Source organism: Arvicanthis niloticus, chromosome X (assembly GCF_011762505.2).
Source record: "Arvicanthis niloticus isolate mArvNil1 chromosome X, mArvNil1.pat.X, whole genome shotgun sequence".
NCBI classification, from domain to species: domain Eukaryota; kingdom Metazoa; phylum Chordata; class Mammalia; order Rodentia; family Muridae; genus Arvicanthis; species Arvicanthis niloticus.
Window position 1 is genome coordinate 92,376,061 of NC_047679.1, and position 248,756 is coordinate 92,624,816.

The 248,756-nt window shown below is 35.5% G+C and overlaps 1 protein-coding gene, 1 long non-coding RNA gene, 1 other non-coding gene and 1 pseudogene across 3 annotated transcripts; 3 read left to right on the top strand and 1 right to left on the bottom strand.

Annotated features, from left to right (window-relative positions):
• The first annotated feature begins 7,738 nt into the window (after positions 1 to 7,738).
• Positions 7,739 to 8,638, top strand: LOC117695079 (prohibitin 1 pseudogene; annotated as a pseudogene).
• Positions 8,639 to 36,688: 28,050 nt separating this feature from the next.
• Positions 36,689 to 233,266, top strand: Htr2c (5-hydroxytryptamine receptor 2C). The gene is given in 7 exon segments (XM_034485543.2): positions 36,689 to 37,276; positions 54,482 to 54,539; positions 135,998 to 136,102; positions 139,201 to 139,517; positions 207,508 to 207,708; positions 230,059 to 230,489; positions 230,491 to 233,266. Coding segments are annotated over 5 exon segments (1,386 nt in total). The 5' UTR covers positions 36,689 to 37,276; positions 54,482 to 54,539; positions 135,998 to 136,067; the 3' UTR covers positions 230,893 to 233,266.
• LOC117695656 (small nucleolar RNA SNORA35) lies at positions 66,853 to 66,980 on the top strand. The gene has a single exon (XR_004604690.1). It is a non-coding gene; the product is annotated as a small nucleolar RNA SNORA35 (small nucleolar RNA).
• Positions 193,701 to 224,936, bottom strand: LOC143435453 (uncharacterized). Its single transcript, XR_013105773.1, has 4 exons — positions 224,533 to 224,936; positions 204,546 to 204,665; positions 198,631 to 198,723; positions 193,701 to 194,049 (listed from the first exon to the last, which is right to left on the bottom strand). It is a non-coding gene; the product is annotated as an uncharacterized LOC143435453 (long non-coding RNA).
• Positions 233,267 to 248,756: the final 15,490 nt, after the last annotated feature.

Sequence of the window (248,756 nt, forward strand, 5' to 3'; positions counted from 1 at the left end):
CTCATTGGACCATATGCATGAGAAAATTTCACCCTAGGGATCAATGATAAAGATGAAGCACTATGGTCAAAAAACTCCCAGCTTATAAAAAAAAAAAGTTACCAGAAAACTTTTATGGCAGTGATTTGATTCTTACTTTGCCCACCATTCTCTCAAATGAGCATCTTATTCAGTTACACTTTCTGACTTGACAGTTCAAAAGTACACTTTATCTTAACTAACAAGTAATTAGTGATCGTTTTTCAGTTCATGTAATCAATTCTAATGAGTAATTCTAGATAATAAATTAGATATTTGTATGATTCTGTGATTTATAGGAGCCATGTAAACCACCGACAAACCAATCTGTCTGAAAGGCCAACACTGTTGAATCCCCGCCTTCAGATTCTTCCTCATCCAGCAACAGTGCATCACATTTACATTAATGACCACTCCAGGTTTTTTTATTAACATTATTAAAAAGATAAATGAGGCCAACAATACCGCTCATATAGTAAAAGCACCTGTCCTTAATTCAGGTTGATTATGGGAGATTGACCCACACAACCTACATAGTAGAGAGAATGCAGGTTGTCCTCTCTCCCTCTCTGTCTCTGTCTGTCTGTCTGTCTGTCTGTCTGTCTGTCTCTCTCTCTCTCTCTCTCTCTCTCTCTCTCTCTGACACACACACACTAAAATAAATCAATGTCATTCTTGAAATTTTAAAGATGAATCTTGGGACTGGATGTCCAGCTTGATGGTGCAGCACTGGTTTAACAACTCCTACCCTGTGAGTTCAAATTTGAAAATGAAAAAACAAAACAAAACCACCTTAAACAGAAAAGCGAAAATAAAAATAAGAAAAAAGAAACACACGTGAATGTTAAATGTGAAGGAGCTCACTTTTCTACTATGTAAGTTTTCTTAGTTATATGTTGCTATTCCCTATGTGGCCCATGTTGGCCTTGAACTCATAATCTCCCTGATTTAACTCACAAAATTCAGGGATTACAGGCATAAATTACCACACTCAGCTCATGTTTATTTTTTTCTTTATATTTCCTGTGGTAACAGCGGGTGTCATTCAGCCAAATAAATATTTCATCAGTATCTTGACTTCACTATATGCAACTTTTCCATAGATCAGTCAGCTAATATACATCTATAATACAACTAAACACATTCATTTTGCCCCATTTATCAAATAGTATCCAGTACACGCATGTGTGCACGCATGAGCGTGCGCGCGCAGACACACACACACACACAAATGATTTGTTTACTTTTATTTTATGTGCATTGGTATTTTGCCTGCATGTATGTATGCCTGTGTGAGGGTGTCAGATCTTCTGGAACTGAAGTAACAGACAGTTGGGAGTTTAACGTGGGTGCTGGGAACTGAACCAATATCATCTGATGAGCAGCCAGTATACACTGAGACATCTCTCTAGCCCCATAATACTTATATTTTAGAACCGATCCACCTTCTGCTAAGCTGAAGCTATATTTCACTTCAGTGATGTTAACTGTCATGGGATGAGTTTTTTTCCAGATATACTAGAAAACAAACTATCATTGGTGGCTTTTCACATTTGAAGGAAGCTTTCACTATGGTGCAATGGTGCACAAAAATTTAGTCCATTGGATATTACATAACTAACTTTAATTCTGTTGATTTTTGAATACATGGGAACAGTCAATGTTTTGAAAAAATATATACATATATTCACATAAACTGGTGGGTTAAAAAATTAGCACTTAAGATATCGAAAATTAAAGAATAGGATAGTAAACGCTCTTTTTATTCTACATGGCATTATTAATATCTAACCTTAGATAATGGAATAACAAACAAAAGTCTTTCTTGTTCTAATATTAAAAATGAACCATGCATATATTTAATACTCATGCATGCACATAAATGTGCTTGGATCAAATTCATTTCTTACTCTCCAATTCTTTCCCTATCTCCCACCACTTCTGTCACCTCAATGCCAAGAAATCTTTTATTTTGTTTATCTCACTGTGTCCAATTAGTACTGTCTATGCCTCAAAAAGCATAATTGACTCTTCCTTCCCTCAGCATTCATCAATTGTCAATAACACCTCAACCAACTGTGGAGGTCATAAGCTCATCCATAACCCATGCTGGAATTTTGGCTAGCATGATCCTGTGTAAGTCTTTACTATATGTTCTTATTCATATATATATATATATATATATATGAATAAGGTATCTGTTATTTTCATGATAAGATTCATTTTTTAGTTATATTGCACTTTTTCTATAGATTAGGACTTATTGGGTTTACATGTCATTTATCTTTTGACATTTTTTTCTACAGATCTTGTGACAGCCAACCAAGAAATGATGACTTTCCATTTCTGATTATTCAATGTGTGTGTGTGTGTGTGTGTGTGTGTGTGTATTTTATAAACACTCATAGAAAACATTACACTAGTCAATATTAATCATTTCTATTTATTTTCTTCCTCCTTTTGATTATTACAAATATATCACTAAATATAATAAAGTTTAATAAGTATTTAAGAACTAACTGTGTAGGAGGATCCATGGATAGTATAAGAAAGAGTAAAATGTATGATTTCTACAGTGTACTAAACTGGTGGGGTGAGCAGCTATACATTGGTTAAATTAAATGTCAATGGAGAGAAGGCAGCAAAATTCCAAAGAGGCTCGAAGGAGCAGTACACTTGCTTGAAGTTGGCTTTAAAATCCCAGAATGCTGATAATAAATACAGTGAATGCACATATTTACATGATCTAAAACACAAAGATAGTAATTTCACAACTGGTTCTGAACATGAAGTACAGACTGAATCTTCTGAGTGAGGGTACATAGAAGGAGCATCAGCTGACTGGTCAACTTTCATCTTGAAGTTCCTACCACATTCAGAAGCAGTATTGAACTTCAACATGTGATAAAATGTGAGTTCCTGTGTGATGATTTTGGCAGAACTGTTGAAAGCCAATCAGAAAAAATTTACATCTAAAATATGTTTCTACTGTACTAAAGACAAGTCTCTGTCTATAAGTGTTGAGGCCCACACTCTGCCTCAACACTTTTGCCTCAACGCTTTGGGGCTAAGTGCTCTGGTCAAGAGAGAGTGTGGCTCTTGGGGCAAGAGACACGAAGAATGGAGACAAGACAGGGTGTGATTCAGTCTCTTCTATTTTCTCAAGTCTCCCTCAAGTCTCTCTTATTGAAGGGAATTCTGAGGTATTTATATACACAAGCAGGAGAACACAGGTGAAAACATTTTACCACGTGCACCATACAGCTGAGGTCACTAAACAGCAAAACAAGCTATGTGGGATAAACAATATATTTATCAGAGTGTGCTTCAGCTGTTATAGGCTTTTGACAACCAAGTCTTTCATCAGGGTATATGGTTCCAGATGGCTGCAAAGTTGATCTAGCCGCTTTCTACTAAAGTCGGCTCCCAACATATAAGCCCTCCCCGTCATGGTGGAGGTCACTGATCTCCCAAGATATAGATGGTTCTCAGGAGTAGCTTTTCCTGTTGGTTGACTTTGAATTCAACATGAATGATTGGCAGCAGGGAATGGTAAGGAGGGAGGTATTGGTGCATACTCATCATCTCCATCTGTCACCAAGATCCCTTTTTACATGAGTCATTTTAATAGTTCCTGAAGTTATTGTGCATAAAAGATGATGTACATTCACTAGATGAGTCACTCAATTATGGAAACATCCCCTTATTTTAAGTGCTATTTGATGAGAATTCAGACAAGACACGAATATTCACAAATTTGATACCATTCTAAGAGATTCATCTAAATCAGGACTTATCATCATCAGTTTTATAATCACATTCATGTCAGCTCTTGATCATGAAGAATACCTACTGCCTATGAATTATTGTAGCTTCATTCTTTAGGCTATTTTCTCTGAAAAACAAACTGGAACTTTTGAAACATGCTTGGAATTTGAACAACTGGAAGATTGTTTTTTTTCCATGATGTTTTAGGGGAACCCCAAGGGAGTATGCAATGTGACAATAATCCATTTCTGCCTTTGATAGCATACTATCCAAGACTTTCTATACTTTAAAAGCGAGATTTTTGTTCTAAGCAAAATAATTGTGGTACTATACTTGTGGATTCACAGAAACAGATTCAAAGAAAAGTAGCTGTCAGAAATAAAATGTGCCAATTGTTCTTACAAATTATTTGTGACTTGGTGTCTAATTAAAACTTAATCTAATTCACTCCATTTTCATTTTCATTTAATAGAGTACTGAACTTCATTCTTAACTCAAGAAGTTCAGCTATCCTTTAATAATAGAAGACTCTAAGTGCCTTGTTAGAGGGTTCTTTGTTACTTTTATATTACAATAATAAAATAGTATAATCAAGGCAACCATTTTATTGGGTGGTTATGATTTCTGATGGTTAAATTACATGATATTAGAGCATAGTCATGTCACTAGAGGTGTAGCTGAGATAACATCTTGATTCATAAGTTAGAAACAGAGAGAAGAGAGAGGGGACTGGAAGTGGCATGAGTGGTTTGAAACCTCAAACTCTCCCACAGCTGCACAGCTCCTTCAATAAGGTTTACACTTCCTTATTCTTACCAAAGAGTTTCACTCACAGGGGAGTAAATATACAGACATATGGGCCTGTAGGAGCCATTCTCATTCAAGTCGCCACACAGAGTTACATAATGATGCTCTTAAAGCCAAGTACTTCATCTTTAACAAGGCATGGGTGTCACAGTGGAAGTTTTAAGAGCTTTAAAATTCCTCTTACATCATTTTAGCACATGATAATCTATTGTCAATCATTACCAACAGCTTCCTATTATTTGTACAGCTATATCTATGAAAGGTTTGTAGTTTAATCTCCTAAACAGACTATTTGGTCTGTGTCTTAGTAATTAAAACAACTGACAAATATATATTCACAGGAATACATTTTATTTTGTTTTATGAACTAGCCTAAGTGACTGTTTACATAGATTAACCATATATTAGGAAGAAAAGACAGTCTGAATGGAAGCAATAGCTGTCTATGCCTTGCAAGGAGTATCTTATTTTGCATAGCAGTCTGAGAATAAATTTAATTCACCACAATGACTGACAGTAGTTATTATCCAGAGCTTGGAAAGTAAGATGTTTATTTTTCTACATGAATGTGTAAATTTTCTATGACACCCTTGATTTGTTTTATTCACCATGGAAGGCTGTTAAATATTCCCTGATATAAGAGAATAAGATGTATGTTGGCCAAAGTGGTACATGAAAGCAACTGAAGATTTGAAAATTTTATAAGTCAAGGTACACAGCTGACGTCCCCTAATGATTTTTCAGTATTTTATATGAATACAATAGCCAATTATGTTTTTTAAATATTATCTTTAACAAAGTAAGTCTCAGATACAGTATTTTCCAAATCTTATTTTAATGTGTGGAAATAAGAGAGGAGAAAATAAAATTTTTGAGTTGTAACACCCCTGTGAAAAAAATGATCTCAAAGATTTTCAAAACGTTCTTCTGTGTACTTTTTTCTTTTATGTATGAAATGAATTTTTATATGTAGATGGGTTGAAAATATTTTAGCAGCGAACATTCTGATTCTCAAAATGTTTTCTTTAAGTTAACAACCGCCTTGAAAAACATGCCACCATGTAAAAACTCGGTGGGCAGGAATCTGTTCTAAGGGTAGTAAAACTTCCATGGCTCAGTGGGTATTTGCTTGCAGATAGAAAACTGAATGAGAAACAAAAATCTCCTTCACTAAGCAACTTAGCATCAAGGAGACTAGGTGATACAGGACAAAAATATTCATTCATTCGCTGTGTGTATACAAATGAAAGTGTCTAACTTATCTTTAGTAATGTAAATTTACTCTACAGGCAAATAAACTGCAATACTATCAACAAACATTACATAAACTGGAGAAAATTGCCTGCCTAGAGTCATATATTCCAAGCCTGATACAGAACATGGAACATGGCTTTGGACTTGTTTTTGTCCTTTTCCTAGTGAAGGTTAGCTGCAGGTACACACACAGCTACTCCTCAGCAGAATACATGGATACAGTGATGTAACAAGAAGTGTAATTTATGAACCAAATCAAATAACTAAATTGTTCTGTTAAGAAAGTATTGTGCTATGAATTAATTTTTATTTAGTTAGCAATTAAATAAAGAATGCTTTGAGTGCATGTGATATCTATAAACTTTCAGAACTATACTGGCTCATATTGCCTCCTAGCTGGTATATAGTTGAGGGCCTTGTGGCATTCTTTGATATCTGTAAGTTATTCAATAGCTTTATCAGTCATACCTTTTATACTTAGAATCGCTTCTAGGATCATAATATATTGTAATCCAAAGAACCCTCAGAAAGTCTTAATAAAATAGGACATAGCATGAGTCATGATTTACTATTAGGGATACCATAACAGCAAGAAATTGAACTTGTGCATGTGGGTGTAATTTCATGGGAGGGATATATGTGTATGTACCCAGGTATGTATTCGGTGTTCATGTGGAGGCCACATGAACATGCTAGAAAACATCTAGCATATTCCTCTTTTGCTCTGTGCCTTTTTTTGAGCCAAGGTTTCTCATTGAAACTGAATCTCATCTTTTCAGCTAGGCTGTCATACCTGAAAATTTCCAGAATCTACTTGTTGACTTGTTGCTACCCAACCCCCTCCCCCAATGCTAAAGTTGCAGGCACATACAAGACGCTGGGAATTTGAACTTGGAACTTCTTGCTTTCATTACAAGTGCTTCTACTCACTGAACCATCTCCTAAGTCCTAAACTCTAAGATTATTTTATATAGTGTCATTTAAAGCATAACACATAATAAAGTAGATGTCAATAAGTGCATATAGTTAGTTTTTCTCCTTTAGTTTCCTGAATCTGTTTTCAAATCATTATCCTACACATGTCTTTAAATTGTCATTGGTTCGTACCATCTTGGACACTGTCACATTTTGTCAGAACAAATATGAAATATTATAATTGGCCAGTACATCTGCTTGACTTTTAAAATCTACTCCATTCTATAGAGTGTTATGAGAGAAAAATTTCTGAGGGTACAAACTGATTTATGTTCTGTTCCTCATTCTAATATGTCAGGATTTTGGCCCTAGAAAAACATATATTCTAATTATATCCTTGAGGTTTGCTCAACCTGCCCCAGATTATACAATTCATACTTCACTGTCAGACTATTGCACTTCCCTAGAATGCTTTCCCATTTCTTTTTACATACTAGAAACAAAGACTCACATTACAGTATGCTTATGTAAGGTTTCCACTCTCATCTCTAGATGCTCTTTCACATTGCCCATGCTGTACATCTAGCATCCTTCTGTGTTAGAACTTATCTCTCTGCTTTAACTTAAGGATAAAAATTAAACTGGAAATTCATAGTAAGTCCCATGGATATCTGTTTAGATGATGCAAAAGCCTCAGTGGGAGAGGATATACCTAGCCCTGCAAAGACTTGATGTACCAGTGCCGGGGGATACTCAGGGGAGTCTCCACCTGCTCAGCGATGGGGATGGGAGGAGGGGATGTAGGGCTGCAGGAAGCAAGGGGCAGCGATCAGAATGTAAAGTGAATGAATGAATAAACAAGCAAACAAACAAACCCTTTACTTAAATTTCTTCTTTCAGAAAGAAATAAGCTACTGGGGAATTCATGTGGAGGTCAACATGAAAGCAGACGTAAGTGAATGCAATAGAAGGCATCATGGCTGCCAAAGTGTTGGACTCCATCAGAAAGTTCAGCCTGGTGCTAGCAGTTGCAGGAGGTGTGGTGAACTCTGCTTTATAGAATCTTTGGCCGATTCTGTGGAGTACAGGACATTTGGTAGGAGAAGGGACTCACTTTCTCATCCCTTGGGTACAGAAACCAATTATCTTGGTCAAGACTGCTGCTCTTGACCATGGAATGTGCCGGTCATTACTAGTAGCAAAGATTTTCAGAATGTCATCATTACTCTGCGCATTCTCTTCTGGCCGGTGACCAGCCAGCTTCCTCGTATCTACACCGGCATCATCGGTGAGGATAATGATGAGCAGGTGATGTGCAGGTGCTGCCGTCTATCACCACAGAGATCCTCAAGTTGGTGGTGGCTCACTTAGATGCTGGGGAGTTGATCACCCAGCGAGAACTGGTCTCCAGGCAGGTGAGCGATGACGTCACAGAGGAAGCAGCAACGTTGGGGCCCATCTGGATGACGTGTCCCTGACACATCAGACCTTCTGAAGGAGTTCACAGAGACAGTAGAAGCCGGACAGGTGGCTCAGCAGGAAGCAGAGAGACACAGATTGGTGGTGGAAAAGGCTGAGCAGCAACAGAAGGAAGTCATCATCTCGGCTGAGGGTGACTCTAAGGCAGCTGAACTGATCGCCAACTCGCTGGCCACAGCAGGTGATGGCCTCATTGGGCTGCAGAAGCTGGAAGCTGCTGAGGAAATTGGGTACCAGCTCTCTCGCTCAGGGAACATTGCCCACCTGCCCGTGTGGCAGTCCGTGCTCTCTGAACATCCCTACCTGCCACTGTGGCATTCTGTTCTCCTCCAGCTTCCCTTCCTTCTCAGGCCAATCAGGCCAGGGCCTCATTCATTCTGAATGATGCCTTCTTTCTTTCACACCCCAGAAATCACTGTGAAATCCAATGACTGGTTTAAAATGAAGGAAATAAAAGTAAAATCACTTCAAGAAGAAGAAGAAGAAGAAGAAGAAGAAGAAGAAGAAGAAGAAGAAGAAGAAGAAGAAGAAGAAGAAGAAGAAGAAGAAGAAGAAGAAGAAGAAGAAGAAGAAGAAGAAGAAGAAGAAAAGAAGAAGAAGAAGAGGAGGAGGAGGAGGAGGAGGAGGAGGACGAGGAGGAGGAGGAGGACGGGGAGGAAGAGGACGAGGACGGGTAGGAGGAGGATGAGGAGGACAATGAAGATGATGACGATGACGAAAAGGAGGAGGAGGGGCTCAGCTTAATTTACAATGAACTTATTTTGATATTGTTTAAAGAAAGTATTAGTATCTTGACTAAGCAGTTATGATGACTCTAAAAGTATTCTTACCAAATTAAAAAAATTAATCACTACTTTGAAATATCTATGTTAAATTGTTCCATTTCAAATGTTATCTGGAACATTTATTGTTTTAAATTATAGCTAATAAATTTGTTATGTATTATGAATAACATTCATTTCCTAGGGAGAGGAGAATCTGTAAATTGAAACACTTCCTTATTTGAGAATGACCATTACTATAAATTTCAACATGTGTTCAGTTGAAGAGTAGACAATTGAGAGAAATGGTAAAAAGACTGAGTGACTGAAAATTAAATATACATTTTCAGTATCTGAATCTAGAAATATGTTTTTCTTGGCCTATATGTGGTAACATAGCCGTCTTCTACTTACAAGGGAGATATCCACAAACTTATAGGACAGCATGGAAATCAGGACCATTGACTATCTCAAAGTTAGAAAATATTTTGGCCTTGCAAATGTTAAGTAAGGCCTGAAAATGATTTAAGGGGAAGATTAACACAATGAAAATCCAGTTTCAATGAAAAGCTGAAATGTAATTGCCAAAACTGTCTTTCATGGTAAGCTGTAATTTATACTAAACATATTCAACTAATAAGGCTGATTTTTTTTATAAAAGAGATTATTATAGAAACGTTGACAGAAAGTTGAAATGTCACAAAAGCACTACCATTGTTTAATGAGGTCTTCAAACCCAGTGACACAAGGAGTAACAATTAAAATTACACATTCTTAAAATCATCTGTCACTCCTACAGGTTAACAATTTTCTGCATGTAGTAGAAAAGACCTGTGATAAATAGATTTGTCATATGCCAATTAAAGAGAAAGAAAAGGGCCTCCAATGATGTGCTGAAAGAGCCTACCATGTTTTGATATTTTAGCATTACCAAAGTTCACATTTCACTTCAGAGCTGCCAGAAAAAAAAGATAATGAAAAGTGCTATGTGAAAAAACACGATCTTTAAATTCTGTTTCCCACTGATGTGTTAATGAAGTTTTAAAATTCATAGCATAATATAAAAGGGAAAAGGCAACTTACAAATAGGGCAAGGCATTTTTCTTTATAATGTACTTCAATGAAAAGTAGACATTACTCTGGGAATATCTGCATTACTAAAAGTTAACAAGATAATTTCAATTAACAGAAAAGCTGCCCCCATCTGCTATATTCTTATAATTTAAAAAGCATAACCTATGTCTAAATTAAGCTGAAAATAATCAGTGTAAGCAGGCCTTTATTTGCTGAGAAAAATATATTAATTATCTGCTTAGGTTGAATGTTAGGTGAGAAACTAAAAGTACAGAGATTTTCTTTTCTAATATTTATTCTTCAAAAGTAATAGGGACAACTGGCTCAGTAGGTAAAGGCACCTGCTACAAACCAACCTTGAGTTAAATCCTTGGGAACCATATTCTGGAAGGAGAGAGCCAATTTTCAAAACTAGTTCTCTGTCCTGCCCACACATATGTGCTTATGTAAGATCGTGCACACAGGTGCACATATACACACACCCACACCCCACACACTCAAAAGCACACACACCCATGCACACAGATACACTAACAAATTCATGAATAAATAAATGTATGTATGTAAGTTTTTAAATGCAAGAGAAAGCATGGGGTGAGCTATTTGGTAAAGCCAAGTAATCAAGTATTGGGAGGTTATATGATGCTCTAAATAGTTAAGAATAGAATAGAAAGAAGTATATTTCTAAACGTTACAAAGTTTCATGGATCGAATTTTTCCAGAGAACTTTAAATATTATGGAAAGTACTGATATCCAAAATGTATTTCTTGTGATGGATGCAAACATGCTCATCACATTATTTAGAGTTACTTATTTAATTAGAAACTTGTTTCTACTGAAGAACTAAACTGCCTTATGACATTTTCTTCAACCTGGAGGCTGCTACTTTTCACTCTATTCTTAATTAAGAAACCAAAGTCCCCTTCTGGTAATACTCCTTTATATGGCTGCTATTTGCTTGCTATTATTGGACATTTAAATTCTTCTTTACTTATCATAAGCTTCTTTCATTCCTTATTTATTCCTTCACAGGTTGTTGGTGCCATAATTGGAAAGTTTTTACAAGGTTCTGACTCAGCAGGAAAACTTCAAAAAACTGCCTTAAAAGAATGCCATGCACTAGTGAAGTGGGAGGGGAAATTCATCAAAAAGGAGTTTTAAAGTGAGCTTTGGAAGGAGATTAAAACAGTCAGAACTTGCAACAGTGGAAATTAATTAGTTTCAGATTTAAGGCAAACTTCAATAGGAAAGTGTGAACGAAATTTAAATAGAAACAGAGTGAAACTGACCTACATTTATATAAACCAAGTTGTACTCAGCTATTCCTTCTGAAACATTCACACGATCACCAAAAGTTAAGGTAGAATTTGGCCTTGGTCACATACATAAAATATGGTCATTTTCCAACAGTCTCTCCCCAATAGAGACTGAATTTGCCATATGGTATGTATCTGAAAACCAAGTATTTCCAGTGTAGGGCAGTCAATATTATGAGGTAAACTGAAGCCATGCAAACTATAACCTAAAGAAAAGAAACAAAAGATATTTTATGTCCATTGTCAAATAATGACTGCCATATAGGAAAAGGAATGTGCTTCCTATGATTCAAGAAGTCAAATCTCAAGAATTGTGACCTCAGAATGAAGAAATGTGAAAATCAAAAGTGTAAGCTCAAGAAAAGACTGCTTCCTGGGGTAATCAGTATTACAACACTGGCCACTGTGATCTAGGTAGAAATAAAAATAAGCGATGTCATGATTTAATAAAAGAGACATGATTACTGTTTTAAATAAGGAAAGCTCATAGAATTATGTATAGGATTGATAGACACAGTTCCAATTAATATTATATGGAGTTTGTCTAGAACTACTTTTCAAGGTAAATTTTTTAAATGTATTCTTTCTTTAGAGACTTGAGGGTTTTGTCATACAGATGTTTCAAGTCACGAATTTGAATGGAGATGTGTAGCAATAGGGGATGGGGAACTGGGATTAGCTACCAGAAAGTCCCATATGTCAGGGACCCATGATGTTCCCAAGACCCAACACAAATGCCGAAATACCCAACAAAGGAGAGATAGCACCTGTAGAGACCATATCCAGTGGATAGGCACAGCCCCTAGTTAAGGGATGGGGTTACTCACCCTTCTCAAAAATATTAATTCAGAATTGCTCCTGTCCAAAGGAAATGCAGAGACAAAGTGTGGAGCAGAGACTGCCCCATCTAGAGATCCATCCCAGATGTAGCCACCAACCCCAGACACTATTGCTGATACCAAGAAGCACTTACTGACAGGAGCTCCTGAGAGGCTCTGCCAGAGCCTAACCAATACAGATGAGGGTGCATGCAGCCAATCATCAGACTGAGCACGAAGACCCCAATAGAGGAGTTAGGGCAAGGACGGAAGGAGCTGAAGGGGACTGCAACCGCACTGGAAGAACAACATCAACCAACCAGACCCCCTAGAGCTCGCAGAGACTAAACCATGAACCAAAGAGTACACATGGAGGGACCCATGGCTCTAGCTGCATATATAGCAGAGGATGGCCTTATCTGGCATCAATGGGAGGGGAGGCCCTTGGTCCTGTGAAGGCTTGATGCCCCAGCATAGGGGAATGCAAGATGGTGAGTTAGGAGTCCTGGGTGGGTGGTGAAGGAGACAGGGGTTTTGTGGAGGGAAAACTGGAAAGGGGGATAACATGAAATGTAAAATAAATAAATAAATAAATAATAAAAATTTTAATATAAGAAATGTATTTTGTGACAAGAAAAATTCCATAGAGATGTTGGAAAGTAGCATCAGAAATCCATTAATTTAGGCAAGCTGGCAAAACCAGAAATAATTAATTTCAAAGTCTTAATGAGTGTTTTAAATGTGAACGTTCCAGAAGAAGGCAAATTGGATACTTTTCAGCCATTTCATATTTTAGTACAGTATCAGATACTCAGTCCCCAAGACATGTTATGCACATGTTCTCAGACAGAGTGCACATATCAGGGATGGCGGCTGCTTCTGACAATACAGATGCAAAAAAAGGTCCGCATTTTGTAACTTCCCACTCCCTGGTGTTATATCCCTCATTCTGATTAAAGTGACTTCCAGGGGACTTAAAAGACTAGCATTTCCTTTCCCTTCCCTTCTTTGCTCTTACTTCTTTTGAGGGAACCAAGCAATAAAGAGCTGCTCATACTGCAAAAGAAGGAGAGGGTCACCAGAGAAAAAAGTAAACTCACACAGCACTTAAGAATGTCCTGTGCTCATAGCTCAGCATTGACACAGAGATAGCCTATAATAATTTTAAAACAAAAATTTGCAAGCCCCAAGGAAGTAGAGAATCTGATTTTTCATAACTACTCTATTATTACATCCAATGATACACTTTCAAATAACAATAATCACAAGGCAAACAAGGAAACAAAGAAGTGTGACAGATTCAGCTTCCTTACACAACCCAGGACAACCTGCTCAGGTGTAGCATCACCCACAGTGGGCTAGGCCTTCCACTATCAACTAGCAATCAAGAAAATACCTCAAAGACATGCATGCCCACAGGCTGTTCTGATGAAGTCAATTCCTCAACTAAGGTTACAGCTTACCAGGTGTATCTCCTTGACAACCACACATTTTGATTATCTTTGATGGAATGCTTAAGGACAAGGGTTAATGAATGAGGTCATGTAAAATGGCAAAAATTAAAATTTCCTTCTTTGGTGTCCTTTTCTTTGGGCTTCCATCAGAAAGTGATCTTCAAATTTTGGGTGAACTGTTCTGATTCAAAACAATCTAATTAAAACAAAATTGACTTACAGGAATACCCAGAGACTTGCATTTTATTTGATTGTAGATACAGCCATGTTGACAGCCAAGACTTCCCATCAAGACTTCCCATCACGTCCTAGAAAGATTATTACAAACTGAGGTAGTATGGCATTCCCATATAAACAGAATCTGAACCAGTTGCTACTAGACCAGCCCTATAAGTGTTAGGAAATCAATAGGTGCTAGAAGGTAGTTTAAAGCTACAACAAAGAACACAATATAGCTAAACCATTGGGACAGAATTGCTTTAACAATGGTTTACATCTTTACCTCTTACCTTCGAATTAAGCTGAGAAATTATACCATTTAAAAATTAAACTAAAACCCCAAAGTACTACAGTTTCGTTGATGATTGCATTTTTAACTATAATTCATGATGCGAATGAATTTAAATCATTGGTTTACGGTTTGGTGCACATAATGTATCAGTAATAATTTTTAGCATCACTATGTGAAGGAGAGGAGCAATAGAGCATAGTTTTGTGGTTTACTGAAATTAAATTGGTATGAATTAAAAGCGGACTGCTATAAATTTAGAATGTTAAATACAATCCCAATGGTACAGACAAGCATAAATATGTGCAAAATACATGCAAAGGAAAATGAAGGTGAGATTTAAACAACTTCTTTTCAAAAACAATCAACAAAAAAGAGGGCAGTAATCTGGACACTTAGGTACTAAATAGCTAATAAACATATGGAAAACAAATATTAAGGTAAGAATAGATTTACTTTATGACTGATTCTTTTCTGTTTGGTCCTTATGCCTGTTTTAGTAAAATCACATATTTTAAAGATTTCATTTTAGGCTGTCTTTCATGAGTTTGCATGTAAATTACATAATTATTTTGTGCTTATGTCTTTAAATTTGATTCTTTTCTGAGACACATTTTCTAGCCCATGTTGGCCCAAAATGTGCTATGTAGACAATGTTAACTTTGAACTTTTGAGCCTCCTTCTTTCTTCTGTGGACTATTGGAATTATAAGCATGTGCCACCATACCCAGTTTATAGTATATTTCAGAGAGGGAGAGACTTTCTATGCAGCCAAGACGTGACTGGTGTGATGGCTATTCTTGGAGGACAGCTTGACTATATCGAGAGTGAACTTTAATCTAGAAATGAAGGGCACACCTTTCATCCAGATCTCGAGATGGAAACATACAGCTTAATCTGAGCCACACATTCTGCTGGAAGCCTAGATTAGGACATGGAAGAAGTTTTTGCTCTTTGCCTGCTTGACCTTACTTTTGCTGGCAAGCTCATTCCTTCACTGACATTTGAGTCTACATGTTTTCTGGATTCCAGCATATATAGAAGATCCAGCCCTGTGAAACTGAGGAACTACTAGATTCTTGGACTTTCTGTTCACAGCCAGCCACAGGTGACTACTAGATGGATTGTAGCCTGTAATTCATTCCAATAAATCCGAGAGAGAGAGAGAGAGAGAGAGAGAGAGAGAGAGAGAGAGAGAGAGAGATTCATTCTATAAATTCTGTTACTCTAGAGAACCATGATTAATACACCTGGTATTCAGTGTTTATTCCAGACTATAACCTCAAGCTCATGGCAAACTTTTCTTAAACACAAGAGTGCTAGGATTGTAGGACACTCCACTAAACATGGCTTTTAGAAAATTTAACTTTCATGGGACTTGAAGATTAATACCTGTAATGCCAGCTACTCCTGAAATTATAACAGGAAAATCAAATTTTCAAGGGATGTATGGGCTACATAAAAAGTCGGTTTGAAGCCAGTCTGGGCAACCTAGTAATACGCTGTCTCAAAATAAAAGTTAAAAATTAAAAAGGCTGTGGATGTAGGTAAATTATTGTCTATCATGCATGAAGTCCTGGGATCTATTCCTAATATCAAAAATAAATTGATTCTTTATCTTTAAACAGAATATTTACTTAATTTATAATTTTAAAACATTTCTTCAGGAAATCCAATCTTGGTTTACAAAAGAAAAATTAAATTTGAGACACTAAAATTTGCCCAAAATCAAAACAAATCAATCTTGATTTCTAGTATTTATCTAGAAATATTGATATAGTTGGGTTAACTTATTCTTCAAATATATCTTGGAACAAACATAAGTAACAACACATTATTATCCTGTAATTTATGGCTAATATTCACTTATCAGTGAGTACATACCATGCATGTCCTTTGGCGTCTGGGTTACCTCACTCAAGATGATATTTTCTAGTTACATCCATTTGCCTGCAAAATTCATGATGTACTTGTTTTTAATATTTGAGTAGTATTCCATTGTACAAATGTACCATATTTTCTCCATCTATTCTTCGGCTTCTAGTTTCAGCTATTACAAATAAAGCAGCTATGAACATAGTTGAGCAAGTGTCCTTGTGGGATGGTGGAGCAACTTTTGGGTATATGCCCAGAAATACACTATTTTTCTGAGAAATAGCCAAATTGATTTCCAGAGTGGCTGTACAAGTTTGCACTTTCACCAGCCATGTATCAGTGTTCCCCTTGCTCCACATCATGGCCAGCATGTGCTGTCCCTTGAGTTTTTAACCTTAGCCATTCTGATTAGTGTAAGATGGAATCTTGGGGTTGTTTTGATTTGCATTTCCCTGATGACTAATAATGTCTGTTGAGTAATTCTTTAAGTGCTTCTTTGCTATTAGAGATTCCTCTGTTGAGAAGTCACTGTTTAGCCCTGTACCGCATTTTCTAATTAGGTTATTAGAGTTGTTGTTGTCTAACTTCTTGAGTGTGTGTGTGTGTGTGTGTGTGTGTGTGTTCATGTATGTGTATATGTATGTATATACATACATATACACATACACAATATATATACATATATATATGTATATATATATATGTGTGTGTGTGTATATATATATATATATATATATATATTAGGTATAAACCCTTAGTCAGATATAAAATTGGTAAAGAACTTTTTCCAATCTGTAGGCTTCTGTTTTATCTTATAGACATTGTCCTTTGCCTTACAAAAATTTTCAGTTTCATTTATCAATTGTTGATCTTCAAGCCTGAGCCATTGATGTTCTGTTCAGGAAAAAGTCTCCTGTACCAATGAATTCAAGGTTATTACCCACTTTCTGTGTTCTATTAGATTTAGTGTATCTGGTTACCTGTTGAGGTCTTTTAATTATTTGGACTTGAGTTTTGTACAGGATGATAAATATGAATCTAATTGCATTCTTCTACATGCAGACATCTAATTAGGCCACCACCATTTGTTGATGATGCCCTCTCTATTTTTTTCATTGTATGATTTTGGCTTCTTTGTAAAAAACCAAGTATTCCTACCCAGATGTGTAGGTTTATTTCTGCATCTTTGAGACTTAAAAATTATAATTGACATTGTCAATCTGACCACATACATGCAAATGGTATCCTTGGTCAGGTATATATATATATAACATACATTGCAAATATTATTTTATAATAATCTTGACAATTAGCTTGAGGTGATAAGAGTAACAGCTAGAAGAGGTGTTTAGATACTAATTGATATGATATTGTAGATGAAATAGAATATGTAGCTGATATAGAACAGTAGCACTGGTGGTAAAGAGGAAAAGATTTATTACAGTGATTTCTCAGGAATGATTTGTAAAAAAAAATACAAGTGAAAAACTGTGATGAGGATATGGGAAAGGATGCAAGGATGCTGGAGTATATGCTTTATTTTTATTTCTTAAATAGTGAGCAATGTGGGGCATACTTTGAGGTCATCTATTGGTTTAAGAGCTTTATAAATAATTTTGGTTTTGGAACACTTTTTGAGATTTGGAGAATTCTACCAATCATTTATGTGTCTCAGTAGGAAGTCAACATTGTAGATCTGGATTTTTCACATTTCTCTAATTTAAAAGGCTTCTTAATTACATGGTAGTGTTGAACACAAATGGCAAGGAAAGTTAATACATTTTCTAACTTTGTCCATTTCCCATTTCTGGTGATGACAACACTGCAATCAAGTAGCACTTTTATCATAATAAAATGTACATCCAATTATATGGCTGAAAGAACCTTCGGGAATTACTATCCTCCTTTTTTTTTTTAAATTAAAAGTGCACCTGATGCATTCCTAGAAACACAATTATCTTCATTAAAAACTCTGGTATAAGTGATCAAGAACTCCCTTGATAATGTGCAAAAGCATCTTCCTCGTCCTCTGGGAAGACAGTTCTATCTGGCCAATCTGGCAAGTATATCATTCATACCCTAAAGGTAGCCCTTTCTTTCTGGTCTTATACTCATGGAAATAGAGACCAGCTGTTTGATGCTACTGACAACATCAGCAAATGTAGTTTTGTTGAATACATACTTTGGATTTAACTGAATTATGAACCTGTAATATTTATGTATTTAAAGTAGGCATGTAGATTCATTATAGAATGTTTCCAACTGTAAGGAACTGTGATAAAACAGTGCTTGTGATTTGCAACATTTAAGGCTCAAAGCTCTCTCCTTAACTTCCATTCTATGTACCCTAACATGCATTAAACATTTGGGACAATATATCTCACAATATTTTCTATCCAACTAGATCTCATAAATCTGGTAAAATATGGAAATAGATTCTTTTAGAATTCCTAGCTTCAATATTGATCACCCATATTATTAAACACTGTATTCAAGTACAAGAAGTATTGAAAATTTAAGTGTATTTAACATGCATTAATAAGATGTTATAATTATTTTATGTAGTTCCAAGGAGTAATTATCACAACTTTTTTCACAATTCTAAAAATCTACTAACACCCAACTGATTTTACCAATGGATAATTTAACATTATAGAAATGAAGGAGAGTAATGATTAACTCTGATACAATTTGTCCTCTATTAGCTTTGGCTAATTCAGTTTGAATTAAACTACTTCTTATTTTCAGAACCTTTCTACAAAGAAAATGCAGATTATTGGTTATTGTTAACTAAAATTGGGCACTTCCAACTTCTTGCCTACTGAAAATTCAAATGTGATCAACAGAACATTAATCTTTCCATTTAAAAGAAAGTAATTTTGTTTATCTTCCTCTTTAGGTGATTTTTTTACAATGTGATAATTATACTAACCTGTAGTGCAGGTAGTAAACATGTTTCTCACAAAAATATCCTATAAACCAGAAGGCCACATAAAAGACAAGTGCATATATTCATACACCACAGATTCATTTAAACTGTGTAAAAAAAATATTTCTATATGAACATTTATTTCTTGTGTAAAGAATAGAGAGGAGTAAAAGTCAAACCAACCAAGTCAATGAATAATCCCACTAAAGAAGTACTTGACTACTGCAAGCATTTCTACACCCCCACATAAACCCATATTTCTAGGACTCAGTGAATAACCTCTATTATGTCAATAGGTTTAAACATGTCTGTGGATCTCAATCCTGAAGAAAGAGATGGGCATATAAATAGGATTCTATGATCTCTTTCATTGCTGGGCCTAGTCAACTTACAAATCATTTTTGATTTTTGGCCTTATTATCCACAAAAGTATGATGCTGGTATCCTCTTTGTAGGGTTAAATGCCATTTAGAAGTTAAAATGGATACCAAATATCTGGTATGCAATGATTAATTGGCGTGATTTTACTATGGCTTTCTTCAGTCTTACATGCCACATTACACCCTAATTAGGTTGAATTTGATTATTGTTAAGTATTACATTTTCTACTGTCCCATTATGTTGGGAGCCGACTTTAGTAGAAAGCGGCTAGATCAACTTTGCAGCCATCTGGAACCATATACCCTGATGAAAGATTTGGTTGTCAAAAGCCTATAACAGCTGAAGCACACTCTGATAAAAATATTGTTTATCCCACATAGCTTGTTTTGCTGTTTAGTGACCTCAGCTGTATGGTGCACGTGGTAAAGTGTTTTCACCTGTGTGCTCCTACTTGTGTATATAAATACCTCAGAATTCCCTTCAATAAGAGAGACTTGAGGGAGACTTGAGAAAATAGAAGAGACTGAATCACACCCTGTCTTGTCTCCATTCTTCGTGTCTCTTGCCCCAAGAGCCACACTCTCTCTTGACCAGAGCACTTAGTCCCAAAAGTGTTGAGGCAAAGTGTTGAGGCAGAATGTGGGCCTCAACACCATTATCACTGTAATTTTTTTAAGTATACTAGTCACATGTTTGAAGTACCCCCTTACCAACTATACACAAATACCTAGCTAAGGACAATGTTTCAAAGAAATCCATATTTCTATGCCAAACGTTTTTCTTGTAGAGAATAGTCCTATTGCTGAATACTCCACAACATGAGTCAGGAAACGTGGCAGAATCAAGACTGTGCTGATTTAAATCAAGATTTCAATTTGATTTCAATTTTATTTTTACAACCATATTAAAACCTAATTGACAAATAAAATATATGTATTCAGGTAATATGTTATTTGATAACACATATAATGTAAAATGAGTAACAGTTTATCTAATGAATGTAAATTGCATTTACAAATTTTTGACTACAAAATTGAATAAGTGGGATGACTGCACAACTGTATAAGCATATTTAAAACTACTGAATTATATACTTTAAAGATGTAAATTAGATGATTAGGAAGTTATAGCTCAAAAATGAATTATTTCAAAACTTAGAATGCTAGTTTGAGACATTGTCACCTGTGTCTCATAACTATGCAAACACAGAATATTTTCAACAGAGTTTTTGAGCACCTTAGAGGCATTTTCATGTAAGACTCTTTTTTTCTTATGTAAAACATAGTGGAAGTATAAGCAACAACTTACATGTAATCTTGACCTCTAAAAGAATATGAACCAAAAGAGTTAAACTGCTTTGTTTTACCAATCGTCATTTGTACAAGGGAGTGCAGAGACAGAGACAGTCAGAGACAGAGACCAAGATAGAGGCAGAGAGAAATACAAAAATAGCAGGACAAATGGGAGGAAATGATGAATTTTACTGAATCAACTTTTCTTAAATAAGAGTGAATTATCATATTATTTTAGGAACATATGTGAATGCAATAAAAATAAGTAAATAAAATAGTTTCTGAATTTGAAGGGGAATAGAGAAACTATGGGAGGGTTTCAAAGGAGGAAAGGGAAGGAAGAAATATTGCAATCAAATTACAATCCCAAAAATCAAATAAATAAATAAATAAATACAAATAAATAAGGGTGAATTAGTGTTGCACCAAGTGGTCTCCAAAGCTCTTCTAACGCATATTCTTTTTCTAATTTTAAATCTGAAACTCGAAAAAAAAAATCCAGAAATTGCATAAATCACCTTCAAAGGACAATGCAAAACTAGACTCTGGAAAGTTTAAGGAAGCCAACCCTGCACAGAATGAAATTGTCAGTGGAAGTAACTCCATTTCAGATGTAAATCACCATTTTCACTGTCCAAATTCAGTCTCAAGTTTACTGAGTCTACGAACAGTCCCACACTACCTAACCTGGAAATAAAGCAAAAGAACTCCACGGTCCTAATCCATTCAGGAAGCTTGCTCTGTGTGCCTATGCAGACGTACACACACAATTCCATCTGCTAAAACTTCTACAGTAATATATTTGAGATTTCATTAGCTTAAAATTCCACTGACTCACCCTCAAATTTAGTCATATTTTGGTTTGTGCCTTTGTTATTAGAGAGTGTTTCTTGGAGGACTGTATCAGGAACATGGGAGAGTAAGGAGAGGAGCCAAAGTGGGGAAAGTATGAGGGAGAAGTGACATAAATAAAATACTTGTATACCAAATTCTAAAATGATAATAGTAATGTTAATAATAATAAGTGTTAAAGCAAAACAATATGGTGCCAGCAAGTTGGCTTAGCATGTAAAGTGCTTCCTACCTAGCCTGGAAACTTGAGTTAAATACCAAAACCTACATGGTAGAAGGAGAAATTCCATTCCTGAATGCTGCCCTCTGATTTCCAGGCACATGCTGTGGCATGCACCTCCCAAACAAACAAACAAACAAATAAATAAATAAAAATAAATGTAAAATATTAATACACATATAAAAATTTTCAGTGTAGAGATCACTGAATCATGGTCTAAAAGAGAGAAATTACTTTTCCAGAGAAAATGTCTTTTTAACTAATCCAGTGTTTTACTTCCATGGTTAACCTCTTTTCTATTCTAAATTCAACCAACAAACCAACATCTCCAAATCAAAATTGTTGGTCAGCTTGTGTATTCATTTAGGATTTGTTCACTAAGTCATTTACCATGATTTTGTTCCTGTTAAAAATGTTCATTAATTAAATTGTGTGTAGACTGTTTTACACATTCCAAATCATATATACTAACATAATTTGGAAACTCTCAAATTCAAAAATAATGGAGCTGCAGTAAAGTTATTTACAAAAGTCAGCTTTCTTTTATGGTTCCCAAAAAGCCTTGAAGAAACTAAAAATAGAAGAATAATACATCAACCAACACGATAGAAGGCAATAGAAAAGAACATTGCCACCTTTATACTAAATGGGAGGAACTTAAAGCATTTCTCCTAAAATCTATATAAACTGCTACTATTCAGTTTATCTAAGACCATTTGTTGAGGAAGCTGTCTTTTTCCCAGTATAAATTTTTTGACATCTTTGTCAAAGTTTAAGTGGGCAGAACTGTGTGAGTAATATTCTGTCCTCCATTCTGTGTCTTTGCACTGGTATCCTGCTGCTTTTATCACTTAGCCTCCTTATTATATTTGAGATAAGGTATCCTGATGTGACAGTGGCCCCACAGCATGTGCAGGTAACAGCATGAGAGTGTTTCATTGATAGGACTTTACTATGACAAGGCCCATGGAAACCCCTTCCCACTTGGCAAGGACCTGTGGTGAATTTTGTTGCCTCTGTGCTAATTGCCTAGATCGCCTGTGTTACAAGCTTCCCTTGCTTTCACTGTGCTGTTTATGTTCAGCAATATTTAGTTTCACTTTGTCAGTCATGGGCATGGCCAGGATCTCACACACACTGAAAGCCCTGTGGATGATTCTATGTTTTTTCAATACTCTTTTGAGGAATAACCCCCCCACCCCCTTGCCCTTTTTACCTATATCAATCCTCCAGATGTGCCCATTAATCTTGGGTATTTGGGGACATGCACTCTTGTCCCTAGAGGAACAGCTACAGTCACAGTGAATAAGCCTGTGGTAATTGTACAGAGTGGTATGTCCTACTTGCACAACTGTTCTGAGAAAGCTATGTCTTCACACCCATGTCTTCCAAGAAGGTTAGAGTCCCTTATGTTGATTTGGTGGCCACAATAATATTAAAAGGCTGCCAGAGAAGTAAGGAATTTTTGATCAAGTTGTTTCAGGAAGTACAATACTTTATGCTGCTGAACACCTAATTATTTATATATTGCTTTCTGAATCTGACAACTGGCAGATTGCTACTTTGGGTTTCATGGGTATTTATTTATAAACATCATTTGCCTCCATCCCCAATCTTGTAGTTTTGTCAGTAGACATTCTTTTATTTTCCCCTCAATTTGCTGTGCCTCTCCTTTACCTATCCTTTAAAGACCGTTCCTCCAATGGCAGAGTAGCATATTACCAGGAACCGTAATCCACGTTCTTTTTCCACAGAGGAGACTTCAGCTTGAAGGGTGTAGTTGAGAGTAGTTCTTGCGGTCTTTGCCTCTCATACCAGACTTTTAACCTATATACAGATTCCCGTTATATTGCGCTGTTGTTTCCTCATATTGAAACTGTCTCACTTCCTGCTACACAGGCTTCTGTTTTCTTCCTCTTACTACAGCTTCAAGTTGCAGTTTATTCATGGTCGCTCTCGTTTTTTCACTGGGCATATAGGTGCTCATTCTCAGCTCCAGGGTCCTTTGCATGAGGGAAATGACTTGGCAGATTTACTTACTTGGCCTCCTGCTTTCTCAGTGCAAGAGGCTCATAAGGATCATGTTCTGCATCCTTCAGAATGTTTCTCCTCTACCCTTATGAAGTTTCATATTTCCTGAGAAGCAGCATGCACTATTAGTAGAGACTGTTCTTCCTGTCCTATTTCTTTGCACCCTCTACTTATGGGGGTAAACATCCCTGGTCTTTGATTTAAATGACATTTTACAAATGGACATGCCTTACTTTCCTTTATTTAGAAAGGCCCTGGATATTCCTTTAACACCCCAGCAAAGGGTATCTTTGTGTTTTTCCCCGGGATGCTGACATATCTGTTTGGATTCCTGATGGCCTTTTGAGACATGATGGTGAGCTATCTTGTGCACAAGACAACTCTGCGACACAAAGCTCCTACCACTGGTGTCCAGCCTTGTCTATCAAAACTTCCCCCAGCAGCTCCACAGGAGGAGATGATGATGGAAAAGCCTGAGACATTTGATTTCTCTGATCCACTTTCTTTTCTCATTTCACAACACCCAGAACTCAGCTCTGCCTAGTTGGGGTCAGACCAAGGTCCCTCACCTCATGAGTGAAGAATTGGCTAATTGATCAGGGATCTCCTGTGGCCCCACATTCCTTGTTTATGACTATGATTACTTTGCTCACAGTTCAGGTATTGCTTTCAATTTTTTCTTTCTGTACTACTCAAGGTAAATTCTGGACTTGTATTCCTGAGCCACTATTGTTCCGTCTTGCCACTTGGGATTATGAGGAAGTTCAAGTTGTGGAAAATGAATCCAAAATGATGGAAAGAGATCATTAGTCATTCATTACTCATAAAAGGTTTGATTCTGATATTCAAATTACACAGGACATGCTAATGGCTTACCCATCTGCTATTCTACTGTTGGTCCTCCTCAACATGGTTGTCTTTTTTTAGCTACAGAACCTTATTGACTGACTGCCCTCAGTGAAGACAGGATGGTAACAGATAACCCTGGAGTTTGAGTTTTGTTTCTCCTAATGGTGAGATTTCTCCTGGGGTCCTTACAACCACTAAAGATCCATCTCCCATTTCCTTGCCTAGCTATTTGCCAACTGGACAATTTAATCACACTTAGGATGAGGTTGATCCCGTAAGTGGCTACCCACAATGGTTATCCATGTGTGCCCTGATAAGTGAGTAACTTAAATAGTTAAAGAAGCCTCAGTGAACATATATGGTTGGTCTGTTTCTAGTCTTGGTAATGATGATAGAAATTATTTAAATGCCATAGGGTCCACTTTTTCTAGAATGATGATATATTTTAAAAGCCATCATCAATTAGTTTCTGCTAGATGGGTGACTCTTATTTTTCTGGCTAAATTATTGGACCATCCTGTCCCCAGAGACATTTATATAAACTCTTTGCTACAACTAATTATATTGTCATTAAAAGCCTCTCACAAAGCTCTGTGTTACTTCTCCTTTCGCTGTTCTGAATGAAGGTTTGCTTGATGTTCTTACCATTAGAAAAAAAAAATCTCTTTTATATTTCTTATGTTAACTGTGTTGTAACCAATTGTTAATCTGACTTTAGCTCCTGGCAATTGTTTTGATTGTAGGAGAATCTACTTAAGTTTGGTTGCCTGTGAACTTGTCTCAACCATGGATTGGTCATCCTGGAATTTATGCAATGGAGAATGTGGCCAATTCCCTCTCTGGCTCTTTATTGCTGCCCTCATATTGGGAATTCCAAACTTGATCTCTATGATAGCCTCTCTTGTGGCTTCCTCCACAGTCTTGATACAGCAGGTCCATACTGCAGAACATGTTAACGCACTTTGTAAAACTGTTTCCATTGCTCTTGTTACCCAGTAAAGGATGGATAAATCTAGATCAGTTAGAAATAATGTTTTAGAGGAAGCTGAGAACTCAAATTCAAAATGTTAAGGTTAGGCTTACTAGTGCTTGTCACACTAATTATAAATGGATTTGAGTGACTCTCTTAACCTATAATGGCTCAGATTATAATTGGGACCAGGTTTGGGCTCATTTTAGAGGCATATGAAATAATTCTCAGACTGATTTAAATATTCATACTCTTCAGGAGCTGACTGCAGCCATCTCACTTGCTCATTTACATCTGTCTTCAGCTGAAAATGTGGCTTCCTCCTTTCTCAGTTGTATCCAATCTTATTTTCCTGATGAGGATTTTGGTCTTTGCTGATTAGTCTAGAAATTACTGTTGGTTTACTTCTTGGTTTTGTTATTCATTTTCCATTCATTCTCCTGTAAGTAAGCTCACGTCTCCATGCTGTATGTAGATTGTGATGTTTCATTATCTTCAATTAAAAAAAATAAAGGAGGGGAGATGGCAGTGGCCCTCAGCATCTGCAGGGAACAGCATATGAGTGCTTCCCTGATGGGATTCTACTGTGGCAACACCCATGGAAACCCTTTTCCACTTGGCAAGGACCTGTGGTGAATTGCCTCTATGCCTATTACCTAGTTCACCTATGCTACAAGTTTTTCTTGCTTTCACTGTACAGTAGTTTATATTCATATATTTACTTTCATTTTTTTGGTCATGGGCAAGGCTGGGATCACAGACTAAAAGCCCCGTGGATCTCCATGTTTTTCTCAATATTCTTTCAAGTGGTAAAATCTTTCTCTTTTCTTTTTGCCTCTATAGATCCTCCAGATGTGACCATTAATCTTAGGTATTTTGGGACATGTAATAATGTCCCTAGAGATACAACTACAGTCACACTGAGTAAGAATATGACAGTTGTACAGAATGGTGGATCCTGGTTGCATAACTGCTCTGAGGATGCAATGTCTGATCAACAGAGATTTAGAAAATAGGGAAGCTACATAAAATCAATAGAGATTTAAAAATGGTTCTTCAAAACATGGTATCAGGTACATATCAAGGAAGGTTGCTTGGCACAACAAAATATATCCCTGCAATTTTAAAAATTATGATGTAGGGATGCTATCTGATGCCTGAACTTATACTCACAAATGTTTAACTCTGTCTCTCACCTTGCATAACTATGTAACCACATCTGCTACCAGCTGGGTATGTACTCATGTCTACAGGACATGCCTGGTTAGATGTTTACTTTTGGCTTGCTGAAATTATGCTTTGTAGAGCAAAACAAGGTAGGGGTTGATTGACCCATCAGGAGGGGAAAGGGGGAAAGGGGGAAAGGGAAACTATTGGCTTTATGTAATGATGGAGCTTTTAAAATGCTTATGATATGATTTCTTTTAATAAAATACCCAATGATATCATTGTTCAGGTGAGCAGGATTGTGATTGTATTAATAAAGATGGTTTGATCTGTACAGGGGACACTGGCTTGAAAGTCAACAGGTGGTCATTGTCTTCACTTTCAGAGATACTCTTTCCCTGTCTCGGGACCTGAACCTTGTAGCTGGAGCTGATCTCCAATAGAGCTACCTTCACCATTACTTCTGCTTTAGCTATTTAGGGTTGTTTGTATTTTCTTATGGCTTTGGAATTGTTTTACTTTTTCCTTCTATTTCCGTGATGAAGTTTATTGGCATTCCTGAACTCAGAAAAATTCTTTCACAATTGCTTCAAAATAAAATAAAATAAAATAAAGTGGTTGAGAACATAATCAATGGCCTGAAAACATCTTAACATGGAAAACTTTCAATACTGAAAAAAGAAACCAAAGAAAGCAGTATAGACTAGAAACCTTGTGGTGATGGATTGAGAGCATTGACACTGTGAAAATGTCTGTATTACTGAAAGCAATCTTGTAGCAACAATTTTGGAATTTTGGTTTCTTTAAAAAAAAAAACCAGAAATATTACAAGAATATGTTTTTGTATCAATCCCAAATGTTGGATACAGGGCTGCTTCGGGATGTCTACAGCAGATGACCATGATTTGACTCCTGCTCTGTAAGGATCATCATTTTGCCAGCTGTAGGTTCTGCAACTGTGTGACTTTTGAAATTCTGGGGACTTTTCTGGAGGTATATAAATGTTAAGTACCCTGAGTGGTGTTGTGGGTTGTTGGTTGGGTTTTACTTGCTACATGTTGCTGTTGGTTGCTGTTGGTTACTGTTGGTCACAGTTTGTTAAGTAATAGTACACAAAGAAGAAGAAACAAGAAGAAAAAGTAAGATACCAAATTTGCCCAAAGGAACTCGATGCTCCTAATGAGCATGTAGGAAGTAGTCTCATGATAACGTGGCCCCCTTTCTGACCCCTGACTTTATTCAGGGATCTCTTTCCTTTTCTGTGTATCCCCTTTTCTCTCTTATCTAGGGTTAGAGATTGGAAGGGTGGAAGAAATATGGAGACAAGTGAAAGAAAGAACTGACAAGGAAGCAAAGATAGGTAAACAACCTACAGATTCATTGCTACATACTGGTCTCATATTTCACATCATGCATTGAGTTAAATAAAAATAGAAAGACTATAATGCAAGATCTGAAATTTATAAAGAAAACAATAGGCAAAACATTTTACAACTTGTGCCTAGACCAGGGTTTTCTGAAAGTGACTTCAATAACATAGGGAATAATCCAAAAATCTGAAAAGGATATACATATCCCCTCTAAAAAAAATACAGCTCTTAAATACAAAATGACCAAATCATTCAATCACTTAAGGGTAAACATATTAATGAAGTAAATAGGATTTTTTAAAAGAAATACAAATGACTGATAAATACTTTAAAATTTTTTCAACTTCTTTAGTGATCAGAAAAATCCTGATTCAAACTGGTTTGATTATCATTGATAAAACAAACATGGGCACATGAGATGACTCCGTAGTTCAGAACACTGGCTGTTCTTTTCAGAGTTTGGTTCCTGTCATCCATACTAGGTAGCTTATAGCCAACTTTAGCTTGAGGTGCAGGGTATCTGATATACTCATGCAGGAATTCACACACACACACACACACACACACACACACAATCTTTTAAAGAAAGAAAACAACAAATGCAAATGCTGTCAGGGATGTGAGGAAAGAAACTTTTACACACTGCTGATGGATGGACGATAGTCCAGCCACTAGGGGAATTAACATGGAGGTTCCTCAAAACTAAAAGGCACCTATTTTTGAAGAGTCCAAGTAGTCAGCATCAGCAAAACTACTCATCTATGCCTGATTATTTCTGTACTCTTTACAATAGCTAAGATATGGATATAGTCAAGATGTCCATCAGCAAATAAATGGATACTGAAAATGTGGTATATATGCACAATGAAAATTTTTTAGCCATAAATAATGAAATTATGATATTCAAAGGAAAATGGATAAAACCAGAACTTACTATGTTAATCAAAATAAACTAGACACCTAAGGACAAATTACCTATATACTTATCTATCTATCTATCTATCTATCTATCTATCTATCTGCCATACTGTTAAAATATGGCTATGAAAGGGAAGGCAGTCTAAAGGAGAGGGAGGAAGGAACTGAAAAACCTGTATGTATGACATGAAAGCAGAAACAGCTATTTGAGAAAAATTAGGGAGAAGATTGGCAAGAAGAGGAGGAAGGGCAGGAGAGAAAATAAAATTAAGAAAGAAAAACAGGAAACTTGAATAAATTGTGGACTGCAGAATCTACAAATAAAATAAAACAAAAAATGTTGATTAGGGATATTCTAAAAACTAAAGGGTAAAATAAATAAAGTTTGAGTTGGACCGTTTTAGTTTAAGATTGGAGTGCTACTAGACAGTAATAGGTAAATAGTCTTGCTTTTGCTTTCAGTTAAGCTTTACTTATAAAGATGAAGGATTTCTATGTGTGTTGGTCTATGTGTATTCATGCATTTTTTCATATTAAAATGCTAAGACAGTATACTTCTCTATAATTTGCTTTCAGAGCACCACAATTACTGAACTTGCTTTTGCCTTTAAATACTGAGGAGATGGATGGAGCACTTTACATTTATTCCTGAGGAAAAACATCAGTTTAATGTAATGTTAAATCTGTTTGGTGGAGCAACCTCATTAAAATATCTGCAAACTGAGCATGGTTAGTAGGATAGTAGGGTACGTGAAAAAATATCCCTTAGGTTATTCTATTTTTAAAATCTTGCATAAGCCAGTAGACTAATAATTTTTTTTGCTGAAGTGTAATGCAGATCTAAATTCTATGAAAATATACTATGATGAGAAGAAATAGAAATGAACCTTGTAGAAAGATTAAAATTTATATCAATAGAGCAACTGATCGCTGCTTGTAAGTCAGCTAAGTAATTCCTATTGGTTAAAATTCTGAAGGTGAGGGACCAAATGGTGAGGTTGTTTGGGAGTGTAAGGTTGTTGTCCTAGCATAGTTTTAATAGTTGTTTGATTGATTTGCTATATCTAGAATCTTCCAATACACTGATTTTAATAGACAATAGATGTAAAGAGCTTTGGATATGTCTCACTTCTGTAAAGATGTGTTGACATAAGATTTGCATTAGCTTGACTCAGTTACTTATTTATCAGAGGAAGTTTAGACATCAACAACAACAAAAAATTATGAGTTTGGTAGTGACATTGATTGTTACTAAAAATTTTATGCTCCAGATTTTTATTAGATAACATTTTACAATGAAATGTAGGCTGCCTTATTTATATTCTAAGCTAATGATTACATAAAAGTGGAAGGCATCTTTTTCAGAAGTACTAAAATTCTCAACAGAAGATATTTTAGGAGGGGGAAACTCCATATTGCAAGCATAGAGTGGTAAGCTTAATCCACTTTTATCTTTGTTATCCCATCTGTAAGGCAACTATTAATAATATTCAAAGGTGATTTAATATTCAAGCTGCCTTTTTATTCTCTTTAAATTTCAAATTCTAGTTTAAAGAGCTCTTTAACACCTTTGATGTTTTAGTTTCCCATGTATATTGGAGTTACAAAATGTGTCAACTTAACGTGTATTGTATTCATTGCAGCCTCTGGGAAATCAAGAAACAACAGTTCTCTAAACTAAGCTTAACATTACATCATTCAGTACTAATGGCTTGACTTACTGTAAGTCAGATTTATGTGATAACAAAATTATTTACTGACTTGTTGAAGTTATTTTTTAATCTAAATTTAAAGTCTATCTTGTAAAAATCTTGTAAAACTATATGAATGAAGAATAATAAGTTCTCTATTAATTTTATTCTTACTGTATTATGGTGTGTTTGTGTATGGTTTTTGCACAGTCATATGAAAGTACATTTGTAGAGGCCAAAGAGAGACATCATATGGTCTTTCTCTTTCACTCTCTACCATATTCTTTCGAGACAGGATCATTCATTAAATCTGGACTTAGGCTGATGGCCAAAAAGTCCCAAAGTTCCTTCTGTCCCTGCCAGTCACAGAGCTGGGGTTACAGCCATACATGCCAGCATATTGACATTTTATGTAGTTGCTAATATCCAAACTAGAGTCTGCATACCTGTAGAGTAATGTTCTTCCCTACTGAGCCATCTTCGCAACCCCAAAGAATAACTACTGACATTTGCTTTAATGAGAGAAAAGAGTCAAATAAACAAAAGTAATTTACTCACCTATACAAGACAGCATGGTGAGTTACATAGTTTAGAAATCCAACCCTACTTTTAAAACTTGACCTCACCATATTTTATAAGTTATTCTTCATGCCAATTTATCACATTTTGATAAATTATAGCACTTCTGACAGAAAACAATAGTATAATTAGTACTTGTTAGAATGTTTCTTTGTAGTTAGCCTAAAACCCCTGCCAATTTGTAAAGTCACACAAAATGATTAGCTTCAAAGCAAATTCTGCCCAACATATTTCTGGTTGTACTTCAGTTTATTCTCTATTTCAATTCACACCATTGGAACACATTTTGTGCAAATTTCAAGATTCTTAGACAAAGATACTGAACAATATTAAGCTCATTGACAAATATTACAGAGTTTCACCAAAAATGAACTTGGTTTGGGCTTTTGAAGTTTCTTAACCTTTCTAACACTGTAATGCTTTAATGCAGTTCTTCATGTTATGGTGATAAAATACTCTGCATTGTGACTTCATAGGTTTATTTTGCTACTGTTATAATCATAATCAGCCATATTGCACCAACTGATTGATCTTCATGCCAATTCCTATTTTTAAACACATATTTCCAGATTCTGGGACCTACATTGGTTCAGAGAAGCTCAGAACCATGTACCATTTCACATTTATCCCTACTAACTTTCATCCTGGTCAGTTCAAACCAACATAACCTTCTGGTGTCATGGGCCAATTTGGCAAAGCACTTTGAGTTTTTTGTATTCAGGTTATTGTGAAGTTCAAGTTTTAGCACTTGTATGTTTTAATAATAACTTGTAGTACCAGTAATTAGCAGTTATCACTGCTGTTTGTATCCTTTACACTAAGTACTAGGATATATTTGGAGAAAAGTAGAAAAATAAAAGTATATAGTTACATGTTAGTTTTTAATACTGGGAGAGGAATGGACAGGAAAGAGAGGAGGAGAAAAGGAAAGGGCAGGAGTGAATAAAGAAGGGAGGGAGAATGGGAGGGAAGGAGGAAGGAAGGGAGGGAAGGGGAGAAGGGAGGGAGGGAGGAAACAAGAAGGGAAGGAAGGAAACAATGAAGAATTATTTTATTTGAAATAATGTGATGATATTAGTGATCAAAAAACTGAAATTTGTTACTCTAGATAACTCTTCAACCTTTGGTTGCATGATAAAATAAGCAATTAATGTAGGAACGGAGATTAGATAGCAAGCTATTCTGAAAGAGTCAAAATAGGATGTAGAGCTAGCAAACAGTAGTCAACAGGAAGGCCTGAGAGAGAAACCACTAACACTTTGAATTTTTAATCTTAGATTAATTTACATTAAAGATGCTAATTGCTATCTTTTTCATTTAAGGGATTGTGATTACGTTCATGCTCATAACATAAAATGCATCTATCATAACATGGACGTGCTCTAAGATAATGCATAGTTCTCTGGGAAATCACACCAAAATTGTTTCTAGCTTTTTGTCCTTAAACTTTCTAGATATTAACCTTCAAACTTGCAAGCATAATTTGTTGTTTAAAAAATATAAATTGAGGCAGGGGGATCAGAAGTCTAAGATCATCCCTTGTAAAACAATATTGAAGCCCTGTCTCTAGAATGAAATATAATAAACTAAAATAAATGCAGTACTACTAGAAGCCCCGCTAAGTATTTGATTACTAGAGAAATATTAGATAAGGTTAAATTCCTTCAATGTAATTTCCTGCAAAAGAAAAAAGTTTTTAATCAGGACACTTGTTTTTGTCTGAGAAATGGGGAAAAATATGCAGGTGGGGCTTCATAGTCCACTCAAAAAGCTTTTAGATTTTCATCTCCATTTAGTGAGTGTGTCACAGAACCATAGTTGTTCATTGCTTTTTTTTAAAACTGTGGATCTGTCCAAACGGCATGCGCAGACTGCCCCCTGCCTTTCTACATAGCAATAGAATTCTGCCACCTTTTTCATTAAAAAAAAGAAGAAGAAGAATCATAACCTATAATAAGCTGTCTGTATATGGTATATTTATATTTTACCAGTCGGTGACTACTAATGAGGAAACATAAGAGCTACAGTAATACTATACAATACTGATTTTAGACATTATTTAATACTCAATGAAGGATACTATGAATCTGATGCTGGACATCTTTTTAGCTTACGTAAAAAAATATATAAACTATACAAAAATACTATTTGATAAAATTACAGAATTTTTAAAAGCCTCTAGCTCTCAAAATTTGCGTCAAAGCATAAAATATATGTAGGTAGAAGGGTTATCAAGACACTTTGCATCTCTATCCTCTGGTAAACAAGGAGTGGTAGAGAATTGTTCCGGTAAATTTGGTTTTGATACTTTGGATCTGTGTAACTATCTTCCTTGGAGTATTTTGCTAGAATTGGGGTACTAATTTTTAAATCTGTCTTAGGGTCTTTTGGGACCTGTTTGCAGCATAGGGCTCTCTGGTCAGGAAGTGAAAAAATAATGACTAGTAATCTGTCAGTGGCAGGAATTTATAAGAAAGTTCTCAAAATCTCACATGATGAAGGACTTTTTCCTCCTTAATAACAAATTTCTTAACATTTTTCCTGAATTTCTAAATCAGTAGTTTTAGAAATATATGCATAACGGATGGGAGAAATCCCCCTGGGAAGAAACCCCGCTGTGAGAGTATTGGGGACTCTTCCTGTTTCCAGGTTCAGAAAGCATTTGCATCACGCTGGAAGAACTGATCTAAAAGACTTTTTTTCCCCAAAGACAACTTCCCTAGACTTGAAGAAGTGTTAGGAATACACTGAAAACCCAGGCTAATCTCTCTGCACATCTTAGGTGCTAGAAAATCTTCTACAACTGAGCACACCTGAAAAAGCTTGTATAGAATTTACTTCTCCAAATTTAACGTGTGTCCTAAATGTTTCCCCTCTATGTATTTATTCTTCCTGGCCAGTGTTTCCCAAATTCCCAAAGCTCTTCAGATCACCAACTCTCAGGTAAGCGTCTGCCTGCCTAGAGAACTCAGACCGGTGGGGATATGCCACAGACACCAAGAAAGTTCCTGGCAGAAACCAGCTCTCTAAACCCAGCTGCAACCTGCTTTAGCTCAGCATCACCGGCTCCCTGCTGAGGCTAGAGCGCCGCTCAAAGGCAAGCTTGCCTGCGGCCACTCAAAATCCTAAACCTGAGAGCACTTCAGCTCCCTTCCCTTAACTGCGGACTTTCTGCTAATCTAACACAGGGTGGGCTTCACTTATCTTTTGTCAAAACTTTTGTTTTTCCCCAGGTTGGAAAGAGTAACCTAAAGAGCGAAATATGGAATCAAAAGAATAACTATCATCCTTATTACCCTCGTCCTCATAATTGTCATTTATTGTAGTCAATTTCTCCAAGCCGGTTTCCTCAGGAGCTAGCAAAAGAGACCGGGTTTTGGGTGAAGGTAATTTTTTCCCATGCCTCAGTGAGATATTCCATAGCGAATACATCATAGGCATTTATATTTACAATTTGGAAGTAAGACAAACGTCTCAGCCTCCGACATTGTCAACAGAAATCGCGATAGAAAAGAAAGTATGAAAGTATTCCACATTTGCAAGCATAAAAATATGGGGAGTTTTAAAAGATGAGTGCTTAATTATTTAAAGAGAAAACATACGTTTTCGCTTTGGTAGTTATTAAATACTTTTCAATAACAAAGCTATCCTACAGATGCAAGTGTGGTGCTGTCTGCGGACTTGGCAGCGTTGTTGCCGCCACCTGTGTAGCAAGCATCATATAGGAGCATTCAACAGATGCTTCAAACAAACTGCGATGGGGTTTTTCCTTGTGCGGGGGAAGGGTGGTGGTCTTGGTGGTGGAGAATATGTTCATTGCCAAATTAAATTTCAAAGCCTTGCAAAGTATTTGAATTCATTAAAGGTAGAGAGACTCCTGATCCTCGGTCCTCGGTGGCCTTCTTAGAATACAGTTAGAGCTCCTATTACAAACCTAAGAGAATTATTTGGCACCTGGGCATTCTCCCAACTCCATCTTCATCCCCCAACTTTTATACCTCCTGGGGTCAACAGTCCCACTGTTGCAGAAAGATGCCTTCCTTTCTGTAGTTTTCGGATTTGCACCTTCAAGCCCCTGCACCTACCCTTTGCCACATCTTCTACGCAATCACTGTTCTGTCCTCAGGACCCAAGTAGCTGTACTAGCCTCTTACTCTGATCCCCCTACCTCTCAGTGGTGGGGAAACAACAGTCTTTACTATCCAAGCAGCTGTCCCTCCTGTTGCAGATCTCTCTCTCTCTCTCTCTCTCTCTCTCTCTCTCTCTCTCTCTCTCACACACACACACACACACACACACACACGCACACACACACCTCTAGTTGCTCTCTCTGAATAGAAATCTGGTCTATCTTTCTCTGTGGGGATATCTCCACTCCCAGGCAGGCACCTGCCCAGTGGTACTTGAGAGTTAATGGTGAAGGGTTCTGCTTGCCCGGTTGCAGTTGTCGAAAGGGAGCTTATATTTCTTCCCTGACCTTACTTTTGTGGTTATGCCTTGATATCCCCTTGAAGAGGCTGGGCAAATAACTGTGCCTCTAATTTCTATTGCAGATATTTTCAGCTCCCAGAGAAAAACGAATGAGCTACCTTCAAGGTGTATTGCTACGCTTTTAGCAGTGTGACTGTGTGTGTTTGGGGGTGGGGGGGTCAACATCAAGAAGGAATTAAAAAATGCTTTCTTAGGTCTTGAAAGCCAAGGGGCTTCCTTTCTCTCTTTGAATTTAAGAGTAGGGGCAAAGGTAAGGAAGCCGGCCATCAAACTGAGCTGTGGCCTTTCATGGTTGATCCTGTCAAAATCAATGTTGCCGATGAAGAGAAGAATGACAGTCGGAAGGGAGACCCTCTAAAGAAGTTTTATGAATTAGTGAAATTTATAAGACTTTGAAAGTCTTTTCTAGAACTAAAGCCCCCTCCCCATCTCTATTTCTACCTGCGTGATTCTGTCTCTCTACGTATCTGTCTGTCCTCTGTGTCTCTCTGTTTCTCTATATGTGATGTCTCTCTGGCTGCCTCTTTGTCTGTCTTCTCTCTCTCTCTCTTTCTCTCTCTCTCTCTCTCTCTCTCTCTCTCTCTCTCTCTCTCTCTCTCTCTCTCTGTCTCCCCCCCCCCCGCAGTATGTATTTAAAGTTTAAATCTTTGAGGGTCAATTCTTGAGAATTTCTCCATCCCCCTGTCTGATGCCATGGATGACCTCAGTTTCCCCGATTCCCTATGCCTTATGAATCATTTCCCCACCTACGCCACAGGGTCTCAAGGTCCCCTGCCAGCAGATTCCAGACGCACTAAGATTCTGGTCCAAACAGGCCAGGAGCAGTGTAACCCTGAGCACTGATTGGCTCTTCTTGGCTCCTCGTGACTCCTCCCCTCATCCCTGGTTTTGCCTAAGAGCCCAGTGCAGCCTCACCAGCTCTGGGTAGGCGCTCTGGTGCTCACCAAGGAAGCTTCCTTGGGTGCACCAATCTTAATGATTGAGCCCTTGGAGCAGCAAGATTGATAATCTTGGTTGCTCCTTTGGCCTGTCTATCCCTTACCTTTCTATTACATATGAACTTTTCTTCGTTCTGCACATCGATTGACTGTCGTCGGCGTCGTGGAGATCGTCGTGGTGCTCCGGTGGTGGTCTTCGTCCGCTTAGAATAGTGTAGTTAGTTAGGGGCCTTCAAAGAAGAAAGAAGAAGCGATTGGCGCGGAGATGCTGGAGGTGTCAGTTACTATGCTAGAGTAGGGTAGTCAAACAATTCCAGCCAAACCTTCCCGGGGGGCGCAGGTTGCCCACAGGAGGTGGACTTGCCGGCGCTATCCTTCGCGCCGAGCTCCCTCCATCCTTCTTTCCGTCTTCTGAGACGCAAGGTTGCGGCGCGCAGCGCTGAGCAGCGCACTGACTGCCGCGGGCTCCGCTGAGCGATTGCAGCCGAGTCCGTTTCTCGTCTAGCTGCCGCCGCGGCGACCTGCCTGGTCTTCCTCCCGGACGCTAGCGGTAAGTTGGAGCCCCCGGGCGGCATTGCTAGCTGAGACCTTAACGATTTGGGCAGAGGATGGGGTAGGGGAGCATGGACAGGTCCGGAAGGTTGCAGCCTGGAGGACCGCACTGGTTCTGGAGGGTGGTGGAGAGCGACTCAGAGCGCTCAAATCGCGGGGTGGTGGGGCGTCTCTGGAAGGAGACAAGAACGCAGGTTTCTCTAATGCAACCTGAGTCTGGAGGAGGTTGGAGGACAGGACTTAAGATGTAGGCGCTAGAGGGAGGCAGGGATCTAGAGACCCTCGTGCTCAGGGATAGCTGTGAGAGTAAGACTGGGGTGGGGTCTCTAAAAGTAAGGGGAGGGGGAGGAGGGAAGGGAGGGGTGGGAAGGAGGAGGAGTAAAACTGAACGTAGGGGTCTCTGGTCGAGGGGTTGGGCTGAGGAGGGTGCAATCCAGTAGGGGGATGCAAACTGTTTACCTTATTAAGAAATCGGACTCAGACCAAGTGGGAGGGGGCTCAGTGCTTTAAGTAATGGGAGTGGGGCTGGGGTTGGAGGGGGGATTGCGAATGATCTCTATTGTGTTCTCCTTGAAACCGACCCTCATTTTCGGCGGGTCTCAGGGAACACATGTAACTCAGGGAGATAACACAATGCGGATCTGTGTCTTGGTTTAACAGCTGCTGGCTGAATTTGAACAGCGTTGCTGATGGTCACGTAAGTTTAAGAGGATAGTATAAGGGTATCCAGCGAGCCTTTTTCTTGGCTTACTGAAGTCATTTGGTGACAGTTTTATATTTTGAAAAGGTCTGTGGAAAAGTCTTCAAGGCTACCTCTTATCCCGTCTCTTTGCTCAGCTTTAACCTGACAAGCAGTATTTACAGCATACCACGGAATTGCTAAACATGAACAGGTTGCTGGTTCCTGGTGTGACATAAAGTTCGTCATTACAAAACATGTCTGTGTCTGTTTCTTTTCTGCGCCGAGCCCTTTGCGTCTTGCTTCCTGTTAGATGGTAGTAGGTGACTAAGACACTTCGCACTGTGGTCTTGAGACCCCTTATTTTAATTGACAGGTACCCCTCCAACAAACACAGCAGATTACATTCAGCAGTTAAAGGATATTTAATTTAGTTCAGAATCACTTCCAGTGCATGACAGGTTCTTCATTAATATTTACCTGTTTAAGTCCCATCCAAGGAAGCCTTAACTAATTTCCTTAATGCATATGCCCCCTACCATATACCTTGTAGATAGGCTAAGCAAGAAAAAATGTCCATTGGGGAGAATGGGATTGAACTACAATATTGCAGAGATGGGGGGGGGGCAGAGAAAATGTTGCGCAGTAAGTAATCTCTGCGCTCCCAGTTTGTTGCAGATGATCGTGACCTCACATAAAAGACTGCTGATCAAGACAGACTATAAATGTTTTCATTAAGAAGTTTATATTTTAAAAAAAGATGTTTATATTAATGATATCTATTCACAGATACATATATAAATACACATATGCATATATATGCATATAAGATCATATACTCTGACAAAAGCCATTAATCAGTATACATAAATTGTCATGTAAAGACAACTGGAGTTGTGTACCCATGTAAGGACAATGAGAAAGAGCAATTAACATGCCCCACAGAAAATTATTTCTTCACTTCTTTTTCAGCATCTCTCTTCCTGTCACACACAGACACACACACACAGAGGCACACACGCACACACACAGGCAGACACACACAAGCAGACACCCACACACAAACACACACAGTGGCACACACACACACACATACACACACACACACACACAGGCACACATTCACACAAACAGGCACACACACACACACATACACACAGAGGCACACACACACACACACACACACACGTTCACACACACACACACTGGCCTTTAAGAGGAGTATAATTTTTGGCACTTTTCTATTGGGGAATCATTTATAACTCTCAACCCCACCTTACAGCAGGTAGATCACAGGATATTTAATTATGTTTTTCATTCACTAAACTTGTTTTTCTGGTCCTTTGGGAATGTGAAAAAATATTTGCAATGTGAACATAATTTCTCTCCCAGTAGCACCTATCATCTACAGAAGCAAGCCCAACTCAAATCCTGAATATCAGAAGGTGAATAAGGCTTGCTATTTCAATGTCAAGGTAGGATTTGGGGTGCTTAGCCAATATGGACATTGATCTTTTTTCTATCTACAAAATGGAGGGGGGGGGGTGTTGTTAACCCTTCCTCTGCCGCCGTTTAGGGCCTTTTTTTCCCCTGCGATGTAGAGTTTTATGTATAACAGTGATGACTTTTTCAGGTAATAACATGACAGGCTTTGATGCAGTATGAATTCACAGGAAAAAGAAGAGAGTGATAACTGATATTTTTGAAAACCTCCTGGATGTCAGGCAGGGTTCAAAAGTATTGCATATATACATTATGTCATAATATCTTCATAGCATTATTATGAATAGAATAGTCTATCAAATGTTATTGGCACCAATCAATTTCCCCCTCCGTTTCCAAAGAAACTCTCATAGAGCAAGGCAAGGAAGCACTATGTTCTTCTCAGGTAGCCATGTAAGCACAAAGAAGTACTATTTATCCAGCAATAAAAATAAAAACAGAGAGTCCTGGGCTGCAATAGAGCACTTGCCTAGCATGTGCAATGCATCAGGTTCGATCTCCAGAATTGCAAAAAAAAAAAAAATTTCTCCCTAATTTTAAGCTGGATACCTGTGACAGTATGCCACAAATCCAGTAAGGATTTAAGAAATATTAGCACTGACACCCACTGTGGCTCACAGAAAACAGTAGATTTTTCTCTCCAAAAAATATGCCTTGAAATTCTGGTTTTTGCAGTGTTCTCAATATTGCTTGGAATTAACTATTAAGAAATATTTCTTAATTTGGATAATAAATACCCAAACTTCAATAATAATCTGAAACCTAAATGAATCCTCAGCATCTTACTGCTTCATTTTATTTTCTCCAAATAAAAACCATGTATGTTTCCAAATACAGGAAGCACAAAAACAGACAGAATTTAGGATGGAGATTATCAGCAACCAACATCAAGTATCTTCATCTGCTCTTAAATTTGTCCAAAGCTTGAGACTGAAGATTGCAGTTTGCTGAGCTCTGCTGCAAAACAATAATTAAATTCTAGGAGCTAATGACTCCTTAGTCTCCAGACTATTTGGTTAGAATCATTAAAGTGTGTCCTGCCACTTCACTTATATAACAGTGAAATCCTTCAAGAAACAAGAATATACAATACTTGTATTGAGATTATTTTAGCAGAGCGTCCTTGAAAGCTTACTGTCTAATGAAATTAAATGCTTAATTAGCTTATTAATTAGGTAGCTATATGCCAACTATGAATGCTTTATATATTGGGGTTAATAAGATACTATTATAATAAAATAATAATATAATAAATAGTCATATGATCAATTAAACTTACATGAGCATTTTGAATCATTATAAAGTTCTTTGACCTTTAATGATGTTTAAAAGATTATTTATCATTTGTCGTGATTATAATGCTATTTTTCTATGTGTTGTAACTGGTAAATTACAGAAGAAAATCATCATCCATCAGCCTAATGAATGTTCCACAATTCAATCTGTCATTGCCTTTGATTTTAAGATTTCTTTAAATACTGAGAACATAGCTGCAGAACATCTTAATAATCTCTACTTTATACACTCAGCATTGGAACCAACAACAAATTTAAGGCATTGCTTTATTTATCCAGCCACTAGCAGGTATTTTAATTCACAATTGGAATACTATAAACAGGATTTCAAATAAGATGCACAAGAACTGGAATATCGAGTTTGTGTCCTGCTACAAAGCAACTATCTCTATTTTTCTGCTGAGTCCTCCTCCCAGCTGTGGTTAAGACTGTACCATCCACACTGTCCTAAAGACACTTGTGAGTTACATCACATGTATACATCTACCTGTCGTTTAATACCATTATTAAGGGTGCATAGATGGTCAGTTGCATGGTCTAATTTTAAGAAGAACTAGAAAAATCTTTTGACCCCAAACTGCCTTCATGGCCCTTTGTATAACTTGAAATCCTCCTTTCAGGAACAGTCTTCTGTACTTTTATTTGTGTCCTCTTTTAACCACAAATATCTACTTCAGGGGTCAATAGTGTCCTTGCCTATTTAATGTAGTATAACTGTATTATAGAAAGCAGAAAGCTTCGAGAACTGCATTACCTCACACAACAGCCCCACACAAAAGTGTATCCTTATGAGTTCATAAATATACATCACCTAACATCAAGTTTCTTTTGGACATTTTGGATATTTTCTGGGGAATAAGAAAGGGAACACATTTCTGATCCAAATAGTGAAAAGTGAGTAAGGGAGAATGAAGAATTGCAGTCTCTTAGGAGACAATCTAAATGATTGTGGTAGGTTATGAGGCAAGCCTTAGAGGAAAGAGTGTGAGTAATGCACTTGGCCTTTTACAGAAGATGGGGCAGTTACACTGGTAGTGTAGCAGGGTGGGTGGGTGCATGTAGTGTGAAAACTTAAACAATTACATACTATAATGTCACGTCAACTAATGTCCAGACAAAACTATCATTAGACTAAATGGCTATGCTTGCCATGTCATTTCACTTTGATGAAAACACATTTCTTCTTTAATGACATTAATAATGTGCCTTTGATGGAGTGGCTTGTGTCCACACCTTTTAATATTAGCTCAGAAATCAACACTCATTCAGTGTTTTTCACATACAGCTTCCTACAATCAAAGCATGAAGATCAAGTTATCAGTCATTCATCTTAAGAAAATAATAAAAGATGATGATAATAATAACTATTATTCATTGATAATTGCTGCATAATATAATACAAATATAAAAAAAAGTTTACCTATATTTTCTCATTTAAGCCTCATACCTATCCCATGAGAAGTTATTAGCCACAGTCTCTATATTGGCTAACTGAGGCATACAAGCAGGTGAAATAATCTGCTCAACTGTAATGAACAAACTTAGGTCTGAAAGCAGGCAGGTTGCAATCTAGTGGTCATGTTATTACACAGTAAACTGTTGTTTCTGTTTAGGCACTGTTTATGATATAAGTGCTAGGCATTGAACAGGTGCATATGGATATGAAGATATCATTAGTGACAATCTCTCTTAACCCTTAACTGTTGTCGAAGCAATAAAATAGGCATGCAGCACCAGATTTAGCTATCAAGCTTTAAAACATAGATCAAAGAATTTAGAAATAGTGGTGCTGGCAGACCATAAGGTAAGCATCTGAGTGAAAGATTCCTGTGAAGCACAAGGTTTTAACATCAGCATTCAGTAGCAAAGTGATTTTAAGGTTGAAGTCTACACAGCAAGCCAGGCTCAAAAAATAACAAGAATATGTCTCAAAAATGTGTGTGTGGGAACACAATAAAGTTCATAGGAGTTACAGAACTATAACACACAAAAAAAATCAAATGAGATCAGGGAAATGGTATATATAGAGAGAAGATATGCACACAAGGCCTGGGGCTACTACAGCTATGTAGGTTCTGTTATATATGGTTTGTGCTCTGTGTCACTTCAAGAAAGACCAGTCATTTTTGGTCATTATTTTAAAAAAGCTAGGCATTTGAGATTTGAGTACGGAAACTGAACTTATGGGAGTTCATGACTAATAGCAGAATACTGCTGGAGATATTGGAAAAACTGAAACTATCGTAAGAGTCTGGGACAGAGCTCATCCTACCAAACATTCCTCAGACCTATATGGTCTTCCAGGTCTGGTTCATTCCCTACCACCTGCAGTAAACTTTTGCCAACTGGCAATTATATATAATGAAACCGTTGTCTAAGAATTGTAATCAATTAGCAAATTTTTATTGATTATATTGCCAGACTTAGGAACTTAATGTGGACCTTTAAGAACAGAAGCATCTAACCCAATTACCTCCCTGAACATAGTTTAGGACAATTAACGATTTTAAGACTTTAATTAGGTTAGGTAAAGTTGAGTACTAAAATACCCAGTATTATATTCCATTTAACAGTGAAATATGCACATATTGTGTGGCGGATAGAGTTTGAAGAGGGGGAAAAGTTTGATCATTTAGGAGACTGCTTGCTAAGTGGTAAACAAACCTGTGCTTAATGTTAGGATCAGTTCCATATTCTAGCTCTATTTCATAACTTTTACATTATTTAAAATTTACCATCATAACTCAGTGATCCACCCTCTTTTTGTGATGTGGAATGATGGGTGAGTCTAATTGTTTTTCTTATCTAATTATAGGCTATCAAAGGTTCCTATTCTTAAATTGCTTATCATGATACAAATATGAATGTTGTTAACTTTTGTAACTTTACATCTTTAAAGTTAACTTTATGATTTATTTTTTTAACTTTATGATTTATAACCAGCCGGGACATAATTCAATCAATTTTGAATTAGCCACTGACTCCTGGAAGTTGAGTAGGCCCATACTTCACATATGATCTAAAAGAGCTTCAGAGAAAATGTGATGCTTTTATTCTTGTGTGAAGTAAATACAAAAGATCTTATACTTTTCTAGCAATACTTTAAAACTACAGTTTAAGGGAGCAAAAGGAATAGCTTGATTGATAGACTTTTTCCTTTCCCCTTCCGTCATATATCTACTTCAAAATAATTGCAAACGACAAAAATGGTAATATAATTATGCAGTAAAATGATTATTCGTTGATACCATGATTCTTGCCTTTCCAAATATTATTTAGATAGTCAATACAATAGATTCATTGCATGGGATTATTTTTCTCTTTTTATTGGGCAATAGTGTATATCAATTTTTCAGATACATCTATTACTGAGCCTCAGCCAATTTTCTAAATTTTACTTCATTACATCTATAAAACATATTGTCCATATTAATCACACACACACACACACACACACACACACACACACACACATATTCCAAATTAGTCAACTATAAATTGAAATAAGAAACCATTAAGAATTATGGAATTTTATTGAGTATTATTTTAAGGGCTTAGTGTATTTCCAATGCTGTTTTAGACAATTGATAAAAGCAAACTTGCATTTCATATTCAATTTCTCAAACAAAACTAGTATTCAAAAAAAGCTATGCAATGAGTAACATTTATTTCTCTTTCTTTTGTTCCTCCTCAGAATAAATGAAAGGAAAATGAGAATGACGCTTTTCCCTCAAATCTACCACTTATTTTTCTCATTTCCATAGTGGTTATAGACTCTTATCACTAGTTCTTTAACTATCACCAAAGAAAAATATTTCAATTCTCCACTTGAGCTTAACATATACATACTCCGCTTTAACCACAGTACATAAACAATGTAGAGTATTTACTGGGTTAACAGCAATAAACTGACAAAGTTGTTGTGAAATATCAAGAATAAATAGAGTCTCAAGTATGTTATAAAATTAATGAGATTTTGGTAAAGGTAGGACTTCGAGAATGACAGCAAACTAATTCTCATTCTTAGTTTAGGCAGAAATATACAGTTTTGCAACAGAGAGTGAAGAATAAAGGTATTTTGCTGACTACAAAGCAAAGAAGCAAAAGCCAGACATGGTTTTTGTATGCCTGAAATCTGAGTGCTCACAAGGCAGGAGAGTAGTGAGCTAAAGGCTAGCCTGTGGTACAAGTCAAGTTGTTATGAAATGTATAGAATGATCTTATCCTGCAATAAGTAAACACAAATAAAATAAGAAATAATGCTTAAAATGCAAATGTTTTAAAATTTTATATATACAATATAGAAAATGTCACTGATAACATAAAAAGCATCAAATTTTCCATTCTAATTTTAATGAAAATAGACATTGTACTCATTATCTGGCACTTAGACTATTGTGGTTTAGTTTATTTTTGTTTGTTGCTTTTAATTTAATCCTTCAACATTCAATGATTCCTATCTACCAGGCATGTTATTAAAGATCTTATGATCTTTAATCATTGATTTAATCATTATGATCATTGTCTTGGATATTACATTGAATAAAATCTATCCATTTTATCAACTTATATACTCACAGATGAGGATAACACTTTATTCATGATTATATGGATAGATCATTACATCTTTGTTTACTTCAATGTGCATTTGCTGAATAGTTAATATATAAAATAAAAGCACTATGGAAAACTTTTAACCTGAAATGTTAGACTTAAGCAACATGAAGTTTAGTCCTGTATTAGCCTCTGTATTTTTTGCTGTTCACAGAGTAAACTCTAGGTAGCTAGCTAGGTAGTAGAGCATTTACTTAGCCTGCGTGAAGGTCCTTGTTTCAGTCCACAGCAGTGGAAGTTAAAAAAAAAAAGGTTAAACTAGGTGTTTATTAATATCCCTTCAAATACTACAAACTAAGAAAAACTTCAAAGGTTATCTAGTTCTGAAAACTGACTTCTAATAATAATGCAGAGATAGGAGATATTTTTTCTGTCTCAGAAAATAATAGCTACAATTCTTCAACCACATAAGAAAGTGTTATACAAGCAAAAGCCAGCCCTCACTTCTGTCATTTTCCCATTCAGTGCCCTATATTTGAAATGATTCATCTTTTAAGAGTAAGCAGAAATGCCTCTTGTTCTTTTATTTCTTGAAGTGAACTGAAAAGATTCTTACTAGTTGGAACAAAACTAACATAATAATGGCTAGTGATCTAAATTCAATGGTAGTACAGCTCCAAACCTGACAAAAGGAGGTTTTGTGACATCAAAACCCACAAACTTATACCTTACTATTAACCAAGTTTATCAATTACCAAATTTCTTAAGCTATATACATATTACTTAACTAATTATTATTGATTCCTTCCATTGAATTTTTAACCAAATCCGCATGGCTGGGTGTGATGACCTCTGTCTGTAGACCATGAACATGAGAAGGGGAGACAAAAGCATCAGAAGTTCAAGGTCAGCTTTGACTGCATAGGATGTTCAATAGCCTAGGCTTCATGAAACAATGCCTTAATACACACACACACACACACACACACACACACACACACCTTCTAGCCATGTTTTGTTTATATAGCATGCTAATATCTTAGGAAGAGAAACTGAAGGTTTTAAAAACCTTTTTAAATTTTGCAAACGCATTATAAACCCACAGAAGTAAAAAAAAAAAATTAAATGAACTGCAACCTCTGCACAAAATTATTTCTACAACAGATTGAAGAACAATGCAGGGATTCATATTGCCAGCCTGTGAACACAGGCAATTTATTGTTATGCCTAGTAAAAAGGAAAGTTAGAGATATTTTTCATTTCTCCATTTTGCTATATATTACCTAACAGGTTCATTTATAATATTATTCCTAATATTTATTGTATATTAAATTTATGTTATCATGTACATGGGTACACACACACACATACACACACACACGATTTTGCATTTTGTGTCAAGGCTTCATTTTGCAGACCTACCTATCATAATGTAGATCAAACTGACCTCATATTTGTGTTTTCCTATCATTGGATACAGAATTTTGGTACTGCCTATGTACACCATCATAATCAGCCCATTTTCTGAATATTTTTTATTTAATGTACTTTTAAAATCTACTATAGGGTTATATGTTAGCCAAAGAACTATACTTATATTTTAGACTGCACTTTTCCTATCTTTTACTAACTTATTTTCTTAACAAAAGCAATATAAAGGTGAAAGTGCTTTAAAATAATCACAGAAATACTTATTAAAGGTAGGTCTAATTTTTACATAGTAATGACTTTTACCTCTAGTTTTGGCTTATATGTTCTTTTATTTGATTTTCAGTGTAATTGCAAAATAATTAGAAGCCATATTGTAGCATCAATTATGCAAATGAGACCTTAAAAGTAAATAAGTTTAAATATTGTTTTCATGATCACACACTTAATTGTGCCACAAGATTAAAACAATTCTTTGCTTTCTCCATAGTAATTCCAGTATACTCCCTCTCTTATATGTTACAGATAGTCACAAAGAAATTTTGGTGCCAATAAATAAATGACAAAATTAAGAAACTGAAGGGGTTGGTGTGTTCTTGGTGGCACAGCGTTTGCCTATTTTAACATGTGGAAGGCTCTGAGCTTCATCTTCTGAATCATTAAACAAAAGTTACATAGGTGTGTGTGTGTGTGTGTGTGTGTGTGTGTGTGTGTGTGTGTGTGCGAGAGAGAGAGAGAGAGGGGGGGAGAGAAACAGAGGCAGAGGGTAGAACTTACTCGGAAATGATTAAATAATTAAAATAAATAATAAATCTTTGTGTTTCTGCAAAGGAGTAGACACTCATTTAAATATGGTCAAAGGTTATATTAACACAACAGATTGATGAGCAATGTGTCTTTGATGAAAACTTAACAAAATCCAAATTACTTTCTGTAGAATAAATTGGGATGTCAGCCCCGCCAATGTAGTTTAGCCAGGCAAGGTTTCTTTAAAGTCAATGAAGCATGGTTTGATTTCCTCCTTTAATTTTCCCCAAATGCCTCAATTTATTTTACCATTTTCTAATTATTAGTCCTACCCTGTTCATTTTTACTGTGATATTCAGAGCCCATGTAACAGAAGGTGCTTTCATTATTTTACAATGTAATTTTTGACACTATTATAGAATGATGATATAACGATACACATAATGCTACCACCCCCTAGAGGTAAACCTTCTTTTCTTTCTAGAGAAGACTATTAAATATAAATAAATCATTAGATTATTTAATTCCCAAATCACTTTTCAGTGTAGAATTCTGAATGGGAATTCATTAACATCAGTGTTGCCAACTTCCAGGTTAAGATTAAATTTCATGACTAGAAATTGTCTGGTGTGTTAAACATATTCTTAGATCTAATAGAACACATAGGCTGTTAGTACATAAAGGCTTCAAAGGACAAAGACCATGGGCACTTGTACGACTAGTGGCCCTTATTCCATCCCATAGGAACTTTCCTGGTCCCTAAATTGGAAGGTTTTTTTAACTGGGGAATATTCAATTTTGTAATAAGAGTGTCTTTTAATCTTTGGGTGACCATAGACACTGAGAAGAAGTGAGGGAAAGGTCATCCATAGTGTATTCATGACTCCTATCAAGACGGTCTTTTGATTTTTAATTGTTTTCCTATGAAAACAATATCCGAATATCTTTCACCGTTTTTTAGTGAATTTCAAGTTGCACTATTTGTGATTGTGTAAAATAATTTCAAAGTAATCAATCAGTTAAATCTACTCTGGTAGATTTTAAATTGTGGCACTCAGGTCTCTTCTTGATCTATTCTAGGAAACATACAGATTTCTATTTCTATCTTCATCAATGGAGACCTATATTTTTAATCCTGATTGTACCTCAGGTCATAAAGCATAACAGAGAATATAACACCTGTTCTCAGAGTCATAGAACTGTCAAACCAGGATTTGATGTCCATTTCTTCTCATAAATTGTATTAGTATGCAACAAAATTAAAACAATATGTAAAGAAGTACTAAATAGATGCCATGCATACAATTAGAAAAGAGTAGTAATTGTGGTAATTTTATTAGACAAAATAAAAGCTTAAATATTTGAATTATTTGACTTCTATAAATCTGAGTAAGCTGTTCATTTGACTCTGATATATTCAGTTGTTTGATTATAATAACTGTTATTCCATAATACCAAAAACTATTTTATTAGTATATTTTTAGTAATATTAACAAAGCATTTCATAATTTTCAAGGTTTAGATGATGCTCTGAAAGTAACCACTCATTAAGTACTAAACATTCTAGTAAGGGAATAGAATTAAGGTAGTCTCATATTTCTGACTGACCTCCTGTTGCATATAGATTTTTGAAAATGAAAACGAGAAATATAGTCCTCTTGTGTGTGTGAGCAAGGGAGAGGTAGAGAGATAGGGGCAGTTTAAGCATTCAAGGAGGTCAGAGGACATTCTTTAGTCAATTTTATCTTTCCAAATCTATGTGGGCTTCATGGCTTAGACTCAGGTTTCCTGCCCTGCACTCTATGCATGCTACCCACTAAGACAGCTTTCTGTCTTGTTATTGATTATGTCTTAAAATGCCTACCAAGGTTAAAAGGGGGATCTTAATTAATTTTTAGTAATATGGATAGTTGTTATTTATTAGTGATGAAGCCATAGAGTGAATTTTAGGCTCTTAACTCTGAATTCAGGCTCTTTCCCCCCTTGGTCCACTGCCTCTTGAAGGCCATGTGGCATAATAATGAAAGCTTTTAAATTTTTGAATATATCATATTGTCCTTGAGAATCACATCATGCTTAATAAATTCAGAATGAACAGAAAATACATTTTCATTCTTGGCTTCAAAAATTAGAAACAGTACAAATATGTGAATTACTTAAAGACTGTGGCTTTTATTATTACTGCCATAAATATAGGAGATACACTTCTGTTTGTTTAATATATTGTATGTATGCATATTAACAACAGGCAAAAAGCAGAATCAATTTTGAGGTTTATATTAGATGACTGACCAGTCGATTGGCCACATACACTTATTTCTGTTAGCTTTGATGTCTTAATTTGAGCAACTGAGGTCTGAAATAGCTCAAGGCTGGATGCTTCCTTTATAAATCACATCTTTTTAAAATGTACAGATGTAAGCATGAGTCACTAGATACAGAAGTCCATCTTTAATCCATTATGTCATTTTCATAAGAAAACAAACCAGTGACCTTCATGTCCTTTTAAAGGCAATGACTGAACTCCAGTAAAAAGACAGTTTAATAAAATGAAATTGGTTTCCTCCTATGTTTATTTTCCATTCGTTTATATGTGTACCTTTTATCCATGGATCGGTTTGAAACTATTTTGAAACATCCATTAGTATATTTTCATATTGATAGAGGAGAAATCAAGTCTCCTTTGGGGGTTCTTAGTCTCATTAATAAAAAAAAATCAAGAATAGACTCAGATAGACGCACAAAGGAAAATGTTATTAGAGTTTAAAAGATGAACCCCAAGCTGTGAAACCACAGCAGTTACCAAGGGAAGAAAATAGAGAAGCGAAGGGGAAAAAGAGACACCCTTTAGGCTGGCATGCACATCAGATGCATGATAAACAAACAGCCACATGGCAGGAAGGCAGGTTTAAAGAAAATGCAAGAAAGCTTAAAATGTTGAGGGAAAGGCCCTCCAAAAAGAGACAGAAAAACCAGAAAATAGGAATGGAAAGAGCCTAATAAGTAACCAAGTCATGATTCAAACCCAGCTTTGTCCATCTACAAACGCTGGGCACACATCTTTTTTTTTATTGCACCTGGAATTAAAAAACAGCCTACCAGTTCAAAAATGTGCCAAATACCCATGCACAAAAGGTACTATGAATACAACATCTACTCAGACCTAACATTGTTCCCCAGGCCTGAGTTGGAACACAGGTTAGGAGATAGACATTGTATGATAGCTTCTCCAAAGGAGGAATATGTGGGTCCTTAAAGACCTCAGTTCACTTTTAAAAGTGGAGGAAGGGTTATGCACTAAGAGCATAGGAATGAAAAAATCTGTGCAAGATGTTATATATTGGGCAGAAGTCTGTCACCTAAGGTTTTATTCTTGGAATCCAAGGTGTCAACAGTGTTAGGACAATGACTTATCTCTGTGACTTATCTCTGCGAAAGTAAAGGACACACACACACACACACACACACACAAATTGACAATAGAAATAACAAAGTTTCATTCTACCTTTTTTTATCTTGTGATCCCAAGGGAGGTGTCAATGTTATTTTGTTTTGAACAAAAGTAGCTTTAAGTAAAAGTACCTATTTTGTTCAGGGATGATGTTTGCTCAGAGTGTAAAGTAGTTGCTATACAAGTGTGAGGACCAAAGTTCAAAACCTGGCATATGTTTAAAAGTATAAGTCTGATGGCCTGAGTTTGATGGCAGATTTTATGGCAGAAGGAGAGAACCAACTTCTGGATGTTGTCTGATTTCCAGGTGCACACTGTGGCACATGCCTGCCAACACACATACATCAAAGATGCACAAAGATGATGATGACGACAGTGATCTCTTGATAGTAATGATGGTGATGTTGATAATGACCCTTTGACCTTTGTTGCAAGTATCACTGACAGTCCATTCTATTGACATCTGTTCATCTTGACAACAAATGATAGTGTATATTTAAAAAGGCATATCAGATCAAGATAGCAAAGACTGAGATTTTTAAAGACAGCATAGAAACTTGAGGTGAAAGTTAAGAAAAATTAAAGTAACAACACAACACAATAAAGTAGTAGGCTGTAAGTACCATGTCGTTTAAGTAACACTCAGTGAAATGAGAAAAAAAAATTGTTTTGAAAAGTGTGGAAGAAACAGAGAAAATCATAACCTCTTTATGCTAGAATTTATATCAACTATGCAACTGGAAGAAACCACACTGAGAGAGTTTGGAACATGTGTTTGAGAATGATAAAAGCTTAGATATATTTTTTACCTACATGTAGGTGCAAAACTGACTAAACTATTTTTAAAATGAGCATGTGTTTATCACATATTTACCATACTTCTTTAAAGATTCATTGAAAACCTAAATAAACAGGGGCTGGAACTCTACAGTCTACCTGTGGTGTTACTTTAATCCGGAATGGAGGACATCCCTTTCTTTTTAAATGAATATGACAATCTGTTAATTAGTAGAGAAGTACATTCAGTTCTTTTGTGATGCTACTATCCACTGGATCAGGCCTCAATATTGGCATTTTAATGATCATTGAGCCTAAGATAGGCATGCTTTTGGTAGGTACTTGAAAAACCTGTTTCAAATTTTGAAAACCTATTATTTCAACTGGGACTTCTGTTTAGACTTCACTGCCTTCTTAGGAGTTTTAAAGGGCAATTTTGAATTGAAACTATGCTTTTGTTTTATTAGTATAGGCTAAGAACAGAAGAGCAACGATTTGTATAACATTTAAATAAATGTCTTAAATAACCACAGAACTGTCCTTCATGTCACTTTATAAATTAATTATAGGTCATCTCAAATGCAATAATATCGGACTTGGAAAACTTTAAAACTGAGTGCTTTAAGACATGCATTTGTATTAATATTTAGAGCACAGTTGTGCTCAATGCCATCTTGCCATCTTGAATCACTGCCCAACAAAAAGAGAGAATCAAATTTATTGTGGGAATTTAAAATTGTAATAGTTCAATAAGGTAATAAAAGATCAAAGACTTGAACTGACAATATAGGTATCATAAAATGTATCTAAAATTCACAACTCAATGATGGGAAAAAGATATCTTTATAGATAAAAACATTGTCATAAAGAAGGTTCTGAACCATGAACTAGAGAACTCAGTGGAATGTCCCTGTAATGGGAGACAGGTACATGAAAAATGGCATAAATTTGAGGCCAGCCTAGGCTTCATGATTCTATTCAAACAACAACAAAGAAAAGAAAAAGAAAGTATCATAATTAGGCTGGTTGGACACTCATAGAAAAGAGTTAATTTCATAGCAAAGGAAGGACTCCTTTTTGAAAAATCAGAATTAACATTTTAAAAATCCACTCGAAAACATAAGACACATTAAAAAAAATAGTTTTACTTGTCAAGTTTCAGAGAAATCTGTCTAAAAAAACCTAACAGGTTCAATGTTTTTTCCCCATGAAGGAGCAGAAATGCTCCATTATAAGATTACCTCAATCTCCTCATGTGGGGGAACACCTGAAATAAACAAATCCTAACAGTGAGTTCAGAGCTCACATTGTTCTGACTGCAGTAGTCATGCATGGCCACTAGGGGTTGCAAACCCATTTGCCTCACTTCTGTGGCCACAAAATATTAAATTCCCTCTAAGAGTACTGTATAATTAGGTAAAATTAATTTAACCTGGAGCCTCAGCGGGTAAGAGTAGATTACTGCAGTGTAGTGAGATGATATGCTTTGTTGCAATGCAATCTATAATTTGCATCATGTAAATCAATAACAGCATTGCCAAGTGCGTCTTCCCTGAACATAAACTCTTACCAGAAGTTGGAAATGGCTAGTCATTTTCTATCTTTGCCTCCTGAAACGTGTTAAGGAGAGCAAGCTTTATGCATCTTTCCACTAAGGAAACTGATTTATTTATTATAAGTACTTTAACGTTTCCATGCAACAAAATCACAATGTTGAACATTTATTCTTCACAGTCATTCCAATGAATCTCTGCACTAACTATTCAAAGTGGAAAATAGGTAATCATGCAGATTTAAGAATATTAAATATATTTTAAAAATTAATTTAGATTAATAGAGGAAAGATTTATTCCAAGTAGTTTCTCTCTTATTTGAATTCACAACTACCTTATTTTACTGTCATAAGGAGTCAAGAATATAGTAGGTTATTGGTATAATGCATTCTAACTTTGATAATATGAAATAAAATCACATCAAATTATTCAAATTGTGACTTTAAAATTCAACATATACATATTTTATATTATGTTATCCATGTCAACTTAGGATGATAGGTGTATGAATAAATTAAATTATTTTATTAATCTAAATTACAGAATAAGTTTTTTTTTTCATAATCCTAATGGTGTTTACTTCACTCAATTTTACTTAGCTCAGCAGAAATACTAACTTTGTATTTTAAGAAGACACCTGCATTTGAAACCTATTGGACATGTTAGGAGAGCTGGGGAATACTGTTTTGTTTAAAATAAGAAAGTAACATTATTGAAAGTTTGTTTGTCCTACTATTAAAAAATGTATCTAATGTTTGTTTTTAACTAAAAAATGTATTTAATGTTTGTTTTTGCATTACAAAATAGTTACAGAAATGATACTGTTATGACAAGTGACAGTAAAATGTTAATTTTCAGGTACTGTTTTTCTTCCCAAAGCCTGAGGAACTACAGACTGAATGCCCTCTAATTAAAGTTCTGGAAATTGTCTTACTTAAAATAATGGTGCAACTTAACATCTGATATAGAATTTTGCTGATTCATTTAGAACACAGAATTGACATGTGATTTCTTCTTTAGCAGAAAGACAAAGGTAGTGGACCCACTGAACTGATACTTTGTTGTTAATACTTTTAGAGCTAAGATTTTCACAAGGAGTTTGGGGATAGCATACCCGTTGCTATTCAGCCAGGCTTTATCCAAGAAAATAGCATAGGCACCTTGATTAAAGCCTTATTTACATAATTCTTACTGAATTTTTTATGTTTACTTTTAGGGTTATCAACTAATACCTGCAAGCATAGGCCAACGAACATCTTCATTCCAAACTAATTGTAAGTATACATATAAGCATGCCCTGAGACTCTCATTTTGAATCAACGTTTAACTGTTAAATATAGGTGATTACAAATAGTTTAAAAACTTAGGGCTATACCCAAATTACTTAATATATACGATTAATGGCTTACCACATCTGAAGAAATTAACTTGTTAAGAAAATATTTTAATGCAACCTAAAACATTCAAATTATGTTTTATCAACTTATGTGTGACACAGATATCCTCATCAAATTTTAAAACACTATCTCAACTTCCTGTTAAGTAAATATAAAATAAGGTTATATACTGAAAAATTTTGGTCAATGAAGAAAATCTATGATCACTTAATTTCCCCTTATAGTAACAAACTCACAGCTATGCTTTGAAATTAGGAGATCCGGCTATCACTTTCTGATAGTAATTTTAGAAAGCAAAGCTCATTAAATACTCTTCATAGATGAGGCAGGGGTTTATCTCAGTGGTAGAATAACTGACTGGCAAGGGGAAGAGTCTGTGTTCCATCCCCAGTACCAAAATAAAATTATTATTATTGTTATTATGATTTTCATCATCAGCTTCTCAGAGCAAATATAAAGAAGGGAAGAACCTTTGTTATCATTCACAAATTCTGAAAACCAGTAAAGACAAACCTGCAGAAGCAACGAAAGGTAGAGAATGGTAGCAGGTTGAAGTGGCATATGCCACTTGGGAGGCAGCCACAAGTGAATGTCTGAGGTCCATGCCAGTCAGGGATACACAAAGAAACTTTGTCTTGGAAAAGAACTAAGAGAGAGAGAGAGAGAGAGAGAGAGAGAGAGAGAGAGAGAGAGAGAGAGAGAGAGAGAGAGAGAGAGAGAGAGAGAGAGAAAGAGAGAGAGAAGAGGAAGAAGAAGAGGAAGAGGAGGAGGAGGAGGAGGAGGAGGAGGAGGAGGAGGAGGAAGAGACAGAGGAGAAGGAAGAGAAAGAAGATGAAGAAGAGAGAAGGGAGAATGGTTAGTTAACTGAGTCTTCTCACAGCACTATTTACATAGTTAATATCACAAAATGAACTTATAATAGTAGTTTTGGAGAAAAAATTGTTGATTGTGAAATCTAATCCATCAGGAAAAATAAAAGCCTATCCAAATTTAAAAGATATTACAAAGGAAATAGTTGGGAATGGGAATGTCTGCTACACACATAACTGATTATAAAAAAAAATAATTGAAAGAAAGAAATAAGAAATCAGTGACCCTTTTTCCAACAAATCAGGTATATAAAAAATGACTCCATTAAAATGTACCCAGTAGTCAAAAATCCAACATCAAAATGTCCTGCCAGGTTATTAATCATATCTTCATTTAATGTGATGGCAAACATTAACAATTAACAATTTCTGTTAATATATATTTAAAAGATTCTACTAGATTTTCTCTATTTTCCCATGTGGTGCAAAAATAAATCCTTAGGGGAAATTCAAAGGGTATAAAGTATAAAATTGTGAAGTGCTCCAGTAGGAGGAATCTAATGGTAAGTTTGTGAACATTGAAATATACCGCAGATGTTTTTGTTGTGTTGGTGGAATAGGTTAACATGTATGTTCAGGTAAGTTTATATGGTATTCACACAAGGTCATCTCATATTGATTACCAGCATTATGAGTCCTGTCCAATGATAAAGACCAAGGTCAGTCTTACCACAATGTGAAGTCAGCCAATTGGACCTTTGCTCTCATCTTTTAGTAGTACTCTTTTGACTGTGGCAAACCATTTTCTCTCTACCTCTTTATGCCAATTATCTACTACCCCATAGCAAAAAATTTCTAGTTCTCTTCCTGGCCTTTTGCAGACCATTGGTTTTTAATCAGCTGTTAGACAAAAGTTTCATATGTAAATTTATCTTAACAGAGTAATAACTGACAAGCTATATCCCATCTCTCCAAAACTAGAATCCTCCAAAGTGCTCAAAGGCAAAGTTAAGCTTAAATTTCACTTTATTATGTAAAGTTTTCACTTACTTCACTTCCCCAAGAGGTTCACCTTGCTAGGGAACTGAAAACTGCATTCCTACCCATCTATATAGAACTAGTTTTTTGTTGCAATGATGTAGCTAATATTCTTAATATACTAATATTCACTTTATATTGATGAGTATCAAAAGTGCTATTGTAATACCTATATACCTATACACCTATAAGAGTTTTTTTTTTTTTTTGTAAAATTAACATGACCTACACATACTGGGCAAGCACACTAGTAACAGGACTTTTGAGTTTCCTGTAACTATTTTAAAATATATAAGAATCAATAATTTTTACAAAATAAATGTAGGTTCATGTGACTTGTTTCAAATATCCTGCAAAGTTAGTAATAACTTCTCTATAGCTCTATAGAATCAAGCACAAAGATATGATATACACATATACACACCCACATCCATATCCCCATACATCATATACATATATGTACATGTATATATACATTTTATACACATACATATACATCATATATATTGTATACATCATATACATCATGTGCATCATATACATCGTATACATCATACACATACATATACATAATTTCTGAGGTAATGGTTTGGTTAATGGTTTTCAACGTCTCTTTTGAAAAATGAGTAATTTTCAATTGAACAGTTGTGTTTCTTCTGAAGAGGATAAAGTTTGCAATGCCAGTAAGTATTTAAGGTAAACACTGTTTGTTTTGGTTTGTTTTTTCTTTAACACGATAATAGCAGTAAAAGTTCTTCACCTGAATAGTTCATGCAGTGAAGAGCACCAACACATTTATACTTATCACTCTCTTGACACTTGTGTAAAAAATGAAATAATTTTATTTTTAACTATGCGCTCTTGTGGTGTTACAAACAAAACAAATTCAATATTTTTTAATGCATTATTCCATTATTCCATTATTTTACTATGCATTATGTTGTAATGTTTTTTTTCAAAAATATTTAAATATTTAAATTTCTTGTATTTTATCATATACATTATATTTTATATTATTTTTTACTCCTCATTTAGATAAATTTAAAAATCCATAAGCAGAAAGGTGTGAAGGAATTAAAGGATTCAGTGCTAATCAGTGATATATCATTGTTCTATTTTGGTTACACATTTATATCACAATAAGAACACAGTGTGCTACATGTATTGCATACCCAATAATGAGTATCACAGTAGTTGTGAAAGTTATATGATAAAATAACAATGATAAATTAGTACCTCTAGAAGAGAAATAATCAAGCATAGTTGTTAAGAAAATCACATGCATAGTGTACTTGAAACATGGGTAAATTTTACAGCTTTCTATTCTGGCTATGTATACACTATTTACTTTTGTTGTTAATCTAAATTGTAAGTCATCCTTCTTCACACTAAGATGAACTCAAAATATTGTCTAGATACTTAAAGTACTTCTTTTTGCCCTATAAATATGTAGAAATGTAATTATATATGTAAATAGATTTCATCTAATTGAGCTATCAAGAAATTTAAAAACTGAACAGTATGGATACATTTTTATTTGAAGAAGCCTGTGCCCAAAACTGGCAAGGCTAACATGACAATTTAGAATGCATACATTCTTTTTTTTAAAGCTTCAACATCTGCAAAATAAGTGAAAGTTACACAATTTTGAAAGGTAAGTATCTAAATACTTTGTAGTAACTTTAATGATTGCAAAAATGTTAGCAAATACATGCTTATAAATAGATATCTTTATCAAAGAGTTCATCACATATCAGTGCCACATTTTATTATTTTAAAATGTTAGTCTTAAAAACATATGTAATGCAATTTATAAAGTGCCTAGATTTTGCTTTGTTTTGTTTTGTTTCCAGAAATGCATACTAGATACTCTAGAAATCAGGCAAGTGTCTCAAGGGTTCAAGGCCAAATCTTGCTACAAAATCAGTTTTAAGACAAACAGAAAACAGAACAGAAGCATCAGAGACAACTATAGTTTGGAGCTATTTAATTTTACATCATTTTATTATTTTATTTATACCCAACTGAATTGACCATTAGTATTTTGCAAATTTCTCTTAAATTTAATGTATCTGTCCTGAGTCATACATTTTATGATCCCAATCACCTTTTCTCTTTATTTTCAAACTGTTGAGTTTTTGACAAGCTATTTCAATCCAGCATGATGGAACTTATTGTTTCTTGCACCATGCTGTGGCTACAGTCACTGACAATAATTTTTCCTGGTCCATACATTGGATGTTGGATGTAAGTATCTCACAGATACTTAGCTTTCTTTGCCTTCAAAACTCAGAGATGGCCACAGAGAGCATACAGTTAGAGCTAGTTCCAAATGACAATCTCGTGAACACTACACTGAAATCCGAATCCTTATATCCTTTCTGCATCATTCCATATCGTTCACATTTTGATTATTTTTTTCAACTGAGTACAAATTGAACCCTATTTTCTAGCTTCTGCATCAAAGCAGTCTATGATTCATTTGCAGTCCACCCTAGTGGAGTAAATATTACTAACAAATAGTGTCTCCACAGTTTAGTGGGTAGAATGAGAAAGATGAGCTCTGCAGACATGTGACAGTTGGGCTAGGATTTGAAGGTATAAGGATTTTCTAGACAAGTACCTAGGAATGAAAAGAGAGAAAAAGAGATAAGGAAGAACATTGGTATGTTTAAAGAAATTAAAGCAACAACTGTACATGAGAAAAGTAAGCTCTTTTTGGCCAAGAAGGCTCAATGAGGTGGGAATTCCTACATTGGACATTGAAATACCTGAAAATATGAATGAGTAGTAGTATCAGGTAAGCACACTGAGTGAACAGTGGGGAATGCTATTAAATTCTGAATTTTGGAATTTCAGTAAAGGACTGGTCTGTCATGAGAGAGAAAGGGGACAGAAATGATTGAGGCACTACAATAGAAAGGTCAGGCTTTAGAAGTGCCTGCAAACTCTTCAGAATGAAAAGCTTTGTGGAAGCATTTGTAGAAATCGTCTGAGTTGGAAACTTCATTGTTGATGTGTGAAAGGAACATTGAATTCAGAGGCAGAGCAAGCCTTTAAAGTCAGTTTTCCCATTGTTAGCAAGCACATAGCAGATTGAAAGAGGGGTCTCTAAGAACAAAGAGGTAAGGACTTTAGAAGGTGATCTTTACAAATATTCAAGGGGCTGCCAGACATTGCTGATGAGCTGAGTGTAAGAGGAGCGTGAAGTCTTGGTAGTGGTTTTTCTGTTCTTTCCTAGTGGGCTAAGTGTTGAAATGTGTTCATGCAAAAATATGCAGCATTCATCTCAAAGGGAAGAAGAGATAGTTTATTTTGAAATCATATATCCGTCACTATGACCTAGGAACACAGATTCAAATACTGTATTCCAGTAGATTAGCAGTTTCAAAAAGTTCTTATGGTAACAAAACAAAATCATTAATCAAACCCTTTTCAAATACCCCAGGTAGGTGGGCTACAGTCAAGTGAAACATTCTTTCTCTAGTCCTCAGATGTTATTTGATCTTCACTTTTGGATTAGTAGAAGTTAGAGTTCCATTCATATATTCCAGGAAGTTTGCCCAATAGTTACAACTAACACACAGAGGAGGGAAATAAAAAAAAAATGCTTTTCACAGGAACAAGGGAGCCCAAGATAACTTCCTTCTGGAAATGCAACATTCTAACCCCTACACAACATCAAAGTTCTCACCATGCAATATACCTTTGTGTAATGTTCGAAATAGGTATAGCTTCATTTAGGGAAATTTAGTTCATAGATATTTCATAAGAATCCCAGAGTTAGAAATATGAAAAACAGAATATCAAATAGAAAATTAACACATTTCGTAATTCTTTCTGGACCTCTGTCTGAATCTCTTCCCATGCAACTTCCCTCACTTCCAGTCCCTTTAGCCAAGTGTGTGTTACTGAATTGCTAAAGGGAATTTAAAATTTACCGAGTACCTACTATACACACTTTTAAAAACACATTTCAGTGCTATAACAAATGGCGAATTTTATCACTGATTAGCATACAAATATAGAAAAACCTGACCCATCCAGCAATTCTTTTTTTTTTAATTGGGTATTTTCTTATTTACTTTTCAAATGTTACCTCTTTCCAGGTCTCCCCTCAGGAACCCCCTATCTTATCACCCCTTCCCCACCTCTCCACCACCCACCCACCCACTCCTGCCTTCCTGCCCTGGCATTCCCCTACATTGGAGCATCAAACCCCCTCAGGCCAAAGGGCCACTCCTCCCACTTATGTCCAACAAGGATATCCTTTGCTACAGCCAGCAGCTGTAGGTTATAAATAAAATGTGAGAAATTCTAGTTTTTGTGCCAGTTAATATAAGAAATATTTTCCCCAGTTTTAAATTGTCTGAAAATTTAGGTAGAAAATTTGAGACTGTTTGCTTGTTCTATTCTAATTTTATTTTGAAATAGGGACTTGCTCTAAAGTGCTCACTGCACCATGTAATCCCAGACAGCCTTGAACATTGGGTAGTCCTCAAACTTCAGCCTCCTTAATGCTTACAATTACAGGGATGAGCCACCATGCCCAACTTAATGGATTTTGATGATAAAAGGGAAGGAGTCATGGTTATATAAAATAAAGCTATAAAGAGTAGCAAATATAGGCATAGGAAATAACAGAGTTGCAACAACATTGCAATAAAACTAGTTTTTATTACCCATGATTAATACACGACTCCACTAGACTTGCCTAGTGAAATCAGTTCATGTAAACACTGTACCATTAACTATCATATATGTCCTGGTTATAAATAGGTAACTAACATTATTTTCTTTCTAACATTATAACAATTATAATTAACCCCATCCAAACTTCTAACCCTGCTCTGCAAGATTACAAAGTGTGTAAAAGTGCTTACTGTGGAGGACACTGATGACCTGACTTCCATCCACAAGGTGTCCCCCAACTCCACGCACATATTGTGGGATACACATACACATGTTTTTTTTAAAAGAATTAAGAAAGTTTGTCAAGCTCAATTACCTTAACCCTCATGTGGAATTCAGGATAACATAATTTGTCAGAGAAATTCCATAAATGAAACTTCTCGATGTTTTTAACATACAGAAACCATTTAGTAATTTTTAAAACCCTTATATATTGTCTTGAAAAAATACCTTTTACTTATAAATAAGGTCAAACAAGATGGTTGATGCTTCTGGCTACTTAGTGGAAAAGATAGTTGGTATTTACAGCCAGAAAACAGTGCTTGTCCACAAAATGGCATTGCTTCGAATGCTTGTAAAATGCAACACTTGTCTGAAAATTTCTGAGTTTTTTTTTTTTTTAAATACCCGACACTTCTTTCTTTTACCATTCTCTTGTAGCTTGTCCCTCTAAGATTTCAACAGACGATTCTTAGTATTGTTGGACTTAACAAAATTATACTACTCACAAGATTATTGCATCTACAAATTTAGTGGGGTCCCTCCTGAAAAGTTGTCTTTTAGCTATCTAAGCAGTATTTACTCACAGTAAGAAAGCATCTAGTAAATGTTTTTAATAAATGTTAGATAAAGGTAAATGAATTACTCATTTCAAGTCTTTGGTATTTTTAAATCTTTACATTTCTTCAGATCTTTGCTTCCTTTAAGTTAGGCTACACTTATCTGCTAATTGATTTTAAGAAAAAACATCATGTTCCCCTGGATATAAAAGCACAAATGATTGTCTTTTTTCTACTATATTTTTGACAATTATATTAAAGTCTTATTTTGGTACTTGATGTGCTAACACTGGAGTCCAGCATAACTTTCTCACACTGTTTGCCTCTTCATATTTCTCTTTAATTAATATTCACTTTGATGATTCTGGCACTCTTCCTGCCTTTAAAGGAAAAGTCACATTTTTAGGTGATGAAAAGATCTTTATGTAATTGTGTAGCTAAAATCACTGATTTTAAAAGTAAAAATAATGACTATGCATTTCTAACATGGAACCCTAGTATTTCAGAGATATCTCAAATTTTTCAAGCAAAGATAGAACTAAAAATATATTTTTTTATTTAAAATATAATTATATCATTGCCCCTCCCTTCAACCACCCCTACCCACTCCACTTAAACTCATGACCTCTTTCCAATTGTTATTGTTATTTCTCTTCTCGTTTTCTCTCTCACCTTATATATTCATGTATATTTGAATATATAGAGAGATATACAGATAAATATGTTTTGCATAATATATGAATGCATCATGCTTACTCCTTCTGTGTTACTAGTATATCTAGACAGAAAACGATGCTTCTCCACAAAATGGCATTGCTTCAAATGCTTGTAAAATGCAACACTTGTCTGAAAGTTTCTGAGTTTTTTTTTTTTAATACCCAGGACTCCTTTCTTTTACCATGTTCTTATAGCTTGTCTCTCTAAGATTTCAACAGACGGTTCTTAATATTGTTGGACTTAACAAAATAATACTATTGAAGTCAATAAGACTTCAAGACTCACCAATTGGTATTGAATAAACAATCAGATAACCAGTCCCTAGGGAAGACTTTTTCTTCTTTCCTTAGCATTGCTCAGTTGCCTGTAGGGATAGGGCTTTCTTAGATTTGTTTGGATGTAGGGTCCTGTGAAAGTTTGCCCTTCTATGTTTGCATGGCTATTGCTGTAATATTTCTTTGGGTCTTGTTTTGGCAGCCATATTGTTGAGGTATCAGGGTTGCAACATAATACATTTTTAAAGTGACTAAACCTCCTGGAACATGTCTAGTTTAAAACCTTATTACTGAAAAGAAAGATCAAGGAAGGCACTATGAGATCAATGAGAGATAAACAAATAGAGGGTAGCTTGTGTAGCAACAGTGTGTAAGAAAAAGTTCTGAGCTTAAAATGAAGACAGAATTGATCTGGGAGTGTGAGGATGCCAGAAGGATGTGTACTTCAAAGCGTAATAGTCAAGACATGTATCTATGTAAGAGCCCATGGAAGTCAATGAGCATTGAAGAGAACAAAGCTGATGTGACCTGTGAACTTGTATTACACAATTAAGAGGAATAAAGGTAAAGTAGGTAAAGTGAGACACAATGTCAAGAAGAAGATGTTGATTGTGAGACGTTAAAAATATGGATAGCGATGCCCCCCAAAGAAACTCCTACATTATTCACATAGAAATACAGCACTAGATTTCTCATCTTTGTGTTATAATTTCAGCACTTATCTCTAGGTACAGGGCTCTGTAATGTTTCAACCTGTAACAGACTGGCCTGGCCACCAGGTGGCTGTCTTGCTAGGGTTGTTTCAGGTAATTGAGATGTGGTCAAAGTCCCCCCCCCCCCCCCCATGGCACAATTTTTAGAAACTTATAGTCTACCTACAGTCTTATTTTACTATCTAGACAAGTTTTTCCTTTTGTATATATGTGGTTTGAATCCAAGGCCTTGTACATACTAGGCAAGTGACCGAGTACCGAGCTTCATCTCTGGCTGACTACATTGGATTCTTCCTTTCTTACTATCTACCAGTTCAGAAAATTGACTTATATATTAGGTTTCCCAACTGAGCAAATGAAAGTGAAGTAATTAATCAGATTTGTATGTAGTTTCCACATACCCTATATTATAATTGATGGCCTGCCTCAGAAAAATTTCTTTAATGCTATTCCTATCATCTAACATTGAATTGTGGTCTTTGAATTTTTTTTAACTTCTTTTCCATAGTGCACTGATTTTTGAGTCCCTATGGCAGACTTATAGCTGTGCAACAGGCTATTCACTAAATTACACGAAGGGAAAAGGATAGCCAGACTCTCTAAAGCCTTCAGAGGTAGCTTGGTGACCATTTGAATAGTAATCGTTAGCAAACACACATCCAGAAGCTCTGTCTTCATTATACTTCATGGTATTCATGCCACAGAGAACATAAAGTTCTCAGTGTATGGTTCTTCAAAAAGTATAAAAATCCAAGACTGTAAATTTAACTCTTAATACTAATAGATAATGCATTAAGTATGCATTACAACTAAAAATGGCACAACCTACTTTTGAAAAAAGCAAAGCACTCTAATTAACATTCAAAGCACCCCTCCACAGAGAAAGTATGCTGTTTATTGCTCTAAATTATTCTTAATTTTTCACACAATTTGTTGTAAGCATCTGATTAAAAGGAGATCCCAGAACTATTACTTAATGCTTTTTTTTTTTTTTATCAAATTGCAGGGTTTTCCCCTTCCCCTTTCTGTCTATGAAGGTTATAATAAAGAATGAGTAGCATAAAGTGTCTCAGTACAAGTTAGATAATAATGCAAAAATATCCTTGAATAATGCTGAAACACTTACTCTTATAGTGTCAGCACGATCAGGAATTAATGGGATCAAAATGAAATATTCACCAAGCTCTCTGGCCTCTCAAGGTTTCTGTGATTTTATTGGTGAGTCAACATCAGTTATCAAGAAACAAACAATAGAATAGAATAGTGTAGTCCTAAATATTAAGATCATGCATGTACAAAGAGGTAGAGAACCAACCACTGATGCCTGCATTTCAGCTAAGGCTCCTTCCGAAAGTGCCCTTATCAATTAGTATGTAGCATATCCTTATTTTACAGTTACCTTCATCTCACTGAGCATCTATTTCTTATGTGTCATTCAGGCCCTTTGCATAGGTACCTTAAATGATACACACTATGTCAACTTTCGTACTTGATCAAAGGCGTTTTGTTTGTTTTGTTTTCTCTTGTTTTTCTAGACAGAGTCTCACTGTGTAGACCAGGCTACCCTAGAACTCACAGAGATCTGCCTACTTTTGCTGGGACTAAAGACTATGTCATCTCGATAATTTCTATTTTTCTTTTAATTTGTCACTGTTCTGTCATTTCAGACTGGAAACTACCCTTTTATGAGTCACTTATTAGCATGTGCACTTTTATTCCTGAACAATAATTGTTACCATACTCTTAGGTTAATACTTATTTTAAATTGTTTTTGTTGTCTTATCCTCTTAAATGAAAAATAACAGTCCTCTGTTAAGGGTTGGAAAACAGCCTCATCGAATAGAGAATATGAAGCAAGAAAGGGACCATTTTGTATTGATTATACTGATAAAAATGTAAGTTTAAAAGACAAGAATTTATGGGAATATGAACCAAGTGGATCTTTTATAGATTGCTGGCACAAAAACAAATCTGTACAAATACTTGGGAATATGTTGGCATTATCTCCTAAAATTGGATATTCACAGTGCATAATTTTAAATAACAAATTAATTATAGCATGAGAGCCATGCATGGGTGGTGCAATGATAATAGTGATTCATACACTAAGGGTTATAATTAACCCCATTCTGTAATTAACCCACACTTAGGCCAGACTCTTAGATTTCAGGAGGCTGAGTATCCAAACATGGAAGATTCAGTATGGCAGAGTTACAGAGGATAGCGGTAGGTGTATTTTGTTTGGTATAGTATTATTTTAGTCTTGTAATTGTTTCATAAAAGTGTATTAGTAAATAGTTTATGATTTAATGAGGCAAGACATGTGGGAAGAAATAATGATTATTTGCTATAGGCAGTTCCAAGTGACAGGTTTTCATTTATAACCAAGAAGGGGAAAATGGAAGATGCACCAAATGGATTGTCTTTTGTTTTTGGTACATGAGGGAGAAGGTGAGATCCATCAAGGTGCAAGAAAAGATATATAATTGTCATTAGTACAATTCAAGTATAACAATCCATTTATTTTATAGAAAATATTACAAAGGTGTAAGTAGTCACTCTTTCTTTTAGTCAACACAAGCAATGCAGTACAAATAAACTTTGCTTTGTAAGGGTGAAATTATAAGAAGAATGAAAATATGTAGAATTATTATTGACAAATAATTCCTTGGTGCTGAAGAGGACAAGGCAGTCAAGAGTTCCTGCTGCTCTTCTAAGGGACCCAAGTCAAGTAGAATGTAACCTCCTGAAACATCAGTTCCAGAGGATACCCAGCCCTCTTTTAGCCTAGAACTTGCACAGGCATGCAGAGATAAAAGTATTAGGTACAGCCCCAGATGCTGCACACTTACCCTAAAATTCTCATAACAATCAAGGATGAAAATAATACTAGTCTTATTCAACATATGATGAAACAGAGGCCAGGAGACCTTGAATATATTTTTTAAGGTCCTACAACTCTGCAGGGATGGCTGCCACTCTAGACTCAGACTCACCTAACTTTCAACTTACATTCCTTTCTCCTAAAGTAGAACACGATTTGGAAGTCACCCTTCCAAGTGAAAACAGTGTTGATTTCTGAGATGATTCAGTTTTGTATTCACCCCCTCCTCCTAGCTGCTTTCTCTGCACAGAGCATGTGGCTGTGCCAATAGCTTTGCTGTCTATAGCACTGGCAAGTGACCCATTGGCCTTTCTCTTGACCAACTGGACATCGAACAGTGCGAAAACAAAGCCCTCCGAAAGCTGGGAGAGTCACACTGTGGGCTGCTCCCGCATGCAGGTGGGTACATAACTAAAGGGTCCTGTGACCCTTCCTGAAAATTGTGCGTGAGTAAAAAGCAGGTAGCCACAGAAGCTCTACTTCTAAGAAAAGATAGCTACTTCTATATCAGGTTAATAGCTAGTATTCAGTGGATCCTTGCTAGAGAACCACTTTAATTCTTTCTAGCTGTGCAGTTTTTAGCAATATACATCAATCCTTTTAATATTCAGAGTTGGAGTCTATAAAATATATTTGATCATATTGGAGTGAACAAAGGTTCTCATAGGGATTTCAAGAAACCACATACTCATTTCAATTTCTTGACAAAACACCCATTAAGTGTTGCTGAGAAAGGACAACACGTGATTTTCTTCCATTCCTATGATGAAAATGAGACTAGAATTATCCTTAGAGATGATGGCTCCCTTGTGTTTTGTTTGTTTCATGTTTTTACTACATTCCTGAAAAACTGTCCTTCCCCAGTTTCTTCACCCCCTATATGTGAACAGTAGGCTTAGTGGTGGGACCTTACTTCATGATCCATTGCTGGCCTCATTATAATTTTAAGATATGTTCAAATACTCAAATCTCTAGTAATCTCTCCCTCTACCACATAGTAATGGCCAATTCTTTGAGAGCAATGCATTCATCTTTGCATACAAGTTAGAGCTTACATGTACTGCCTCTTTCAAAAAATATAAGCTCAATGAATCATTATTTAGCCAGATATTAATAAAACTTATCTGCAAAGTCAAACATTGATTATTGTCATCAGAACAGGATGGAGACAAGCACTAGAATATTGAATGGTATAGTTTGGGTAGTATATATAAACAAAGTGATTTTGAATCTAGTAAGGTCGACTTTGTGAAACATGAATCCATGAAAAGTTCTGTATGTAAAATAAGTCCACTGAAGGGAGATCTCACATTTTTCTATTAGTGATATAGATAGTAACCATGCCTTTCTAGAAAGTGGCTTTTAGAGTGTGATCCTCTATCATAAAAGACAGAGATCATGTCTATTTTCAGATCATTGTTAAAAGATGTACACAACTTGAAACTCATTATAAGCTTACCTTTTTGGAACAATGAAGGTAGAACATATTAGTGAAAAAATGCAGACTTATAAAATTTAAATCCTTAGTAATAGCTGTATAAGCATAATTAACATAATGATCCATTTCCTAGAAACTGACTACTAGAACCTAGGATTGATGCTTGTTTCAGTATCTGAGAGTATATTTTCACAATGCATGATTTTTTAGACTATCATCTTTATTAACATTTGAAAACAATGGAATTTTAACCTTTTCAAGTTTACAGGTGACATGAAGTAAGTGAACACATCCTTTCAAGAGAAACATGGGTGTTTCTCTTGAGTTTTCAGACTTGGTTCCTTAGGAAATAAAAGTGAGTGCCTTCTGCCTTAAAAGTATAAAACGATAGAGTGCTCACCTATCTGACATATTAGCTTCATGAAAGAATATGTGCAAATACAGTTTTATCATTTGTCCTTTACTAGTTTAACTGAAGAATAGGTTCTATTTGAATGCTTCTCCCCCACCACACATAACACGATGTGAGAAGCCAGGTTCTTAAATAGATTTAAAATTTTTAATTTCTTAATATAAAATTGTCTTAAAACTTGTCTCAGAGATCCTTGTGGTGAAACTCTGTCAAGAAAATGTCTTTTTCTCAACAAATTTCCTAAGGGTAACATGCTGTTTTTCTTGTAATTATTTTGCCTCTTAATTCTTATCTGGTGGCCTACTTTAGAATTATTTTGAAATTTTTGGAAAAGAATGCTAATTTAGAGAATACCCTAATGTGAAATTATTTTATAACAAAGACTGGGAATTTAGTTGCTATAAGTATCTGCTTATATTTGAATGAAGTACATTTATAACAATGAGATATTCAAAAGGAAGCACAATTATTGATCTATGTAGTGCTTCCTTTGCTACACTCACTCTCTCAGGATCTTGCTGTAAGTGTATTTCCTATTCATATTTTATTGTTGTCAAGTTAGCAAATTATGATCTGGAGCAGATGGAAAAACTGCCATGGTTCAAGTACTTAAAATTTATTCTGGGGCATAGTGATTGTTTACCGTCAAACCTCTCCTTGTAACATATCAACAAATTGAATCATGAGCTAGTCCATCAGAGATATTTGAATCTTTATTATACATTGAAACATTATTTTTATTATATTGTGATATTATACTCTATCAAAGGAAAATTATCATTTCTTTTTGTTGTTTTGTACAAGGCTACTAGATTAATAAAGCTGGCCTTGAGTGACTGTATTGAGGCCCTCTTTCTGCCTCAGTCACACCAGAACTGCAGGTTCACGCAACTAAACCTAAACATTAATTTATTTTTAACACAAATTAATTCAAAGATTTACTTCATTAAGTTAAGATGGCCAAAGTTATTCTGTCTGTCTAGGTAGATGGATGGGGCGATGGAAAAATAAAAAATGTGAGGTAGATGGATGTACATGGGAGGATGATACATAAGTACATAATAGACAGATAGTAGGTAGACAGAAATATGATAGAGTATGACAGTAGACAATATTTTACTCATTACTTGTATTTGAATTTATCATAATCTTATTTGTTTCCCTTTCTTATTCCTTTATAAATTATTTCATAGGAAATGAAAAACCATAAAGTGAATCTTCATATTTCTTGAGAAGATTTAAATATGAATATAGAAAGACACTATACTGTATATTTTCTGCTGAGAAGGAATTAGAACTGATGATACTTTTGTCTCTCTTGACTTCCTCCCTCCCACACCACCAACTCTGATCCACTTTGGTTTTATCCTAGGTCTCTGGGCTATCCAGCCTAGTCCTCCACACAGTGTCAGGCATGGGCTCCCTCTAGTGGCATGAGTCTCAAGCTGGACCACTCCCACAAGTTCTGTGCTCCATTACTCTAGCACATCTTGTAGACAGAACAAATAAGTCTAAGATTTTGTGGCTGCATTGGTGCTCCAGCCCCTGTACTGGAAGCCTTGGCTGATTATAGGAGATTGCTGCTTCAGACTCCTTACTCACCGTTCCTAGGAATTTTAGTTAGATCACCCTCATAGATTCCTGGGAGTTTCAAGTGACTTTGATGTCAATAGTAGATATTTTAAAATGTTGAATGTGATTTGAATTTCAAAATAATATAGTTATAATCTCAAGAAATAATTTTAAAGGCAGCAAATAAGTACTTTGTTGAAGTATTCTTGACTCTTGGGCAAATCATACCCACATAAAACTATTCAAAAAATTCAATAATTTGTTGAGGAATTTTTTTGTGTGCATTACTGCAGATTATCTCAACTTAATATAATGAATACATTGTAAAGAAAATCCCATAGCTGGAAGATCAAATGGAGTCATTAAGGAAATTTGCTACCAAGGAGACTAAACATTTTAGTTATCTAAGATAGTCAAAGTTTATACTACTTATTATCTATAATAATTTCTTTGACTCTCAAAAGTATACTTATTCTGATGCAAACATACATGGTTACTTCTACTCACCAGTATAGGCCAAAATAGTGTATGATGATATGTAAAGAATGGTAAGCAAATATCCCTTCCCTGGATGAGGATTAGAAATTATCTTTAAAGTATAAGATCTGTACATGCTATCACTACAAAGTAGTCTCTCTATATGTTTAAATTGAAAACTTGCATTTATAATCTGGTCAGTAAGCATACAAGTAATAAAGATGCACCACTTCTTGGGCTGGCCAAGTTTTTTTGAGTATTTCTCCTAAAGGATGTTGTATGCATGAAGTCTCCGGAATAAACTTATAGACTGAAGTGACTATGGTTCAAAGCTAAACACCTCAGGGGTGGAAGTCAGCACAAAGAAAGACATGTTACAAATAATAACACAGGGACTTAGAAATTGTGGTTTTTAAGCCTGTGTCTTTTACTGGCTATGTTTAAGACACTGAAATGACCATGGTGTTCACCTTTACTTTGTTTAGTTGTATAAGAGATTGAAGTCGATTCATTCATGGGTGGATAACAACATTAATAAGGGCTATATTAATGACCTATAAACTTTTCATCAAGTCTTTCTCTTCTGACTTTCATAGCAATCACCATGGTCATGTGTGTTTCCAGCGATGTAGTATTGCAATCCATCTGGAATTCCGTGTTTCACTGTGTGTGTGTGTGTGTGTGTGTGTGTGTGTGTGAGAGAGAGAGAGAGAGAGAGAGAGAGAGAGAGAGAGAGAGAGAGGCAGATAATTGACCTGAAGACAACAGACATTTGTTGTGTTAAATTCATTTTCATTTTTTGACATAACTCTTTATATTGTAATAGGAATGCAGCTGTATTCCATTCCTTGTGATAGATACTACTTACAGTAGTAGAAGACTCCACCAAGAGAAGCTGGCCTTGCAAATTTTCAAAGTGAAAACTTTAGTTATGCTGCAGGTAGTAGTTGTGGCTCCTGCTTAGGGGGATACACAACTGCTGTATACGGGTCTCCTTTGTCATTTCTCACAAGTAAAGGCAATTCCACATTTCCAGAATCACTCTGGTTTCAGGAAAGATGCTCTTGTTCCCAGTGTTCATCAACCAACAGGAGACACCATGTTCCCTGAAATGCAGGTAGAGCAACTGAACATCAAGAATCTCTTGTCAACTTAATGAGGCTCAGATGTCTTCTGTGAATCCAGCTGGTTCAAGGCTGCAGGCCCACTTCCCTTGGCTGATTTTTCCATTTCAGGGAGTGGGGAAAGTGGCCCTAAATCATCAAAATGGATTATACATCACTCTTGACATACATGGATACTCCTCTCCATTAACTGGAGAAGTTATAAATAGATTTAGCTGAAAAGCACTCTAAGGATAAAGTCACAATGTCCAACACTTACTACGTACATTTAAAATGTGGTGGATAGCCAGGCAGTGGTGGCACACACCTTTAATCCCAGCACTTGGGAGGCAGAGGCAGGTGGATTTTTGAGTTCAAGGCCAGCCTGGTCTTCAGAGTGAGTTCCAGGACAGCCAGAGCTACACAGAGAAACCCTGTCCCGAAACACCAAAAATAAAATAAAATAAAATGTGGTGGATAAAAGGAATTATATATTTATCTGTGAATTAATTTTGAACTTTCTTAATATAGTGAATACAAAACCAAGATCAAACTCAAGCAATGGTTAAGAGAATTCTTCATTATTTTATATTTCTCTCTCCCTCTCCCTCTCCCTCTCCCTCCCCTGTTCTCTCTCACACACACATACAAACATACACACACACACACACACACACACACATGCCAATAGATCTTGGTTTCTTTTAGGCTAGAAGTGCCACCATGTATTTAAATTTAGCTGGAAATCACATCTGACTCATGCTTTCTTGACTTATTGATACTGATGCTTCTATTACTGGTGGTAGACATGAGATAAAGAACTGTTAAACTAAAAGTAAAAAAAAAAAAAAAAAAAGAGCTGCACTAGATTTTGGACTCCAAATGTTCCAAGAAAAGCAAATAATTGAAATATAATCTGAGTGTGGTTATTACCTCCATATTTCAGTTTTATACACAGAACATTTTCAAGTATTGCTATGAGCGGTTTCCTCTTGCTTTTAGTATGGTCAGGGGACAAAAACCTTTCAACTGCATTCTTAGTATTGTTCACTAATTTTTAGCTTAGTGATGTGTCTAGCATGTGTGAAAGGCCTTGAATTCTAACCATGGCCATGCCAAAACATAATTTAAGAAGGAAAGCAAAAGACAAGGAACGTCTTCAAGGTTTGCACATAGTTACATTAGAATTTTTAAATTTGGGGGGGGGGGCTCTCCTTTTGAGAAATTACATACTTTTGAGAATTACATACTGCTTTTGCATCTTCAAATGTACTGTCTGTAGTATGAATTATAAAGTTAGAATGTATGAACATCTAAATTGAACTGATAATGAATAGAACTAGAGTAGTAAATCCATGACTGGAAATACTATTTTTGTTTTTTGTTGCTGTTATTATTTATTTGGTTCAATACACAATATGAAGTTGTAAAACTATCTTTTCTTCCTGTTTTACTGACAGATTTTACCCCTTCATTTTTTTATAAGAAAGTTCTAACTTTAAAAATTGACTAAATGGTAAAGAAGCAGAAAGAGAACAAGCAAAACTATATGGACTCTTTTTACAGTGTACAGAAATAGAAAGTTGCAGAGATCTCTGATTAAGTATAAATGTAAAAAATAGATCAAAATTAAAGTAGGTTAATAGATTAATTTTCCAGGATAAGTTTACATCAAGTCAATTAAAACTGGAATCTCTCTCTCTCTCTCTCTCTCTCTCTCTCTCTCTCTCTCTCTCTCTCTCTGTGTGTGTGTGTGTGTGTGTGTGTATGTATGTAAATGCACACATGCATGGGTGCATGTGGGTGCAATAACTGTGTTAGGAAAATTAGAGTGTAATTTAAATTCTGTGCCTCATCCCATAATTTCTACACATTTGTGACTCTTTGTCAATCCCTAGCAACAATGAAGGATGTGAAGGAAAATTAAGATGTTAACACATACTGATATTTGAAGCATGGTACCAACCTCAGAAAATCTACAACACTGAACTTGAAGGTGGTGGGGGCTGCTCTCCTTGCTTCTGGTCTTCCTACTCCCCCTCTTCCTCTTCCAACTTTACTTTTTCTCTTCCTTCTTCTCCTCCTCTTCTTTTTTCCCAACTGAATAAAGTTGGTATATAAGAAGAGTGGGTATAATTTTTTAAATAAGTGTAGCCTAATTGAAATGATTATGATGATGAATAGGTCTTCTTTCCTAATAAAATATAAACATTTTCTAAAATAGGAAAAAAACTTGAAACTGTATCTAGTGAGTTTCCAGGCTACTTACTCAGTTGTGTTTTAGTTATAGATGAGGTTTATTTATTTTTCTCTTTTTAGTACAAGATCTTTCAATACAGCTCATAATGGCCTTGTATTTCCTCCATTTTTGCTTTATCTTCCCCAGTACTGAAGTGTGTGCCACTATGCCAAGTATTTTTTATATTTACTTAGAAATAAGTAACTCACTAAATGATATAATCACTGATTATTTTGTATAAATTTATTCATAATTCATAAACAGCTACTATGAACCTATTCAGGTCCAAATAACTTAAATGTAATACAAAATTTCTCTGTTGAACAGAAAGTTGCTCAGTAATATTTCATTGCCAGAAACTTTAACAAATATAGGTCAAAGGTATTGTAAATGGAATCCTTCTTCGTTACATTTTAAGGTTATAATTCATGTTTTTTAGCATAATTTTGACAATTTTCTCAACATTTTCCTTAATGTTTTACAGAAATAGTGAATACTCATAATAACTTTTAGTATTTCTTATTTTGTTTTTGCTTTCATAGCTCATAATTGAACATCTTTTATACCCTGATTTTATTATGAAAAGAAAAACAAATAGTTAATCTTATTGGAAAAATTGCATAAATATTTTGATCAAATCTTCTTTGGTATCTATTTATATGGTAAAAGAAGTTGGAAGAAACATTTCAAATGCCATTTATTGATTACATTGTAAATACTGTTAAATTCTAATTAAAGATTCATGAGGATTTTGATTTGTGAAGAAAAACATCATAATGAAAGTAGGAACTCATTTCTTAGGTACCTCTTGAAATTTTTAGAAGGTTATAGAGTCATAGTATCAACACAATCTAAATCTCGGAGACAGGTGCTCACATGTCCTCCTCCATGCTTATAAATACATGGAGGAGGCCATAGTAGCAACTGTCACCATGATTGATTCCATTGGGATAGAAGACTGACAAGCTGGTTGTAATCTTTCTTACAGCAGGAAGACCATTACACTTAAACTCCTCAAGGTAGAGCAAAGGAAAATATTTTAAAATGTAAAGGTTTGGAATCCAGGATTCTTTTCTCATATCATTTCTACCAAACAAACATATTTTTTTAGCCATCCATTGTGCTTACACCATAATATCAATATGACAATTTGTATGTTCCAAAGACAAGAAAATATAGCAATAAAAGAACTGCTACATTTTTAGTTGTGTATATAACTTGTCAGGTTTTTGTATAAGAATAAGTATATGTGAGAATATTAACATATGACAATAATGTTTATACTCTTTCTAATCTTAAATTAATAATGTATTAACTTCAATCTAAGGAATAAGATTGTTTTATGAAACTCTATGACTCTAGAGATTGATATTTGAAGAAATTTTAAATTGTATGGTGACATGCTATAATACTAGAATAAGTCCCGGATGAACAATAATAATTAGCATATAGATTTACTATTCTGTTATTCAACAAATATTTTATAACAGCAAATATATGCAGTGATACTTCATTCGTATTTTATTTGTAATAGTAAACATCATAGCTTTTAGTAAGAGAGATAGTCTTATCACTCTTAGCATCTACAGTTTAATATATTTTACCCTCACTTTGAATGAAAATGTAAAACAAAGCTAATGGCTAGGCATGACTATTGAGTAGGAATCACAGATGACTTAGTAAATGACAGACTTCTTGGGAATGGACTTCACTGATGGGCCACTAGAAAGGGAGCATTAAAAACTGCCAGTTACACTATCATTTGCAACATCACAGGAAAAAGTGCAGCCATGTTTTGGTCTTATGAGATTGACATTACTCACATTACATATAAATATGCTGTAAAATGTTTTCATTTTTTTCTTTGTGAAAATGAACCTAAGTAATATGTTCAAGAGTAGCTTTTGATAACAAATCATCTATATGTTTTAGTTACGTTGATTTTCATATATTCTGGATTTGATAGACTGTATAAATGAATAGGAATTCCTTGAAGACTTAATACTTACATGGGTCCATGCCTTGAAGACAAAAGCATACTCTTCATATTCAAACTGCTTGCAATTAGAACAACCTGCCTTTCTACTTCACACAATTGAATTACAGCATCTCTTATTTTAGTATGTTTTCTATTTCTCCTTTACAGATTCTATTGTTTTTGCAGTGTTGACAATGGGATCAGACTCAAGTCATCATTTGAACAGCTCATTACCCACTGGTCCAATTTGCTAGGGAAACCTTGAGTTTTTAATATTTTTGTGGTCTCCTTTTGAAATTATGCCATGTGGTGGTGGTGCATGGCTTTGAGCCCAGTACTCAGGAGGCAGAGGCAGGCAGAACTTTGTGACTTGGAGGCCAGCCTGGTCTATGGAGCGAATTTGAAGCTAGCCAGGGCCACACAGTGAAAATCTGCCTCAACAAACCACAAGGGGGGTTGGGGAGGGAGTAAGGGACAGAAGGAGAGAGAGAGAGGGAGAGGGAAAGGGAGAGATTATGAAATTATGGTATAAGTATATGATGATACAGAAATTTGGGGTAGACTTTATTTACAATACTGCAGAAAGGACATGGAACATCCTACATGCTAGGCAAGGGCTCCTCCACAAACTCAAAAACTAATATCTAATTGATAAAATGTATAAATCACATTCAGATGGATAAAGGATGCAAAGAAGTCCATGTGTGTTTTTATCTGCTGTTTGCATATTTTCTCCTGTTTCTTACCTTTTGTTTTATGTGGAAGGCTGTTATAAATAAACATTACTATTTTTCGAACTTTTAAGTTTCTTTAGAAAGCTGTGTGCTATGCTATAGGACTTTGGAGTATATTAGGTTTTCTAGAAACTAGCTGTTAAACCAGCATTTGAAGAAAAGATTTTTTTTTGTGTGACTGAAGTGGTCATGAAGTTTAGGTTAATGACTTACAGATACAAGCTAACAGCAAATTTAGCCCTAAATCATGACTTAATGGTTAAACTCCAAACATGTCAGGGTTATGGCATAAATTAATATGTTACTGAGTGAAATTGTAAAATTGAAGTTTGTGAAACATAATTTGTTTCCAAAAAATTATTTTAAATGAGGGCATGCATTTTTTTTCAAAATGGGAAAGAATGATTTATTTTCTCCTCAAACATGAGCTTGTGATTACATTCGATTACTATTGCTTCCTTTTGAGCCCATCTGAGAAAGGGGAATAAAGAGTTTCATACCTTAAAGAGCATGTAGACTATCACACTGCTTTTATTCTTGACAAGAGCTCTAGAAACTAGCTTACTAAATACTGTCTTAGGGAAATGCTGGCAGCCATATTGGTTGCTTTGTAGTCTTTTCTTTGGCCTTGTGTTGTGTAAGTTAGTGGTTTTATGCAAACTGGTTGCCATATTGATTTGGCAGCCTTCACATATTATTCATGAATGTCACAATTTGATATATTAGCTTAAGATAAATTGTATGACTTAACCTGGACAGCAAGAGGACCTCATCTCGCTGAAGGAAGGCTTTGCACCCTCATTTTCTGTCTACATAACTCAAAATAATAATAATAATTTCTTACAGGATAAAACTTTCCATGTGGCAGTATTTTGTGAGGAAATTATCAAAGTTTAAGATAATTCTAACACTGGACTACTTGCTACTTGCATGGGCTGACAGTGATTAATTACATTTTCTATGCTGGCTACATTTTAGGCCATTTCCTGATAAAGAAAATAAATTGGTTTTAGTTTTGCAGAGAAAGAGAGCAAGTGAGAGAGAGAGACAGAGTCAGAGACAGAGAAATACAGAGACAGAGTTTGAGGGACACACAAATAGATAAATAGATAGATAGATAGATAGATAGATAGATAGATAGATAGAGGCTGAAATTGAAAGAGACAGGGACAGATAGACAGATGGACAGATGCAGAGTGACAGAGAGAGAAAGAAAGAGAGACAGAGAAATAAAAACAAATTAGAAGATAGACACAGGAACACACAGAGAGAAACAACATGGAAGACAAAGTCATTTTTGGCCCAGGCTGCCTTTGAACTGAAGATGAGACATGTGTGTCTTGACTCTCCAATTGCTGGTCTTACAGGTTTACACCACCCCATGCAGCTTTAAGAAAGTACATCTTTGTCTGAAATTCATAGGCTAACACTTTTAGAAGTTTAGTGTTCTTCATGATATAGTCAGATACCCATTATAGTTAGAATGATTTGAAAGTTTGTATGTTTATCTAAGTAAATGGACTCAAAACTATGTAACTAATTGGAATTCAATATAAGTTTATTTAGGCAAGAGATATTTTTCTGAGGAGTCAGAGGTATCTGAATTTATTCACATATTAAGAATATGGGGATGTATGTAATGAGCTTCATGAGCCTCTTCATACTGACCACTTTGAATACAGCATTTTTCATCTTTTCTTTATCCCTCATGCTTGAATCAGCTTTTGACAATTTGGTATTATTACTCTTCTGTAATGTTTATTAACATAGTATATCATGTGCTTGAGGAGTTTGAAGGTTTTAGTTCTTAGTCTCTGACAATAATTTACCTATGTCATACAAACAGAACAAGTTGAGAGTTGGAAGTAGATAATCATTTTCTCAAGCTTGGATGGCAACACATTAAGGAAAAGAAATGAAACCCTAAAATATGCTAATTTATCTACGTTCTTAATGCTTTGTTATTGAATAGTACCTGCTCTATGGGCATAGGGTAAGTGACTGAAGGCCTGAACATGGGCAAGTTCTATAGAGAAACAAATGAAGGATCTCAATAAGGCCAGAACACACTATAAAAATCATTTAAGTTAGAGTGATAGCAATACAGCATTTTCCCTGCAGTTATCTTGGAGGGAATAAATCATGAAAGCAATCCATAAGACAAGCAGTGTCTAACCATTTTATGTATTATTTTTTAAGGGGAGGGGCAAGTATAATTTGGTAGCAAGGTAAATAGCAGAATCTCTATACTATTGAGTTGGAAAAGGCACAAGTAAAAAAAGGGAATAATAAATTGTTGGATTGTATAATAATAATAGTAATAACCATAATAATAATAGTAATGCTTCAGTACCAGCTTGTGACAGGAACAAAAAAATAGAAGAAATAAATGCCTTTGGTAAATTGATAGTGGGAAGCAGGGAGCTTCAGAAATTAATAAATGTGCAAAAAACACAATGGGAAGGCTTGAAACATACACAACAATTTCTATAGGATGAGCAAGCAGAAGAAAGACTGGGATCAAAAGCAACAATTATCATAAAAAAGAATGAGTGGCAAATATTTGGGAGGAAAATTTGTCTTCGTTAAGAACTTTTATCTAAAAGCATCAAGAGAATTGTGTGTGCTATCACATTCCCTTAGTCCCAATACTTGAGAAAAAGAAGGGTAGGCAGTGAAACCCTGCTTGTCTGTCTATAAATCCCCCCCAAAACAAAGACCACAACTACAGAAAGAAATTAAGAATGTAGAGAGTTTATAGACAATTGAGATCTAGCTAAAATAAAACAAGCAAGAGTAACACAGTTAATCAAGAGTACATAAACCCAATATAGGAGCCAGAGGGATCAAGGACACCACAAGAAAATCCACAGAATCAAGGAACCTGGGCTCATAGGGGCTCACCGAGATGGAGCAAACAACCAGGGAGCCTGCATGGTAACCTAGGTCCTCTGCATATGCATTATGGTTGGCCTTGATGTGGGATTTCTAACAGGAGGAGGAGGCCCTGTCTCTGACTCTATTGTTTGCATTTGAGACCATTTTCCTCACACTGGACTGCCTCATGCAACCTTAATATAAGGAGAGGTGTCTAGTCTTTCTGCCTCTTGATATACCAGTCTGCTTGATATCCTTGGTGGCTTTACCTTTTCTGAAAGGAAAATGAGGAGAAGGAGTGAATTCAGGAGAGGGAAGGTGGAGAGAGGGACTGGGAAAAGAGAAAGAAAGACAAACTGCAGTTTGTATGTAATATATGAAAAAGAATGAAAGAAAGAGAGAGGAAGAAAAAGAAAGAAAAAAGAAAGAGAGAGAGAGAAAGAAAGAAAGAAAGAAAGAAAAAGAAAGAAAGAAAGAGAGAGAGAGGGAAAGGGAGAAAGAAAAAGAAAGAAAGGAAAGAAGGAAGAAAGGAAGGAAGGATATGAATTAATTAATTTTTAAAAATAAATTCTCAAATTGTTAATTGATTTCAAGCTAATTCAGGGCAAAGATCAGGATGATTTTTAAAAGAACATTTTATCAAAAATGCTACAGTATATATGATCTCTAAAAGATGGTTTTTAATCAGTAGATATAGTCACTCAAAAGAAATTTAAAGTGTTATTAAAAATTATCTAGGTGGAATTGCCTGTGTTTCGGTCACGACAACAATTGAGAAGAGGGAAATAAATTTATATTTTGAATATTATGGGTAGCACATATGAGTATTTCTTTTATATACACTATAATAAGACTTTTTAATGCTAATGAAACAAAGAGCCATCCAAAGAGGCAGGAGGATTGTAAGTTTAAGTCTAGCCTAGGCTATACATTTCAGACATGGGGATGCAACTCAGTCACAGATACTTGCCCAGCTGATGTGAGGCACTTAAACCAGTATCCAGTACTGGAAAACAAAAACAAAATGAACAACCAAAATCCAGTGAGAAAATAAACAATAAAATCAGAAAAACTATAAACCTATAGAATTAACATACATATTTACATTTTCAGATTAGCTATAATTTAACTTCAGACCATAATAAATGAACTCTTAAAGTCTAATTAATAGTGTATGTACTTGTTCAGTAAAGTAGATTAAGCTTTTAAAATTATTTAAAAAGCATATTTAGATTTTTAACATTCATTAAGATGTGTTAGAGTTAACCATATTCTTGAACATTTTTTTAGTGCACACTGGAGATATGTTAATTAGGTACAAATTATCATTAATATTAGAGTGAAATGGCTATCTTCTAGAAGTATAATGAATTAAATTAAGTGTATATTTTTCTTCATATATTCATTTCATTTTGATGTTGTTTTTTCTTTTGAGTTTGGCTCTTGCTATGATGCTTCAACTTTTCTGTGTTTCTTTTCTCAACTTCAAGTATCTGTGGACAGTTTATTACTAGATAATTCACTCAGTTTGATAAGTTCTTATCACCTGCAATGCACTCTCCCAAGCATTAGGCAACCAACACTAAGTAAGTTTTAGTTCCTGGGAATTAATTTCCCCAAGACTTGCATGGGCATAAGAATAAGCAATGTACATGTTGTCTGAAATTATAAAGTATATAAGTAATTGAGATCAGAGAGTAGCTAGTTCAATCTTAACAAACCGGGTAAGACTAGGAGTGTGTTCAATGACTCTTGGCATAGAAAAGAGATCATTGTCATTTTAAACAGAAAAAATGCATGTGCTAAGACAGAGTCATAGATCAGCAGTATGCTCTGGCTTTTGACATTGCTACTGTAGGAGAGAAGAAATATCTTATGCTCATCCTCCTTTTGTTCATGACAGAGGCCCCTATTGCAGGAGATATTACCAAAAGAAGGGGGCCTTTATACCATTCAATAGTAGGCTTGCAAGAGGCTTTGATTTTTCATCTTTAGTAGTATGGGTGAGGAAGAGTTGAGAAAAAGTGACCCTTCTTCCTCTGCCATGTATTCCAATGCCAAGGCACCACATATTTGGAGTAGTTTGTCCCAAAGGCGACACTGTAGGGAAATTGTTTATTTTCCATTACAAAACATGTAAGCTATATTATTAGTATTTTATCATGATTAAGCTGCGCTAATTTTCAGAGATATGACTGGCATATCCATTAAATCATGAACATTCTTGCAAATAATACTTCACAATCCTCCCATTTCTAATATGAAAGTGGAAACTATCACATATCAAAGGAGTTTAGTAAAGTGATAATTTATTGCTTAATCTATGTCAATTTCAACTCTTTCAGTGTTAACAAACCTTGGCTCTAAACGAACACTAATACATCTTAGAAGCAAAGCATTGTAATTTATTATCCCACAACTGCTTCATTTAAATATTATCCACAGTCTGTCTTGAGAATGATGGGGCTAAAACTACAATAGTTGTCAAGCCCAAGTTCATTTTGCAGATCATTTAGCAGGTAAATATTAAGGTTCCTGGTGATGCTATGTTGAACATATTTATAGGAATCAGAAACAACTCCACCAAACCTTGAGTGAAGATTTGTTTACTTGTCTTAGCACACAATTCCATAGTTATAACTGTCCAGTATTTGCTTGGGCCCCAACATTATTTTGGCTGCCCCAACGTGGGGCTAGTGTGGGCCCCAATAGGTCTTAACAATATGACCTCAGGCATTTTTTTCTCCCCAGCCATAGTAGTTCACACCCACTTTGAAGTCACAGGTTCTTGATGGTCTCTTTGTATCAGTATTTACTTCAGATCTTCAGATGGCTAGATACTCCTCATTCTTCAAGTTCCAGGTTATGTGTGACTGCCTCATCAATCTCCCCTGATACACCATCAATCTGCACTATTCGAATGCTATCTCTTATTTTAGTTGGTTCTGTTGAATTTTACAGCATTATCCTTCTGCAATCATCTTGTGCATTCGTTCATTCACTTCCTTATTTTAATGCTCTCTCTGTCCTGCCCATTTATACTAAATTTGATTTTAGCCAGGACTTCCGTTGTTTCCCCGATAACTGCATTCCAAGCAACTTGTTCATTAAACAATAATAGGTAATCAAAACAGTCCTCACATAGCTACTCCATAAAGTCTAATATTTAATTCAAGGTCATGGAACTGAGAAATAACATAAAAGTTGTTGGAAACATTTTAGAAAAAAAGAGAAACAAACTACAAAATGTTAAATAAACAAGAACTGTGAGGAGAATATGTTGATTCAGTTAAGACCAAGAAAAAATTCTATTTGCTTGCTTTTTATAAATTGACAGATCTTTGGCCTACTAAACTCTTTTATCTTTTGCAAAAATAAAGCAGCAAATTTAGTTACTATTGTCCCTGTTTTATAGGTATAAACTGAGGCCCAGGGAATGAACTAATTTGTACAAATTCACAGAAATATAAAGTGTAATCCAGGTTTTCCTTCTTCCTATGTCCAATATTTTTCTCATGAAACCAACTATCTACATGTTCACTAACCAGAGCAGAAAATTTAGTTTGGATGTAGTGAACAATGACCTTTCCTATTGAGTTTATAAATTATCATGTTATCCCAGGAGGTTCTCAAATATCAACATTTATTTGGAGTAGCTATTTGTCTTCTTTGTATGGTTTGGAAGAGTGTATAGTGTAGTGGTAGAGGGTGACAGGTTGCTAATCTATTGGTTCTTCAATTTCTAACATTAAAGAATACTTTAAGTTTTCCACTTTGCCAATTAATGTTTCAAATATACTTAACATTTTTTTTAATTTAACAAGCTGATGACAGGATAACAACTATTGAGCCACATATCACAAGCATGTTAATCTCTAGGACGTGCTCATTGCATGGGCTGTGTAGATTTTTTTTAATACACAGAACATGCAGTGAGAGCTTGATAGAGATTGGAAGACATCCAGAAGAATAAACCACAAATTCTTAAAGGATAACTTTGTACTTGGTACAGATTAATTAATTCTCCATTTTAAGCTTTTTACTAACCCTGTCTCCAAACCCCACAACCTAGATTCGAAAACCCACTACTTGAATTTGCATATTGATTCTATTTTTATTTGTTATTTGATATTCTTCTTTTAGATAGGTTCGTTAAAATTTCATGCAGAAAGTCGAAGTTAGTTTTTTAGTAGAATTAAAAGCCACCATTTAGGTGCTTGAGAGATGGCTCAGCAGTTAGGAGCACTTATAGCTCTGACAGAGGACCAAGGTTCAAATCCCAGCACCCAAACTTTGGCTTACAGTTGTTTTTAACTCCACCTTCAGTGAATCTGACACACTCTCATGGCCTCTTTGGGCACTACATGCATATGGTTCACATATATGTAGGCAAAGCATGCACACACATCAAAGTAAAAATAAAGTCAATGTTCTCAAACATCCCGTTGATTAAACAACATAAAACATTTGTTTCAAATATATTATGACCATGTGTCAAAAGTTACTTTGATGACACATTAAATGCAGATATTTTATAGTTAATGAGATATTGGTGAATTTGTCATCTGATGCTCACCTCATTCTTACATTTGGAACTAATTACTGAAAATATTCTGAATAGATATGTCATTCATGTTAAAAGGAAAAGACTTTTATAGAATAGTAGAATGATTTAGCTTGATTTGAAAACATAATAATGCTTGCATGTATATTCCTTATAATTATAATGTATTTGTTCTTGTTTTGACATCTCCTTGTTTATGTAAGGAAGCAAAGCCAAACTAAATATGTATTGAAAAGTCTAATTCAAGAGCCATAATAAAACACATTATAGGTCAGAAAAACACAACAGCTCTATATTTGGATACAGCTAAGAACAAAATAGAGATAAAAAGGAGGTTTATGGGGAAAATAATTTAGTAAGTACTTATTAGAAATATTGGAATTTTTATACTGTCATATTGAAATTTATGGTTGAACTTTTTAAAGACAATGTCATAATATATAGAACACATTGTATTTCATCATGCCTGGCATATAGCGGGTACTCAATAAGTATTTGTTGAAAAAAATAAATGAAGCAACAAATCTTATTTGAGCACCTGTTATGTGGAGGATAAAAAACTACAAACCAGACAAAGCTGTGATCTCATATGGGAGAGAATGAATATAAGGTAAATGCGCAAATGACTATCATTTTTGAAACTGTGTAATAACACCAAATATGTTATTTTAAAAGATCACAGATGGGCAGTTCATTTCCCATCCTCAATGAATTTAGGGACTTGAACCTGAGACTTTTATGGAGTATGGGAGCAAAAGCATATTTTGGAGACGTGAATATAAAAAGGAATAGTAAATCAGTAATCTTATGAGAGTCAATAAATTAAAAATGGAACTTCCTGGATCACCATAAATTGTTTATAATCATTTTTCTTAATTTCTTCTGTATTTTCCATTAACCTAGTTTGAAATAATGTGAGTTCCTGTAGGACTTTGTGCCCTGTAGCTCTTTTTCATTTACATGTATTATCCATCATTTATACTAAAACTTATCCAAAAGGTTTTTATCCATTATTTATAGTAAAACTTATCCAGGATGTTTTTAAGTAACCTGTCCATCATTTTACTGCTTTTCAGATTTAACTTCTAGCCAGTTACCTGAAAGAAATTTGAATATGGAAATAATATTAGCTGTTCTAATTTTAAAATTCTACTAAAGATGTAGGGCAATAGATTACGCATTTTAATGGAACCCTTTTTCTAAGAAGATGGAGGAATAAAATATTTTACATTTGAATTGTTTCTATGACATCTTTTTGAGCATGGTTGTTTCTGGAAAATATTGATTTATTCAGACTAAAGGAATGCATTAGGAAAACAAACTGGTTACTCTACTTTATGAATGGTGTATAGAACACTTTGAATATAAGCCAGTATTGTTACCACTTTTCATGAAGGTTGCCTTCAAACCATTTTTCTATTTATTTGTTGATTTATCTATTGAGAGTTTTATTGTTGGTTTGTTTGGTTGATTGGAATTTCTTGAAATGAGATATCCAATAGGCTAATCTGGCCTTGAACTGACTATGAAGCAGAAAATGATCCAGAAATTCTGGTCATCCTGCTTAAAGGTATGCACTACTACACCTGGCTCCACCACAGTCTCATTTGTGAGACAGAAACTAGCTGTACCTGCCTTTCTCTTCATCTTCCTCCTTTAATTTCTCCCTCTCTCCTTTTTGTTTCTTTTTCATTCTATGTACAAAAATTATGCAGATGTTATTCATTTTTCTGTATTCAATTACTTATACATACATTGGCTTTGGTTGTAATCCATATAAATGTTTGAAGAATGAATTAGTAATCATCTGTTTTAGAAATATGAACTTATTTAAATACACTGTGGCTCTAAAAATAAACTAGATGTATCCACTGGGACTAGAATCCAGAACTCTGCATTTTGATTGGCTGAAGTTTTTTGTAATGATCTTCATGTGTTTTAAGAAGTTTATTTAATGAAGGGTGAGGACTATACTTATCTGTGAACATAAGGAGATATGTTTAGAATTTAATTAGGGACGATGTTGACTTACTTAAGCTGAATGTTGTAGGTTATCCTTCAAGATTCATGACTTCACTGGCCTTAAGGAGATTGCTAGGTTTCCAGTACTAGGCAACTAAGAATGGTCTATCTGTAGCATTATACAGATGGAGCGGATATATTCATGAATTTGAAGAGATCAATAAGGGATATATATAGGAAGTTATAGTTATGGAAGGAAAAATCTAAGGGAGAAATGATAAAACTTTATTATAATTTCAAAAAGAAAAGAAAATTATGGAAGAAAAAGCACTAGAAGAGGATGAATATGAGTTCTGAATATCTGATACTAAAAAATTCAAATTGCTTTTATGTCATTCAACTTTGAAATATTCATATTACTACTCTATCCTATCTTCATAAGAGTGTTCATGTGACTTTTAGTAGTAAGGTCTTTTTTATTATTATTTGCAGTGGTAATTTACCCCATATCATTCTTTTGTTGCTTCCATAAACTAATAGGCAATTAATACCTGGGGCTATAGTAGAAGTTACAGGTGCAACAATGACTGAAAAACCATGTGCTTCACTCAGAGATAAAATATGTTTAGGGGAAAGCCGGCAATTGATCAGGCAAAGAAAATACTTCTGTAATGCTAAGGCAGAAATAATCTAAGTATACTTTAAGAACACAAGAAACTCTAGAGAACCAGCCATGGGTTAGAGAAGCTGGCACAGGAAAGATTCTTATAGAAGGTAGTATGTGAAATAGCCTTCTGACTGTCTATGCCATCCTCAGAGAGAAAGAAATGCAATTTATTGATCTCTCTGTTTATCTTCCTGTTTTCGAGACCTGTTTTGTGAGTCTCACGTAACTTAAGCAAACTTTGGACTACTTATGTAGGCAAGATGACCTTGAACTCCTGATCTTTCAGCCCCAGCTCTCTAAGGGTTCAGATTAAAGGTGCACAATCATCCCAGGTGATATGCAAATTGTGTAGTATTTAGTGCCTGAGATATGTGGTGAAATTTGCATCTTAGTTATATAAGGTACTTAGTACTAATGAGAGCCATCAGATCTATTACTGAGAAACAGGAGATGTAAAGAGACTGGAAAAAAGAGACTAAGAGATCATCAGTTCCCAAATGTAGCAAGTAAGGAATAAGATGTGTACAGACTGACTGCTTCCTGGAAGAATTTCAGGGAGTTAGAAAATTAAATCTTAAATGTAATCAGGTAGGTGATGGTAGTAATGATATATTTAGCTTAAGTACAAAGAAGAGCAACAAGAAGGGTTTTTTTTTTATATCAAGTTGCATATAGAATTGAACACTAGGACCAGGACAAGTAGCTGTCTTACTGGTTGTTCAGCTTCAAATTAAGCTTTAGATCCAAGCACTAGGTACTGTTAGGCATAGCAATTACTGTTACACTGTACCAGTGACTTTTCTATTCACACTTAACTACATTGCTGTAATCTTTTCGACCTATATGAAGGTGTCACTTCTAAGCTACATTAATTTTTTCCTGCTAGACATACTCTTCATGCTTGTCAGCTATTTTTCTTCCTTCTCAAGTGTTCCTTTATAAAAATAATTTCACAGCTGCCTTGTGTACCATCCTAGCAACATTGAAGGGGATAGATTGGCATTGTGTGTCATGACCTGATGAAGCTACATGGTATAGAACTCTTTCCTACATCCTAAATTCCATTAGATTATTTAACAAGATTCTTTTGGAAGATTCTGTACCTTCTCCACTTTTAATAACGTAGAACTCTACTCATTTTCATTGACCTGCTAATTAAAGTTGAAAAAATAACTTGCTGAATCACAGAACAATTATTTTGATTCTTTTCCACCCTGGCTTTCTTCATATTTTCATTATCATTTAAAATACGCATTAATTTTTGTTTGTGTGGTAATTTCAGCCAACTTATCTTCATTTAGGTCACCCTGTGCAGGAAAATGAATTATCTCATTCTTCCATTCATTCGCTTGGCTTCTCCTCCTGTACATAACTGTGAAATTCCACAGATATTTCCTGAGAGGTTCTATTATCTTTCCTCAGTTTCTTTTATCACACAATTCTCCATCATCATTTCAAATTCATTGTATTGGTTTTAAATAATTTTTTAATCTCAGTGCTTATCATCTAAGCATGTACATAAAGGTGGAAAGAGAAATGGAAAGTTTAGCATATGTTAATATCCCAAGTCTCTATGCTCTCTGACTTTATTCTCTGACTTTATACAGCAGTCTTTTTAGAATATTGCTTCAACACGAAGAAAAGAAATGTTAATTGATTTGGTCATCCACCCACTGTTTTATTGGCTTTTAAAACTATACTTACCACAATGCTTCACATGGAGTTTGCTATAAATTAATTAACATGTCCATTAGTTTTCATTTGGACAGTTCACTGCTAAGAATGAAATCAGGGTATTTGACTTGCTAGGCAAGTGCTCTGCCTCCTAAATTAGATTACGTCTATTTCCATGCAGTCTTAGAGTTGGGACATCTTTTTGCTTTATTTTCTGCTTTATTTTTATTGCCTTAACTCCCTGCAATGAGAAATAAGAGGGCACACACACACACACACACACACACACACACGAGAGAGAGAGAGAGAGAGAGAGAGAGAGAGAGAGAGAGAGAGAGAGAGAGAGGTGGGGAGACCTTTAACCTAATGTTTACAAGCCAATCCTTTGCTCATATATTTTGTACCTCAAGTTTGATCAATGTGAATTTCCTGCTTTGCATTCTTTTTTATGGTTTCAGAAGAAAATAAATTAGTGGGAACTTGGTTTGTGTAAATATAGCACATTAGTGTGCAGTTTGTGAAAGATTTACTTACCCACTGTCAAGATGAGAAAAAAATCAATGGAATAACTTCATATATTTAAGTCTAGACTTGTGACACAATTCCTATTCCTATAGTTTCTTTGCATACCCAGAGAGACAGCAAGATGCTTACTAAGGTGTATACATTCCTTTACCACCAATATACTATATATATATATATATATATATATATATATATATATATATATTCCTTTTTCTTTGGAAATCAATCACTATTCAACACTTTTCCAGAAATGAATTACAAATATTTAATTTTAGTCCTTATCTATCTGTGTCCTTTATTTTTGGCACACATTGTGCTCAGTTCCAACAGCTGTTCATCAACCACTATTATAATGCTGAACTCTTGCTTAGCTCTTCATTTCCTTCCAACAACATAAAGAAACAAACTCTTATATTTCATAGATCCCATTGTTGAGAAGTTTGCATATTAATCCTCAAAGAATGGTCATCCACTTGTAGCACATCCAATCGGGTTTTTTTTTTACTACCGACTAACTAGTTAACTATTTTGTGTGTAAAGACATGTAATAATACACATGCAATAAATAAAAACACATACAGAAACAGCACTCAACATGTTATTTCTGTCCATATTCCTTGAGAAAAAGCATGAACAAAAAAGCCAAACACTTCTATAACTCAGTTAACATTTTTAAAATTTATAATTATTATGGAGAATGTTCAATAAGGCATATAATATTGTGTAATTGTGATTAAGTTTTGTTGGTATTGTGATGATATTGCATGACTTTTAAAATTTATTTTTATTGGGTATTATATTTACATTTCAGATTTTATCTCCTTACCTCACTTTCCCCCACCACCCAGGAACATCCTATCCCATCCCCCCTCCTCATGCTTCTATGAGGATGTGCCCCCACCTACCCCACCCTCACATCCCCCCCACCCCCGACTCGGTGTTTGTCTTTCATGGGATGAAGAATCTCCTCTCCAACCTATGCCCTACCTTTTTTTACTGGAAGAAACTACAAAATTCAGTAAATTCTTCCAAACCACTTAATTTGCATTAATGTAAAAATTCATTCGCAATCTTTAAACAATTGAAGTGATCATATACATACAATACATTCATTCTTTCTTAAAATCAACTCTAAGATGAGTAAAATTTTTGAAAACATTTTTATTCATATATAACCTCAAGATTTTACAATACAGTAAACTACACTTTTCTTTAAAACTATGAAGAAATTGGGAAAACTATGTATTAAAGAGATGGATGACTTCAATTTTGTTGTTAATAATTCACATTGTTTAATCCATACAGTGTAGTTTAGTGGTAGAGTATTTGCTTACCATGTGAGTGGCTAGCTTTGAGCCCTGACACACTGAACCTAGTTACCTAGAAATGTAACAAAAGCACTACAAAAAACTTTGCCTTACATTCGTTTTCTGCTATGCTTTGATTGCTTTCTATGGCTATGGTTTATTACATTCATTGAACTCTTAATCTTTTGTTTTTGAGGTTGAAATGAACCCTGGAATGTGAACAAGCAGAGAAAAACATAGGATGGCATTCTGTGGAGCTTAATATACTTGAATCTGCAACCAACAAATCTAGGCTATAAAGTGTGGGCTAACATGATCAGTAAAACAAATATTTACTTAAAAGATCAGTGGGTTTTAGTGGAAAGAAAACACCACCTAGAGAAACATGATAGAGTATCATTACTTACAGCTCTCATTCTCTGTGAGGGGAGTCCTGGAACATTTGGACTTCCTGGGAAATTTTTGTTCTCCCTCTCTCCCAACCTCCCTCCCAACTCCCTTCCAACCTCCCTCCCTCCTTCCCTTCCTCCCTCACCTCCCCTCATTCCCCCCCCTCTGTGTTTATTTATCTGCCTGTCTCTGTTACTAGCTCAGGTTCTTTACCCACCCCCTCAGCCATTAAGTGTACTTGTAATCTGACATGGTGCTAGGGTTATAAGACTGGATGGCTTAAAATACACATGCAATATTGAATTCCAGGATACTCGGGATCTAAACTGAGTCAAACTTATTTCATTTTTGTGAACATAGATTACACATTGACCCACTCTCACACTTGAGTCACAAACTCAAGGTAGCTATAGAAGTCTACGTCCTAATGACGAGTCAGAAGTGTGCATTTTAATAAAAGGCAATTGGCATACTTATTAGCTGTTCAAACATTTCTAGATAACCACAAACCTGCTTAATGTCTACATGAGAATAATTTTATTAAAATCCACTTATGCACTTTCTTCTTATTGATAGTGAAAATTATTTTTCTTTATGCATGACACAATTATCATATATATCTATCTGAATCTTGAAAGACTAAGAAAATATTTTTTTAAAAAAACCCTTGAAAAACATCAGATATACATTTCTAGAATGCAAATGTTCCCTTGATTTCCAGTGGTAAATAATGGAACTGTTCTGATGCAGATTCTCAATGAAAAATCCTCTGACTTTTTTCTAAGCATGTTTGCTTTGGAAATGACACTGTCTAAACTGATAATACACGTGGATGGCTAATCTGTGCTTCTGTTGCTTTAAATGAAATTCTTTCAATAAGAGTTCTCCATAATAAATTTGAAGGCACTTTGGGATAAAGTCTTATGAATACCTGAGATTAGTGACTAATATGACAAGTGCTGAGATAGACAATTACATGTCGCCCACACAGTTTTGAGTTAATTTTTTTTAACTTAGCTGTCTGGGATGCAGTGAGCAAAACCATCTTTTGAAGGACCAAAATACTATAATTATCTTCAAAACTGTATTTAGGGCTATATTTAAATTGAAGATAGGAGTTGTGAAGAACCTGGAAAAGGCCTAGATAATGAGAATATAACAAACTTTTATAATGTATGTCCCAAAGTTAATTCCATTCTTCACCTTTTCCTGGTTGTGTAGACTCAATTCAGTACTTCCACTGTGTATTTGCACTATATATATATATATATATATATATATATATATATATATATATATATAGTAATCACCAGAATAACAATATATAAGCAAAGAAATTGTAACCAGGAAATATTTTCTTTGCCTGTATTCAAAGAATAAACTTAAAACATTTCTGTATGGGAAATTCTAAAATAAAATACAAGAGAGAGAGACTATATATTTATAGTTTCATATAAAATTATTTAGATATTTCAAATAGGGTTGGGTATTTTGAATCAAAATCTAACTTCTATTTCAATTAAAATATAGATTATATGCTGCTTTTTATTGAAAATTATTAGTTATTTTTCAAAATAAGATGCCACTGTATAGCACTTGTATGTTTTCAGCCAGAGCCTAAGATTAGAACCATGAAGCATATATAACTTAATTCAGATGGTTTTTTAAATAAATGTCATTTGAAGGACAATGGCCATGTCAATATGTATGTACGAATAATTTTCTTTCAAATGAAATACAGAAGTAAAATTACAGAAACTGGGATTTGGTAAAAAAAACAAAACAAAACAAACAAACAAACAAACAAACAAAAAACACTTGTCATCAGTCAACCTGAGTTTGATCCTTGGATCCCATAAGCCAGAGTGGAAAAAGAGAACCAATACCCAAACATTTACTACTATTCTGGTGCCTACTAATTAGAATTTAGATGATGACTTAAGTTGTGATTTTTATTTTTTAGGTTTTAGTATAGAATAAAATTTATTCAGGGCATGGGAGGGGAGTTGAGGGAGTAGACATAAAGAAAGGCAGAGAGAAGGGAGAGGCTGGCCATGAGCATGTGGAGAGAGGTGTGAGGGGAATGGGGAGAGGATTGGGAGTAGGAGCAAGGGGACAGAACAAGAGCAAGAAGGCAAGAGAGCAAGATAAGCTGTGACTTTTAAATTGAGTATAAAAATAATCAGGGAAGCCAGTATAAATTAAGTCATTCAGCAAGTGACAATTAGCACCATCAAGAAACCTCATTTCCGCTTTCTACTCAATAATTACCTAATAAAATTCTTTGTATCTTTAGATTTTTTTCTCGTACAGAGAAAGAATAATAAAAGTTGACTTTGGTATACCAGTCATTTGATATTTCCTGGCTCTCTTGCCTTAAAAACCATGAATCAGCAGAATCACTGAGCTACACATTTCCTCATGCAACACTCATGTCATCCCTAAGTACTAAAATCACATCAAATGGTCTGGTTCAAATTTTTAGTTAGAATATATTCCTGAATGGTACTAGAAAAGATACTTCACAACTATTTTGTGTCATAAGGGCAATGTGTTTCTCCCTATTAATCATATACTTCAAACAATATTGAATTGTAGGCAAGGAAAATCTTGTATTAGAAACAGAAAATGTTCACCAAACTCTTGACAGATATATAGCATCATTCAAAGAGTATCACTGTCTTTACACAACAAATGTTTTACAGTTATCTCTACTTAAATGACAAAGAAAGAGTCAGAATAAAGTCAAGACACCAGTTCAAGATAATACAGCTTGGAAGTAGCAGGCTCTAAATTCCTTGGCATTGAACTCCATAAGACTTTTTATCAGTATTCAGGAAATATTTATTTTTTGGGTGTTTTTAGTTCTTCTTACCTCCTACCCTAACTCAGAGTTTGTATATATTAAGCAAATCTTCAGCATTGACCTCCATCCTTAAGTTATTTGGCTTCATTTTATTATGCAGTCACCAAGATCATCTTCCTGCAGGGTTCTGATCTACATGAATATAGTGTCAGTCATCTCCAACTATCCTTCCTTTCCCCCATGTGAACACTTTGCTCCTTTAGACCATTTCACATCTGCTTTCATGTAGTCTGTATATACATGGTTTACATGCCTGAAAAGCCTAGAAAACACACAGGAGATAAAACAAACCATATTTATATTTCAGAGACTAACTTATCAAGATAAAATGTTGACACAATGATTAAAAAACCCTGCAATAATGACTTCATATTCTGACAAAAACAATTAAAAAAGAAATAAGAATTATTCTGAGCCTAGCATATTACTATTAATCTACTAAAGGGCATTCAATATGTATTATACATATATTCATCCAAATTTAAATTTATGTATTATATTAAATTTGAATTAAATATATAAATTTGAGGAGAGGTTTAATTGATACACCCTGCACCAAACCTAAAGATAGTGATAATGATTGGGCCATGTGTTTATATTTTGGTAATTTACAAGAATAAAATATATTCAGAAGCCAACTATTCTTTCTCAAATGCAGTCTGACTATAATTAATTCATGACTTTATTGAAGATTAGAACTGAATAAAGAATGGGTTTATTTAAAGTTGCTGGTGTATTCTTAGTTTCATAAATATGCAGGGTAAAATGCCGTGCAAATGACAGGCTGCCCTTGTCATTGGACTTATATCCTTTATTTGGTTTGTGTAAGAGCTCCAATCGATAACTTTAATGTCAGTTTTTCCTACTATGCAAGAATAGGTATGGCTATAAGTACACTGTGGGCAAATCCACAGTATTATTGATCTTTCATTTTCATATATTTCTATTGGTATAAAGCGAAGCCAGACAAAAAATACAAGAATGTCTATTTACCAAAACCATGGATGATGCTTTACAAATGAATCTTATCAATTTCATATCAGTTTTAATGAACATCTAATAAAAATGGCAAATGAGAATAAATATATTTATACTCACCTGTCTTTTTTCAGATCACAGATGCTTGATTCCAAGTAAAATTAAATTTAATGTTAATTTTAATAAATATTAAAGAAGCATTTTTCCATGTGAATGGTAAGCAATAGTTTAAAATTAAGACACCACAGTTCAGAAACATTCTATTTATAGTTTTTCTCCACACATTTTTCTCTCACAAACTTAGTTTGACTGCTTTTTGCTACTTCATTCTGACTGACAATGTACCATGATATAATATTTATTGCCAATCATCAAGTTGATCTATGATGATTTTTAAAATATGGAATATACCTCAATGTATAAATAACACAAAATCCTCAGAATACTTCTTTCATCATCACAATTATTACACTGTCATTGACATTATTGACATAAACCATATTTTTAAAAAATTGGATGGTACAATAATGGGTTTAGACATTGTCATTATTCACAGTTGACAGTTTATTGAAAAGTAAAAATAAAATATTGTAGTAGCATTGTGATCTTTTCTTTAAAAATAAAGGTGGTTGTGTTGACTTTCAACATACTTGAGAAAGAATCTAAAATGAACATGTCATAGACCCTGCTCACAGGAGATAAATGATGATAGTTCTAAAGTATTTATCTTCTCCTTTTTTCAATGACAGAAATGGAAAGGACCACTACGATTTACATAAAGATGCATCAAAATTTCTTGGCATTTTGTTAGAAATAAAAGACACCCAGTATAAGATATCTATAAGAGTAAAATCTTCACTCTAAAAGTGAGGTATGAAATGTGTGTTTGAAATATATAAAATGGTGTTTCACAATAATTAAATGAACCCAAATGAATATTTCATAACACTTCTGAAATAAATAATTCCCATGTGAATGGCAGGGCAGTTGCCTAGCACCTGGGAGACTAAGTGTTCAATCCTTCCTACTACAAAGCACTAATAAGCAAGTTCATATATATGCAGTAACTTATGCTAACCATCAGATATTTTCAAGATTGTGTCAGCTGTATATCATGGGAAAAGTATTTAGTTTCTCTATAAAACCAATATGTCTTATAATATGGAGGTTAGCTGATAAAATGTAATTACAAACCTTCAACTAAAATACCTACAGTTCAGGGGTATTTTGTATATTGTGATGTATGCTTCTGGAAAATATTCCAGCCATATACACATATACATTGAAGAAGAAATAGAAATTACATAGTGACTTTACAGCTTGCTGTACTTACATGGACCATTTGACTCACATTTCTTGATTTAAATCTACATTTTCATCATTGAAAGCAGTACAACTGCTGTTAGAAAAGTTATATTAACAAAACTGATATCAATGTGGAAAGTTAAACTGATTGCATCCTTAAGATTAGTAGGATTGAAGTCTCTACTTCCATTTGAATAGAGAGATAGCAAAATTTTATGATTCTTCTCTAGCCAACTAGACCTTTTTTTCAGAGCAAAATCTGTTCTCTGTTTCCAAACAGATATATTTTGAATATATGTAGCTGTTTACAAACATTTAAGAATAACACTTATTACAATTGATATTATTACTTGTTATTATTAGTGGTGGTACTGCTGATGGTGGTGCTGTGTACTTGTATAAATGCAGCATATATCATGGAGAATGGGTGGAAGTCAGAGGACTGCTTTTGGAAGTCTTCTACTGTGGTTTCTTCAGATTGAATTCAGAATATTGTGCTTGCACAGCAAATACCTTCATCAGATAAGACATCTTGACATCCCTAAATATATGTAACTCTTCAGCTTGCCAATGAGTATATAATTACCCTAAAGCAGTAGTACACATGGTCTCACGTTATGATATGAATAAAGTAAATACAAACTTCACCTTTGTGAGATCTTTACACTGAATAATGAATTATTAGAAACAGTGGGAAGTAAATTATTTATCCAAAATTTTGTTTGTACTTATGTCTTATTTACATCTTTGCTTCTTTATGACTGTTTTTAATGAATTTGATGGTAAGGAGTTGAATTAATTAATTGTATATTTTTATATAGGACATATTATGATATTAACCTGAATCAATAATTTAGAAAAATATATTAAAAAACATAAAGTCATACACTTATAAAGGCATCTATGTTCACCAGTATACTACCATGAGGTCATTGTCATTGGACTCTTTTTCCCTACAAACTGTGGCAATGCTCCTGGAGTCCACCTCTTTTAGAATCACTATCCTGTGAATAGGATGCAGGGAAAATCAGCAAATAGCCATGTAGCATTTTATATTTAACACTATTTCATTTTTAATACTTTCTTGATGGTTGGATTGGAAATCATGCATCTGTACTTGGTAGAGAGCTATCAACATTTAATGCCTAGTGTGTGTGTGTGTGTGTGTGTGTGTGTGTGTGTGTGTGTGTTGCTAGAGAGATTATATTAAGTGGTATGTATATGGGTGGTAACTGTCCAACCACTGAGCTGTACCTGAAAGCTGTATTTGATTTTCTCAAACCCCACTGTGTTTATTACAGTATGTACAATATCATATGATGGTTTGAAGTTTTAAGTGATGTGCTAAATTAAGAGGTTAGGTAGAAAAATATGGATATGAAAAATACTTGATTTAAGCTAGGCAAAAATGCATGTACAATTAATAGCTTGTAACTGTTTAGATGATGAGATTCATCTCTCATTTGTTCATCTAAACAATAACCACACACACACACACACACACACACTATATATATATATATATATATATATATATATATATATATATATATATATATATATATGCATGCAGTGGGCATAGTGATATTTTGAAAGACTAGAAACTATTTTTTTGGCTGCAGTTACCTGTATAAGACCTGCACTTCATCAGGCCAAGAGAGATTCTCGCATTGACAGAAGAACTCTAGGCTATCCTCCTTACTGGGGAGTTTTGGTTGAGCATAATAACTGAAGGAGAGGTGAAAAAAATCACTCCTCTTTAAGGATGTGGTCATTTATATGATTCTCACGCTCCAGTGGCTATGTCTACAACCATGTGTGTATAACTTGACTTTGTAGGTTATCAAAAAAAAATAATAAGAAGAAAGACTATGTTGAATGAGAAATGTGTGAGAGGGTATGGAAGGAGATAGTAAGGGAAATAATGGAATATAAATGTTAATATTAATATTTCATCTTATTTATCCATAAATTTCTCAGGAATAAAGAAACATTTTAAAAATATCAAATCGCTCTGGAAGATATATATATGTACATATATATTTCCATAGTGCATGGGTATGTGTAGAGGTTAAAGGACAACTGTGGCTCCCATAATAAACTTGGGTGATCAGCCCTATCAGCAGCAGCATCTTTTCTGATGAATCATTTCACTGGATCCTCAACTCAAAGGCATCTTAAAATTCTATTTTTATATGCTATCAAATCCATGAAATGATATTAATAATATATTATACTTTATTCTAACAAAAATATCTGTCATCCATTGGATACATCAGGGATATGATGGGTGATACTGTGGGCAGTAAGCATAAAAGAGAACAACTGTGTTCTGAGTCATCTATTTTTCCAAACAATGTGCTCTAGAGTAGAGCAGGGTGGAGACTTTCAAATTTATAAACAACTCGATGTGTTAATTAAATGAAACATAACTCTATAAACACATCCTGGTACAAATCTTCAATACATATTCAGAAATGTTGTAGTCTAGTTTTCCAGGATATTCTTCTAAAAAAATCCTTAGGAAAAAAGAATAATAACATATGGTTTATAGTGAGCAAGTGTTTGAAACTTTGTTTCTATGGTAGCTATACAACCTACATGCTAGAATTTAAAATATTCAGTGCTTACTACCATTTCTCACAGTAACAGAAAAGTTTTTTTCTAGAAATTTCTGATATCATATTAGTGCCTTTGGGGAAGTCCTTTTCAAGAATATAGGATTCTTGAATACTTGAATAAGAAAACTAAAATAATATATACCTCTGCATTTCAGGAAGGTTTCTCATTATGGCCCTACCCATACTTTTCCAAATTATAAGTCTAAAGAGTTGAAACTTGGCAGTTGTGATGCATAATCAGAGCTAACCCATGCTCTAAGGTCAAAATGCACAGTAGATGCGATATTTTATAGACAATGATGTTACTACAATTACTTCATTCAAGCCTTTTAGAAATCTTTGAAACTTGGTGGATGATTATTCCCTACACTCTGTAGGTTGGCTATTGTGCTATAGTGGAATGACATGTTAATTATTAAAAGCAGAATCCTAGAACTCACATTTCCCATGGTGTAGATAATAACAAAATCATGATTGGATAATGGTAAGAGAACTTGTATATTCTCAGCACCAGCTATTCTATACTATGTAATAGAACAAGATGTGTAAGTGTTTAAGTGTATAAGCATAAACTCATTGTCATTAAAAATAAATCAAAAATCCCATACAATCTCACTTGGTTACTTAGAGCAGTCTGACCAGAGATGTTTTTGATGAAATCCTTTCTGTTCTTTTTAAATTTCAGTACTTATATAAGTTTGAAGCCCTTTAAAATAAGATGAAACTAAACCTCTACTGTTATATCAGTATTGAAGATTAGCAGCCAGAAAATATAGGGGAAAGAACAGAACCTCAGTCTTACTAATCGGAAGGATGGTTATGTTTTTTTCTTACATAATGTATCATGGTCTCAGAAGTCTCAACATAGACAGCAATGTGAATGTCTTTGGATAACTTTAAAGTACCATAGATTCTAGAAACATTACACTTTTAGTCTAAGTAATAATATATTAGAATTTGTCTAAAGTAGCAATATTTTATAACAACATGAAGCAATTTTAGTTAGCCAACTACTCATACATCACTTAGAAAATGTTATCCTTAAGATATTTCATTTTCTTTAAGTAATTAGATAGAAAAACATGATGTAACAGGGAATAGAACTACTGTATGTAAATATTGTGCTGTCCATGAAATAATTGTTGAGTACCTATATTAAGACATGGAAATATTTATTTAATCAATGATATTTTAAATTGTAGATAGGTTTTTAAGTGATGCTTAAGATGCTGCTCTTTTAAAATATATTTTTCATTGAAATAGAATTATACTAGTCTCACCTTCCCTTTAGCTCCTGGCAACTACCCTCCCTTAAACTCCCCTCATGTTTCCCCACTATCATGTTGATAGGCTCTTTTGATTTGATTATTGTTGATACACACACATATAGTGAGTGTGTGTGTGTGTGTGTGTGTGTGTGTGTGTGTATCTATGTGGAAATAAATATAAATTTCAATATAAAATAAGAAGAGGCTATCTGGCCTAGAAATTACATTGGATTTTTTTTCTATCTCTAAAAGGAATGCTGCATTGATCTGCAAGGGTAACTTGATGATACAGCATTACTTTAATATGTGCAAGGCCCTGAGTTCAATCCCCAATATGACTAAAAATAAAGGAGAGAGAAAAGAAAAAAAGTATACTTAAAGAGCTTTTTGCTGTTTAAGTTTTATTCAAATGACTCCCATTTGTCCTCATAACAGTAAATATTTGCTTCTTTGTTTAACTGCAAGGAAGGAAAATGAATCTGCAAGTTATTTAGAGATGAGACACATTCTTTCTTCATTCTTCCCCTTTTGTGAACATCTTCCTAACAACTAGAATCTTCTGCAGTCTCCAAAACAGCTATGAATTTATTCTAAGTTTTCTCCTTAACATTGTTTTCCTATAAGAAATGAGATAGGTTAGTGCCTGTGAAAATTTTGGAAAATGTATTAGAAAAAATAAATAATTTTTTCTAGAAACTACTTTTCCTGCCAAATTCGAAAAATATATAACCATGCTGATAGCCTTGACAGCAACACTTGTTTCATATCTTACTGATGAGAATTTTTTATTGGATATTTTATTTACATTTCAGATGTTACCTCTTACCCCATTTCTACTCCCCCCCTCCGCCCAGGAACCCCTATCCCATTGCCCCTACTCTTGCTTCTATGAGGATGTTCCCCCACATACTCCCCACTCCCACCTCCTCACCCTCAAATTCTCCCACACTCAGTTTCCAGCCTTCATGAGACCAAGGATCTCCTCTCCCATCTATGCCCTACAAAGCCACCTTCCCATACATATACAGCTCTCTACCCCATTTTTAATAGGGTTATTTGGTAGTCTGGAGTATAATTGCTTGATTTCTTTGTATATATTGAATATTAGCCTTCTATCAGATGTAGGATTGGTAAAGATATTTTCCCAGTCTGTTGGTTGCTGTTTTGTCTATTTGACAGTGTCTTTTGCCTTACAGAAGCTTTGCAATTGTATGAGGTCCCACTTGTCAATTCTTGGTCTTAGAGCATAAGCCATTGGTGTTCTGTTCAGGAACTTTTCCCCTGTGCCTAGGTATTCGAGCATCTTCCCCACCTTCTCTTCTGTTAGTTTCAGAATTTTATAATGTGAGACATAGTTATGATTGGTACTACTCAGACCAAACGTGATGGAGATATTACGACTCTACATTACTCTTGGAAATCTCATGAAATTCTTCAACTTGGCCAAGCCCAATTGGGTTTTAAATAGTTTTAATCCTATAGTAGTTACAGCACATGAAAAAGATAAAAATTCTGTCTGTGACATTCCTTATAACACATGGTGAAACAGAAGTGAACATGATAGGTTGAAAATAGACATGATTTATATTTATATTATTATTCAATTTTGTCAGCATATCATTTTTCTGCATACAGCATTCTCAAATACAAATGAATATGAATGCCACAAGGGGATTTCTAAATAATCTTTTCTGCACTGAAAAGAAAACCCTATCAGATATAAGTCAAAGTCTCACCCTGAGGAAAGAGAAAGGGAAAAGCAGGAACTTAACAACTATCCAACTTATGTTTTGGCAAAGATTAATCCTTTAAGACTCACAGGCAGTGGGAAACTACTAAAATACTATGCACTATATTCAAAATGTTTGACTTCTGAAAATTATATTTTTTTACATTTAAAATAGTCATAAATATAGTTATAAATATATTAAAAATATATAAATATATAATATATAAATATATATAAAATAGTTATAGTTATTTTAAAATAACCACACTCTATCTAAAACTTTTCCTAATTGATAAGTCTCATTTTCTTTCCTGAAGAAATTAAAATATATTTATGCATGTGAACCCTATACCTTTTGATAACTGAATCAAGAATCTTTTCAGAACAATGATAACTAATTTTATAACATTTTAGCTATGATAAGTATTTACTAATTTAGTGGGTTTTTCACCAGTATGTTTGTGTTGTGATTCTTGCTCACACTTTATTAAGTTAGATCATACCACAAAATGAAGATATCAACAATACCACAGTATTTACTATCTGAGAAAAAAGCTACAGTTGAGTGGGGAATCAGAGTCTAAAGACAACTTTATTTACACAGAGTTATTTCCTGTCCTGGAATTACATAGTTTTCACAAAGAGAAAGAATACTTAGCAGGGTAGAAGTCTTGCTTAGTTCTGGGGAGAGCATTGAGGCTAGGATGTACTATGTAATTCACTTTTTTCTTCTTACAAGTTAGAATGTAGTAAATACCTCTTATTTTACAATATTAAAATTTAAAAACATACTTTTATTACAGTTACCTTGATACTCTTGGTTATTTTTTGGAAGGGGAAATATTTTTATAATGGAAAGCAGACAAATGATTCTCATTTTGTGGGGTTATTTTAAAACACTCTAAGAATAAGTGTAAAAGTGTTTTTGGCATATAAAATGTCACAGCATTTTCAACAAAATACCAAATATTAAAAACAGAAATGATGGTAGGAGGATTGTATTTCTCACTATAGTATTTCAAAAATATACATTTATAGAAGGACTAAAACAAGAAACTATTAAAAATAACTGCTATAGATAAATTTGTGATTTTTAAAAGTTTAATTTGAAATTGATAGCTCTTTTAATAAAAAAAACATCAGCAGTACATTTGTTTCTTCGAGGTTAGACAGATAAACTTTTATAGAAGTCCATTCATACACAGATGTCAAATATTAAAGGAACAAAACTTATCAATACCATGATGAATTTTAATATAATAGAAACAATACTATAAGAACAATAATGTAACTTGAATATTATAATCATGATATTTCACTGACCTTGGAATTTGATATTTTTGGAAGTATAATCATGTTCTTAAGAAGTAATGGGTACAACAATCATTTATTTATAAATACCATTCATTTTGTCATTATTAAATAGTATGATGCATTAGTAAATGTGTTAACCAGAGATTGATTAAAAGTTGTTATTAAGAGTTTCTAAATGTCATGGGGTAATTACATCTTCTCATTCCACAAGGAGGCTACTTAATTATTTTTACTACACAGTTTATGAGGAAGATGTAAATATATTACTTAGATCTCACAACATCACTTTCAAGGGATTCTGACAATGAACCAGTCTTCTGTGTTTATGACATCTTGTAGAACTGACTATATGAAGCATGAATTTGTCAGTGAAATCCTAATTTACTATTATTATGCTGACACATCACTAAGAGATTAGATTGTTTTACCTAACACAAACAAGATTGTAATTAACATAAGCAGCTTCCAGGGAGATGGTTAATTCCTAGATTGTTTAAATGTCAAATACCCTACATTTGATTTTAATACTTGGTAAAAATCATTCTCATGGATTCAGAGGACTTTACATTTGGAAATAATATAGTCCATTTGTTTAATTTCATAAAACCTAAAACTGATGATCAGATGAAATTGTTTTTCCTAACCTTGTTTTTCCTTAAAAATGCAGTAGTCAAGTCAGGGAAATTTCACATCGTGAATCCCCACAAAAAAAAAGGCTCTAAAAAGTAAAGTTTTATTTCCTGACTAAACTTACCCTTTCTAGTTCTTACTGAACTCTGGCTGGCTGGTTCAACTTAGCTGTTCTTGTTCAAACTTCTCTCCATGCTGACTGATTCAATCTGTCTTCTCTCAGCTTTTCACTGAATTGTTCTGCTTGGCCTCAAATTAACTCTGGTAACTTGCTCTAATCTTCTGGCTCCTTCTTATTCTCTGGCTTCAACTGCCTCTGCTGACCTGCACTGTACTGCATGAACTCACTGAGGAACTAAACTCCACTGCACTGCACTCGCTTCACTGACTCCCAACTCACTTAATGAACTGATAGAACTGACTAAACTGACTCCCACTTGACTTCCAACTGATTCTCCCTGCACTGCTCTTAAATAGTTTTCTCCTGAGAGTTAGGCATAGCCCATCTCTGACTCATTCTGTACAATATTTCTCTTATTCATCACTTTGTCTGCCTCTTAATTAGATGTTATTATTTGGAATTAAAGGTGTTTACTAAGTGTGGGTCTGCATTCCATCCCATTCTATTCCATTTGGGATTAAAGGTGAGTCATTCAAGCTGGATCACACAGACCTGGAAGTCCTTTGGATGTGACCCCTTACCAGGGCAGTCATGTTGCTGGATTAAAATTCTTCTACAAAAGGGAGTTGTGATTGGGGACAAATTCCTGTTAGAGCAACAATTTAAATAAATAGTCATTTTGGTAATTTTTATGACAAAATTTTCCTATTGACAATCAATGCTTAACTCAATATCTCAATGTCCTTAGACATGATTAAAAAGAATTATTTTTTCACAAAAACCACTTCAATACTTAAACTAATGACTAGATCAGGCTATTAGAATTCCTGAGCTAAATAATTTTATCTTCTTTACTTTATATCATATTCCAGAAATAGTTCTCCATAGGCTGTCTATTCCTAGACCATTTCTTTCCTTTTTTTATTGGATATTTTATTTGCATTTCAGATGCCATCCCCTTTCCCCATTACCCCCCTCAGAAAACCCCTATCTCATGCCCCCTTTTTCTTTTTGCTTTTATATACTTTTTAAAAATGTTAATCAAAGGCTTTATAAGTTTGGTAATGCTCAATCAGAAGTATAACCTAATATCCAACCTAGATATATCAACTATCTTTGACTGGTGGACACACGTGAATAACTGCCTCCATGCCCCCCCCCCCTTCTCTCATCACCTAGCTTCTCCTCTCTTTCTTCTCCTCCTCTCTTCAAGGAACGTAGTATGTTTGCACTAATGAGATTGTACACAATTTGGAACTATTTTTTCTTCAATTAGAAAGTACATTCTACTCTTGCTTTCAAAGGGTTTACAAAAGTAACTTTGGATAGTACATTATTAGACTGTTCTGCAGTTGACATTGTAGTTTCAGGATGATAATGTTCTTGGCAAATTATTTCTGCAAGCCAGTTGCAGTGGGTAAAGTTGTTATTTTTTGATGAAAAGAATGACTTGTAAGATTGCTTTTTTTTAACATTTGCAGTTTAAAATAATTTAAGTACCTTGGCAAGTAGGCAAAGATAGAAAGGAAGAAAATTTTGACCCATTTTACTTCAAGCCAGTGTATTTATATGCTTCATTAAGTCAAATTTTATGGGAGCATTTAAGAAGATAACAAAGCTGACTTTTGTCACTATGGAATACAACAAAATAAATAAATTACATAGCAGTTGTGTTATTATAATAAAATGTTTCAGTACCAACCAACTGTACTAATAACAACATACAAATTTCACATTGCTTCAATTTTAAAAGAATGAGGACATTTTACATTATTTTAATAACTTAATGTAATTTCTATAGCTTAAGCTTTTCTTAAGAAAAATATTTATGTAAAATATTGTATGTAAAATCATTGGCTAAGGCTGTTAATCATTTTGAAAATTGCAGTTGATATTATTGATTTTATTAGATTCAAGTTTAGAAGAAACTTTGAAATTACAAAAGACTATTCCTGTGTTTTATCCCAGCTGAGTTTTCTTCCAAATAGAGTTTAAAATTTGCTTTGGAAAAAGCTGTAGAAAACAGTCACTTAGTATATTTCATGAGCTATAAAATAGAAAATATATATGAAAAACAAATTTTAAGAATCTTATTTAGAAGACAATTTCATCTAATGCTGGTTCATAGATTCAATGATATTTCTATTTTCACAATTAATTGTGGACACTATTCATTATTTAGTAATCTATCTACATTTTATATTTTATATGTACTTTTGTTCATTTGAGACGTTTAATTTTTTCTTTTGAGCCAGGGTCCTGCTATATAGCCTAGTCTGTCCTTGAACTCTACATTCTCCTGCATCAGCCTCCAAAGTAGGGGAACTACAGATGTATATTAACATACCTGGTTTGAATGTCTTATGGTGTCTTTTCAAAAGACCTCTACACTATCATTTTGCAGTATATTTCTCATAAGATGTCACTTAATTTTTGTTTTCTCTGTAACTGATTAACTGAAATGGATTGGTGACTAACATATTTTCATATTGTAGTGTGAACAATTAATAGTAGGTTTGCCTAACCTATAACAAACCTTGATAGGATCTACAAAAACTTCTAGTATAATTTCATTGTCATTTTTTTTCTCCTGGACCTGAGACTAGAATTCAGTGCAGAAACCCTGCTGAATAAGTGCTCAACCATTAAACTATATCCTCAGCTTCCCAGAGTAATTTAGGTTTGGGAAATATAACACTTTTAGTCAACAAAGTAATATATGAACAGAAATTGCAATGGAGACTTTTCAACCTTATGGTTTCTTAATGTACAAATTATTTATTAACTTGACAAATATTTATTTTATAGCTTGTTAGGTTAGTGCCTCAAGACTTTTCTATTTTGTAAGATGCCCCTAAACCTCACTAAAGTTCTCTGTAGGATAACTATAAATTTTAAGTCAGCCATAAATGTAAAGTACAGCCCTATAAAAAATATGCTGACCTGAACGTCACAATCTTTTGAGAAAAATGCTATATTCAAACTGTAACCATTGGCTTATGATACTCTTACTTCTCATGAATTTAAAAAGGGGGGAAAGGAGGCTTTTAAAGGGAAGAATGAAAAGGAGAAATTGGTATTATTTTAGTCAAAGAAATAAGAAATTAAAATGAGTTTTTATTAGTAATCTTACACATACATAAGTAACCACGCATGTTGAAACATCATTTTGGAATTTAACAATCAGCTCTAATAATTAGAAAAGTTGTTTTCGTCCATGAATTCAAGTAGCGCTTTCCATACATGAAGTTAAAAATGATCTTATCATTTGGAAATGATGAAAGCTTCACTAAAATTATGGAAATTAAGCAATAAACTGAAGAGGAGAAATTAAATTTTAGTAAATTTTTAGTTTTCATTTATAGCCATGAAAATGTGAATGAACTTTTCATCCTCAAGTCAAATTATTAAATGGAAAGAGATAATAATGTAAGTGTGAGAAAAATAGATAAGACTAGTTAGTATTAGTTTTATGCTAATTTTAAGTTTTAAATTTTAAGTTTTAATTTTAAGTTCCTTTTTCTAACCAATTCTTGATCATCCTAAAATAATTGAGATATTATTGGGAAGCCTTAAAATATTATCTAGTGAGCTGTTGCTTCTGAGGTTTCTGTCATACTGTGTAAGCTTGGCTGCCAACTTTCTTGTTTTCTCCTTTAGAAATTTCACTGAAAGATGATTACTTGATCTCACCTTTCCACACTAAACCTTTACTGCAGATTACACATTCATTAAAATGGCACATCTTGTCAGATGTTTTAGCACATTCTTGTATTCCCAATACTTGAAAAGAGAAAGACAGGAGGATTTTGCATCAGAGACCAGTCTCAGGTAAAAAGCAAGCCAGTCTAGACTACTATGTGACTTACTGACTCTAACAAGTAAACAAAAATAATATTGATAATTAAATAACTATTATTTTCCATAACATAACTTTTATTTTTACAAGGCTATAAAACAGACAGAAGGCTGGCCTTAAAATTTCTCAGTGTGTTATGAGACAAAGTATGAAATTTTCATTTCCACCATTATTAGATGTTAGGGGTTGTCAGAAAGTTGATTGAGCATTTCTGCAAACACTGCATCTGAATGTAAGAATGCTTGATCTTTCAATTAGCTAGTTCTCTCTGAAGCCATCAACCTTTTCCATTAAGTGGCTGAAAACTGAAAAATATCTTTGTTCTGATCACGATAATTCACAAAAGAAGAAAGCAGTATACTGAGAAGGGCAATCATGCACAGCCTTTGAGAATCAGGATAAATGTAGGATTTTGTCTGAAGCACATTGTGTTTGCACAAGAATAGTTTATCTCCAAACCAGAGGCAAATGGAGATTGTGTAAACTGGTTTGCAATAAGGAATTGAAATGGGAGGAGCTATATAATTGCTTACTTAACAAATAACTTTGATATTTTAGACTAGTGAACTTAAAAAACAAAACCACATAGCTGGTTTATGTCCTGTTCTATTACCTCTAAGTATTCCTATGCAGATTTATCATTCAAAGTAATCAGTTTGAGTCAAAAGGTTGTACTTAAGTTGAATAGAAAGTGAAATTTCAATCTAATACAAACCATTCTGACATTCCATTTACCTGGTTTCTAGAGTAACATGAACCGAGTTCCTTGAACTATATATAATAGTATTGACAAATGTTTATATTCTAATCTAATAGATAAATAGAATTGTTTGGCTTTACTTTGTTACAATGGGTTTTTATCCCTTCATATTTTAATAGAGTCTCACATTGTCATCCTGGCTGGAGAGGTACTCACTATATAATCCTCAGCTAGCCTTGCACTCAGTGCAATTCCTCTGCTTCGAAACTACTGAGTGCTTAAATTGCTAACATACCCTGGTAAAAACAATATCTTGTCATGTTCAGCTTAGCCTCTAACTCCTAAGCTCAAATAGCCTGTACTGAAGAAGTGAATCAGAAATTTCAACTTAAATGAACCCTTAAAATCATTTACTCAATATATTTATTTATGCAGGAATTATTGTGTGCATGTGTACCATGGTACACACAGGGAAGTCAGAGGACAACTGGTTGGCATCAGTTCTCTTTTGACACCATGTGGATTCCAAGGGTGAACTCCGGTCATCAAGCTGGATGGCAAGTGGGATTTTACTCAGTAAGCCATCTATCCAGCCTTGATAAGATTTTGATTAGCAAATCAAACTGAGTGGTATTTACTACTACAATTTGGCCAGCTAAAAGATTTGATTAAAGAAAAAATTGGCCAGCCTTGCCTGCTGAGGGGTGGCCAAATGCAAAGACAGAACCATGGCCTTTAAATAGGAAAGAACATGGGATTTGTAACACCTAAACTGACTCATTAGAGCCAAGAAAATGCAAATTCAGGTCACAAATGAAAATTTGCTGTAATTTTAATAATCTTGATATTAGTAAGATAGTCATTACAGTATGGTCAGTTTAGGTTATAGTAAGCAATTTTTAAAGTGAAGTTGGTTGTAACTATTACAGAGAACATTGCTTGTCATATTTTGAGATAACTCATCATTTAAAAATTCAATATTTATAAATGGTATCAATTTGACAACTCTGCAGACATGCTTAATTTAAAAATATATTCAAATAATAGAACAGCAATACTGAGATTCTCTGCACAATCTCCCCATAAGCATCTGTTGTGTCTATCGCTATTTTGGAAAATCTGTTTCCTGGGTGAAGGATTATTTTGGTCAACATATCTAAGCAGCATCTCCAGGAAGATTGTCTTTTCCTTCATGGCACTAAAGAGCATCATGACCTTTTTTTGACTTTTTAGAGATGTGGCTGTGAACAGTTGATAGTTCTTCCAATAGGCAACCCAACCGTTTCCTACTCTAAACATCTAGGGCAAGAATTATGTACTCAACACAGGGATGTAGGGATGTTGCACTGTGCCAGGTTTGCAGGTTTGACTTTCATTGTTTCCCTTCCTCTCTGAAATATAACAAACAAAAAGTGAAACTACAACTATACAATTTTAATAGTCTTTCATCTGTTTGATTCAAATTCTTATATATTTATTTCTTCAGCATTACTCCTCTTATTTCACATTTACATCTATTAAGAATTTTCATATACAAATGCATACAATGTGAAAAGTTGAATTTAAAACATCATAGGAAATAACTATAAGGGATTCCTGTATGTTTTACTGTTAAAATTCAAAAGTAAGAACTAAGCCCTTTAGTGGGTCAATATAATTTGCAGCCTTACTATTTAATATTTATCAGGAAATTGACATTAAAAATTTAGTAGTCAGTTAATGCAGGTTAAAAAAAATAAGCATACAATTCTTGCTTGACTCATCCTCTAACAACAATATTAATAGTTTTACACAGCACCAATGAAAAATAAAGGATCATCTAATACTTTTAATATGTTAAGAAAAATATACATCCTGCCACCTAAGCTACTATCTGTTAGGACACAATACATGGTATACTATTATAGGGAAGTTAACTCTTTAAACTAGTATCCATCTTATACTAGTAGCTTTTGGATAACTATTATAAATACCTAACAAAGTCACTTCACTGAGTAAAATTAGTTTCAGACCATGGTTTCAGGGATATTTCAGTCAGTCTTGGGAATGTTCGTGGAAGTAGAAGTAAGATCTTATGGGTTAAATACCTATAGGGTTAGGGTCAGGGTCAGGGTAAGGGTAAGGGTTAGTGTTAGTGTTATGGTTACAGTTAGGACACAGACAAGGATGCACAGAAATTGAGCCATAATGAAATCTGAGTATAACCTTCAATGCCTGTCTCAAGTGGCCTACTTTCATCAGCCAGCTTCTCAAAGTTCTATAGGCTCCCTAAATAACAATATAAACTGGAAGCAAACATTCAAATATAAGCCTAAAGGGAGACAATTTCTGTTCAAATTGTAATGTCCTTTGATGGATACATAGCAAAAATTTTATTTGTCATCACAATTTCAGTGACTTAAATAGTTATTTTATTTTATATCATAATCATTATTCATAACCATATATCATTAACAGTAATACTAACTTTATTTTAAATCAGAAGAAACTGAGGGTAGAAGTGGTTAAATGCTTCCAAGAACTAAGTCATATGAGCACAATGATAGAGTCCTTTTCATTCAAATAAATATTACATCACTGCTTTCTGTTTTACTCAGAAAAGTTTTGGTATTTGTAAAATGATAATCATATAAAAATCAATGGCAAAAACATTTTTGAGCTAGATTAATCAGCTTTATACACAAGACTGCGGCAAAAGGAATATCACACTCACTAAAGCCAGTAATCAGCTCAGTGTCTGTCACACATTTTAAACTATTTATTCTTTGCAAATCATTTTCTATTTTCTTTCTTTTAGTCCTGCATATAAACTTAACATAATCTCAGTTGTTGAATATTCCCTCCATTCAACAACTATTTACCAAGCTCTAATATTTTGCTTGGGTTTAGCAGGAATAGATTATTATGTATCTAAATCTATAAATTGAGACACGGTTTGGGATCTCTTGATTAACTTTTTTCACATTTAAAACAAATTACTTATATATGTTGGAAAAAAGAAAAGACTCTTTAATAGAATTTGTTTTGACTGAAAGCTATTGCTTGTTGGAAAAAGTAAGGTCTATATATCTTATTGATAGAATTGCTCCTAGCTTAACATTATTGATACTATAGTAGGAAAAGTGTTATGATAGAACAATATTGATGCTTTAATTTTCTGCCTTAATAGAGAATTTCTAGATCTGACAGAGAAATATTACATTTTCTATGTTATTATCTTCATTTTCATAAAGTATTCCTCTCTGGAGAAACAACTATCAATTTAACTTTGGAAGTATTTTATACTTTGCATATATTTAGTTTGACTCTTTAAACAAAGCAATCCATTTGTCTTCAAAATAAGGTAATTTTATTAAAAGGTAGGCATTTTATTATCACCAAATTATCAAATTTAATTCATTAATTATCTAAAGAATGATAATGTTAATAGTCATATAGCTTAACATTAAAAGAACATTTTAGAAATTTCTATCTGTTGACTTTAATCCAATAAAGTAATTAACTCTGTATTAGGTAACAAAGAAAATACTTATTATTTTCAAAAGGGATAATCATACTCAATATTTGTTTTTTAATTAAGTACCTTTACCCTATCACATATTAATGAATGTATTTAAGCATCCAATGTGATGTATTATATATGCATCACAGAGCAAAAATGTCCACTCCACACTTTGTTGAATGTCTCCTGATGGACAAAATCATCCTCAGTTGAGATCCACTGACCTAGAAGGTAAATATCTCAGCTAGAGTGAAGCTATAATTGAGAATATAAAGAATAATCACTAGACCCAGAGATATCCACAAGATGAATGCCAAAGGGAGGGCAGAAATTCTCATTTAATATATGGATAATCAAATCTGCTATGCACAAGAGGATGTTCCTGGGTTATTTAAATATGTGCTCATCTGATCCGTCATTATGTTGTCTCTGCATAAAGAAAAGAAATCTTGTAAAGTTAGCAACTTTCCATTTATTCTATTCCCAAGATAGCTCCATTGCTACTGCCAGACTGACATTAATCAACGTGAAACTTACAGAGGGAATCAGGATGAACTGATGAAGGGTTTACTTGCAATTGCATTAACTAAATAGATGTTTTAGTTTTTCAGTGTGGTGCTTCAGCCATCCTCCTAAGCAGCAGATACAGAAATTCATGTGTGAAGTTGACAGGAAGAGTGAAGTGTTCTAATTGAAAACAAAGAAAAAGAGCCATAATGAAAACCTACTGTTCTTTTGTATAATGACTAATGATTGGAATGGACATGTTTTCCTATCTATGAAAAAAAAAACTAGGGACAAGATGATTAAAGCACTTTCATAAATATGTGATTATAATCATCTCAAAATTTGCTTTATTTACTTTCTGAAAATTTTAACCATGGCTGTTGGATTTTTTTTGTTTGTTTCTAGCTTAGATTTCTGAATTCCTATATCATTTTCCATGACAATATGATGTTGCTTACCCATGAACAAACAAAATAATTAATAAAAATGACTTAATTTCCTCCACTGGTGAAAGCTTGAAAAGAAAATACATGCTATTGTACAATTTTCCTTTGCTTCTATTTATTAGTGATTTACATATGCTTAAATCCAGGGTTTTTTTCCCCACAGAACTTTTTTTCACATTTGTGAACACTAAAAATAAATCCCATCTGCTTGTACTTTATAAAAACCTGGGTTATATATACTCTAAGCCCTGTTCATTTTATTCCACTGCTAAATATTTATAGGAAACCTTTAGTTCTGAAGTGCCTAACAGAAAGTATACAGACATATCACAGAGGGCCTCCATTTTGCTTGATTAAGTACATCATCTCTTTTATTTTCTCATGATTCTAGTCTAACCAAATCATTTGAAATTGACATCCATTCTCTTTTTCATTTCTTTTAAGACATTTCCCCAAACAAATCACCCTTAAAATAACAACCAACTCAAGGTGATTTATATGAAATATACAGCTTGAGAGTAATATAGCCCACAAGGTGGTTGATTTTACATGTAGCAGTTTGCGAACTTTTGAAAGAACTCATAGTTTCAACTAGTGTGCTGTTCTTCCTCTGTCCATTCTGATCAAATTCAACATATACAGTGTTTATCAGTGGTTCACAGATTTCAATCATAAACAAAAATCAATTTTTGAATAGTGCTTTCCACTGCGTAAAATTTTCTTTTTGTTAAATGCATTGGGTTTTGTGTAATTGGAGCATTGTTACACAGAAACAAGAAAAACATCTTTCAATTATTCAAGTAGGTAATTAATATATAATATGTAGTTTCAGATTTTTGCATTTTCTCAATGGCAATATAATTTTAAAATTTTGCAAAATATCCTTGCTTAAGATATAATTCCCTTCTGATCATCTGATTGATCCTATGATGAGATCAGGAACATATTTTTTATTAATAGGATATTCAGGGTTTTTGTCCACGTGTTTAAATACTATTTTACATTTCTTGTAGACTAATGTTAGAACAATTTTAAATACTTTTTTAATCTATCTAAATTTGCCATTGTGACCCAATATCATTACTCCTTATATAATTATAATTATATTATTTATATTTATGCTAAATTATATTGTGTGAATTCAGCTGAGCTGTTTTCCCACATGCTTCAAACTATTTGAAATAACAGTAGGCTATCTAATCTGATCGGATTTATGCATATTAATAAAAGCACCTGTAATTTAATATAAAAACTCTACAGCTCCTCAAATTTTTTTAGTATTCATATTTGGACATTGGCTTTTTCAAACAGTACAAAAGATTAAGAATAAATAGTAAGCAGCCTCTTTATAAAAGGCTATTCATCAAAGAAGTTGGGAAGTCAGATACTTTCTCAAATAGTACACACGTATTTTAGTTTAAAAATAAAATAACACTTAAAACTTGCCTCTTTTTCCATTAATTTTTTTAATTTATTCACTTTACATCCCAATTGCCCACCACCCCTCCACCAAGTCCCTACCTTCCACAGCTGCTGCCTCCCTCTCCTCCTGCCTTTCTCCTCTTAGCCAATACTTCCCTATCATAGCACTTTGCATCCCTCAACCTCTGTAACCACCATTCTGTTCTCTGCTTTCATGAGTGACTTTTTCAGATTCAACATATAACTGATGTAATACAGTTTTTGTCTTCTTTGCCTGGCTTCTTTTAGTGTACATAATGTACTCTGTCTCCTGCCATGTTGCTTCAAATTAAATGCTCTATTAAATTCTGCATCAGTTCATGAGCTCAGTACAGAAAATATTCTACTCCTTTACTGATCTAAAGCCTCCTGGCCCTGTACTGAGATTTCTTGCAACTGGAGCATTTAATCCACTAAGATGAGAAATAATTATTCCAGAGATGTCTAACAATAAATTCATTTTCTGTCCAGTAAATTCTTCAGTAAACATTGTACTTTCTAGAATTACTAAAGATGTGTGTGTGTGTGTGTCTGCCTGTGTGTGTTTGTGTGTATATCATAGTCATAAAAGTTTTTCACACTAATGGCTTACATGAGAATGATAAATTCTGTATTACATAGGCACTAATACTGAATCCTGACACTAGAGGTTCTTTTTTTTTGTAAAGATAGGAAAACTTTCACCATTGTTCAATTTTATTATTTTGTTACTTCTTAGCTTATTTTTAAAAAGCTGTTAGAATGTAAAGATATTGTTATATTTTGTCTCTACACCACCATCTTCTGATCTTTTTATAAGAGTTTGTGTCTGCCAGTGTAGCTCAGTGATGGAATGCTTCTGTATGGCCCTAGATTCAGTATTTTAGCACAACAACAATAACAACAAAATGTCATGTAAGTGAACATATAATTTGATGACTATATAATCATTCACTAATGAAAATGTGTCATACCAATTAAATATTTAAGCTCATAAAATTTTTGATATTTTTTAAAAATGACAAGGATTGTTGGATGAAAAGAAATTTAAGTAGAAATGAATCCTTAGTTTCATTAAAATCTTTAAAATGATTCTTGAAAATTAAGACATAAATTACTGTGTGATGAGAACATAGGCCTAGTTCAGAGAAAAGGTGTTTGGATTTGTCTTTGTCTACTAATTATGTTAATTTGGGGTTTTGTTTCATTTATAATACCTTGGATTGAGTTTGAGGTTTTTTTTAGGTGAGAACAGGATGGAGCAGTTGGAAGGTTTGTGTGTGTGTGTGTGTGTGTGTGTGTGTGTGTTTAAGGATACAACAAATACCAACAAGAAGAGTCAATCAATGTTCTGCTTCTCCTATTGTAATAAACATGATGAATTCCCTTTGAAATATTTTACATCAACCCTCAATAGATCAATGCATTGCTCAGACATCATCAGCTTTCTCTTGCATTAAATAATACAAAGACCAACAACCAGCCATTAATCAGTGAGAGTGAGAAACCTTGGAACACTCAGCCCTAAATGGGATTTCTACATCAAATTTCTACCTTCAGAATTCAGGGAACCCCATAGAAGAGGAGATGGAAACAGTGCTATTTGTATAGAAAATACTGCTTTTTTTTTTCAGCCAAGAAGACTAAGCAGAATGTAAATAGGCATTAAATTTCATTCCATTCATCAAGTTCAAAGTCATTTCATTCGCATTGTTTTGGACTCTTACCAAACACTTCAACACAACCAAATGATCGGGAATTGCAAAGTGGTTCACTGTCTACTTTGTTAAATTGATACCTGAGGCCCAATATTACAAAAATAGTAACGTAAATAGAAATGTTCATAGTTGTTTATTAATGGTTTTGTATGAAGCTACAGTATAAGAACAGCTTAAAATCTTATTAATCTTAGTAGCTCTTTGAGCTGTGTGCCACGTAAGTGAAGCTTAGTTTTCAAGTATTCTCGTGGAAATGCATGCTCTCTTTGTTATTCCTCACATTGAAGATTTTTAACTGTTTTGATGTTTCAATAACAACTACAGACTATTCTGAAATTTACTGTCCATTTTCTGGCAACTTGAGGTTTAACTTCTCAGAAGCTTCCCATAAGTGGGTGACATTCATTATGCAGAGGATAATGTAGAAGACTTTCAATTTGTGTGTTATCAGATAACTTCCAACTTCCTATCTATTTACTTTGGATGCTTCAATGTTGCCTGTTAAGCAAGCAGAGGTTTTCAACATTTTCAGTGTGTGTGGTGTGTGTGTGTGTGTGTGTGTGTGTGTGTGTGTGTGTGTGTATGTTACCAATGTAACAGCATGCTGACTCAGTCACGTTTTATAAAGTGACTTCTACTTTCTTAATGTAAGTTTTGTACTATTTTTACTCATGCTTATTCAAATCTAGTAACACTTGCTTTGTTTTATGTGTTTTTTTTGTTTGCTTGCTTGCTTTACCAGGAAAGAATTTTAAGAAAGATTATGATCATGTGCGAATTATAAATTCTTTCCCAAACATTTTTTCTTCTCAACATCTCTTTACAATTTTTGAGTTTCAATTTCACATTTCCGTGTAGTACCTAGAATGATCAATTAAATACATTTAAGGGCAAATGATTTCTTCCTAAGGAGGAAATGACTTTGCCTATCCAAAAGGACAGGCCTCCATCTGCTCTGCATTTCGAGGTTTCTGTACTTGTTAATGACTTTATTATATATTTATCTACTTTATGTGTTTATGTGGATTGGCATATGTGTGCTACAGTGCATACGTGGAGGTCAGAGGAAGATGTGTAGGGCCTGACTCCCTCTTTTTACCATGTATATTCCTGGGCAGAACCTCAGGTCCTCAGGCTTGGCAACAAGTATTTAGACTAGCTGCCACCATGTCAACAGTATTAATCAATAAATTATGAAAGGTTCTATGTGACCTCGTATTATAGCAGACAAGTGTAGTAGGCAAAACTTTAAGAATGCCCTCCAAAGACTTTGTCAATCTCTCCCCACCCAAATTCTGCTGTTGTTCATCTCTGCTCTTCACTAATCATTGTGTCAAGGGTCTCTTTGATAAAAAAGTAGATGTTTTTCACTGCCATCTAGCAAATTACCCAAAGCCTGTTTGCTTATAACACTACCCCATTGTTTTCTACATTAGATGCTCCAAAACTACTTTCTCCTCAGCTCCTTTCTTAAGAGCTCACATCACAGGGCTTAAGTAAAGATGGCAGACAGGCTAAACTCTAACCTGGCTCTGGAGAAATATCTGCTTCCATGCTAATTCAAAACATTAACAGAATTCAGTTCCTTAGGGTTATGGGGCTAGTGTTAAGGTTTGTGGTTCCTGTTTATCACAGCCTATTAACCATGGACTACCATTCCCACTGGCTGTCCACATTCCATTTATTGGGTCTTCTACAGGGATATGGGTGAGGGGGGTTTTGACAGAAGCACAAGCAAGTCAAGGTCATTTTCATCAGCAAAGCACCCCACACACACACACACACACTCAGCAAGGAATTTTTTTAATGCTTCATTTCTCTATGACATGCCCTAAGCTTACAGGACAGAAGATGGCCTGCATTTAAAGGACTAATAGATTAGTATCACCTAAATGAGTTCTTTTGCTGCATAGGAAAGCAAAAGGGAGACAAAGTTCATATCTTCATGTTCCATTCACATTCAAGGGGGAAGAGATTATAGAAAGATGATGTCATTGGAGGTCTAATGTACTATAATACCAACCAAATCTTATAACACCTTTCAAAATTTATTGATTGGCACTGGTAACACTGTGATATATTATACCTTACAAAACATATGCACACATACACACCCAAGGTGGGGGGAGGGGATTTTTGAAAATGTACATTCATTCATTCATTCTTTTTGCAATATATGACACTAGTTAAAATTGTATCCTATTTCATTAGAGGAAAAGATTAGTTTAACCTACAAAATTTATGGCAAACTAATTTTTAAAAAAGCAAGTCAAGAAACTGTTAGTTTATGTTTTCCTTTTTGGAAGCTCATGTAATTTCTGATGTCCTGACAACCTTTTCTATTGAAATTAGGAAGGTATTCATACAAATTGTCTGTTTGTTTGTTATTTTTTTTAACAAAAATGGTATGGCTAGGCTTTCTTTCCTCGTTATTGTCTTTATTATATGTATGCATATGCTCTGAAACAGTCTGGTCATGCTCTTGCTGATATTACCGAGAGTTTTGAGACAGTATTTCACTATGTAGTCTACACAAACACTCAATTTGTAATTCTACTTTGGTCTACAGAGCTCTGGGATTACAAGTGTAGCAGTACACGTGTATATCATAATTAGTTTTATTATAAAACAGCCCCGGGAAATCAATGTCAAATCACTAAAAGTTGCACCTTGCATTTGATCTCACAAATAATATCTCACAGATATTATCAGAGCTCACAAGCACAAATGATTATCACAGTAGCCACAAGATGGCAGTACTAACGTGTTTTGCTTGAAATGAAAGCCAAATATTGGAGTGTGGTGTTAAGTACCAACATTTTATCTCAGATACTTTTATACTTTCTTATGACTTCTCATAAATGAAACAAACATTAATATTGTATTGTTTAAAATATTGACAGTTCCCACTATCTTTTAGAAATATTTAGTGTTTTTCTATGTATTTATTTATTATTTATTCACTTTCCATCCTGATTGCTGCCTTCATCCCAGTGCCCTACTTCACACAGTCCCTCCCTCCATCTCCCTCCTTTTCTCGTCTGGGAGGATGGAGGCTACCGTGGGTATCTTCCCACCCTGGCACATCAATTCTCTGAGACCAGACAAGACAGCCCAATTAGGGGAACATATTCCACAGACAGGCAACCACTTTAGGGATAGATCCTGCTCCAGTTTGGGGGAAAATACATATGAAGACTGAACTGCACATCTGCTACATATGTGTAGAGGACTTAGGTCCAACCCCTGTGTATGCTCTTTGGTTGGTAGTTCAGATTCGGACAACCCCATGGGTCCAGGTTAGTTGACTCTGTTGGTCTTCCTGTGGAGTTCTTATCCCCTTAGGTGCCCCAATCCTTCCTCTTATTCTTCCATAAAAGTCCCCAAGCTCCATCCACTGTTTGGGTGTGGGTGTATCTGCATCTGTCTGAATCAGCTGCTGTATGGAGCCTCTCAGAGGGCAGCCAGTCTAGACTCCTGTCTGCAAGCATAACAGAGTATCATTAATAGTGTTAAAGATTGATGCTTGCCCATGGTATAGATCTCAATTTGGGCTAGTCATTGGGTTTCCATTCCCTCAGTCTTTGCTCCATCCCCCTATGCCTGTGTTTCTCATAGACAGAATAAAATTTGGGTTGAAAATTTTATGGATAGGTTCGTGTCCCTATTGAGCCAATGCAGTTCCTGCCTGGCTATAGGAGGTGGCCTCTTCAGGTTCCATATCTCCAATGCTGTGAGTCTCAGCTAGTGTCACCCCCATTGATTTTTGGGTGCCTCCCTCTCCCAGATATCTAGCACGTCCTTAAGATGCCCCCACTCTATCAATTAGCTGCAGATATTCAATATTCTCCTGGTCCTCTGGCCCTCTCTCCTGTCTTTCCCCATACCTTATCCTGAACCTCTCCATTCACTTTCCCCATCCACTCTCTATCTCAGTTCCCTCCCTCGATCTGCCTCTTATGACTATTTTATTCCCCCTCTAATTGAGATTCAAGAATCCTTGCTTGGGCCTTCCTTCTCATTTAACTTCTTTAGTTCTGCAGAGTGTATCATGGCTATACTGTATTTTATGGTTGATATCCACTTATAAGTGAGTACATACCATGCATGTCCTTTTGGGTCTGGATTACCTCAATCAGGATGATAGGTAACACAGAATTTTTATTCTTTAAACTATGACTTTTTACTATCTTCATCAGTGAAATGTAACACCTAGGTTTCCAGCTGCTAGACTTGTTTCTGAAACTGAATTTTTCCTCCTAACCACTTTGAACCTGATGAAAAGTTTTCAAGAGTGATTCCTTCAGGTCAGTTCTTACAGAAACCATAATTGAAGTCAGACATGTCTGGAAGCCCAAACAATCAAGAACTCAAGGCTGTCCTCATCTGCTTAAGATCATGCAAAGCCAGGCTGGACTACAAGAGAACTTGCCTCAGAAACCAAACCAACCAAACAAACAAACTTGTAATTGAATAATCAATAAAAAAATAAATAAACCCTCTAATCATACCCAGCCTGCCCTTTCCCTTCTTAGTACTGACTACAATCTGACAATGTAGAGCTGATGTGATTATTTAATAGCACTGGGCTTCCTTTTGATACTAAAATGAAGAATATCAATTTTGCCTACCCTCATGACTCCAGTACCTGGCACAATGTTTGGCCAGGTCCTCAGCTCAAACTTATCCACTAATAGGGAAAGTGAGTAAAGCTTTTTTTTTGTAACCTCATCAAGTATTTTGTTGTTGTTGTTAAATATCTCCCTAGTGTTGAGGCCCACATTCTGTCTCAACACTTTTGCCTCAACGCTTTTGGGGCTAAGTGCTCTGGTCAAGAGAGAGAGAGGGGCTCTTGGGGCAAGAGAAACGAAGAACGGAGACAAGACAGGGCGTCTGATCAAGTCTTGTATCAAGTCTCATTTATTGAAGGGAATTCTGAGGTATTTATAGGCTTTTGCCACGTGCCTTGTAGGCGCGTGGATACCACGTGCCTTGCAGGTGTTGATATGACGTAAGCCTTACAGGTGTCTATAGTGTGGACAGCAAGTGCACCACAATGCCTTGCAGGCTTGGATAGCACATACGCCTTATAAGCATGTATGGCGTAGATAGCACGTGGACAGCACGTGAACCGCATGTCTTGCAGGCGTGACTACCACATGCACCTTGCAGCTGGGGCCAGTAAACAGCAACACAAAATATGTGGGATATCAGAGTGTGCTTCAGCTGTTGTAGGCTATTGAAAACCAAATCTTTCGTCAGGGTATATGGTTCCAGATGGCTGCAAAGTTGATCTAGCCACTTTCTGCTAAAGTCGGCTCCCAACACCCTAGTATTTAGGGACATATGGGCTTAATGTCATTCAGTGCCAAGACAAACATCCATCATCTCTAAAATTCTGGTTATAATAAATTTAAATAGAGGCAGTTATATGTAAGTTGACCCCAAGAGTCGACCTCTATACCATTGTACATGGAAAAGCTGATATTAAAAAAATAATCTTCCACCATTTTTAATTTTTATAGAAAATGAAAAACAATCCAGCTGACCGCCAATATGTTCTTTTTTGTAACTTATTGTCTATGATCCATCTGAATTTATATGATTTCCAGTTCTCTCATTAAAATCTAAGGTTGCTGCCACAGATTTAGGAATGTTGAATCTCTTATGATTCAGTTATGAAATGCTTGCCATGACAGGTGATTTTTCTAAAGATTTGAAAAAGTACTTGATACAACCATGACAGTTTATACGAGCAAGTGATTTTGTATTCCTTCATTTTTTCTGTATATAATGACATGATACCATGGCGTAGATTACTCAATGACTATCAATTTCGCCTAACATTTTTGGGCTAACTTGCTGCTTAAAATCCTTTTGAGTAGATTCAAAGACAATTAATACTATCTGCTTTTGTCAGCAAAGAAACCATTTCATCATATTGCAAAGTTTGATGGGAATAATAAGTGCAGCTTCCTTAATTCACAATTTTATTCTTATTTTCTGTGAGTAACAAACAGTTTACTAAAAGTGAAACCCCCAAAGCTATCTTGTTGATAGGTCCTATATTGACATAAGGATGTCAAGTAGACTGGACATGCTCACTTTTTACATGTGCTTTACCTGATTTATGAACTTAAAGATCAAAGTGGCACATGTATTTGACTCTTTTATGCTCATTTCAAGATTTAAGTGCCCTATTCCAAATGCATAAAGTTTGACTTTGCCTGAATACACCTTGGGTTTTGTCATCTTTACAACCAACTGACTTAAAATACCATTCAATTTAAATCCATGATTTCTGGGAAATTAGTAAAGAGAAAGGCAGTGGCTAAACAATCATAATTGTCATATAATTTTAAAAAATAATGTATTTGGCATAATAATTTACATTTTACTCTATGAGCTTTAAAAATGTTTAAGCATCTATGATTTGTCTCTTCCAGTGTTTTCTATTTTGTTTAAAACTATCAAATAAAAGACTTCTTGTTACTATTAAATAGAGAGAGCACATTTAGACTGGCAGTGACTACCAGCCAACCATCTGGGCTTCAACTCAGCAAGAAACCTCCAAGAACTATATATCTACATAAATTTAATTCAAGACCTACTTTCAAGTGTCTATTATTATCACTGGGGGACATAGAGTCCCATTACAGGTTTTTGGTCTTCATGATAAAATAATGCTTAAATGGGCTTAAAAGTGATGTCAGACTATTAAGTGGAGTAAGAGGGAAAAAAAAGTACAGGGAGGCAAGCAGGGGATCTTGGTAGAAAGAAAAAAAATGATGGGGATGGCCAGAGCTTTTGGCCCTTGGTTTTACTTTTAATTGAAGAGACACTCTATTGTCTCCCTCACAGAGTCCTGTGTATCTTTGGTGTGCAAAAAGCTCTTCAACCTTTTTGTCTAAAGAAAGGAAATATCTCACCTTATTATTACCTGGTTTAGCTGCATCATCAACTAGGACTTGCTCTGGGTGGCTTAGAATTAATTCAAGGCATATATAAAGTAGAAAGGAATAACTATCTAACTATATTTGTGACTGACAGTTTGCCTTCCATTTTGTTAACTTTGGATGAGGAAGGAATAATTCACAATATACTTGGCCGTCATTGTATCTTTGGTTTTGTGGGATTGGGGCCAGTTTAAAGTCCTTGTATTTGGTTCTTCTTTAACCTTGCAGTTAGTTTCAAGGAGCCTGTGGGTCTTCATCAATTACAATGAGGCCAGCACTTACCAATGTGATATTTTCCATCATAGTGTTTGAAGTATGTCTCTTTTAATTACGCCTAAGTTCTCTGTATAACAAGACATGACTGACCACTGATTATGCCCTTTGTCTCTAAGGAAACATCTGTCTAAGATGATGCTAAGCAAATAGATAGAGAGGGCATTTTCACTCTTTTTCTTCCTACTTAGCACCAAGTGTCTTCCTGAAAATGTTAAGGGCAGGGGTAATTCTTACAAGAATTTGTACTCAAAGGATAATGACAGACAGTTAGATCAGAAACATACTTTAACTGCATTGTTTCCAGAACAGAATAAGATCAAAATCCCCAAACAACTCTCAAGGCCATCAGTTGGAAAGTTTGTGCTTACAGACTGGTTACTTGCTGACTGTTATCTTCATTGGATTGCTAAAAGTTGTGGATTTCAGCTCATGATGGTTATGAGGTAGTTCAGTAAACAAATATAAGTGACCAGAGTGTGTATCGATGCTGCACATGCTATGGAAAAACTAGGGTTTTGCTCTTTTGTTTTTCTGTTTTTTTTTTTCACAATAAGAAATGTTTTCTTGTGGTTGATGAGCTAGCTGAGTTCAGATGGAAGCACCAAGGTGAAAAAACGAATGGCTTCTCATGTCTATAACCCCACTATTTATGCACCAACACACAAACGTGTAAATGTAACACACACACACTACATAGACACACCACACATAAACATACCACAATATACACCACACATATAAAAGTAATAATTTCTTCTTGTGTGAACCATTTAATTTCATGATGTAGTTAATTCCTGACTTAAAAAACTCTTTTGCTCATGTTAGCATGCTTAGGAATTCATCTCACTTAAATAGCAAGGAAACACTACTTATTTCAAATGCAGTTCAGGACAAATGTAAACAACTCAGACTTAATGATGTTAAATTTTCTGTTATTTTATAATTCTATTTTTCCTTGAAAAATTTAAACCAAAGGATTTTTTTAAATAAAATATACTCAGTGGCTTACCTTAACATATTAATGACCTTATTTATTTTTAAATTATATTTGTATTATTTAAAACAAATTTAAATTTGAATATATTTTGATCATGTTCTTCTGCTTTCCTAAAGTCCTTTCAGATCCTCTCCCACTCCCCACCCACCAAAATTTGAATTCTTTCTCAAAAACAAAACAAAACAAAAACCTAATCAACAACAAAACACACAAAACCTATAAAAGATAATAAAGTTAACATCCAAACAGAGGGTAACAAAACTAACTGGAACCAAATAAAAATACACAGCAAACTAACTGGAACCAAATAAAAATATACACTCAAGCACAGAGCCCATTCTGTCTTGTCCGAACATACCCCTGGACACGGGGTCTATCCTGGAGTGGTTGGTGTTCTTAGTGCCACTCTATTAAATAAAACTGGTTTTCTCTCCCCAGGCAGGTATGAATATTTTGGTTGGTAGCTTTGGTTGGTACCCTACTAGATAGATTTTCTTTCTTTCTTCCTTCCTTCCTTCCTTTCTTCCTTCCTTCCTTCCTTCCTTCCTTTCTTCCTTTCTTCCTCCCTTCCTTTCTTCCTTCTTTCTTTTCTTCCTTCCTTCCTTCTTTCATTCCTTTCTTTCTTTCCTTCTTTCTTTCTTTCAGACTATAACAAAATAAAGTATAATAAGATAAAATAAAATCTATCACATTGATGTTAGACATGAAAAACCAATAGAAGTAAAAGAGCCCAAGAAGTGACATGAATCAGAGATCCACTCATCAATCACTCAGGAATCCCACAAAACCACCAAGCTACCAGCTATAATATATATGCAGACAACCTGATGCAGACACATGCAGGCCCTTTGCTTGCTGCTTCAGTCTATGTGAGTTCATATGGGCCTTGCTCAGTTGATTTAGAGGGACTTGAATTTCTGGGTGTCCTCCATCCCCTCTCATTCTTACCCCCCTTTACCTCCTCTTCCAAAAGGAAAATTTTTTCTTCATTTAGTTGTCTATCTCAAAGTCTACAACACCACCACACATTTGGTAGGTAATAAACAACACATGCACTGTTTTGCTGCTAAACTTTTGTAAATGATTTAGCTTTTATTTTGTTAAAGTAAAGTAAGTATGATTTTCAAAATCTATAGAACATGGTCAGGTCACTTTAGTGAATATTTTAAATCATCTCAGTCATTGTATCATGTATTTCCAAGATGGTAATATATCCTCAGTAATCACAGCTATTGAGTTTTGCTTACGAATATAGTACTTGCATTTACAAAACAGGGCCCTCTAGCTTAAACTTAAAAGTGGCTATTTGTAATATAAGGATATATGGCCTGTTATATTGTTTTAAAATATAGTAGTAGGAATAACAACAGTGTCATTTGCTACATAGAAAAGAAACTGTACATGTTGATGTATATATTTAATAGGTTTATTTTAATTCTTCAATTTTTAAAATTATAATAAAAAATTACATCATTTCCCCTTCACTTTTCTCCCTAACCTTCCCATATACATCTTCTTCTTGTTCTTTTTTTTTAAATCATAGCCTTTCCTCATTAATTGTTGTGATATACATGCATGAATGGAGATACAACCATACAACCTTCTGATGTAGCCTGCCCAGTCTGTATAATGTTTCTTGTATATAGGTGCATATATGTTGTTAAACACACACATATATTACTTAGCTTTATATTCAATTTAAAACATAAAATGCTATTTGAATGCTGTTTCTCTGATCACAAGAAAAACAGCCTTTCTCAAATAAAAGAATAGAATACTTTGAACAACCTACCACACATGATTTAGATGGGCTATAATATCACATGTGAGGCAAAGGTTTCACACGCTGCCCCAGTGATGATTTACAATGAATATATTTTCTTTATAAATGTTCAAAGTGAATAGAGGTTTCAAATGGGTAATGAATACCTTTAGTAATAGTTGCGTTTCAGCCTATTTTGTCCCCAGTATTGAAAAAGTATGCCCAGGCATGCATAAAGGAACAAGTTGCCCATCAAGATATTTATGAATAGTGCCAAATTAGAGCTATGGGTTTAAGCTAAACGCGCTTCATTATTATACTTCCCTGGAGAGCATAGATGAAAGAGCTTAAGCAACCAGATATTGCTGTTAAATGGAAAAGGTGGCACCAACAAAAAGACTAATACATTGATATTAGACATGTCAGTCGTTTAAGGATAACGTTTCTCAAGGCATTATCATGACATTATTTTTTGTATTGACTATTTTCTTTATTTACATTTCAAATGGTATCCCCTTTCCCAGTCCCCTCCCACAAACTCCCTATCCCATCCTCCCACCCCTTTCTTCAATGAGGGTGCTCCCCTACCCACTCTTGCCTCCCAGCCCTGGCATTTCCCTACACTGGGGCATCGAGCCTCCACAGGATCAAGGGCCTCTCCTCCCAGTGATGCCCAACAAGGCCATCCTCTGCTACATACGTGGCTGGAGCCATGGATTCCTCCATGTATACTCTTTGGTTGGTGGTTTAGTCCCTGGGAGCTCTAGAGGGTCTGGTTGGTTGATACTGTTCTTCCTATGGGGTTGCAAACCCCTTCAGCTTCTTCAGTCTTGTCTCTAACTCCTCCATTGGGGTCCCTGTCCTCAATCTGATGGTTGGCTGTGAGCTTTCGCATCTGTATTGGTCAGATTCTGGCAAAGCCTCTCAGGGGACAGTCATACCAGGTTCTTGACAGCAAGCACTTTTCTTTAAAAAACTATTCAAGAATGGAGCCCATAAAATTTTATATCATTAACAAAGACAAGTACTTTACTAAGAAAAATACATCATTCTCCTTTTAGGAGAACAATAAAATATTTTTTGCCTTGTTTCCTTCTGTTTGTAACAACAGAATACTTGGCATGTTAACATCCTAAAAAATGAAAGCCTAGATTAGGGATAAAATAATGAATTTTCTTTTCTTACTTTTAGGAAACAATGCTTTCCATGATACAATCTGAGATTACATCTCATTTGAAAATATACTTTTTTTTGAAAAAATTTTCAAACACACATACAAAAGTATGGATAAAAGTCAAATAATTGCCTATGACTCCATATCTATTGCTTTTTCTCTTTATTTTTTTGTTAAATTATTTCATATTATGTCATCATACAATTCTAACATTCTAAATATATTATTATAAAACTGCTATGTAATTGTCACATGTAGCAATCAGCTTATTTACCAAAACTAAAATATTTTTGTCATGTACTTCTTTACCTTTTTCCCCTCCAACACATCTAATGTTCTTCTTCCTCTTTACTCCCTCTCAAATTCATGGCCTCTTTTTTCTTATGGTGTTCATATATTAAATACAAAATACATATGTAGACACAGCTAGCTAAAATTATATACTGTTACTTGTATGTGCTTTCAGGCCTGACCACTTGGTATCAAGTAACCAGATAGTGGGGTTATTTTGGGGAAAATGGTTTTGATGGCTCTCAGCATTCCTTAGTATCCTTTCATTCTTTCTCTAGGCCCCAAGAGATTTTCCTTTTCCATGTAGCATGTCTGTTGCATACCTAGCAATCTTAAGAGTAGTCTCTATATGTGATCAAAGAGCTTCACAAGCTACATTCAAGTTGGGTCTTTATTTATTTATTTTTTCTTTTGCTTTTAAAAATTATCTTTAAACAAAGCTGCAAAAAATGTTAATGTCTTAGCAAACTTACCTCCAGTTCGTATGTATTAGACTATGTATTTGTGTAACAGCAAATCGCATCTCTGTGGCATTCAAGTGGGTAGAAAAAATCACAATTGGCTTTATGTAGAATAATCTTTCAATGAAATGTGAAAGCCAGTGCTTCTGTTATGAAGATTCTGTTATTTCACAAATGGGACCAATTTCCAAGATATTCAATTATAAGTCTTTTACATGGGTTTTAATATTAGGCAAGTCAGTTCTTCAATTTGAAAAGGGAGATTCAACATATGCAATCATTCAGTAGCTTTGGAACATCATGACATGGTTTTACCTTATGCAAGTATGGAGCTTTGGAGGGCAGTGATTTTAAAAATGTATATTTAAAGCATATGTATTTCATTCGCCACCTCCAACACACATACACAAGCATGGGCACACAGACAATTACTAAAGTCATAAACAACAGGATTAGAGAATTGATATTGTTCTAAACTTTTTGGCATACTGTAATTACTAAAGTCATAAACAACAGGATTAGAGAATTGATATTGTTCTAAACTTTTTGGCATACTGTATTTGTATACTGAGTTGTACAGGGGAACATATTTTTCAGAATTCTCTATGGAACTATTTAGAAAAATTTTAAGGTGATTATCTATGTATTATATGTTACTTGAAATGTTAACTTCAAACACAGAAAAGGGAGTTACAAAAATAGGCACATCTGTTTCTCTAAATGTTGACATCTATCGCAAAGATTATGGACCTGAAGCAAGAAATAAGAGTATTTTCAAAATTGTCCAACAAATCAACAAAATAATAGAAGAGTCATAAAGCAGTAAAGAGATTTGATGCTTCTCAACAGTGGTTCTTAACCTTCCTAATGCTGTGAACCTTTAATACAGTTCCTCGTGTTGTACTGTCCCCCAACCATAAAATTATTTCATTGCTACTTCATAATGGTAATTTTGCTACTGTTATGATTCATAATGTAAACATCTGTATTTTCTGGTAGTCTTAAGCAACCCCTGTGAAACAGTTGTTTGACCCTCTCCCCAAAGGTGTCGCAGCCCACAGATTAAGAACCACTATCCTAGCTGAACTTTAAGACTGTAAAGTGGAAAGTGGGTTTTAGAGTGCAATACAACCAGGTAGCAGGGCTTAGAATGCACTTTTCTGTTATTATTCTAGGCACAGGATTTTTCAAGTCAAAAAAATCACGAATAGAAAATTTTGTCTTACTACTTATAATGACTGTATGTGATCTCCTAAATCTTCAGCCTAAGAAAGAAGAAAAAAATAGATACTAAAGACTCTATGTACATTGGTTTGCAGAATTTATGGGCTGCATTACGAAAATGCCTCCCAGATCACTCTCACCCTCCTTTTAAATCAAGAGGTATGTTTAGGTGTATGCCACATTTCACAGTCAGCTGGCAATGGCAAGAAGTATCTACCTGTAATTTTCTATTTTAACTTCAGAATAAAATGTGGGAAGCACCAAGACCCAAATAAACTTGATTATTTATTCTAACCTATACCTCAACTAAGTAATAAGAGTCAAGTCTGAAACCATGTCCTCTAGTGCCAAGTCTACTGACCCATGTGTAGCAAAACATATTTTTAACATAATATGTTTTCAAATGTAAATTATGCAAATTCAATTTGTCCATTGAGTTTTCTGTATTTGTCATATATTTTTAATCTTTATCATGAGCCTGTTGTGTATATTGTTGCTTGTTGGTGGTTTGAACACATTTTCTAGAAATGTGTTATACACAGGTGACAGAGATTGCTTTTTCTTGATGTGAAATAGCAAAACTTGAAAGACTAATCAATCTTTCAACTCCAAAGTCGTGGGTTTTTTTTTGTTGTTGTTGTTGTTGTTGTTGTTCATTTCTTTCCCCCTTTATCCAGGAGTATCGAAAGCTGGCAAACTGAAGAAGCGTTGGAGAAATGAGTGGTTAAGAGTTCATTCGGCTGTCCAGATGTACCCAAGTACCCTGTTATTTGGCAATACATACATCTGGGCAACTGATTGAACTTTTCGCTTCTCTTGACTCACCTAGAGCACCTGCAACATTGAAGGCCTGCTTGACAGCCCAAACTGTATAATTTCTTAATCAACTGAAACCCAGGGAGTGAGAGCTGCCTGTCAGTGAGGAGACTTCATTGGAAACCTAAGGTTCCCCCTTAGGTTTTTGTATTTTTACAAAAATACAAAGGTTTTGCATTTTTGTATACAGCTTTGTTGGACTGTATGTACTTTGACAAAAGTAAAGGGAATGGATTGTGTTTCAAGTCTGTAAAACAAATCAACAAACAAAAAGTATTTTCAACAGTGATACTTGTCAAGTGCTAATATTGCCAGTGTAAAAATAACTGTATTTGTGATAAATAATAGGTAGGATAGCCTCAATCTAGGAATACATACTGTTATAAATCTGTCTGATCTATTTCCTACCATTACTCCTTCTCTTATTATGTGATTCCATCTCATTCATGATATTGATACACTCCTGACATGCTTTTCGCTTGTTTGTTGTGCTGGAATGTAAGCTCTGTGTGAGCAGGGCCCTTTTCTACCTTGTTTTCCACCCTGTGAACAGCATCTGGCAGAGAGCCTAGCACATAATAGGGAATCAATAAATGTTTGAACACACAGAAATTTGGTTGTACAATTTTCAGTTGGAATTGGTCTCCAACACATACATTAACATATGGTTTCCCCGTTAGCACTGCTTTTTACAAGTTTTTTGTTTATTTTGCTATAAGGATACCAGGCTGAGATAATTTAGGCAGAATTCTGCTACCACCTATGGAGAAACAGCTTCAAATTGCTGGGCATGCTGCCCACTAAGACAGATTCCCTCAATGTTTGTTATTACAACTGTAGGATGATTTGCATCAGCAACTTTCGGTCCATTAATTTAGGAACTATTTTTGCAGTATTATTTTAGGTGCATGGAATAGGTCTTGCTATGGAAAAATTATTACCTTTAACACTGTTGATTGAAGAGTTCACTGTATTTTGGGGTTGGTTGGTTGGTTAGTTGGTTTTTATTTGCATTTTTGTTAGATTTAAAAACAACTGTTTTCATGTGGTTCTGAGGATGTAGTTCCCACATGAGGACTATGCCATCCCAACATCACAAAACAAAAGACAAACCTCCCAGAAGAATTTAGAAGACACAAATAAAGAGAAAATACTTCATTTGCAGTCTAAGTACAAAAGGAAAAGTTCTATTTGCTTCAATAGTCCTTAGTGTTTTCTGAACAGAAGAGTGGGGAAGTATAAGTATTTGTAACAACTATTTTTAAATTAGATACTCATATTAGTGTTATGAGATCTAATGAAATGTCCGGGAAAAGCCTCAAGTACAATCCTCCAAATGTTGCCAACTGTTTTAAAAAGAGAAATTATAAAATCTTCCAGCATATATGATGACATTGTCTGAAATGTCCTCTATCACTCTTGCCACAATCTAGGGAAGTGTCTAGTTTTAGATTTGAGGCACTGTATTCCAGGGCAAACATAACAAAAATGCAATAACTGTCTTAGGCCTGAGGTGTAGATTCCTTTCCTGATGTATTGAGAGAGTTTTCATTTCCACTGATGTCCATTAGCCTGGTGTGCTTTCACCTGGTGTAAAATAACATTTCCTATAAGAGCAGATTGCTGTACAGGGGATGGCTTTGAAATTACCTTTGATGAAAATTGTTCTAAAGAACATCAACAGTCAAACTTGTCAATGTGACTTAAGTATTAGACCTCTCTGAAGACAAGAAACTAGATTATTTGATCCCTTACAATTTTTTATAAAAATTGTCTCATAAGTTGTATGAATTCAAGCTTGCAGAATAAGACCTTAAAATTCAAAATGGTGTGTTTTGTTTAAACTCATAGAACACATTTCTAAATAAACTTAGCATATTTGAAGCTTACTGGTAGGAGAGAATTTCAATTGATTGTAGTCTCTGAAATTGTTTTCCATCAAATCATAAAGAATTACACCATGTGACTACTCATAGCAAACATGTATTTTTTGAATGAAGAGTTTGCTTTATTACAAAATTGCTATAGAACATTTAAATTTGAAAAAAAAACATTCATGCACTATGCCTTAGTCCTAAGAATATTGTTTTGGATTACATGAGAATTCCTCAAAATGTTACAACTCTGTACAGAATTAATTTCCTCACAGGAGTCATCTGATCATTTGTGACTAATTCATGTTTGATCCAGCCATCTGCTGAAAGGTGAATGCATATAATAATCAGAGAAATTTCATTGACATCTTATTCAAGTTTTGCCAGTTTTAAATATGTATACAGTATATTGTGATATTATTCCCACTTATTACCCTCTTCTATCCACTCTTACCCTTGCAGTTCATCTCCTCTCCAGCTAGTCCTTCCCCTAACCTTTGGGTCTTACTTTGGGGACAGATCCTGGGCAGGTAGTGCATTCTCTCTCTCTCTCTCTCTCTCTCTCTCTCTCTCTCTCTCTCTCTCTCTCTCTCTCACACACACACACACACACACACACACACACACACACACACACACACACACACACACATTCTTTAGGCCTTTGGGTTCCCAGTGGTCTCATGGATAAGGTCCAGTTCTCCTGATTACACTGGTCATATCATATGAGAAAAGCAGCTCACCTGTCTACTAGTTTCTCTGATATTTATGTCCCCTTTCTATGAAGTTCCAGAGAGAAAACTTTTTAAATCATGAGTCTTTAGTTTTTTCCATTGAAAAAATGATAAAATCACACCTTTACATGTAATGTTACATATTCAGTTCTTAAATGATTTATCATATACACTCAGACAAGGGGTGGGCACAATGGCTCAGCCAGTAAAGTTGGCTACAACCAAGTTGGATGACCTGAGCTCAATCCTCCAGCCCCACATGGTAGAAGGAAAGAAGTAACTTCTGCTAATTTTCCCTTGAACTCATACCTCTTCCATGGCATGTATCTGAGTATACAATCACACACACACACACACACACACACACACACGTCCAACTCCCACACAACTAAAACAAAATAAAAGTCACACAGGAATCATCTGTTTACTGTGTTATTCTACAGTCTACTAAGAATTCCACATCAGATTTAGTTTCTTCAATGTGAGTATATATAACCATAAGCCCATTCTCTTCCATTAAGATTTTATTCTTTTCCAAGTTTTCTTCACCCCTTCCCCTAAATCAAATACTTTATACACTGTACTTGACTAATTAACTGAAATAGAAAGAAAATACACATATACACATGCACACACACACACACACACACACACACACACACATGCCCACACAAAAAATATTTTAGCTTTGTTCATTATTTTTTAAGATAATTATCTATAATTGTTTTACTTATTTTGGTGAATGACATGGACTTTTGACAGTTTAACATTTATTTCTGAATACTTAGTGAAGTGTTTGTAAAAGATAAAGAGATAAAGAGAGTATGTTCTGATTGTGTGTGGAGAGCTATGGGGGAAGGGGATGTCTCAAAAGGTCCATGCAGAGGCATCTCTTTCCCCTGAGGGACCAGTCACACACCAGTAGAGAATAGAGTTTATTCAGGGCATTGTGAGGGCAGCCAGGAGGGTAGTAGAGGCAGATAGATAGATAGATAGATAGATAGATAGATAGATAGAGAATAGATAGAGAAGTAGAGGCTGGCCATGACCACATGGAGAGAGGGGGGGAAATGGGGAGCAGGAGGGGACAGAGAGGAGGCAAGAGATCAAGAGAGTAAGAGATTAAGAGAGAGAGTGAGGAGGGGGCAAACAGCCCCTTTTATAGTGGGCCAGGTCTACCTGGTTGTTGCCAGGTAACTGTGGGGAGGAGCATACCTGGGTGTTGCCAGGTAACTGTGGGGAGGAGCATACCTGACTGTTGCCAGGTAATTGTGGAGGTGGAGTTTAGACAGAATATTGACAGTAGTGATCTTATTTTGGTTCAAGTATTTCCAAGTGTTTTCATAAGTTTTATGAACTAAGCTAATGACAGATATAACCTATTAACATACAAGTATAGTTTTAATGAGCAACATTTAAACATAATGTTTACTGTTTCAGTGTTTGGATCTATGTTTAAGAAGCTTGCTAATTAATATCTGCTATAAATCATGCTACTAAAAACCACATGGAAATACATATTTGTCCCCGATTTTACCTGAGCAAAATCTGTTATTGATACTTAAAAGATCTTACAATGCTTTAGAGACAGCATCAAAATGTCTGTGATAAATGCTGCAGGAACAAATAAGAAATTGATATGAGTAGTTATTGATAGTGAATTAAATTTTGTGATTTAATCTTTAATTATTATTATTATTATTTCATACTTGAGAAAAATAATTAAATTTAGATTTTTCTGTCCCCTCACTAGCTTGGGCTTAAGTGCCCACAGTTTCTAGGGGAGTCCAATATATTCTGACTAAAGGGTAGCCAGTTGGTTAATCTTCTAAAAATAGTTTATAAAAATTCACAAAACACAAATCTTCCCAAGTTTAAATGTTTGACTCACATGTAAAGTATGAGATGTGTAAATCAGAAAGCATTTTGTTTGTTTCCCTTGTTAGTTATTGAAGGCTTGAGGAATTTTGCATTCTGTCTCTCCTTTGTAATTCTACAAGCACTTATTATTACAAATATACATAGCATTTATTATTGCAAAGTATTATATTTTATAACAAAGCAGAATTTATGCCATATAATTCACATAACTTATTCCTCCTATATTGTGTCCTTAAACCTCCACAAACACTTCAAGACAATTTACCATGTGGTTTAGTCAATCTTAAAATGTAAATTTGTAATGATTGCTTTAGTTCTGTGATAGAGGAAGGGCATTTGCTCCTTGGTATCGAAGAAAAATAAGACAGAACTAAAACAAATTAAAAATAAACAAGTTTTAGTTGTATGAGAAGACATGACTTTGATTGAAAGTAATTTTATTAAATAAATTGTGAATCTATTGTAAAATAGTGTTTATAATTACTATTTTCTTAGCAAAACTGGAACATAAGAAAGTGAATGCTGTTTAATGTTTTTAATCTGTAATTCTAAGGGAAACAGTATGCAATTGGTTAATTTCTAAGAAAACGTAGTATTTTCTGAAGCAATAGTTGAACTATACCAGGGCTGAGAATATTTATAAAGTGTTTCATGAGATGAGGACCATATGTAGCTATTGCAAGAGCGATTGATATTGTTCAAGTGCAATCCTATTGGCACATAGTGCATTTTACACTATCATTGACTCTTAACTACACTAATTCGTGGATAAGTGAAAAAATAAATGCTAAAATGTGTTTTCAAAATTTTAACGTTATTAAAACAAGACTTGATATTTTAGAGAGATAAAAAAGGGAAAGGCTAAACAACACTGATATCTATTTAGGAATTTTTCATCACCTCAAAAAGAAGGAGGACTTATGTGTTGCCTGGTGGAAGATAAAATGGCCTAACAATCCCTAGAGGTCACTCTCTCACAAAATATTTTGAGTCCTTAGTCACTACAAAGTCAGACTGCATATATTCACAAGAGTAAGGAAATGTTTTGATAGAATTGAAAGGTAGATGTTGAAGAATAAAGGCAGGCCATATTAATTAATTAATGATTGCTTTAGTTCTGTGATAGAGGAAGTGTATTTGCCATTAATTAATTGATAATTTGAATGTCCTAGGAAAAGAAAGTTCTTTTAAATGAGATGAGAAATGGGGAATTACATTTTGTTCTAATGAAATTTTAATTCCTAGTTTCTGAAAGAACCTGAGATTACCAAAGAAAGATTATCAAGACATTCATATTTATATTCCTTAAAAATACATATGAACTACATAAAAGAGTGTTAGTTCAATCATCTACTACAAATAACCTTTTATTTTTAAGTTTCAATAGTACCTCATCTGCTTGGGCTGTGATATTTCATTAATAACTACTAACTAGTTATTACGTAAAGGGACTTCCGTAACTAGAATGTATGATAAACTTGCCTAGTGTATTTATATTGTTACAAACCACTTATTGCTGCCCTCTGGTGGCTACTATTGGTTAATGCAAAGGTGTAAAAAAGGATTGTTTCATTTTGAAGAGAAACAAAACTTAGAAATTTATAAAATATATTTGTGTTATAAAAATTTGTGAAATTTCTTATCGTCTTTTATTTTACTATAAGATGAAAACTTTTAATTTTTAGAAATCTAAATTAGTTTTAAATTTTATCTTTCCCCAATGACTTGCAAATCTCAAGGATCTATTCATAACTCCCTTTGCAAAACATTGAAGCTCTGTTTACCCTAACAAGAGAATATGCAATATAATGCACACAACACTAGACCCTAAACAAGAAATTTAACAAAATTAATAGCTTTGTGCCTGTAAGTGAGGAAAAATTCTCTTAGCCATTCTTTATTACTTCCATATAGCATGTTAACTTATTCTATAAATGAAGTAATGTTAAGTATCTTAACACTAAATATGTTCATTTAAGTTCATTTAATTGTTTAATATGCATTTTATTTGATATTTTAACTAATGTTCTTTTTTTCTTTTCTTTTTTTCTCTCCTCAGGGAATGAAACAATTCTGTTAACTTTCCAATTCTCACTTTGAAACTCTGGTTGCTTAACGCTGAAGCAATCATGGTGAACCTGGGCGACGTGGTGCGCTCACTCCTGTAAGAATTCTATTACTTACTTTAATAATAATTTTAAAAAGTTACTTTTATGGTTGCTTACTCGATGATATCAAAATGCTTGCATAAGACCAGGCTACTTTATGACCTGTATCAAAAATACGAGTATTTTTTATTTAAAGATAATTAATGGGGAATAAGAATAATCTGGGATCTAAATTTTAAAACTCATCTACTCAAATGATATAGGGATAATAGCCTCAATTCCACTTATTCTAGTTTTTGTTGTTGCTTTATATCATGGGTAAGACTTAAAGATTCTACCCCTTTTTTCTTGTATGAACTGAACAATTACAAAAATCAAATGGCTGCTTACTGCAGTGCTGTAAACCTATAGTACTGACACCAAGGTGACTGGGACAGGATGGTTACAAGACTGAGGTCAGCCTAGGATAGATACATGCTGAACTGGAGAAAAAGTGAGAAGGGGAAGAGAGGATGTTCTATAAGCAACTGATTTTGTAAGAAATAGTAGAGGACGCTAGAGATCTGAAGGCAGGGTTTGAGGATGTAGCTCATAGGGCAGAACACTGTGGTCGTGAACAAAACAATAGTTGAATTCAATAGAATTCAAAGTAAAGACTAGTAAAGAATCAAATACAAGAACAAAGTCATTGTAAGTCTCACTTAACCCAAACTTACTATTTGAGGAGTATATAAACCCTGAACAGAATAACCGAGAAGTCCTGAATCCCTTTGCTCCTATGTAATAACTGAAAATAATAAACAGATAGATAGATAATAGGTAGATAGATAGATAGTAGATAAATAGATATCATCCAGAATAGCCAGTCACAAATGATGTTTTCAAATAAGAAAAAATTTAAAAATCATTTTATTAATTTACATTTTAGGCATGACCCCCCCTCCTGGACTTTCCCTCCTACAGTTATTCCATTTCTCCTCCTGCTTGCCTCTGAGAGGGTGCTCCCCACTCAAAACCTCCCCTTTCCCTATGCCCTCAAGTCGCTCAAGGATTTAAGAGCAACTTCTCCCACTGAGGCCAGACCAGTCAGACCTCTGCTGTATATGTGCCAGGGGCCTTGGACTAACCCATGTATGCTCATAAAATTCTGGATGGTGGCTCAGTCACTGGGAGCTCCCTGGGGTCTCGGTTAATTGACACTGCTGGCCTTCCTATGGGGTAGCTCTCCCCTTCAGCTTCTTCAATCCTTCCCCTAATTCAACCACAGGGGTCCCCGACTTCAGTCCAATGGTTGGGTGTACATATCTGCTTCTGTCTCAGTCAGCTGCTGGTAGGGACTTTCCATTCTAGGGTCCTGTCTGTAAGCATAGCATAGTAGTATAAGGCCTTAGTGCCTCTTCCTGAACCATGATATAGATCCCAAGTTTGGCCAGTTACTGGACTTCCTTTTCCTCAGACTCTTCTCTATTTTTGTCGCTGCAGTTCTTTTAGACAGAAACAATTCTGGGTCAGGAATTTTTACTGTGGGTTAGTAACCCTGTCCCTCCACTTAAGGGCCTGTCTATCTACTGGAGGTGGACTCTTCAAGTTCCCACTCCCCAAAGTTGGGCATTTTGACTAAGGTCACCCCCCACTTGAGTCCTGAGAGTCTCTTGCCTCCTGGGTCTCCAGTATTTTCTAGAGAGAACCCCCCCACACCTCCCATCTACCCTGAGGCTGCATATTTCCATTCTTTCTCTTGGCCCTCTGGGCTTCTCTCCTCCCCCCCCATACTTGTTCCCTTTTCCCTTCTCCTCCTCTCTACCACCCAGATCTTTCCCTCCCTCCTCCCATATTATTTGCTTCCCCCTTCTAAGAGAGAGAAAATTGTGAATGTAATTTTTGTCTTATTTTTATCAGGGAAGATACATGTGTTGGTTTTGTTGGACACACCTTAGGAGCTAACATCTTGAGCAAATTTTTGTGTTTGTAATGTAAATAAATCTCATCACTACGAGGAAAATTAATTTGAAATTAACAGAAGTGAAATACAAACATCTCCCTTATCTTAGATTGCCACCTAATCTAATACTGGTAGTATCTAAGAACCAATGTAAAAAATATGTATTTGAAATGATTTAAGAGATTTAATTTCTACCTGTACCCATAGGAATCAATCATCTACACACATTACTCTTAAGTCTAGAGTTAAATCCTAGAAAACCAAGGATACAGTAATGGAGCGTTAAAGTTTAAGGCACAAGGCAAGAAGCAGACAACCATCAGAAATTCACTTTGCATACATGAGAACTTGGAAAAATTTCTAAGAGATGCATGTGTATTGTTGTCCCAGTGGCTTTCAAAACAATTCATAAAATTGTTCTGATAAAGTCTGATACTTTCTTTTAAACTTAGAACAACACAATTCAACTTCCAAGTACCTTGTCTGGCCACTGGATCCTTTAAGAAACTTTTCCATTATTTCTGACACAGCTGTCTTAAAGAATAAATAAGTCAAAGAAATTAATATTTTAATTAAAAAGAATAAACTATTAAGTCAGTCTGTGAAAGACAAATGTCACATATTTTTTTCTCATTTGTAAAGCCTTGACTTCATAGATATACTTAATCATGCATGAACAGACAACATGAAAATAAAAAGCAAAACCATCTCAGGAACAAACAGGTCTAAGGAGAGTGAGGGAATCTATTGAGGTATGGGAGGAAGACATACTCAAAGTACCTTCTATACTTATATGAAAATGGTCTTCTGTAATCCAACATAATAAAATAAAATAAAATAAAAATCTAAAAGAAAATAATAAACTATCACACCGAGTCAAACAATACTGTATTTTTGGACAACAGTAATATTTAATATTTTAATATAGTCTGAAACTAGACCTTATGATGGCCCCTGGTCCTGTCGTTTACTTCGTTACATTGGCTTGGAAAAATGTCAAAGCCCTTTTTAAACTCCATTCTTTTTTCAGCTGCATAATGAGAATAAATCAATCACTCAGGAAAAGATAATGATAAAAATGGAAAATGAGGAGGATGGAGGCAGTTATGGTCACAGTGGTGGGAGGGGGCTACAAGCTACTGTATAGTATAAGTGATCTAGTGTGTGTAAACAGAGCCTGATTTTCTTTTTTCTTTTCTGTTTAATTTTCAGTGTGCACCTGATCGGCCTATTGGTTTGGCAGTTCGATATTTCCATAAGTCCAGTAGCAGCTATAGTAACTGACACTTTTAATTCCTCCGATGGTGGACGCTTGTTTCAATTTCCAGACGGGGTACAAAACTGGCCAGCACTTTCAATCGTCGTGATTATAATCATGACAATAGGGGGCAACATTCTCGTTATCATGGCAGTAAGCATGGAGAAGAAACTGCACAATGCTACCAATTATTTCTTAATGTCCCTAGCCATTGCTGATATGCTGGTGGGACTACTTGTCATGCCCCTGTCTCTGCTTGCAATTCTTTATGGTGAGTACAATTCTATTCATTTCTCAGTCTCAGATTGTTCTGTAGGTTTGAAATAATCCCCAGGATGTAATTCATACAGTTATTAATTTATCTATAAAATTTGAAAAACAAAAGAATAAGAACAAAATGTAAGCAAGAAAAATGATTGAATATGTTGAGATTTATGAAATAAAATTTTAGCAGAGCTTTCAGAAGTTAAAACACCTATTTTATAATATATTGAAATCATGCATAAACACTTTATTTGCAAGTGTCATTTATAAACCATACAAAATGGGATTGTGTCAAAGTGGCACCTTGACCTGTATTTGGGCCAGCACACTTACCTTAGTCAGTGCATCTCTAATACACAAAAGAAAAACAAAACTTGTCTTCTTTAATAATTTTATTTTAAGGAATGTTTCTGAATGACAGATATTGAACCCAGGGCCTCATTGCTCAAGGCAAGTGCTCAGTCATTGCTATACCCCCCAGCAGATGTCATCTTTTATGTTGACAAACTAAATAGTTGGTACACAGTATGCACTTAATAGGCATTGTTCTTTTTCTCATACAGTCTATAACTCATGGTTTTATAAGGAGACAAGGTATAAAAATTAATTTCTGAGTACATAAACACAAGTTCATATCACAATCATAAAACTCAGCATCTATGATTTTCAAGAAGCTTTATTTTTTCTTTGATTTTCTGCCATCTGTATGCTTTGTTCATTTTCATCTATGTTTTGGTTTTGACTAGTACTTATGATTTTAGAAAAATCAAAATCACATTAAAGAACTACTGGTCAAGAATACTAGATTGTCTTCCAGAGGACCTGAGTTTGATGCCCAATACCTACATTGCAGTTCACAAATATGTCTGACCGCAGTCCCAGGAGATCTGATGCTTTCTTTTAACCTTTGCAGGCAGTAGAGCATGCATGTGGTACATATATATATATTCAAAATACCCATACACACACAAAATTAAAAGAAAAACATCAAGTGTTTAAAATGTTAATAATAAGTATAAATCAACGAATCAAAGCTCACATGTACTTTCTGCCTCAGAATTCCAAGTAGCTGTCACCACAGGTATATGGTATGTCTTTCAATAGGTACCGTAACTACAAAATTTGAAAATCAATTCAAATTTAATTGTTAACATGTGGAAGTCCCAGTTTAATTTTAATTTTTAACATACTTATCTTCCTGTAGATTAAAAGGGAGATGTCCAACAAGTTCTTCAAATGCATAATGGAATTGGACAATAAAAATATTACTAAAATAGAATCTAGTCTAAAAAAGAACATTATTAGGAAGCCTGAGATTGATTTAAAAACACCATAACAAAGTAGACTGAAAAGTTTCTAAGTTGAGCTTCAGGTGACAGACTGAAAAGTCTGCACAAATCTCAAGAAAAAGTAACTTTCTGGAGGTAGAATGCAGTGAAAAAGAAAAATAAATGAGAGAGGCAGAATTGTCAGTGCAGTGGTGAAGAAATAAAACGTATTTTAGAGGATAGGAATGTCATATATAAGCACCATTAACTCACTCTATACTGCCCTCCACTCTTCACATAAAGCCCTTGAAAGAAACCACACTGCTACAGTGAAGATGTGCTTGAGCTTAAAACCTTAGAAATCAACAACAAAGATGTAAATACCCCTCAACTGTATCATTACTATAGAATAAATCATGATCGAAGACATTTGCTGCAAACTTCATCAAGATACACGTCAGACCCAGAAAAACAAATATCACTTATTTCCCATCATATGAAGAGTCTAGAGTTATTAATACAACAAACAATTGATATGAAAATATGGTGATATCTATTTGAGAAGAGGAAGAATAAAATTTTCTTAAAGCAACTCTGGAAAACCACAAAGAAAGCCCAACAAATACAACAAAGAAAGGTAAAGACAGAATTCAAAGAGAAATTATAGAAGTAATGGATTGGATAAAGAAGAGAAAGAAGAAATATATATTCAGTTCAGAAGTAAAAATCTATTTTTTTAAAAAGAAAATTTTAGCCAATTTAAACAAAGCAAAAGAGAGATTATGTATAGAGAATGTCAGTATAGCAATAGAGAAATAACCAAAAAATACTAATTTTTCAGATCTTGAGATTGTCTTGTAGCAGCACATGCACACCACTGTGCAGACCAGGTGAGGGATAATGACTGGACTGTAAAATATATATATATATAATAAAGAAAAAAGAAAACTATTTCTCTAGGGAATACAAAATTTATTCATTTAAATATGAAAACAAGAAATATAAACATGAGAACAAGAAAGGCAATTTCAGCAGAAGAAATAAATTAATAAAAAATATGAACACCACTATAGTTTCACTCTGCAATTCTATCAGGTATTTGAAACATCAGACATTTATAGTATTCCAGGCATTTTTTCAGAGCATTAAAAACGGGGATTTTGAATAGAATGAAAAAAATATATCTGAAATCAATATTAATTAATAATTTCAAAGCACTTTTGTTCATTATCTCACCAATTTAAGGACAAATAAAATAATAAATTAGTGAACTTTAAGTTTTACATTTGATTTTTTGCATTTGATTTTATCATTGATACTTGGCAGATATTCTAAGATGATATTCCATGTATTCTGAATTTTGAAGTATATCCCATATATTAGAGTTTTTTTTAAGCTAGGCTCCTTATTATTTTTGAATCATTTATTTATTCAATTTTCTTTTTAATATCATGCTTATTTAATCTCTTTTTTACAGTCCAGATTTTATCTACCTCCCAGTCCACCCTCTGACTGTTTGACATCCCATACCTCCTTCTCCATCTCCACAAGGATGTCCTTATTCTCCCACCCCTCATCCACCCAGACCTCCCCACTCCCTGGGGCCTCCAATCTCTTGAGGGTTAGGTGCATCTTCTTCCACTGAGGCTAGACCAGGCAGTCCTCTGTTATATATATGTGTTGGGGGCCTCACATCAGCTGGTGTATGCTGCCTGATTGGTGGCTCATTTTCTGAGATTTCTGAGGTCCAGGTTAATTGAGACTGCTAGTCCTCCTACAGGGTCACCCTCCTCCTCAGCTTCTTCCAGATTTCCCCTAATTCAACCACAGGGGTCAACAGCTTCTGTCCATTGTTTGGGTATAAATATCTGGATCTGACTCTTTCTGCTGCTTGTTGGGTCTATCAGAGGGCAGTCATGATAGACCCCTTTTAGTGAGCACACCATAGCCTCAGTAATAGTATCAGACTTAGGGGCCTCCCATTGAGCTGGATCCCATTTTGGCCCTGTCTGTGGACCTCCTTTTCCTCTGGCTCCTCTCCATTTTTGTCCCTGCAGTTCTTTCAGACAGGAAAAATTATGGGTCATATTTTTTCACTGTAGGATGGCAACCCCATCCCTCATTTGATGCCCTGTCTTTCTGCTGGAGGTGGGCTCTACAAGTTCCCTCTCCCCATAGTTGGGCATTTCATCTAAGGTCCCTCCCTTTGAGTCTTGACAGTCTTTCACCTCCCAGGTCTCTAGTGCATTCTAGAGGGTCTCCCAATCTCCTACCTTCTGAGATTGACTGTTTCTATTCTTTCTGCTGGTCCTCAGGACTTCAGTCCTGTTCCCCTACACACACCTGATCATGTTCTCTCCTCCCCCCACCCCCCCACCCCCCACCCCTTTCCAACTCAGGTTCCTCCCTCTTTTTCCCCTCCTATGATTGTTCCCTCCCACATCTGTCCTCTCCTCCAAGTCCTATCTTTACAAATTCCTACCCCCCCCCCCATTATTTCCTTCCCTTGTCCTCAGAAACCAGGAATTCTTTCTTGGATACCACCCCACCCTGAGACATTCAGTTGCAGTAAGACTAAGCATATCCTTTCCCGTTGAGGCTCAATCAAGCAGTCTAGTTAGGGGAAAGGGATCCAATGGCAAAGACAGCCCCTGCTCCAATAGTTGGGGAACTTGCCTGAAGACCAAGCTGCACATCTGCTACAAATGTATAAGGGGCCTAGGTCCAGCCCTTGCACACCTTTTTGATTGGTAGTACAGTCTCTGTGAGCCGCCATGGGCCCAGGTTAGTTGGCTTAAGATTTTTATTCTTGTATATGAAGTTAGAAAACTGATGAGGGGAAAGGAAATAACAAAATGCATATTACTGAATTAATGTTCATGAGGAGACAGAGTGTAGAGCAAGAGGAGATGAAAGACAAGAAGACAAGGCTCTCTAAATTAACAGGATCAACACAAATATGAACTCACAGAAACTGGGAGCATGCAATGCTCCTCCATGGGGCTATTCCAGATGAGATGCTAGAGCTTACAGAAGTGTCCACCTGCCCCCATCCTTGACCTATATGTTATCTCCAGTTGATAAGCACTTACAAATAAAATTACAGGTTATTCCAAGGGAAGAAACTACTCTTAATAGTAGGCTGTGTGCCCAGCATGTAGAAACCAAACTCAGTGCACCTTTGGAGATTCATTATCTCGTAACATTGTCTCACAGGGCTCTTCTTTTAAAAATGGTTTTAAAATTTATTTTATTATTTTTATTTATTTTGTTTACTTATCTCTTTTGCTCCACAGATTTTTTGTGTATACATTAGGGTTTCCAGTTTAGTATTTTAATGGGATTCCTGGCTGTGCAAACTAGTCTGTTCCTTGGGCCTTTCCTTGGGTTTTTCTCCTTCGGTTTGTTTTGTCTAATTCTATTATGTTAGTTTTCATATTATATTATCATACTAGATTAGATTAGATCATTATTTTATATTGTATCATTATCCCATAGAAGCCTCTTAACTTTCTAATGAGAGAAAAAAGTGTTTGCTCCAAATGGAAAGGGAGGTTGAGAGACCCGGGAGGAGTAAAGAGAAGGGAAACCATAAGCAGGATATATTATGTGAAGTAGAAATCTATTTTCAATAAAAGGTAAAAGCTAATATTCATCTCATAACTATAAATTCCTAGTGATTATAGATGGTAGACAGGTAGATGGTAGATAAATTTCTATATGTATGAATATGAACACTTGGGCTTGTCTTTTGGCTCTGTCCCAAAACAGCAACAAAGACATCTTAAAGAAAATACTGATCCAGGGATGTGAAGAAAAATTACAAGTGGAACATTTTTTAACCTGAAAAAGTTTTTTTAAGTTTGGTATGTTGGGATGTGGCTTAGTGGTAGAAAGGTTTCCTTACCTTTGCAAGGTGCTGAATTCTACCCCAGCCCTCCCAAAAATATCTAGGGAAGGACAATGTATATTCACTAATAACTAGATAATTAAAATCATTAAGATGAGAATTTTGAAAGCTATATTTTATGAAAATTTTTTGTGCTTCTATACACTAGCAAGAGAAATTGGAAAACAAATTCAAAGTTACTATTTTCAATATAATTAAAACAAATAAAAGTTATAAATATACTAATATATATATATATATATATATATATATAATGCAGGTATATCAAGAAAATTAAAATCACTAGAAAAACTCATTCAAATAGACTAGAAAATTTAAGACACGTATCTTGTTTATAATTGAACACGTTAGTCTTCTAAGGATATTAATACTTCTTGAAATGGTCTATAGATTCAGTTCAGTGTCAACAAAAAATATCTGCATGTTTAAGGGGCATAAATACAAAAAGTGGTTTAAACTTTATGATGAAATGCAAAGTAATTAGAGTAGCTAAAACAATTTTGAAAATAATCTGATTTGTTTGGTGACTAAAGTGTTTGCTATCCAAGCATGAGGGCCTGAGTGCAGAGCTTTAGAACCCATGGAAATGTGCATGATGTGGTTTCTGCCTGTAATCACAGTACTCTTGTGCCATGGTGACAGAGGGAGACAGGAGAATTCCTGTAAGCTCATAGGGCAGCCAACCTGGTGTATACAAAGAACCTGACCCAAACAAAGTTCAAGAGCAAGGGGGGACCTCCATACTTTGTCCAAGGCATGAATTCTTCTGCACTCACACTTGGATACACACACACACACACACACACACACACACACGGGGGGAGGGAGAGAGGGGAAGAGGAGGGAGAGAGAGACACACACACATACATACATACATACATACATACACACATACACAGACAGACACGGACATAGTGAAGAGAGACCAGATAAACAGAGAGACAGACAGAGACAGAGAATTTTTTTTTAATGTAGAACACAGAATTCCAGGCTGGGTGGTGGTGGCGCACGCCTTTAATCCCAGCACTTGGGAGGCAGAGGCAGGCAGATTTCTGAGTTCGAGGCCAGCCTGGTCTACAGAGTGAGTTCCAGGACAGCCAGGGCTACACAGAGAAACCCTGTCTCGAAAAAAAAAAAAAAAAAAAAAGACAGAATTCCATTTGATCTTAGGTTTCACTCTCAGACAACAGTGATCAAGAAGAATGCTATGTTGAACGGATTACAGTCAAAGATTGAAAAATCAACAAATGCAACAAAGGTTCAAACTCACTTCAAAATCATTCTAACCAATATTACTGGAATTATTGGTTATCATATGTAAAAAAACAAATTTCTATCCTCATAAAATTGCACATCTAAGAAAAACTAACTCAAGTGGAATCTAAAGCTAAAGGCACAGCTACAAATTTTCTATAAAAATAGAGGGAAAATCTTTACAATACTGGGTTAAACCAAAGGTCCTTAGAATTGTTATTGGAATCTAAGGCTCATGTTGCCAAGAGACAGAAAGAAGATGGTGGGAAAAAGAAAATGTCATTTACATTTCAGGCTTAGATGGCCAACTCCCCAAATACCTTAACACAAAAGGACAAAATGGGGAACTACTACTTCCAACAGGAATAAGGAAAGTCCACGCACAGGAGCAACACAAGGGGGACTGGCCTCTCAGGAACAACAACAACAAAAAAAACACGGTCTACTTCTGCTAGTATCCTGGGTTTTATATTATCTCATCTTTTTAATCAGTTGTGATAACTGTGAGAGTCAGGTAAAGGGTGCCCTGTTACTCACTTCTGGACAAAACTGTACATGAATCTATTGTGCCATTTCTTTCATGTTATTCAACCCTTTGTTAATGTAACAAAACACTTGGACCCAGAGATAGGCCTTATGGTCCAGTCCCACTGTCATAGAAAACTGAGCCATAAAAAAAATAGATAAATTATGCTTAATACACATGAAACAATGACACTTAAGTGATTGAAAGGAAGATGTAGTAGAAAATTTTCAGCAGTAATATATCTATTAAAGAGTAAATAAGAAAACCCAGAGCTAATTTAAAAAGTTGAAGAGAGATGGGTAGATGAATCATGAAGGAGGATATGTAAATATTAAAAATAATAAATAAATGTAGAAAGGCATCTATTAACCAAATTTTTGAAATAAACTGAATTTCACTTCAAATTATCTCTTACCATTACACTATAATTTATTATGCACATTTTTATTCATGCAGTGTTTACAGTAATATTATAAGCTCATTCCATCTCCAAATGCTAACAGAAGTTAGGCTCAAAATTAACTGGGAATTTTTAAAATTACATATTTATTTATTGGCTTACAACCCAAATTCTTCCCCTTCTCATCCACCCTCTCAGAGATCACCATTCATTCCCCTCCTTCACTTCTGAGAGGGCAGCTTCATTTACAGCAACATTTAGTTGGGGCTGGCTTACAGGTTCAGATGTTCAGGCCATTATCAAGGCAAGAGCATAACAGCATCCAGGCAGGCATGATGCAAGTATCTTCATCTGAAAGATGAGTTCTGCATCTTCATTTGAAGGATGTTAACAGAATACTGACTTTCAGGCAGCTAGGATGAGGGTCTTATGGCTCATACCCACAGTGACACACCTACTCAAACAAGGCCACACCTTCTAATAGTGCCACTCCCTGGGTGGAGCATACTCAAACCATCCATTGCACTAGACAAGGCAGCCCTCTGCTATGTATGTTCCTCAGACCAGCCTGTGTGTGCCCTTTGGTTGGTGTCTCAGTCTCTTAGAGCTCCTAGGGGTCCAGGCTAGTTGACATTGTTGGTCTTCCTGTGGTGTTGCCATCATTTTTGTCAGCTTTCAATCCTTCTCCTAACTCTTCCATGGGGTCCCTGACTTCTATCCAATGTTTGTCTTTAAGTATCCGCATCTGTCTCGGTCAGCTGCAGAGTAGAGCCTCTCAGAAGACAGCCATACTAGGCTCCTGTCTGCAAGTACAACACTGCATCAGTAATAGTGTGAGGGATTGGTGCCTGCCCATGGTATGGGTGTCAAAATGGACTGGTCACTGGTTGGCAATTCCTTCAGTCTCTGCTCCATTTCATCTTTGTCCTTGAATTTCTTTTAGACAGCACCAATTTTTGGGCAAAGTTTTGTAGGAGGGTTGGTGTCCCCATCCCTCCACTATAGGGTCCTGTCTGGCTACTAATGGTGGTCTCTTCAGGTTTCATATCCCCACTGTCAGGCATTTCAGCGGTCACTTGCACTGACTCCTTGAAACCTCTCTCATCCTAGGTCTCTGGGACTTGCTATTTCTGGGTTTTCAATTCAATTCTACTGACCAACCCGTCAGTTTCTATATCTATTGTTAGCATTCTGTCTAAGATCCACTCCACAGTTACCTAGCAACAGCCAGGTAGGCCTGACCCACTATAAAAAGGGCTGCTTGCTCCCTCCTAGCTCTCTTGCTCTCTTGTTCTCTTGCCTACCCTTGCTTTTCCCCATTCCCTTCCCCTTCTCTCTCCAGGTGCTCATGGCTGGCCAGTTTTTCTCCTCCTCTTCTTCTTCCTCCTCCTGCTCTTCTTTCTCTTCCTCCTCCCCTCTCTCTCTGCTTCTATGACCCTCTTATCTCCCTTCCCTAAGCCCTGAATGAACTCTATTTTATAGTATGTCAACGTGTGGCTTCCTCAGGGGGAAGGGATGCCTTGGCATGGGCCCGCTGAGACACCCCATTATCCCACACCTCACCATCCCTCCATAGAACATATTCCTTTTCTCTTTATCTTTTTATAAACACATCACCCATACCATGCAGTTAGTTCTAACACTATTTCTCTATATTACATCTTGAGGTCAGGGATGGTGATACTTCCAGAAGTTCTTTTACTGTTCAGGATCATTTTGGCTGTACTACTTTTTTTGTTTTGTTCTGTTTTGTTTTTGTTTTTGTTTTTCATATAAAGGTGAGAATTGTTCTTTCTTTTTTAATATTGGATATTTTATTTATTTGCATTTCAAACATTATCCCCTATCCCATCCCCCCTTACCCTGCTTCTATGAGGGTGTTCCCCTACCCACCCACCCACTCCAGCCTCATCGCCCTAGAATTCCTCTACACTGTGGCATCAAGCTTTCACAGGACCAAGGGCCTCCTCTCTCATTGATGCCAGATAAGGTCCCTTCAGTTCTTTCAAGGTCTGTGAAGAATTGTGTTGTAATGTTAATGGGGATTACATTGGAGTATGTAGATTGATTTTGTTAAGATGGCCATTTTTACTATGTTAATCCTTCTGATGCATAAGAAGGGAGATTTTTTTTCTATATTCTACTTTCTTCCTCAGTTTCTTGCTTCAGGACTTGAAGTTCTTGCCATTCAGAATTTTCACTTGGTTGCCTAGAGTTACACCTAAGTATTTTGTCATTTGTGGCTATTGTGAAAGTTACTACTTCCCTAACTTCTTTCTCATCCAGTTCTCACTTGTGTAGAGGAGGGCTACTGATTTCTTTGAGTTAATTTTGTATCCAGCCACTGTGCTGGAGGCATTTATCAGCTGTGGGAGTTCTCTGGTGGGATCTTTGAGGTCACTTATACTATCTGTGAATACAGATACTTTAACTTCTTTCCTATTTGTATCCACTTGATCTTTAGTTGTCTTCCTGCTCTGGCTAGAACTTCAAATGCTATATTGAAGGGATAGGGGAAGACTAGACAGCTTTGTTTTGTCCCTGATTTTACTGGAAATGATTTAAGCTACTCTCTGTTTAATTTGATGTTGGCTATTGGCTTGAGGTATATTGCCTTTATTGTGTTTAAATATGTACCTTGTATCCCTGCTCTCTCCAAGACTTTTAACAAGAAAAGGGTTGGATTTTGTCAAATGCTTTTTGGCATCTAATAAGAACATCATGTGGGTTTTTTTCTTTCACTTTGTTTATCTAGTAGATTACATTGATGGATTTTCGTATATTGAGCCATTCCTGAATCCCTGGGATAAAGCCTGTTTGATCATGATGGTTGATGTCTTTGATGTGTTCTTGGATTCAGTTTTTGAGTATTTTATTGAGTATTTTTGCATCAATGTTCTTAAGGAAAATTGGTCTGAAATACTTTTTCTTTGTTGAGTCTCTGTATGGTTTAGGTATCAGGGTGACTGTGTCTTCATAGCATGAGTTTGGCAGAGTTGCTTCTGTTTCTATTTTGTGGAATAGTTTGAGGACTATTGTCATTAGTAGTTCTTTAAAACTGATAGAATTCTTCACTAAAAACCTTTGGCCCAGGGCTGTTTTAATTTTGGGGGATGGGAGACTCTTTAATGATTACTTCTATTTCTTTAGGAGTTATGAGACTATTCAAATGCTATCTCCCTTTCTGGTTTCCCTTGTACAACCCCCCTATTCCCTCCCTTGCTTCTGTGAGGGTGCTTTCTCACCCACTGACCCACTTCAGCCTCACCACCCTAGCTAGGGCATTGAGACTCCACAGGACCAAGGGCCTCTCCTCCCATTGATGCCTGACAAGGCCATCCTCTGCTACATGTATGACTGGAGCCATGGGTCACTCCATGTGTACTCTTTGATTGGTGATTTAGTCCTTGGGAGCTCTGTGGGGGGTCTGGTTGGTCGATATTGTTGTTCTTCCTGTGGGGTTGCAAAGCCCTTCAGCTCTCTAATTTCTTTGTAAGGGCACTTAGTGGTATGAATTTTCCTCTTAGCACTGTTTTCACAGTGCCCCATAAGTTTACATATACAGTGCTCTCATTTTCACTAAACTCTAAAAAGTTGTTAATTTCATTCATCATTTCTTGCTGACCCAGTCATCATTATGTAGAGAGTTGTTTAGTTTACGTGAATATGTAGGCTTTCTGTTGTTTCTGATGCAGTTGATGTCTAGCATTGATCTATGATGATCTAATAAAATGCATGGGGTTATTTGAATCTTCTTGTATCTGTTAAGGTTTACTTTGTGGCTGATTATATAGTCAGTTTTGGAAATGTTTCCATGAGATGCTGAGAAGAGGATATATTCTTTCGTGGTAGGGTGAAATGTTCTGTAGATATCTCTTAATTCCATTTGAATCGTAACCTTTGTTAGCTTCATTCTCTGTTTAGTTTCTGTCTCCCTGATCTGACCATTGGGAGAGTGAGGTATTGAGGCCTTCCAATATCTCTTTGGGTTTGCAAAACCTCCTCACAGGCCCTTCTAGCTTTAGAGTCTCAGATGAGAAATTGGGTATAATTCTGAAACGTCTGCCTTTATATGTTACTTGACCTTTTTCCCATGCTGCTTTTAAAATTCTTTCTTTGTGCTGTATACTTAGTGTGTCGATTATGTTACAGGGGGATTTTTTTCTGGTCCAATCTGTTTGGTGTTCTGTAGCTTCTTATAACTTTATAAGCATCTCTTCCTTTAGATTAGCAAAATTTTCATCTCTGATATTGTTGAAGATGTTTGCTCAACCTTTGAGCCGAATAGCAGTAGGACTTTCTTCTTTCCTTCCTAGATTTGGTCTTTTCAATGTGTTTCAAATTTCTTGGATGTTTTGTGTCATGAATTTCTTAGATTTTTCATTTTCAATGACTGATATAATAAGTTCTTGTATAGTATCTTCTACATGTGAGATTCTCTCTTCCATCTCCTGTATTCTGTTGGTGATGCTTATATCTGTAGTTCCTGTTCTCTTTCCTAGGTTTTTCATCTCTAAGATTGCCTCAGTTTGTGTTTTCTTTAGTGCCTTTATTTCCCCTTTCAGGTCCATTATTATGATTCACCTGTTGGAATATATTTTCCTTAAGGGATTTATGCTTGTCATCTTTGAATATCTCTAACATCTTTATAAGATTGCATTTAAGATCCTCTTTTTGTGCTTCAGTTTTATTACAAAATCTAGGGTTTGTTGTAACAGGATGGCTGAGCTCTGGTGGTGCCATATTGCCTTGGGTCTTGCTGATTGTGATCTTGTGCTGTTCTTTAGGCATCTAGTTTCTCTAGTTTTGAGTGGATAATCCAGATGGCAGCAGGACTTCTTGGGAAGGTGGGGTGAGCCATGGGCCAGAAAATAGAGATCAGGATATCCTACTCTGTTGGCTGTGACTCAGTCAGACCCCACTCTGCATTTGTGTCCTGAGGGGGACCCTACTCTGCAGGTTGTATTCCAGTCAGACCCATCTGAGATGGTAGGCAGATCAAACAAGTATGTGTGGTTGGGCAGGGTTCCAAGCTGAATAATTTTGGGGTCCCTGAATGTTTCCATGTGGAGGCAAGATGCTCTTGAGGTCCAACAAGTCTCTTCCAGACCAGAGCTAGAATATGGGGCTACAGTGATAGCTTATGCCACTCACCTCTTTAACCGGGATTTTAAAGACCTAGTTTTTTTTTTTTTTTTTTTTTAGCTTAAAAGAGCAGATCACAATGTTTATTATGGTAGCATCATACCTTGCTTTATTTTTTCTGATTTTACATAGTTTCACTTTAAGTACAATTATTTCAAATGTGGCAGGTTCAATGCCATCTTACATAGCAAGAAAACAAACATTATGGAGCAGCCATGTGGTCGAATTCACCATGAGCTGGACAAAAACAAATGGACAGCCATATGTCTGCTAAAGCTACTTGGAAATACTGAACTGGTAATATTTACCTTGTCATCATTGAAATAATTATTTTTCCCGGAAATTATTTTTAATCTACTTATTTTGTTACTGAATATGTCCTTAAAGTGTTTTATTTAGTCCATTTCAATTTCCATTACTTTAAAAAAAATATAATACATCTTTATGTTACTTGGATTGCTAACTCTATTTGGAATCAAATCTTAATGCAAGTTTCTGAGCACATGCTTAACTGTATGTAGCTTTACTAGATACAATGAACACCCCTGATCCTCCTCATATATTTCTTATGTGACAGGCCCTAAAGTCAACTTTTAAAACACTATACTAGATAGTATAGATATAAAGTCACCACTGTAAAAGATACAAACTCGGGTTGATACCTACAAAGGACTGTGGCAGCAACACAATACAAATGCCAGCATGTTCAGAAAAACATATACACATCTTATTGGAAAGTAATGACAATGAATGTCTTTTAGATATAATTAGACCACATTGGAGTAAATACATCTCAATAAGACTTTGTGAAGATGAACAAATTTTTGAAAGACAAAGTTTCATTGGACTTTGGCTATAGTGATATGTCGAGACCCAAACAGCTGTTACTTTATCACTTTACATTTCATAAAAATTTGTAGGCATGGAAATTAATAATTATTCATGCCACAGTCACTTTTTGAGTGCATAGTTTATAGCCAATACACTTTTCAGTAATAAGGCTACTGTGAAAATCAACAACAATACATTTCTGTCCACACATGGCTTATTCATTTTTCATTTGAGTAACGACTTGCTTGAGGTCAAATTGTTAGACTAATAAAATATCAGAGTTAAGATTTGAATGTGTATTAAGTTGATTCTACCACCTATTTGTATTGTCAATTATATTATTTTGGTACTCATGATTTCCTCTTGAAAAGTCAGGAAGACCGCTGAGGGCATTGTAGCTCAGTCAGAGAGCACTTACCTTATGGTGCACAGGCCCTGGGTTTAATCCCAAGTACCATAAAATGAAATCAGGAGAATCTTGTTAGGAGAAATGAGCATGGAAGGTAATCCAGAGAAAAATTAAAAGTTAAGCTGATGTGTAGAATGTAAAGAAGGTAAGTATGCTAGTTTAAAAACTGTTTCAGGGTATGGACAAAATGAAAAGCATTATTCAAGTATTGTTCTAAAGCCTTTGGGTATATATCACTGGGGTACATTGATTACAATATACTTAAAAATTGCTGTATGTTTATCTTGTTCTGCTTTGTTTTCTTTAACGATTTCCTCAGATGTCTATCAAAATATTGTTATTGTTATTGTTATAATTGTTGCATCAGTGCTATAATTTTCTTCCCCCTTTGGAACTCCAAACCTTTCAAAGATCTACTGTGTTAATGCTGATGAGGTATATTCTTATTTAGGCTCTATTTTTATTTTTTTTAAAAATATTTTAAATAGACAACACCAACAAATGTCATACTGAATCTGCAGAATGGCTATGTAATAATATCATCAAATTCCAAATTCAAATACATACATACCTTAAGTTTGGTAAATCTCATTCCTTTTTACTATAATGAAATGGAAACTCTAGAACTTTGCATATTTAGACCAGGAATCTTAGAATGAAAGAGAGATTTGCATTTGGTATTTTGTCTTAACATGTTGGATATGGTACATCAGAAATAAACAAGAATGACAAGAATATTCAAATGTATTTAAGAGTTTGTCATTTAAATGGAGAAATAATTATTATTTAAATTTTTACTTTTCAAAATTTTAAACATGAGTAGAATATGTTATAACATCTCCACCCGTATCTATCCCCTCTTCAATTCCATGTTTCTTCCCCCAATTCCCTGTCAAATTCATAACCCATCAAACCTAGTGATTCCATTTTGTATTACTCATATGTACATGTGTTCAGTGCTGACCATGTGGGACTGAAAAACATGTTAGGGACCTTGTTCCAGGAGCAAATCGATTCTCTCCATCAGTAACCATTGACTGCCAGCATGTTTTCATCTATGGGTGGGGTTTTGCAGACTTTTCTCCATCTATATTGAGAGTATCTTTTACTTAGAGTATTACTACACTTTTATAAATATTTTGAGATTATAATAGAATTATTTTATTTCCTTCTTTCTTTTCCTTGCTTCTAAATCTTTCATGTTAACCATGCCCCACAGAATTTCAAATTTGTGGTTTCACTTTCTTTAACTGCTATTTTTTCTTTCTGTTCTGTTGCTACTTTCTGATACCTTTCTATGTCACTGACACCATCTTCAACTCTCTAAAAAGACAGAAATATGCCTCGGAATTTTAAGATTCACAATCCATATTTGATTGACCGATGGAACAAACAGATATTCCTCAAATGATTCAAGTCTATTTCTGCATAAAGATTGGCAAATTGCCAACAGACATAAGTTTCCTATAAATAGCTAACACTTAGTTCAACATGGCACCCAATCCCTCAGCAAACAGAATGTAATCACAGCTGTTTGGGCTCTCAATTTCCAGCCCTACATCCATCTTCTTTGCATTCTGCACAATTACTGTTCTCTACCAACAGGCATGTCTAAAAAATTGTTTCAAAAATCCATATATTCCATGGAGACAATTATGTATTCTAAGCTCCTCTTTTAAGAAAGAAAATATTATTCTACAATATTTAAAATACATGGTTCAAGGACAAGCTAGAGTAAGATTCACTTTTGTCTGCTGTACACCCTCAAATACTCTCAAATACCTTAAAGAATTTGACTGTGTAAAGAAAATATTAAACTGACAATAGCATTAAAGACATTAAGAAATCATACAACAATTACTCCCCATTTGGTTCACATATTCTTTACTCAGTCCTGAAGAACCTTGCAACTCAAAATCACCCATTAATCTATGTGAAAATCAAGCAAATTAAGGCATGGATTTAGAAAAAAAATCCCACATCCAGTAATGAGGTGGGCTCCTCTGTCCATAGCAATGGTGCCTAAAAGCAATTCTCAATTCTTTCTCACTGAGAACAAAGACAATATGGTAAGTTAGCAATAGGAAGTTTTGTGCCACAATTACGTGGTCTGGTGGTTATAGACAATAATGTGATGCCAAATTCAGTAAGCTAGAAGAAATGGTTTTGTATGTTTTTATCATAAAATATAGTGGTTTCAAGGAGATATTTAGTCTGATTTAATAATATATATTTAGTCTGATTTAAATTTGCACAAGGTATAAATGTATTAAAACATCACAAGGTTCCCAATTAATGTGCACAATTATTCTGTTTATGTTTCATAGACCAGTTAAAAGACATTCCATTTGCCTCTTTACAATGGTTAGCAATTAACATAAGATGCATAGCACTGGTAAGAGCAGATATGCCGTAATCATTTTTTCCTAAAGCTTTATTTGCATGTACTTTTTATAATGTAATTGTCAGATTTCTCATTTTCACTGTACTTCCCCACCACTCCATGATGGAACATAAACAGCCAGCAAAACCAACTGAGATAATTCTTTTGCAAGTGGGTACAGATAAACTCCCAAGATGGTGGCTATTTGGCTTTGAGGTCATTCATTCATAACACCTGTTCAGAAAATGTCACCACAAGTAAGAACCACTGATTTAATTCAATAGGTGGATTGAAAAGCACATATTTTTTCTTACAGTTCTGGCATAAAAAATGATAATAAAATATAGTGTATCAGTCTCCAATAGCTTCTATAAAATATTGCCACAAACTTGACTTAAAAATGCATTCTTGGGAGCTGGAGAGATGTTCCAACAGTTAATAGCACTTGCTGCTTTTTGCAGAGGACCATGCCTGCCCAAAACTGACTACAACTCCAGTTCCATTTGGATCTTTCATTCTCTTTAGTATTTGCACACATGTCATGCACATATGAACACACACACACAAATGCATACATATAATTGTAAAATAAATAAAATTTTAAAATAATGTATTCTTGGGGTTAGAGTTTGCTGGGTCAATAAAGCATTTGCTTTGCAAGTATGAAGACCTAATTATGATGTACAGCATCCACTTAAATAGCCAGGCCTGTAATGCATGCTTGTAATGCCAGCACTGAGGATACTGGCGCACGAAACTCCTTGGACCTTGCTAGATACCAAGTCTAGCCAAATTGTTAGAGAAATGTGGTCACTGAGAAACCCAGAATACATTGGTGGAGTTGAGGAACTCATTTTTATTAAGCTGGCCGGTACTGCTGCTGGCCTGGAGAGAGACTGGACTCTCATCTACAGTTGCTTGCCTTTATAGGCTGTACAGTATTATTTTTGGTCTCTTTTGCTATTACTGGGTTAGAGGTTTGAAGTTCAGCCTGTGTTACTTAGACCCATGAGCAGCATCTTTACAGAAGCAGAATTTGCAACTTAGGACAGTTATTCTGTAACTGTCTCTCAAGGTAAGAGAAGGGGGTGGCAGTTGAGGTAGGAAGTAAGGTATATTACAGTAGCAGGACATACCACATATTATTTGTATATACAAGTAGAGCTAGAAAACTTATTTTAATCCCACTTGTCAAAATCAATGAGTGAACTCAAGTTTTTGTGAAACCTTGTCTCAAAACGTGTGAAATGGCTCGGTGGTGAGGAGCACTGGCTGCACAGCCAGCAGAACCCAAATGGTGGTTCACGACCATCAGTAATTTCTGTCCCAGGGGATCCACCACCTTTTGTGACCCCCAGAGATACCAGGCACACATGTCATGCACAGACACACATGCAGACAAAACACTCACAAAATAAATATTTTAAAAATTAGAAAATTATATAAAGAAAAATCCAGAAAAGCACCTTCCTTCCACATATGTACAAATGCACCAGACACATGCAAATACATTTTTTCAAAGCTATGACACCAGAAAAAAATCAGAATGACTAGACTATATACTGTCTATGAAACCATATTAGACTATATACTGTATATGACACTATACTCTACCAATACACACAACAAGATTCTGCTTTCTTTTTTACCTATGTATTTCTGGTAGCTTCCAGTATTTCTTGGATTGTGTGCACATCTCTCTGTATGGCTGATTGGCATGGCAACATTTTTATACAGCTCTGAGTGGAATGGAGGGATTTATGTGCACTAACACACATACACACAGCGTGTAACAATTTCTTATATGTATCCTTCCCTCTCTGCTCCTCCTCAAGTTCTCCACCTCCTTTAATATCTTTTCATTGTGCACATGACCTTTAATTATGTTTGGTTGTATGAGCATGAGTAGAATACATTTTTTCACAATCTGATTATAGCCCCCCTCCTTCCTCTCCTCCCAGTCCTACCCTCTCACCCCTCCCCATTCCAATATCTCTTTTTTCCCCAGAGAAGGGGAGGCTCCCCATGTGTACCAACATACCCTGGGACATCAAGACAAAGCAAGACTAAGTACATCCTCTCTCACTAAGGGCAGACAAGGCAGCCAGGCTATGTGAAAGGAACCCAAAGGCAGGCAACAGAGTCAAAGACAGCCCCTGCCTCAGTTGTTGGGGAACCCACATAAAGTCCAAGCTGCACATCTGCTACAAATCTTTGTGGAGGGGCTAGGTCCACCCATACATGCTCTTTGGTAGGTAAGGTAGTTCTGTCTTTGTGAGACTGCATGGGTTCAGGTTAGTTGATTCTTTAGGACTTCTTGTGGTATCCTTGACCCATCCAGGTTCTTCAATTCTTCCCCCAACTCTGCCATAAAACTAAGCTCCACCTATTGTTATCTATGGATCTCAGCATCTGTCTCCATCAGACACTATATGAAACCTCTCATGAGACAGTTATGCAAGGCTCCCATCTGTAAGTATAACAGAGTATCATTAATAGTGTTAGGGTTGGTACTCTCCCATGGGAAAGGCCTCAAATTGGGCCAGTCATTGGTTGGCTTTTTTCTCAATGTCTGCTCTATCTTTATCCTTTTACATCTTGTTTCTGTTATTGCTGAAGTCTAGCTTTATTTCATGTTGGTATGATAAGATACAAGGAGTTATCTCAATTTTCTTGTATCTGTTGAGGCTTTCTTTGTGATCAAATATGTGGTCAATTTTGAAGAAGGTTTTCTGAGTTGCTAAGAAGATATATTGTTTTTGGGTGAAATGTTCTTTAGATATATTAGGCCATTTGATACATAACCTCTGTTACTCTCATATTTCTGTTTAGTTTCTGCCTTGATGACTTGTCTATTGGTGAGAGTTGGGTGTTGAATCTCCCACTATTAATAAGTTGATTGAGAGTTGTGCTGGATATATTAGTCTAGGTTGGAATCTGTGGTCTCTTAGAAGCTGTAAGACATCTATTCAGGAACTCCTACCATTTAGAGTCTCTATTGAGAAGTCGTGTAATTCTGATAGGTTTCCCTTTTTATGTTACATGGCCATTTTCCCTTGCAGCTTTTAATATTCTTTCTTGGTTCTGTAGATTTAGTGTCTTGATTATTATTATGTGGTGAGAAGATTTTATTTTTTGGTGTTTGTAAGCTTCCTGTATAATTTATAGGTGTCTCTTTAGGTTGGGAAAATTTTCTTTTATGATTTTATTGAGAATATTTTCTGGTCCTTGGAGCTACGACTCTTCACCTTCTATTCATATTATTCTTAGGTTAGGTCCTTTCATAGAATCTAAGATTTTCCTAGATGTTTTGTATCAGGAAATTCTAGATATGACATTTTTTGAATTATGAATCAATTTCTTTTACACCTGAGATTCTCTTTTCCATATCTTGTATTCTGTTAATGATGCTCACATCTGTTCCTGTTATCTTCCCTAGGTTTTCTACCTCAAAGATTTCCTTAGATTGTGCTTTCTTTACTGCTTCTATTTTTATTTTTGGGCCTTGAAAACTTTTCTTCATTTCCTTCACCCATTTGATTGTATTTTTCTTTTTTACTTTAAGGTAATTAATTATTCAGTTCCTCTTTAAAGGCCTCTATTATCCTTATGATATTAGATTTTAAGACATTTTTCTTGTGCTACAGTTATGTTGGGATATCCAGAGCTTGCCATAGTAAGATCCTGTGCTCTGGAGGTGACATATTGCTGTAGTTCTTGTTGATTGTGTTATTATGGTGGTATTATGTTATCTGGTTGTCCCTGGTGCAGCAGGTCTTAGAAAGGTGGGCTTTACCTGGATATTTCTGGTGCAGCAGGTCTTGAGTGGGCAGCCTTGGTATGGAGAATAGTACTCAAGAGGTGGTACACATCTAAGGGCAGGTAGGCATGCCACAGAGGACTCAGCCTGCAAAGGATTGGGGCAATAAAAGGATTTATTGGATATTCCTGGTGCAGAGGCCAGGTGAAGGCAAGGGGTATGGTGGCTGAACATGTAGGGTTATTGACTGAAAGATGGGTGACTTGTCAGTGGCTATACCACTGAATAAAATGAACATTCCCTCCCCAGCAACTAATAACCCCAGTAGTTCTTCAGGGAGGAATGAACTTCTTGATGATGGGATGGGACCTATATATGATGGAATGTTGACTAGACCAATCCTGTGCAAAGAACCATATCTGTGCATTCATAAGTGCAGCAGTCAAGTCATATGCAGAAAACGCTGTTTTGTAGCATGACTCACCACTATACAGCTCCTACATCCTTTTTGCCCCAACTACTGTTATTCTACATTCTTCACTGGGCCTTCTAGTGGATGATATAAGTGTTCCACTTAAGACTGAGAGAACTCAACAGTCAGCATTGGAGTAGCTGTAAGTTTCTTTATTAATTGTCACCCCCTGCAAGCAAACTGCCACTGAAGTAAGCTGAGAGTAAGCACTAGTCTATAATAATAAACATAGATGTTTAGTTGGTAGTTTGACTCCACATCCGTTTAGTGAAGAGATTTTAGCCAAGTTTATAGTATCGGGCTTCAAATCAATAGTATCTGTAGATAAAGCTTCAAATTCAATCAGAAAGTTATCAGGGCTAGAAGAGCTGGCACACACCTATAATTCCAGCATTCAGGGGGCAGAGACTGTTGGCTCTCTATGAGTTTGAGGTCAGTCTGGCCTAAATAATAAGTTCCATGTCAGCCTGTCTCAAACAAAAACAAAAAGAGAAAGTCATGCCACTGTTGTATCAGTGGCACATCTTAGATAAACAGTCTTGACAGTGAGCCAAATCTGCAGCACATATTTATTATTATCTTTCTGATATCTTATTCTTGTTCCTTTAATAAATGACTTATTACTTTTATTTAGAGTTCACTTACATAGTCCAAAATAATCTCTGTATCACAAATCCCTTAATTAGAGCCACAAACTGTCCCTTTTGTGTTGCCATACATGAGTGTGTGGAAAGGTTCTCTGATGTGTGTGTTCTTCCCAAGATCATTCCCCATATCCTTTTTTAATTTCCATATAAGGGGAAATGGAAAGGGTCTAGGATATGAGTACTTTTTGCAAGATAATTGTTTTAGCCAATTACAGTTAGTTTGTTCTAAAACATATGAAGGACTCTGCAATATATGAAGGGAAACGTAATCCAGCTTGATAAAGGGGAAAGACACAAAACAACATTTCACTATAAATAATACACAGATGGTTATGCAAATAGGTATATAAAAAGATGCTTGGTTAGAAACATCAAACATTAAAGACATCTAAATTAAATTCATATAAGTACATTAAATCCAAATAGACATGTGTCAGAATAACATTTTTAAAATTGACATTAATTTGGGGAGGAAACTTATGGAGGGCAGTAAGCAAGGTGCCCAGCACTGGCCTTACTTTTTGAAGCCTGTCTGACCCTTTCCGGATCATCTGGGCTACAATGTATGTGTATAAAAGTATAGCAATGTGTGCCTTTAAAAGAGCAGTAGGAGTATTTTCATATACATGGTACTGTTCTCCACCATAACTCCATCAATTTCAATAGCTTGTTTCTACACGTTTACTATAGTTTTATGGATGCTACTGCTGCAGAATTGTTTTTATTTATTCTTCTTCCATATAGTCAGTCCATCCTGGCCACAGTCTCCCTCCACTCCATCTCGTGTCTACTCTCTTTACTATCCCCCAGATCCTTCCTTCATCTCCTTTCAGAAAATAGCAGGCCTCCAAGGGATATGAACTGAACATAGGACTACAAGATGTAGTAAGACTGGGCACATACCCTCTCATATCAAGGCGGGAAGAAGCAGATCGTGAGGAGGCAAATGGTCCTAAGTTGAGGCTGTGTTGTTTAGCTTGGGGTTTTTGTGAGACTTCTAACAGCAGAGTGCTTTGGTTTGTTTTTGTTTGGGTTTGCTGCTGCTACTACTGCTATTGCTGCTATTGTTGTTGGTGGTGTTGTTTTGTTTTAGTGTGCCTTTCTAAGCATAATTGTGCTTAATCTAAGAACCTAGGACACTGTACACACACAGTCCCCAAATATCAGCCTAGGACCATGACTTCTCATTCTTATGACAGTGAAGATTCAAGATCTGATGGGAGTTTAAAAAACAAAAGCTACTCTAAGTCCCAGGGAAGCAAATTCAAATGCCAATTGCTTGTAATAACCTTTTTATTGGATATTTGATGTATTCACATTTCAGATGCCATCCCATTTCGCCGTTTCCCCTCCCTAGAAACCCCTATCCCATCCCCCTTCTCCTTTTTGCTTTTATACCATTTTAATTACATGCATGTATTAAGGTCAGTTCTAGGTTGAGGGTCTAGCAATACAATAGATGCAAATAGTCAAGGAACAAGCAAGGCAATAGACACAAATAATCAAAGAAAAAGCAAGGCATTAAACCACGTTCCATGAATACTCTTTCTAAGGGTTTATCAGGATGACCAAAATATCTGAGCCTACTTCCCTGTTCTAGCCCAAAGTCATTTTTATGTCTGAAGCCTACTTCCTTGTTCTAGTCTGAAATTTAGATTCCTGTCTGAAATTACTTCTGTATTCTATCCTAAGATTTAGATTCCTACCTCAACTTACTTCTTTGTTCTAGCCTAAGATTCAGACTCATGCCTGAAGCCTACTTCATTGCTTCCTGGGAGTTGGAGTACGGTAGTTAGGGCCACCTTTGAACTGAAGAAGACAGTTCTAGGTAGAAGTGGGTCATTCATTAGTTAGCTGTCTTCGAGGCCCTCATTGTTGGTAGTTGTTCTTAATATAGCAACAATCCTTTATTGGTTCATTTATTGATTGATACTGAGTTTCCATGACTTTCAATGGAGTTACATAGGAATAAATTCATCTAAAATTAAAAAAAAAGAAACAAAAGCTACATTATGAAAATTACAGAAAAGTGAGAAATCAAAGAAATGTGAAAAATTAAGGAAAAGTGAGAGAACTCTCAAGAGTAGGAGGGGTTCCTAAGATAGGAAAAAGCCATTGATGTAACTTTGTTGGGATTATATAGGACCTTGGTAGAAATTGGGCAAAGGCCATGGTAGTTCTTCTGAGTCTGATTGGTGTTTTGGGTTCTTATTCTCTGAGTCAATACAGAGACCAACTAGGCATGTCTGTCTGGCGCAACCAGGGATATGATCATGCACTGCACACTCACTTAAGAATAGTTGAAGCTTGCCTCTGTGCATGTCTAACTCCTGCTGTCCTCATTCTCCATGATTGACAGCTGTCCTTTGACCCTGCAACTAATTCAAGCACTGTTCCATCTACAATGCTCTCTTTTTTCCCCTCACATTCTCACGATCATCTTATTATAACTTTATTGTGGAAAAGAATTAACTACAATATGGCCACCAAGATGTAACTGCACTGTTTCTTGTTAACCTCATATTTAGTACCTTATATATAGGGTGCTCACGAGTGGTCTCAAAGCTTTCTCTGGCTTAAAAAACCTGCCTTATTTACAAGTTAGTCTGTTCCAGTGAGTTGCATTAGAAGTGAGGATTTATGAAAAGAAAACAATGTCTACGTCTGCCTCCTCAAGAAATCTTATGGAGGCTAAACAGCAAGACTGCCAGCCTCTCTTACTCTTATCAAGTCATCTGGGCTATAATATACCCAAATGCAAGCTCTTTGTTTTAAGCCTAACATTCTTTTTTCTGTTTTTTCTTTTATTAATCATTTTAATTGTTTATATTTCAAATGATATCCCTCTTCCCATTATCCTCTCCACAAAGCCCCATCCCATCGCCCCTCCCCCTGCCTCAATAAGGGTGCTCTACCTCACCCACACACCCACTCCTGCCTCACCTCTCTAGTATCCCTCTACACTGGGGGCATCGAGCCTCCACAGGACCAAGGGCCTACCTTCCCATTGATGCCAGATAAGGCCATCCTCTGCTACACATATAGCTGGAGCCATGGGTCCCTCCATGTGTACTCTTTGGTTGGTGGTTTAGTCCATGGAAGCTCTGGGTGGTCAGGTTAGTTGATAATGATCTTCCTATGGGGTTGCAATCCCCTTTAACTCCTTCAGTCCTTCCCCTAGCTCTTCCATTGGGGTCTCCGGGCTCAGTCTGATGGTTGGCTGTGAGTATCTACATCTGTATTAGTCAAGTGCTGGCAGAACTTTTCAGGGGACATCAATACCAGGCTCCTGACAGCAAGTGCTTGCTTCTTGGTATCAACAATAGGTTTGGTGTTTGGTGTTTACAGATGGGATGGATCCCTAGGTGGGGCAGTCTGTGCATGGCCTTTCCTTCAATCTCTGCTCTGTTTTTGTCCTTGCCTTTTCTTTAGACAAGAACAATTCTGAGTCAAAAATTTTGAGATGGGTGGGTGACCCACTCAACCAATAAGTGGATATTAGCCCAAAAGCTCAGAATACACATGATACAATCCACAAACCATAGGAATCTTAAGAAAAAGGAAGATCAAAGTGTAGATGTTTCAATCCTACATAGAAAGAGAAACAAAATAATCACAGAAAGTAGAAGGAAGGAGGGACCTGGGAGGGAGTGAGGAGGGAGAGAGACAAAAGAGGGACAGGATCAGGTATGAGAAGGGAAAAGAAGTACAGAGGGACAGGAAATTGAATAAAAATATGTAGCAGTGGGGCATGGGGAGCTAGGGCTAGAAGTTAAAAGGGCCCAGATGTCAGGGAAGCCAGAAGCTCTCAGGACCCAATAAGAATGACAGTTTGTTTAAATACCCAACAAAGGGGAGATAGAACCTTAGAGACCATCTCCAGTAGATAGGCACAAGCCCTAACATTCTTTTTTTGTAACTCTAACATTCATTCCTACAATCATATGTGTAAGCAACTTGTAGGTTTCACCATGAGTCTCCCCCTTACTACCTATAGGGAGCTATTTCTTGCCTCATTATAACAGAACGATGTGTGTAGCTATCTATACAGATAATTGCTACCATTTTTAGCAATTGCATGCATCAGTGAGGCATCATTATATCATTGTCGTCATAAAAAAATAAAACTGGAAATAAATTGTCTTTGGCATCATTCTATTACAGGCCAACTTATGTTTCAATAAATCACAAGATAACAACTTCACTTTCACTAATTTATAATCCATAGGATTTTAAGTCCAATTAGTCCTATATTTATTTTTGAATCATATTTCAGATATTTTCACAAGTTTCATTTTTTTTCTAGTAACCATTTTAGCCACAACTTCATAATCTTCAAAGGCATGATGAAATAAACAAAACAAAAAGAGAACCCCTAAATATGTAATATTTCAAATGCTTGGCCTTCCCCATGTGTTTACTTATCCTTTGTAACAATCTAGCATCTAATCTGTTTGCTTAGCATTAGACAGATCTTACATACTGGATGGAGTGCACAGAGGAGAGAATGCCTACTTGGTGCACTACAGTTTTTCTTAATTACTTCTAATTTTTACCTTCTTCCCAGTAATGCATTGTAATGTTTGGGCTCATTCTATTCTATATGTCAAAGTACAATATAGATGTGTATTTGTATGTATTTAGATTTTTAACATATAACATTTAACAGGTATAAAATGTCACTTTAAAAATATTCAAAGATTAATAGTGGGGAGAAGGCTCAGTGGGCTATGTGTAATCATGAAGATCTGAGTTTGGACCCGAAGCATCCATACAAATGCTAAGGATAGTGAGGAGCACCTATAGTCCCAGGATTGGAAAATAGGAGAGCAGATAGAGGCGAGTGTCTAGATAGAAGCCAGCCAGCACCTAAATACACACACACACACACACACACACACACACACACACACACACACACACACCACATTAAGGGAATATTTCATTGAAAACACAACCTAAACATAGATCTTGCCTGCCTAAAATTTTATATCTTGACTTTATTTTCAAACTATCAAAATATCCAAGGCATCATGATGTTTATGCAGAACCACAATTCACCAATCTGAAGTCATTGAATGAATTACATATTTATAGTGCTCTGCCCAAACTGACTGATGAATGAAATGACATCACGCTTCCTGACACCTTGAGTTTTGAAATATCTCACTCTATCTCTTACAAAATCATGGAATAACAATTTTGTTTGGAAATCTATGCCAAATCTATTAATACAAAATTCTTCAATTTGCTTCAGGCAGATTGTTTAGATGAGAGCAGAAAGAAGCAACATTCTTCACCAAAATATAACAAGAACTATCTCTAGGCCACATACTAATATTTGCCATTTAATCCTCTTAAGCTGACCCCACAAGTTAAATCATTCTCTGAACCTCTGTCTTTCATGCTTCTACTTTTTCTGTGACCCATTAAGCCCCACTTAAAGTGTCCAATTACTTTGCTAGTCCAGTCTTAAAGTTTCCAAATTCCTCCAGGAAAAAAAATTATGCTCAGGTCTATCACAGTGGTATCACAGTCTCTGATACCAAATTCTATTTTAGTTATGGTTCTATTTCTGTGAAGAGATGTCATGACCATGGCCAGTCTTATAAAGGAAAGTGTTTAAGGGTAGATTGCAGGTTAGAAGTTTGGCAATTATCTTCATGACCAGACACATGGCAGCATGCAGGTTGACATGGTGCTGTAGATGTATTTGAGAGTTCTACAACCAGATCCTCAGAGAGAAGGAAGAGGGATTGACACTGGGCCTGGCTTGAGCATTTGAAATCTCAAAGCCCATCTTTAGTGACTTACTTGCTCCAACAAGGCCACGCCCACTCCAACAGTATCATATCTCCTAATGCTCTCATTTTCTATGAGCCTATAGAGGCCATTCTCCTTCAAACCACTAAACTTAATGAGAAAATATTGATTTTATTAACTTTTGTCTATTTAAATGTAATACCTCTATAAGTTGAAATGTTTAATGAAGTGAGTAAACACCAATACCATTCTTGTCAATATTTTAAACTGTCGTTGCTTTTTCTATATTAGAATTAGTAATAATAATCATCTGATTACTTAATTTGAATCCTTTGAAAGTGACTGTTATAGATATTAAGTTACAGAGCCACTAGCTGCCTATCTCTTCCCCAGAAGTTAAACCATGTTCTGTCAATCTCTCTCTTAAGTTTATAAATAGCACAGGCTATACCCCTAAAGCTCCTATGTTACAGGTTCCTCCTTGCAGATGCAGTTCACCTCCTTTCTTCTAATTCCCAGATCCTGACTTCTAGCACATATACTAGATCATATGGCATGGATTATCCTGACTTCTCACATTGTTTTGAAAAGAAAAAGCACCCCCACAATTCTTTGGAACTGAAGGGAATTATCTTTTCCTTTGTGACCCTCATCATGTTATCAATGATAAATGTCTCTGCGAATGAAGCAGTTGGCCTACCTGTTCTAATAAAGGTCATTTGAAGTACAAGTCATCCCAGTTCATTTTTCATAAAACCCACATCTTCTCATTTATTTATATTAGTTAGGTTTATTTTTTTATTTATTAGAGTCATCTAAAAAAATCAGAAAAAAATGGTAGTTATAATTCCTCTGACAGTTTTAAAAAAAAAGGAGTTGGCAGTGAACAAAATTTTGGATTGCCTATCTTTAAAGAGAATTAAGCAGCAGTTTTAGTTAACAGAAATTGGGAAGGACATAGGAATGAAAGTGGAGAGAAAATAACTTGTAGATTACCTACTTTATAAAGCTCTAGATCACAATCTCCATATTTGGATCTACACATTCATAGCAAACATAAATTTTTAAACATTACTTTTTCTCTCATATATTGCATCCCAACTGCAGTATCCCCTTCCTACTCTCATTCCTGCCCACACCCATCTCCCTTCTTCACTTGTACCCATCCCCACCTGCCCCCCAGTCCACCTGCGAAATCTATTCTATTTCCCCTTCCCAGAGAAATTCATGTATCCCTGCTTAAGCCCTACTTTGTTGCTTAGCCTCTCTGGGTCTGTGGATTGTACCATGATTATCTTTAATTACAGCTAAAATTCATTTACAAGTGGGTAGGTACCATGGTAAACATCAATATTTGAGAAGGTATTATTTCCTCATTTTTTCAAAGTAGCTTTGTATGTAATAATTCATTTATTAATCATCTTAAAATTATACCATTTATTTATTTATTATGCTTTAAAAATGAAGAGCCTAATTTTAAGAAAAGTGATGTACTTAAAGCATCAGAATTTTCCAGTGACATGACTGATTATTTTTACAGGTATACAAATATTCCAAAGCCCATAATATTGCCTATTATTTCATCTTATATGTCGTTTAAAATATTCATTCACAAACACCTATATTAAAACATGGAACTGTTCAATAAGCTACTTCCTCATTCTATATAATTAATACTTTATACACATAGGTAAAGATGATTTTTATTGACATTTAATTTTTCTACAAAAGTAGAATATATACATATAAACTAAGATCCATTTTTAATTCTTTCTTCATTTCTTTGAAAGAATTGTTATAGCACTAACTCTCTTTTGTTGGAGATGTATGCCTTTAAAAAAATAGAGATCCTCAAAACCAATACTCAGAAGCATATTTGAGAAATAAGTATTAGAAATATATCTAGACCATCAGCTCCAGCAGCAGCTCCTGAGGACCTGCTCTTCCCACTTCTGGAGGAAGAGGGGAAAGAATGGAACAGACTGCCTACAGTTTATGAATAACTTTGTTTCTGTTTGCTTTGTAATGATAATGACCAAAGGAAAAAAAAGAAATATATCTAGAAATATTGATCCTCCTTTTTTATTATATATTTTCATTCCTAGAATTTCTGAATATTCTATCAGTGTCCATGAGAATGTTCTGAAATCAAGTATTTAATGAAAGTAAACATGATATAAATAGAACCACCTTGAATTCTTGAAACATTTTTACATATATTGTGTTTCCATAATTTTTCTACCTACAACTTTATTCTACAAGTGAAGCTATTTAACTTTTTAAAATATCATGTTTTTATTGATTCTTTGAGAATTTCATATATGTATGTATACAATATATTTTAATCTTAATCATCCCATATTTTCCCTCCAATTCTTCCCAAGTCCTTCCCATGCCCCCCCTCACTTTTGTACCATTTCTTTTTTTAATTTTCATAATACATAGAATCTAATTAGTGTTGTCCATATGCATATGGGTGTAGAGCCATCTACTGGAATGTGAAAAACTTAGAAGGTGTTACAACCCCTACACAAACAACTTCTCTCCTAGCAGCCATCAACTGTGAATGGGTATCTCTGTAGCTGGAGGTAGAGACTCATATGCCCCTTCCCGTCTGTGCTGCAATGTTGGCTGGTGGGAATTTCTGCAGGTATTGTGCAGAGAACCACAGTGACTCTGCATGCAGCGCTTGTGTCGTCTCTAGAAGTCAATGTTTCCTTCTGGTCCCTTCGCAACATCTATTTCTTACAATCTTTCCACCACTTTTTTCAGGGATGCTCCTTGAATCTCTGGGGGGGTAGAAGTTTTGTGATTTAGGTGCATTGCATCAGTGATAGCAGAATATTTCACAAACACTTTCTCCACTTTGACCAGTCATGTGAGTCTTTGCATTCAATGCCATCTACTGCAAAAGGAAGCTTCTTGGTGAGGACTGACAATTGCACAAATTTATAAGCAGAGAGGTATGCCTTTAGAGAGTACTTTGGCCTTATGTTAACTTAATAAAAATAATAGTAATAAAGCCTATGAAAACCCTGGCCGTGCATTCTTGGTCAGTGTCAGGCATATGTTTTCTCCTATAGAATGGACACAATCCAACCAGAAAGTGGGAACCAGTATATATTTAGAAGTAATAACCATTTTACCAATAAATGATCACAATATTTATTGTCATCTAACCATGATCACAACCCTAGAACATGGCTCTGATTAAGTCCTTGCTGTTCCTACAGAGAACCTAGGTTCAATTCCTAACACCCACATCAGGTGTTTCACAACTGATTGCAAATCCAGTTCTGGAAGATACAATACCTTCTTCTAGATTTTGTGGGTGCTGCGCAAACATGGGCATTTGTTGAGTAATGCCATGTCTGTTGAGCATCTACAATCTTCCATCAGAGACTGTGGTCTCTTCTGACACTCTGTCATTTCATGATCATTGCCATTCATGAGAATGCTTGTTCTATGAATCTTTTCAGAGAGACAAAAAAAACCAAATGCCTACTCACCCCAGAGAGAAAACCAAAAACAGACCAAAGAAATAATTCCATCAATTAACCAGCAAGTTTATAGTGAGGAACTCTATCTATCATTAGACAATATTGAAGGGATTGCTGCATTATTGGACTGGAGATTTATGTAGAATATTCTAGGTCTTCATATACATCCCAACCTTCTATAATGAACTTATGAGTCATATTATTCTGAAAAAGTTACTTAGAGCCCAAATTATCATTATGCAGATATATATATATATATATATATATATATATATATATATATATAGTGTTTTTGAATAACTGGGAGAATAAAAGAATTAATATTAATTAATATTTCTAACAATATTGTCACATTTCATACATTCTTTTATGTGACTGTGACCTTTAAAGTCAGTTTAATCAGAGCAGGCCATCTTAGACGAAAAATTCACTCATTAATTTTATATTGTATTTGATAACTCAGAAGACATTTTATCTCAAAAGAAATGTGCTTGTTGTAAATGAACTAGTTGCCCACAATGATCACTTTTAGGCATTCTAAAATAAAAATATAACAATAGTATAATTACCCTTTATTGTAATTGACAGTAACTCCATTTTGAAATCTTCCTTCCATGCAGTCAATGAGAGATCTTATAGTTACACATCTTCACTCTTCATATTTATCAGCATATACTCTCAACATTGTGCTTCCACTATGCTAAAGGGAGTGTGTCCTCATACTAGTCCTTAAAAATGTTTTAATTTTTTCCTCTTTAGTAAGGAAGATGCATATATCCATTGTGTGCTGAAGTGCATTTTTGGCTTGGACTATAACATCAAAAATCTAAACCTTTCAGTTGCTGGTGGAGCACCTATTTAAGAGTCTACCAAACTCAAAATCAACAACAGCAATGATGATGACAACAACAAAATAAAGTATTCCATCTCTAATTTTTGTGTATCCAACATATACGCAGACAATATATTCACCTGTGTTCACAAAGTCCCCCAATAGTTTACCATGACCCAATGGCATAATTTGTATTTCTGTAAGTTTATTGATATTGGTAGATGTAAGATTTGGAGTGTCCCTCAAAAGGAGTTTTTGTGTCCCAAAATCAGGAGTTGGAAACAGATACAGGGTTATTAGCAAACAAAGTGAGAAAATGTGTCAAGAAGGAATATACTACAAGGCAGGGCTGTGCAGGCCAGTGCAGAGTGAAAGAGTTGAGCAAGCTCAAGAGTCTCCACAGGGTTGTGGCTTTCATCACATAAGGGTTGGGATATTTGTATAGTACAAGTTTTTGGAGTTATTTATATTGCATGGACTTTTTCACCCATGTTCTTTTATGTGTAGCTCTACATAATGCTTCTTACACCTTATATTTCAGTAGCATCTTAATTTTACTTATGGTTGTGTGCTTTAATTTGGCAATTGCATGTTACGTTCAGACACTCTGACATGTCTTTCCAGTCCCATTAGGGCTGAGCATTTCACAGATACTTTTTCTGTACTTTGACCCATTGTGAGGATTGTATTAACCCTCAACTCTACATGAAAAATAAAACCATTTTCTTATGATTCCTTAAAGTTTCTCTAATATATAAGCATAAAGATAAAGATTTAGAAAGCAATTTTACACTAGGTTTATTTAGCAAATTAATAGCCATAGGTTCTCTCCTAGGGTCCATGAGATCCACAGCCATGTGTTCCTGGCCATACTTAATATACCAGGCACGAATCTCCTCCCTTTGAGTAGGCCTTATCCAATCAGAAAATCCTTGGTTACTACTGTAGTATTCATTTAACTATTACACCAATGGTTAACTATTACTAGGTTGGTCATTATTGTAGCTTTTAGAGTTTACAGGTGGATAATATTGTTGCTGACTGTTTCTCCCATCTTTCATAGTGGCTTCAGATACTATAATTGCTCGTAAGGTGTAAGGAAGCATCCAGGTAAATTCTAGCTAGAAGAAATTCTAGCTTGATTTCTCCATTTTCTATGACCTGTGTCTGTGGTATATTCAGTACTATGATCTTACTACCAATATGACACTGGTCTGTGCTGTTTGAGTGGTCTCCGTGACCCCTCTGTACCAACAACTTGAAGGGAAGTATCAGTACAAGATGCCTGATCGTGGGCACTTTCTTAGATAACGATTTCTTAGAGGGAACATGATCTTCAATCATTGTTGGGTGACTTTGATAAATTTTTTCCAGAATTATTCTAAAAATATTGGAAATAGTTGGTATCTGTATGAGTTTTCAACATCCTTAGTTTTAGTGACACCCTTTATTTACCTCCACCCTTAGACTTCTCCCAAATATTCTCTAGTTTTTCTTTCATGCCACCAATTTCTAATGTCTCCAGAACTTAGGATTTCCCATCCTCAAAGCTTCCTTTAGGGTTCTTGGCATGAACAGGTATTCAAAATTAATAAAGAAATCTAAACATCTTTAGGATGAAGCTAGGATCCACATATGAGAGAGGAAATGAAGAATTTCTCTTTCTGGGTCTGAGTAACCACATGCACTTAACTGAAATTTTCATTTTTATAGGTGCATAAAATTCTATTGCTTATGTGTACATTTTAATTATCTGTACTTCAGTTGATTAAAAAAAAAAACTAGACTGTTTCCACTTCCCGTCTATTGTGAATAGAGAAACAGTGAACACTGAGGTGCCAGGGTCTCAGCAGTAGGATACGGGGTCACCTAAATATACATCCAGGAGTGGTAGAAATGAATAATGGGAGATCTATTTCCAGATTTCTGATGAACATCCATACTAGAAAACAGCAGTTCTCCTAGTTTTCACTTTCACCAGAAATGGATAAATATTCTACTTTCTCCATATCCATGCCAGAACTTCTCGTCAGTTTCTTTTAAAATTAAACATTCTCATTGGGGTAAGATGAAATCTCAAGATGCTTTTCATTTGTCTAGTGACTAAAGATGTGTAACACTTTAAAAAATATTTCTTATCGAGAGAGAGAGAGAGAGAGAGAGAGAGAGAGAGAGAGAGAGAGAGAGAGAGAGAGTTTTGTTTGGCTCATCATTCACGAGGGATGGAAGAACATTATGTTGGGGCAGAGGCATAGCAGCAAGCAGCAGACATGGTAGCTGGCCCAGAAAGCTGAGAGATCATATCCATAACCATAAAACAAAGAAAATGAGTTGGAAGTATGCCAAGCCTAAGTACTCTCAAAAGCTTCCCCTCTTGATGGATTTCCTATACTAAAGCTATATCTTCTAAACTTCCCCAAACAGCACCCACCAAATGATGAACAAAGTTTCAAATCTCAAAGCCTATATGGGACATTTTTAATCCAAATCACCATTTCTTTCTTAAATTAATATTCACATTTTTATTAGGTTCATTTCAAGTTTTTAAAGGCTATTAAGAATGAAGTTCTTTTTATTTCCTTTTCATCCAATGAGAATGTGATTGCTATTTGCATAAAGAAAAGCTGTGAATTTTTGTATGTTAATTTTGTATCTTGCTAACTTGTTGAAAATGCTGATCAAGCTTAGGAATTTTCTGGTGGAGGCTTCTGGTTTCTATATCTGCAAAAAGAGACAGTGGTGACTTCTAATTTATATGTTTTTTTATTTCTGTGTCATATCTTGTTCAAAGTCTCATATAGACTTTAGAACTATATTGAATATGAGTGGAGTAAATGGAAAACCATATCTTATTCCTAATTTAATGTTCAAGTTTTTCTCCATTTGGGATGATTTGGGCAACAGGTTTGCCATATACAGTCTTTATTTTGTACCAGATGTGATTCCAGAACTTCAACTGGAAGTACACACAAGCTCATATCTGAATCCTAGTAGTTATCTCCATTTACAAATAAAACTTTATTATTTCCAACAGTCTCAATAGGGATGCAAACTATTCTTAAGGACAGACCTTATGTCTAACACAAAACAGACTCAATGGCATCATTAGAGGTTATTTGTCTTATATTTTGTAAAGCTTGTTTCTTTTACCTTAGTGGTCTTTTATATGTATATCATGGCTTCTTCTCTTGCTACTTTTTGGTTGGGGTATGTATGTTTCTGTGTATTCAAACATGTGTGTCTCTGCATATAGCATACAGCACATAACATCTAGGTGCTTGTGTTTCTTTGTAGTTCTTTTGCTTCTGTTTAATTTGGTTTTTGTTTTACTATATTTAATTTTATTATTATTCTTTAGAGACTTGCTTGTTTTGTAAAAATAGTTTAGAAGTGGTGTGGATTTGGATAGCAGCAGAGATGGGGATTTTAAAAGAACTGGGGTAGAAGAAATAGTAATAAATATATAAAATTTTTAATAAATGAAAAACAGAAGAGTTAAAAAAAAAGCATATTTCTATCCAGAACTTGAGTAAAAGAATACATTGATGACATTTAACAATATTAAGCACTTTTTATCCATCTCATATACTCTAAATATAATATCCATCTCATATATCCATCTCATATACTCTAAATATAATATCCCCTTCAGATAATAATAGTATGTTCTCCATAAACCACATGGGGATTTTCTGTTTTAGTAAGGAGTACATGACAATTTGAATATGCACTATTTAAATGATACAAATTTCAAGCATTTGATTTCAAACATAAAATATATTCACAAAACAAGTAGATAAGTAATGAAAAATAAACTGTCTACACTATTCCCTTCTTCCTAATGAAATTCCCAAATTTTCAGTTTCTCACAATCCTGTAATCTGTAAATACATAAATTTCACCAGTGGGTGGCACATATCAACCACATTAAGCAATTTTGTCTTCTTTGCAATAGAATAAGATCTGAAAGATGAGGAAATATCATTATTAAACTCTGTAGTTCAGTAATTTTGTTATGGATGAGAAGGAACTTGATTAATAATACTTATGCACATCACAAATGTTAATGTGTGATCATTCACCTCTTTGAATTTTTATTGTTTCCTAGTCCTTGTCATTCCAGCTGTGTTAGGCTCCATTATATCACCATGTAAGAGTCCCCAGCACTTGGGAATACTAAAGAATTAAAGTGAAAGTATTTAACGACCTTGAGATATCTATACAATTTTGATATTTTTGATATTTTTAGTATCATTGTATGTATTACAGCCATACAAGATTCTATCTAAAAGCAAAACTGTGAAATGAAAATATAAGGCAGTTTTAACAAAACATACTCAAATAAATTCCTGGAAATACTTTACAATCTTAAGTATGCTTCACATGGTAAAATGTAGTAACTATAGACTTTCTCTGTTTGAACAGAATAAGGTAAGAATATTACAATTCCAATAGAGTAGGAAAATTAAGTAGCAACATTGCCAAGCTTATATAATTTAAAAGTATTATGCAAAGTACTTAACTTTCAGTGTGTATTAGTCTTCTGGGAGTTTCTGTTCAAAGCGTTTTGTAATCAGAAGCTCTAATAATCTAGTATTGGCCATCTATTTCAGTATGACAAATAAGCAGATGAGTGTTGGTGAGAAAGAAGACTTAATTGCTGTGTGTGGAAGAGAAAGAAATATAGTCCCATGAACTCAAATTCAGTTACTGGTATGAGATTTTAGGCTAAAGAGGAGCAAGAAACATGGCAATGAGCTGTCCTGGTCCAGATGTGTTCATCCTCATCATCATCATTTCAGCTCTGGTCCTACAAGGTTTTCCAAAGAAATTCTTAGAAGATTATACATGGTGAAAATAATTTAAAGTTATCATCATTTGAGGAGAGCAATATGGGTGCTTTAGCATCATGATGTAGCATTGTGTCACAGATAATTGCTTTTTTTGGATGGTCTGCCCTTGGAGACTGCTGGTCCTAGAATCTAAGATGGCTGCTGGTTTTCTACATCTCTCTTACTGCACCTGTGAAGTTCCCCCCCCCCCCCCCGCCCCATCACACATTCTACATATATCATGCTTTGGTTTGCTTTCCATGTCTTATAACTTTCTCTGTTGAAGTTAAAGGAAATTTTTTTTCTAAATGTTTTGAAATGAGTTCTAAGCATCATCCTGACAGAGATGGAAGAAGAAGTTAATAGGTACATGCACACAAAGGTTCTGTTTAGTTTTTGCCAGCTCCTTTATCTTCCCATAGTTTGTATGCTTCTGTATTACTTGCTACATGGTGGGTCAATTCTCTTTCAATTGGATACAATTTGCAGCTACACTATCCACTCTAATTGCTTCTTAGTGAAAGCTAGACATTTAAAGCAATATAATCTATTCCCTTTGGGGTCATATCTCCTCCTCCTCTTCCACCTCTTCCTCCTCTTCCTCTTCTTCTTCCTTCTCTTCCTCCTCTCCTCTTCCTCTTCTTCCTCCTCCTCTTCCTGTTTCATGGGTTTGGTTTTTCATGGCTGTTTATATTATGGTCTTTCCTAGATTAATTCTTCGTATTCTAAATGTCCTGGAACGTTGGGCTGTTGCTTTCTTCTCTGTCTTTTTCCTTGAGCACTAGATTAGTTTGCCTGCTTTTTATAAGTTGCTCTTTTCATAGGAAAAGAGGCATATACCTTTAATCTTAGCACTTAAAAGAGAGACAGGCAAGATTTCTGTGATTCAAGATTCCAGCTTAGTCAATACAGAGAGTTCCTGGATGATCAGGGGTACATAGAAAGGTCTTGTTTCAAAAAGGAGAGTTCTTATTGAACGATTATAGTTTGGAATTAAATAATAACTGTGCACAATATTTTATGAAATGATGTAAGTCATTTTTCTTCTACTCTGTCATGATATAGTTTATTTCAGTCTTAGCTTTTATTTCCTATTTCAGTAGAACATCAAGAGTAGGCAAGTTTGTTGTTAGTATTTATATTATTATTACTATTATTTCCTCTTCTTCCTCCTCCTCCTCTTCCTCTTCTTCCTTCTCCTTTTCTGGTTTTGAAGTAATGTGCTCTTAGTTGATATACTGAAATATACTTGAACATTATAAATATCCCTTGTCTTACTCTTATTCTCTTTACCAACCCTTAAGATTTTCTTAGCCAGCCTCTTCTTTGTTCTAAATAATTCATAGACTTAGCCAAACGATATGTTACTAAATCCAGCTTATTGCTACTGTTCTCAATAAAACCCCAGGGATAGGGGTTTTTCCAAGGAACTGAACTCAGAGTCAGGTCAAATAGCCAAGGCCCTGGGAATAAAATGCTCAAAAGAAACTGTAAATAGTTAATAAAAATTGTTGAATGTGTTCTAGGAATGGGATTTAACATGACACTCCAAAACAGGTCATCACCCAGGTCACCAGCTGATGTTTTTCATGGCTATTGTAAGAGAGATTTAACTCATTTAAACAGTAAAATTCCATTGTTCACGCCAATGTTCTGTAGGTTGTTTTAGAATGGATATCTTTTAAGTTAGTTTTACATCTTTGGTTATTTCCTAAAAAATCAAGATTTTGTGAAAGAATTCACCTAGGTCCTAACTCTGCTTTATAGGTCTATTTCTTGTTTATCCACCATTAACTTTCATGACAATTTCAACAAGAAAAAACAAAATTATCTAATAAAAGCAAAATTTTATGACTTCTACTACCTAATATGTATTCCCTTTTACAACTGACTAAAAAGATATAAACGAGTCACTTCATTTAGATGGGAATTCAAACAAGGCTCATAAATTCAGTTTCATTGCCTATTATTAGTTACATTTCTCATTGATCAGACCAAATCCCTGACAGGAAGCAATTTGAGGAAGGGAGTTTACAGCTTGAAGCAAAATAATCCACCATAGCAGGGAAATCATGGAAACATGAGCATGAGGCCATCACATGGCATCTGCAGTCAAGAGTGATTAATTCTTGTGTTCCGCCCACTTTCTTCTAATTTACTCTGAGACCATAACCCATGGGTTAGTGCAATGTACATTCAGGATGCTTGTTGCTTGTTCATTTTCAGACATTCAGACATTCTAGAAATGCCATCAGAGCCATACCCCAAGACAAGTTTTCCTCTGTTTCTAAATCAATTCAAGTAAACTATGAAGACTATTTTTCTAAAAAAAAAAAAAATACTGGTGGGAGCAGATACAGAGACCTACAGCCAAGATGCAGAGCCAGGGGAACCCCACAGAAAATAGGGATAAAGTAAAGGCCAAGAACACCAAAAGAACATGGCCCAGAATCAACTGACCAGTGCTCAAGTGGGCTCACAGAGATTAGGGAGACTGTATGAGTCTGAACTAACTTCTCTGCATATAACACCATGGTTGTATAGTTTGGCATTCTTATGGAACTCCTACCCAGGGGAGTGAGGGAGGATATCTCTGAATCTTCTTCCTGTGCGTGTGTCTCTTTTCCTCCTACTGGGTTGCTTCATCCAGAATTGATATGAGGGTATGTGCCTACTCTTATTGTAACTTTTGGGCCATGTTCATTGGATATCCCTGGGAGGTCTGCTCTTTCTCTTGAAAGGAAACCAAGAAGGAGTTGATCTGGGGGAGGTGGGAGGAATGACTTGGAGGAAGAGGAAACTGAGGTAGAATATAATGTATAAGTGAAGAATAAAAGAAAATGCTTTATTAACATATATTTAAAATATACTATTTTATAATATTTTCAAACATATGCATTATAAAGTTCAACCATATACATCACCTTCTAGCTATTACCCTCTTTTGTTACTCTTCTACTCTTGCCTTTATTCTTCATAGCTAGCCTTATATCTTCATTGGAGTTTTTATCACTGTGATAAAACACCATGGCCAAAGAAATGTGGGAAGGAAAGGGATTATTTTACTTACACTTTCAAGAAAAATTTCATCACTGAGGAGAGTCTGAGTAGAAACTCAAGCAGGGCAGGAACATGGAAGTAGGAACTGAAACAGAGGTCATGAAGAAATGCTATGTTTTGACTTGCCTCTTCTTTGCTCACACTGCCTACTTACAACACGTAGGACTACCAATCCAGGGATGACACAGTAAGCTGAAACCTCCCACATCAATTGTCAATCAAAAGATGTACCACAAGCTCAATGACAATCTGGAAGGGTCACTTTCTCAATTGAGGTTACCTCTCTCAAAATGGCTCCATCTTGTGTCAATTTGACATAAACAGGCCAGAATAATTGACCCTTTGTGAGCCTGACACACAAATACTCAGTGGAAAACATTACCTTTTATTTTTTATTCTTCCCTAAGATCTCATATTAATGTTAATATCACAATATAAAATAATCTAATTTATTTTGATTTTTAATTTTATTCATACAGTATATTTATATCACATTCTCCTCTCCCTTCTCCCAACTCCTCCCAGATCCTTCCCACCCTCATTCAACTCTATGTTCTCTCTCTTTCTCTCAAAAAGATAAAAAACTGAAAAAGAAAAGGCAAATATCCCAACTTTTAAAAGTTCTACACTGTAAAAATTCAAATACTTGAAAAGTTCAATAGTTTTCAAACATCAAAAGACACTAAATTAAACGTCCACAACTCTTCCACATCTGGGGGCATGTATTTAAAATAGTCAGTAGGTTAAATACTTTCTAACTCCAATGAAGAAAACCCAGGTCACAATCACTATCCAATCAAAGCAACACCAAACTTCAACAGTGTAAATAATTCAATGTCCAATGTCTGTGATTCACATATGATCTTCTGGGTTCCAAAATGCCTTAGACACCACAAGTCTTTGGCACTGCCATTCACAGCATGCATACTTTATTTCTTAGACTCTGGCCAGCTCTACTCCACTCCCACAACTCCTGCTGTCCTTGGCAGTCATCCAATAGTACTGAAATCTCCAAATTTCTTGGATCTCCATTGCAGCTTGACTCTTCAGGTTACTCTTCAGGGACTCTAGCCCTGACATATGGTGCCAAGCCTGAGATGCTCGCCATGACTCTTTATGCCTTCAAAACTACTTCCATATTACTACATTTGTATAATATAACCAAACTCCAGTGTATGAGGCACTAGCCTTGGCACGGATGCAGACATGGGTACTATGGCCCTAACCCCCAAGCAACTTAATTTCAATTTTAGAAAAAACATTAACATAATTTAAATGGGTTATATCCTCTATTTCCTTAACTTGGGTAAAAGTATCTGTTTTTCATCATTACCTTTAATAACTTCTGAAGAAATTTCAAAATCAACAATGACAAAAAAAATTAGTGACTAATACCAGCTAATGGAGAGATATAATGACCAATTCTAGCAAAAACCATTAAGGCAAAGACTTTTGTTACATTCCTTAAGTGACAAAACAAATTTCTGTAGAAAGGCATAATACATATTTATGCAACAGAAATTATTTGACAGGAAATAAAAAGTGTTCCACCATTTATGGGGAATACTGTGAGTCTTCCTTTTTCCCAATAGACTTTTAATTGTTGAAAAATAGAATGTGTTTAGAATGTTTCAAAGGAGCTGTGTCATCTGTATTGATATCTGTATTGAAATACCACTGAAGTTAAGTGGTATTTGTTGAGATACTGTAATACAGTAGAACATAGAAATTACATGGATAGTGATTAATAGTCCACACTGCTTTATTCTCCCCTTGGACAAACTACCCCTTACTTCTAAATGAAAAAAAAATTGTCACCTAAAAGCCAGAGAAAGAATATTTAATTGGCATGGTACTGAGGCTTAGAAGTGGTATATATTAGTATTGTAGCATTTGTTCTATATCTTGTGTTTTAAATATGGTATGAGATAATAATTCAGAACTGTTTTTTTCTAGAATGTCACTTAATATAATACGTCCCAAATAAAAGAGTTTAAGCAAATTACACCTAAGATCACATGTCTGCAAGGTCTGACAATCTATCTTAGATGATTCATAGAAGATGATTACATTTAAGAAGAAAAAGAGAAAGAAAAAGTGTTGTATCTTAAAATTCAAAACACCCCCAAGCATATATATTAGAAATCAACTTAGAAGTGAAAGTGGTCTATCGAGCACAAGTTTTTTCTTTCTATGTAAACCAGAAAAGCCTTAAACTAATATTTCTCCTACCAAACCCTGCATCACTATGTTGAGACTGAATCATCTGTTAGTGTTTTTCTATGCTTCATATATATCTTGGCATACAAGAAAATATTCATATATATATTTCATTTCCCTATTCATACATATCTTTGATGTCATGTACATATTTTATAAGAGTTTATCACTGCCATTTTGAAATCAGAGCTATCTAGATAAAGCATTCTATATATGCGGGAGCTAAGATTGTGCTATTAAGTATGGAAAAGATGGCATTCCAAATCATCAATGGGAGGATGCTTCAAGCTCCGGGCTTTGTTCATTTCCCTTATTGCTATGAGTTAATATTTTTGAAGAGAGTTTCATAAACAAAAGACGGGAAAAGATACATTTTTTTTTCAAATAATGATACAAAACATTCAATTCCTGTGTGTAAACAATTGCCCTAAATGACAGACTAAACAGCATCTCAAGGTTTTGACTGTAGAAGAAAAGATCTTATTTTCTCGGGTGTGCAACACTAATTCTTTATTGTTTGTTTGAACATTTGAGGTTAAAAAAAACGAAAGCATAGACCTGCATCTCATTAAGTATACTGAAAAATGTGTAAGGAAACTGGAAACACAGAGAAGATTGTAACCTTGGAAGGCAAGCTCATATCTTAAGTATTTAACTCATTCATATATATTGTTTTCACATGTCCTCAAATGTCTCCAAAGTTAGGTAGAAATATCCTTTCTTGAGATTTCAATGGGAAAAATTACTAAGTTACAGATCATATACAGAAGAGAAATGTCTAAAATAATTGCTCTTCCTCTCCCCTGTCTTTTTTTTTACAATCATTAGACCCATAGTACCTCTCCTGCTGTGTGTCAGGAACAAAACAAACTAAGGCAGTGTTACTATTCTGCTCAACACCAGTTACTTATTGTAAGTACATAGAAGCAACCAAACCAAAAAAAAAAAAAAAAAAAAACCTTTTAAAACTCAAGCAGCACAACTTCTTTACATGGACAAAAGTATTCATTTAGACTTACATTGCTACTTCAATTAAAGTCTACCTTATAACAAAGATTAGTAACTATTTTAAATGACATACAAAGTGATAGGTCTCATTATTTCTATCTGTATACCACCTTTTGTTTACATGCCATATAAATTTATTCTATCAAATCTTCCAAACCATATATATATATGGGTGTGTGTGTGTTCATATGGGAGAAAGACTTTTGGTGTGTTATGAGAGTCTTTCACTAAATATAATCATTTTCATTCTTCCATTTTTCTACAGATGTCATGACTTCATTCTTCTTTAGAACACTGTGCATGTACCACAGCTTTATCCACTCACCTTTCTACTTTCTTCCTGTTGGTAATAAAGCAGCAATAAACAAATATGTGCAAGTATCTCTTTGGTAGGACCTAGAGGCCTTTGGGTCTATATAGTGAAATAATTGGAGGAAAATATACTATACTTTGATTTTTTTCCTTTTCTGCAAAATGTCCATACTGACATTATAATAGTTATGCCAGGCAATAATCCCACCATAAATGTATGTGTTTCTTTCCCCCAGATTCTCACCAGCATTTTCTGTTATTTTTCTTGAGGATAGATAACTGATCTAACTAGAATGAGATGGAATCTCAAACTAGTTTAACTTTCATTCCCTTGGTGGCTAAGAATATGAATTATTGTTAATTTATGCTTCTTTTTTAAACTTTTTATTTGTTACTTATTTACTTTACATTCCACTTGCTGTCCCCTTCCTGCCTCCTACAATTCTTCCCCCACCCCACTCTTCTTCTACTTTGAGCAGGTGAGGGGCCCCTGGGTATCCCCTAATTCTGGCACTTCACGTCTTTGCAAGACTAGGCACTTAGCTCTCCCACTGAGGCCAGACAAGGCAGCCCAGGTGAAGAACATATCCCACATACAGGCAAGAGCTTTTGAGATAGCCCCTGCTTCAGTTGTTTGTGACCCACATGAAGACCAAGCTGCATATCTGGTACATATGTGCAGCAAGGCCTAGGTCCAACTGGTGTATGTTCTTTGATTGGTGATTCAGTCTCTGAGAGCCCCAAGGGTCCAGGTAAGTTGATTCTATTGGTCTTCCTGTGGAGTTCCTACCTTTAAGGGCTGCAATCCTTCCTCCTATTCTTCCATAAGAGTGCCTAAGCTCCATCCATTGTGAGTGTATGCCTCTGACTGAGTCAGTTGCTGGGTGGAACCTATCAGAGAATATGATAGACTATTCTCTGCAAGCATAACAGATTACCATTAATAGTGCCAGGGAAAGGTGCTTGCCCATGGGATGGGTCTCAAGTTGGGGCGGTTATTGGTTGTCCATTTTCTCAATTTCTGCTCCATCCTCTGTCCCTGCATTTCTTTTTGTGGGTGGGTTGGTGTCTCTATCTCTCCACTGGGATTCCCATCTGGCTACAGGAGTTGGTCTCCTCAGATTCCATATCACCAATGTAGTGAGTAACAACTAAAGTTACCCCCATTGATTCTTGGGGCCTCTCTTATTCCAAGTCTCTGTCTCATCATGGAGATGCCCTTACCTCCCTACCTCTGTCGGTTGCAGATTATCATTCATTCTCATGACCATCTGGCCATCCTCCCTGCCCCTCCCAGCACTCAACCCCAAACTTCCCATATTCCCTCATCCCCACCCAGTTAGTTCCCTCCCTCCATCTACAGTCATTCCATTTTCACTTCCAAGTGAGGCTCAAGAATCTTGTGCATTCTTTCCTGTCTAGCCTTCTGGGGTCTGTGGAGTGTACTATGGACATTCTGTATTTTATGACCAATATTCCTTATTTTTCATAGCTGAATAGTATTCCATCATGGAGATGAATCACATTTCTGTATTTATTTTTTCTTTTTTTATTTTTATTTATTATTTTTATTAGTAACGTTTTTAAAAATGTTAATCAAAGACTTTATAAGTTTGGTAATGTTCAATAACAAGATGCCCATACAATCAGAAGTGTAACCCAACACCCATCCTAGATATACCAACTACCTTTGACTGGAGGAGACACGCAAACATCCAACTCCATGTCCCCCACCCCTCTCTCTCTCTCATGTCTCCTAGCTCCTCCTCTCCTCCTCCTCCTCCTCTCCTTATTCCTCCTCTTCCTCTACTTACTCCTCCCACCTTAGCTCCTCCTACATATCACTCTTCATGTTAAAATTAAAAAAACCTTTTCTCTCAAAATACAATTAGAGCATAACTATACCAATTTGTGTCAGTAAGGTACAAGATAGACCTACTACCCAGTCCATCATTTTATTGACTAAACAGAACCTCTGTCATCTCTTCTAACTAGAAGACTTAGTTCTGAACCTGGCTTTTTTCTTGGCTTTAGAATGAATGTCAGCTGAAAACCGTCCTCTCAAATCTTTTCTCTCAAAGTAAATAGCCAGGATTGACTATAAGACTATAACCCCATCAGAAATCCAGAATGACTGAAATAACTGAAATTATGGGAAGCACAAAGCATAGCTTCTAAAACTTAGCCAGTTTATAGAGACTGCTGAACACCTGGACAGTCCCTATACTACAAAACATTGGAGCATCTGATCTTCAGCCTTCAGGCTCAGGATCATCCGACAGTCCTAGTAATGCAGAATTATTAAAAGCTAATTACTCTGTCTTGGCAGATATAATCAATCAACTATTTCGCAAGTGTGTCCTTTTCTGCACATTAATTTATCTGTAGAAAAAAAAAGAGGCAATTCTTGCCTAGTGGCTGTCTCACCACAACTGGAGTAACTCCAAAGATGCTTAATTTCTTCTTAGAATACAAACACAGGGAAGCTGTCAGGAGCAGACAGTTCTCTAATCAAAATGAACATTAATACAAAAATGTTTGTAAAGTCAATTGTGTGGACTTCTGATGTTTTGAAAACCAACTATCCATATAAGGCAATCTGGACTGTTGTCTGTTAACTCTTCTCAGCTATTTCTAAATAAAGTATAGAAAACACCCTAACAATAAACTCAGAGCCATGAATTTTCTATAGGCCCTAAACTCACAGGCTAACCATCTCAAATCAGTTGAAAAAGTTAAAGGAGGACTGGCTCTAAGCCTTGTATTTCTAAATGTTTCATATAGGCACAATGCCTATGAGAGTAACAATATTAATCTCAATTTTTATATCAATAAGAAACTTGTACAAATGAATACCTTAAATTTGAAATCAAAGTAAATTTTGTACTATTTAAGAAATTATAACTTCAGCTTAATAACAATAATAAAGATTTCTACCAATAGGTTATAGATATGCAATAAATCCTAGCTATTCCTCCCTGCTCCAACAAAACCACTACTTTTCCCTAGAAAGACAGCCCAATATTAAGCACCTCAGTCCCCAAACCCAGGGAATAGGAGCATTGACTCTTCATTAACTTCTTCAAGCTAATTACAGGCATTGAAATGTTAGAAGAAGGGTGGGGGGAAGAGTAAATTGATAAGCCTCTGGAGTCTGTGTCTTTACTGCATCCAGCTGATACTCCAGGACATCAGAGGTTCGAGCAGGTCTGCTATGCTTGCTTGATGAATAGATACACCAAGGCTGTTTATTCTGAAATATACAATTCTCAAAACAAATTTTAGTAACAAGATTACTTTTTGTTTGAATTCTGGAATCTAGTCTTGTGATGGTCTGCCTCTGTCATGTCTAATCCATATAATTCTGAGAGATTCTATGAGGGTGGGCTCCCACCATCTTCCCATTCCCGCCTCCCTGCTCTCTAATTCCCCAATACTAGGGAATCCAAACTTTCAGATACCAAGCCCCTCCATTTCCACTGATCCCTGACAAGGCCACTCTCAACTACCTATACAGGTGGAGCCATGAGTCCCTCCCTTTGTGTTCTCGGGCTGGAGGTTTTAGAATGGCTACTCCAGCTTGTTTCTTAGGACCATTTGCTTGAAAAATTGTTTTCCACCCTTTTACTCTAAGGTAGTATCTTTGCACTGAGGTGGGTTTCATGTATACAGCAAAATGCTGGGTCCTATTTACATATCCAGTCCATTAGCCTATGTCTTTTTATTGGGGAATTGAGTCCATTGATGTTAAGAGAGATCAAGGAACAATGATTGTTGCTTCCTGTTATTTTTGTTACTAGAGGTGGAATTGTCTTTGTGTGGCTTTTTTTGGATTTGTTGGAAGAGGATTACGTTCTTGCTCTTTCTAGGGTATAATTTCCCTCCTTGTATTGGAGCTTTCCTGCTATTATCCTTTGTAATACTGGGTTTGTGCAAAGATATTTTGTAAATTTGGTTTTGTCATGGAATATCTTGGTTTCTCCATCTATTTTCTTCTGATAGTCATCTCATGATATTGGCATCTACAAAATGCTTGGGTATTCTCCTGCAACTTATCCTACACCTTGACAAATAACTTTTTCTGGCCTTACTTCAGGACCTTGATACACAGTACAAAGCCTTAGCTATTCTCCATGATCCCTTTAAACCTTCAAAACCAGTACTACCTCTGTAACTCTTAAACTGCCAAGTTTGCCTTCCAGCATGAGCATCTTAGAGTTTCTATCAATGTGAATAAACACCATAGCCACAAGAATTCTTTTTATTTCATTTTTATTGAATATTTTATTTACACTTCAGATGCCATCCCCTTTCTCCATCCCCCCCCCCGCTTAGAAAACCCCTATCCCATGCCCCCTTTTCCTTTATGCACTTATACATTTTTTTAAAAATGTTAATCAAAGGCTTTATAAGTTTGGTAATGCTCAATCAGAGGTGTAACCCACTACCCAACCTAGATATATCAACTATCTTTGACTGGTGGAGATACGTGAACATCTGCCTCCCTGTCTCCCCCCTCTTTCTCTCTCTCATCACCTAGCTTCTCCTCTCCTTCTTCTCCTCCTCTCCTTACTCCTTCTCTTCCTCTCAGTACCACCATTCTTGGCTTCAAATTTTTACTCTTTCTATCCATTACATTATGTTAACATGGACTTTTAAATTAAAATTTCTTCTTTCATGAATGTTTTTAGTAGTATATATATCCATAACCATCTAAAACACATATTTGAAGACAAAAAAATACCACAACAAAGTGCTTTACCAAACCATAAAGAATGACACACATATAAACTTACAGAAACTGTGGTAACATGTGCAGGGCTTCCAAAGGTTCAAGCCAGATGGGATTCCAACAGTAAGGGGAGCAAGTAGACACAAGCTCACATCTCTAAGTCAAAAGATCACCAATTGACAACTGCTCACAAAGAAAAAGTTTTATATACTGGAGTCTCACTGGGTATACAAACTATTTTTTCTTTTTTAAGAAGAAAAAAAAATTTATATATTATTTATTTATGACCCACACCCCTACTTCAGCACATCAACTCATTAAATCTTTTCTGAATTAGACACATCCTTTCCCACTAAGGCCAGATAAGGCAGCCCTGTTTGAGTCAAGCTACAGCTTTAGGGAGAACCTCCATTCTAGTTGTTGGGGACCCACATGAAGACTGAGATACATGTCTCCTACAGATGTGCCTTGTTCCAGCTGGAGTATTCTTTGATTGATGACTCAGTCTCTGATACCTCCAAGGGGTCCAGTTTAGTTGACTCTGTTGGTTCTCCTGTGTAGTTTCCATTCCCTACAGGGCCTCCAATCCTTCCCCTAATTCTTCCATAGGGGTTACTGACCTCTCTGTCCAATGTTTTCTGTGGGAATCTGCATCTGTTTCAGTCAGCAATGGGTAGAGGCTCTCAGTGGTCAGTTATGTTAGGCTCCTGTCTGCAGGCATAACAAAGTATCATTGATAATGTCAAGGATTGGCACTAGCCCATGGGATGGGTTTCAAGTTAGGTTGGGCTACTGGTTGGCCATTCCTTCAGTCTCTGCTCTGTGTCTGACCCTGAATTTCTTTTAGACAGAACAAATGTTGGGTTGAGAGTTCTGTGGGTGGATTGGTGTCTTTATCCCTCCACTAAGGGTTCTGCCTAGCTACAGCAGGTGGCAAACACACCCAAGAGGATAGGCAGTAGGAAATAGTCAAACATGGGGCTGAAATCAATCAATTAGAAAGAGAAAAATACAAAGAATAAAGAACCAAGAGCTAGTATTTTGAGAAAACTATCAAACGACTCTTAAAAGAAGACCCCATGCCAAGGAGTAGGTATCAATAACAAACAAATTCAATGATATTGAGATTTAATTTTTTGTGGGCTTCTTTGTTTGAGCTTTTGTTTCTTTTTTAACCTTACTAGTGGTTTGCTTGTCTATTATGTGTTCTTATTGTGTGTGTGTATTCTTTTTTGTTTATTTTTGAGTTTTATTTGTGTGTGTCTGTGTCTCTGTGAGTGTATGTGTTTCTTGTGCTTTTCTTTCTTTTTTTGTTTGATTCTGGTTCCTTTCTTCATTTGCCATTTGTTTATTTTCTAAGAAGAGAGAAAAAGAAGTCATGGGGTAGAAACTGTAGAGAAGTGGGGAGGATCTGGAAGGAGATGAGTGAGGGAAAACCATGATCAGAATATATTGTATGGAAAACTTATTTTCAATTAAACAAAAGCAAAATATAACATAAGCATTTCAACCTATGCTTTGAGTTTACATTATTCTTTGGACTCAGGACATCTTTACACTTCATAGGAAATAATACTCATATATAATACATATATGTATATATATATGTGTGTGTATGTATACCTATATGTATAATATACATATATAATATACATATATGTACACATATGTATGTATAAATATAATATACAAATATATACATACATATGTATATATTTGCTCTATACTTTATTCATTTGTTGTCTGTCTCCTCCTTTGAATATCGAAGTGTATCTGATATGAAGAAGGTGCTAGCCATACTTGGTGAATGAATAGTTAAATAGCTGACTAGATGAAAGGATAAAACCAAAAGAATGGCTTATTAATTTCCTTCTATTTATGCTTCACTCAGCACTAGTCTTAGAATAGACACCAAATGTCCTGGCTTTAAATTTCATAGTTCTTATAAGTGGAAGAAAATAATAACCCTGTAAATTAATAATGAAAAATAAAAATGCCAAAATGTTTAGTAAAATGAAATCTCTTAGATAGCTTTATATCAAGACCCTAAGGTAATTGCATACACTCAAAAATTATGGGTAACAGCATGTTACTGCAATAAAAGGGGAGAAACAATGAATGCTCTAAATGTCATATACGAATTTTTATCACTTTCAAAGGTTTTTTTTGAAATTTTTATTGGATATTTTATTTACATTTCAGATGCCATCCCCCTTTCCCATTTTCCCTCCCTAGAAAACCTCATCTCATCCTCTCTCCTCCTTTTTGCTTTTATACCATTTTAATTTCATGCAAGTTTTAAGGTCAGTTCTAGGTTGAGCGACTAGCAATACAATACATGCAAATAGTCAAGGAACAAGCAAGACAATAAACAAGATTCTGTGAACACTCCTGTGATCACTGATTCTAAGGGCTTATCAGGATGACCAAAATATCTGAGCCTACTCTAATGCACATAAGCCTCACAGATATGAAAAAATATGAGAAAAATCAATACCAACAAACACCATACCCCACCCTCAAATACTTGGATTTGTAGAAAATGTTGTCTGTAAAGTCTAATTCAAAGGGCACTGAAAAACTAAATAATTGTTTTAGCATGGTGGTTGTACACCCAAATCATTTGCGAGACCCTAGATTCTATCCTAATATATGCAAAAATGAATAAATTCTCTGAAATTTACATTTATTTGAAATTCTTTAATTACATATATTAATTGTATAGTCATGAGATTCATTATATTTTCATAGTTAAATAATTTGATCATAGTCCTTATTCATTCCTCATTCCTTGTGAGGCCCTTAGTTATAGCTGCAGTTAATTCCTACTAAAAACTCAGATAAGGCTGGAGACCCTATAAGCCTGTCTTCTCTAAGGCAATTATAGAATTTTGTGACTCTCCCAAATACAGTTAACTTCCAGTATAAAATCAGGGAGGGTGGGGCCTCAAGAATCACACTCTCCAGCCTATAAAAACCTGTGATGAGGTGGTGGTGGGCGGGGCTTGTAAACTTCCCTTTTCTAACTATAGTTAACTGTCTATAAATGCTGAGGGAGAGGTAGGCCTTTTTAAGCCCCACTCCTCACTCAGAAACAGTTAACTGCCAATTAAAGCTCAAGGATATATGGGGCCTAATGAACCCATTCCATCTAGCTACACTTAACTGGCAAAAAACACAGGGAGGGTGAGGCTCTTAAAAGCCTTCTCTTTTGGTGCAGTAAACTGCCTGTAAAACCTGAGGGAAGAGTGGGCCCTTAAGAGCCTCCCTCCAGACCTACAATTAACTGGTTTTAAAAATTCAGGAAGGTATGAGGATTCATGAGCCCTTCCTTCCTCTATGACATATGATGCTGATGGGCCCAATCTTGTACAGTTTATAGCAACTGTGAGTTTGGATACAGTAGTTAAGTCATGTCCAGAAGAAAGCATTCTACAATATTGTTCATAATCTGGCTCTTCTTTTTAGCCTGTTTTCCACACGGTTCCTGAGCCTTGAAGGGGTGATACAGTTGTCTTATTTAAGAGTGACCAATCAATAGTCACTTATTCTGAGAACTGTGCCCAGTTATAAGGCATTGCAGTTCCTGCTGCCACTGCAAAAAGAAGCTTCTCGGACAGCAGCACTAATTGATAAATAGAAATATTAAAATATCATCTGAAGGGCACATTGTCTCCATTTAGCCAAACAATAGCAGAGGCTTCCTCTCTAGGGCCTATTGCCAACACAGTCATGGCCTGAGACTGGATTTACATTACTAAGCGTGAATTCCCTCTTGTGCAGGAAGCTACCAATTCAATCAGAAAGCAGTTGGCTATCAATGTAACTCTCATGCCACTATTGTACTGAGAGTCACATCCTGGTACTTAATATCAAGTATTACATGATCAATACAGTAGTATTCTGTCACAAATTCCACAGATATTTTCTTTCTTTTGGATCCTTATAATACCAACATTTTCCAATCCTGCCAATTGTTTTACTTTCTTTCCAGGATGTTCCTAAGACCTGTATTCTTGACTTATTAATTTGTGTACCTTACCTTCCACTGGCCAGTGGTCCCAAATGAATAAAAAAAACCACCTGATGTTGAGAATGGGGATACCTCTTTGGATCACCAAGTATATCTCCTTTGAAATGCATCTGGTCACCTTTAGGAATATTCTAGAGGGGAATTGCGGCTTTCATCAGGTTAGAGCACATATTAAATTGTTCAGAGGAATATCCATTTAAGTTCAGAATGACCCTTAAATACAGGAAACTTGTTCTTTCAGTAATTCAAGCTGTTTTAAATTGGGTGTCCAGGGGTTCATCTAAGTAATTCTCATGGGCAAACATTTCTACAGGACTGGTAGGTTTTTATCTTTCTTGTTGTTTGTATTTTTTTGTTGTTGTTGAGATGAGATCTGGACAGGTAGACTTCTTTTGTTAGTTTTAAGTGGTATGGGGACAGAACAGGTTGGGAAGAAGAGAGCATGGATGTGCAGAAGGTTTGGACTGAGAGGTTAGAAATGGCTTGGGAGTAATGAAGTTGGGTGGACAGAGCAAATTTGGCTGGATGGAAAGGTTAGATGTAGCAAGTGAAAGGCCTGAAGCTTAGATGTTAGGCAGTGTTGGCTAGATTGGCCGTGGGCTCTGATGTGGAACCAGACTAGATCTGTTATTTTGGGGAAGGTATATAGAGGGGAGGATGAGGAAGACTCACTGGGCTAGGCCCTGGAGAATGATGTAAGAAATAGGGTTGGGTGAATATACAATTATTAAGGGGGGAGAATAAAGAAAAATGACAACTTTTCAAACTAGTCTGCCAATCTTAAGTGGTAAGTAATGTCATAGTGTTCCTTTAGTTTCTTTAGGTGGGACTTCCTGGGACCTGTTGCAATGACATAATTTCAGACTGAGATCATTTTAAAGCCTATAAAGAGTATTTTTCTGGGAAAACAGGCAGTATAGAAGTTAGGATTCACTATAAGTACAAACCTACCAAATGAGTCTCCTTCGTATTAACTAATGGTAGGTGTGCTCTGGAGAGCATTGCAATTGCTACAATGTACTCCTTGCCATTTTCAATTACCCTTTTCCTTGTGCTTCCTGTTTTTCTGATTCGGAACCTCTGGTATGACCTCAGACATAGCAGTACAAGTTCACCCTAGAGTGAACTTCTGTGGCCATCTGGCCCTTTGTGGCATAGCACTAGACTGGGTCCATTATTACAACCCTGCACTTGCCTCCACCCTCAACTTTTATTTATTTATTTTTACAATTTTCCATCTTTCATTTCAATCCTGAATCAAACCTTTTATCACAACAAAAAGAATCTAGAAAACTTTTCAAGACTCGCTAAAAGTGATTAAATGGTGGTCAGATTAAAAAATAGACACTTTCTGAATTTTAAGATATTTTAAATTAGCAGACATAAACTTTGAGTCAAAAATGTGAACAAAATATAATGTAGTAAATCCTTTAGCTTTTTATTTTATAATAAAAGTGAACCTTCCCCCATCAACCATGATCTCTCCCTATGATGTATAGTTCTCTATAATTCCACTTGTGAAAATGTTATATTAATACAAAATCCCAAATTAAAATATAGATATTAGTGAATGAGATAAATTTAAGTAAAAAAAAAAAAAAAAAAAAAAAAAAAAAAAAAAAAAAAGCATAAGCTTTTGGAGCATGCCTTTAATCCCGGCAGACTGAGAGACAGTGGCAGGGGAATATCTCTGAGTTTGAAGGGAATCAGCTGTATACAGGAAGTTCCAGGATAGCCAAAGCTACGTTGTAAGACTCTATCTTAACAAAATTTAACAGAAGATCCCTAAGCCCAGTTCTATCTTTTCTTAATTTTCTTAGACTCTATTTCATGTGTTTTAAATTAGTACAGTAATACATACAGAATACTATAAAATCTAGGAAAAGATATCTAATTAGTACAGTTGGGATAGTAATAGTATACCTTTCAAAGCACATATATGTGCATATGTACATTCATGCATATGTGTGCACATGTGTGTATAACACTTATCTCAGTGAACTATTACACATTCTTATTACCTTTACATATCATTACCTTTCTTCTTATTCCTGATTAATATTTATTATGTGGGAGACACAAGAATTGCTGAAATACATTATGACAAGCCCCTCTTACAAAGACTTGATTCACTGTGAAATACATTTGCATATTGAACCTGGTTGTCCTAGCTGTTGTTATAAATGCTTCTCTAAATCCGAAATTTTAGTAGAGGACTGAGGCACACTTATGGCTTAAAGCTTCCCCCTGGGAAACTTTGTTGCTTCTTAGTGAGTTGCTACCTGTGCCCCACATGTTCCTTTGTTAGCCATTCATGAACAAGCATCAGTTCACCCTCACAACATTCATCACTTGAGTAAAACCACCATCTCTTTATAATGACACCTTTCCTACTACAAATAAAATTTTGAGATTTCTTTTTAGACACAGTGGCTGATTTCTTTCTTTCTAGTTTTTCAATAGTTATTTATGCATATAGTGTGTTTATAGTGGTAAGAAAATATGTAGACTGGAGATTATCCAAAATGCTGTGGTTTTCCCCTTTGGTTACTCCAATTGTGTGTCCTATATAGAGAGGAGCTATAGAAGCCATGAAGTCTGCTATGAAAGTGCTCTTCAGCAGATCTGACAGGATTTGCTTAAATAGAATGATATATAAACAGTTTAAATCTTGTTAAATAAAATAAATATTAAAACAAATATTTTATACTTTAATAGACAAAAGATGTTTTCAAATTTAAGTTTACTACTAGTTACACTTACAAAGACTAAAGAACTACTACTATTTCACATAGTTAAACTATTTGAACTTAAAAATATTATGTCACTTTCCAATGTGATACCACCTCCCAAATGAATATATACCATAAAAGAGCCTTATAGACATCAAGATGATATTTCACAATTTCTTTTATCATGTGGAAATACTTATATCCACCCCCTTGATGATTAACTATTTCTAGAAGCATGGTGTACAAATATGGACGCTGAAATTTTTGATGGACGATGGGTGGAGGTGGCTCATTAAGACCTGCATAGATGTCTTCAAGATCAGGATAGTACAATCGGTCAAAGAATCCTATTCCCATTGTGGTGTCTGTCTCAGCAGAGTAAGTTCATATTCACACATCCATGATGAAAATGAGAAGTTCAAACCAAGATACCTTGAGAGTCCAAAGGAACTTATTGTGGTGTTACATTAGGAGTTTCCAATATTGTCCATATTCAGTCTTGATTGTAATCTGAAAAGAGGTGAAGATTTCAATACAGAGGCATCCAACAGAGAAGATTTTGAAGACCCAAAGTCTATAGTATTCCAACGATCTCGTTTCCAAGCATGGAGGTCACAGTAATTGACAACCAGGAGCTCATGTGCTTGAGCCAGCTGCCATTTGGCCTGACCAGAGTAAGACTGAGACTGCTGGGTGAAAGGAGGTCACTGTATACTACTGGGTCTATCCTCATTGGCTGAAAGTCTCAGCAAAGATGATGCCAATAATGAGAGGAATTGTGACATCATGAGGCATAAAAGTACTGGTACATGGGCTGTTCACTACAGGACAGGACACATTACAAAGCAGCCAGGCAGAATATACTTTCCAAACCTTTCTAATATATCAGGGAATATAAAGAGAAGATTGTGGTACCATAACTGTGTTAGGATAGAGACAGAAAACAGTTGGAAGACATATTAAGGGGAGATTAGCTGGAGGCAGAGTTTCAGAAAGGGCTGACCAAATGAAGTACAACTTCAGCTGGGTCATTACTTATTGTAGGGGTTTCCCTGGAAAAGCAGGAAGGGTTCTTACAAAGGGTAATTGTACAGGTGTCAGTCTCCAAAAAAAAAGCCAAAACCACAAATACACAGAAATGTAAATCATCAGAGGTCATCCAATTATTACTAAAATTATAGCAAATAAGGAAAGCATGTAGTGTTCTAATACAAACTGGAGTCAAGCAGGGTACATACTATTGACTAAAACATCCTATAGTAACTTATCATGTTTAATAGGGCATGTGTTATCATACATATTATATATAACATCTAACTATCATATGTACTATATTCACTTACAAAGTATGCATGTTATACATACCGTGTAGTAAATAACACGAAACTTTATAGGTATTTATTTCTGCCACTAAAATAAATGTGCATCTAACAGAAAAATTCTTCCTGCTTTGTTTGTTTTGGGTATAGACATACTCTGCCTCAAGATGGAGGTCCCAAAACAGAAAGTGGGAAATTGTTTAAGGTCTGACAGAAATGAAGATGTGCTAAAGAAACACTTGTATCTCTCAATCTGACTATCAGACTGTTAAGAACAATGGACCCAAATCAAAGGAGAGTGTCCCCAGGGATCTCATGGTAGAGGGAGAAAAGGTCTCCAGCCAGAGGTGAAAATAGTCTCTCAGAGAAATTTCAAACAGTTCCCACAACTTCTTTCAGCCCCCTTTACAGGATGAGACTGAAGCCTATCTTCACAGGGGCTGCTTACATGTGCACATATTTCACCTTCTATATAAATTTTGTTCTCACGTCAGAATTCTCACTTCAAGACGGACTTGAAGGGTTTGCTGGATCTTGCCCCTCTTCTCAATATGGTCACATGGATTACATGGTCTTATTCTTTTTCCATTTTAACTTGGACCTCTTAACTGGCTTATTGGTGGTGGATGGCTAGATTTGACTGGAGACACAGGCTGTGACGTCTCATTCCATGTTCCCTAACAGTGCTGAGGCCTGAACTATTTACCCCAGCTGCTGTCCCCTTGTTGGTCTGTCCATAGTGTTAGTAATTCTTGAAATAAACTTCATACCCCTAGTTAAATGAAAGTTCTTGTTACTGCTACCCAGATTTACTCAGACAATTTGTTTAAAGAAGTCACTAGAACCTAGGTATAAGTACTCATCTCTGTGGTCATTAAATTATCTTGTTCCCATTCCTCCAGTTCTACTGATATAGCAATCACCTTGCATCATCAACATAATCGAATATTTTCTTTTCAGAAACCTAATTATCAATAGTGTAACAAGCTGCAGCTAAAGCGTCCCAAACAAGAAAGTATAGGAACATAAAATTAATATCACAGTCCTTATTCCCTTTCCTTCATCAATAAATTGTTCCTGCTGCAGAGAAAGTGGGCCTATATAGGACAAACCTAGCTAAAATTGTCATTATCATATACTTGGAAAGGCAGAGAATGCAAAGTTTTTTTTATTTGTCCTTATACATATCAAACCATTCTAAAAATAATATCTGAATAGAGAAATGAAAATGTGTATAATGAGTGCATAGGGAATGGCTTGCAGTCTGAGCAGAAGTAGGTTAATCAAAAGTCACCTTTCAGGAGAGGTAGAATTGCTTTTGCTTCTAGGTGTGGCCCTGATAGGTTTGTTACATGCCAAGAGATAACCATGAGTTATAGCTATGAGTATAAAGGAAGGACTAATGGGACTTGGAGTTTTAAAAATAAGGACACAAAGTTGGGTAGGTGTGGAATGGGGGTTGGACACAGAAAGAAATAAGAGAAGGAGCTGAACATGATACAAAAAGAAGAAATGTATATAATTCTCAAAATAATAGAAATTTCAAAGTCATATAGAAAGCCTTAGCATTATGGAACCCTCTTGATTGGGCAAGTACAGAATGCTTTGAAAAACTTATTTATAACTCATAAAGAGCAACCCAGGTGTGAGTTCCTGTGGAATTATAGGGTCACAACTTACAAATGTCACAAAGACCTCAGGCCTGACACTTGAATGAACACAGCAGGAAGAATTTCCTCAGCTGAAAGACAGGCTAATATACCATGCCCCTACATAATTAATTCATTAAGAATATTCTTATCATATTGCAGAACCACAATCTGTGATCTCAGGATGTTGCATAGGACTACATTTTTTGATAATTAACAAATGGTTAACTTCATCTTATTAAAAAAATTATGGTAGTATACTCCTTTCAACAGTAGAAACTGACTTCACTATAGTGTAAGAAGACTGTGGACATATTATTTATAGAAACAAGCAGTTGGGGTTGCTTAAACTTGGGAGTATTTCTGGAGCGGGTAACTTATGAAGTGTTTGGAACCTGTATTATGGAGAGAATTATTTTAAAGGTCTGTAAGAGTTGATAGTTCTAAAATTTGGAGAATAGTTGGAGAAAAGTGTAGGTTATTGCTTATCAGATTTCTAGACCATTCTGGTCCTCAGTAGTCAATGCTACTTCATCCAGAACAGAAGACAAAGTCAGAAGAAACCTTCATGTCATCCTTTGCACAGAGAAGCATCAACCAATGGCAAGTCCTCCAACAGAGAGCAGAAGTTCCAGGTGCAGCAGTTGACTTTCACATGGACCAGGAGGTTGAACATCCTGCATAGTGCTGCCAGGAAATCCCTACTTCATACTAAGAGAGGGGTGGCTGGTTGCATATGTAGGATGTCCCATCTCCTGGCCCACTTCGTCATGAGAGATACTGGAAACATCATTCTTCTTGACTGAAGAGCCATAAAATTTATCCATGGAAGAAAGAAAGATGTTCAGTTATATTGTTAGAAAGACATTTTGATGGATATATTTATTAGAGGGTGGAGACTAACTGCTATAGCTTTAGCTTACAAGAGGAAGAGAATATACTAGTGGATTTGTAAATAAGGGCCAGCAAAAGAAATAGCAAAGTCTGCAGAAATTCCTATAGACACACAGGCAGAGATGAAAAAATTGTGTCACCTCTTAACATTATGCCTGTATAAGGAGGTTTGGTACTTGTACATTTTTTTTAGAATATTCAGAGGCAGAGTACCTAGATAAAATGATAATCTAATCCCTACTTAAATAAAGAATGTCATTTATAGAGTGAAAATTATAAAAAGTAAAAATGGATGACTAAGTCAGAAGCCATATACCTCATATCAGGTATGGAGAGAAGATTCGATAATTATAAATAGGATAGAAACAGTCTAATAAGCAAGAATCCAAGGTACATAGGGGAGACAGGAATGATTGCATGAGAAAAAGCAGTATGTCCCCTAATACTTTGAAAACATAATTGTTAGATATAGTACCAAGTCAGATCCAAGGGACATATAATTATATGTAATGATACATATTTACAACTCATTTTCAAGATTAGGCTTGTCTCATAAAATATCTTGTGAAATAAGCATTTATTTACTGATTTTTCAGATGTATTTCCAGTCACCAGTAAATATGTCTAATTTTTCTGTTTTCATATAAAAGAATAATAGTATGACTTCTTATATGGTTAGACATAGTTTTTTTTTCCATAAGATTAATGACTAAATCAAGAATAAAGGTAAAAAATAATTCTTGTATTTATCTTGCAAATATTTGAGTAAAAATTTTTGTGAAATGTATCAATGTAATGAATTGTTTCCCCACTTTTCTATTTCTAGTACTTGTTCTTAGACAATTAAGATCTCTAGACTATTTTACTTTCTATCCAGACAAACTACAATTTATCCTTTCTGAACCTATTGTTGATTCTAGAAGTTTCAAACTTATTAGGCCAATGTCACATAAATACCTAGATAGTTTCATCTCTCTCTTATTTTTAAACACTAAACAAGTTGCTTAGAAACTCATCTCAGAAAAATTAACAAAATACCAACAGAGACTTGTTTAGATGGCTCAGCATACAAGGATACTTATTCCTAAAATTGACCAACTGTATTTGATCTCTGAGAGCCTCCAATTACATGGAGCAATCAGACTGTGCAAATGTCCTCTAGCCTCCACGTGTCGCCCTGTCAAGTGTCAGACCCACAAATCCACACCATAGCTAACTAGCTAACTCACCAAATAAACAACAGAACGAATAACACAGGGGTGGCCATGAAACTAGGTTGTCTTCCCCTCGCACTCACGGGCACTGAGGCTTAAGTCTTTGAACTGCAAAAAGAAAAAGAAGCAAAATAATGAGTAATAAGAAAATTAGTATTCTCTCCAATTCTTGAGTCTGATGAACATAAATTGCATTAACTAATTATTGAATTAGTTATACTTGTTGTTTAGGAAGAAATTCTCAAATTTAAGGGAGTTCTTAGTATCTGCATTATATCTGGATATAAGTATAGGGGTAGGTATAGGTCCAGGTACAGAGATAGAGACAGAGATATAAAAATTCCTTTTGTATTTATTCAAATGATTTTCAGTATCTATTAAAATAGCATAAACCATTTTACAACGTTAACATAATAGACTATCTCAGTATATTTTGCAGTATTAAAATTAACATTTCATTACTGCAATTACTGTTGTTTTGCCATGATATATTAGTTTTGGGTAATTTTCTGAACCCTGTTTTAATATTGTAGTTGGAATTTTGAATATATATTAATGAATGTTATTTGTCTCTAACCCATTTAAAGGATTTTAAAGTTTTGATGTTTCTATTTATTGATTTATGAATTTTAAAATGTCCTTGCTTTCTTCAGTGACCTGTTCAACATTCACTTGTGTGCTGTTTAATCTCTGTTTGTCTGTAAAATTTTCTTTTGTTCCTTTTGATGCTTGTTTCTAGCTTAATTCTATTATAATAATATGTAATACAAGAAGTTATTTTGCTTTTGTGCAAAGACATTTTCTGTGTACTAATATTCTATTTTGGAGTATATTCTATTCTAGAGAAAGCTCCAAGAGTTACTGAGATTATTTTTCAGCAGACCACACATGAAATGCTCTGTATATGACTTCTAAGTCCATTTGATATACCACATAACATTTATCTCTGATGTTGCTCCTTTTATTTTTATTGCAATAATCTGCATTTTTGAGAAAGTAGAAGTATCTAATCTACTAGTATTGCTTTGGGATTAATCAATAACTTTAGTATTATTTCCTGAGCAAAGTTGGTTATACTTGTTTTCAGTGAATATATGTTTAGAATTGTGGTATCTTGATGTATTCTTTCTCATGATTTATTAGCCTGACTTTCCAATGCATTTTTATTTAATATTTCATTTCCAGTATTTGGGTTGTCTTTCCCTTTGATGTTTCTCTTTATTTAGTTTTATTTTCAAAGCCCCTAATAACCCCATCAGTTTATTAAACCATTTATTTATATCCTCTTAGAATTCATTCTAGAGTTTATTCATGTCATCTTTAATTTCTTTTAACACATTTACAACTCTTTTTAACTTTGTCTTGAACTTCATCTACTATAGTCACATTAGTGGTCACTACTTGGTATTGACAATTTCTTAGATGACATATCTTGAGGATTTTAAATAAACTATTTTTGTGAAGATTTTGTAACTTTCAAGAGGGTCCAGATGGTAGTAGAGATAAAATGACATTTTTTTTTCTATTAGACTGGTACCCAGGGACCAAATTCTATCCTGGGATTCCCTTTATAATAGAATACTAACTAGAAAAAAGTTCACTCCCTAGAAATAAACCCACTTTGAAAATGGAGGAATAGGCAACAAAAGACATCTGTTAAACAACCATCATTGTATGTAGTGAAGACACATTGGTAGTACTGCATACAGTAACATATGACTGTGGGTATGAGCTGAAATGGTGTGTTAGTTACTTGCCTCATTTCTATGACAAAGTTCATGATCAAAACTACTGAAAGGAGAGAGGGCTTAATTTTGATTAATAGTTGCAGAAGAGATAGTACATCATGACAAGAAAAGTGTGGTGGCACGAACATAATATGTCCATAATCAGGAAGCAAAGAACAATGGATGCTATAAAATGGTAGTATCCACATATAGGATAGGTCTTCCTATATCAACTAACCCAATATAAGTAATCCCTCACCGACAAGTACAGAAATCTGTTTTTATGGTGATTCTAATCCCCATCAGGGGGACAATATGAACCATCAACAATGGTAAATTTTGAAGAAAAAAAGGGAAGAAAAAACAAGGCAACAACCAGTTGTCAGTATTAGGTTAACAAAAAATAGAAAAGAAAAGAAAAATAATGTAGAGTACTGTAGGGACAAAAGCAAGTTTAGATGAATGTAGGCTAAAGGTAGACTGAGAGGTAAAGATATGTAACCAGATAATGATAATGATGGGACTTTCAGTCCCATCTCTCAGAATTTCAAACCATAAGAGACCTTGTGAATTCTGCCAATCTATGTTCTTTGGGAGAAGAAAATGAACAAATAAAAAAAAACTACAATCAATATCAAAACAGATGAAATAGGACAGAGGAAGAAGAGAGGAAGAAATAGATAGCAAGATCAGTAGAACCGGTTTGGCTTATTAAACTGACATAGGGCATTAAATAAAAGAGGAACCCATATATAAAGAGGAGAAGAAAATAGATGGTAATATAGGATGAAAAGACTCCCAGGCCTAGTACAACCCCAAGAATAGAAATAAAACTATACAAACAACCACAGCTAATGGATAGAGCTTCTATAAAAATAAAATAATAGCTAATTAAACACGAGCATCTGGCCCTGGAGAGATGCTTCAGTGGTTATGAGCACTGGCTCTTCTCCTTGTCTAGAGGCCCTAAGTTCAGTTTTCAGTAACCCCAATGGTATTTTACAACCATCTATGCTAGAATGTAGTGCCCCCTTCTGGTATACTGATACACAAGCAGACAATCAACTCATATAAAACATACACAAACAAACATAAACATATGATAAAAATGAAAAATATGATAAAAGTAAATAAATGAAAACAAACATTTTAAATGCCTACAATTTTGGGGGAATAAACAAGCATAGAATGGCTTACACTAAAACATTAGTATGGGTAGAATGAAAAGAAAATAGAAATATAAGTAATTATGTAATTAATATGAGAGCAACATAGATACAATACAAGAGAGAAAATGAAATAGAAATCTGGAACAGTCTTTAAGATGAAGGGAAGATGTAAGACAGTCTCAGATAAAGGGAGAATTGAAACAGAAAGAGATAAGAAATGCAATCAAACCTAAAATAATCTTAGTACTAAAAATGATGACAATGGGAGCCCCTAACATCAATGTTTACCCAAGGCCAACCAATTTTCTTTAGAAAAGCCTACTTCATAGGCTTCAGGCAGGAATCTGACATTAGGCTAGAACAAAGAAGTAATTTCAGGCAGGAATCTAAATGTTAGGCTAGAACAAAGAAGTAGGCTTCAGGCATGAAAATGACTTTGGGCTAGGACAGGGAAGTAGGCTCAGATACTTTGGTCATCCTGATAAGTCCTTAGAAACAGTGATAATGGGAGTGTTCATGGAATTTTGTTTATTGCCTTGCTTGTTCTTTGACTATTTGTGTTTATTGGTTTATTGTCTTGCTTGTTCCTTGACTATCTATTTGCATCTATTATATTGCTATTCCTTCAACCTAGAACTGGCTTTAATACTTATATGTAATTCAAATGGTATAAAGCATACAGAAGGAGGGGGATGGGATAGGGAGTTCTAGGGAGGGGAAATGGGGAATGGTAGATGAAGTCCAAAATGTAAATAAATAAAATATCCAATTTTAAAAAAGGGAAAGCCTACTTCAAATTAAAGCAAGATTTGGGTGGGTACAGGGCAGAACTACATGGTCAACAAAATTGAAATGTAATATATTAAATAAGGAAAATATACAAGTGAAGAAAAGAAAACTTGACAAGGGCTTGCAGTCTGTTTTATAAGGTCCCTCCTATGATCCCAGATTCAGAGTCTGTGTCACAAAAGTGACGGCTTTTTCTTCTCAATCTGAGTATGTGTACTTCAGTTAAATTAAAATTTTTGTGGGATTTTGCTTCTTCTGCTGTTTACCCCACCACCAGAGGGTGTGGTATACTTGACTCTCTTTCTCTAGGTACTGGATAGGTCTGTAAGTAAATTTTCTATTGGCATGCCTCAGACTCTTTTGAAAGCATTTTAAAGCACGTATCATAGCTTGCTCCTCTTCAGATATGCTAGTAAGTCTTATTGTAATCTTTTGATCAGATGATATATTTAGAGCATGGGATTCTACAGAGTTCTGAGTCAACAGTTTTCCCATACAGTAAAAAGCAAGCCCATTCTCAGAGTCTAGGCTCTGCATTCAAAGAGTAGATCTTACAATGAAATATCTTTGTATCTAGAACTTCATAAGTACAAAATCAGCCAGGATCTTTTAAAAATTACTTCTTTGCCACTGACCTTGTCATGTGGCACCAGATAACTATTCCATCAACTAAGTGGCATATGTATCCCAAGATTCCTGTCTGGTTAGTTACAAATCTGGTCACTGGTATATCCAGTATTGATTGTGATTTGGCTCTTATTCTCGTTCCTGTTTAAATTATCACATATTTAAAAAATGCAGTGAGAATATTCCAAGGGTCTCTCTTTGTCTTGGGACACAATTCCAACCCTCTACATATGTACTGACTTAACCCTGGAAACAAAATACTTGTTCATTGGGGGCTTAGTTGTTCAATTTTCTAAAGTGTCCTTTCTTTCTTTGTAGTGAAATCAGTATTTGTCCATCATCGTTCATCTTAGGCTGTTCTCAAATTCATCCCTGTCTGTTTCTAGAGATTCTACCAGTAGGTATATGGACAACATCTGCCATCTTCTAAACCTTAAACATGTCAATATGTAAAACATTATGCACAACTTTGCTTCTGAAAATAAAGTCTTATCCAGCTATGACTTTTTTACTATGGAAATCTCTAAACTTTCCACCTACTCATTGTATGGTAAATATGTGTGGATCATGTAAATTCACTGATTTCTCTGAGAAATCTGCACTTATGGTAGAAATGACCAATATAATAATTCAGCCAATGAAATATCTATTCCTCTGAACATTTGCAGTGCAACTAGGAATGAAATTCTATAAGCAAAATATGTCAAACAAAATACTATAATCACCAATACAAATTCCATAGCAGATATAGCTCAAAAAACCTAGAAGTGATAACATACTGAGGTTGTAGCTCAGTGGTAGAGCACATTCCTAGCATGTACGAAGACATATAGGTTCAACCCCCCAGCTCTAAAATATAAAAAAATAATAGTCAAATTAATAAATAACTGTGTTTAGAGAATTTTCTAGTGATGAACACTTGAATGAAAGTCACATTAGTTGAGTTTTGTGATTGTGAACTAATCCATCATTTTCATATGAATGAAGAAGAAAGTCTACCTTATGACTTTAGTAAGACTTTAATAAACAGTTTTCAGCTTTAGGACTTAAATGACCTGAAGAAACCAGGCATGTTGATTCACATTAGTTCTTAGTACTCTGGAGGCTGAGACAGGAGTATTCCCACTTGTTAAATGTTATATAAGCCTACATAGTGATTTCCTGATCAACAAAGGTGAGATTCTGTTTCAAAATTGGAGGAGGAGGAGAAGGAGGAGGAGGAGGAGGAGGAGGAGGAGGAGGAGGAGGAGGAGGAGGAGGAGGAAGAGGAAGAGGAAAAGAGGAGGATGAGGAAGATGAGGAGGAAGAAGAGGAGGAGGTAGAGGAGACAAGTTGTAGGAGACAGTGGTGGGGAGTAAGAGAAAGGGATGGAGAAAGAAAAACAGTAAGAGAGAGAGAGGGAGAGAGAGAGAGGGAGAGGGAGAGAGAGAGAGAGAGAGAGAGAGAGAGAGAGAGAGAGAGAGAGAGAGAGCACGAGCACCTAGGCAAATTTTTAAATAAACATTAAATTCAAACTAGAAGCTGAAGGAATAGCTATCAAAAATAGTGATAGAGAAAGAATCAACAAATTCTTCTCTTTGAAAATCCATCAATCCCTCCCTCCTTAAAGGTCACTAACCTCATTGCCATGCTTGTTAGTAAATGCTTCAAGCAGGTTAAGAAATGATAAGTGAACTGTAATGACCTTTGAGCTGTTGTCCAACAAATAATAATTGTTTTCAATTAAGTCGATGATGGCCTGGAAAACAAAAGCACAAAGAGTCTTTGGAGGAGCAGAATACAACCAAGCATCTCAGCCGAATAACAGTCACAATGTTGATGTTATGATAAATCGGAAAAAAGTAACATTCCTACATGTGCATAGAAGCTTATCCTGAACATATAGAGAGTATAATCTTATTATTATCATTATATTTGTAAGAACAACATAAAGAAAACTATGTGAACACTGAAAATTTTTGACTTTCAGAAGATACACTAAAACAACAAAATACAAGGAATTTGGGAGCTGAAAATGACACATGAAAACATATAGACTTTGAAGCAAATGGTAAATGACAGAGAAAACAAAACAAAAAACCCTCAGTGCATTTGAAGAGAAATCCATTAAAGTTAGCACCAGCTAGAAATGTGCTCAAAAAAGAAAGAATGCATCCTAGGGGATATGATAAACCATTAATATTCTCTGACACATAAATGACTTGAGACTCAATGGATCAAAGAGGAAAAATTCTATTTGAAAAATAAGGACTAAGAAGTCCTTAAAAATTTGGTGAAAGTCATAAAGCTGTAAAACCATGAATGTCCATAAATAACAAATATAAATATGAAATCCAGGGCAAGACAGCTAAGAAGACATTTTCCATAGCCCTGAACTCCAGATGGTAAAGAAAAGAATTAAGAAAAACCTCACCATGCACTGAGAAATCTCAAAGTCAAGTTGAAAGCACTGAGGGGATATTTTATTTTCTTGCCTACAGAGAGTTTTAGAATATTTTAATGGAATAGGTGATATCCAGGTGTGGTGGTGAACAACTGGAACTCCTAGAACTCTGGATGTAGAGACAGGAGAATTATGAGTTTAAGAATAGCTTGGGCTGTATAACAGAACCAGATTTTTTCCCAATCCCTAAGCTATATTATAGTGTAAACTCAATTTAAGTACATTATCTAAACAAGACAATGAAAACATGCTTTGAAAAAATACTTACATTTTTTCAATAGACACACAACAAACCAAATGAACAAAACCCACCATTACAAGTAGTGTCAACCCACAGGAATATAGATAAACCTAACTTATAGAGATACTTTATCATAAAATTCAAAATCTCCCCATATATGCAAGATTCATTAAAATCTGGGCTGAAGAGATGATTAAGTGGTTAAGAGGGTCCTCTTCTTTTCCGGAGGCCCTGAGTTTAATTCTCAGCAATCACATGGTGGCTCACAACCATCTAGAAAGGGATCTGATGCCCTCTTCTGCCATTGGGTGTACATGCAGACAAAGCATGCCTACATTTTTAGCAGGTGGGGGGGGATTTTATTTTTAAAATTTATTTATTTATTCACTTTTTATGTCCAGAAATAGGCACACCTACATCAACAAAATACAGAAATAATTTAATTAATAAAAAATAAAAATCAGAAAAAGTAATTAGAAAATGTGGCCAAATAAGGGGATAAACAAAAACCAGAAGCCGATCACAACAGGAAGCCCAACAATTAAATCATCAAAGATTTAAATCAACTACTTAAGTTATTCCAAATGCTAAAGGAAATAGTGAACAAAAAAACTAAAGGATACAAGGGACAACAAACAACAGTATTGCAACAAACAAAGCATTTGGGAGGTAGAAAGTATAGTAAGTGAAATAAAAGCTCACTAGTGTGATTCAACAGCAAAGATATCAAAATTTAACCTGACATCATGCTTCAAGGAACTAGAAAAAAAGAGCAAAATTACACAAATAAAATGATATCCATTTATGAAATCTAAAATTTCTTTGAAATTTTAAGTTTCAGTGAGGAGAACTAAGAGAAGAAGAAATAAGTTGTATATGTTTCTATGGAATTATGAGATTAACAAGTAGGGGGTAAAGAAATGGCTCAGGGGTTAAGAGTACTTGACACTGTCTCAGAGTTTGCCATTTCAGGTTTTTGCACCCAACAACAAATAGTATCTCAATAAATACCTGTATTTTACAGTCTCAAATGATCTAATGGTTTTCTTTGGTCTTTGGCAGCATGCATGTGTACACTTGAGCATAAATAAAAATAAATTATTTAAAAGTTTAGGAAATGATACAATGAATAATCACCCTATGATCAGTTAAATAATTGAGATGAGGAATGAACATAAAACATGGAGGGAACACTGGAAAAGAAGAGACAAAAATATGTGTGATCATATGTATGGAAAATCATGAGGAATCTATACACAAAAATTAGACATGATAAATGAGCTTGGTAAAGTTAGAGAACACAGGGTCAATAAACTAAAATTATCTTCAGTGCTACACAGAACAATAAAAAAATCTATGAAGGAAATTAAAAATCTCTTGATACTACCTCATTGGCTATTAAAAGGAGCAGGGTAATAATAAGTAGATGAACATGGATAAGCCTCCAAACATACTTATCAACAGCCCCACTATGAAAAATAACTCCAGTTATAGGAAACATCCAAAGTATATTAATCTGTAATGACAGTGAACAGGCTAGAGATTGCCAGTGGGGTGTGGGGAGTAAAAAATGGGCTGCTGACTGCTTAGTGGATAGTGTTTTACTTCTGGAGTGATGAAATATTCCAAACCTAGAAGGAAGTCATGTTTATATAATACTGTGAAGCTACCACATGCCTTGGAATTGTACTCATTAAAGTGGCTACTTTTATATTATGCAAAGCATACTGTAACAAAAAATTATAGCACTGATGCTAACATCACTGAGAAAAATTTTGAAATTTCACTGCCTTTAAAACGTTGTGAAGGAAAAATAATAAGTAGACTAAAGTAGAAAAGTATGGTCAGTACAATGTGGATAACATGTTCTTTTCTCTTCTCTTTGTTCTCTTTCAGATTATGTCTGGCCTTTACCTAGATATTTGTGCCCCGTCTGGATTTCACTAGATGTGCTATTTTCAACTGCGTCCATCATGCACCTCTGCGCCATATCGCTGGACCGGTATGTAGCAATACGTAATCCTATTGAGCATAGCCGGTTCAATTCGCGGACTAAGGCCATCATGAAGATTGCCATCGTTTGGGCAATATCAATAGGTAAATATACCTGGCCATAGAATTGCAGCGGCTATGCTCAATACCTTCGGATTATGTACTGTGAACAACCTACAGACATCGACTGGTAACATTGCGTTTGATCGGTTGTCGAGTAATTATTCTTAACCTACATATCTGATATTTAGGTTAAAAATAATGAAAGTAGTATAATGCATATGGATATGGTACCTAAGTTTACCAGTTGCATAACTAAATTATTTTTTTCATTAATATATCAGTGGATTTGGCAACACAGATACAAAATGCTTTGACAATTACAAAATTATAAGAAAAAATCTAAATTTTAAAAATATAACATTTAAGTCTATGAAAAGAATGATCTTTCCAGAATATTGGCCGTACTAATTTTTACATTTTTCATACTCAAATTTTCAATTGAAAAATAATAATGCAAATTTGAATTGGCATGAAGTACACATATAAATTTGTGCTGTAATTAAACAAAATTTACAATTTGTCAGAAACTTTAATTACTTTTTGAGTTCTTAAACAGAAAAGAAAAAAGACAGCTGTTGCTCCTCTAAGGAATCAGAATATGTAAATAGAGATAAACAATAATGTTATTTCACATACTTGAGATCTTTGTCAGGGTTTGGCTGACATTAAAGTCAAGAACTTTAACTAGACAGAAGTTAGAGCACTTCTAATCTCCCTCACCTACTTGAACTTATATTGTGTCTCATAAAATAATTTCAACTTTAGGTTTCCTTAAAAATTAAAATGGAAAAAATAAGGTCTAGATGTTTCTTGGCTCTTCATTAATCTTCTAACATTTTATCTCTGGATTAGTCAAGCAAATAAATTATATCACTATTAAGATTATTTTGTTGTAGCTATGGCAGATCATTGTGTGATCTACAATACACCATCAGATAACAAGCCACAAAGTTTGTCACAAAATTCTATGAATGTTTATATGCAAAACTGCTCTTATAAAATTTAATTGACATTCTCCTCATTTATAAATCAGCATATAAGTTGTTAGATAGTATGACAGTTCTAAGATAAAACAATATTTCCCATCAAGAGTAGATGAAAAAAGTATAACTTGTACACTCAAAAAATGTAAGAGAAATGACTAATTTCCAAATTTAAAAAAATATAGATTAATAAAACAAATTCAAAAGAATATATTAAAGATAAAATGGAAACGCATTAAGAATATAAAAGCAGTTAGTAAATGGTAGAATTAAAACCAATTATTTCTAAAACTATATTACTATAAATAATTTAAATAATCTAAGAATGCCGGTATTAGAAAGATAGCTATTTAGTAGAGTATATAAGTTAGCTGTGGTCTTCCAAATCACCAATACTGTTCTAAAATGTTTTCATTTTCATAAAGATTTAAATTAGCTTATCAATGTCCAAAGTAAAATGTCTTGTTTTTTAAAAGCATAATTAAGTTGAATCTATAAATCAATTAAGTAGATACTAAAATCTTAACAAAAGTATGGTTTGTAATTCAACCACATATCCATATGTACAAATATTTAATATTTACTTAAGTTGTTTAAATCCTATTATACTGTTTTTATTTTATAGGTATTACATCTATCTTTCATAGACACATCTCTGGGCATTTAACTCTTTGGCTGCTATTGTAAATAGCATTGGTTTAAAAATATTTATTGCCAATTACTTGTTGGTGTTATATAGAAATAATACACCTAACATATATTTTTCCTTTGCCCAGAAATCTAGCTAAATTCACATGGTATTTCTAACAGCTTATTAACAGAATTTCTCCAATTTTCTATATATGCTCCATGATGTCACTCATAAAGGATGACATTCATTTGACCATCCCTTGTCTTAAATCTTTATTAGTCTTATTTTATTGACCTGACAGAGCATGTAAGGTAGTGTTCAGTGAAAGAACAAGTAGAAGACATTTTCCCATCTTTTCTGATGAGTATTTTAATACTGAGTGATGTTCGTGAGTAGGGGTGTGGCTTCGGTGGTAAAAAGCTTGTCTGACATTTATAAGACTTTAGCATAGGGAAGCAATAGGAATGCTGAATGGTAGCTCAGGTCTTTTATCTCTTTCATCAGATTCAGCAAGTTCCCTTTCCTTCTATATTTACTGTGACATTTCCTAATTAGTGGAAATTTCCTCAATTTTTTTTCTGTCTAGTATGGTGATTATTGGATATAGTTCCTCCTCTATTCTCTTAGTATAATAGATTATATATGTTTTTGAATTGTGATGAACCTTGAATTTCTCAAGAAAATTATATAAAAATTGGATTTTTTAATTTCTACATCATTGAATTCTCTTAAGATTTAATTAACCTTTTTAAGCTAATTGTCCAGAGAGATTTGCTTTGTTGTTTTGTTTTCTTTTGTAGCCAGTTTTGGTGTGATGATTATATGCATGTCTCATAAAGTGAATCTGAAATAATCTGCAGATCCTTTTTTTCAGTTTTTGGAAGATTTTGAGCATAGCACTTTTGTTTAGAACAAATAAATAATACAGTCGTGTACCCTTCCACACATGCAGGTCACGTGCATGCATGTGTGTTATCTTTCATGTGCATGCGTGTGTGTTGTCTTAATTATTGATTTGGTCACTTCAAAATGAATAGGAATATTTTGTTTTTTATATTATTTTGGTAAATAGTCATTTTCAAGAAAGAACTTTGTATTTTTATCTACTATTTATAATGTTTTGGGCACAAAGCAGCATGCAAAAAATCTTAAATCATCCTTTACTAAGACTGGCTATCTCCCTTTTCTTTCTGAGTTTGCCTATACTCTGTAAGTTTTACTGAATTTCTGCTAGAAGAAAATTTAATCATGGATTTTCTCCTTTACTTCCCATATCCAATCCATTGTTATTTGATCTTTCTCTGTTTCCCATGAGTTTATTTCACCATTTTGACAGCAATTTTATTCAGTGACTCTTCTTTGGGTTTGGCTTACTTTCTAGTCACTACTTTCAAAGGAAAATCAGTTTATTAAACATTATGCTACCATTTTTCTTGTAAACACTGTTTTCATTGTTTCTCATAGTTTGTTATGAGATATTCTCATTTTCTTTGTCTCAGCATATTTTTAATATCTTTTAATTTCTACTTTGTCTCACTATCCTTATAGGACCGAGTTGCCTAATTCCTAATTAATTCCCATGCTTTTCAAATTTCCCATTACCTTTCCATTATTGAATTCTACTTTTATTCCATCTTCATTGGAAAGTATACTTAGCCTACTTTCAGTCTTTTTAAGCTAATTGAGAATTGTTTCCGGCTTTAACTTATTTGGAAACTGTTATGGTATATTTAAGAAGAATATATATTTTACTGTTGTGTGGAACACTTGTAGATATCTGTTAGGTCTATCTATATTATAGCATAGATCAAGACCTGTAATTCCTCATTAATTTTTGTTTATTCAACTTATCAGTGAAAACTATGTAGTGGAATCTCAATATTCTTTTTGGAATTATCTACTTCTCTTTAAATTATGTTAATTATTCTGTGTGTATTTTATAGGTTTTTATTTTATAAATATGTCTCCATCATCAATATGTGTTTTTGACTGATTGCCAATTTTATCACTTTAGCTACGGTGTAGCTGAGACTATTTCATTTTAAAGGCAACTATACTTTTATTTCAGTGACAATTGGGGGTTTTACTTAATGTTCTTGAGATTTCTGCTTCTGCCTCTGCCTTTGAGATTTTTGCATGGCCTTAGTAATTTGACATTTTATTATGCTGTCTCTACACATGGTCCTTTTTTAACATTATTCTACTTGTATTTTATGGTGTTTTTTGGATGTATAGAAATTTACTTGTATTTAAATTATTCAAAAAATGGCCATTATGTCTTCAAATATTTTTGTGATTTTTTAAAAACATCCTTCTTTAGGAAAAACCAATTGTACATGAAATGGTAGACTTGATAGCATCTCACACATATTTGAGAATTTCTTGATATTTCTTCATTATTTATTCCTTTTTTTCTTTAGAATGCATTATCTCATTTGGTATTTCTATTCATCTCTCCCTGTCTTTTCTAATTCCATCTTTTTTGAAATAACAAATCATCTATTGAGCCACTAATTAATTTTTCATTTCAATGATTGTGTCAACACTTTTCCACAATTTCCTCTTATTCTCTACATTTTACTTTCAGCTATAGTAAAGTCAACATTTTTAAGTTCAGCATATGAAAAGATTATGTTATTTGATTTCCTGTGCTTGAATTATTTCATTATGCACAATATTCTCCAGTCCTATCTATTTTGTTGCAAATGACAAGACTGCATCCTGTTATATGCTGGATATTGTACCATCAGGTACTTACATTAAATTTTCTTTATCCACTCATCAGTTCATTTGGATGTATTGTTTCCATTTCTTGGCTATTATAAGCAGTGTTACAATGAGTATAGAAATACAAATGTTTCTTTGATATACTTGTTTAGTCTTCTTCAAACATATACCCAGTAATGGAATTTCTACATCATATCTTTAATTTAATTTAATTTCTAGAAGAAACTCAATACTGTTTTTCATAATGACTATACTAATTTACATTCTCAACAACTAAGTGTAAGGTTTCCCCTCTCTACACCCATTCATCACCTCTTGCTGATGTTTATTCTTTTTTCTAAAAATTCTCCTAATTCTATCTCATGGTAGCTTTTATTTGCATTTTCCTTGTGATTAGTGATGAAGAATTGGCTGCAAAATATATGATTGGATTTTTATAAGATTTCCTTTCAGAAATGTTTTAATTTGGGTTATTGCGGGTTTACTAGTTTCTAATGTTGCATTTGAAGTGTTTTGAGTTTCTTGTACATTCTAGTTATTAACCTCTTATCATATGTACAGTTTTAAAGTATTTTATACTATTATAATGATGTTTTCATTACTATGGCATTTATGAAATTAATCTAATTTATGTGTAGGCACCCATGTTTATAAACTTCCTTCTTCCATTACATTTGTGGTAGGCCATATGTTATTTTTTATTGGATATTTTATTTACATTTCAGATGTTATCCCTTACACCATGCCCCCCCTCGCCCAGGAACCCCCTATCACATCTCCCCTCCTCCTGCTTCTATGAGGATGTGCCCACACCTAACCCCCCACTCCCACCTCCCCACCCTCGAATTCCCCCACACTCAGTGTCTAGCCTTCATGAGACCAAGTATGTTGTATTTCTCTTATTTTTAAGTTCTGGGTTTGAAATATTACTTATTCAAGAATAAATTGTTGGAGGTGAAGTGATTGCTCAGTGGTTAAGCAAGGTTATTCTCTTACAGGGGACCCGGGTTTGGTTCCTAGTACTTCTATGATGGCTCAAAAACTTCTTGTAACTCTAGTTCTAGGGGATCTGATGACTTGTGAGATAAGCCCTTTATCTTTTTCTCCTAATATTAAAAATTCTACTTGTTTTATATGTTCACCATTTTAATTCGGATGTCTGCTTGTGGTTCTCTGGATGTATATGACTTAGGATTAATTGATTTCCTACAATTTTGTATTATTTTATTTATTTACTTTACACCCCAATCACAACTTCTTCCTTTATTTTCTCCAAGTTTCCACCCCCTCCCCAATCATTCCTGCTCCCATGACTCCTGAGAGAATGGGGGGACTCCCATGGATATCAACCTTCCTTGGCATATCAAGTTGCAGTAAGACTAGTTGCATCACCTTCTTCTACTGAGGCTAGACAAGGCATCTCAGTTAGGGGAAAGGGAGCCAAAGACAGCAACAGACTCAGAGACAACCACTGCTACAATTGTTAGTGGACCCACTAGAAGACCAAGCTGCATGTCTGTTACATATGTTTATGGGGCCTAGGTCCAACATCCCATGCATGCTCTCTGGTTGGGGGTTCAGTTTCTGAGAGCCTCTATGGGCCTAAGTTTGTTGATTCTGTCTATTTTCTTGTAGTATCATTGACCTCTTTGGCACCTTCAATCCTTCTTCTCCCTCTTCTACAAGATTCCCCATGCTCTTCCTAATGTTGACCTGTGGGTCTTTGTATCTATTTCAGACAGATGCTGGTTGAAGCCTCTCAGAAGAGAGTTATGCTAGGCTTCTGCCTGCAAGCATAGCATAATATCATTATAGTGTTAGGGGCAGGCTCTCTCTCAATGCATGAGTCTTAAGTAGAAATAGTCATTCGTTAGCCATTCCCTCAGTTTATGTTTTTTTTCTTTATTCCTGCACATCTTGTAGGCAGGAAAAATTGTGGGTCGAAAGTTTTGTGCCTCCCCCAACACATACACACTGTGGGGATAGTGTCCCTGTCCCTCCATTGGAAGTGTTGTCTGATAGCAGGAGGTGGTCATTTTTGGTTCCATATCCCCTACTGCTAGGAATCTTAGCTAGGGCCACTCTCCATGATCCCGGGGAGTTTCCATTGTCCTAGGTTTCCAGTTAGTGCCAGAGATGGCCCTGCATCTCTTCCGATTCTCTCTGTTTCCATCCTCCTCACACTTGATCCCCTGTTTCCCTCCTTACTCTCTCTCTCACCCAGTTCCCTCTAGCCATATACCCCTAATTTTTTTTGTTTAATTTCTTTATGATTTTAATTTCCATTCTCAGTGAGATTTAAACATCCTCGCTTGGGCTATCCTGGTTATTCAGCTTCTTTGGATCTGTGAATTGTAGCATGGTTAACATATTTTATAGCTAATTGGATTTTAGTAAACTTGAGAAATTTTTAGCCAGAATTTCAAAAATACTTGTTCCGTTCCTTTCTTTCCTTCTACATCTCTTAGTATTTCATGAGTGACTCTCTCTCTCTCTCTCTCTCTCTCTCTCTCTCTCTCTCTCTCTCTCTCTCTGTGTGTGTGTGTGTGTGTGTGTGTGTGTGTGTGTGTGTGTGTTTGTGCTTGCACACTCAAATGTATGTAGATTCTCTTGATGATGGCTAAGCTGGTCTATTGTAGAGTTTTCCTCTTACTGGTTAGGAATCTCTATATTTTTTATTGTCCTCATGGTTGAACTTTTCCACACTATACGACAATAAGTCACTTACCATGAGAAGAGATTAAGAACTACTTGCTTTGTTATCACATCTTAGTTATGATAAAAGTTCGGGGTCACAATTCTAGATCTGGAGTTGGGAAGGACAGGGATGCTAGCAGGGTTTTCTTAATGATCAATGCACTGTAGTCTACGAATGCTTGATGGAACACTTAGTCTTTTGGCTTATTTTCCATTCATGGAACCACTGCTTTACAATATGTAAAAATAGCAATTTAGGACTTGGCATTTTCAATATCAGCATACAGAATATAGAACTTCCATTGTATGAGTGGAGCCTGAGCAGACCAGAGAAGTTCCTGCCTATCAACTGCATTCACCAGATAATAGTTTCATTGGCAGGATAGAAAAAAATCTCCAGTGTCATGCCAAGCCTTGAAACATATCCATCAGGCTCAAAACTAGGGGTATGGGAAAGTCTTGTGCACTGGTAGTATCTTGTTAAGAAGAGACTGCCTGTCTCACTGAATTGAGTTAGGAAGAATGAAATGTGTATTATTCAGACACTACAGAATCTCATTATTCATATTAAGCACTAGTAACTTCCTTGATTAAATGTTCCTTTGTGTGCCTCATGCCTGCATGACTATTTCTAGAAACATTCTTCTCAGTGATTAGGATGGACTCCAAGACATCTGGGTATGCTTAGGCAAGAGCTCCCTCACTGACACTTCATTGTTTGCTGTAATTTTTAATAGTATTTCTGAGAACTAAGTTGGTGATGCTTTACTTTATTATTATTCATAATGAATACTTCTGCTCTATGTGCATATTTACTTCTTGCATTGAGTTACCTGAATATTTCTAAAATAGGTTAATTAAACTCTTTATCTGAAAAGTTCAATATCTAGTCTCCCTGGGAAAGATTTTACTGGCTGCTTTATTTATTATGCATTGGCATGTGTGTTTGTTTCATTGGATTAGGATTTTTTATTGCTACCTGTGGCTTGTTGGAATTTAGATTCTCCCTGTTCCCTAGGATTTGTTGTTTCCATGTTTTATTGTAATATTTGTTAGTTTTGGGACATTTCTGAAGTAATTGCACAAAGAATATATTCTTTGTAAATGAAGTTTGTGTCTCAATAGTTTAGTGATCAGCTGATAATTAAGGTAGAGATTACTTTCCTGCCTGGAAACAATAAATCTGCCTCCTTGCCAGGGTCTGTGTTATTGGATACTTCTTCAGCATTTAGCTAGAGTTTATAAATCTCTTGTGGACTTTATATTCAGCTTGCACAGAGCCTCTGCGTCAGCCAGAACTAGAAGCTTAGGGGCACCTGGGATCTTTACAAAGCACAGCCTTATGAAAGGATGCACACTTAGACAGAGAGATCTGAAGTATGGGAACTATGTTGAAACTTTGTAAATCTTTATACGATAACTACTTTTCACCTTCTCCCCCAATAGTTTTTGCTTATTCCATCCACACAGAATTGTCACTCATTGCCTCAGGCAATCACAGTGTTAGAACAGTTGCCAGAAATGTCCCTTGTAGACAGCCTTTTAGAATTGGTTAAACTCCTATGCAAACCCAACAGCAACAAAACAGCAATTTCAGTTGGTTTCCAGGACAGCACCAGGCATGACAGATAGCTATGTATCTGAGTTCCTGGATTCGAATGATCTGCTCCATTTTTCTACCATTGTATCAGAACCATCAGCTGTTATTATTCAAGGCTGTCACTGATCTGGGTAGCAGAAGATAGCTAAAGGTTTGATGCTGGCCAATAATAAGGCATTTTTCTTAAATCAATATTTCCTCTGTTGTTAGTACTTTTTGATTACTTTCTGCAACCCTAGAGTGCCAATTCTAGATTTTCCAGGTTTTCTGTTGTTTTTACTAAGAAGAAAAGACTTTTGAAAGTCCTAGCTCTGCCATTTTCATAGATGTCACTCCCAAACTGTTTTTTTGGTAACCACCATCTTATTAATAATATTAATAGGCCATCTCCCACTTTTCCTCCTTCCTTCCCCTTCCTCCCCTCCTCCTCTTCTTTTTTCTCCTCTTCCTCTTTCTCTTCCTCTTCCTCTTCCTTTTCTTCTTGCTATGTACGGGAGGCTAATTGCAAACTCACAGAGATCTACCTCCAGGTCAATAAACTTCTTTTGAACTCTGGTATTGCCTTTTCAATATGCCTCCTTACATTTAAATTGTTAAGATAGGAAATAAAATGTGCCTCCTTAATCAATCTCAATTACTTGTGAGTTTCTTCCCAGAATAAGAAATACAGTACATTTATTTATTTATTTATTTTGAAATTAATGTTTATTGGATATTTTATTTACATTTCAGATGTTATGCCCATACCCCATTTCTTCCCCCCACCCACCCAGGAACCCCCATCCCATCCCCCCTCCTCCTGCATCTATGAGGATGTGCTCTCACCTCCCTCTATGAGGGAGAGGGAGAAGGAGAGAGAGGGGAAGAGGGAGGGGGAGGGGGAGAGAGGGGGAGAGAGGGGAGGGGGAGGGGGAGGGGAAGGGGAGGGGAAGGGGAGGGACAGGGAGAGGGAGAGGGAGAGGGAGGGGAGAGGGAGAGGGGGAGGGGGAGGGGAGGGGGAGGGGGAGGGGGAGGGGGAGAGAGGGGGAGGGAGAGGGAAGAGGGAAGAGAGAGGGAAGAGGGAAGAGGGAAGAGGGAAGAGGGAAGAGGGAAGAGGGAAGAGGGAAGAGGGAAGAGGGAAGAGGGAAGAGGGAAGAGGGAAGAGGGAAGAGGGAGGAGAGTGGGGGCTAGAGGGAGAGGGAGAGGGAGGAGAGTGGGGGCTTCCCTATGTAGCCTTGGCTAGCCACAAACTCACTATGTATATAGACTGAGCCTGAATTTGTGATGATGATTCATTCCCCCAAAGAGTATGTTTCCTGAATATTGGAATTCTAAACATGCACCACCAAGTCTAGCTACTATATCACATTTAATCTTGTATTTACTTATGGTTTATGGATTTGTCACTGATTTTTGCTCATATCTTTCTTTTTGTCCACAAAGACTTATTTAAGCAATTTTTTCACACTGAATTCTACAAATATTTCTCTTTGTAGGTAATAAAAATGTTTCAACTCATCTTTAGTTTTTGAAAAAAAAAATGTTTTACAGGATAAAGAGTTGTTGAACAGCCATTATTTTTTGTCCAGTTTTTGGATCTGGTATTTTGGCAATTTCATGTTTTATGGTGATGTGAGAAAATATTCATATTTTTCTTCTCTGTATGCAATATGCCTTTTCTTACTATTGATCTCAAATTTTTATTATATCATCTTTTAAACTTATTTTTGAATTGGTGAGGATTAAACTAAGAACTTATGGTATGCCAGTCAAGTCTGTTTCTCTCTCTCTCTCTCTCTCTCTCTCTCTCTCTCTCTCTCTCTCTCTCTCACACACACACACACACACACACACTTTTATATTTCAAAATCAGAAAAACATTTGTCCTGGTCTGACAGCTTACTTTGGTGTTTGCAGTTCATTTAGCTTTAGAGAAGTCTAGCCTGAGATTTGTTTCAGTAATTTGTGAAAGTGTTAATCATCATTTTTCCCCAAATGCATTGCTCTTTCCTCTCTGGAAGCACACAAGTTGCTGTTTAATATTATTTCATACATCTCAGCCGTTGTACTTTTTGATTTTCATGTTATTCCCTAATAATTGATGTTCCTGGCCTCTAAAACTTAGAAATTTTGTCATCTAGTGGTTTTTCAGTTGTGTGGAACATTATAAACATTAAAATTTCTTATTCTTTCTATGGCTGCTCTTCTACTGAAATTGTTATCTTTTAAATTATACTATTTTCCTTTCATTCATCTTAAAATACATACTTTGAGATTTTGGTTTCTTTAGATCAAACTCGGCTTCCACTATTAATCTACTAACATTTACCTTTTATTTTTAGTTATTATTGACTCTACTTTTTGCTTCTTTGAGTTTAATAACCTTAATTGAAAATCTGGATATTGATTATTACTATAATCAATATAGTATAATACTATTTATTTTAAGAAGATTATTGTTTTTCCCTCCTGGGAGACAGTTTTCCTCGCATTGTGTCACAACTGATACTTCTGCTCAGATTTCTTGGTTTCTAGATCCTTCTTCATTAGCATGGCCTAGAATTTCATAGTTTTAATAATGCACTGCTTTTCCACTCCAGCCTCTAGAAGTGTAGGAAATTTAAAAATCTATATTAATCATATTGTTATTTCTATATGTTATAGATAAAATTGCAAATTATTTGTACTTCACAGCTTTCTTTATCTTTCAAGAAATAAAGATAAAACAAAACTGCCTCTTGGCATCAATTCCATAAGCATTTATCATTTTCTTTAAGGAAAGTCTGTTGTAAAGAATTTCAGTTTTAGTTGATCTGAAAAAAGTCTTAAGTTTTACTTTTATTGATGAAAAATATGTCATGTCCATTTAGATAAAATTCTGACTTGACAGCTGCAGGTTCATTAACTGAGTTTTTCCTTAGTTCTCTGGTTAGATGTTTATTATTACATTATTGTATTATCTTCCATCTTTGTGGTTTTTCATTAGATTTATCATGTTTTCCACTTGTCACTTCTTAGATTTTTAAATTTACAATCTTAAATCATTCCCTGTGGGTTTAGCTGGTTTTTTTTTAATTTGACTGTTAAATGTTTGCTGAGCTACAAATACCTAGAGAGACACATTTTCTCACCAAATTGAGTCAATTGTTGCCATGATTTTCTCTGGCATATTCATTCCCCATTCTTTCTCCTTTTGTTCTAAAACATTATTCATGTGTCTAACAAATTGCTTGCTAACACCTCACCAGTTACCAGAAATCTTTTGAATTCTATAATCTCTTTTCCTTTTGTTATTTAAAATCTTTCATGGTCTTGTCCACAAGGTCAGGCTCCATTCTTTTCCCATCTCAAACAATCCTTTCAAGTTTATCCATCTTATTTTTTATTCAGACATTTTACTTGATGGCTTTCCATTCTTTTGTCCTTATGCTATAAAAATATTGGGGAGATAACAGGAATCAACCCTGTTGTATTAACTTTCATTTTTATATGGCATCACCAAAAGTCTAAACTGTATTGTTTGCAATTCCAGGGTGTTAGTTATATTTTAGAATGGCATGCTGTTATTTGTTGACTGGTCTTGTTCATGCCAAGATTGCATTTCACAGTACATTGCAGGAAATTCCTGATCATTACTGAGCTTTTTTCCTCCACCTCCTCCTTTTTTTCCTCCTCATCCTCCTGCTCTTCCTCCTGTTCCTCCTCCTCTTCCTCTATCTTCCTTCTTCTCATTCTTCTGTGATTGTAACAATGATTTTTATCATTCCGACTGGAAGAAACTTCAACTAGAACTATACTACCTCTGGAAATATCAGTTGTTGTTGTTGTTCTTGTTGTTGTTCTTGTTGTGATTTTGATAGCTGCCATAAGGAGTATCACTTGTATATGGGCAACCTAGTCCTTAAGCAGTTCATGTACCTGTATTTGCCTCTCTCTGACTCTGCTTGTCTTTTTCTTCTGTTGTCTAGAAAGTTGAACAGTTTAAAATCTACCATTCTGAAACTCGCCTCTTTTTTTTTTTTTAAATCAGGATAGCCAGTCTCTGCTTGAGTACCTGTTCTCTGTTCCCTATTTATTATGTTATATCCAGGTAAAAACATAAACATAAGGCTATATGTAACGGTCTTTCTTTAAAGCCAAGGTTCTACTACTGAGAAGAGTAGGATGTTTTATCCTTGCTTTGGGATGTCTGATCATTGCTTTTGATGAGATGGCAAGTCAAGTTCTATAAACTCTGTCAAGGCTACAAACATAGATTGAAACTTTTGCAATGATGTTTTTCATTGTGCTTAAGTGTACATGATCTAGACTTTCAAATTTACCAATTGCTGCATTTACTGGCAATCCTATCCAGGTTTTCAAAAAGTCTATTTTGCAATTGAAATGTTTTCTTTAATTTTTATACTTGAAATTCCTATCTCTACAATAGTTATCTTTCCTGAGTGATTATTTAGCATATTTATGATAAAGTTCTTCTCTGTTGATTGGAACACTTATGGTTATGTGTTTATCTGTTTCTATTGACTTATCACCTTTAGTATATTCCTCCATCTCTTTGTATCTCTAGTAACCTTTTAAAAATATTCATGAAAGATGCTTTGGATGTTCTATTTTGTTTTATTAATAATGAGCTTTAGGTTTGCTTTCATCTTTCAGCATTAAGAAAGAGGGCAAGTCAGGTGTGTTGTTGCATGTAGGTGAACTCAGCATGTAGGGTACTAAAGCAAGAAGATTGTGAGTTCAAGGCCACAGTGGGCTGAAAAGTGAGTTCTAGTCCAGGATGGACAGAGGTACATAGAACGATATTATGTCAAAAGAGAAAACAAAAAGAAAATCTGTAGTAATGGATTTATAATCCTAGTAAGACCAGTAAATGATGTACAATACAGGTATTTATTTACAAGCCATGCGCCTAGATTGGACAGACCTAGGGCTATACTAACCTATTGCCCAGCTATAAGGCCCCTTGTTACTTGCTGTTTCTCCTATCTCATGGTTTTGCCCATGGCAGCTTCCTCTCTTTCTTTACCAGCAACACCCACTCATGAATCTCCAGTCTCACCTTTCTCCCTCCATTGCACCATCACAGGCTCTAGCCTTTCATTGACCAGGTAAATTTGGAGAGAAGTTTCATGTGGCATCACTAGAGTAAGCAACCATATCCTGAGCAACCAGTATTTAGCATTAGAATACAAGCAGAATCAGGACCAACCCACTACAAAACTCAAAATGAAAAGAATGTTTTCCCTTAAAGTTTTTTTCTGTTTTGTTTGTTTGTTTGTTTTTACAATTAGTGAATGGCTCAAGTTGTGTGCTAGGCTCCTTTAACTTTATATAATTCCAAATTCTGTTTTCTCTGCAACAGATGATATATCACTCGAAGTATACTAAACCTCTTAAACGTTGCTGGCTACATGTTATCCTTGGTTCTGCTCAGAGGAGATTCAGGTGCCAAGGAAGAATTCAATTTTATTTTGTATGGAAACTCCAGGCTCCCTCCATGCTGTGACTCCTTCTTTCTCTGGTTATACTGCCCCAGTCCTAGCTCTTTTGCCAGTCCTAAATTCTTCATTCCCACTCCTCGGTTCAGTGAGATGACAACTTTCTAGTTCTAACATGCAGTCTAGAGAAGGCCGTCAGGGAAAGGACACAGGACTTTGAGATTCAACTCCCAAGATTTCTAACTTCGAATGGAATGGTTCCTTATAGTTTCTTCCCACTTCTGGTTCAGTTTCAAATACTTTCAAATACTTTTTGTTGCTCAAAAATGTGTTCTGAGTTTCGAGTGCATTTGGTTGGAAGGTGTATTTTCTATAGGTTCTTCAACCACTAATATAAGATGCAGGGTTTTTATTTTATTTTTATTTTTAATTGAAAAAGATCACTTTCATACAACATAATCTGTTTATAGTTTCTATTCCTGTAGGTCTTCCAAAATTTCCTCTACTTTCCCTCCCACTCAAATCCACACACTTTCTTTCATCATAATAGAAAGAGGTATATAAATAAAAATAAGATAAAATAAAAACAAACAATAGGATAAAACAAACTAGAAATAAGGAGCCAAAGAAAAAACACAAGAAACATATGGAGATACTGAGACACATTTGCATAGAAACCATAAAATATAAATAGAAGATCTGTGAAGGGGTAAAAAAAACCTCCAAAAATACCACTGAGTTCATTTTATATTGTACTGCCAGGGATGTTAGATAACTATTGTAAGTTTTTGCTAGAACCCTAAAGCTGATTTTTTAAAAAAGATTTATTTTACTTATTGTATATGAATACATACTCTCTGCATTTTAATACTGATTTTAATACTAGCTACTGTAATTACTACTAGCTACTATACTACTAGCTAAAATACTGATTTAAATACTAGCTACTATAACATGAATGTTTTACATTTTCATCGTGAAAATCTATTTTATTTAGTCTAACCAATGAATGAATTTGAGACTTTGTTGACTTAGCTATAAATGGCTGGAATATCTCAGATGTTTGAGTTATATCACCAGAATGAGCTACAAATATTTTCATATTTGTGGCAGAAATAGTGTCATGTGATAGACACTCATTAGCACTTTCTGAATTTCATTAGTCTTTTACTTACTGTATTAATTTAAAAGCCAGGGCTGTTGGCACAGGTCTTTAATTCCAGCCACTCAAGAAGATGAGGCAGGAGGATTACAAAGTCAAGGCCTGTTTGGGTTACAAAGCAAATTCAAAGCTATCTTGAGTAATTTAGTGAGAACCACTCTCAGAAAGCAAAAACCAATAAAAGATGACCCGGTGTAAAAGTGTTTTCCTAACACATACAATATCTACCATTATTGTTTTGACAGGAGAATATTCAAATATTTTAGCCCCTTAGAAGTCTCTTATATGTTGTTGCATCTTCATTGAGGATCACTAGTCTTAAATAAAAGTATCCAAACATAAGATTTCAAACCTTTAACTCAGACTCCAGATTCCTCTTTTGTCGCCAACATTCCTCCTGAAAACCACAACCTTGTAATATCTCCTTTTAAAAAAGTATGTGGCTAAGCTGCATCTCTCTCTAGAACTTCACACATGTAGTCAAGATTTTCATATGGATCTTCCATGATAACCTCTAACTTAACACAACTCAGAGTGAGTTCTGTAGCAGGTCTGAAATACCCACATATGCTCACAGTTGCTCGAAATCCCATGTGCTGCAGCACAGGCTAGAAGCCTGCCCTGGCTTTGCTTCCCTGGTATCTACATCAGCGGTTCTCAGACTTCCTAATGCTACTACTCTATATAACACAGTTCATCATGCTGTGCTGACTCCCAACCATAAAATCATTCCATTGCTACTCCTTAACTGTAATTTCACTACTGCTATGAATCATAATGTAAAAATTTTTTTGTCATAGAGGTTTGCCAAAGGGGTGGCAACCCACTAGTTCCACTTTCTAAGACTTGGAGTTGCCTTGTACTTCCAAAGGAACCCCTTAAAGATCTCAGCAATGTAGCCCTGCCCTTTAATCCCCTGCTTCTCTCTCTGTTTCAATTTCCCTTTGCCCTTCTATAATCATTTCACTTCTGTGTCTTTATTAGAGAACTAAAGATTTCATTTCTTTCTTGTACCCAAGTGTGCATCTCTTCTCAGGTTCTCTTGTCTGTTTTTCCATCCTCTTCATATTTATTCTCCTGGATAGTTCTTTTGTACTATGTGCTTGCTCAGCTATCTCATCTGATTTCTAAGAAAAGCTCATTTTACTTTCTGGTTGCTGATTGGCATCAAGAAATATCTATATCAACACTTTGCAGATCCAGTTAACAATTCAGCTAATTTTTTTTCATTTAATTTTTAATTTCAGCCACTTTCTTACTTTCTTTAAACTCCCTGATAATTAATGTCACCTAGTCATGCTTCCAGAACTTCCCCTAGATAAAACTCATCCTGCCCTTGTATCATGGTTTTCTTATGGTACCTCACTTTATCTCCATAGGGACCTATTTGTAATCCTTCTTTTTCTCTGTTTTTTAATTCTCTTACTCCACTGTTTACTTTCCATGCCTAAGCTCCTTGTACCTTTCCTCAAGCTACATTAGTTTGTAGTAACAATGTGACCATCTAAGAGTACTTCTGCACGTTTCTTCTCCTCACACTGCCACCCATAGGCGAACCCTCCTGTCTTAGGGTTTCATTGCTGTGAAGAGACACCATGACCACAGCAGCTCTTATAATGGAAAATATTTAATTGGGGCTCACTTACAGTTTCAGAGGTTTACTTCATTACCATCATGGCAGGAAGCATGGCAGTGGACAGGCAGACATGTTGCAGGAGGGGAGGAGACTAGACATCTAGATACATGGGCAGCAGAAGGAGACTGTATGTCACAATGGACATAGCTTAAGCATAGGTGACCTCAGAGCCTAGCCCCACTGTGACACAATTCCCCCAACAAGGCCACACCTACTCCAGCAAGACCACATCTCCTAATATTGCCACCTTTCTATAGACAAGCACTCAAACCCATAAGTCTATGGGGACCACACCTACTCAAAACACCACACTCCTTGATCCACTTCCCCATTAATTTCTGTCCAAGAGTACTTTCTATTTCCCAGGCGTTACTCTCACAAGCTCAGTCAGTCTCCTTATTCTTTCTGCCTTGCTGTCCTCTTTTAAATCACAATTCCTCAGTGTTATATAAAAGTTATTAGCACTATGCTAGCAATAACTGCCCTATAAGTACAAATATATATATATATATATATATATATATATATATATATATATATATATATATATATATTCTTTCTTGGCTCAAATCTAAAAATCCCTGAGGTTCAAAGTTGACCGTGAATTCATTCATTTCTCATGCTACCAACACCAGAACCGAATCAGTCTTCAAACTTACAAAACACCCTTTTCTCCAAATATTAGTAACAATTTGTCATCTATAACGGAAGCTGCCCTGGTTTTTTTTTTTGTGTTACTCTTTAATTGGATGCTGTTAACTATGGTGTTCAAAGGATGCACAGCAGGAGGCAAGGGATTAGTCACATCAGCTTGGTCCTCCTAGATGTCCTTGGGGAAAAAATTTTTCCAAATTACACAAGGATTGAAAATAGATACATCAGAGGCATCGCTAAAAATCAACATCGCTAATCTATAGCTTCATTTTGTTGGTGAGGCTGTGCTATGAAATTTATTCATTTCTCTTTTATACGGGCCTTTACCAGTCATTTATTACCCATATTTTAACAATTTGTTTATTACTCTTTTATGTCTACTTTCTCTTTTAAAAATGGCCTTAGTTTAAAAGGCAAGGGAAATGTTTCCTACTCTAGAACTATCTATAACTTCTGTGGCATACATTTGTTTTTCTTTCCCATAGTATTTCTGGGCTTCTGCACTAAACTCATTATGCAAATACTGCTACCAGTTTTTCAGAGTAACTTTAATAAATGTGAGAACAATTTGGCAACTACTGTCTAGTCAACAATGATTATAATATACTGTCATTCATAAGATAAATTATAAATGCAAAAGTTGTAAAAATCTGCTTTAGAGTCATTGGCAAATGATATTATCTGACGGCTTAAAAAGAACTGATCTGTGTTGCTCAAATTCAAGGGTGTAGGAACTAATATAATGCATGTATACTTAAGCCAGTCTAGAGTTACTTATTTGCAATACTCTAATTTCACTAAATGAGTTTTTTATTGTACTAGAATAAGATAATGCATGTAGACAGAATTTATAATGTGAAGCAATTATAAGAGTCAGTAATATTCAGACTTGCATGTTGCAGTTAAATAATCTTAATAAGTGAGATTTTTATAAAATGAGAATGATATAATGCATGCAGCTATAATATGACTAGGTAAACACACAATTAATTTATTGGTGAAAGTCTTTAATGATTGAGTGTAGTAGTGGTAGCAGCAATAGCTAATGTAGTTAATGTCATTGTAGTAATATATAATATATATTTCTAATAAAATATAAATAGCAATCCATATTTTTAAAAACTTAAAGTATATATTACTCAATGTTTCTATAATGTTGATAGATTTTACATGCTTAGTCAAAATTCATTTTATCATTAAATAATATTAATAATCATTATTTAAACTATTTTTCAAAGTTTAAAAAAGTTAATTAGATAATGCATGCACAATATTTGACTGTTCATTAGTTGAAATAATATCTGCAATTTATAGCATTTATGACTTGTTTTTATATCTTAAGATGACACGAACTTACTGAAGTTAACTTCAGGAATATTAAATTAGTCCTTTAATAATTATTTATGTGTTTTATTATCTGTAATGAATTAAGTAATCTATGAAGTATATAAAATTTACAAATAATTGGATCATAAAAGAGACATTGAGAAAAGGGTAGGTTTTGTTACTGTAATTGTTTGTTATACCGTATCAAAAGTAATTCATATCTACGCTTCCTATTTGATCAAATCAAGGATAAAATATATCAAAGTATACGTTTGCCAATTTTATATTTTCTGAAGTTAGCTTGAACAAATAAAAGGTGTCTCTCTAGATTCTTATGAAAATAATTCATCTATGGTGTGTTATTGGAAGTAGTACTGTTATTTATGCTTAATGGTTTAATTATACCTGAATTATTATTGCTTGAACTGAAAGTGATAAAGAAGACATTACATATCTATTATTAACTCTCCAGACCCTGCATAACTTATCTAAGAACACAAAACAGGCGTTCTCAAGCTCTGAATTAAGGAACCTTCATACTTTTTAAAACACTTAGGGACTCCCGAGGTCATTTGTTTATGTAGAGAACATATTGTGTCGATAGTATAAATATTAATGTTTGTGATATTAGAAATTAAAAGTTTAAGAGACTTTACAGGGTTATTTTCCTTTTAATAATGATAATAATCTAAATCTGTTTAATATTGCCATGTTAAATACTTTTATAACAGTTCCTACAATTTAAACATTTTCAGAAATACAAAGATTATTTTAAAGGTTTGATTTTTTAAATATCTATTGATACAATAAGAGCTAAATTTATGAATGTATACATGCATTAAATATACTGTGATGTTTCAAAGGAAAAAAGAGAGAGAGGGAAAAGAAAGAGAGTAAGGAAGCAAGCAAGCAAGAAAGAAAGAAAGAAAGAGAAAGTTTGTAATTCAAACACTCAGAGGTAGAGATAGGAAAATAAGAAGTTCAAAGCCAGGCCTAGTTACAAGAGTACATGTAGATAAAACACCCAAAATACAGTAAAAGTTGGAAAAAGGAAATTACCCCCACAAGAAAGAGTCTCAGGGGCTCCCAGGGTCCTTAAAACACAGTTTGAGAACTGCTGATACTACTTATTTTTTCTTATTAAAGTATCAACTAAAATAATCTGTGCATGATATATTGGTATTGATGTTGTTTCCATGATTGTTGTTATTATTCATAATAATGTTCATATAGTCTTAAAAGTTTATTTCTTGTTGTTTGTTGACTGTATTCATGGCCTCCAAAAACAGAATTTATAATTATACAGCATTAGTAAAGGGGCTAAACTACTTGACAAAATTATATCTATTGAGGAGAATGTTAGCCAAATTAAGATAAAACATTTTTATCTCTATTATCCATAATAAACATGGCTCAGCATCTGAGAAAGAGAATGGATGAAATAACAGGCTATTAGGTTTACCCTTTCCTCGATGTACATAATAGTGTATTTTAAAAATGCTGGATATAAACTAGGCCTCACAGGTTCTAGTGAGATTGCTCAGGTAAAGGCTCCTTTTTCTAGGCCCTGATCACCCAAGTTCAGTTCCAGGAGTGGAAAACCAACTCCTGAATATTGCCCTCCTAACTCCGTAGGCATTCTTTATTTATTAACAGAAATAAGCTTACAGTAGCACAGGGCTGGGCTCTGAGGGATGCCAATACACAGCCAGCATAAGATGCCTTCCCTAGGGCGCATTTTCCATGCAAAGTGGAACCTTTGTGTCTAGGTACATCTACCTCTATAGATGATTTTAGAGGAAGGTACATCTATCTCTATAGTGATGCCTCAAGAGGGATGACAAACCTCTCAGTCACTAACCTCAGGATCTTGTTCCTGAAGTTCTGGGACTAGAGAGGGACTACTTTATTTGCACCCTCTGCTACTCTTCCAAAAGGATCCTGGGATGGTACACCGGTGTTTCTCCAGAATTTTCTCATGAAATGGTCGTCTTCCCTGGGACCATTGACATCCCTCAGGAACCATAGAAAGATCTGGGCATCTCTACTCAAGTCCAAATTTTTGCTTTGAAAGTCATAATTTGAACTGTGTCTCCAGGTTTATATACCCTTCCCTACTTCCCTACTTGCATGGCTAGCTCCCGAACTATAGATGGCTGTGGACCACTTTCCAATGAAATCTTGCTCCCTGCCACTTATTTTCTTCTCTGGAGACACATCACAAACACCAGAAATTTAATGCCTGCAGAAAATGCTTAATAATCCTTTTCTAAATCCACACTTTCTGATCTTCCCAGGGATTAAATAGCAATCATTAGTATCTATGCTTTCCTCTTAAGTCATTCAGTCTAATATGTTGCAGCTGACAAGGAACACTTAAGTCAACTAGCATGGTCTTGAGGTATTAAGTTCCTCATAGCTCCTTAAATGGTCCTTGGAGTTAGCAACTCTTGTTCAGAATAGAGGTCTACCTCCTCTTCCATTTGCAATGATGGATATCTAGCAGCTTGGTGTCCCAATGCCTAAGACAGAATCCCAGACAAAATCAGAGCTTGCCAAGGTTTTAACTTCTTGTGGATGCAGAGAGGATAGATTAGTATGAAATTTTCCTTGGCAAGTTGTCCTATGTGTCCAGGGGAGAGTACTTTTGTGGTATACCATAATGCTTCTGATGTTTCCAGAAGGTTTGAGTCTAAGATCACTGTCTGCCTCCTTCCTTTTTGCTGATATTTCTTGTCAGGACCTAGTTAATTTTCCTGGATGACTACTTGTCCATCTTTATGATTAAAAACTATGTCTGTCTGTTTCTCTCCCTCCTTTTCTCCCTTCCTCCCTCCATTTCTCCTTCCTACCCTTCTCCTTTCTGTTTCTTCTTCCTGTCCCTAGCATAGTGTCATACCCTGAAGATCCATCCTCAGCCTCATTCTGTTTACTGACCTTGAAATCATGTCACTGATGCCCAAACATATAAATAAGCACACACGTGCATGCACACACACACACACACACACACACACACACACACACACACAGAGGAACTTGGTATAAAAGAGAAAAAATCAGTTGCTTTTGCTCTTAGATTACTGGTTACATAATGGTGAAACTATCCAGTCAGTCATTCCAGACTATTGTAGATATAGTACATATCATTTTTAACAGTATACTAAATTAACAGTATACTAAAAAAAATGACTGACTGATCTTAATGATATTATTGAAAACAAATGTGAATTTGTTCTGTGGCTTAACAAATATTGAGCACCTTCTAGGACTTCTGGAGACTGCAAATAAAACAAAATATATTCAGTCCACTCCTGGACATAATCATATTTCCAACAGCTTGTCTCAAAAATGGAGATTCTATATGGTTACGGCAATTTACAGAATCCCATCATTATCTATTGCACCAATACTTTTCAGGAGCTTCCTGGGTTTGCCATGAATAGCTTTCAACAAACATCAAGTATTTTTGGTAAAATGCCAATGAATGTCTGTGTGCTATTGTACAAATCAATACACGTGCTGTAACAACTTTCCCACCTTTTTGTTCCCATAGGTGTTTCAGTTCCTATCCCTGTGATTGGACTGAGGGACGAAAGCAAAGTGTTCGTGAATAATACTACCTGCGTGCTCAATGACCCGAACTTTGTTCTTATTGGGTCCTTCGTGGCGTTCTTCATCCCGTTGACGATTATGGTGATCACCTACTTCTTAACGATCTACGTCCTACGCCGTCAAACTCTGATGCTACTTCGAGGTTACACCGAGGAGGAGCTGCGTAACATCAGCCTGAACTTTCTGAAGTGCTGCTGCAAGAAGAATGGCGATGAGGAAGAGAACCCTCCCAACCCCAATCCAGACCAGAAGCCCCGTCGAAAGAAGAAACAAAAGCGTCCTAGAGGCACCATGCAAGCTATCAACAATGAAAAGAAAGCTTCCAAAGTCCTTGGCATTGTATTCTTTGTGTTTCTGATCATGTGGTGCCCGTTTTTTCATCACCAATATCCTGTCGGTTCTTTGTGGGAAGGCCTGTAACCAAAAGCTAATGGAGAAGCTTCTCAATGTGTTTGTTTGGATTGGCTATGTATGTTCAGGCATCAATCCTCTGGTGTACACTCTCTTCAACAAAATTTACCGAAGGGCTTTCTCTAAATATTTGCGCTGCGATTATAAGCCAGACAAAAAGCCTCCTCCTGTTCGACAGATTCCTAGGGTTGCTGCCACTGCTTTGTCTGGGAGGGAGCTCAATGTTAACGTTTATAGGCACACAAATGAACGTGTGGCTAGGAAAACTGATGACACAGAGCCTGGCATAGAGATGCAGGTAGAGAACTTAGAGCTTCCAGTCAATCCCTCTAATGTGGTCAGCGAGAGGATTAGTAGTGTGTAAGCAAGAGCAGCGCAGAATCCTACAGGAAATCTCTTGTAGGAAAGTCCCCCCTCCCGTGATTTTCCTGTGAATCATAACTAATGTAAATACAGCTGTATGACAAACAGTGTTTTTATAAATAGCTTTGCAACCCTGTGCTTTACAATCATGCGTTAAATAGTGAGATTTGGGGTTCTATATTTACTGTTTATGATAGATGGAGACTAATTTATTTTGATTCCTTGATGCATAATGGTGTTTGTATTTTTCTCTCCCTTCCTTCCATATTCCCTCCCTTCCTTATTCCTTCCTTGCTTTCTTCCTTCCTATCTCTGTTCTTTTTGTGAATGTAGAAAAGTTGATATTCATCTCAGGTGGCATTTGCAGGAGACCAGAATGATGCACATGACTGTGGTGATATTTCAAATCACACCTAAACTGACAGATGCGGTGGCATCTTTTCCAGGTTAACAGTAAATATGTACTTTAGATTCTCGCTCTGCTCATCCACACGCATAAACACAGTAAGATAGGTCCTGCCCATTGTGAAACATATTCATCAGTGAATCAGAGACAGAAGTCAACTTTGTTGTTACACACGGGGTAAATTTGACATTGTCAGACTGTTGTGTCAGTATTTTGCTGCAATGTCTGTCCCCAAACATAGTGGTATTTTCACATAGCAGCTGGTTAACCAGGACTACAGAAGTGGAAGGATGCCAAAGAGATATACACACCAATCAGCTTTTCACTTCTTAAGGACAATGTTCAAATTCTGATTATTATGACAAGCAAACTGAAATTAGTGTTTTCATTCTGGTCCTTAGTAAATACCTAATTCCAAGAGTAAACTGGGAAACCAAGTCCCAGAGTTATTTCCCAATCCAGGATTCAACATCAATTGGCTTTTGATCTCAGAATTCTGGAAATTTGTGTGTTACACACAAAGTGAAATTTGCATGTTGAGCCTTATTAAAATATCTTCTTAATTATGGTACCTCTATCTATAGGACCCAATTTAGCAGTCCATTTTTAAGTAAAACTAGTATGAGGAGGGTAGAGAACCATGACCTTGGAAGTTTTACTTGATTAAGGACTACTGAATTAGGCCCTTAGAATGTGAAAAAAGTAATTTAAAAAAGATGCTTTTACTGACCTCTGGGAAGAATAGAAATACAGAGTTTCCATTTGGATTTTAAACAAAATTTATCTCCTTTTCAGATCCTTCCAAGCTCTCTAGTGCAGGAAAAGGCTGCAGCTAAATTGTGAACGTGGCAAGCTCTCCATTGTGCTGTAATTACATGCCCAAACTTTAAATATTTGTTTAAATATAGTGCTGTGATCCTCTAAGTGTCAGCCAGTGTTTCCTTTGTGGGCCTGCTGCTCTCTAAGAATTTTAGTGAAATTGAAAGCCACAAAAAGTTTTCAAACACTGCTCAAGTCAGATTATTAAGTCTATGCTGTGTGCAGAGTATACACGTGTTCCCAGATAACTGTGTTTCCCTGTGTGTCCGGACATTTTACTCAAGTGTGGATACATTGCTAAAGAATTCATGATGCTGTTTCTTATGCCCAACAGCTACTTGCACAGCTTGGAGTGGGCCTCTTAGGATCTTGAAGTCAGTAAAGGCAGAATCTGATTTTCAAAAACTCCTGGAGTGTGTTCTCAACACACAGCATAGATACATTCAACAATCTGCCACGGGGCAGTGGGAGAGCGGCTGTATTTGAGGAAACTCAAACAGTCTCTATTTGATTTACAACACTGCCAAATGTCACTCAATTGCTTGAGCATACCCAAACATGACATGAAAGTAAAGTCTGCTTGCCTGTTAGGTCAGTTGAACTGCATGTTAAAACAATTACCTGAAATTGAATGAGATGACCTACTTCTTAATGAAATGAAAATGACTGAAGAAACACAGCATGCATTGAGCATGAGTTTCTGCACATACAGATGGTGCTGTGCATGTACACCATGTATGCTGCATGAATCCACTGATCCGTATCAATGTAAGGCAGAAGAGCTGATATAGAAAGTGCTGGAGAAAACTCCTTCAGCAGTCCCTAAGAGACATTCAGATCTGAAGTAGTGTATTAGAGAAAATTGGAAACATCTGATTTCTTTCTTAAGTATAAGGGCAAGCTCATAGCACATGTTTTACAGACAAATAGAGTATAAACCATGGAGTTCCAAAAGCACTAGCAATAGGTTGGATGATAATCGCTTATAGCACATTTGTTAATGATTCTTACGTCATCAAGTAGTAGTACATAATAGTACCCAACACAGCAATTTCCCTCAACTTGTGTGCTATTCGTAAGTTCCATGCGGTTTGGTATGAAACATATAAATCTCTATCTCTCTCTCTCTCTATATATATATATATATATATATATATATATATATATATCCATTTGGAAATAAATCTTATAGTTCAGTGTTAAATCTACAAAGTTTTATAAATGTTTTAAAATAGTACATGTGACAAATGTAAACGTGGTGAATTTACTGTCAAATCATTTTGATGTGCTATTATATGTATACTGTTTAAGACACATGCAACAGACTGCCTTATATTATTTCCTGTACTTTTTCTCCTTTGTCAAATGGTACTTTTGTGAATGGTTGCAAAGTGTTGTCTTATTCCTTATTCCTGTGTGTTATCTTCTTCTGAGTTTTGTGAGACTTACTCTTAATTTATTAAACTTATTAAATGATGACATAGCTTGTCATGTGTCTTTTTTTCATGCACAGTTTCAGGATAAAAATCTACCCCATCAATTGAAAATGCTAGGTGGTATTCCTCTTTCTAAGTGGGACTAAAGCATCCTCACTTGGGCCTTATGTTTTAATTTCTTAGGGTCTGTAGGATGTATCATGGGTATTCTGTACTTTATGGTTAATATTCATTTATAAACGAATACATACCATGCATGTCCTTTTGGGTCTGGGTTTTACCTCACTCAGGATGGTATTTTCTAGTTCCATCCATTTTCCTACAAAATTAATGATGTTCTCATTTTTAATAGCTGAATAGTATTACATTGTATAAATGAACCACATTTTCTGTATCCATTCTTTGGTTGAGAGACACCTGGGTTGTTTCCAGTTTCTGGGTATTATGAATAAGGGCTACGAACATAGTGCAGCTCATGTCCGTGTGTAGTATGGTAGAGCATCTTTTGGATTATGCCCAAAGAGGAGTATAGCTGTGTCTTCAGGTAGAACTATCTTCAGTTTTCTGAGTAACTGCCATATTGATGGCTGACCAGTGACAGGACCAACTTGGGATCCATCCCATGGGTGAGCACCAAATCTTGACACTATTACTGATGCTATGTTGTGCTTGCAGACACAAGCACATGTGCCTAGCATAGCTGTCCTATGAGAGGCTCTATCAGCAGCTGACTGAGACATGCAGATTCTTACAACCAACCATTAGGCTGAGGTCAGTGATCCCTGTGGAAGAGTTAAAGGAAGAATTGAAGACCCTGAAGGGGACGGCAACCCCATAGGAAGACCAACAGTGTCAACTAACCTGGACCTTGAGGAGCTCCCAGAGACTAAGCCACCAACCAAAGAGCATATGGGCTGGTCTGAGGCCCCCAACACATATGTAGTAGAGGGCTGATTGTCTTGTCTGGCCTCAGTAGAAAATGTGCCTAATCCTATAGAAACTTGATGGGGAGGAGGGACAGGGTTGGGGGAAGCCACTAGAAAGTCCTAGATGCCAGGGAACTAAAAGGTTCCAGGACCCAACAGGGAGAGATAGAACCTGTAGAGGCCATATCCAGTGGAAAGACGCGGTCTCCAGCTGAGGGATGGGGCCACCCACCCACCTCAAAAATATTAGTCCAGAATTCCTCCTGTCAAAAAGTAATGAAGTAACTCCAGGCACATATGTAGCAGAGGACTGCCTTGCTGGGCATCAATGGGAAGGGAACCCCTTGGTCCTGTGGAGGCTTGATGACCCGGGATAGGGGAAAGCTAGGGAGCTGAGACAGAAGTGGGTGGTTAAGTGGGGAAGCATCTTCATAGAGGCAGAGGGAGAGAGGAGGGGATAGGGGGTTTGTGGATGGGAAACTTGGAAGAGGATAACATTTGAATTGTAAATAAATAAATAAAATAACCAATAAAAAAAAGAAATCATCCAACAATATAGGCCTCAGGGGTGGAGTGGTTATGGGCAGCCTGAGGTACATAACAAATTTCAAATCACCCTGGGAAACTCAGCAAGATTCTATCCAACAATAAAATTTTCAAAATGGTTCTGGCTAGCAATGAGCAATAGAATGTTTGCCAAGCATGCAGAGAGCCCCAGTTCAATCCCCAGCCCCCCTCTCAGCCCTTCCAAAATCACCACTACAAAGATTTCCTTTTACAACACAGGACTCTGACAAAAATGTGTGGAGTTTTCATATCAAGCAACTCTCAACCTTCAAAGACACCCAAAGGGGGTATCCTACAATTTAGTTCAATTCTGTGGACCAAGAATAAAATCACCTTTTGGGGAACAAAGAAAATAATGTTAATGTGGATTTAATTTGAAAGAATAATGGCTTTTCAAAATGTGCTCTCGGTTTTATAAAATGGTACCTGCCTTTATAATTATAATCCACAATTGGGCCTGAAAATCGTACTTGTTAGGAATTGATTGGCGCTAGAAAAAGTTAAGTGTGGGGCCAGGAAGCCATGGGACCCTGGAGCGGACCTGGAGCAAGAGTGGAGTCAAGTTGTGCCCAAACACAAGAAATCTCATCCTGAGGAGGATCATTTTTCACCTGCATGGAGCCTGCCTGCCCTGACCACATATCTTTGTGCACTCCCACCCCCACCCCCTTGCCTCACCAAAGAAGGACATTTAGCCAGTAGCCAGGTTCAAGTCCCTTTCTCCTTATAAGGTTATGTCTAGCAGCAGCACCAGGAATTCTTCCTCATGTGAATGAGGCATCGTCAGCACCCTGACCCCAGCCACAGATTTACATTCACCCCAATAGCCCCTTACTCACCCAGCAAAGGTTTAAATAGGCTTTGTCTCCACCAACAACCACCCCCCTCCCAAGAAAACCTCAACCAGTTCTCCAAAGATGTTCTTGGGAATGTATGGGGTTTTTTTTGCCCAAGCATTCACTGCCCACAAAGATCCTGCCTGCAACAACCTGTCCCCCACAAAGCTTCCCTCCCTCAAGTCCACCCTAGTGCACAACAGGCCTGGCTACTCCAGGGGAGAAGCAGACATGGGATGGCAGTTAAGCTGTTGTGTATGAAAAGAGTTCGAGTGCTAATTCAGTCGCTGGCCAGTTTTGAGAAAAGTATTCATTATCCAGAAGGCCAGCGGGGGTTAATTATATTCAAGAGTAAACTCTCATGTGGGAAGGAGAATAGTAGAAATAAATCTTAGACATGTATGTATGTATGTATAAATTTGGAATATATAGTGAGGCTAGGAGACCCTGTTAATTAGATAATTATCATATATATGTATATACACATATACATATATACACATATATACATATATACATATTTCTAACACTAAATAGAGCTAGTACCAACTTCCCAGTTTAGACTGTATCCCAGTTAGAGGACACAGTCTAAACTCTTCCCTTCTCAATTCAAATATGACTTTAAAATACTGAATATCAAACATATCCATATTTTTGTCAGAATTTGTTATAAATGGAGGATTCTCAGTTTCCTTCTCCTGCTCAAGCAAAGTCTATGATGGCTTACAAAACTCAGTGAAACAAATTACTCCTGTTTGCTAGTTTATTATAAAGGAAACAAACGAATAATATTTAAGGAGCTGACTCAGCAGGTGAAAGTGCGCCTAATAAGTATGAAGCACTAAGTTGAATTTCCAGAGCTCACGTAAAGCATAAAGCATGCATCTGTTAATCCCAAGGCTCCTAGGGGGAGATGGGAAAACGTCTTGGGCCAGCTTATCTGGTATAAGCAACAGGAAACGGCAAAAACATAGACCTCATCTCAAACAAGATAAGAGATAAGGAACAACACCTAAGGCTGTCCTCCACACATTTTGAGGCACACAGTCACACACACACACACACACACACACACACACACACAAGAGGGGGATGGTTGTACACATCAAAAAGGAAAATAAATGAAATAAATAAATGAATTACTGGTGAAGGGAAAGATGCATGCACGTCTATGTACAGAAGGGAAGGACATTTGTGAACCTGATTTCACCACTAATCTTAACTTAATCTTCCACTTAACTTAAGATTAACTTAATCTTCCACTTAGTTCCTTTTCAGTTCAATATCAGATCTATTCATATCCACATATGTATTCACTATGTTTAACTTTGTCTTTAAATCTACGTCATTTTATTTAATCATATCTTTGTTCTTAGCTTTAAAACAAATTCTAAATCAATTTCCCCTGCACTTTAACATTGTCTCCCTGATCTTACATTTCTGCAAACTCAAACATTACTCTGATCTCTATGGATAATCCTATTATCAGCATCATTTCTCCTGCTTTTAGTACTCGATCAAGGTTAAATGTGCTTACTTCTAACATTATGCCTAAGACAAAGCACTAGAACTAATTATTTCAGAGCATGGTCCTTTTGTGAAGATTCTCTGAGGCTGGACTGAAAGACACGGAAGAATAGTTTAAAATGCTTTTAATTCTCTTTATATACAAACTTAGCACCAAAACCAACTTCATCTGGCCTGATATTTTTTTCCTTGTTCCGGAGTAGAGGAATTTTTCTCATTATTAAAGCCATGATAATTGCCATCTACTGAGCACCAACAATGCTCCAAACATAAATATGTTTTCTGGTAGATAGTTCAATATATTTAAAATACCTATTTTTATCAATGACAAGGAAACCTGGCCAGGTGATTGACAGGCCCAGTTACAGTAACTCTAAGATGGATGTATGTAATGTGAGCACCTTAGAGTGCTCATGAGGTAAACCTTACACTGCACTCTTTTGAGTAGGAGGGATCTCTTAATGAGCCTCAACATAGCTCTGATACCTTTCATATAGATGTTTAAATCTTTTTTCCATTTTTTATTGGATATTTTATTTACACTTCAGATACCATCCCCTTTCCCCATCCCGGCCTTAGAAAACCCCTATCCCATGCCCCCTTTTCTTTTTTGCACTTATACGTTTTTTTTTAAAATATCAATCAAAGGCTTTATACCAAACTTATAGATGTTTAAATCTTAAAGAGAAGAAATTGTGATTCTTCCCTTTCTAGTGTTACAAGAAAAATGGTAGATGGGTTCTAAAATAGACTATCATGGAGTGAGGACCTCTATCATCAATGGCCTCCAATCGTGTTGACGACTGTCCATCTACTTTAACAAAATTAGCTAATAATCCTAGCTTAAAAGACTAAAACCTTATTAACATATTTAATTAGTAAATTACCACATGTTTCTTATGAAAATGTCAAAATGAATCTCTCTCAGAGTTCAATTGTTTTGTAAGAGAATGTGACATGGTCAACAAAAAGGCTCAAAGATAAAAGAAAACAACCTGCTATAGTTTGGATTCCAAATGTTCTCTGAAGTCCCTTGTGTTAGATGGTTCTAGAGTATGGTCTCTCAGAACAGAAACAGGTCAGAGCAGGAAGTTGGTTTGGAAAGGGGATTAAGGAAATTACTCTTCAGAATAAGCTTTATTAAGAAAGAGAGCCTAACACCTATTGTGTGAGGCATGGTTAAATTTAGCATTGAAGTAGGAAGACAGCTAGGAGAGATAAAGCATCAACCACATGCAGCATAATGGGACCTTGAAAGGAGAAACAGAGCTACACCTCTGAAGCCAGAGAAGAATTGGATTAGTAGAGATAGTCACCAGGTATGCCATGATGGGTACCTGAAGGAAGTCACAGTCCTTGCAGTTCCTCAGAAGAAATGGCCACCATATTACAGTAAGACATGAGACTTCAATTCCCTTAAAAAAAAAAAAAAAAACCCAGAAAGCAAAAGAGGTTTCTGATTCTTCTAAGTTTCCAGAGTGTGGCAAAAGTTCCACAGTGGGATTTAGTCTGAATTAGTCTTCTGTGCCAAGACCATGGACTACAATGTATCTATTGAAGAGAGCTAGGCTTGCTCACAGCATCAAGTGGGAGGAAGCAAACTACCAGGGCAAGGAGTGAGACTGCAAGTGGCATGCCCTAATCTCTGGAAAAGAGTCAGGCACCAAAGGGTGTATCATCTAATTGTGGCAGAGAATGTTTGACAGTAGAAGCTTGAAGCAGCTGGTCTTATTGTGTCCAGGTAGGAGGAAGAGAGACTTGAAAGATGCTACTCAGAGTTCTCCTTTTCATGCAGTCTAGAACCCATGTCTAGGCAATAGTGCCATTCACTTCTAGGATATGTATTCCTACTTCAATTAACTGAGTCAATATAATCCTTCAGATAGCTTACAGATGCACCTACAGGCTTGTCACCTAGGTGATTTTAGAGCCCTGTTAAATTCTCAATTAATACTAATATCAATAGAGGGTCTTAGATCATTAAGAGATGACACCAAAAGATACCTGAGACCCCAGATCCTTCCTTTTCCTCTTTGATCCATGTATCATGATGTAAGTGATATTGCTGTAATACATGCACTTACAACATGCTGCCTTAACATTGACACAAAGCAATAGCAACAGTCTATCAGGACTTCCAAAATTGTAAGTCAAAATGAATACCATGTCTTTATAAGTTAATGATCTCAGTCAGGCATCTCTTTATAGTGATATAAGCCTAGTATTCAAGCAAAACATCAATCCTAAAACATACTAAGGCCTTGGAATATAGAACTAGCAATACCAGACATGGAAGCTGCTTTTCGATTCTAAAATATTTTGAGGTCTCCATTCCAAGTTTTTTGTTCTGCCCCAGTTTGGTTTGAAGTAACTGAAATTTAATTCAGGACCTTACCCATGCCAAGTATACAGTCAACCATTAAGCCAAACCTACTACCTACTATATGATCTGCTTTATAAAAATTTCTGGGAAAAACACAAAAGCCTGTTAGCCTCAGATACAGTACCTACAACAGATCAAGGTAAGGATTCCATTAATGACTTTATTACTTAGATGAAAATGAGTGAGGGAATACTTATAAGAACGTGGGTGATTCCAAAACAGCTATATTAAAACAGTATCCCGCCTCATCATGCATAAAGACCTCATGGAACCTATATCACTTTCAGTTAATATTCTCTTTCCTATATGCTATCTAGCATTCTCCAAGGTTGGAGGAGGTAGGAGAGAATAATGACTAGAATACCAATTCACAGTCCTTGTGGCTCTTGTCCTTTGCCCTCATCTGTGTTAATAGTTCCTTTACCATTAATATAGTTCTCTTTTCCTCAGCTTTGTGTTGCTTGTTTGGTTGTCATGGGGTAATCTCTACTCCAACATGGGATGTCAAACCACAACAGATGTTAAAGATAAGTTTAATTGTAAAGAAATAAATGTATTTTTAAAGTAAGTATTTTAATGAGAAGTTAGCATGTCTGTAGTGATCAGAGATGCAGTCTCATTTAGGTAGGACTCAGAACATGGATCCCAAAGCATGTCACTTTATCACACTAGGTACTTTTAACACAAGGAGATAGGACATCTTCAAAACCAAGAAGCTCTGACCTCTGAGCTTCACTAGATATACTTTGTTTCTGAAAGAATAAAAAAACAGATCTGAGAGGAGAAGAGAGAGCAGAAAGAGTGATCAGAAAAAAATATTTTCAACGTAAACAAAAACTATTTTCACTTCATCTAAATATAAGTATTATCCTTATTTGCATATTTCTAATTAAATAATTATCTCATTTTTCCTTTATAACATGTTTAAAATTTGAGGATATGTCAAATAAAACTTTTTGTACACCAAAAGATAAAGAAGTCAGTTTTCTTCTTCCACATGATCTCAGGGATACAACTCAGATCATCAGGTTTGATAGTAACACCCTTTGCCCATTGAACCATCTTACTAGTCTTGAGTTTCTTTTCAAAATCAAAACTAAGAACTTTAAGATTTCTGTTGGTTTCTCCAGATAATTTCACTGTTTTACATTTCCAATTTTGTGTTTTTGTTTCCACAGCATTTTTGAAAAAGCCTCAAGCCACCCAGCTGTTTCCTGGTTCTCATGGCTCACTTCAGGAATAAAATATCAGGAATATGGAAAGTGTAATGACTGTAATGGAAGCCAGCTGCCTAGAAAGTACCTCTAACTGAAAGGCAGACATATGTCTACAAAGGTTTTTAGTCCATGTCTTCCAATAGTTACTGTGAGCTAAATTTTATGTCAAGAAAATAGTGTTTAGTAAAACACTAGGTACTTCACTGTGTTGTATGACACTTTTTTGATGAATTTGTGAATATCTTGGCTCTGCCACAACCCCATCAGGATCCAGATGTACTCCATTTTCTATCAAGTGACACATCATAAGCTACTTACAAATTAAGGACATTGACTTTACAGCAGCTGTAATAAATTACTGGCAAACAATTAAACTTTGTTGACCCTAGAAATGAGTTCTAAAAAGCCTTGTCTAAGTTAATGGGGTGCAAATGTTGTCATGGCACTAATAAGGCTGGCTAAACTATCAAGAAAAAAAGACACAGAAAATAAATAAGGTACTCTCAGCCCAAAATGTTGATCACAATCCTTAATTGCTACAATATATAGTACAAAATGTCCAGTTATTGATGAATATATATACAAAAATGCAAACACAATAGAGTTATACAAACTCTGTTAAGAAAAAAAAACAAGCAATAGAATTAAATGAACAAATCAAGTAGGCACTCTTAAGTTAAAAAGTATAAGAACTGAAATAAAGTATTGACTAGAGAAGTCTGGTAGTTCCTCAAAAGATTACATACTGTATTCTCGTATTGTTACTAGGGATCTTTTTCTGCCCTACCTTTGGAATTAGGATAAGACATGGAATAATTTGTAGAACAGCGAGTTTATTGTAGATTATAATAAAATACCTTTTGGTGATATGTGTGGGTATTAAGTGGCAAGAGTAAAACACTCTCTTGAGATGAGATTGGAAATTGGCCACAGAATACCAACCATTGTGTTGGCCTTTGCTTTAGGAAAAGTTTATAGTTTTTCTTAAAGTTTGAGGATAGACAGATTTCCTGAAGGATTTTCCTGTCCAGATGATGTGCAGAGTCGTTAGGATGAACTCTTACATAATGGGACAATAGTATCTCTTTATTCATCAGGAAGCCTTTGCTAGATAAGAAGTTTATGATCTTTGGGCCATATAAAATGTCACATGGCCACCCAAGGCCAAAGAGGCTACTCAGATGTACAATAGGCTTGTAACAGAGTAGACTGAAGAGAATTAAAGACGGAAAAATAAAAATAAATATACAACCATGACATGGCTTCTCAAGTAGAAAATGGCCTTCCCTTAATGCGCCACAACAGAGCTCCATTGCTGTTTCCAGTAACTACAGGATTCCTTTTTGTGGGCTGTTATTCTCATAGATAAAATGATTTTAAAACCCAGAAAGAAATGCAAGAACAATTTTATTAGCGTTTTTTTAGAGAAAAGCAGAAAGGCAGGCAATGTGAAAGCTCATGCCTGAAAAAGCTAGCTAGATAACAAAGACACGACTTTTGAGTTAAAGGTCAAGGAAGCAAACAGGCTCGGTCACAAAAACATTCTAGGAGCCATGTTAGGAGTCAATGTCTTCACAGAAAGTGTGGCTACAGTGTCAGAGAAAGCAGGTTTAACATGTTGGTCTGTAGCCAATAAATGGAAATTGAAAGAGGAAATGAAAAATTCCCACATTGTGGCTTAGTGAATTGCCAGATGCTGTGTGATAGATACTACTCCTGGGGAGACCTGAACAAACACTCCCAGATAAGCAACGAATAACAGACCAAACTCCAGATACCACTGAAGTCCAATTGGCTGAAGCAATGAGATTGATTTATTGGGATCCCTTACAGGAATATGGGTGAGCAGTTACTCACATGAGCAAGATTGTCTCAGAGAGCTTTATCAGCATGGATGACAAAAGCACACTGCATGACCTCCAGGCAGCTCAATGGTTAAAGAATGGCCTTCCAGGTGTCCCAGCTAGCCTTTGTTTCTTTCAAGCACTCTGAGGGCTGTGGCTGAGTGTGACTCTCAACAGTCTTTACTGTTTCTATACTTTTGGTGAGGGAGGAGTTCTCTTGAATTTTGTCAATTTCAAGGACTTCCTGAAGCGATTTTGAGTTGTTTACTTCTGTTTTTTTTAAAGGAGAATTCCTGCAGCATGTTTTTTTCTCCCCCCCCCCCCCAGATCATTCATGGGTTTCACCTCTTTAAAAACATTTTGTCTTAAAATGTATTGTTATTTCATCTGTCTTTTCATGTTCCATGTCTTAAGAAATTTCCTATTTCCCTGTAACACAGGTGTTCTTGGAATGTGCTTTCATGTTCCCCCTCCAGATATAATAAATTGGAGTGGGTTTAGTTTAGATTTATCATCATCTTACCCATCATTATTCAGAATGTTATTCTCTCTCTCTCTCTCTCTCTCTCTCTCTCTCTCTCTCTCTCTCTCTCTCTCACACACACACACACACACACACAATTCCACATGTAAGGGTGTGTGTGTGTGTGTGTGTGTGTGTGTGTGTATCCTAAACTCATGTGACCTCCCTGGTCCATGCTGCCAATCAGAGTGGTAATATTATGTAATCTAACATTTAAAAGCCATTAAAATCTTATATTGCAACAACCAAAAATGAACAGCAGAGGTTCTAGTTCTTCAAAATCCAGTCATTATTTAGGAATGACAGGGATTTTAATGAAACTCTGTGGTCGATTGTCATGATTGTTAATTGATATAGGAGAAATAAGGCCATTGTAGACTATACCATTCCTTAGCCAGAGGGTCCTGAACTATATGAGATTGATTGATGTCTATCTATCTATCTATCTATCTATCCATCTATCTATCAAAAAACCAACTCTGACATCCAAGAAGGGGATGTGGGTTGGTGGCAACGTAAAGCAGGCACACACATATTTACCCAGTTGGTGGATGAAACAACCTTTAACATGATTCAACAACTTTACATATGTGCATATATACACATATGAATATGCTTATATATATATACATGTATATATATATACATCTGGCAGATAGACCAAAACTCCAACAACTTCATTTTATCTCCCACAGCTTATATATCCCTGGATAATCTCTCAAGTAGTATAAAAATTATAATGTTATTACATTCTATTTTCTTCTAGTGAATAATTACAATGAATATATGTAAGAAAAATCCTGTTTCCCAATATCCTCACATGCTCAAATGTTATAAGTTATGGATTAAGAAATACTCAAATGCCTCTTATTAATATAAAAATGAGATGAATATTAATACACTCATGGGCATTGTGCCTGTATAACACATTTAGGAATACAATGCCTAGACCCAGCCCTTTTTTAACTTTTTAACTGATTTGGGATGGTTAACCTATGAGTTAAGGGACTATAGCAAATTCATATTTTTGAGTTTATTGTTAGGGTGCTTTCCATATTTTACTTAGAAATAGCTGAGAGGAGTTAACAGAAAACAGTCCAGGTTACCTTACATGGATAGTTGGTTTTCAAAACATCAGAAGTCCATAGAACTGATGCTACAAATATTTATATATTAATGTTCATATTGATTAGAGACCTGTCTGCTCCTGACAGCTTCCTGTCGTGGATTCTAAGAAGAAATTGAGCATCCTTGGAGTTACTCCAGTTGTGTGGTAACAGCCACTCGGCAAGAATTGCCTCTCTCCAGCTACAGACAAATTACTGTCCAGAAAAGGACACACATGCAGAATAGTCGACTGATTATATCTGCCTAGACAGAGTAATCAGTCCTTAATAATCCTGCATCACCAAGGTCTGTCAGATGATTCTGGGCCAGAAGGCTGAAGATTTGATGCTCCAACGTTCGGTAGTATAGGGGCTTTTCAGGTGTTCAGAGGTCTCTATAAATTGGCTAAGTTTTAGAAGCTATGCTTTGTGCTTCCCACAATTATAGTTAACTCAGTCATTCTGGATTTCTGACGGGGTTGAAAACTTATAGCTATTCACCGTAAGAGAAAAGATTTGAGTGGATGGTCGTCAGCTGACATTCATCCTAAAGCCAGGTTCAGAACTAAATGTTTTAGTTAGGATAGATGACAGAGGTGCTGGTTAGTCAACAAAATGATGGACTGGGTATTAGGACTATCTTGTACCTCACTGGTACAAATTGGCATAATTATGCTCTAATTGTATTTTGAGAGAAAAGTTTCATTTTAACAGGAAGGGTGATGTGTAGGAGGAGCTAAGGTAGGAGGAGTACTGAGAGCAAGAAAAGGAGAAAGAAGAGGAGGAGAAGAAGGATAGGAGAAGCTAGGTGATGAAAGAGAGAAAGAGGGGGGAGACAGGGAGGCAGATATTCATGTATCTCCACCAGTCAAAGATAGTTGTTATATCTAGGTCGGTCAGTGGGTTACACCTCTGATTGAACAATTCCAAACTTATAACGCTTATGATTAACATTATTTAAAAAAATGTATAAATGCAAAAAGGAAAAGGGGGCATGGGATAGGGGTTTTCTAAGGGGGGTGGGGGTATTGGGGAAAGGGGATGGCATCTGAAGTGTAAATAAAATATCTAATAAAAAAACAAAACAAAAAAAAACAAAAACAAAAACAAAAAACAAAACAAAACAAAAAAAAAAAGAAATACTCAAATTATTCCCAAGAACCCACATACATTCCTAACTAAGAATCTTGTTATAGATTAACAAGGTGTAAGCAAGCAAGGTAATATTCTCAGCTGGTTTCTCTTAGAGGCAGACTGAAATATGCAGCTACAAAGGGATCAATTATTTTATTAATTTTCTCAAAAGTAATCTTAAAAGTATCACAAAACTAAATTTTTATTTAAAAAACAATCAATTATTCTGTGAATTCTCAGGGTGAACATCTACTCATTCACAATGTTTAATTAAATCATATCAGGGAACATGGGGCACAAATGGGTAAAAGAAATTAATCATCACCTGATCACTAGCCCAGCATTATCAAGAAAGGCATGTCCTTTGGTAATAGTCGGGCTACATTTGTTCTTGTTACCTGACCTTAAAATCTTACCTTGCTCTATACTCAAAAATTTGCTTTTATGAACTCTAAAACTGTCCCCTAAGATTTTCTACATGAAAGCCACTAGAAGAAACATCTTAACCTAAATTTATTAGCTAGCAATCTACATCTCCAAATTCTTCCTAAAAGTCATTGCTAACAATCAATAACTCTACGTCCTTTTCAAGAGTGGTGGTTGAATCATTTATCTGCCCCAGCAACAATACTTGCAAAAGTACAATCTAACTAACACTGTGAGTGACAATGACATTGCCCAGTGAGGGTCTGGAACCCCCCCCTTAGAATTTTCATACATTATGATGGATGTGATGTGAGGGTAGCAAGCAGAGTGAAACTCCACAATCACATGAAGTCCTCAGGAAACATAGTCCTCGGGGCTCTGCCTCTCTCAGGCACACCCACAGTGCTTGGGCTAATGGTGGGCCACAGGCCATAAGTTCTAATGGTTTTGTTGTTCCTCTTGCACAGCATCTGACATCTATCTGTGTAACATTATTTAAGTTATGAAGGGCACATAACATACATATGGAAGTCAGAAGTACATGTCATAATGTCTTGTCTTTCCTTCTACCATGTACTTCTTGAGGATCAAACTCAAATTAGCTGGCACAGCTGAGTTACCACTTACCTGTCTGACCAGTCTCAATACTGTGTTGTAAAGTTGGCTTAAAAATTATGTAAACTCTCATTCCCAAGTTTTCATGATATCATCCCTATTACCCCTGTTACCCATAGAATGTATACACTTCAATTTTTATGTGGCTCACCTCACCAAGAATCCATCACAGCCCAGTGGTTCAGAGGTAAAATGTAGGGTTACGGGAGGCCCTCTGCCATGTTTTACTTATTTTTCTTTCTAGTAAAATTAAAAATAAATTAATTTCTCATATAACATATCCAGCTTACCCCAACTCTTACACCTTGGAGTTATTTCCCCACTTCTCCTTCCTTCTATATCTACCCTCTTTGCGTTTACTCCTCAGGAAAGAACAGGCTTCTAACAGAAAACAACCAAATATGACGAAATAACGTATAAAATAATTCAAGAACCATCACATTGAAGCTGGACCAGGAAGGCCAACAGAAGGCACAGAGCCCTAAGAATAGGCACAAGAGTCAGAAACCCACTCATTCACACACTCAAGAATCTCATAAAAATATAAATCTGGAAGCTATTATATGTGTGTGTGTGTGTCTGTCTGTCTGTCTGTCTGTCTGTCTGCATGTGTGTGTTTATGTGCATATGTATATGCAGAGGACTTCCTTCATGGAGACTTGAGAAAGTCTTGTTCTTGGTGCTTCAGTCTCTCTGAGTTTATATGAGCCTTGTTTAGGAGATTCAAAGGGTCCAGTTCACCTGATGGCCTCAATCCCTGTCTGGCTCTTACACTCTGCCTGCTGTTGTGCAGTGTTCCCTGGCCTCTGAGGGCAGCGATGATGGCCGAATAAGGTACTGATCTATGAGAATAGGAGAGTATCATTAGGAGTCATTTCATCACTCCATTTCTTTTCTTTTGTAGACCACTATTATTTGACTATAGCCTAGGTATTTAGGTTATCTAGTCTCAGGTTCTTGGTCACATGAGGTGTCTTTCGTATGGGTTCCATCTTGAGGAGTGCACCTTAGATGAAATCAGTTACTGTATGTTCACTCCCACAATTTCTCTACCAACATTAACCTAGTATATCTTGCAGGCAGAACAGATTCATATGAAAGGTTTGTGGCTGGGTTAGTGTTTACAATTATCTTTTGATAGACTCCAGAGTATCTTCTGCATCAAAAGCACTAGAATATAAGAGTGACGGCCCTTTGTAGCAACAGCTTGCTTTCTTCATGTTCGCTGACTTGTGTTAGTATTTTCCTCAGCAACTGATCCCCAGAGTCAGTGTGCAGAGAGCAGCCCATTGTCTTGACAGTGTCCTGGGTTGTTTGGAGATTTGCATGGCATCCCCATGACCAACAACTCAATAGAATGGCACTCAGTACCTGTAGTGGTAGCGTTGTTTGGTAACAAGGGATGGCCAATTAGCACTCAGTCTCCCTCATTAATAGGAGAATTCGTTAGGCTCACCTTCACATATTTTAAAAAATGGTCATGCCACTAGGTTTTCATCCATCAATGCATCTCTATTCCAACCATCTCTCCCTGCACTCCCTCCCTCAACCCCATCTCCTGCGCCCATGGCACTTGGTCTTCTCATTCTTGTCCACCACGGCCGACCAACAAATTCTCTTCTATTTCTTCACACCACTGGAATCCATGTGTCCACCCCAGTCCCTTCATCTATACCTAACTTCTGTGGATCTACAGACTGTAGATCGGTCATCACTTATCTAATATCAAATGTCTTAGTGTTTCTATTGTTGTCACAAAACAGTATGACCAAAAGGCAAGTTGAGAGAGGATAAGACTTATTTGGCTTACACTTCTTCATTGCTGTTCATCATTGAAGACAGACAGAATGGAAACTGAAATGGTCCAGGAACCTGGAGGCAGGAGGTAATGCAGAGGACTAAGGATGGGTACTGCTTAGTGGCTAGTTTCACATGATTTGTTCAGTCTGCTTTCTTATAGAGCACTCAGAACCACAAAAAAACAGTGATGGCAAGTACCAACAATGGGCAGGATCCCTCCCCATCAATCATTAATTAAGAAAATGCCCTGCAGTCTTGCCTGCACGCCCTATATTATGGAAGCATTTCTCAATGAGGTTC